Raw genomic sequence first — 258,201 nt, forward strand, 5'->3', positions numbered from 1 at the left:
GAAGAACAAATGCAGGAACTGCATGGCGGCAGGACATGCCCTAGGTCGGTGTGAGGCACCTTGCTTGAAATGTGGAAATACAACCCACAAGGTAGACGTTTGTCCCAACAGGACACAAGCAGAACGAATAGGAGGTGCTATATCGCCAACCCCAGCAACCACTCCAGTAAATAAACCTGAACCCGAAAAAAAGGACGACATTCTAGTTATAGGCAAAACAGCAGAGGAGCCTAAAACAACGGAGCAGGAAGACTCTCCAGTCATTCAACCCACAGCTATCGTGACAGTAACAACAGGAAATCAAGCCGCCACCACGAAAAACTCAGAATGGAAAATAAAGAAAAAAAAGAAACGTAACGCAAGGAAAACTCGCATCGAGACGGAAGAGACCACAGAAGTAGAAGAAATGGAAGCCAGCAACAACACAGAAAAAAGACCAATCAGCCCTGAAGAAGGAGAAACGAAGAGAACAAAACCAGATAACACATGCCCAGAAGAAGTATCTGACTCTGAGGAAGAGGAAGAAAGGGAGATCAGAATAGAAAACCAAGAAGAGACTGAGGAATCAAGAAAAGGCAATATTACCTCAGCCGAGGAATCGGAGGAAGAATCCATCCCCGCCGTGGACGCCCAAAGGGTTCTAATGCGTTTAATCCCAGAAGACTCCGAGGTAATCCTCCAAAGGGCAATAGACAAAATAGGAGCACCTATACTCCTTCTCACAGGTCCTGAGCCCATAAGCTTAGAATGGGGAGACCTCTATATAGAAAGATTAAGTGAACTAAACCCAGCCCAGCTAAAAGGAATCCCTGAATTAAACGAAGAAACGGAAAGGAGTCTGTATAAAGCTCTTCACCAAATAATAAATGACCCGGAAAAAACAGTAGCTTCTCAAATCTTACAGAAAAATACAACAAAAAAAGAGTTAAGGGCAAACTAAAAACTTGTCCTCCTTTCAGGACCAACTAAATACTTAATTCTATTGTACAACTTATTGGTTTCTCTAGCTCACTAAGGAGGGGGTAGACCTGAGAACCCGGGCTGCGAAGGCTTACGTCGAGGCGGTGCAGCTCCTTGTGGGCTGCATCACTCGGGCCGGGTTCTTCCCCCAACTCTCGGTTCTCTGGTTGATAAAGTCCACCTCAATACGAATCCCGCTATCGCAGTTTTTTTTCTCTCTTTTTTTTTCTTTTTCAGTTGTAAGGCATAGTTTAAGAAGAATCTAAGTTCTAAATTTTAACAAACGTTTTTCTTTTTTTAGGGGTTACGAGATGACGTCTCCAGATACCTGGATTAATGTAACCTAAAGTTATCTTTTTCGTATAAAGTGAAGTGTAAATTTTAAGTTTTTTTTTTAGAACAGGTGTAAGGAGATTATGTTTAACAGACCTTTTAGCCACAACCTCTGGGTTACACAGCTAAACAGGTTGACTGAGGCCTCTTTTTATCTCCTACTATCCTACTCTACCTTTCTTTAACTTTCCCTATTACTACCTGCTGACCCTCAGCAATCTTTATACTCCAAAGGCCGATGATGAAAGACATGAACTCCCATTCTACTCACTGATGAAGCCTCAAAAAAGGCTGAAACCGGTCTGGGTAGTGACCTCCCTCCATAATGTAATAACAGCATACATTTCCTAGGAAATGTGTTTTTACATTATGGAAAATGCCTAAGAATAGCGATCTGAACTTCCCCCACCTTTGCAACGAGTCGTCCGGTATTGTACTACGTACTAGGATCACTTGCATTGGCTAACGCTAGTGTCGCCGATACTTTATAGTTTACTATATTCGGCAAGAAACTCTCTGATTCCAATCTTTGAGTTTCTTATTCGGTTTTAAAACTATGTGGGATTTAATATCCCCTTAATTTAAGTAATGTTTTCATTGCCGAAATGAAGCTTATTAGCTCTTTATACTTAAACTTCTTTTAACTTTGTCAAATGCTTTTTCAAAGTCAATAAATGCAATATGTGTTTCTAAATTGTATTCTCTTCTTTTCTCTATTATTAATTTTAGGCAAAAGGCCGGGTCTATACATGATCGTCCTTTTCTAAAGCCCATTCTGTACTTCTAAAATAAAGTTTTCGGAATATTTCATTAGTTTGCTATTTAAGATTCTGCTATATATTTTGTAACAGGAATTTAGTATACTGATACCTCTATTGCTTTTTTCCATTCTATTGGGGGGGGGGGGGTGATACCAGTTGAATAAACTTTATTTAAAAATAATAAGAGTCTTTCTTTAAATCTTGTTCCTGCGTATGTATAGTTCTGAACCTAGCTTATCTTCTACAGGTGATTTTCCGTTTCTTGTTTCTTTCAGGTTGATTTCTAATTCTTTTTTAGTTATTCCCTTTTCATTTTCATTAATTGTTTGCCAGTTGTCTTTTTTAAAATATTTGTCTGTCCACAATTCTGTGTAGTAATTTAGAAATTCTTCTAATTTCAATTCGGTGAAATTGAAATTAGAAGAATATGTTTTTAACTGTTAGAATTCGATCGTTCACAAAATTGTACTTTTGTACAATTTTGTGAACGATCGAATTCTAACAGTTAAAAACAATTTTTTGATGTTGCTCCCACCCACAAAAAGTTATTAGCAAACCTATAGTACATTTTTTACCGTGGATGAGCTTAGGATTTTCCCCCCTATTTTTTTTATCAATTTTAATTTTATGTTTTCCTTGGTATCTTCATTTAAGTGTTTCAAAAAATAATAAGATTGTTGATTTTTCAAATAAACTAACTTTTAATAATTGCCACTTTGTTATAATTTAATTAAAATGTACAGCAGGTGCATTTATTCTACGTTTGACGAGTATACTGGTCCTCGCTTGATTTTAATTACTCATGCAGATGCACATTTTCAGAACAAAATTCCACGTTAAAGGGTTAATTGTCTCTCTCTTTCTCTTTCTACTGTGTATAAAAATATTGTTTATTATCATTTTTCATTAACTTATGAATTTTCATTAGCTAATGCTGCTATTTAGAATTTATGATCAGACATGTTGAAGCCTAGCTTAACGTCATGGCTTTTAAGATCATTAAAAGAGTTTTTATATCTGAACTTCGAGTGGAATGATCACTTTAATTGATAATAAATAAAAACCAGAATACTTTTGTACAATTTTGTAAACGATCGAATTCTAACAGTTAAAAACAATTTTTTGATGTTGCTCCCACCCACAAAAAGTTGTTAGCAAACCTATAGTACATTTTGTACCGTGGATGGGTTTAGGATTTTTCCCTCTATTTTTTTATCAATATATATATATATATATTTGTATATTTAATTTATTTTTACATAATCTGGAAACCCTGCTGTAGAGCCATTGAAAAAGAGAGAGCCAAAAATTGAACTTTTTCAAGTCACTTTATACCTCCAATAAGCGGGTGGATGAAATTCATCCCCCACACAAATACAATGACAAACAACCATGCCCACTGGTGGATTCGAAACCAGGAAGTTGGTTGGAGAGCGAGTTCCCTACCCACTCGACCAACCATGCTAGCAACTTAAAAATACATATAGAAGAAGATAAAAATAAAAATAGAAATAGAAGCTACTGAAATAGGAATTTAAGCCCCTGAAGAAGGTAGAAAAGACGATTCTGAACTGATGAGAAATTACAAAAACAATTAAATAAATGTAATAAAATGACTATACGAGGATGGTCTTAAACGTTCTCGGCCTCAACCATAGATGCAACACTATCGGCAAGATTTTTTTTATTCTAAGTTGGTACATCTATCATAAGCATTGATGTGAAATTGCAAGTCATTCTATCAAGTAGTTTGTTTTTTGCAGCTGTCTGAAGCAAAAGTGTTGTCTGTATCCCTTGAAATGGATAAAACTGAGTATCGCGCGGTTAAAAAATTCTTTGTAAAAAAAGGTTTAACGCCAAACGAAATTCATTCGAAGTTCATAAAAGTTTATGGCCACTCTTCTCCTTAGTTTTCGACAATTAAGAAATGGGTTGCCGAATTTAAACGTGATCGTACCAGCCTTGAAGATCACCAGAAATCATTGATCAAGTGCACGATATAGTATTGGATGACCGACGAGTCAAAGAGCGTGAAATTGCTGAGACTATAGGCATTTCAAAAGAAAACGTGTAGGATATATTTTGCATGAAGAATTGCAAATGAAAAAGCTTTGTGCAAGTTGAGTGCCGCACTTGCTCACTTCAGATCAAAAACGCAATCGCATGAAAATCTCTGAACAGGGCTTGTAGCGCTTTAACAAGAATAAAATTGATTTTGTGGGTCGATTGATTACTATAGATGAGACTTGGATTCACCATTAAACACCAGAAACCAAACAGTAGTCAAAACAGTGGACAGAAGCCGGTTGTTCAGCGTCAAAGAAGACAAAGTCAGTTCCATCAGCAGGAAAGGTCATGTCATCGGTGTTTTGGGATGTCAAAGGAATTTTCTTTATTGATTATCTTGAAAAAGGTAAAACAATAACCGGGGAATATTATTCCAATCTTTTAACCAGACTAGACGAAAAAATTCGTGAGAAAAGACCCGGTTTACAGAAAAAAAATCATCTTTCATCAGGACAATGCACCTGCCCACAAAGATGTTTTGGCAATGGGAAAATTAAGGGATCTGCACTATGAATTGTTAGAACATCTACCCTATTCCCCAGATTTGGCTCCCTCTGACTTCTAACTCTTCCGAAAATTAAAACTCTTTTTCGCTGGTCAGCGTTTTTCTTCGAATCAAGAGGTGATTACAGCTGTAGAGTGGTATTTTGCAGATCTTACTGAGAACCACTAGGGACGGGATAATGATGCTGGAGGATTGCTGGAATAAATGTATTAGTCTTATGGGAGATTATGTTGAAAAATGAAAATAATTTTGAAATTATAAATTCGTTTTTTGATTATTATGCCGAGAACTGTTCAGACCACCCTCGTATATTAATAACCAGAGATCTTAATGCTGGAGTCGGATGTAATCCAATAGAAATGTTTTAGGTAAATATAAAGAAAATTTGCATCACTAATAATGGTCAACATCTAGTAGACATCTGTATTTTCATTAACTTTAAAATAACTAATACTTTTTTTTTCGAAAAAAAAAAAAAGAAAGAATATATATACTTGGAATGGTAGTGGAACAAGCTCTATAATCGATTATTACTAACCAGAAACTAGCTCCACATGTGAGAAATGTACATGTTTATGAAAATGAATTTTTTTTCGGATCATTATTTGGTAGTTTCTAAAATAGTAATACTTACAAAATGGAGAAATAAGTAATGGAGAAAAAAAAAACAAGAAATAGAACAAGTATACAAAGTATATCTATTACAAGAAGAAAGCATTAGAATGCTATATCAATCACAATTAGAAGATTATCTAAAAGAACCAAAGTTAATGAAGATAGAGAAGAACTGAAAACTTTGATAATGATGATTTATACATAAAGCAACCTCTGGACTACTTGTAAAGAAAAATAAAATATGGGAAACCGTGTAGCTCAGTTTAACGTTTTTTTTTCAGATTTTATCTGAAAAAACATGTTGCTCAGTGGAATTGACGCTTGCATCCTCTGCACTTGGCCGCCAGAAGATACACCTAAGTTCAAGTCTAGTCGCTGGCTAGAGGAGCTTTGTTGTTTCTTCGAAAAGCTCTCGAGTTAGTCGATCTCCAGAACGGGCAAACCTGAATTACCAGGTTCTGGAAATTCAGGTTTTCGTCCCGTAAACAAGATAATCGACCGTAGAGCCTCATTATTTCAGACAATTGCATATCCTGTTAGGGTTAGATATCACGAGATGGAAGCACTTGTTTGCCAGTCTCTTCATTGGTTGCCGCTTATGAACTAATTATAATTAATGATAGTCTTGGATCAGCTGTCTCTGATTGGCACCGATGGAGATTTAACTGCCCACTCAATCTCCAAAAGCTAGATAAGGCTAAAACGGTCACGCCTACTCTCTGCAAGGGAGCAAAAAGCGTTCATTTTTGCAGCTAATTTGAATTTGAAAAACAATTAGCATACAGATCATTCCTTCAAAAACAAAGGAAACCAAAAACAAAAGCAAAACTATAGTAAAGAAATCTCATATTATTTATGTAATAGACTTAAGTTACTTCATCCATGACACTTAATCTATTAAGTTTCTCGTATAATAATTATTTTTAAAGTCAATTGAAGTCAAAATGGAAATCATAAACAGTGGATGAAACTGAATATAAAGACATGGAAGCTTCTGTAGTCGCAGATTTAAGCACACAAAGGTAGAAAAGAGTGCCCCCTTAGTAAGAGCGTTGATTTTATGGTGGGTACTGGACCAATGTGTTCGGGGAATGCTTTGGATAATTTTTCCCAAGCCATCAAGGAATGACGGGGAGATTATGGTACCTGATTACCTAATTTGGGTAACATAGGGTTGTGATATGAAGACAGCTCATTTACTGTTTCTAACTGATATTGATATTTAATGTTCCATAGGTAGAAATATCTAAAATATCTGAACCGCCGAGAGACCCATGATGAGTAGGCTCTATGAGACCCGCCACTACAATGCAGTTTGACCCCATGTTGTTTAGAATATAACCATATTTATTGGTCATTTTACAGTTCCAAGCCGGCTGTTTGGAATTCAGATCCCTAGCGATGATGATGATGATGACGACGGAGTCTTTAATGCCTAGAATGGCGTCTAAATCAGTCATCAGTAAAGTTTTGCTAGGAGAGTTATAAGCGGTGTAGATTTTAAGTTTACCAGCTGTATTGGTGTAGACTTCGATGTCTGTAATCTCCAGGTTTGTGGTTTGGAGGTTGAATATGGCATTATGTTTAAGGTAGTTTTTAACATAAATGGCAGTATCACCCCCTATGAAAAAATCAAGTCTATCACTTCTATACATCAGGAATCCTCTTAATTTCGGATTGTTTGCTGGATGGAAATAGTATATGGATTGTATCTATTTGCGAATTCTTGAAGTTAAGTAATTTGGTTGGAGAGGCCATTGGCATATCAAGAGACTTAGGAGAGAGTTTGGAAAAATTTTTATTTCTGTTCATTGCTAAGTGCTCTTAGAACACAGTGTGTGTTTTGTAGGAATCTTTTTGTAGAGGTCAGTGATGAGCTTGATTTTCTGACATCTTGAAGCATGGTAGCTAGAGAAGCGTAAATGATCTCAGTCAGGTTGGGATTTGTTTGTTCAGGGCATGTTGTTTTCTTGGAAATGCTGCATCGGCGTACGTGTTGTTCAATTGAAGCGTACCTTCTTGGTTTTTAGATACTGTTTGAGTACGAGGGCGTTCAGCTTCCTTTTATTGTATGAAAAGTTGAAAGGGAATCTGGTTATTTCTCACTCTCATTCAGTTTTTGGGAAGAAGCTGCATCCTCTGTAATTTGCAGGATGAGGGCCGTTGCAATTAACACATCTAGCAGCTATGGTTTTCAGCTTGGCACGGGTGTTAGTTGGGTGGTTTCACCATATTTCAAACACCTGTAGTCAGCTCTGTATAGCTGCTGAGCATGACAAATTTTTTTTCATCTGTGGCATTGCCCTGCTGATGTTCTTTGCCTCAGAGGTTCAGGAGTAATCCTGAGACCGCTGATCGAAGTTAACTCATAAATGTTTTTATGAGCGTTGCGAAGTTCCACTAACACAAGTGGCATCGGTCTCTTGTCAGCTGTATACATCCTGCTCACTTTAATCGGAGGCAAACCGTAATTAATAAGATCTGTTTTAATCTCTTCTGATCTGATATCCTCAGTAACTCCTCTAAGTACTACTTTCAAATTTCTTTCGCTAATTAGGGAGAAGGCATGATATTGTATAGTAAGATTATCCATCAATTTAATTAGTTGACTGTAATCGCCCATAGTAGTGGGATGAATTTTTATGCCCTCATCTGCATTTTTTGCCCACAACTAGGCGATATTTTGGTCCTGTCTGTTGATATGACCCACGTCCATTTACTTTTGTCTCGTAGAATTAAATGACTGGAAGAATCTTCTCCCTAACGGTGCTTGAAGTATCTGTTGTAGGAGTGTTGTCATTCTTCATTTGATCATCTTTGAATTCCTCTTCAGTCCTTCACTTTTTACGAACATGTTCTTCCTGGAATTGTTTAGTTGGGGGAGGCCAGTAAGTTTATTTTTTCACCTTCTGTTCCCCTATCGTCACTTTCAAAGTCACTGCTTGTCACTGAATATAGATTTAAATAACCAAGCCACTCGATTTCAAATTTCTTCCATAGCTTTTAAATGAGATTGAGTGCTTGATTTTTGTTCAAATTTTGGACTGTCGTTCTGTATCAAGATTTTCCATAATTTAAATAAAATTCTTACCTGTTAAGCAGCTACTGACTTTCACAAAACACCGAAGTAAAGATCAAGTCACTTTTGTAACAAAAAATAAACTATTTCACATCGAAAAATCAATGTTCATTCCAAAGCAAAATTCTCAACGGACTGAAAAAACAAATGAAAAAAACGTAAATGTTTAAAGAAGTACACGATGATCTTTTATTTTGCCAACCAACGCTAAAACGCACAACACCACTGCGGAGTTTTGAAAATTATGGATGATTTTATTCAAGAAAATAAATGGATTGGAGTCGACGTGTTGGAATAAGAACGGGTGAAATGATCGGTTAAAAAAAGAGAAAAAGAAAAAAACTCGTTGCACTTGAAGCAAAATCAACACACTCTTGTATACACAGAGACAGCTCGATACACGTGATCTGCATGCAGACCTAAAAAAAGGTGCTAGATGAAGAGGTTAAAATTAAAATTTCGTGAAAGTTTGCTCTTTGACTGCGCAGCTATTTTTTTCAACTGCGTGATGAAATGGACACTGACTATACTCGACTTTTTTTTCACGCCAAAGTTCGTTGATTTTCTCGTGCGAGAGTCCTAAATCGACTGTTCGAACTTTTTGAGCTGAAACACCGATTGCATTTGATGTCTCCAATTGTTTTCCCGTGAACTCTTTTGGATGTTCATAGGTAGCCGATCTACATACAAAGCGCTAGATGGAGGGCAATATTCGTAATCCTATGAGCTCTCCTTTACTCTTAGTGGAGCGAAAGAATTTTCTTACATTCTACGTTTTACTTTTGGCATTTTGTTATCACTGACCTTATTGTATTTGCTAACTTTGTAAATTCTTGTTATATACACGAACTTCATTTATTTTAATGGTGGTAGCATTTTTAACGCCATTGGATTTATTTCGAATCCTAGTACTCTAACTTTCTTTTTTTTCCATCCTTCCAGGTACAGAGTTCAAGAAATGCACAAGATGTTTCTGCTCTCCCAGAGGGGACCATGACATAGGAATTAAGATACCAGGATATAAGGAACCCAGAGTGCTCACTAATGTCCTAAAGGAGCTAATAGGAATATATACTCCACTCCCTACTGTAGTCGGACATTTTTTGTACTAGTCAAAAATTTGTCAAAAACTAGTCAAAAATCATCATCATTCATAATGGACATGCGTTCATACGCAGATGGCAGGAAAACCGTGCCACCTCCGTATGAACCGAAAAGACGGTTTTTCACTTAAAAAGCAGGCAAGCCGGTCATTGGAACGCACACAATTAAAAGATAATACACTGGCCTCATAGCCTGAGCAGCTTCGGCCGTAAATCGAAACAAACCAAAGCAAATCTGCTGAAACACCCACGATTTTGTTACAAGCCAACCTTCCATCTGCTGAAGAACCAAAAATGAACACATTGGAACATCGTTAGCAGTCATACCTACCATTCTACCTGCTACTATAATATAATTTCAAAAACATCATCAGCGGAAAAACCTGCGAGGGTGGTCTGAAAAGTTCTCGACCTAACAGGGAAAAAACGAATTTATAATTTCAAAATTATTTTTATTTTTCAACATAATCTCCCTTAAGACTAATACATTTATTCCAACGATGCTCCAGCGCCATTATCTCGTCCCTGTAGTGATTCTCGGTAAGATCTGCAAAATACCCCTCTTCATCTGCAATCACCTCTTGATTCGAAGAAAAACGCTGACCAGCGAGAAAGAGTTTTAGTTTTGGGAAGAGATGGAATTCATCCATCCTATTCCCCAAATCTGAGGAATAGGATGGATTTTACAACAATTCATAGTGCAGATCCCTTAATTTTCCCATTACCAAAACACCTTTGTGGGCAGGTGCATTGTCCATGGAAGATGATTTTTCTTCTTCTGCAAACCGGGTCTTTTCTCACGAATTTTTTTTTCGATTAGTCTGGTTTAAAGATCGGAATAATGTTCCCCGGTTATTATTTTACCTTTTTCAAGATAATCAATAAAGAAAATTCCTTTAGCATCCCAAAACACCGATGCCATAACCTTTCCTGCTGATGGAACCGACTTTCTTCTTTGGTGCTGAACAACTGGCTTCTCTCCACTGTTTTGACTGCTGTCTGGATTCTGGTGTTTAATGGTGAATCCAAGTCTCATCCATAGTAATCAATTCGACCCACAAAATCAGTTTTATTCTTGTTAAAACGCTCCAAGCACTGCTCAGATTTTCATGCGAGTGCGTTTTTGATATGCTGTGAGCAAGCGCGGCACAGATCTTGCACAAAGCTTTTTCATTTGCAATTCATGCAAAATATATCCTACATGTTCTTTTTGAAATGCCTATAGTCTCAGCAATTTCACGTACCTTGACGCGGCTGGTTATCCAATACCATATCGTGCACTTGATCAATGATTTCTGGTGTTGCTTCACTTTTTCTTCACGTGGATTCATCTTAAAGGGTAGTACGCTCACGTTTAAACTCGGTAGCCCATTTCGTAATTGTCGAAAACGAAGGAGAAGAGTGCCCATAAACTTTTAAGAACTTAGAATGAATTTCTTTTGGCGCTAAATCTTATTTTACAAAGAATTTTATAACCGCACGATACTCAATTTTATCCATTTCAAGGGATACCGACAACATTTTGGCTTCAGTCAGCTGTATAAAAAAACTACTTGATAGAATAATTACTTGCAATTTGACATGGATGCATATGACAGATGTGCCAACTTAGAAAAAAAAAACCTTGCCGATAGTGTTGCAATCTATGGTCGAGGCCGATAACTTTCAGACCACCTTCGTATATAGCTCCATTACCAAGGGAATATCCCAAGATCCTCCGTCCATATAATAGTTACCCAAAGCATCTTAGAGGAAAAATCATCTGCATATAAAACAGACTAGAAATTTAAAAGAAATTCAGGTGAAACAACACTGGAATCAAAAATGAAATTTGAAACAAATCCTCTTCTCAGAGAAGACAGCATCATAGAAAAAAAATGAAGATATACACTAACTTTCAATTCTTTACTTATGAATACAAGATACCTGATGACAAAATTGTAAGATTCAAAATCAAGAACAGTCGTCACCAGTTCGAAATCTGCAATGTCAGTTTGCAAGCAGTTAGATATTTTGTCTTCCTATAAGTGGAGTCATAATTCCTGCTGATTAGGCAACCATGGATCAAATATTTGATCGGCTATAACAGCTTAAACATCGTAGTTGCCATTGGCATCCCCCATCCCCATCTGTGTCGCCTCTCTTAAAGTAAGAGAACTCCGTTCACCATTCAAGCAAGAGAAGGTGTGATAACTAATGCTAGTTTTTAATATAAGGCTCTTTTCATGCAAGAAGCACATTTCTATCACTTGAGGGACATTCAGGATGTTAGCCATTTTACCCCGTCTCATCGTACTGCAGTTTAGCATAACACATAGCACAAAGAGCTGGGTACTTATGCTATCTTCCTTCTGTTTGGACCCTTCCACGACATTCAGTGGTATGTAGAGGGAAGAATTCTATTGTAAAGACTTCAAGTTCATCATGTACATCAGAGATGGTGCAAAAAAAAAAAAAGTAATAATAAAATAATATAAACATTAGCATTCTTCCAGATTATCAATAATTACTTCTGTGGTACCCTATCATTTCCTGCTGATGAAGACCAACATCAGCAATATCCTGAGCATCAACACTTGGGACAATCCCCTTTTCAATATCCAAAGTACCAACATACTGGATTTAGGAACCAATAACAATATCCTTTTTGGTAACTAATTGAACTAAGTGGCAAACCCGGCTTAGTTAAAATACAGAAACCTAAGAACTGGAAAAGATGGCTCTGTGTATCTAGAAAGCTCACAACCACTGTTGTCTGGATTAACCCGGTTAGGCGCAAGTCAACAGATTTTATTAATCATCAACCCCTTGTCTCCAGAGCTCAGTTAATGAGTCACCTGAACATCAACGGAAGTGTATCGGACCATAAACTAATTGTGCTCGACTTCATTGCTTAGAAATTGGTCAGGGCCTTGGAAATTACAAGACTTCTGTCCTCAATAGTTATGCTTCACCATATACTCTATTTGGAGCAATGCTGATTGGTATTGGGACACGTGGGCACAAATGAAAGCAACCATCAAACAAAGCACGATAAAATGAGGTCAAGAACATGTCTTCGTTCGCAGATCTCGATTCAGAGATCTTTACAACAATGAAAGACTGATTCGTATTATCCAGTCAACGCCAAAGCACAGCATGCGATAACATCATAAGAGACATCACTCTCGACATAGAGGAAAGCAAAAACAAATGAAGGAAAGGAAATTCCGGTCGGGATGGGTTATAATAATAGTACTACCCCACCTCTTGATCGATGGATTGAATAGTAGATCAAGAAAGAAGGAAAAGGAGGTCAAATAAGGACCTTCCTCCGTGAGCTTCTTTCTTTTTATACTGGTTCTCGAGCCATTTCTATATGTAATGAACAACTGTCCTACTGCTGGTGGTATTCTGCTTCCCCCCTCCCAACATGAAGGAATCCAATATCATAGCATATGCAGATGACGTGGTATGCATCCTCAGGGACATTGACTCCATCAATAACTCCTTTAACATTTTAAAATTGAAAATATCTGGCTGCCATCCTACCCTGGTAAAACACTTAAAAAGTAAGAATTCTGGAACCCAAACATCATCTGTATAGGTCTTGTCCTCACTGAAGACACCTTACCATCTTAGAGGTTTCTTTATCAGCACAGACTGAAATCAGAAATCAACGTTGACTACTTAACAACCCAAACCGTCTCTTTCTTCCAGGGAAGAGTCATTAAAACCATTTTGCACCCAGTCTACTAATATGTCTTCGTCACACTCACAGAAAATCAAGAGGCCAGCTACAAAAGAAACCCCTTAAGTTGTTCTGAGTAACCTGCATAGAAGTTTGACATCAAGATCCATGAAGAACTTTTGGAGAAGGTTGAGGATTTCAGCCTCCTGTTTTAGTCATAAGGTATCTGCGTGTATCAGTGTTTTTCATCTGAACAGGATGCTGCAAATTAACCCTGTCAGCAGGCGTATTGCAAGATTCTTCTTCTTAGGCTTTAGGCTTCAAATTTCTGTATCAAGATGACCACTAAGGTTCTAGAGCAGAAATTTTCCCACAACAGTACAAACAGATCTGCCAGAATCATCAACAATATCGAGAGCATCATCACTTGGTATAATTCCCTCTTCAACATCCGAAGTACCAACGTCCTAAATTTAGGAACCAATAACAACATTCTTTTTGGTAACTCACAAAGCATGGTGACAACGCGAAGAGAAAGAATCTGGCATGGAGGATGGCATATGGCAACCTTCAAATGAACCTTAATATCCAGAAGGTGTGTTGTACCTCTGTGACTGCTGCCAGGATTGGAGACACTAGCTTTTCTTCTATGAGTGTCAGTACTCTCTGAGTATATGGAAAAGACTGCAACATGCTCTGCTCTGTTAGAAATTGAAAGGGGATGATTGTTCGAGTGGAAATCGCAGGAACAAATCAACCATCTGAGATTCCCACCAGATGCTAAAAACAGGCTGACGTTACTCATACCATTCGCAACTGACTAAAATACCGTATTGGAAGGTCACAAAAATATGCTAATAACATCAGTTTTCCTAGTTGTCCAGATCTCAAACGAATCGTACGATACAAATTTTACTGCTCAGTGAAACATTTCATGCGGACAGAAAGAGAAACATTGACTAAGTCAAAATTCACGATCAAGTGATGTACACCTCCCACTTCACCCTGTGCATCTTTGTATATGGATCTTTCAAGTATTGTCTGTTATTGTTATAACATCAACACTATCAATAAATGTCTCTCAGTTCTGATCCGCAGTCTTCCATGGGAAAATTCCGATAGGAAGCAAGTCAGTGAAAACCAACTCTAGGTAGCTGGAAGGGCGAATCATCTGAGTACCGCTTGCCTCCATAGCCCATTCCGTCCTGCAGAATCTATGTGATTAGGGTGAAAAGATCTCATAGCACTAACTTTGAAAAAAAGATGAAGCATATTTTCTTTGTCTCCGCCCTCCCGTTGTCATCCCATCTTTTCCCTTTCCTTACCTCTTCCAACCTCATTTTCCTTTCTTTCCCTCACTGTTTAGTATCTCTTGGTGTACTCTTTCCCCTTTTTATTTTAATAGGCAATGATGGGACTCCTTTACTCTTTCACCGCATCTCCTGCACCATTACGATGACGGATCATGATGGTTTATGCAACTCTGAGATAGTCGAAGCGAGGGTGGCACTCCAGGCCAAGAGGCTCTTGGAGAGACGCTTGGCTTAATGTATCACAAAGTGTCATCTTGGGACTATGAGTGTAATTTCAGGAGACAGGAACCATTACAAGAAGAGTTTCCCAAGGTCACCAGAGAGCTACATCAAGCAAAAGAATCCGCTATCTTGGTTGGAAAAGCAAGGTGAAACCCCATGATATCCTGTCTATGAATCGCATTAAACACAACCACTGCAGAGCTCTTAGAAACTGTAATATGAACATGTGACTTGGACCTGACAAATGGGGTACAGCTGTGTTCTCTGAGTCCGGTTTTATTCTTCAAATAGATTCTAGACGTTGTTTCATCTGTAGAGAACGAAGAATGCGTTCCCATCACTCCAAAATCAGAGAAAGGGACTCTGACGGTGAAGACTGTTCTCGTGTGAGACGAATAATGATCAACTACCGCACCTACTCTTCATGTTTTTGATCGGGATGCTCTAACTGCGAAGTACCGAGAACAAATCCTCTAAATGCATGTAATTATGAGTGGTGTGGTTGGCCCAGATTCTATTTTCATGCATCATAATGTCTATATTCCTGCCAGGCTGACCGAGTGGTCAGCGTATCCGCTCTCCAGCCAAAAGGCTGTGGGTTCGAATCCTGCCGTGGGCATGAATGTTTATGATTGTCTGTGGAAATACTAGTAGTGGTGGTCGGCGGTAGATGGCGTTGGTGTAGTTGCGGTTAATTCAAGTTGGTGGTTGAGTGGTGGAGACAAAAGTTGTGGAGTGGGTGCCCTCCTTCGATGAGTCTTTGGACTCCCTTGAGGTGTCATAATAATAATAATAATAATAATATCTACAGATCTCATGGTAGAAGAGTACCTTGAAACTGAAAATATTGAAGGACTTCTGTGGCCAGCAAGATCACCAGACTTAAATCATATCGAGCATATGTGAGACGTCATTGGGCGTCTAATTGCGTGGCAACCGCTGTCTTGATTGCATGGCGAACCAGTATTCTCTGGTGGAAGAATAGGATTTGTTGCCACATTTTGTTATGGACACCCTTATATCGAGCATGGTCCACAGCTGTAAGGTTGTGTAGCCGTTAGAGAGAATCATATGTCGCACTGATATTATGTGACCATATTTTCATTCATAACGTGCCAACTTCTGCAATACGATATTTTTTTTGGCTATTCTTATACACCCTTCTGTAATGTCATTATACTAATGTCCCTGCACCTCTGATATTTCCCACTGTCTTCTCATTTCCTTGTCATTCTATTGTACACCAATATACCAAATTTTATCGGCTTCATCGCAAACTGCACTTTTTTTCAAAAACGTTTCTTGACTGTAGTCAAATAAATTCATTGCCAGCATTCTAATAAATTATATTAAACAAAATTGGGTTATAAATTTCGGACAAATTACAGTGCAATACATTTTTGGCAAAAGTTACAAATTTCCTAAGGACGTAGTTAAGGAATTAATGTACAGTGCTTACAAAAACTATTCGGAGAGCAATTCAGTGTGGAACATATCCACCCCGAAATGCGACGTACCCTTCACCACGTCGTACCATGTTTACTACCAAGTGATTCACCATTTCTTGAGGTAAACTAAAATGTTTCTTGTCTGGAGGGGAATTTCGAGCAGCAATGTATCGCTCTATTGCGGACAAAACATGGTTGAGATCTGGGAAGCGTGCTGGCCACTCGATTCGATTAATCTATTCGCTCTCCAGAAGTATCCCTACTGCGCGTATAAGATGTCGTGTGACATTGTTATCCATAAAAATGAATTATTTGCGTACAGTACGAGAAGAATCGAATAAGACGTTGAAGGGTTTCGTTGCCATATCGGTCACCAGTCATACTTCCTTTTTTCCAGCACTTGTAGCTCGGTACGTACATTAAGCATAATGCTTTCCCACACCATGACCCCAACAACACTGTATCTATCCTTTTGAAGAACATTTTCCCGAATGTATGCGGCATCATTTACACGCAAGATCGAGTGTCGTCTACAATCAGAGGAAAGACTAAAACGACTCTCATCTGTGAAGAGTACATAACCCATTGGTGTATTGTCCAATTTTATCGATACAACACCTGAAATCGTGCTGGACGATGAGCTGTGGATAAAAAGACGCAGACTACACGCATTCGTGCTTGTAGACCTACTTGTGGCAGATGTCTTGCAACAGATTGTTAAGATATCCGCGTACCTGTGGTTGAATGGAACTGATTTGCAAGCTGCCGTGGTCCATCGAGTCATAACGTTTTGCTGTTATATTTAAATATCTGTCTTCATGCTCCATGGGAGAACGAGGCCGACCTCTTAGCAAGTGTCTGGAAAACATTCCATTGGTTTGAAACATTTCCCAGAGCCTTGAAACAACGCTATGTGAGATTCCAAACTCTCTGGCAATATCAGTAATTCTGTGGTCTTCTTAAAGCTTTCCATAATTCTTCCCTGCATGAAATCATCTGGATGATATCTTTGAATATTACAAGCCTTCCAAATTTGCAATTTTATTCCTTCATGAAAAGCGCTTCGTACACAATTCGCTTAGCAGCCGTTTTTCTTTTATCCTGTTGAATGCTACCACATTATCCCTCTGCGCACGATTCGAAAAGTGTAATGCGTACTCACTTTCTACTCGAAATCGTGAGTTATCCAAATTGCCACACGCTGATTCGTCTGAACTTGCGCTTGTAATATACAGAAATATGGTTTGCCCTGAGGCATAGCAACTATAACAGACTGGCAACCTATTCGACTCCTTCATCAGTCTCTAAGCAAAAAATGTAGTCCTCACAACCCTCCTAGCCGCACTTTTGTTCAGTTTCCAGGGATCGCTCCTGTTATCCCACCACCAGACCTATTCTGAGAAATTTTCTATCTATTAATGTTGTAAAAACACTTCAGTAATTTGTATGCTTCAATCCTACAAATCCTCAACATGTCCTCATAAAGTTGATTTCATAGATCTGATACCAACTTGGACATTTCCTGCAGGATACTCTCTACCATTTTCTCATTCCAGATGACCAGATCTGTGCACAATAGTCAAGAGGAGGTCTTATCAAAGCTTTCCAAAGAGGTATAATAATCTGCTTATCTCTGCTTGTCAGGTATTCTTCAGTAACTAAGTAATCCAATCAGTTACTTTAACCACTTTTGCAATATGCCCTTTAAACGTCAACTAACACCCGCTAATCCCTGGCTTCATCAATTTCCTGGAGTACAGTTCCATTAATGTGATATACAGCTGATAATCGTTTGACCCTAAAATGACCCCTTACACTTTACTACATTAAACTAACATCCATTCTCCTTTACCACGCTTCCAGTCTATCTAAATCATCCCCGAAATATCAACATCTTTATTAAGTATTCCTCTTCGCTATTCTGTATCATTAGCGAATGAATGAATCGTTCCTCCCAGATCCTTTCCTATACGTTAATGTACAAATTAAATAGTAGTGGTCCAAGAACAGAGTTATGTGGCATATCACCAATCACAAGCCTTCTACTGGACTCTACTCCTGAATAAACTATGGTCTATCTCTCCATCAATCACCTCTTATCCACATCACAAACTTTGTATCCATCCCCATGTGCTGCAAATTATTAATTAGAATTCCGTGTGGTAGCCTGTCAAGAGCCTTTGTATAATCCAGCAGTATCATTTTAAACGCATCACATGTATTCATTTCAGCTGTCACTGCATTACGAAACGTGAGCATGTAACTGAGGGACGACTTACCCTTCACGAAACCACGTTTTGCCTCGTATAGAATAAATTCTCTAGTACTTTGACTACAACTCCTGATGTGTTGATCAGTCGGTAGTTTGCTACATCAGTTTTGGAACTAACTCAGAGCTAAGATTTAGATTAAACAATGTGGTCAAAGGCGGTACCAATTCTCTAGAACCTTTTCATAAAACTCGAGCTGGTATACCATGTAATCCCATAGTTATATTTACATCATGGTTCTGCAACATGCTATGCACCTCCAGTTCATTTACGTCAGTTTCCATATAAGTCTTTACCTCTCTTGTTATCTCCACCTGGATGATATATTCTTGCAACGTGTTCACTTAGTAATTCTACTATTTCGCCCCATTCAGTTACCATCGGCATTCATTAAAATCATTCTTCCATGAACATTCTTCCTTTCCCTTGTAACATACCAATAGAATTCCTTGGGATTATCTTTAGGGTGTACTGCTAATCTGCCTTCACATGCTGCTTTTGCCTTTCTTACTACACCAGTTAACCTTGTAGTATATATTTTGTTCCACGCATGTATCTGCTGGATATCTTTCTCGTTGAATGCCCTCTACAATCTTTTTTTTTTTTTTTTGTAGCTCCCGCTTAATGATGGAATTTATTTATTTAATACCCAGGCGAATTTATTTTCATTTTCCTGACTCTAGGTGTGCAGTCTGCTTTACATTCCTTTACCACTTTCCATGCACTTCAACATCCAGCCCTTGCAGTCTCACATGCGTAAGTTTTTCTTACCAGCCCTGTAATTCCATATATTCCCTCCTCTTAACTGAAAATTCTACACGTTCAGCCGCCTCCCTGGTCAAGACCATATGAGCTCTCGCACCAATTGGTAGCAATGTAGTCATATTGGTTATAGACATATTCTGTGATGCATTTAGTAGTCCTAGCACTCAGAACATTTTTTTCGCATGCTGCTTCAGGTAATTATTTCCGAAAAAAACCCAATAAATCTGATAACAGATCATTGTGTCTTGACATCAAATTTTAATTCCCACTTCGATCATCCTTTGACCAACTGATTACTCTACCCAGTGGCGCACTCAGGATTTAATCTTGGAGGGGCCGAGCGCTCAGGTTTTAACCTTGTGTGTATGTGTGTGTGTGGGGGGGGGGGGGGGGGGAATTGAGTAGACGATTTGCGAATGCACACTACGCATCGCATACGACCTATGACTGAGCATCTGTAGTTATCGCTAATTCATAAGTAGGATAGAAATAGAAGACACGACACAACATAAATAAAAAAAATGAATTTTAATTAGGAAAAGATGTTTGGAAAATTCTAGTGTTTTTTCCTTTTCTTTGGGGGACGTGGGGGTGCTCGGGCAACTCCTATGGTGCGCCACTGACTCTACCTAACACACACACACACACACACACATACAGAGAGAGAGTTGTAACATCAAGCTCTTCAGTTCAATGTTCATACTAGCATCATTTAACTTTTAGCAAATTCAAATCTAATCCTTTTCGTTGTGTGCGTAAAACAACATTTTCATCAATTTCCTATCCATCTCCATATTTATGAACATTATGTTGTTTACGATGAGCCTGTGTAGCTCAGTGGATGTGGCGTTTGCATACCACGGCGCTTGGCCTCACGAAGGAAGACTCGGTTTCGAGTCTAGTCGGGGACTAGAGGAAATTTTTCTAAGCCTTTTTTCGACCGGTTCCCGAGTTAGTCGATCTCTGGCACGGGCAAGCGGGTTTTTCCTCCCGGTAACTCGGGTTTTTCTCCCCGTAAACTCAAGAAAATCGACCGTAGAACCCACATTATTTCAGACATTAAAATATATTGTGTTAGGGTTAGGGATCACGAGATGGCGGCACATTTGAGCCGTCTCTCTTCACTGTGTACCGCTTAATTAGTGATAGCCTTGGGCCATCTATCTCTGATTGGTACCAGTGGAGATCGAACTGCCCACTCAGTCTCCAAAAGTTAGATAGGGCTAAATGGCCACGCCTACTCCCGTATACGGGAATAAAAAGGCGTTAGCTGATTTTTTTTTCTGATGTTGTTTACGTTGTATAATATATAAAAAACCAATAGTGCAGCTATGAAAACTACTGAGGATATTTCTTTGTAGTTCCTCTAAATTCTGTTATAAGTTGCACGAATATTAACAAGATAAACTTTGCAAAGGACAAAATGACTTCCGAAAATGACGATCGTGAATTGTCCCAGTTTTTACATTAAAAATCTTAATGGAAAAACATTACAAATACAATATAGAAACACACATAGCATTTGTAGAAAGCCTTTGACAGAGTCTTAAGGAATAAACTGTGGACTGTACTCAAGAATCTAAACATTCCAAATCAGCTGCTTGCTGCAATAACTAACAATGTATCAGAACAACCAAATGGCTCTAAGAATCAATGAAAAAAGTTACAGAATAGAAATCAATAATCAGAAAGGTCCATCAAGGATGCCCAATGTCACCACTCTTATTTAATATCTATGTAGATGAAACAGGAACGAAATGGAAGAAAAATATACAACCGGTATTTAAACTAAATCGTGGAACTACACTTAATATCATTTTGTTTGCAGATTATCAGATAATCATAGCAAGAAGTGAAGATGAATTCCAAAGATCAATATACGCCTTAAACATAAGTGAAAATAAAAATTGGGATGCAAATATCAACAGACAAAACAAAAATCACGACTTTTAAAGGAACATCTCCAATCGGAAGTAAAATCATGATTGAAAAGAAAATTTTAGAACAAATTAACTGCTTTAAATATGTGTTGTATCATATAGAAAAGAAGCTGACATTGACATCAAATTTTCAAACTTTCTGAAGATAACGGGAATGATCTATATTAATATTTTCAAACCTAATCAATTTCAAAAGCATACAAGAATAAAATTTATAAAGTTTTGCCAAGACCTTCTCTACTATACGGAATTATGGACCATAAAAACTGCAGAAAAACGAACAGAAACAGGAGAAATGAAACTCCTGCGAAGGACAGCAGGCTATGCTCTCTGGGACAAAAGTAGCACAGAACGTAAAGAACTAAAATAGAATCAGTATTGGACTAAGTATGCGAATACCAAAAGAAGTGGATTGAAAATATTGGAAAAATGGATTGTTAAGGATTATTCGAAAAGATACTCCGATACCACCCAATTGGAGGATATAGAAGTCAGGGACGACCAAGAAAAAGATGGAATGAAACTGGAACAGGTCACTGGGCCTAAATCCCTTAGAGGATTATGATGGTGACGTATAATTAATCTCTATCAATGTTAGGATTTAGTCCCATGAGATGATGATAGTTGACAGTTCTCTCCCTGAAGGGATTTAATTTATTGTTAATCCCTTCTTACTTTCACTAAATGCTTGAAAGATGGAGACTAGCTGTCTATTAGTCTTCAAAAAGTTAGTTATAACTAAAGGAGCTCCGCTTATTCTCTTTGAGGATTGATAGGCCTTTACGGAAGCTTTATATTTATTTTTTCTGTCGCCCACTATAAAATACCCTAATTTCTCGAATTAATACATGAACGTCAATTGTGTTGCCAAACAGTTTTTTCACTGCTACTGTTGGACCTCTATACTGATTAAATGTATTTTTGGAATAAATTCCATACTTTCGGTTTTTGATTGCACTTCTTTAGGAATACGTCTCGGTATGAGTTTCTCGATTCCCAAATTATATTAAAATAGCATTATTAATATTACTAAACAAGTTATGTTTTTTTTTTATTTGTTTGCAAGATATTATATTCATTTAGGCTATATCTAGTTAAAAATATACATGAAACAAGTATGATGCAAAACTAGGCGAATATCATTGTGTTTAACTGAATCATATATACTAATGTATAAATTAAAGGCGGTCATATAAATAAAACCAAGGTTATTGTCCACATATAACAGCAAAATTTGTCAACACGTCTTAAATAAACTTGTTTTTGTATTTCATGTTATGAATGAGAAAATGGCCACGCCTTCTAAGTCACATGCTCTTCATTGTGTGCAGTGATTCGCTTATTTTATAATATTGTGCTTCAAATAATGCATTTACTCTTTTTGCTTTATTGTTTTTATGATCAGGTGTTATTAAATACCGTACTTTGCTTAGCGAAATTATTTTGTTTATGATATCGGAATATGTAATTGAGAATTAAAAAAAAAAAAAAGAAAAGAAACAGAGAATGTGTATGTGTGTGTGTGGGGGGGGGGGAACTGCTAACAGAGTTAAACAATGTCATTGGACGAGCTTAGAGCACTGGGTTTTTAAACTCCATGTGACACACCTAACTGATTGTGGACATCTGTCTAAACAGAGTAACATTAAAATCAGTAAAACTAATGATACATTTTTCGCATTTCTGGTAAATCTAGGAGAATTGTTCTGCATACTGAATGGTTTCACATACATAATTGTATTGAATAAAATATATTTTTCGCATCTTCTATAACTCGCGGAGTAGTAGATATACGTTATCCACGTTTCGGGCCGCTACTACAGAAATTTCGCGGGAAATATGATTCGCGCCAAAATAAGACTCCTTTGTGCTTCAAACCGATTGGGTCGCTTCTATACTTAGAGTACTGGACAGCATACCTCTGTATATCAGTAATCTTAAAACATCTGCATATTTTAATTTCTATATAAAGTTCAATAAGTGCTCCACGATGACTCGGACTTTCACAAATTTACGTGAAAGCTATATTTTTAGTGCATATTTTATATTTACAGTAGAGATCTTATGATGTACGGTAACTTGACATCTTAGCCTTGTCATAGCCTGAGAATATAAACGTGTTAACATGCCAAGGACGCCTCGGAATTCTGCACTTAGGCTAACTGCAGAAACGTGTTTTGGTTCACTTGTAAGCAATGGTGAGGGACAAATGTTAACTCCCATATCTAAGACAACTTCAGCATCCATAGAACGCAAAGCTACAGTTTCACAAAATGCGGCGCATTCTACAATCATCATGGACGAGTACGGTCAAACCCCTGATCATTACTACCTGGCTCGTAATCCACCGAAACCACCTACAAGTAGAAGCCAGGTAGCTAGACTTGTGTTTACGGTTTCCTTTGTGTGCTCTTGGCATTCAAGTTTAAATACGTTTTATGCGCAAGCTGTCACTCTGTTTTAATTATTTTTGTTTAGCATATACAAATATTTGGTATCGTTAATTATATGAATATTCCAGTTTCTCCCCCCCCCCCCTCTTTCGCTATTGTATATTTCAGCATCATTTTTTTTTTTTTCTTCACCAGATAAGTCATTTAAATAATTTTGAATTCTTATTTCAGACACTGTTCGTTGTTTCGTTCTTCATACTGCTTTCAAACAAGTCTGAAAAGCAGTAAACTTCATAAGATAGCGTAGCACTTGCCCTTTAATCATTTAAAAGTTCGACAACTTTCTGGCCATCACTTGCAGTAATTTCTATAATTAATGTTTATTTCTCGATGAACATAAAATTATGATTCACCCCACTTTCTAAATGTGTATATTAACGTTAATGTTTTTAAATAGCTCCATTATTCCTTGCATGTTCCTGTTCTTGCCATCTTTGCTTGAAAGCAAACTAAGTATGCATATTCACATGTTTGGTTATGCTGAAAATCAACAACTTTGGTGCTAATGAGTGGGCAGCTGTAAACAAACAAACAAAAAAAAAAAATACTTGAAAAAAAAAAAGCAGAAAAACATTGCAGATTGTAAATCAAAACAGTTTTGATAATAAGGAATAACCTGAATAAAGTATATCATGTTTGTATAGCAAGTAATTAGAATACAGAAAATGGTAAAAGGATTAAAACAAAAGTGCACAATTGAAGAGTGGCTTATTGAAACTTGGTTTATTTTAGTTCAAAAGCATATGTGCAATCTTCCTTCCATTTAAAGGTATCTACAAGATACTTTTAAGTGAAAGATGATCGTCTCTTGGATGGTGGTTAACCTAATGCTGTTTTACAGCTTAATATTTTTTAAAGTTAAGTTTGAATGCAATTTGTTTTTCTTAATATGAGTATTCCCACATGAGGAGCACCAAACGTGACGATCATCTTTCACTTAAAAGTATCTTGTAGATACCTTTTTAAGCGAAATTTTTCTTGTTTTTATAATACAAGGACTCCAGTGGTGACTTTTCCAAAAGCTTAAGCATGAGTGCTTAACGTGTACCTTTTTATGTCATCATGTGTAATGATAATATATTAAAATGCTTATTAGAAGACATACATCACTTATGAAAGAAATTGTTAGTAACAAAAATCAGGAAAAAAGAAAACTGTTGAGTAAAAAACTTCAGAAATACAATATACAATGTTGCCCAATGCCTACTTAGTTTCCAGTTCCACAAGTATTTATTTTTGTCTGTGAAATGAATGAGTAGGCAATAATTATGTCAGTTTTTCATAAATGGTTTGCGATAAAATGTCTGATAATAATAATCAGCTGCCATTATTGAGTGTCTCTGTAATGCAAAAGTAGGCATGATGACAATGCGGCATTTGTTAATGCATTGAGAAAACATGAATCTGTCTAGGAATGTAAGATAGAATGGTGTTGCACAAAGGTTGCTGGGTTTAGTATAACCAGTTTACAAGTTGGCTTTTAGTTTGGAAAAAGTGTGACCTCTTGTTAGGCTTTAAAATATCGGCCCTCTTTGTTTACTTGGCATTTCTCATACTTTTGCTTTCTTTCAGTGATTGAACAACTTGGTTTCCATTGTGATTAAAGGAAAAAAATGAAGAAAGAAAGACATTTTCTTTTTGTAAGTGGTCATCTGAATCAAAAAAAAAAAAAAAAAGATTGCAGAGATAGCCAAAGAACAAAATTTTAGTCATTGCCACTAACTTGAGAAAGATATTACAGCTTTACATCTTGGCGAAACATTAGTTTTACCACTTTGCTTGAAGTGGCTCTTGCTGGTCACTCAAGTAGTGTTTTGCCCCATCAGTGCATAAGAAAATAAACATTGTGTGTATTTGTGTGTTCTGCTTCTTTGGAGCCTCCATAATTTGGACAGTAATGATATCTTTTTGTTGAAAAGATGAAAGTGTGAAGAACTTTTATAAGGATTTTTCAACTGAATGCAAGTTCATTGATCTCATATAGATATGGCACAGCTCTTCTTCCTAGACATTAGATTTTCGTCTTGCATGACATACACTTATTGGTTCTGACCAGCCATTGAACTTTGCATATTAAGATCAGATAATTAGTCCATGCTTGTATTATTGCGGTATTTAATGATTGTTGAGCAGAATTATCCAGAATGATTGCAGTTTAAAATAAAGTTCCATCTTTGGTTTCTGGAGCAGAGTATCTAGATATCTAATCTTTAGCCTACTCTTGGTGCTAATGTATAGGTGTACTGTTTGCATATGAAATTCACAAAAATGACAAAAAACTATGGTATATTGATTAAAAAAAATGCTATTTGTGTTTTTAAGTTAACCGGTTTTCACAAATTTCTATATCCATTATTTGTTTACTTTTTTTCTTTCCAAATTGGATAAAACTCAAGACTTCTCTTTTTGTTCACTGGAGAGCTTTTTTTACTTTGTTTTGATATTACTTTTTCTGTTGGGATTAAGACTTCGAATAAAGAAAAACATTATCTGTTTATATACTGAAAACAGGTAATGTTTTTTCTCGATTCTGAGTCATTATCCTTGGTTGAGGAGAACTGGAGAATGAAACAGCATTCTAAGAATAGAGATAGAGCAGACAAAAGAGGAGGAAATGCTCTGAAAAAAAAAGATATTTATTAATGAACTGTTCTTCAAGAAAAGTGAGCCTCTCAACACAAATTCTTTTATATAAAGGTATCCACTTTCCAATCAACAGGCTGCAGATTTGAATCCTGCTCTAGGCAAGGATGTTTGTGAATGTCTTTAGGTGTGAGATGAATCTATTTATTGGATGCTTGAACTTGCTGTAAAAATTTTTGGGCTCTTCAACAGGGCTTCTGTCTTTATGTACAGAAGAAAAGAAAACAAATAACCTTACCCCACCCACAGTTTTAATGTACTATAGATTTAGTCATTCATGAGTGGGAGATGCATAAAAAATCTGCAGAATATTTCCTCATTTTGTTAGGTTTTCGAAACTATTCTGACATCCAAGATTAGCACTGTCAGAAACTATCTTTTATGCTAGAAGAACTGAGTTAACTTTATGGAACTTGGGATCTTTATCTGCAGTTTTGGTCCTAAGTTTTTTTTTTTTTTTTTTTTCCCCTCTAAACCTTTAAGCTGGAAATGTGTTGCCTGCTTTTCAGTTAACATGCTGTTGATTTTGATCCCACTAGGTATGGATGTTCGTGACTGTCTTTAGGTAGATAATTTCATTACCTGGTGTTGAACCACTGCCATGCTCATTGTCCTAGGTGACTTGACATAGTCTCATGTTTGGTCTTTAGAGCAAAGTTTTTCTGATTTAAATAACACTTTGTCCACTTGTAGCACCATTGTACAATAATAGATTTATAATCTTTCAATTTCATAAGTTGGTTACATATAAATAAGTGTTAAAATGTCACTAGGATTTCCTACTTTTCCTGATGAGAAGTCAGGGAGTCTTGAAATGGTTTGTTAGTGGGGGGGGGGGAAAGCTGATAGGGCATTCTCCATTTTGGACACTTCTGAAATGAGCTTCTATCTTGATATCCAGAACCAGCACCAACAAATGACTGGTGACCAATAACGTATCAGGAAGTTGGTATATTTTTATGGAATTTACATTTAAAAATTTATTTATTTATTTATTTTTTTATAATGGCACTCCTACCCAGAGAAGGTTGTACTTATATGCTGTAGATTTACATAGTCCTTCTCAAGCCACCACAAACTTCTGTCACTTAAGAGGCTTTTAAAAAAACATCCACATTATGGTGGAATTTGAATCCACAGCACAGCCTGTGTTTGGAAAGCACAGATGCTGTCTACCAGGCTTTGTTTCATTACTTCTAATAATTAATTTCTAATGCAAAAACTTTTTTTAAAATTTCTCTATTAGCTAATATGTTATTTATGTTGAAGTATTTATGCTTGATTTTGAAAAGGAGTATTTCAGGGGGGGAATGCCACACTACCCCCACACTACCACCACACATACAGGCACACTTTCCAAGATACTGAAATCCAGTTTTACAACCATACTCATGTGACTTCTAATTGTGCCAAGTTTTGCAGGAATGCAGTTTTTTTGGCAACTATTTCTGTATTCTAATTCTGTCTTGTATTAGATTATTCCGTAATCTTGGAAAGTAGGATGACTTCAAGTTCTTGGACATTAAGTGATTTTTAAGAACTTGAAGTACTTGAATATATCTTATCTGTTTTATATTATTGATAATGGTATAAGTTTCATTCTCTTCCTAGGTATTCCCTCTCATGAAGCCATATAATCTGTCATTAATTGACAATCGTTCGAATTTTGGAATATATACATTTTTGAATAGCGTTATGCAACTGCTTGGAGTTCATTGCCTCATCATAAATTCTTGTTTCTCTTTTAGTCAAGCAATTCATTGTTTGAGGTCTAGAAAAGAATTCCACCTTTTATCGAGAACTTGTGTTTCTACTAATTCTGTTGTTCTAGTGCTATCATGATAATAAGATAGTACTACACAAAAAGTTTACATTATTATTAACTACCTGTCAATAATTTTCATCTAAATTTTCCTTGGAATTCTTCCAAATTAGTCTAAACATGGGGCCCATTAATAGAAAAACTAATCCTTTATGCAGACATGATATTCCATTTCTTTTATTGCAACAAAGTGCAAATGATTTTTATTTGCTGGTGTGATGTTACCAACTTTTTTTATTTTTGTATATTTTGTATGAATTTTTTATGACAAGTCTGCCTATAAAATGATGATTGCTTATAGAATATTTTAAAAATTATTGTCACTTGGGTCTTTAGTAAAGTGTGTAATGACACTAACCCCAAAGACTTTTACAAGCATCATTCAGTGAAATTTGAATTAACAATGACAAAGCAGAGGAGACATTATCCACAAAGCTGGCTCATTAATTTATTATTATTATTATTATTATTAAACAAGACCTCATGGAGTCAAAGACTCATCTAGGAGGTCCTTTTATCTCCCACACATCTCATCATACCGGGTCTTAAACACATTCAAACTCCCTGCAGACACCACACTCTCAGGCAAGGCATTCCAATCATTCACAACTCTGCACGAAAAAAACCTGCCTCTCACTCCCCTACTCACACCCTCTTTATACAGTTTCCAGGGATGACCTCTGGTTCTCCCCTGATCTCCCACTATTCTCTGTAGAACTTCTCCACCATTGATCCTATAACAACCCCTTACCAACTTGTAGGTCTCTATCATATTTCCCCTCTTCCTTCTCTCCACTAGACTCTGCAAATTACATCTTTTCAATCTTTCCTCATACTCGACATTCCAGAGGTCAGAAACTACCTTAGTCAGTCGCCTTTGGACCCTTTCCAACATCTCTTCATCCTTCTGAAAACCAGGTGACCAAATCTGGGCACAATAGTCCATGTGTGGCCTAATCAAAGCCTTATACAATGGAACAAGAATCTCCCTACTTCTACACGTCAGGGTCCTCCTCATCATTCCCAGAAGTCTTTGTGTTGTCTTCACAATTTTGGCGATGTGTCCCCTAAATTTTAGATCCTTATCCACTATCACTCCCAGATCTCTTATTTCGTCTACTTCCAACAATATATTCTCACCAAGCATAAATTCTGCATCCCATCTTTGTTTTCCAAATTTTAAAACCTTACATTTTGCAACATTGAACTCACATCCCCATTTGAAGCAGCAAAAAATATAGTATTTGACAGCTGTAGAGCAGAGTTGAGCTAATCTACTTATTGCCTTTCCTCTTCTCCTGGATACTAAGTACACTATTATTTTTAATTTTTATAGGTGGAACCTCAGTTAAAAATTTGCAAAAACTACTGTGAACTTTTCCTGTTACTTCCAAGAACAAGAGGTGCATGTAGCTTTAAAGCAAAATTCATATTGCTATTTCATATCTGTTCTACCCATCCAAGAATTTGCTGTTGAACCATAGTGCGATGATAAAATCTAGCATGTGAATTAAGACTTTTAAATATTATTCTTTTTGCAAAAAAAAAAAAAAAAAACCCTTTCTAACAGCTAAGCATATTGTAATTTAATTATCATTGTTCCTTTCATCAGCCTGATGATATCTGTCTTACCGTATAATCTTCATCCAGACTTTTTAATAGTATGGCTGAATCCCCCCCCCAATCATTTTGTATATGGTTGATAATTTATCGTCTTCTTCCTAACATGGAATTTAGGCCAAGTGGCCTGTTCCGGTCTCATGCCATCTCTTTCTTGGTCTTCCAATTCTTCTTTTTCCACTTATTTTGTATCTGTATAATATTTTTGGTAGTCTGCTGTTGTCCATTTTATACTGTCTTATGTAGTAATTAATTGGTTTTATTTTCAGGGATTGTAAGATTTCTTCATTTGTTTTGTGGTCCTACTTGAGCTTGTTCTGAGCTGTTTTTCTGAGGAACTTCATTTCTGCTGTTTGAATTCGTTTTTCATCTTTCCTTTTTATGGTTCATGTTTCACTTCCATATAGTGGAGTTGGTTTTGACATGACATTATATAGTCTGATTCTAGTGTGTTTTTGTACTAGGAATGGCTTAAATATATTATTTATTATGCCATTTACTTTGACAAAGTTTGATATTTTAGTGTCTGTCTTTTTCTTCTTCGTGTGATAGATCACATCCCAAGTATCTGAAAGTGTTTACTTGTTCTAGTATTTTATTATCTATCACTATTTTACTTCTTATTGGGTTTTCTCCTTTGAATGCCATTATTTTTGTTTTTTCTTTAGATATTGTCATATTATATTGTCTTCAGATATCATTTCATGATCTTTATAAATCATCTTCTCATGTAGCTAATACTATTTGATCATCTGCAAATAGTAATCTATCTATCTTCATTTGCAGGATATTTTTATACCAAATGGGTTATACTGTTTCCAGATTGTTATATATGTACATGTATATTGAAAAGCAGAGGTGAGAGGGTACATCCTTGTTGTACTCCTCTTGATATATCTTTCCATTCTGAGATGTGTTCTAATTTAACTGCTATTTTATTTCCTGTATATATTTCTTGAATAGATTGTAAAAGTTGGTTTGGTATGTTTAAATCGGTTAATATTTTAAACAATTTTTGTCTACTAATTTTGTCAAAGGTTTTTTCATAATCAATAAAGGCCACGTGTGTTTCGTTTTGAAATTCTCTTCTCTTTTCTATTAATAATTTAAAGTAAAAATTGGATCTATGCAGGATCGGCCTTTTTGGAAAGTAATTTGTCTTCTACGATGCTGCTTCGTTTCTCTTTTTAATATTTCTGTATATATTTTATATCCTGTATTCAGCAGCAGGCTAATTCCCCTATAATTATTGCAATTGTCTTTATTTCCTTTATTTATAGATTGGGATAACCAGTGCTTTTTTCCAAGAGTTAGGGGTTTTTCTGGACATCCAAACCATATTAAAAAAATTCAGAAGTCTTTCATTAAATTTTTCACCTGCATTTTTGTATAGTTCTATATTTATATTGTCTTCTCCTGGTGTTTTCCTATTTTTCATCTTCTTTCTTATATTTTTCAGTTCTAACATTGTGATATTTTCTATTAGGTCATTCTTTGTCTTATAAAATTTTATTTCATTATTCTCATCTGTCCAGAGATTTTGGAAATAGGTCACCCATTTTTCTAAATCTATTGTTTGTATTTTTATCTTTTCTTTTATTTCTTTATTCATGTATTTTATTACTTTATAGGTTTTGGGTTGTGGCTTAAATAAATCCTTTTCTAGTTCTGTTACGAAATTGTTCCATCTTTCTCTATGTTGATAATTTATTAAAGGGGAAAAACATTCAAGAAATGAGGTGGAAAAAATAAAATTCTCATTTCTGTATTTATATTGCACTTTCCATAACTTTATACAAGTTTTATATATAAGAAAGCTGGAATTAGGCAGAATAATTATTCCATATTGTCTTTGTCTTAAAAAAAATTATAACATTAGGAGCTGTATATTATTATTATTATGTGACATCTCCAGTAGTCTAAGGACACTTTATTCTACTTTGCTAAATACACTCACCCTCTTCACTTCTACTTAATTCTCCTACTACGACACTACTACCATCAATGTCATCTAATGCCTGTCACTGCCAACAATGGTATTTTTTTTTGTTTGTAAATTGCATGTGTTCTGAAGGCTGATTTGTCTGTACGCGGGATGAAAATCCCAAGTTTCCAGAAGAAAAAACTCTGCTACCTCCATATCAGCTAACTCACCTTCAATTGAAAAAGTCCATATAAATTCAAGGTCAAGCAAGTAATAATTCATCTATTTCTTTTCACACATAGTTTAATAGTCTGTTATGGGAAGGTTTATGACAACCATTTAGGGAAATGGGAAGAAGGCTGAAAATTACCATGAGGGAAAAAATTCTTTGGTACTTTTTGCTAATTTACCCTTGAATGAAAGTGGTCTAGAAAATCCTTCATGCTATACAGATGGGATTTGAATCCAGGTCACTTTCCCAAACAAGCCACGTTCTTACATCACTTGGTTGAGAAAGTAATGTTATTATATTGTATTAATTAAGGAGAGGAGAAAGATCAATGAAGCTGAAATGATATAAAATATTTACAGAAATTATTCATCTGTAAATAATTATTTACAGATGAATAATTATCTATTTAATTGATTCACTATACAATCAGCAATGTATAGTGAATTTATGAATTCACTATACATTGCTGATTGAAATATGAGTATTCAGTAAATTTAATAAAAGATTTATTAATTAACCCAGGTCACATATAGTAATGTTTTTTTTTTAAGTAATTTTGCAATGATGATGACAACAACAACAACAAAAAAAAACTAGTGCAGTTGTGAGGATGATGTTACATTTGCCTTTTAAGTGGAAAACCTTGTCGTAAGGACTTATAAGCTGAAGATCAATTAGCCAATCTTATATGGAACTGGCAAGGAAACTGTTTCCATCCATAAAATAGGCAAACCAGCTAGAAAACACATGCAGTTAACACAGATGCTATTAACACTGGCCTTATAGCCTTTTGTTTGGCCATCTTCTGCAAAAACTGATAAATCAGGGAATTCATTTCACACATCTTGGTTTTCTCATCATTATTTCTGAAAAAACACTGAAGTATGAATCCAATCTTAATTTTGTAAATGGGTGGTTATAGCTACATTGGAGTGCTACTGAATGCAAGTCCTAAGACAGAAAGAATCTTTACATAACATGAGTAGTGTGTGTGGGAAGAGAGGTTAATGCTCCCCTTCCCCACACAGCTAGTATAAAAATTAGTTTATTTTATGTGTATTTGGACTGATATAATTTTTAAAAATTGAAATTGATTATTTTATTATTTGTTTGTTAGACATGTGGCCTTTTACCATCCTAGGAAATATTCCTTCTTGCAATGTAGCAAGAAACTTTTATTTATTTTATAGAAAACCTGTCAGAGACGGTTGAAATTAATAATTGGATTAAGACAGTATTATGAATCTGTAGCAGAAATGGGATGCTTCTCTGACAGTATTTTCACCAGCCATCACTCGGGAAAAACGGCCTGGGTTGAAATCCCTTCCAGGTCTTTTTCTTGCAATGCAAAGTTAGCTGATCCTAGACTGAGGTGAAAAGGTTTTCTCCCAGTCAGTTGAATTTTCTCCAACTTGCAAAAAAACAGAAATTGGCTTGAAATTGCATGCATTGTCAGACATAAAAGCAGACTGGACATGACTTATTTTGTCCAATATCAAATTGAGAGAAGCTGATTATTGGGTTGCAGCAAAGTTTTAGACCTAATATGTGAAAAGAGATGTGAATCCCAAGAAATCCACTTGCTAATGTTGCAGCTACAAACTTTCTTGTAAATTAATTTGATAAGCAGAAGTGAGGATTATTCAAGTTCTTATTTTCAGTTCATTCATTCTTGATATGGGAGTACGGGGGGGGCATTAATTAAAAGCACTAATTAGAGAAGTAAAGCAGATAACACAGCTTGCAGAAATAGGCAGTGCTAAAACTATATCGAAGTATTATTCAATAACATGATGAATAACTTCTGTTTGCTCTTAGAGCCACTTCATTAAATGGCTGGAGGGACACAGTAGATTACATAATTTCGAAATAGAAAAAATTAGTTAAATTTCATCAAAGCAGGACATTGATGAAATTAAGTTTAAGTATTTTAAATACAACAGATTTTTTCTCTTCAAACTGTTTATTGCAATATAGTTATTCTTAAACAAGAAAATGCAGAGAAACGTTGATTTACAGACGTTCTGCATCATCCATTAATGTAGTCTTTTGCTGCATTAGCAAAGGACTACATTCAGTTGTGTTGCAGGCCAGTGATTTCTACAATTTGGCAATCACTGACCTGTAGTATCTTCAACTAATTTATTTTAACCTTGTATTTTTTATTTTTTTTTACTATAAATATGAGGAGTGGAAGAAAAGACCATGATTAAAATATAATAAAATTAGTTTAATCCTTCAACAACTTTCAACATTTCACCATGATTAAAAGTTGGTTGATATCAGTTTTGAAGGACCTGATGATAGCAACAGAAAAATAAGACTACAGACAATCAAGGATTAATGCCTGATTTTGCAGCATCAGTTTACAAGCTATTAAATAACGTATTTTGCAATTGTTAATCAAAATAGTTTTAGTAATCTACTTACTTATTTATTGCAATAAGTTGACTACTTCCATGGACAGAGGAGAAGGATACACAGTAATATACTTAGATTTTGCAAAGGCTTTTTTGATAGATTACCACATGATAAGTTGATAGTCAAACTGGAGTGGATGGGGTTGGATATTAGATTGGTGCATTGGATTGGAAACAGGCTATCTGATAGGTATCAACAAGTTGTGTATGGGGGAGCGATATCCAGGAAAAGGAAAGTTACTAGTGGTGTGCCTCAGGGCCATTGCTGTTTAACTTGCATATTAATGATATTGGGGAAGATTTGGATGGAGATATTCAGTTGTTTGCAGATGATGCAAGTTGGGACAAATCATGAAGAGTAGAGATGATGTTGTGGCTTTACAAGAAGACTTGAATAAATTGAGTGATTGAGCACGGGAATGGGGATGTGAGTTCAAAGTTGCAAAATGTAAGGTTTTAAAATTTGGAAATAAACAAAAATGGGATGCAGAAAGGAAGATTCTTGTTTCATTGTATAAGGCTTTGATTAGGCTGCACATGGACTATTGCCCAGATTTGGTCACCTGGTTTCAGAAGGATGAAGAGATGTTGGAGAGGATCCAGAGATGACTGACTTAGGTAGTTTCTAACCTCTGGAATGTTGAGTATGAGGAAAGATTGAGAAGATGCAGCTTGCAGAGGCTGGTGGACAGGAGGAGGAGGAGGAAGGGGGAGATATGATAGAGAATTATAAGTTATTAAGGGGTTGTTATAGGATCAATGCTGGAGAGGTTCTGCAGAAAATAGTGGGAGATCAGGGGAGAACCAGAGGTCATCCCTGGAAGCTGTATAAAGAGAGTGCGAGTAGGGGAGTGAGAAGCAGAGTTATGAATGATTGGAATGCCTTGTCTGAGAGTGTGGTGTCTGCAGAGAATTTGAGTGTGGTTAAAGCACAGTATGATGAGCTGTGTGTTTGATAAAAGGACCTCCTAGATGAGTCTTTGACTCCATGGGGTCTTGGTAATAATAAAATAGAATGTTTTGATTCACAAAAGAAAACTAAGAACTTTGCTGTACTTTTTTTTTTTTTTATTTATATTTACTTCATTTTTTTTAAAATGTATGGCATTATAAAAGATGATGATGTGGTTTAGTAAATTCATACTGAAAGTTATTGTGGCCTACCAAATGAAATGAGATATGAAAGAATTACTGTTTATATCTATCACCTATAACTCAGAACCTTGTAAATGCAAATAGGAGTACTGAAGAGGATGTTACAAAACCTTTTTTTAAAGATATTATTGGATCTATATTAGGTCTCAAGAATTGTATAGCTATTCTGGATTTTGTTCTGCTTGTCATGTAACTTTTCATTCTTTTCAAGTAAGTTTCATTAGTGTGTAGTCCCAACAAAAAAGGAAATTTTATTGTAGCATTACATACTCTTTGTGTATGTGGATTAGGGAAGAAACATATATTACACCATCAGCACATGTTTTGTTCTTGACAATGTAATTTATTTGTACATTTTATTTACTTATATATTTCATGATAGAGAATTATAAGGAGAATTATAAGGAGTAGCCATAGTATTCAACACAAAATACGAGGCTAATCTTCTTGAATGGCAGTCAGTCTCAAGTAGAGTAATGTGGGCAAATATGAGAATGGGGAACTGGACAATGAGACTTATTTGTGCCTATGGTCCCACAGAAGGTTCTACTAAGGTAGAAGTGGAGGAATTTTTTGAGGTTTTAGAAAAAGCAACTGACACAATGAAAAAGGAAAAGTTGGTCCTTGTTGGGGATCTAAATAGTAGAGTAGGAAATGATTGTGAGACATACAAAAATATTTTGGGAAAATTTGGAGAAAAGAGCAAAGCTAATAATAATGGCAAATATCTGTTGGATTTCTGCTCAGGACATGGACTGGTTATTACTAACACCATGTTCCAACATAAAAATGTGCACAAATTCACATGGAGAGAAGAGGCTAGGAATAAGAAAAGTCTCATTGACTATGTTATTGTTGATAGTGATGTTTTCTCCCTGGTGCAGGACACCAGAGTGTACAGAGGATTTGAAATTGGAAGTGATCACTATTTAGTCTTGAGCAGGATAAAATTGAATTTCATATTGAAAAGAATAACATGTAAGAAAGTTTTAAAGCGAATAAAAGTTGAGCAGCTCTCAGATGTAAACTGTAGACTAAAATACAGAAATATTATTGAAAAGAAAATGAAAGAGTTTGAGAACAGGAATCAAACCTTGGAGATTCAGTGGCAAACTCTGAAGGAAACATTGATTGATTCTGCCAGAGAGGCATGTGGTGAGGTTGTGTGCAAAGATAAAAAAATCAGAACTCCCTGGTGGACACAGGAAGTTAAAGAGGCAGTGAAGGAAAAGAAGAAAGCATATCAAAAGTTCCTGGCAAATAAGTCAGCTTTTACTCTTACAGAATACAGAGACAAATGTAAGAAAGCTAAACAGTGTGTAAAACTAGCTAAACAAAAGTCATGGGAGGTCTTTGGCAAGAATATAGAAAATAAATATCAAGAAGGTGGCAAAATATTCTGGAGGTTGTTGAAGAAGCTTAGGAATGGAGGAAAGAGTGCTGTAAAAGGAATTAGAGATGATAAAGGTGAAATGAAAACAGGAGAAAAAGATATCCTTGAAGTATGGAGTAATTACCTTGAAAAACTGCTAAATGAAACAAGCAGTGATGACAGCACAGTGATAAAAAAACACTGACCAGGCATGCAGTCAGGAATACATATCCATACTTGAAGTAGAAAAAGCCATCAAAGGCTTGAAATGTGGAAAGGCAGCAGGAGTAGATGATATTCGACCAGAAATGCTGAAGTATGGTGGTATAAGAGTCTTATACCACCATACTTTCTGAACTATGCAGTGGCTGCACTGCATAGTTCAGAAAGCCTGGACAGAGGGACGAATTCCCGATGATTGGAGTAGAGCTCTCATAGTACCCATATATAAGAAGGGAAATAAAACTGAATGTGAGAATTACAGAGGTATTTCCCTACTGAGTGTTCCTGGCAAGATCTATGCAAGTATACTTGAGAAACGGTTGAGAAGAATTGTGGAAGAAAAGCTTGGTGAAGAACAAGCTGGATTCAGGCCAAATAGAGGCTGTCAGGATCAGATCTTCACTTTACTACAAATAGTCGAGAAAGCATGGGAATATAACAAAGATCTGTATTTAAGTTTTGTCGATTTGGAAAAGGCATATGACAAGGTGCCAAGAGAGAAGCTATTCAATACGCTGCAGTTATATGGTGTCAATGGGGCATTATATCAAGCAATACTTAGTCTTTATTTGAGTTGTGAGTCAGCAGTTAGAAATGAAGGAAGTACAGGAAGATGGTTTAATTTTAAATCTGGTGTGAGACAAGGATGTACATTATCCCCTGTGTTATTCATTATCTATATGGATCACATTATGAAGGAATGTGGTATTAAACCTGATATCAAAATTGGAGATGTTAATGTCAGCTCTTTGCTTTATGCAGATGATGTTATTCTTCTAAATAAATCCGCTACAAGTCTGCAAGATTCTCTGACTAAATTGAATAGCTGTTGTAATAGATATGGTATGAAGGTCAGCAATAAAAAGACAGAGACAATGAAAATAGGCAGAATCATTGAAAATGTCAACTGTGTTGTGAATGGAGAACCTGTGGAACAAGTAAAACATTTCAGCTACTTAGGCACAATTTTTACTGAAGATGGTAAACTAAATATAGAAATAGACAACAGAATCAGCAAAGCTGGTATGGTGGGAAGTCAATTGAATAAATTCATATGGAATAAGAAAGAAATTAGTCGGAACACTAAATTAGCTGTATACAAGACTGTGTTCAAACCAATTTTAACTTATGGATCTGAGAGCTGGGTCAGAAGTAAAACACTTGACCAAAGACTAGAAACCGCAGATATGAGAGTCCTGAGAAAGATTAGAGGCGTGAACAGATGGCATCAATGGCAATATCATATTAAAAATGAGGATATTAGGAAAGAACTTGACATTGTCAGCATCCAGGAATGCGTTAGCAGAGCTAATCTCAGATGGTATGGTCACTTAAATAGAATGGGAGAGGAAAGATTAGCAAAACAAGTGTTCTCTGCCAGGTTGGCAGGAAAACGACCCAGAGGAAGACCAAGATATAGGTGGATTGATACGGTACAAAGTGCCTTAGACGATAGAAATATAAGATCTGATAATGTTGGAGTCTTGACAAGTAACAGACTGATTTGGAGGAAAATTGTAGATAGGAAGTTAGTAATGATGTAATTTTTTCATGTAGTACTGTCATATCCTGTACACCCCTTGAGGGTACATGGCAGGAATTTGATGATGATGATGATGATATATTTCATGAAGGATGACTCCACTTGTGACAGCATATTTGAATGAAATAAGTTTTATATGCCAGGAAGTGTGTTGTTGAATGAAGTGAAAGTGGATGTGCAAAATTAGGAAAACTAAAGCTTTTGGGAGGGGAGGGGCTGTTGAGCGAGCACACAGATACTAGTGTGGAAGTTGAGTGTAAGACTTAAGAAATGCTTATGTTAGTACTGTAACAAACTAGAATGGCATAGTTAGTATAAAGCGTAACGACTTTCTGTGTGTGTTATTATTTGGTGAAGTTTGGAGGTGGCACTGTAATGTGGTGTTGCTTCTCTTGGTGTGAATCTACTGTTATCAGTTAAATCACAACTGCAAGGTGATTTAACTGATAACAGTAGTTGTAATAACACTAGACTGTTGCAGTGACCAGTATACTAATCCCAACCTGAGCCATGGAATACAGAATTAGGATTCAGTTTTTGTGGATCTTACTAATCTTTTAAAGGAAGATAAAGCATAGTACCACCAACTTCCCACTAGAAATCAGTGGAACATTTTCCATGGACCATGGAAGTAAATATTACATCCCAAGCAGGATAGCATGTTAATTTCTATCAATAAAGATTTTTGTTTGTTTGTGTAGCTCGGTGGATGTGGCATTTGCACACCATGGCGCTTGACCACACGAAGAAAGACTTGGGTTCAAATCTAGTCAGCAACCTATAGGAAATTTTTCTAAGCCTTTTTTTCAACTGGTTCCCGAGTTAGTCAGTTTCTGGCACGGGCAAGCAGGTTTTTTGTCCTGTAAACTCGAGAAAATTGACCATAGAACCCACACTATTTCAGACATTAAATATATTGGGTTAGGGACCACGAGATGGTAGTACTTGTTGAGCTGTCTCTTCACTGTGTGCCACTTAATTGGTGAATAGCCTTGGGCTAGCTATATCTGATTGGCTACCAGTGGGGAATGAACTGCCCAGTCAGTCTCCAAAAGTTAGAAAGGGCTAAAACAGCCTTGTCTACTCCCTATACGGGAATAAAAAGGCGTTAGCTGATATTATTTTTGTTTGTTTGTTTAAGGCATGTTCTACACGTAAACAAAAACATTCTTGGTGGATCTGATTGTTGATCCAGTGGTAAGTTGTTCAATTCTTACTGTTTTGACTGAAAAATATTTGAAAGAGTTTTTGTTAGTTTGCCTTAGAGTTGATGAGCATGTCCTTTAGTTGTGCTTATTCCCCTTATAACCACCATTGATTCTGTTTCTTCCTGCAAACAGAAAAACTAATCATTTGTACAAGGTATTCAGTTCCTCCATATTTCAACATTTATTTAAAGAATACTAAGGCCCTTAATCATGCAAATCTCAATTGGAGTAAGGTAACTGTAAAGGTAACTAAAATAACATCAGACTGTTGTTTTAGCCATTCCTAACACATCTAAAACTTGGAAGGATGGATCTATTTCCATGGGAACAAAATTGAGGATTTTGGATGTAGTTGTTTTTCCAACAGCGACTTATGGATGCGAGACTTGGAACCTAAAGAAGTCAGATAAGAAAAGGATAGCTACTTTTGAGATGTGTTACAGAAGTCTGTTGAGGATATCATATACTTGAAAGGCATACAAATGAATAGGTGTTAGAAAAGATCAGTAGAATTTTAAGGCTTCTTAAGGATATTGATAGAAGAAAGTTAAAATATTTTGGACATGTTGAAAGGATGGAAAGAGGACTTCTCAGAACAATGATAGAAGGTAAAGTTCCTGGAAAAAGAGGAAGGGGTAGACCGTCAATGAGATGGATGGATGGTGTGTGTGGTGGAGTAACTGATCTTCAGAGAGTTGAAGCCTCCAGAAAGGCATACAACAAGACTAATGGCAAAAACTTGTGTGGCACATCACTGAGCATCGGAGTGACCATATGATATCTATGGATGTCCAATGAATACATGATTCTTATTATTAAAGTGTACTTATGTTTATTTAGCATACTCTCTTGAATAAGGAGAAAGGCCATGAACACATTTTTTTATATTCTTTATTAAAGCATCAGATGTATATATTATTATAATAGCAACATAACACAACAATTCAGGTATTTTTGTGAAGGAAAAGACTGTTCCCTATTGCCCACTGATTGTGAAATGTGCCTACTGAGATTTATTTATTTTCAACCTATAGTTGGACATAATTAAAAGTAGTGCATAATCCTGCTCAGGAGTATATCAGATACACTCCTGAAGATATATATATTCCAGAAAATTATGTTGATAATATAAATATTTTGGTGTTGAAAATGGCTATTTCTGGATTTTTCAGACATTCTTGTATCAAGTTGAAGAGTTTGGCTTGTCATTATCAAGTAATGAAACTGTTTTTCACACAAAAATTCATTTTATCATCAAACTTCATTATCATGTTGAACTTAACCTTTCATAGAATGAAAAACTCTTCTATATTCTACAAGAGAATCTCCCTGGAAGCTATATAAGGAGGATGTGTGTAATTAGTATGTGGAGCAGGTGCTATAGAGTAGTTAACTCAGAGTGTAGTAAGTGCGGAAGCAGTGACTCAGTTTGATGAGCTTTTACGTAACATGACAGGTATCTCTTGTGATGAGTCTTTTGACTCCATGGAGGTCCTAATGTTAATAATAATTACCATAAAAAAAAAAAAAGCCAGTTATCTAAACCATTTGTGTAAGACCTAGGAGTCATAATTCCATGCATTATGATGCATACTTAATCCATACTCTAAGAAGCAACCTCACACCATTACACTACCATGCCTTCATCTAGCATTTTATGTCAGAGTATGGATGAAAAACACTTTGCAGGAAAAGTGCTTTTCATCCAGCCACTCTGTTTTGTCTTTTAGCATAATGGTACAAGGTGGGATCTTTGTAATTTCACCTCTTCTTTTCATGCTGTTGATTGCTTTTCAGACTTGCTCTGACCAATAGCCAATGAAATATCAGAAACTAAGTTAATAAATGTTATTTTCTTTTCTCTCTTAAAAATAAGATGTCCTGTGAACACACAAGCCTTTCACGCATTTGAAATAAACCTTTGCTGGAATGAAGGCTTTCATACCTCATTCCACCTAAAAATCCCTCTTTGCCACTGATCCTTGGAATCTCTAAACAAGTTCAAAGTCAGCTCAAAAAATTCATCGCATCACAAATGGCTTCATACAAAATTTCGGCTTCCATCTTAGCCTGTATTGCAGCTAGCAACGTTGCAAAAAAAACACCAAATAATCCAAATTCCACTTTGAAAAATGCAAATGTAGAAACTTGCCTTCTGCATAAACACTAGATTAGTCTCTAAGTCCCTTGCCTAGATTATTGGGCACAACTTCTGCTCCATGTTTTCATTCTCTTTCACTGCCAGAAAGTCATCGTTGTCTTTACATATTACAGTGGTGTCACCTAGAAGTGAAAGAGATGACATCTTCCTTTTTAACATCTTTTGTCTTCAAGGTTAGTTGTTTCAACAGTTTAATGCATGCCTCCTCAAGACTTATCAGAAAGATGTCAGAAGAATGTTGAATAGCTTAGATAAGAAGATATTCCTTTACTTCAGTTCCACAGCATAATAGTCAACCTGTATTTGGCCCATCTTGAAAGAGTGAAATTAGTCAACCTAAACTATTTACCAATTGCTTGCCCTCACCTTACTTCCTTTGCAAATAATGGAGAAGTTCATCAACAGCCAACTTTACCACCTGGGGAAGAAGTTCACTATTTATGACCTTCTTCACCTCACTCCGTCATTAAACTAGTGACCACTAATATAGATCAATCCTCTCACTCTTGATCCACAGTTGTATGAAGACACTTGTAGTCGCCCTTGATATTTTCAGAGTACTTGATTGAATATGATATAGAGGCCTACTCTACTCAACTGTCATCTTATGGTCTGTCTTCTACCATTTTGCAAATGAGTCACCAGTTTCTTTTCTGGGCAAGTTGGATTGTTTCCTCTTTCAGAATTTCCCCATCAGTGCAAGAGTATCCCAGGACTTTGTACTTTAACCCATGCTCTTCCTATTATGAATAAATGATCTTCTCTCACTAACTTCAAATCTCATTCATAGTTCTGTTGATGGCAGCACTTCCCTTCCTCTTCTCCATGTAACAAATCTTGTAGTGCACAAATGATTCCAAGCACTTTAAGATCTTTCACAACACTGATCTCCTTGCAAGGCACAAGGATTAACCTTGTTAAATTCATTGTTATCTAAACACAGTCCTGTCTTTTTCATAAGAAAGATTATATTTATCTCTCACATTTTGATGGTATCCAGATCTCCATTATATCACATTTCTTTTATTGAGCCAACTTGCAACTCTAGCCTTTCCTAGAATAAGCACACCACATCTGTAGTCTGCCTCCTCTGCTTCCAAAAACTGTCTCGTTTTCTTCTCTCATCATTTCTTAACTATACAATTTCTGCATAAATCCTAAATCCATTCTACTTTAGATATTTCATGTTCATGTATTTCTTCTGGTACACCAAAAATCTCCCCAAAATACTTTATTTTATTATGAAGAGAATAATATGGTTTTACAGATGATCTTTTCATATATGTTTTGTTTCTGCTATATATATACAGGGTGTTCGGGATAACTTTGACATATTTATAATTAATTATATTTTTCCGTAAGTTACATGTATTAACACACACTTCTCTTCATTTAAAAGTTTGGACCCTTCTTCATTCATATACAAGATGTCAGAAAGGATGGATAGCTGGAACCCACCTGAATCATGGAAGAGAATAACTTGTATCATGATGATTTGTGCCCGCCATCAAAATAAGGATATTACGACTGCTGCCCAATGCTCCCTGAATACAGTAAAAACAATCAGGCATGAACTAGAGACTTGCAATGGTGACTACGAGGATGTAGCAAGAAGAAAGATCCCTAGCAGACGATCTGATTGCGTTCGTACAGCAGAATTCCTCGCAAATCTGCAGGAACAAGTGTTGAAGAACCCTGGCATTGGAATTCGGGCTTTGTTCGTGGAGTTGCTAACTGTAGTCAAGCCCTGGATAACAAGGGTAGCCAATGGTAGGCCGTATGTATGGCAGCAGGATTCGGCCCCTTGCCACACCTCTGGGAAAAGTCAAAAATGGTTGTCTGAAAATTTCTACGACTTCACCAGTCCAAATGTTTGGCCTCCAAACTCCCCAGACCTTAACCCCATGGATTATTTTGTATGGGGCGCAGTTGAAAAAGACACCAATCGCACTTCCAGTAATACAAAAGCCCAGTTAATGGATAAAATTAAAACAGTTTTTGCGGCCCTTCCCAGGGAGACTGTAGCATCAGCTTGTTCGAGGTTCCGAAGCAGAATTGAAGCTGTGATCGATGCTAATGGTGGTTATTTTGAGTACATCTTGTTGATAGTATTGTAATTAACTCTGCCTGTAATGTTTTTTGTCAATTCATTAAATTTAATAGATACAAAGAAGATTTTCTTTTTCCTTACGAAACTGTCAAATTTATCCCGAACACCCTGTATATATATATATATATATCCTCTAAAAGTATTTTCATGGATACTGTGCTGAACTGGCTATCTCTATTCCTCCACTTTCCCTGAGCCTGTACACACATAACTATTGGTTTGAAGATAGTGAATGTTTATTCACTATATAAGAACTTCACTAATATATGTTGTATATAAGAAATGCTGCTTTTAAATTACATAGTTAATTATAAAAATCTAAACAGAAATAAATTTCTATAGGTTAAAAGAAGGTTGAATTTGGAAACTGCTGACATTAGTACTACCAGAGATGTATTTCGTACACCTAGACTTAAGCGTGGCAGAACAATATCTGTCTCATCTAATGCTAGTCCAAAAAGTAAGTAAATACATTAAAAAAAATAATAATAAATAAATAAAATATATAAAATGAATAATAATAGGAAAAAAAAAAAAAAAGCCCAGCCATGGTACTAATGTATTATAGGTTTATAATCTTTTGTGGGTTGGAGTCGCAAAATATATAGTTGGTCCTCAGTTTATGATGCTGTCCTATTAACATGTTCATTGAATGCCATTTCACTCCTGCAACCCATGGACTATGGTATTATTGTTGCCTTCAGGGCAGTTTATTTAAGAAAGACTATTGCTGTTACTGAGGGTGAGAAAACCCTTAAACTTTTAGAAGGAATATATCTTGCATTGTATAAAGATTGTAGATGCAGCATGGAGTGAAGTGTGTGAATAGAGTTTGGAAGAAGCTGCTGGAAATAGATGATCATACATTCACAGCAGGATTCAGCAAAGCCTTACAAGAGATTGGTGACAAGATAGTTCTGCTTGCTAAAGAGTTGGAGGCTGACAGTGAAGATGTAGAACAGCTGTGAAAGAATAGCTCTCAAATGAAGACCTTATGTACCAGAACATGGAAAGTTGCAGAAGAGAGAGAAAAAAGCAGAACAAAAAGCCAAGTCCATAAAACGTTTACAGTGAAAAAATTGGCAGAGGGGCATTTTCCTCTAATAATAAGTAATTTGGTTGGAAGAAATTTAGCAAAGTAGACAGAAAATGATGTTTGCTACAATTGCTTCTACAGAGAAATTTATGCAGAAAAGAAAAGTGGGCAATGGGCAATTTTTTAAAGAAGCCTGCTGCTTTTGTCACCTTGCTCTTTGAATGAAGACCTTGTACAAGTTATGCATCTGGCGAACCATCCTCAGAAAGCTTTGAACTGATTATTGTAATGGGCACACAGAAGTACTGTATATTCATGTTTCTTTACTGTACAGTATGTATAGTAACAGAGTAAAATTAGTTTTAAAAAAATAACAACAGACCTACACATCTTAGCATTCAGGCATGTTAATTGTCAACATATCGTTATGGTTTATATAGGGATTTTCCAGCTTACAACCTTTTCAACTTATTTCTTCTACTCTTATTACAGTAGTGGAGAGTAGATGGATATTAAATATGGTAGTGGTGATTCAGTGGAGATCATATTCATTTACAACTTTAGGTTTCTATTTACTTATTTGATTTTTCTATTAAAATTTCAAGTTTTGTTTGTATTAAAAATGCTTATCATTCATCTGAATTAATCTATAATTCTTCCAATATTTATTAATAAATAAAAAATAAAACATGAGTAGTAAGCATCTTTCTACTACTTATAGTTTATTTAGAACTTAACATCTCTATTGTTTATTTTTTTTCTCAGTTTTTTTTTTTATCCTATATGATGATGATTTAACCATTCAGTATGTCCAACTCTTGGTGAACTTGTAGGCAAGTGTTCTCTGTGCTGTCCTGTCAAGCATTGCTTCTTTCAGTTGTTGGATGTTCATGTTTGTATCCACTTGAATGGTATTGAGCCAGCATATTCTTTGTTGGCCCATTTTCTGGTTCCACTGACCATTCTCAACATTACAGACTTCTCTAGCGAGTTGGCATGCATGGCGTGGCCATGTAAACACTTATCCTACATATTTCCTAAAAATTACAACCTCATTATTTTCAGTGCATTGTCATAAGTTTTTATAATACCATTATATTATTAGTTCTGTGATCATTAGTTCTTTTTACCTCATTATTCATTCTTGCTTTCTCTGTGTGGAACAGACTTTTTCTTTTAATCTTCCAGAAACTGCAAGAGAAAATTCTTGGCATCTTACATCCACTTAAAATAAATGCCAAAAAATTTCTTTTGTTTGTCTAACCTCTGGGTCACTCATAGTACTAATACTAGTGCTATAGGTTTTTCCGTCTTCTTGGGTTTGAGTGTTGTGTGTAACAAACATTGAGACATAATGGAAGGTCTCATTTTGCAATTGTTTCTCTGTATGGTCAAGGTATTGCATAGAAATATTTTTAGTTGTGAAAGAGTACCGTTTCAGTTTCTTTTTAAGGAACACTTTTGTTCATGGTGGTTGTGCAAATAGTGCATCTGTCGGTGTGGCACAGTCATTTGTTGCGAATTGCAGTGTGTATTGTTGATTTGATAGTTAAAGTTGACATCCTTATCACATTTACATTTAATAAATTACAGCGTTTATTTTCATCATAGTTTTTACCTTGCAAACAAGAGGTTGTTGAGCCTATATCACATTAGAACTGTGTGGGTAAGTGGTTTGGAAAAGAGAGAGAGGGGAGGGGCCTATTAATGTTTTTGTTAAAGTTGGAGAACACTATGTCAGAAAGGCCATTCTGGAGGATAGAAGAGTAGAGCAAAATGAAACAGGATGAGAAGTTGTTGGCTCAGTAGGTTTAAAGATGGGAATAGATATTGAGAAGCAGTTATTGCTAGTGTTTTTACTGGCTTAAGAGCAACTAGTGGAATGATGGAAGCCAGGAAAGACTAGAATAGCGCCCATTTAATATACCTAGAATAGCAATTCACTACACTAAAATAATACCCATGTAAATTAGAAAAGTTATAAGGCAAAATGAGAACGAGAGAGTGGTTGGAGAAAGTTTGCAAGAGACAAAGAGGGGGTGAATCATTAATTAATTGGATTGCTCTCTTCAGATGGCATTAAAAATTTTTAGAAATGGCTTCCAATTTCTGGTGCCTCCAACAGAAAATGGAAGGTCACTAGAATAGCAGTTCATTAAAATAGCATCCACATAAATACGTGGATGCTATTCCTAACTATTCATAAGGAATCCCTAACGTGGATTCCTAACTATACACTATTTAACTTCTTTTGACCCAAAGGTGACGTTTGTGCATATATCTGCTCTGACATACCCTGCCATAGAGCACCTAACCTAGAATTGCCCAACTTCGACCTTCTTTGGCTGAAGATATCCCTCTCCTAATTCAGTCAAATTCATCTGCTGTTTCTATTGCTCTCCTAATACCACCAATCACTCTGAGCTCTTTCATTTCCTCTCCTTAAAAGTTGATTTTCTCCAGTCCCACTCTCCTAATAGCAAAATATCCTCCTGGATGATTTTAACTTCCATAACACTAATTGGCTTTCCTCTTCTAGTTATACAGTTATATCTAATTATACATCCTGCAAGCAGAGATGCTGAAACATTTGCCATCACTAATGACCTTAGACAAATTGTTCAAAAACCAACCAGAATACCAGATAACCCAAACCACTCCCCAAATACCCTATATTTCTTCCTTACTAATGACCCCTCCAAATATGCAGTGAATGTAGTGAGCCCCCCTGGGTAATTCTGACCACAATCTAGTACTCATCTCCCCCCTTCCCCATGCAACAATGCTTACATAGTCACTCCCACACAAGAGTAGTTTGGCATTATAACAGTGCCAAATGGGAGAGTCTCTGAGACTACTGTGCTTCATTCCCATGGTTGGACTATTGTTTCTGGTCTTCCAGTCCAAACATATGCACTGAATGTATCACCAAAGTAATCCTCACTGGCATGAAAACATACATTCCCCACACTACTCAGAACTGCCATCCCCCTAACTAAACCCTGGTTCTCCAAAAGATGTGCAAAGGCTGTACAAATGAAAAATCAGGCATACCACAGCTGCTCAAATCAAGAACCTCATCCTCCTTCAATGCTTATACTGAAACCCGAAACAGATGCAAGAAAATTATCAATGCTTCTAAAACAATTTGAACAGGCAGCACACTTGCAGCCTGTCCAAATGGCAGCCATGCCTTTTGGTCTCTTGCCAAGGCAATTGACTGTAACTTTTGCCCTACACTATTCCCACCTCTATCATACCCAGATGGCTCAATTGCAACATCACCCATAGAAAAATCTAATTTCCTGGCTTCACACTTTGCCTCCAATGCACACATAACTGACAATGACAAATGTCTTCCAGTCATTCCAGCTGCCCAAAAAAACCTTCTTGCCCATACCAGAAATCAACTAACTCAGTAACAGGTCAAGAAATGCTTATAATAAGTAGCACAGAGGATGCAAGCACCACTTCCACTGAGCTGCACTCAGATATACAATTTCTCTTTATCTTTCAACAAGATGAGGTTTAACTCTGCTATAGATACATATTCTCCATTGCTTTCTAGTCACTGCCACTTTGTAAAGGCAATAGATATTAATGCCTGAAATGTATCAAAAGTAAAGTAATGCCTGTAATGAGAGAACCTGGTCACCTGTATATTGAAGCCATATATACAATATGTTTATGGCAAGAGATATTAGAGGGTAAAGATTATTCCAGACGAGAACTGACATCATATAGATATAAGCAGGGATATATATCCTATTCATGTGAGGTTGACTACCATGATGTAACTCGCGGTTAACTATGTGCGTAATGACAAGTGGTGAGGACCCTATCTCTTCCATATATTGTCCTAAGTATTCATGGCTGTAGATCCATATGTGTTCATGGGGCCAGTTTGCCTGTTCTGAGGGATGAGAAACCAGAGTGTCTGGGTGAAAAAAAATACCCTCTACCTCTGTATGAGACTAGCTAACTCACCTTTAGTCAGAAGAGACCGGGTAAAGGTTTTTCACGTTGTAGATGGGAATCAAATCCAGATCTTTCCAACCAGAGGGCTCAGTCTATACAAATAGAGCTACGGAGGCTCTCTATCTATCTATCTATATATATATATATATATATATATATATATATATATTAGTGAAAAATAAAATAGGTTTTGTTAACATTAAAATTGAATAGATTATTTATTCTTAGTCTCTAGAAGAATTGACTGGAGATCGGCACCACTCCAGAAGTGTGGATCTCCTGTTTTAATAGCTTAAAATGGTATTAATAATTAAAATGTTGTGGTACTTATAATTGAAGATTTTTTGGTTAGTGTTATTTAGGATTTATTAAAAAAAGATAGGTGTCTGTAGTGTAGTGTAGCATGATGTAATGTACAGTTGACTTTCACTTAAAGCAAACTTGTTAGGAATAGTTTGTTATAGCAAATAATTTGCTGTAGTTAATTTTTTTAGCATAATATTATACCTATGGAGCTTTATCGGAATTTTCAGTAGTTTGTTATAGTTGTGCGTTTACTATCCTAAGAATCAGATGTATATCATATCATTTGAATATTACTGATCTAAAGAAGAAAAGCAAACTGAAGTACTCTAGCATTTTTTGTTTATTCAAATAGTTAGATTCATAGGCAAGTATTTTAATATATATATATATATATACAAGTGTGTGTGTAATTTAGTATTATCACTATTTTTTTTGCAAATAGTGCAAAATCAAGATAGGATAATGGGAACATTATCCTGTCCATCTGTTGAGTTAAGCTTTGTTATTTTGGTTATCCATATTTCTTCATTCAAGCATTTTTGTATATACTCATTCTCTAATTTCAGGATTTCATGACCAATGTAAACATAAATTTATGATTCTTCTTTCTAGTTAAATCTCCTTTGGAACGGACCCGCTATGATACCTCCTTAGGACTTTTAACAAAGAAATTTGTACACCTGTTGACCAGTGCTCCAGATGGGGTAAGTATTTTTGTATATGTAAACACACTAATTAAATGTTACATTTAAGAAGTATTCCAATTGATGCTATTATAAAATGAATTTTGGAGAACAAAAACAAGTCATACAAGTCTGGCAAATGTGGTAGCTACTGCTTTTGTTGCCATGTGCCATATAACTAAATCAGTTGAGATACATGAACAGATGTTCTTTGGAACATTGTTTTCCTGGGTTTTTACATCTGCCTCAAGTAGATCTCTGAAAACCTTAGTGCAAAATTTGATATTGACTATTTGTCCACAGAACTGACCATATCCATAATGCACAACATATTCAATAAATAAATAAATAATGGTTGTGTGATTTTGGTTTTGCTGCACTTTTTGTAGAGAAGAATTTCTCCATCCTGACGGTTTTAGGATTGTATTGCAGTGCTTTTTACAAAGTTCTTGTAATATGGAGCACACACACAAATCAGATGCTGTGAACAAATGATGCATCATAGTCGAAAACTGTTGTCCTTGCCTTAGTAGAATGACAGTGAATACAGACTATAAGAATCAATTTTTTTCAGACATGTAGAGTATGTCCTGCATTATGATAAACTTCTAACCTGCATACTTTTTTTGAACAGCTGTTGCATATAATAAAATCTTGTTATTCATCATTTTGAAGTAACTCAGCATGCAACGGATTTTGCAGTTTCTAGTATAGGTATCCCTGAGTTCCATAATTATGAGAACATTACTACACAGGCACCTCTGTGGAGTTGGAAGACTCATCATGAGCAGTTGATGCTAACCACAATTGACACAGTGAGTATCATACCTCTCCTTAAATTTGTGCATGCACTCATAAGTGCTCTAGCAAACCATTCCCCTCATTTTACCACTCTTCAAGCAAAAAATCTAGTTTTATGTTACATACTTGCTAACTACAATTTTACACAACTTTCAGATTATCTATGCTCTTCCATGCTGTCATTTATTGAAAGATATCCTTTATGTATATTTTACGAAATCCTGTTTAGTAACTTGTACACTTCTATCATATCCTCTCTTTTCCACTTATTGGCTAAATTTTGTTAACCTGCAAAAGTTAGAGAACTACAAACCATCACCATTTTTGCTGCTTACTCCTGAATACTTTCCACCACTTTCATATTCCTAAGTAACTCAGGTGATCAAATCTGTGCACAGTAATCTAGACTATTGTGCACAGATAAAGAGGGATAATAACTTATTCCTGGTCAGTGAAATCCTGTTTAGTAACTTGTACACTTCTATCATATCCTCTCTTTTCCACTTATTGGCTAAATTTTGTTAACCTGCAAAAGTTAGAGAACTACAAACCATCACCATTTTTGCTGCTTACTCCTGAATACTTTCCACCACTTTCATATTCCTAAGTAACTCAGGTGATCAAATCTGTGCACAGTAATCTAGACTATTGTGCACAGATAAAGAGGGATAATAACTTATTCCTGGTCAGTGTGCGTTGTAATATCTAAATGATGCTTTTATCTACTTTGCCCACTTTTGTGCTGTTTCTAACTTTGGTTCTCTGTCCATCTTACTTCTTCTAAATCCCTAGCTTCATCCATTTCTTACAGACTATTGTAATATGCAGCTTTCAGCTTTTTATCCCAAAGTCAATAACTCTGACACAATGAATTGGTAGTCATTATTCTTTGTTCCAAACTACCAGACTATTTAGATCATCTTGCAGGATGTATCACCTTTTATTAACTATTGCTCTACCTAGTTTAGCATAATCATCAGCAAAAACTGGCTGTCCCCCCCCCCTCAAATTATTTCCAATATCATTAATGTTCAAATCGAACACAACAACCTAAATAAAGAGTTCTGTTGTAATCTACCTAGTCATCTGCCTTTTCTATGATTCAATTCCACCATACTACTTTCTGATTCTTTTGACATGCAATCCTCTTATCCATGTCACCAGCTTTGTGTCCAATCCCATTTGTTCCAACTTGCATAATTGAGTTCTTCACATTGTCTTGTTAAATGCCTTTGCAAAGTTTAACAACATCATGGTGTGGCCATTTTCCTTAACCAGCTTAGTTCTTACTTTGCAGAACGTAAGTAAATTATTAAGACAATATCTCCTTTTATTAAATGATGCTTGTTCCCATAACATATCTTATTCTTATCCATCCATTGCTGAATTATGTCATTAAGCAACTTTTCCAGTATCTTTTTTAGCTATACTAATTGGTCTGCAATAGTTACATCTGTCTTGGAATCACCTACGTGACAGGTTCTTGCTCTTATTCCATTTCATTCCTTTGGGAATACTCCCAGTCATGAGACTTAAATTAAATGGCCTGGTTCGGGATTCTGCCATTTTTCTTGTGCTTTCTTTAAAACATGGACTACTATCTCAACCAATCCTATGGCTTTATTTGTTTAAAAAACTAAATATAAAATTTTATTTTGCATTCATCATGATTTAGATTGTCCTTTTTGCCTATGTTTGTACTACTTGTGAACCTGCTGATCACCTTTTCATCTGTTTCATGGTGCTGTTTATATATTTAACATGTGGATGATTTATTCTTCTGATTCTAGGTAGGCAATCTAATCTTTTCATTAAATACTCCCTTGACTATTTCCTGTACACTATAGGCATCCTTTCCTTTCCCTTGTCTTTCTCATGCTGTGGCACTGCACCAAATTGCTTCCTGAATTTCTTGTAATCACCAGTTTTTAGGTCCACAAAGCTAAATTAAGAAAAATAACTTCCTTTGAAAGCAAAGTGTGATTACCTTGGTTTTAGGCAAATATGCTTTCACCAAATCCAGGACTCTTAAATTCTGGTTACTTTCCATCACATGCCTTTTTAGGTTATTCTCTCTTCTAATTGCTACATAATTCCATTCTTTCCTCCTTTCAGTCTGTATTATTATAGTTTGAAGCCCTCTTTCTTAATGATTACTTGCCCTTAGCTCATTTACCAGTGCATGTTATTTTCAGTTTCTTTTGTTTCCCTGGTCTATCAGCAGCTAACATATTTGGTTTTTCTTCTTCCTCCTTTCACGAATCATGGCCAGGTGGCCTGTTTTGGTCTTGGCCCAGCATTTTATTGGTCTGCTTTTTTTTTCTTTTTCTTTTTTTTTTTGACACTTTGGTATCCTATCATATGCCATTTGTTCCAAATGCTCTTTTGATTTGGTTCTGTATTTTTTTCCATTATTCATGTAGTTCTTTCACTATATCTTAATTTCTCTTTTTATCAAGTCTCGTATAACCTGTTGTTCTTCATATTTCATTTCTGCTATGATAATTTTTCTCTTATTGTCTATGCTTTCCTTTCATATAATAATGTTAGTTTTGATAAAATATTATACATTCTTAGTCTGCATTTTTTGGTAACTATTACTGGCCTTAATGTTTTGTTTATTATCCTATTTACTTTGGAGAATTTGGATAATTAAAATTGTTGACTTGTTCAATCACTTTGTCTATTTTAGTTCAGATGGGCATTTTTCCTTTGAATACCATAGTTTTAGTTTTTTTTTCTTGAGAGAGCGACATATTGTTTTATTATTAAATTCAGTTTATGTATGACTTTTTGTAGATTGTCCTCGGTTGTTTCAAATATTACTTGGTCATCTGTTAAATTTGTTTAGTTTTTAAATCTGATGCTGATTCCAAAAAAAAAGTGTCATGTTTATTTGCTATGTTGAAGCATAGTAGTCTTTTCCATTATATGATACCATATTGTTTGAGGGGGATGAGTATAAGAAAGTTTGTGAATTAGCTACCGATGTCCTTTCTTTGTGCTTGAGCCCTATGGCCAACATGTTTCTCACTAACAACTATGAACAAGTAAATGTTTTGGCTATTTAGGCACAATTTTAGTGAAAATGGCAAACTAATATGAAAAGAGTCACTAGAATAAGGAAAGCTTATATGGTAGGGAACTAGTTGAATAAATTTGTATGGGAATAAGAGAGCAATTAGAAAATATGCTAAGCTCTTAGTATACAAGACTGCGATTAAACCAATTTTTGATCTGAGAGTTGGAAAATAGTTGCTCAAAGACTAGAGACCACAGATAGGAGAGGTGTGAGAGAAAAAAAAAGAGAAGTTTAATATGATTTAACCACTTTTTCCATCTGTTAAAAAATTATTAGAATGGAACTTGACATTGTTGGTATTCAAGAATGCATGAGCTGAGCTAATCTAAGGAGGCATGGTAACTCGAAGAGAAAAAGTTAGCAAAAATTAGCATATGAAATATTATAAATATTACAGGTTTGATGCCAGAATAGAAGGAAAACACTCCATAAGAAGATGAAGATTTAATGGATTGATGCAGTTAATAGTAATATTGGCTATTTGCCAGGTTTTCTGTATTGAAAACTTGACAGATAAACCAATTAATTTGAAGAAAATTGTCATTAGAATTTGGTAATAATGTAAGCTTAATTTTGTGGTACTATCATAGTATCCTTTACACTCCTTGAGTATGTATTGGGAATTAATGATATTGATTCATTGAAAAATTAATTTTTTTTTTGTGCCGGGGGGGGGGGATCCATACATGCTAATTTTTGCTAGCATTTGTATAAATTACATTAATCCAAAATTTGCATAAACATAAATATCAATTTTAAGATGGGTGGGGAATAGCTATATTATATATTTATTTTAGTAGTGATGTCAATCATGTTGATGGAGTAAAAACAGCACAAAGAAAGAATTTAGCACAGGTTTAAATGGTTTCAATATTTTGTTTCTGCCACAGACATGGGATACAATCTGAGAATTGTTATGACTCACACAAACAATCAGCAATGCAAAAAATAAGTAGAAGATATTATACTGTTTCTCAAATCATGAGCAATTTTTCACACAATCATATTTATTAAAATTTGTTTGGTTTTTAAATCTAATGCTGATTCCAAAAAAAAAAAGTGTCATGTTTATTTGCTATGTTGAAACATAGTAGTCTTTTCCATTATATGATACCATATTGTTTGAGGGGGATGAGTATAGGAAAGTTTGTGAATTAGCTACCGATGTCCTTTCTTTGTGCTTGAGCCCTATGGCCAAATGCAGAATGCATCATCAATGTATCTTAATAATATGAACGGTTCATGTTTTTCAAAATGTTCCACTTAGAAATTGGCTATCATAAATAACCATAAACAATAAATAAAAAATAATATCAGCACTACTAGCATCCACAAAGGGCATCCCTCTTCTATTTATTTTTGCATAAATAGAATTGTTTTCTGTGTATCATTACAATTCTCATATTGTATCTCTGCCGATGTCCCTTCTTTGTGCTGTTTTTCACTCCATTAAGCCTCAAGATGAGCTTCAACCAAGCTCATATTGAGGCTTAACTAAGCTTAAATACATTGTTAGTCATCTAGAAATACTAAAAAAATATGACATTTATCAGTTAATTGCATATAATTCTATATTTAATTTTTGTTAATTGTAGGTAGTGGATCTAAACAGAGCATCTGTGTTATTAAATGTACAGAAAAGGCGAATCTATGACATAACCAATGTCCTTGAAGGAATTGGATTAATAGAAAAAAAGTCAAAAAATAACATCCAGTGGAAGTAAGTGCATTACATTTTTTTTTTTCTGGAGTTTGTTTATTTATTTATTTTTAGTGTGAAGACAGATTCACCATGTTGACAAGGTTGCTTAAAAAATAGTATTTTTCTTCTCAAATTTTCATTGAAAGCTAAAAAATATTTTTCATTACATGAGTGAAAAAGAGTAAAAAAAAAAATGAGTTGATATGTAAAAATAAGTGCTGAAAAGATGAAGTGATCTCATTTTTACTGAGATATTGTAAGAGGTTGAGAATTACATTACACCTAAAATAATTTACATACTTTAAGCACATGATAATGAATTGCAATCACCATTTTAAGCATTTTGAAAATTGAAGCAATTTCAGTTAACATTTCATTATTTATAGAAGTAACAAAATATTAACTGAACTCATATGTTATATTTCACAACAAACTACTGCAGTAAGGACATAGAAATATATGTAAATCAATATATGCTCCCACCCACGAAAGGTTTTCGTAAATCTATAGTACATTTGTACTGTGGGTAAGATAAGAAATTTTTTCCCCTACTTTTATTGATATATTTTTTTTGGCATTTTTCAAAGTGTATTATATACATAATCTACACCAAATTTGGAATGGTTTTTGAACCATTTCAAGCCTCTAATAAGCAGAGCAGTGTGTGCCAAAATTCATCTCCCACCTAAAGAAAATCACAGACATCCATGTCCATGGTTGGAATTCAAACCCACAGCTTGTTGGTTGGAAAGTGAATATGCCAACCATTATATGGTTATAACGTATGACTACTCTTGGATTTGAGATATTTGTTGCAAGTTTTTGTGCTAAGTTGCATAGCATGTTATATGAAAAATTATCATTTTTTTCATCTCTATTTTACCCTAGCATAAACATAAAGTGATCACTATTTAGTCTTGAGCAAGATAAAATTGAATTTCATATTGAAAAGAATAACATGTAAGAAAGTTTTAAAGCGAATAAAAGTTGAGCAGCTCTCAGATTTGAACTGTAGACTAAAATACACAAAGAGTATTGAAGAAAAAATAAAAGAGTTTGAGAACAGGAATCAAACCTTGGAGATTCAGTGGCAAACTCTGAAGAAAACATTGATTCTGCCAGAGAGGCATGTGATGAGGTTGTCTGTAAGGATAAAAAAAAATCAGAACTCCCTGGTAGACACAGGAAGTTAAAGAGGCAGTGAAGGAAAAGAAGAAAGCATATCAAAAGTTCCTGTCAAATAAGTCAGCCTGCGCTCTTAGAGAATACAGAGACAAATGCAAGAATGCTAAACACTATGTAAAACTAGCTAAACAGAAGTTATGGGAAGACTTTGGCAAGAATATAGAAAATAAATATGAAGAAGGTGGCAAAATATTTTGGAGGTTGTTGAAGAAGCTTAGGAATGGAGGAAAGAGTGCTGTAAAAGGAGTTAGAGATGATAAAGGTGATATAAAAATGGGAGAAAAGGATATCCTTGACGTATGGAGTAATTACTTTGAAAAACTGCTAAATGAAACAAGCAGTGATGACAGCACAGTGGTAAAAAACACTGACCAGGCATGCAGTCAGGAATACATATCCATACTTGAAGTAGAAAAAGCCATTAAAGGCTTGAAATGTGGAAAGGTTGAATATCAGGAGTAGATGATATTCAACCAGAAATGCTGAAGTATGGTGGTATAAGAGTCTTACAGTGGCTGCACTGCATAGTTCGGAAAGCCTGGACAGAGGGACGAATTCCCGATGATTGGAGTAGAGCTCTCATAGTACCCATATATAAAAAGGGAAATAAAACTGCATGTGAGAATTACAGAGGTATTTCCCTACTGAGAGTTCCTGGCAAGATCTATACAAGTATACTTGAGAAACAGTTGAGAAGAATTGTGGAGGAAAAGCTTGGTGAAGAACAAGCTGGATTCAGGCCAAATAGAGGCTGTCAGGATCAGATCTTCACTTTATGACAAATAGTCGAGAAAGCATGGGAATATAACAAAGATCTGTATTTAAGGTTTTGTCGATTTGGAAAAGGCATATGACAAGGTGTCAAGAGAGAAGCTATTCAATGCGCTGCAGTTATATGGTGTCAATGGGGCATTATATCAAGCAATACTTAGTCTTTATTTGATTTGTAAGTCAGCAGTTAGAATTGAAGGAAGTACAGGAAGATGGTTTAATGTTAAATCTGGTGTGAGACAAGGATGTACATTATCTCCTCTGTTATTCATTATCTATATGGATCACATTATGAAGGAAAGTGGAATTAAACATGATATCAAAATTGGAGATGTTAATCAGCTCTTTGCTTTATGCGGATGATGTTATACTTCTAAATCCGCTACAAGTCTGCAAGATTCTCTGACTAAATTGAATAGCTGTTGTAATAGATATGGTATGAAGGTCAGCAATAAAAAGACAAAGACAATGAAAATAGGCAGAATCATTGTAAATGTCAACTGTGTTGTGAATGGGGAACCTGTGGAACAAGTAAAACATTTCAGCTATTTAGGCAAGATTTTTAGTGAAGATGGTAAGTTAAATATAGAAATAGACAACAGAATCAGCAAAGCTGGTATGGTGGGAAGTCAATTGAATAAATTCATATGGAATAACAGAGAAATTAGTCGGAACACTAAATTAGCTTTTTTTGAACACTGTATACAAGACAGTGTTCAAACCAGTTTTAACTTGTGGATCTGAGAGCTGGGTCAGAAGTAAAACACTTGACTAAAGACTAGAGACCGCAGATATGAGAGTCCTGAGAAAGATTAGAGGCGTGAACAGATGGCATCAATGGCAATATCATATTAAAAACGAGGATATTAGGAAAGAACTTGACATTGTCAGCATCCAGGATTGCGTTAGCAGAACTAATCTCAGGTGGTATGACTTAAACAGAATGGGCGAGGAAAGATTAGCAAAACAAGTGTTCTCTGCCAGGTTGGCAGCAAAACGACTCAGAGGAAGACCAAGATATAGGTGGATTGATGCGGTACAAAGTGCCTTAGACGATAGAAATATAAGATCTGATAATGTTGGAGTCTTGACAAGTAACAGACTGGTTTGGAGGAAAATTGTAGATAGGAAATTAATAATGATGTAATTTTTTTTCATGTAGTACTATCATATCCTGCATCATATTCCTAACATGTATCCTTTGAGGGTACATGGCAGGAATTTGATGATGATAAACATAAAGTTTGTAATGAGATATGTTCATGACTAGCTACTTTTATGATTAGAGCAGCTATTTTGCTATGAGTCCCTCTAAGTATCCCATAATGCTGAACACACCTCTTAAGGAGTGTGCATTGTTTTATGTTTTGCTTTAATTTGTGTAAAATATATATTGTTTCATTTAAGTTTATGGAGAAAACCTACTGTTCTGAGTAGGTTTGTAATGGCATCATATTTACTCATTCAGGTGGATGGTGATGTTATGATGAATGTTGAAACAGACAGCCACTCATCCCAACAGTGATATTATCTGTTGTGGAGGGGACAATGAAGAAGATCAGTGTTTTAAGCAATCACGTCATGATGTATTTATAATGGCATCCTTCAATACCATAGTCTTCTTGTTAATTATATTGATGAAATATGCATTTCACTACATCTATATTCTAATTTTAATATCATGCAGGCATTGCATCCTTGTTCTTCATCATAAATTCAAGAGAATTCTTTTACTTGCAAACTATGGTAATGTTCTCTAAAATTACTTTATTCTGGTTTAATATTGTTTCTGATGAACTTCCCACAATAATTTTACTTGTCATGTGCTACTGTTGCACACCAGGAAAGTTGGCCATTCTGTATGACAGCAATGACAAATAAATATGTATTATAGAAAATACTTTACTGATAACAGATGGAAACAGGTGGAAACTTCACTGATGGAAACAATTGGATATCTGGCCAGCATGAATTTAAATCTGCTCATTATTATTATCTTTCAGTAGTGTAATCCTACCTGAAAAACTCTGTAATGTAGGGTTGAGATTGAGAACTGATTAAATCCAGAAAAAGCACTTCCCCACCCCATGAAAATACTTTGTTTTCATACAACATTTTTAATATATTAGATTTATTTGTAATGCACCTTGGGTTGAGAGCTGGGGAGAAGGAAACTGAACAGTCATTGTTATGCCACTGATCTGTCAAGGAACATCATTAGCCCACACAACAGGTCGCAAGATGTATAGCTCATCAGTGCTATGTATGAGAAGTCTCAAGGACAGATTGCCACTCAAATAATGAATTGTTAAGGAAAGAATTGCAGCAGATACATGGTGCATCAAAATGATGACATTGTGAGCACATACAGAAACTGATTTTAGAATAGACCTAATGCCTTGTCAATAAATTAATAAATCCCTAAATAAATTCCTTATTTAAAAAAATATGGCAGTGTATTATAAAAATAAGCATATTATTTTATATTTATATTAGGTATATTTCCTATGTATCAGTTTATTATACTGTGTGTAACTTATAAGGTAAATGTTTAACATAAACACAACACAATGCATAGATACACTTCATTACTTCTTAAAAACTTGATTCATTTCAAATCACTGAGTAACTAAAAATACTCTTCTAGTGAACTTGGTTATCATGTCACTTCTTAAACATCCCACTAAAAAAACATTAACCTGATTAGAAACAAAATTCCCACTAGATATCATCACACTGTTTAAATTAGCAATGCATTCATTATTTTCCAATGGCATAAAACATATACGTTCAAATCAAAGATGGGCCAGTTTCACTCCTTTCACCAACTTTTTTTTTTTTTTTAAATGGAATCTCCCTTGATTTTAAAAGTGCTAAGCTTTACTCCCTTAAAAACATCCCATGTGGCTGCATTACATTGATGATGTGTTTGTGATTGGCCATGTGGTTAGGATATGTTGCATGCATTTTTAATGCACCTAAACATCTCATCTCATCTTCCTTTCCCTCTTTTACCTTGCAGTGTCGAGGGCTTATTAATCATCGGACCTCAAACCATTCACAGGATAAACTGATCAGCCCTATGCCCCGGTGTATCTTATGTCTGTAGTGTTGAGTTCTCAAGGCCGGTTTGCCTGCTTTGTGGGATGAAAAACCGCAGGATAACCTGGGAGAAAAACCTTACTGTTCACGGCCAAAACCGGCTAACTTCACTATGGCTGAGGAAGATCCTTCAGCTCCTTATGTCATCGAACCTAGGACACTCCTTCCCCAGGCATATGGTTGCGAAGCACACAGCCACTAAGCTAGCTGTGTGGACCTGAACATTTAAATCTTGAATTTAAATGTTCAGGTCCTTATAAGTTTACCTTATAAGTTTAAATGTTCAGTTTTAATGTCTTGAATTTCTACTGCAAATTTCATATACCTAGTGTAAAATGATGCATTATTTATTTTTGTATGTATAGTTTTTCCTATTAGTTACTAATTTGCTATCTTGTCTGGCTGTGCCATATGTAAGACTTATGCTGTTTACTAAGTTGTGCCTATTCTTGTTAATCTCCAACTCTCCTGTGTTGTTCTCCAAGCCCTTCAGTCTTAAAATCTTGTTCCCCCTCTCTTTTCTTGCTCTTGCCCTTTGCTCCTACTGCACGTAAAGCTCACTCTTATCTAACTATTGCCGGCTATACGATTGCAGTACACTTATTTTCTCACACTCTTCTGCCAGACAAATTATTTGATTTACGACTGCTCCAGTCTGGCAGAAATAATAGTCTAAGAGTTATAAGAATAGGAACAAGGGTAAGGTCTTAGCTAAAATCTTTCTAACCATATAGCAAGTTGTGGCTATACCTAATCATCACACACACACAGGTCCGCAATATTTTTGAGATAGTACGTTGGCAAATGATTAGATCAAATTGTTGATCAAACAAAAAACCTTTTTTTCTAACTAAACAATTGAGGTTACAAAATAGTGGGGAGTAACAATCTCCTAGCATGTCTAACTCCAGCAAATACATTATACCATTAAATTATACACATTCTGCATTCACTGAACCTCAACACACTATTACTTAGCATTAATACTTGGCAATTAGTATAGAATTACTGGTCCCCTTTTACATAACTCTCTTCAGGATCTTTCTTTACACCAGTATAACGTATACACTTGTGCTACTCTGATACTGTACACAACACTTTACAAACCTTTACCACTAACACTAATGCAACACTTATATACAATTCTTACATTTCTATATTCCAAGAAAAAACATAAATATCATGTGTTGACTCGCAGTTCTTTCTATACATGCACAATCCTCTCTCTTGAACAAAACCTCTATATCTTGAATCTTTGCCTTTACACAGGATATGTTCTTATTTTGGACGTTTCCGAACTCCATTGTTTCTTCCTCCGCTGGTGGCTACTCATAGACCAGGCATCTAGCTTTTTGCAGGGATCGTGGTCAGCTACACAGTGGGACAAATCTTGTTGGATGTGCCTTGACTTCTTCCCGGAACATTTGAAGAGGAAATGCTGTAGACTTAGTTCCGACGATGGGTGCCAAGCCTCTAGTCACATGCTCAGAGTCATCGATTCTTCTTCTCTCTTCTTGTACAGCCGATAAGGGAACCAAAACATCGGCAGTTGTGTTGGCAGTAGTAGTCCTTGTAACTCCTTCTAGTAACCTCTCTTCAGTGACCGCTTATAACCGCTCCCTTCTCTTCCCTTTTCAGCCTCTTAAATATGCTCCTTGCTCTTTGTTTCCAACTTTGGAATGTCTGTGATTACCTGTCAGTGTGGCGAGATCGTTCTGGTCTTCTCACCAAAAGTCTTTGTTTCAGGTGCTTAATTTGTTCGCAAATTGTTGTGAACTTTTCTGATGCACTATTCTTTTTACTGACTCATTGTGTTAATATCACTTAATCCATTTTCTCTAATTTTAAGTACAATATTCAAACAGGAAATATTTAAAACATTTCACAAGGCAGTTAATTTATATTATCATTATTATTATTATTATTATTCCTGACACCGAGGAATATTCAATTCTTGGGAGGACACCTACAACTGTCTCAACCACTACACCGAACCTCTACTATGAATCATCTCCATCTACCTCCACCACCACCACAACTAGTATTTTTTGTCTGTAAATTGCTTGTGTTCTGAAGGGCTGATTTGTCTGTATGTGGGATGAAAAAAACCTGAGTTTCTGGGTCAGATCGGCTAACTCACTCATATTCAGACAAAAAAAAATCTTGCATCATATTTTTTACATTATATAGGTTTGAAACTCCTGTAAAATCGAGCCCGATAAGTTAATATAATAAACTTGTTGTGCGAGATTTTACACTGGAATGAGTTTGCAGTAGAAATTAAATGCAACAACTACTTAGCAAGAGTGCTTATGGGTCAAAGCTGTATAACTGAGAGGAGACCAACACAAAGCCTTTAAAGGAATGTGGAGAACGTACCAGAGCTTCTGACCTAGTGTCCAATATTACAGTTCTATCTGGATACTGAACGAATGAGGATGGGCTGGCAATTTGGGATTTAGCTGACCAAATTGTATTCTTATTGGCTTAAACCACAATATTAAATGATGATACAACATGATAGAATTTCATGCCGGCTGGGGCATTGCTGTTTTCGAAGTTGTTTTTGCCAGGGAACCGAGGCGAACAGCGAAAAGTCAGCTACTGGAACAAATCCTAAAACACACCCCAACTCAATATCACCAGAATTGAAGATCGGTACTATCAACATAACAAGCCTGAAAGGCAAAGAAAAAGAGCTAGCTGAGGAATTAGATAAGTACCAGATAGACATAATAGGGGCGATTGAAACAAAAAAGACCAAAACTGGTGAGTTCTTTCTGAACAATAAATACAAAATATTATATTCAGGGCAATGACAATCAAGGAAAAGAAGGAGTAGCCATAGTATTCAACACTAAATACGAGGCTAATCTTCTTGAATGGCAGGCATTCTCAAGTAGAGTGATGTGGGCAAATATCAGAACGGGGAACTGGACAATAAGATTTATTTGTGTCTATGGTCCCACAGAAGATTCTCCTAACTTTAAAAGCAACTGACAAAATGAAAAGTGTTGAGGATCTAAATAGCAGAGTAGGAAATGATTCAGACATACAAAAATATTTTGGGAAATTTTGGAGAAAAGAGCAAAGCAAATAATAATGGCAAATACTTGTTGGATTTCTGCTCAGGACATGGACTGGTTATTACTAACACCATGTTCCAACATAAAAATGTGCACAAATTCACATGGAGAGAAAAGGCAAGGAATAAGAAAAGTCTTATTGACTATATTATTGTTGATAGTGATGTTTTCTCTCTGGTGCAGAACACTAGAGTGTACAGAGGATTTGAAATTGGAAGTGATCACGATTTAGTCTTAAGCAGGATAAAATTGAATTTCATATTGAAAAGAAGAACATGTAAGAAAGTTTTAAAACAAATAAAAGTTGAACAGCTCTCAGATGTGAACTGTAGACTAATATATACAAACATTATTCAAGAAAAAATTAAATGAAAGAAGAAAAAAAAAATGAATGAGTTTGGGAACAGGAATCAAACTTTGGAGATTCAGTAGCAAGCTCTGAAGAAAACATTGATTGATTCTGCCAGAGAGGCATGTGGTGAAGTTGTCTGCAAGGATAGAAAAATCAGAACTCCCTGGTGGACACAGGAAGTTAAAGAGGCAGTGAAGGAAAAGAAGAAAGCATATCAAAAGTTCCTGTCAAATAAAGTCAGCCTGTGCTCTTAGAGAATACAGAGACAAATGTAAGAAAGCTAAACACTGTGTAAAACTAGCTAAACAAAAGTCATGGGAAGACTTTGGTAAGAACATAGAAAATAAATATCAAGAAGGTGGTAAGATATTCTGGAGGTTGTTGAAGAAGCTTAGAAATGGAGGAAAGAGTGCTGTAAAAGGAATTAGAGATGATAAAGGTTACATGAAAACAGGAGAAAAAGATATCCTTGAAGTATGGAGTAATTACTTCGAAAAATTGCTAAATGAAACTAGCAGTAATGATGGCACGGTGATAAAAAAAAAAAAAAAAAACACTGACCAGGCATGCAATCAGGAATACATATCCATGCTTGAAAAAGCCATCAAAAGGCTGAAATGTGGAAAGGCAGCAGAAGTAGATGATATTCTACAAGAAATGCTCAAGTATGGAGGTATGAAAGTTTTACAGTGGTTACACTGCATAGTTCAGAGGGCCTGGAGAGAAGAACGAATTCCCAATGATTGGAGTAGAGCTCTCATAGTACTCATATATAAAAAGGGAAATAAAACTGATTGTGAGACAGAGGTATTTCTCTACTGAGTATTTCTGGTAAGATTTATGCCAGTATAATTGAGAAACGGTTGAGAAGGATTGTGGAAGAGAAGCTTGGTGAGGAACAAGCTGGGTTCAGGCCAAATAGAGACTGTCAGGATCAGATCTTCACTTTGTGACAAATAGTTGAAAAGTCATGGGAATATAACAAAGATCTGTTTTCATTTTTGAAATTATGACTTCTACAACCGTGTTAAAATAACTCTTTTTATTATCCTGACGTTTCGATCTCCATATCAAGATCATCATCTGGAGCATACATAAATATACAGGACAAGCTGCGTTACATTTCAAACCGTAAGCTAGAGAAACAATGATTTGATCACATGCTACTCACTGGCTCTAGTGAAGAAAAAAATTACATCAAGCTAGATTTAATTTATGATTACACGAATAAACATTCTTACTTGCAGATGGTTTTCCTTTCAGTAACAGTGATGTCCTATTTCTATTATTACAATTGTTATTTTTGATTTTAAAAAAAAAAAAAAATTATTTATAAATTACAACATGAATAAACATTCTTTCTTATAGATTTTTTTCTTTAACAGTGATCTCCTACTTTTTAGTATTAAAGTTATTTTAGATTTAGAATCCTGGATTTTCTACAGTCCTGTTTATAGTTGTTCTTAGAGAGGAAGGATTCGTCGTATCGAATATATGCCTTCCAAATGTATGGGATTTTTAGACCATCATTGTTTAGATTGGGATGGTTGATAATGATCTCACAAGCATCCTTAAATTTGCGTTCATACCATGTTTTGGTGTAACGTAGACAACTAGTGCTTTTCCAGTCATTCTATGTAAGGTGTTCAGGGTATGATCAGAAAGGCCAGCGTCGCCATAATTATTATATGTGATGTGTCGAAAACATCGTCAACGTATCTAAGCCAGACTTTGGGTTTTAAAGGGGAGGAACCTAAAGCAAGTTGTTCAAAATGTTCCAAATAAAAGTTAGCAATTGGGGGGGGGGGGGATAATGGCGAGCCCATGGTGTGCCTTCTTTTTATAGGTAGAAAGCGTTTTTGCCATACAAAATAACCAGAATGGTTATTTTGTATGGCAATTCATGGAATCAGCCTCAGCCCGATCTTAGGGCTGAGGCTGATTCCATGAATAGTCTTTCGAATTTATATTTGCTATGGTGTATTACTGTAGCTTTCTTCCACCGTATTCTCTGGCATGTATCCAGAGCATGGTCTGCAAGACCAGAGTGGCTGTACTTGTGAAAATGGATGTAGTCCTTGTGTTCAGAAATTCTGATATTCGCCGTCCTGCCTGTTTAGCCAAAGTAAGACAGTTTACAGCTGCAAGGGACCTGGTATACACCAGGTAGGTCTAGGGAAAGTGGTTGGTCTTTTCTGTATGGTCTGTAACAGGTGGTCAAGTCATGTTTTTTAAGATTTTGGTAATTTTTTCCGAGGTGCCTTGGATGTAAGGAATGGTGATAGATTTAGAGTAATCCTTTTTGTGGGGGGGGGGGGATTGTGGTTTGTTGGTTTCAATATTTTTTTGGGGGGGGGGGATAGCCATTGGCTGAGAAAGTGTTGAGGATGTGATTTAGTTCAGTGTTTAGAGCCTTGTCGTTAGAACAGATTAGTTTAGCCCTGTTGTATCACTCCATATTGTTGTGAGGAGGGTGGTGAGATTGTTGGTGAATGTACTTGCCTGTATGGGTGGGTTTTCTATAAACTGAGAAAACCAAGGTTCCATCAGGTTGGCAGGTGACTGGTGTGTCTAGGTAAGGGAGGGCTGTTGTTTTCCTCTTTTTCCAGGGTGAACTTGATTCTGGGGTGTTGGTTGTTTAAGTGTGTTAAGAAGGAGAGGAGTGTATCAGAGCCATGTGGCCAGATAGCGAACACATCCACAATAGCGAAGCCATGTGGTTGGTTTTTGTGGGGCAGAGGCTAAGGCTTTTTCTTCAAAGGTCTCCATAAAGAAATTGACCAAGGGTGGGGAGAGTGGTGAACCCATGGCTGTCCCGTCTATTTGTTTGTAGAATTTTCCCTGCCAAACGAAATAGCCTGAGTTCATTGTGAACTGAAATGGGGCTGAGATAGTGGGAGAAAATTTAGCTTGGATTAGCTCTAAACTTTCCTTGAGTGGAACATTTGTGAATAAGGAGGAGACATCAAAGCTGAACATCATGTCAATATGTTGGAGTGTAAGGTTTTCTATGCTGGCTTTGAAGTGGGCTGAGTTTTTTTATGTGTGATGGTGTGTTGCCAGTATAGTGTGTGAATGCTTTGGCCAAATGTTTAGCTAATTTGTATGTGGGGGAATCAATGCCATCCACTATGGGACATAATGGCACATTTTCTTTATGTATTTTTGGGAGTCCATAAATACGGGATGGGTGGGGGAGTATGGAGTTAAACGGCTTTGATCTATTGGTAACTTCTTATCAATAGATCAAAGCTTCCCCAACCACTTCCCCTAGACCTACCTGGTGTATACCAGGTCCCTCAGCTGTAACCTGTCTTACTTTGGCCAAACAGGCAGGAAAACGAATATCAGAATTTCGGAACACAAGGACTACATCCGTTTTCACAAGTACAGCCACTCTGATCTTGCAGACCATGCTCTAGATACACATCACAGAATATGGTGAAAGAAAGCTACAGTAATACACTGTAGCAAATACAAATTTGAAAGACGAATCAGCCTCAGCCCTAAGAAACTCTCCAAACCTCAACAAATTTGGTTGTATGAGACTGCCCCAAATTTGGGAGGCTTACATCAGCAGACCTTCAGCCCAACAGCCAAGAACACCTACTTAGCCTGCTTGGGGGTACCATCAGGACTTTTAGGAGAACAATAGCTTCATCACTTCATTCTCAGTTACTGTGTTGTAGTGCCTACGTGCACGTGCCTTTTTTGTAAGTTCCTTTTGAAGATGGCAGCGTGACATTGCTGAAATATCAGAAATATTTATTAAAGTGTAATTTAATTTGTATTCTTATTTACGGTCAATTCCTTAAGTGATTTAGTAAGGCAGTGTGGTAGATCTGCAGCAAGTAAATAGAACTACATATTTATGAATTAATACAGAAAAGCCTTCTATCAGACTATGTGTGTGATAGGCTTCATGTGATAAGATGAGGGAAAATCCACAAGCTTTGGCTACAAGAAGCTGTCAAAGATTTAAAACACTGTCATTCTCCACACACACACACACACACACACACACTGGCTGGCTTGTTATACCTAGAGAACAAAGTTAAGACATTAGGATACCAATATTTTATACCCTAACTCATTTATGAATTGCATATTCATGTTATTACATTGTGGCTGCTCTAACCTTGAGAATACCTTAGTAACTAGAGGCGATAAAATGCTTATTTCTTTTATCTGTTGGTTTGCAATATGTACAATCAGTGCATAAGTCTAAATATCCTTTTTATAAATGGATATTTAATGAAATGATTTTTTGGAATTCATCTAAAAATAATAAATTAGAAGTAATTTTACTTAACCCTAACATTCATGTAAAACCTTTTATGTGTGTGTGTGTGTGTGTAAAAGTTTGCTTTTTATTGATGTTATATGGAACAATGTCAAGAAATGCATAAAGTTATGTTTATTATTATTAAAATACTTATTTTATAAAGCTTTCATTTTCATATGTGTAGATTCTTATTTTTTAAATTATGGTTTTAGGTTTTTAAATTTAGAGTTATGATTAATTAAGTTTTAAATTTTTGATTTTGATATTAATGATGCACTCGCAAAGTGGTAGCAGTACACAGATTTCAAATGACAAAATATGCAAACAAATCAACCAGAAATGTGATTCAAGCTATATTCTCAGTGAGTATAATCCTTATTTAAAACTTATATAAAACTGAAACACGAGTCACAGCTAGTTTTCATAGCTTGCTTGTGCTAGTGGTTTCGGATATTATTGCTGGAGTTATGCTCTTGACATTCAGTATTTGATGGATGTCTGGATACCTCAAGCCAGCTACATCTGTAATAAATTTTGATGGTTCATTCTTTCATCACCATTTTAGTAATAGTAGTATTCCTTTGAAATGTTTTGCAGTTTGAATATAACTTGCATACAAGCCATTGAAGCTCATTTTTTGAAAGAGAGATATCTCAAGCCAGCTATATTTGTAATAAAAATTTGATCATTAACATTTTAGTGGTATATCTTAGAAATACTTTGCATGTTTTAAACTCCTTCATGTGAGGTACCTGTTCATGGCAGAGGGAGCCCTCCTAGTGATGTATGTGTCTTTTCATTCTTATTCTTTTTCTGTGCTTTTTTTCTTCTTATATTCTTTGTTCTACTTCTCCTGAGTCCTTATTACTCTCTTGTGTTCAGGACCACTATCACTGAAATCCAATGCCTTGCCACTGTGTTTGCCATGTGGTGTGATCCATAGACATCCATAAAGCGGGATCCTGGTAGTCATGCACTTCTTTAGCCTCTGCTTTGGCAAGACAGACAGTCCTGAATGGCCCAGCGAGCATCAGTTGGCTTGTCGGTTTGCTTACATGGTGAATGGTATTGCAGTGTGTGTGTGTGTGTGTGTGTGTGTGTGTGTGTGTGTGTGTGTGTGTGTGTGTGTGTGTGTGTGTGTGTCCTTTTCCTGTGTCTGAGAACAGGGCATAAGGATCACTGTGTTCTTGGTATAGCATCTAGGGAGTGAAAAAAAAAAGGCATAGTTTTTTTTTTCACTCCCAAGAACAGTTATTGCTTGCTAGAGAGTAGGCATCCATGTGTGGCCCCATGGTTGGTGGGAAGTTCTGTCACTAAACCAACTTCTTCCTAAGAATGAATTATTTTTCACCCTCTTGTTTATCAGAGATCCTTCACCTCAACCATGTTCAGAAACCTTTGAAACATCAGAGGCAAGAACAACAAGTACACCAGTGTTTCCAATATGGTATGGCAGAAAAAAAACAGTGCTGAACTTTGCCACTCCCTTACTCCGTAACATATATCAATCATTATAATTATTCACCAAACTTTTTTTTTTTTTGCACCACACTGTATATTAAATTCAACAGGCAAATGTTCACTTGGAAAATTGGCATCCTTCTTCATCCAGATGGGTTTGGAAGGGTTGGCAAGATCTCCAAAATCTGTGAAGAAACTCTATTGAAGCAGCAACAGTGACACAATTTGTGTAACTGTTATGGTACCCCCCCCCCCCACACACACACACAACTTTAAGATGTCTAGAGGCATAATATCAGAGTGGGACCTTCTTGCTGTTCCTGATGATGAGATCTACTCCGAACTCAAGGACCATGGATGACAGTTATAAGGAAAATCCTCATACATAGGGATGGGTATCTGGTTCCCACCAGAAATATCATCCTTACCTTTAACACACAAAAACCACCAACATTCAAAGCTAGTTTTCTCAGTTGTCCAGTAAGGCTCCGTATCCTGAATCCTTTTTGCTGCTTTAAATGTCAGAAGCATAGTTATTCTCAAACTGTGTGCCATGACTCTGCCATCTGTCTGATGTGGCAATACAGATCACAAGAATGACAGTAAGAGCAAAACACTGAAAAGCCCAAATTGTGAGGGAGACCATCCAGCATGCTCCCAAGCATGTCAGAGGTGAAAGGATGAAAAAGAGATCCAAAATATAAAAATTGAATGGTGCATCACTTTTCAGGAGGTGAAGAGACAGTGCACAACAAAAGTAGCAACAACATCTGGTGAACCCTCTTATGCTGAAAAGGTAACTGATTGGAGAGAAGTGTCAGCAGGGACTCAGACTGTGTGTTGATCTTACCTTCTTGTAACTATAACATCCCTGAATGGTAATGACTTGCTTGCTTTTAGAGTGAATCAAAGAAAAAAATCAGTATGGACTCGCTCCTGAGTCCATACTGAGTCCTCCTGCATTTTTTTATCAAGAACTTTTTATCCTTTCAAGTCCGAGTGGAAACCACTTTCTCAACTGTATACACATGAGAAAAGAGTCCTACAAGGATCAGTTCTAAGTGTCGCACTTCTTGTAATCAAAGTCAACTTGATAACCAAACAACTTCCTCCAACTGTAAAGTAATGAGGTAAATATTTCATCCTAAGTATCTTAGGACATCTTCATTACAGTTAATTCAAACAATACTAGGAATAACATACAGTTAGGGTTCATGATTACAATGGAATCCCAGTATGCATGCAGTAGCATGTTATAGAATTAAATTAAAATATATCTGGAGGGGGGGGGGGAAGATTACATTAAAATAAGATAACATATATAAAAATGATTTTACACATTTTTGTATGACAATTTCCCATACTTAAGGAATAGCAAGAACGTCATTACGGTTTAGATTTGGTCTGTGAAGTAGGGCTTCAGTACTTTTTTATATAAACGTTCATGTTTATATAAAGATCTATTTAGAAGTTTTGTTTTCCCAATGGATCCTATGGTTTGGGTTTTCAACTCTGTGTTGTGCGAGGCCAGATTTCTGTGGTTTGATAAGATGGATATGGTCTTGATGTTCCGAAATACGTTTATGAACAGATCTACCTGTCTGTCCAAAGTAAGACAATTTACAGGAGCATGGAACCTCGTACATGCCAGGTAGCATCAGAGGTGAGAGTTTGTCTTTAGGAGAAGGTAGCAAGCTATAGATCTAGTTGATTGGTTTGTAGGGAGTAGCAAATTTGTATTTCTTCATAATTTTTGAAAGATGTTCGGAGATGCCTTTTGACCATTTTTGAATCTCTAAACCAAGAATTTCCAATTCTTGGTTTAGAGATTCTTCAGAGGAGCAGAATCTGTGTGCTCTGGTTACTAATGATTTAATGATGCCAAATTTTTGAGATTGATGATGATGAGCAGAAGAATTGTGAATGTAGTGATCTGAAAATGTCTGCTTCCGATATACAGAAGTGGAGATGGAACCATCTTCTTTTCTTTGGATGTGTAAATCCAGAAAGGAGAGAGACCCTGTGGAGATTCTTTTTCTAGTGTAAATTTGATGCGAGGATGAGGAAGGTTTATTTTATCTAGAAACAGGTGTAGTTCTATGACATATCATAGCCAATTTGGCTATGATATGTCGAACAAGAACTACACATGTTTTGTTTAGTCATTACTTACAGTTGGAAGAAGTTGTTTGGTTATTGAATTGACCTTGATTACAAGAAGTGTGACACTTAGAACTGATCCTTGTAGGACTCTTTTCTCTTGTGTATACAGTTGAGAAAGCGATTTCCACTCAGACTTGAAAGGATAAAAAGTTCTTGATAAAAAAAACAGGACTCAGGAATGAGTCCATACTAATTTTTTTTTTTTTTTTTTTTTTTTTTTTTTTTTCCCACTCTAAAAGCAAGCAAGTCATTACCATTCAGGGATGTTATAGTTACAAGAAGGTAAGATCAACACACAGTCTGAGTCCCTGCTGACACTTTCTCTCCAATCAGTTATCTTTTCAGCATAAGAGGGTTTACCGGATGTTGCTACTTTTGTTGTGCACTGTCTCTTCACCTCTTGAAAAGTGATGCACCATTGAATTTTTATATTTTGGATCTCTTTTTCATCCTTTCACCTCTGACATGCTTAGGAGCATGCTCCCTCACAATTTGGACTTTTCAGTGTTTTGCTCTTACTGTCTTTGTTCTTGTGATCTGTATTGCCACATCAGACATAAATGTCTGATGTGGCAATACAGCACTTAGAGTTAAGTTTCATAGCTTAGTCATAATCATGTTGTAGACTGTTTCGTGGAGGTTTATCTAAGTTCATGCTCTTCATCTACATTTGGTTCTGACCATATGTTTTCTATAACTGACTCCTGCTTCTGATCTATTCACTAATTTATAAATTTATTTGTAGTCAAAGCTCTCTACTTAATAAAATTCTAAAAGTTGTTTTGATCTTGACTATTTTTCATTTATATTGTTTAATCTTTAATACCATGATTTATTCAAGAATGCGTTCGTCTTTGGATGAAGAATTCATCGATATGTTTCTTGATTTTTTGAACACAATGTGTAAGTTTTTTTCCTGTTCCCAGTTAGTTGTGTCCAGGTACTTGTGTTGGGAATTGTCTTGGATAGAGTATTGAATTGAAATTGATAAATTACAGAGAATAAAACAAAAGAGGAATTATATTTGTGTACTTACTATGAAACGAATATTTGAAGATGACGGTAGTAAGAATGTAGGGAGTAAAGTTATGTATGCATGAGAAATGAATAATTTGTACTGTGAAAACATTTTTTTATTTATTTTTACTTTATAGGTACTATATGTGTATCTAAAAATCCAAGAATCATTAATTGTTTAACTAGTTCGGTGATTGCATTACTAGCACTTGAGTCTATACATTTTGATTGGCTTAACGAGAGCTGTCCAGTATATTTTAGGAAGTCACTGCTAGGGTTAGAGAGGTTATGTTTGTAGTATATAGGAGAACATTTGTATCCTGAAGTGGCTAACAACAGGAAAAAACAATTGATTACATATGTAGCAGCTTTGTTCAAATTAATACATAATTAAGATGCCACTTGGTGCTAACCAATCGGCCAGTCTGGTTGGCCAAGTGATTAGCATATCCCCTCTCCAACGAAAAGGCTGCAGGTTTGAATCCCACCATGGGCATGGATGCTTGTGGTTGTCTGTGAAAATACTAGTGGTGGTGGTCGGCAGTAGATGGCATTGGTGTAGATGATGAAGGTAGTTGTGGTTGGTGGAGATGGAGAATTGTAGAGTAGGTGCCCTTCCTCGACGAGTCTTTGTACTCTCTGGAGGTGTTATATAATAATAAAGATTGTGTAGTCGAAATTTATCAGGCGAACATTTATAATGAACAGATGATGTGAGCTCTTGATAATATTGACCTGATTTTTCAATATTTTTGGGAAGAATTGTGTGCAGATGCATTCATTACTTTGGATTCTGGTTGTTGTCACCTTAGAGATAGGGGGAAGAAGTTCTGATTCTTTTTGTTATTAAAATGGAACTATTTCTGTTTCAGTAAGAAATAATATATGATATTGCTGAAAAATATGGCTCAGTTACTTAAAGCATTTTGAAAATTCATAGTTAGGTTGTTCTTTGGACTTCATGTGATTATTTTTATTTTCTGCTGCAGAGGAGGAGACCTGGATAGTCATCTTACCTCTTCCCAAGAAAGGCTACAGAGAGAAATTAGTTATATGGATAGAAAAGAAAATGAATTAGATGATCTTATTCGGAGTGCAAATCTACAGATAAAGTTGCTGACTGAAAATGAAGAAAAGAGAAAATATCCTTTTATTTATTTTTGATTCATTTTTTTTTTTTTTTTAAAAAACAGCTTATTTAAAATGATATTGCAGCTGTGTTAGAGGCAATTACTGAATAGTGAGGTAAAATGTGCCATCAGGCACATTTTATTTTTAATAATTTTAACATAATTATATGATACAAAAATTTCACCCATATTATGTTGAATTTTTTCTTGATAATTATTCATAAGACTATTACACTTTTTTATAAAATCTTTATCAAGTAGCTTTATTTTTATCCTCCTACATGTTTCGCCAATCTGTTTCTATTGGCATCCTCAGGGAATACAAATCAGTAAGCACAAAATGAAGGTTACAGACTAGGTTATAACCGATGGTTCTAAATCATACAAAAATTGGTATTGTGCGTGACAATGTGCGTGTCTCGTTAACGTGATTTATTCGTGATGACTCATGACGTAATTGTTATGAAAGTTCATTTCTTTGATATTTAATGATCTGATAAAAGTTTTCCAAATTTCTGGTAAAATTAGACCTTGATTCTTGTTTAGGTTTTCAGTTTTACGGACGACTGTAGCTGCTTCTTTAAAGGTTCTTGAATGGTAGTTATCTTCTATGTATGGCATAAGGCTCTTATCCCACTCAATGTGATGGTTAGTAGAGGCAAAGTGGCATGAAAGGCCTGAAATGTCTTGTCTGTTATTTCTGACATATCCTATGTGTTCTTTCTTTCTCGTTTCGAAGCTTCTAGATGTCTGACCTACGTAACTAATACCACATGAGCAAGGAATATTATATACTCCAGAGTATTTGTAGAATGGGTGAGGATCTTTCGGTGATCTTAAAAATTTCCGAATAGTATTGATTGGTTTGAATGCCACTCTGATCTTATGTGGTTTTAAAAGGTTAGCTAATTTTTTGGAAAGGTTGTTGACAAAAGGAATCTTAATTGTACTGATGTATTGGACGTCATCACGTTGTCGATGTGGTATATCAGTAAATAGAATCTTGTTGTAGAGTCTTTTAGGGTAACCATTTAAAGAAAGTTCTCTGGATATTGTGGTTAATTCCGTTAGTAGGTCATCCTTGTCTGTTGTATACTGTATAGCTCTTTTCTTGAGACTATGGATAATGCTAAGTTTCTGAGCTATGTGATGAGCTGAGTTGAAATGGAGGTAACGTCCAGTATTTGTAGGTTTTCTGTATACAGATAGGTTGATACTATTATTGGATTGTTTCTTTATTAAAATGTCAAGGAATGGCAGTTTTTTATCTTTTTCCATTTCTAATGTGAATTTGATGGTATTGTGGAAACTATTGATTTGGTTGAGGTAATTCATTAGTTCTTCTTTTGTATGATCCCAAATGATAAAGATGTCATCTACATATCTGTACCAAATTTTCGGTTTTGGAAAGATCTGGGTTAAGATTTTTTTCTCTAGATCTTCCATGAATAAGTCAGCACAAGGAGGTGAGAGGGGGGCTACCCATAGCTAATCCAGTGAGTTGTTTGTAGATCGTTTCTTGCCAAATGAAATAGTTAGAAGTTAAACAGTGATTGAACAAAGTAGTGATGTTTCTTGGGAACAATTTGTCTAAGATGTTGATGACTTCAACCACTGGAATGTTAGTAAACAGAGATGTGATGTCCAGGCTTGCTAGTATATCCACTTCAAAAATAGGGATGTTTTTTATTTTATCTATAAAATGTTTTGAGTTTTTAATATAAGTATCCGAGACGTGAATGTGTTGTTGTAAAATCTTCGCAAGATACTTGGATAGTTGGTAAGTTTGAGAATAGATTCCATCAACTATTGGACGTAATGGTATACCTTCTTTGTGAATTTTTGGAAGGCTATACAATCTAGGAGTAAGTGGGTGCATAGATTTTAATTTTTTTAAAGATATACCACATCGACAACGTGATGACGTCCAATACATCAGTACAATTAAGATTCCTTTTGTCAACAACCTTTCCAAAAAATTAGCTAACCTTTTAAAACCACATAAGATCAGAGTGGCATTCAAACCAATCAATACTATTCGGAAATTTTTAAGATCACCGAAAGATCCTCACCCATTCTACAAATACTCTGGAGTATATAATATTCCTTGCTCATGTGGTATTAGTTACGTAGGTCAGACATCTAGAAGCTTCGAAACGAGAAAGAAAGAACACATAGGATATGTCAGAAATAACAGACAAGACATTTCAGGCCTTTCATGCCACTTTGCCTCTACTAACCATCACATTGAGTGGGATAAGAGCCTTATGCCATACATAGAAGATAACTACCATTCAAGAACCTTTAAAGAAGCAGCTACAGTCATCCGTAAAACTGAAAACCTAAACAAGAATCAAGGTCTAATTTTACCAGAAATTTGGAAAACTTTTATCAGATCATTAAATATCAAAGAAATGAACTTTCATAACAATTACGTCATGAGTCATCACGAATAAATCACGTTAACGAGACACGCACATTGTCACGCACAATACCAATTTTTGTATGATTTAGAACCATCGGTTATAACCTAGTCTGTAACCTTCATTTTGTGCTTACTGATTTGTATTCCCTGAGGATGCCAATAGAAACAGATTGGCGAAACATGTAGGAGGATAAAAATAAAGCTACTTGATAAAGATTTTATAAAAAAGTGTAATAGTCTTATTCACCCATATTGTTATATCACCCACAGTTTGCCTATGAAAACTGTTGACTTTGCAGAAGTCAGCATTCCGTGAGTTCCGATGATCAGCTCAAGGTTGCCACTCTTCAGGCCATGCAGCAGATTATGTCATGTGATGTGTATGTGTCACTCTCCAGGAGATAACTTTGTTCATATGCTGTGATTCACTACCATGAAGAGCAGCCAGATATATAGCTACCACTCTGAACACTATATCTAGTTCTATGATTTAGCATTTGCTTTCTCTTAACAGGTGTTGCAGATTTAAAGTGGCTTTGCAGAGTGCATCGTAATGTATTTGCTCATTTGTACAAAGAGTAGGGCATAATTTTGATTGCTGCCTAAAGTTTGAAGGGCATGATGTTTCATAAATATATGAATAGTGCAGTCTTGTTTTGCTATATATATATATGTGGATTAGTGTGAAATCTATGATACTGGCATTTGCTTCTCTAATCAAGAGATTAAGACTAGACCTTGGTTTTTCACATTATGGTGTTGCAATGGTGATGATGGTGGTGGATGCACAATTTTTAAGAGGATGTTTGTACATATTTCAATGCCATTTGCTATCCCAAATTTTAGGAAACCCATGAAAGTAATTGCTACTTCTGTTTAACCAATATCTCTGGCATTTCTGCAAAGTAGAAACAGTTAATAAAATAACTAAACTTGCCATCAGCTACAAAAGACCAGTACACTTCATGATAGTACATTGCCATTTCCTAAATCATGCGAGATGTGGACTGTTGATGAAGACAATTATTGTATCAAGAACTGTATGTAATTCAGTTTCCCAATAGTCTGAACACCAGAGTTGATAACCCAGAGTTGAATGATCTTGTGAGGCCTTTAAAAGTTCAGAGATCTTATGGAAGACATGCTACAAGTATACAAAGCAGTGGAGTGTAGCATGTCATTAAAGATCTATTTTTGGCATTTACATTTTGATTTCTTTCCTTCCAACCTTGGTTCTATCATTGAATAGCATGGTGAATGATTGTTAGATGGAACAGTGGTACTCAGACAACTGGAACTTTGGTATGCTTACTGATTTTTTGCTAGTTCATAATCAAAGAAATCACTAATGCCAGCTATAAGCAGAAGACTTAAAGGAAACTTCTTAGGTCCATATGAAATACAGTTAATATAAATTATACTTGTTAATATAAATATTATATTATATAATTATATAATAATTATATAATTATATATATATATAATTATATAATATAAATAATATAAATATTATACTTGTTAATATACAGTTAATATAAATTATAATTATATCTGAAAGGAAGTGGGATTGATGTGAAGTCCAATGAATTTCCATGGAAATAATAGGAGGAGTGTTTGAATTAACGTAAGGGGAATGTCAATGGAAAAGTCAAAGGGGGTGCTTAAGGGTCAAAGCTGTATAACTGAGAGAAGACCTCCACATAGCCTTTAAAGGAATGCGGAGAACCGACCAGGGCTTCTGACCTAATGTCCAATCCTCACCTTCTCGTGGTGCACCCTGTTGGGTATCTACTTTGATACTGAACGAACGAGGATGGGCTGGCAATTTGGGATTTAGCCGACCAAATTGTATTCTTATTGGTTAAACCAAAATAAAAAATGATGGTACAACATGACAAAATTTCATGCCGGCTGGGGCGTCGCCCGGTTAAACAAGGCCCCCGTTGTTTTCGCCAGGGAACCAGGGCGAACAGCGAAAAGTCAGCTACTGGAACAAATCTGAAAACAAACCCCAACTCAACATCACCAGAGTTAAAGATCGGTACTATCAACGTAAGAAGCCTGAATGGCAAAGAAAGGGAGCTAGCTGAGGAATTAGATAAGTACCAGATCGACATAATAGGGGTGACTGAAACAAAAAAGACCAAAACTGGTGAGATCTTTCTGAGCAATAAATACAAAATGCTATATTCAGGCAATAACAATCAAGGAAAAGAAGGAGTAGCCATAGTATTCAACACAAAATACGAGGCTAATCTTCTTGAATGGCAGTCAGTCTCAAGTAGAGTAATGTGGGCAAATATGAGAATGGGGAACTGGACAATGAGACTTATTTGTGCCTATGGTCCCACAGAAGGTTCTACTAAGGTAGAAGTGGAGGAATTTTTTGATGCTTTAGAAAAAGCAACTGACACAATGAAAAATGAAAAGTTGGTCCTTGTTGGGGATCTAAACAGCAGAGTAGGAAATGATTGTGAGACATACAAAAATATTTTGGGAAAATTTGGAGAAAAGAGCAAAGCTAATAATAATGGCAAATATCTGTTGGATTTCTGCTCAGGACATGGTCTGGTTATTACTAACACCATGTTCCAACATAAAAATGTGCACAAATTCACATGGAGAGAAGAGGCTAGGAATAAGAAAAGTCTCATTGACTATGTTATTGTTGATAGTGATGTTTTCTCCCTGGTGCAGGACACCAGAGTGTACACAGGATTTGAAATTGGAAGTGATCACTATTTAGTCTTGAGCAGGATAAAATTGAATTTCATATTGAAAAGAATAACATGTAAGAAAGTTTTAAAGCGAATAAAAGTTGAGCAGCTCTCAGATGTAAACTGTAGACTAAAATACAGAAATATTATTGAAAAGAAAATGAAAGAGTTTGAGAACAGGAATCAAACCTTGGAGATTCAGTGGCAAACTCTGAAGGAAACATTGATTGATTCTGCCAGAGAGGCATGTGGTGAGGTTGTGTGCAAAGATAAAAAAATCAGAACTCCCTGGTGGACACAGGAAGTTAAAGAGGCAGTGAAGGAAAAGAAGAAAGCATATCAAAAGTTCCTGGCAAATAAGTCAGCTTTTACTCTTACAGAATACAGAGACAAATGTAAGAAAGCTAAACAGTGTGTAAAACTAGCTAAACAAAAGTCATGGGAGGACTTTGGCAAGAATATAGAAAATAAATATCAAGAAGGTGGCAAAATATTCTGGAGGGTGTTGAAGAAGCTTAGGAATAGAGGAAAGAGTGCTGTAAAAGGAATTAGAGATGATAAAGGTGAAATGAAAACAGGAGAAAAAGATATCCTTGAAGTATGGAGTAATTACTTTGAAAAACTGCTAAATGAAACAAGCAGTGATGACAGCACAGTGATAAAAAACACTGACCAGGCATGCAGTCAGGAATACATATCCATACTTGAAGTAGAAAAAGCCATCAAAGGCTTGAAATGTGGAAAGGCAGCAGGAGTAGATGATATTCGACCAGAAATGCTGAAGTATGGTGGTATAAGAGTCTTACAGTGGCTGCACTGCATAGTTCAGAAAGCCTGGACAGAGGGACGAATTCCCGATGATTGGAGTAGAGCTCTCATAGTACCCATATATAAAAAGGGAAATAAAACTGAATGTGAGAATTACAGAGGTATTTCCCTACTGAGTGTTCCTGGCAAGATCTATGCAAGTATACTTGAGAAACGGTTGAGAAGAATTGTGGAAGAAAAGCTTGGTGAAGAACAAGCTGGATTCAGGCCAAATAGAGGCTGTCAGGATCAGATCTTCACTTTACGACAAATAGTCGAGAAAGCATGGGAATATAACAAAGATCTGTATTTAAGTTTTGTAGATTTGGAAAAGGCATATGACAAGGTGCCAAGAGAGAAGCTATTCAATACGCTGCAGTTATATGGTGTCAATGGGGCATTATATCAAGCAATACTTAGTCTTTATTTGAGTTGTGAGTCAGCAGTTAGAATTGAAGGAAGTACAGGAAGATGGTTTAATGTTAAATCTGGTGTGAGACAAGGATGTACATTATCCCCTCTGTTATTCATTATCTATATGGATCACATTATGAAGGAATGTGGTATTAAACCTGATATCAAAATTGGAGATGTTAATGTCAGCTCTTTGCTTTATGCGGATGATGTTATACTTCTAAATAAATCCGCTACAAGTCTGCAAGATTCTCTGACTAAATTGAATAGCTGTTGTAATAGATATGGTATGAAGGTCAGCAATAAAAAGACAAAGACAATGAAAATAGGCAGAATCATTGAAAATGTCAACTGTGTTGTGAATGGAGAACCGGTGGAACAAGTAAAACATTTCAGCTACTTAGGCACAATTTTTACTGAAGATGGTAAACTAAATATAGAAATAGACAACAGAATCAGCAAAGCTGGTATCGTGGGAAGTCAATTGAATAAATTCATATGGAATAAGAAAGAAATTAGTCGGAACACTAAATTAGCTGTATACAAGACTGTGTTCAAACCAATTTTAACTTATGGATCTGAGAGCTGGGTCAGAAGTAAAACACTTGACCGAAGACTAGAGACCGCAGATATGAGAGTCCTGAGAAAGATTAGAGGCGTGAACAGATGGCATCAATGGCAATATCATATTAAAAATGAGGATATTAGGAAAGAACTTGACATTGTCAGCATCCAGGAATGCATTAGCAGAGCTAATCTCAGGTGGTATGGTCATTTAAACAGAATGAGTGAGGAAAGATTGGCAAAACAAGTGTTCTCTGCCAGGTTGGCAGCAAAACGACCCAGAGGAAGACCAAGATATAGGTGAATTAATATGGTACAAAGTGCCTTAGACGATAGAAATATAAGATCTGATAATGTTGGAGTCTTGACAAGTAACAGACTGATTTGGAGGAAAATTGTAGATAGGAAGTTAGTAATGATGTAATTTTTTCATGTAGTACTGTCATATCCTGTACACCCCTTGAGGGTACATGGCAGGAATTTGATGATGATGATGATGATGATAAATTATACTTGCCAAAAAATTATTCTTGTTTAATCCTTTAAGTGTAAGCAAACAAAGTTTCTCTGTAAAGTATCGTCACATGTAGGCTACATGTAGGCTACCCATAATGCAAGCTACACTTCCTTTCAGATGTGCAAAATACAATGTATTAGAAGAGGATCACTACCCAGACCAGTTTTGACCTTTATTAAGGTTTTTCAACATTTTGGGGTTTTATTAATTCAACCTTGGTGTTTTATTGGGTCTAGTTCACTAATGAGATCTCAATAAAGATCAAAACTAGTTTGGGTAGTGATCCTTCCCATAGCAATATATCTGAAAGGAAGTGGGATTGATGTGAAGTCCAATGAATTTCCATGGAAATAATAGGAGGAGTGTTTGAATTAACGTAAGGGGAATGTCAATGGAAAAGTCAACACTCGCTGTGTAGGGACCACAGAAACAGTTTCTTATAGTGAATTTACTTTAACATAACATTGTACCTATGTAATTTTATTTGGAACCTTTCAGTAGTTTGTTATAGTGAGTGAGTCTGTTTTAACGGTATTTGTTGCAATGAGAATCAATGTATCATGCTTTCAGTCAACTCTCATTATAGCAGATACTATAGTCCGACCACATAAGCAAGAGCTGTCGTTGGCAGACTGCCAAGAAGAGTCGATTCATTCACGCAAAATCATGTGCTTTATATGTAAAATTTTCCAACTGTTATACAAGCAAAATAGTTCATCATCATCAAATTCCTGCCATGTACCCTCAAGGGGTGTACAGGATATGATAGTACTACATGAAAAAAATTACATCATTACTAACTTCCTATCTACAATTTTCCTCCAAATCAGTCTGTTACTTGTCAAGACTCCAACATTTATCAGATCTTATATTTCTATCGTCTAAGGCACTTTGTACCGTATCAATCCACCTATATCTTGGTCTTCCTCTGGGTCATTTTCCTGCCAACCTGGCACTGAACACTTGTTTGCTAATCTTTCCTCCCCCATTCTATTTAAGTGACCATACCACCTGAGATTAGCTCTGCTAACGCATTCCTGGATGCTGACAATGTCAAGTTCTTTCCTAATATCCTCATTTTTAATATGATATTGCCATTGATGCCATCTGTTCACGCCTCTAATCTTTCTCAGGACTCTCATATCTGCGGTCTCTAGTCTTTGGTCAAGTGTTTTACTTCTGACCCAGCTCTCAGATCCATAAGTGAAAACTGGTTTGAACACTGTCTTGTATACAGCTAATTCAGTGTTCCGACTAATTTCTCTCTTATTCCATATGAATTTATTCAATTGACTTCCCACCATACCAGCTTTGCTGATTCTGTTGTCTATTTCTATATTTAATTTACCATCTTCAAACAAACAAAATAGTTGCCACTTTAAAAACTACAACAATCATAAAAGAGAAGTTAATTTTCCGACGTGTAATAATAAACACTCATCCCACAATACGGATTAATTTCCCTATTATCGGAATGGATTCTCCTAATTTTGACATGCGCAGAAGTGTTGAAGGGTCTCGTATCTTTGGGCGTACTATATTATAATAAGCTCATTGACTATAACAAATTACTGAAAATCCCCAAAGTGCACATGTAATCTGTACAGATTCCATTCTTATTCCACACTATTAGATATGGGATATGTATAGATAAGGATGGAGTGCATAAAGTAGACTCTTACTATAACCAACTTGTAAGAACTGGAGGAATATCATGTTATGCTGGTTAGTTTGAAAATATAATGTATTTCTTTTAGCAAAGCACCGTGTGTATGGGAACTTTTCAGTAGTTTGTTTCAGTGAATGAGTTTGCCATAGTGAAAGTGATTTGTAATATTAAGTAATAATACTTAGAGATAATGAAAAGCAAAGTATTATTAATGATTGATTTTTATTATTATAAAATAAAATTAATAAGTATCTTATTAAAGATACTTATTAATTTTATTTTCTTTAATATTCTTTAATAAGAAATTAAAGAATAAGGTAGAAGTTGAAAATGAATATATAGAACAAGAAAGAAGAGAATGAAGCTAGACATATTAAAAAATGAATTCTTAATCTGCACAAGAAGCTAGAACATGAAAATAAACAAGAAGAAGAGAGTGGTTTAATAATGTGCTCAAACCATAATAAAAAGAAATAAAGCATACAAAGAATTTACTGCAAGACCAACTAGGATTAAAGAAGGAAAATATAAAGAACTGATACAAGATATAGATAAAATGTAAGAAAGGAAAACTAGCCTTTAATGAAATGATATTCATAATAGACATGTCTTTATCTTATATTACTGCCACACAGGGCAGGCTGCAAAATGTATAGCACATTGATACCATTTGTGGGTTGAGTCAGGAGAAAAGCAAGCTGTTGATATTCTGTTTGAGGAGCCTGTGGTTGTAGTCTTTGAGGAATACTGCATGTGGAAAGACTGTACCACAGAACCTAGGTTGTTAGAATGAAAGATGTGTGGGAGTAGTAGGTTCAGTGAGTTAGCAATTCAACTGTAAACGAATGCTGGGCAGCTGTTTGCTCATGCTGTTGTAGGTGTAGTAGAAATAGATGTGAAAATTGGATATTTGCAGCAAAGTTGGAGAATTTGATTTCAGTTTTTGAAAGGAAAATCCTTAAAAAATATGAAAATAGATAAGATCATTAAAAACATCAGCTGCATCCTGAATGGAGAATCTATAGAGTAAAACACTTCAGCTATTCAGCTATTTAGTGAAGATGGCAAATTAAATATGGAAATAGACAACAGAATTAGCAAAGCTATTATGATAGAAAGTCGACTAAATAAATTTATATAGAATAAGAGAGAAACTAGTAAATGTACTCAAGTAAAAATACTCTGTATGAGACAGCTACTTGACAGGACTTGAGACAATTCATAAATTTAAATTCGCAAACCTGAAACAGAAATGTGTGGAATTTATTATAATTTTTAATTTTAGTAAAATGAGTATTATTCAATTTTTATTACAAATTAATGAAACCATTTGACAACTGAAATAAATATGTCATTCGTTATTTTACAAATCTATTTGTTTCTTTAAATATAATATAATAATATCATTAGATGACAGACTGTAGATGAAGAGCAGTGGAACAACCACACATAATAGACATTTTTTTTACACTTAGCAACTCTGAGTAGATCACTCACAGAATTACCCTGCCTATCAAGCAGTTCATTAGTTAAACAAAAGCAAAATATCACTACCAGTAGTCCATGGACATTCATGCTATTGCTGAAGTTATTATTTTTCATTTTTACTTTTAAATTTGAATTGCTGATAACTTGAGATAAAAATTATAATTTTAATTTTTATAAATTTTATCATTTTAATATTTTCACTTCCTTTACAAAATGAAAATAAATCAATCTGAAGTTTAGAAACACCTTTAGAAATATGAAAATGAAGCATTCAGTGCAGTTATTGTCCAAGCAGATATCACGTAAGGGATTGAATAGTGGATTGATGAAGCATTTAGAATGGATGCAAAAATCACATTTTAAAAAGAAATCATCACAAACCGTGGACTCACTACCTGTTTGTGTCCGATGCCTCCTTCACTATCGTTTTTCACCTTTTTATTTTTTTTGCACAGTGTCGCAGTTTCTGTAAACCCAGTCCTTCATGTCATCTATCCATTCTCTGTATGGTCTACCTCTTCTGTTTACACCATCCATAATAAAAACTTGAACATCTTTATCTTCTGGTCCTCACCTCATTCTGCAGATGTAGCCAAATAATTGCAGCTTCCGTTGTATAATCTTCTGCATTAGATTCTCCTTTGGTTATATCTTCCAATGGAGCTCTTTATTTGTGATTTTCTGTACCCATCCTATTCTTAGAATCTTCCTGACTAAATTTAACACACATGAACCACAGTAGTAGGTTTTTTATTACGTAAATATTTCATCCTAGGTATCTTAGGACATCATCAGTACAGTATGACAAAAGAAAGGGCACGTACGTACAAAGGAATTCAAATTGCGTGCAGTGGTGCATTGTGGCCTGAACTTAAATTAAATTAAATCGACTTAAATTAAAATTAATTACAATTAAGTTATTATTTTTTTTACACAATTTTGTATGACAATTTCCCATACTTTAGGAATGGCAAGAACATCATTGCGATTTAGATTTGGTCTGTGGAGTAGGGCTTCAGCACTTTCTTTATATAAATGTTCATATTTATATGAAGATCTGTGTAGAAGTTTTGTCTTTTTCCAATGGATCTTGTGGTTTGGGTTTTCAACTCTGTGTTGAGCGAGGCCTGATTTATGCGGGCTTGATGAGGTGGATATGGTCTTGATGTTCCGAAATGCGTTTAAAAACTGATCTGCCTATCTCCAAAATAAGAGAGTTTACAGGAGCATCGAACCTCGTATACACCAGGTAGTAGCATAGGTGAAAGTTTGTCTTTAGGCAAGGGTATTATTAGATTAGTTTTGGATCTGGTCGATGGGTTTGTAGGTGGCAGCAAGATTGTATTTCTTCATAGTATGGGAATCCTATGGGTTGTTCTTGTCTAGGTTGAAGTGCGGAGAAATTGCTGATCATTTTTTGAGTTGTTTTGAGATTGTAACCATTTAGAGTGACTGTGTTTTTGATTATTTCCAATTCTTGTTTTAGAGAATCCTCGGAAGAGCATAATCTGTGTGCTCTGGTTACCGATGATTTAATGATTCCAAATTTTTGAGAGGGATGATGAGCTGAAGTATTGTGAATGTAGCGGCCTGAAAATGTCGGTTTGCGATAGACAGAGATGGAGCCGTCTTCTTTTTTTTGGATGTGTAAATCCAGAAAGGGGATGCCTTGTGGGGATTCTCTTTCTAATGTAAATCTGATGCGAGGATGAAGAAGGTTGATTTTTTCTAAAAACTGAAGTAGCTCTTGTTTGGAATGACTCCAGACTGAGAAGATATCATCGACATATTGAAGCCAGAGTTTTGGTTTGGGTTTGAATGCAAAGATTTTTTCTTCTAGATGTTCTATAAACAGATCTGCTAAGTTGGGTGACAAGGGAGACCCCATTGCTGTTCCCTCCTCTTGCTTGTAGATTTTTCCTTTCCATATGAAGTAACCAGAAGTGATAACAAATTTGAAAAGTTCAACAATGTCCGATGGAAATTTTTGATTTAATAGGTCTACAGTTTCTATATGGGGAATATTGGTGAAGAGAGAGACGATGTCAAAGCTAATTAGCATGTCTGTTGTCAGCAGTTGAATGTCTTTTATTTTGGTGTGAAAATCTGTGGAGTTTTTTATTGAAGAGGTTGAATGGCCTATGTGGGGACGGAGAAGGTTTGATAAAAATTTTGATAGCTTGTAAGTCGGGCTGCTAATTGAATCAACGACAGGTCTGAGTGGATAGTTGTTTTTGTGAAGCTTGGGTAAACCGTATATTCTCGGAGGTCTAGCATGGTATGTTTTGCGTTTTTTTGAAGTTTCTTCATCTATCGACGTTGTTTCATCGAGTAGCTTGTTCAGTTTCTTCAGCTGTCTTTTTTGTGGGATCATAGTCCAGTTTTGCATAAGTATTTCGGTCTCAGAGTAGTAGATTAATTTTTCGGTCATACTGCTCTGGTGATGATTATGTTTTCATGAGGTAAGAACTTTCAATTTTGATAGTGGAAAGTTTAAAACTGAAGGTTTGGCATCAAAAATTATTTTTGCTATTTCAAAATGAAATTTGTTGGCGTCAATACTGATCAATAGAATAATAGAATCTTCCTGTAACAAGTTCTTTCAAATGCCAAAATTCTTTTTCTTGATTCCTTATTTATTACCCACATTTCAAATCCATACAGTATGCCGCTGAAGATGCATGTTTAAAAATAAATGCTGAAGGAAATATGGAACCTTCAAGTAGCTTAAAAAAGAATTAAGGTTGATCGATCAATTTTAAACTTTCATAAAACAAGAAAGTTGAGTGAGATTGTATCTAGATTGACTGTCAAAGATGGAATCTCAATTCAAACAACTGCCATTAGTGTTTATGTGCAAATCAATTTCGAAACAGAATTGTGTATTACTAAAGAACTAGTGAGATATCTTGGTTATTTTTGTACTTATATGAACATAAAAAAGAAGTGCAAATAACAAAAATTAAAGAATTAACAGAGTCAGATCGCTTTAATTTTACATTGGTTGAATGGACCAATATTGGGAACAAAGGATTGTTGTTATGTTCCATAGAGTCGTTTTCGACTCCTCGTGATTCTACGAACATACTCTCCATTTAGATCTGTCCCTGGCCATATCTTTCAGAATTTCCAAGCGCATTCCAGTTGCTTCTTTAACTCCATCCACCCATCTAATTCTTGGTCTTCCTCTTCTCCTGCTTCCATCAACTTTAGCAAGCATCATCATCTTCTCCAGACTGTCATTTGCTTGCATAATACGTCCAAAGTATGACAATTTTTTGCTTGATGATCGTAGCTTCAAGGGAGCAATTTGGCTTTATTCTGTCACTGATTTATTGGTTTTCTTTGCGGTCCATGGTATTCTTAGTAAGCATCTCCAAACCCATAATTCAAATACATCTATCTTCCTTCTTTCACTCTTTCTCACATTTTTTCTTTTCCAACTTTCACATCCATACAGTACCACAGGGAATACCATTGCTTTCACGATTCTGATTTTTTTTGCGAGGCTAATGTCTTTAAAGATCTTGCTGAAATTTGTCATTGCTTTCTTTCCGAGTAATAATCTTCTTCTAACTTCTTCAGTACAATAACCATCTTGATCAATTAGGGATCTTAGGAGCACAAAATTGGTAACTGCTTCCATTTTCTCCCCATCTACTTCAAAATCATTAAGTTCACATGTTGCCATAACTTTTGTATTTTTTGAGGTTAAGTTTAAGACCATATTTAGCACTTTCTTCTTTAACTTTCATAATAAGTTCCTCCAAATCTTCTTTGCATTCTGCTAGCAAGGTGGCATCATCTGCATACCTCAAATTATTATTATTTCTTCCACCAATTTTCATTCTATGAACAAAGGATATTGCAGTATTATCGTTTATTCAGATGATGCAAAAATTTTTAATTTAATATTTTCAAATGTTTTCTCATTTGCTATTTATTCAAAATATTATGGACTTATGAATGCAAGAAGGTGGTAAGATATTCTGGAGGTTGTTGAAGAAGCTTAGAAATGGAGGAAAGAGTGCTGTAAAAGGAGTTAGAGATGATAAAGGTGACATGAAAACAGGAGAAAAAAGATATCCTTGAAATATGGAGTAATTACTTCGAAAAATTGCTAAATGAAACAAGCAATGATAGCAAAGTGGTAAAAAACACTCAACAGGCATACAGTCAGGAATACATATCCATACTTGAATTAGAAAAAGCCATCAAAGGCTTGAAATGTGGAAAGGCAGCAGGAGTAGATGATGTTCGACCAGAAATGCTGAAGTATGGTGGTATAAAAGTCTTGCAGTGGCTGCACTGCATAGTTCAGAAAGCCTGGACAAAGGGACGAATTCCTGATGATTGGAGTAGAGCTCTAATAGTGCCCATATATAAAAAGGGAAATAAAACTGAATGTGAGAATTACAGAACTTTTTCCCTACTGAGTGTTCCTGGCAAGATCTATACAAGTATACTTGAGAAACGGTTGAGAAGAATGTGGAAAAAAAGCTTGGTGAAGAACAAGCTGAATTCAGGCCAAATAGAGGCTGTCAGGATCAGATCTTCACTTTACAACAAATAGTCGAGAAAGCATGGAAATATAACAAAGATCTGTATTTAAGTTTTGTCGATCTGAAAAAGGCATATGACAAGGTGCCAAGAGAGAAGCTATTCAATATGTTACAGTTATTTGGTGTCAATGGGGCATTATATCAAGCAATACTTAGTCTGTATTTGAGTTGTAAGTCAGCAGTTAGAATTGAAGGAAGTACAGGAAGATGGTTTAATGTTAAATCTGGTGTGAGACAAGGATGTACATTATCCCCTCTGTTATTCATTATCTATATGAATCGCATTATGAAGGAAAGTGGTATTAAACATGATATCAGAATTGGAGATGTTAATGTCAGCTCTTTGCTTTATGCGGACGATGTTATATTTCTAAATAAATCCACTACAAATTTTCAAGATTCCCTGACTAAATTGAATAACTGTTGTAATAGATATGGTATGAAGGTCAGCAATAAAAAGACAAAGACAATGAAAATAGGCAGAATCATTGAAAATGTTAACTGTGTTGTGAATGGGGAACCAGTGGAACAAGTAAAACATTTCAGCCACTTAGGCACGATTTTTACTGAAGATGGTAAATTAAATATAGAAATAGACAACAGAATCAGCAAAGCTGGTATGGTGGGAAATCAATTGAATAAATTCATATGGAATAACAGAGAAATTAGTCGGAACATTAAATTAGCTGTATACAAGACAGTGTTCAAACCAGTTTTAACTTATGGATCTGAGAGCTGGGACCAAAGACTAGAAACCGCAGATATAAGATGCATGAACAGGTGGCATCAATTGCAATATCATATTAAAAACGAGGATATTAGGAAAGAACTTGACATTGTCGGCATCCAGGAATGCATTAGCAGTGCTTATCTCAGGTGGTATGGTCACTTAAACAGAATGGGCGAGGAAAGATTAGCAAAACAAGTGTTCTCTGCCAGGTTGGCAGGAAAATGACACAGAGGAAGACCAAGATTTAGGTGGATTGATACGGTACAATGTGCCTTAGATGATAGAAATATAAGATCTGATAATGATAATATTGGAGTCTTGAGGAGGAAAATTGTAGATAGGAAGTTAGTAATGGTGTAAATTTTTCATGTAGTACTATCATATCCTGTACACCTCTTGAGGGTACATGTCAGGAATTTGATGATGATATAAACAACTGTATGTATGTACAATAAGATAGCAGTGGGATGGATTGAATTAGATTTTTGAAGTTGGGCAGGTGAAAAAAAAAGTTACTAAGTATGGAGATTTGGGTATTTTGACTCGTAGGGAATTTAACTTCATGAATTATATTGGTAAAGCAACTAGTGAAGCATGGCAGACTGTAAATTTAATTAAGCTTCACTGATAAATGAAAGGAGGTTATGATATTATTATACAGATCTGTCATTAGTAGATTATGGCTGATCTATTTTAATGGATGTCAAAAGTATTTAGAGAAACTTCACTAAATGCTTGTAGGGGTTGTATCATGATAGTTATGGGAAATGGTTAGGTAGTTTTAATTTGTTAAATTTATCTAACAGGATTTTTTTTTTTTTTTTCTCGGTTTACTGGAGCTTTACTTTGCTAAAGCTTTATTAATTTTACTAATAAACAGTGAAGATGAGATAAAGTTCATTTTTTTCTTTTATTGTAATGACTGGAAATATGTAGTTAGCTTCAGCAATGGGTTATAGACTTAATGAATTTATGTATCTTTAAGAAAGATATAATTTCATGGCTGTTGGATTGGTTAATTAAAAATTCATACATAATGTTTAAGAAAGAGTTATAAAGTTATGTTAAAAAATGTTTAATATTCTTGATCACAAGCTATTGAAATGACTTCATCGTCAAATTCCTGCCATGTACCCTCAAGGGGGGGGGTGTACAGAATATGATAGTACTACATGAAAAAATTTACATCATTACTAACTTCCTATCTACAATTTTCCTCCAAATCAGTCTGTTACTTGTCAAGACTCCAACATTATCAGATCTTATATTTCTATTGTCTAAGGCACTTTGTACCATATCAATCCACCTATATCTTGGTCTTCCTCTGGGTCATTTTGCTGCCAACCTGGCAGAGAACACTTGTTTTGCTAATCTTTCCTCGCCCATTCTGTTTAAGTGACCATACCACCTGAGAAGGGTCAAAGCTGTATAACTGAAAGGAGACCTCCACATAGCCTTTAAAGGAATGTGGAGAACCGACCAGGGCTTCTGACCTAATGTCCAATCCTCCCCTTCTCGTGGTGCACCCTGTTGGGTATCTACTTGGATACTGAAAGTATCCAAGAACGAGGATGGGCTGGCAATTTGGGATTTAGCCAACCAAATTGTATTCTTATTGGTTAAACCAAAATAAAAAATGATGGTACAACATGAAATGACTTCTAATGGGTTTATTGGTCAAGGACAATAAGAAATAATTTAGTTATTTCTTATTGTCCTTGATCAATAAACCCATTAGAAGTCATTTCAAGTTATAAAGTTAGTTTCCAGAAAGAAACTAAAGTTTCTTATCCTACAAAAAATCCTGATAGTTCCACATTGAGACCAGCAAACTCAACAAACCCCAGCCTTAAGATAAATTCCGCAATGTCCTTATGACTGCACTATGAAAGCACTACATTAGAGAGAGAATAGAAAATAATGATCTAGACACTTGCGCCTATCAAAGCAAGAAACAGAACATATAATATATCTGTCCAGAAACCATTCCTGGAAATTAATATTTCTAATATGTTTGTTGGTGAAGAGTACAAAGATTAAGTTTTTAGGTTAAATAAGTTCACTCAGTTCACTTGGGGTAAGCAGTGATTGAGAGAAGATTAAAAAGCGGACATCTTTAATGTGTAAAGGCAAAACTTCATAGGTTATGCTTTTTTTTTTTTTTTTAAGCTAAATAATAGAAAAATTCTAAGAATTGTATCTACATTAAGAATAATAAATAAATTTCTGGTCACTCTTTTAGTGACCAGACTTGTGACTATCAGAACCTCATTAGAGGTTCTGATAGTCACAAGACTATCAGACTGGAGATTTCTGATCCCTGTGATGTAAGTTAATTATGAATTTATTTTATACATAAAATTTGGTGCTGACATCATTTCTTGATATATACCCTCAATGGATATACATATAATTATGATAGCATCACATAATCATTTTAAAATTAATAGTCAGAAATTAGAATTTGGATATTTTTCTGATTTTATAGATTTCTTACACAAAAAATTACAGAATGGAGCCATCTTAGCCATGTCTCAATTCTTTTATGCTTGTGTGTGTTCGCACATGGATATTCTCATATAGGTTCAGTTTTCAAATTGTATCATTCTTTTGTATCAGTGATTGCAAACCACAGAAATAAGAATTCAAATTCTATATGCCGAATAATCTTGTTTTGAAGTCTATGTGCTTCAGAGTGTGTTTGTAAAAAAAAAAAAAAAAAAAAAAAAAAAAAAAAGTTTTGGTAATAAGGTCTCTGATACATTCAGATGGGTTGGCCTCATTGACTGAGTGGCTAGTGTATACCCACTCTCAACTGTCTGAAGTTTTCCCACTGTAGGGGTGGATGTTTATAAATGTCTTTAGGTAGAAGATGAATTTCATTGTGTGGTGTGAGACCAGCACCTTGCTTATTAGAGACCCAAAGCAGCTTTAAAAAAAAGTTTCCTGTTTGGTTTCTAGGGCAGGATTTCCAGATTATGTAACTTTAACTACTAATGTTAATGTGCTACAGGTTTACAACTTTTTCTGAGTAAGATTTACATACAAAAAAAAAGCTCCTGGCTCAATTTTTTTTTTTTTTTTTTTTTTTTTCCATGCTAAGTAAGAGAATCTCTCATTGGAATTATTTATTTCAGTGATGTAGCAAGAGGGTGGAATAGAAGAATACAGTCCTTGAATTTTTTGGCTATGCAAAGCCAAGCAGAGGTGCCTTGCTTATTGCTACTCTTGCTTACTGCTCTTTGTACATTTTTAATTCCATTTAAATTTGTAATTTCATTTCAATACTTTACAGTCGTGGTAATTAATATATTTAGTGTTTTTGTAGCTAATTTTTTCCAATTCATTTCATTCTTTCTCCTTAACTTTCATTCACATTTGCTTATGTAACATATCGTGATTTACGGCACATCAGCTCTTTTAGTGACCAGACTGTTATGGCTATCAGAGCCCCACTAGAGACTAGACTGGAGGTTTCTGATCCCTGTGATGTAAGTTATGAATTTATTTTATATATAAAATTTGGCTGACACCATTTCTTGATATGTGTTTTTTCATATATATATATATATATATTTCTTGATATATATCCTCAAAGGATATGTGGATATTATGATATCAGCACATAATCAAGCTTACATTATTAATAGTTTCATGTCAACAATCTTCATTGTTTTTAATCTGTTATTTGTTAAGTCTCCAATACTGTCATATATTACATTTCTGTCTTCTAACGCATAGTAACTGCATCAGTCAAATCCACCTAGATTTTGTTTTCCCCTGGGTCTTCCTTCTGGCATTGACGTCAGTTTTGCTAACCTTTTCTTTCCTATTTTGTTTAGGTAACTGTATACTGCTTTAGGCTAGCTCTGTTCATCTTATGGAATGCTGGTAGTTGGAAGTTCCATTCTTATATATTAATTTCTATTGTGATTGATACCTGTTTACCTCCCCTGATCAACCTTCTTTCTCTAATATTTCTCATAACTCATGTCTGGTCTCTGGTCTTTATTCAGGGTATTTTTATTTCTGATCAAAATGTTTGATCACTGTCTTATATATAGTTAGTATAATATTTTGATTAATTTCTTTCTTATTCTATATAGATTATTCAGTTAATTTCCCACCATACTAGTTTTGCTTATTTTGTTGTCTCTTTTCCATATTTAATGTGCCTCCTTTCTGAAATTTCTGTCTGAACAAGTAAAACTGAAATGTTTTACTTGTTCTGAGCTATTTGAAAATTTAGTTGTTTTTCTTTTTTCATTTTTTTGTCCATTCATTGTTGATTTTCATAACATTTGTTATAGCAATCTTTCGATTAAGGAGTTTTTGAAGCCTTATAGTAGATTATTTTCAAGAGTGTAACATCAATCTTTCTAAAGTATAAAATTGAGCTTTATATTTCTCATTTTGATATCAGGTTTAATGCCACTTCATATGTGGTCCATATAGATTATAAATAATAGTGGAAAGAGTGTACAATACTACCTTACACCTTGAACATCAAACTACTATTATTACGGGCTACTCCATGGAGTCCTTAGACTCATCAAGGGAAGCCCTAAACATCATGTCAGAACTATCCAACATTTGTGCAGTATCTATCATACTTTGCTTTGAACTCATTCACAGTCATAGCATCCACAACAGACACTCTAGCAACTTATTCACTGCTCTCCAAGCAAAAAACCTAATTCTAACACCCTTTCTAACTACAGTCTTACTCAGTTCCCAAGGATGGCCCCTAGTTCTCCCCCCACCACACCTATTCTGAAAAATTTCCTCTGAAATCTTCAACCTGTTCTTGTAAGGTTCATTCCATAGACTTGCTACCATCTTCGTTGCTCATCTCTGGATCCTCTCTACCTTTTCTTCATCACCAAGAAACTAGAGGTGAGTGACCAAGATGGTAAAGAGTAATAATAACCTGCTTGTCTCTGCTCGCCAAAGTAGTCTTCAGTAACCAAGTGATCTGATGAGCTGCTTTAGCTACTTTTGCTATGTGCCTCCTAAACTTTAACTCCCTATCCACTAACACTCCCAAATCTCTGACTTCGTCAATTTTGTAGAGTACAGTTCTATCAATGTGGTATTGAGCTGGTAATCTTTTCTCTTCAAAATGCATAACCTTACACTTTGCCACATTACATTAACATCCATTCTCCTTTGTCCAGTCTGCAAGTCTCTCCAAATCATCCTGTAAAATTTTGACATTATCTGTATTGAACTATTGCTATACCCAATTTTGCACATCAGCAAACAACTAAACAGTTACCCTCAGATTCTTTCCTATATCGTTAATGACAAAATTAAACAGTAGTGGCCCAAGATCAGAACCCTGTGGCGCACCATTAGTCACAGGCCTTCTTTTGGACTCTACTCCTGAATAAACTACTCTCTGATATCTCTCTCCATCAACTACCCTCCTATCCATCTCACGAACGCTATATCCATTTCCCATGTGCTGCAGTTTACTGATTAATTTCATGTGGTATCCTGTCCAAAGGCCTTTACAAAGTCCAGCACTATCACTGTAAACCCATTTCCTCTATCCAACTTAGCTATCACTGCACTGTATAACTTGAGCAAGTTGCTGAGGCATGACCAACCTTCACAAAACCCATACAGTATCCCACTGTCATCTATCTATTCCTGTATTTTGCTCTTGACAAACTTCTTCAGTACCTTGACAACAACTCCTGATATGTTTTTTTGCCTTGCCTTTTTTATCTTGGCAAGGTAATAAAGGGGATCTTTTGAATGAACTAAGTATGCTTTTTAATTTTGCAGTTTTATGTGACAATACACATAAGTATTATCACATAAAACTGCATGTGTCTTGTTCGTATATGTGTGTTCCTGATGATGACCTTGATAAAGAGGTCAAAACGTCAAGTGTTATTTTCTTAATTGTAAGTAAAGTAATTGGTCTAACATATATGATTTTGTCTTCATAAATTGTATTCATTAGACAATGAAGAAATAAAAGTCTGCATCAAGAATTCATTCAATATGCTTAAATTTCTCAAAAACTTCATCCTGCAAAAATAAGCAAACTGGTTAAAAGTACAAACATAAAATACTGGCTTCACAGCTTTACTTGTTTCTACCATAATCCAAAACTCAGTTCTTGTAACATCAACAGCCAACTTCTTCACTACCCAGAAGTTCACCAGTAATTTTGCAACTCTTACTCAATAGCATACATCTCTTAGCTAACCATGCTCCCCTTTTGCATGCATTCTTAACATTACTTATAGGCTGTGTGGAAGCTTCCTTCCAGTTATCTATGTTTGGCTGTTAAGTAATCTGTACTGTTATTCATATTTATTAATGTTAATTATATTTAAATGCAAGTTTCACTGTTGTTTAATAGCCAAATATAAATTGTACATATTTGGTCTGATGTATTAAAATAAAGAACTTTTATTATTAAAAGACCAGAAGATAAATGATAAAATATACAAAGAGCCAACAAGTTTCACTAGCCACTGTGTAGCATTTTCAAGGCTGAACTGGTGTGAAAACAAATGCATTAAGTTACATTTCAAACATACACTTTAGTAACTGTTAGGCCGTTACATTTGATCATTCTGTTTGAAGGTGTGCATGTGTTTGAAAGCTTCAGTCAGATTCCGGTACATGATCACGTGTTGTGTAGTTTTTTGCATATTGTAATTCTGTCGAGCTGAGAGAGATGATGAGATTTTTCCATATGTCTTTAAGAATAATACCCTGATTTCTATTGAAATTATTGCCTGTGCGTAGTACCACAGCTGCTTCTTTTAAAGTTCTGTATCTATAGTCATTCTCATTTAAAAGAAGCAGCTGTGGTACTACGCACAGGCAATAATTTCAATAGAAATCAGGGTATTATTCTTAAAGACATATGGAAAAATCTCATCATCTCTCTCAGCTCGACAGAATTACAATATGCAAAAAACTACACAACACGTGATCATGTACCGGAATCTGACTGAAGCTTTCGAACACATGCACGCCTTCAAACAGAATGATCAAATGTAATGGCCTAACAGTTACTAAAGTGTATGTTTGAAATGTAACTTAATGCATTTGTTTTCACACCAGTTCAGCCTTGAAAATGCTAGACAGTGGCTAGTGAAACTTGTTGGCTCTTTGTATATTTTATCATTTATCTTCTGGTCTTTTAATAATAAAAGTTCTTTATTTTAGCCAAATATAAAGTTGAAATTGTTTGGCGGTTTTGTCTTTTATATATAATAGTCGGTTTCTGTATTTCTATAGTGATGCTATGAATAAAAATATTACTGAGCAATTAAAATGTAAGTTTGACTAGACTCTTAGATTAGGACAGATCAAACTCTGATAACAATTTATTTTCATATATTAATTTGGATATGAGAAGTGCAGAAGCACATCTACAGATTAACATGTATACACTATAACTCTGTTTATTATTTGTGATTCATTTTCTATCTATTATTTACCATTTTTAGAAACTTCAAATCTGGTTGAAAAGTGAACAAGGTGAAATAGAAGCTTACCTTTGTCCTGATGATGATGATGACTGTTCCACAGCTGGATCCAGTGTCAAAGTGGATGATACGGACTCAGATGACAGCTTTCGAGGTATTTGGTCTCTTGAATATTTAAACTGTTTAATATCATTCCCAACTACTAAAGATTGTAAATCTATAGCTGAGGATATTTTTTTTTATTACTTTCTCATCATCAAATTCCTGACATGTACCCTCAAGAGTTGTATAGGATATGATAGTAGAACATGAAAAACTTATATCGTTAATAACTTCCTATCTACAATTTTCCTCCAAATCAATCTGTTACCTGTCAAGACTCCAACATTATCAGCTCTTATATTTCTATCTTCTAAGGCACTTTTTACTATATCAATCCACCTATATCTTGGTTTTCCTCTGGGTCTTTTTCCTGCCATCCTGGCAGAGAACACAATGGGAGAAGAAAGAATCCAATCTTTCTTCTCCCATTCTGTTTAAGTTACCATACCACCTGAGATTTGCTCTTCTAATTTTCCTGGATGCTAACAATGTTAAGTTCTTTCCTAATATCCTCATTTTTAATATGATATTGCCACTGATGCAATCTGTTCATGCCTCTAATCTTTCTCAGGACTGTCATATCCGTGGTCTCTTCTTTGGTCAAGTGTTTTATTTTGAACACTGCCTTGTATACAGCTAATTTAGTATTTTGAATAACTTCTCTCTTATTCCATATAAATTTATTCAGTTGACTTCCTACCATACCAGCTTTGTTGATTCTGTTTAAGGCCAGGGGTGCTAAGAATCTCGCAGATGAAAATAGACCACCTCTTGAATCAATGAAAATAGAATTGGTACCTGCAATACTCTAACTTTGGCAAGAGACTACAGAAAAGATTTATTAATCAAAGAACTAACCAGTATCAACTTAGATATCCTGCTAGTGAATGAAACAAAAAGATTGAAAGAACTGACAGCAAGATGGTATGATGGCTCACAGATACTCCTCAGAGCATCCTCAAACAATGGGAAACAAGGCAGAGTGGACTTCATTGTTAAATCTAAGCTTACCAAGTCGTCTTGTAACATCATATCTGAAAGAATAGGTGTACTCCTAATTTGAATATAGAACAATATAACAATAAAATTAATATCCTGCCACTCCAACATTTGTAGCTGATAATCAAGAAATTCATATAAAAATAGAAAATTTTTACATGAATCTTGAACAGGCATTAAATTACAAGTCAACATACACATTCATTCGTGGTGACTTTAATGCCAAAATAGGATGTGGAAAAGAAAACAAAGTTTATAGGTTCAAATGGCCTGGGAGAAAGAAATAGAAGAGGAGAGAGAGATTAGCTGAATTTGCTGCAGCTGAACAACTCTTTATCATGAACACTTTTTTCAACAAACGCCCAGGAAGAAGATAAACTTGGCAATCATTGAATGGAGACACAATAAATGAAATTGACTACATTTTAACAGACTGTAAAAGACTAGTACAAAATGTTGGTATGATAGGCAAAACATAGATTCTGACCACAGCCTCCTCAGAGCGATTATATGAATAGATCACAAAAAAAGAACAACATATCAGGGCAACATCAAACCACAAAAGACATCATCATCAAATTCCTGCCATGTACCCTAAAGGGGTGTACAGGATATGATTCTACTACATGAAAAATTTACATCATTACTAACTTCCTATCTACAATTTTCCTCCAAATCAGTCTGTTACTTGCCAAGACTCCAACATTATCAGATCTTATATTTCTATTATCTAAGGCACTTTGTACAGTATCAATCCACCTATATCTTGGTCTTCCTCTGGGTCATTTTTTTGCCAACATTGCAGAGAACACTTATTTTGCTAATCTTTCCTCGCCCATTCTATTTAAGTGACCATACCACCTGAGATTAGCTCTGCTAACGCATTCCTGGATAATGACAATGTCAAGTTCTTTCCTAATATCCTCGTTTTTAATATGATATTGCCATTGATGCAATCTGTTCATGCCTCTAATCTTTCTCAGGACTCTCATATCTGCGGTCTCTAGTCTTTGGTCAGGTATTTTACTTCTGACCCAGCTCTCAGATCCAAAAGTTAAAATCGGTTTGAACACTGTCTGTTATACAGCTAATTTAGTGTTCTGACTAATTTCTCTCTGTTTCCATACGAATTTATTCAATTGACTTCCTAGCATACCAGCTTTGTTGATTCTGTTGTCTATTTCCATATTTAATTTACCATCTTCACTAAAAATCGTGGCTAAGTAGCTGAAATGTTTTACTTGTTCCACAGATTCTCCGTTCAAAATGCATTTTCAACAATTCTGCATATTTTCACTGTTTTTGTCTTTTTATTGCTGACCTTCATACCATATCTATTACAACAGTTATTCAATTTAGCCAGGGAATCTTGCAGACTTGTAGTAGATTTATTTAGAAGTATAACATCGTCCACACAAAGCAAAGAGCTGACATTAACATCTCCAATTTTGAAATCATGTTTAATACCACTTTCCTTCATAATGTGATCCATATAGATAATGAATAACAGAGGGGATAATGTACATCCTTGTCTCACACTAGATTTAACATTAAACCATCTTCCTGTACTTCAATTCTAACTGCTGACTTACAACTCAAATAAAGACTAAGTATTGCTTGATATAATGCCCCATTGACACCATATAACTATAGTGTATTGGATAGTTTCTCTCTTGGCAGCTTGTCATGTGCCTTTTCCAGATTGACAAAACTTTAGTATAGATCTTTGTTATATTCCCATGCTTTCTCAATTTGTCGTAAAGTGAAGATCTGATCCTGACAGAAGTAATTACTGCATACTTCAAGGATATCTTTTTCTCCTGTTTTCATGTCACCTTTATCATCTCTAGCTCCTTTTGCAGCACTCGTTCCTCAATTTCTAAGCTTCTTCAACCTCCAGAATATCTTACCACCTTCTTGATATTTATTTTCTGTGTTCTTGCCAAAGTCCTCCCATGACTTTTGTTTAGCTAGTTTTACAGTGTTTCACTTTCTTACATTTGTCTCTGTATTCTCTAAGAGCACAAGCTGACTTATTTGCCAGGAACTCCTTGCCTCTTCTCTCCATGTGAATTTGCGCACATTTTTATGTTGGAACATGGTGTTAGTAATAACCAGTCCATGTCATGAACAGAAATCCAACAGATATTTGCCATTATTATTAGCTTTGCTCCTTTCTCCAAATTTTCCCAAAATATTTTTGTATGTCTGACAATCACTACCTACTCTACTATTTAGATCCCCAACAAGGACTAACACTTTTCTTTTTTTCATTGTGTCAGTTGCTTTCTCTAAAGCATGAAAAAATTCCTCCACTTCTACCTTAGTAGAATCTTCTGTGGGACGATAGGCACAAATAAGTCTCATTGTCCAGTTCCCCATTCTCATATTTGCCCACATCACTCTACTTGAGACTGCCTGCTATTCAAGAAGATTAGCCTCGTATTTAGTGTTGAATACTATGGCTACTCCTTCTTTTCCTTGATTGTCATTTCCTGAATATAACATTTTGTATTTATTGCTCAGAAAGATCTCACCAGTTTTTGTCTTTTTTATTTCAGTTATCCCAATTATGTCGATCTGGTACTTATCTAATTCCTCAGCTAGCTCCATTTCTTTGCATTCAGGCTTCTTATGTTGATAGTACCGATTTTTAACTCTGGTGATGTTGATTTGGGGTGTGTTTTAGGATTTGTTCCAGTAGCTGACTTTTTGCTGTTTGACCTGGATCCCTGGCGAAAACAATGGGGGGGGGGGGCTTGTTTAACTGGGCGACACCCCAGCCGGCATGATATTTTGTACCATCATTTTGTATTTTGGTTTAAGCCAATAAGAATACAATTTGGTCAGCTAAATCCCAAATTGGCAGCCCATGCTCGCTCATTCGGTATCCAGGTAGATACCCAAAAGGGTGCACCACGAGAAGGTGAGGATTGGATATTAGGTCAGAAGCCCTGGTCGGTTCTCCGCATTCCTTTAAAGGCTACCTGGAGGTCTCCTCTCAGTTATATAGCTTTGATCCTTAAGCACCACAAAAGCCAACCCGAACAAATAGATTACTACAAGTTCAGAAAGTACATAGAAGAGACCGAATGGACTATTAAGAATTGGTACACAAATGTTGACTATATTGAATTTATTAATAAATTCAATGAGTGCATAAAAAAATCGAAAATTCCTGTGAAAGAAAAGAGAACAACTCTCACCTCAAACTATAGAACTACTGAAAAAGAGAAAAGAACTGAAGAAATTTAAAAGAAAATTTTATAGAATACAAAATTATCTGTAAGTTAATAAGGAAAAGAATTCCAGAAGACTACAAAGCTTTCAGGATACAAAAACTAAGAGAATCAGTGCAGGCAAAAACTAGCCTGAAAAAAATAGAAAAAGCTTTAAATTTTAAACAGAGAATTCCATCTCTGCTTTACAGGATCTCATCTCATCTTCCTTTCTCTCTTTTACCTTGTGATGTCGAGGGTTTATTAATCATTGGACCTCAAGCTGTTCACAGGATAAGGTGGTCAGCTCTACGCCTTGGTGTATCCTACATCTGTAGTGTTGAGTTCTCGAGGCCAGTTTGCCTGCTTTGCGGGATGAAAAACCCCAGGATAAACTAGGGGGGGGGGACCTACTGTCCACGCCCAAGACCGACTAACTTGGCTATGGCTGAGGAAGATCCTTCAGCTCCTTGCGTCACTGACGGGAATCGAACATAGGACACGCCTTCCCCAGGCATATGGTTGCGAATCGCACACAGCCACTAAGCTAATCGCATGGATGCTTTACAGGATCAAAATGAAGAAAAACATACTAATAGAAAAAGGGTAGAAGAAATTGTGCAGAATTTTTATAATGATCTTTATGCAACTAAGTGCCAAGTCTCAGAACCAGTCATTCCAAAATCAGCAATATAACAGATGTACTTCCAGAAGAATAGAACATGCCTTTTAAGAAAATGAGTAAAGGTAAAGCCTCGGGACTTGTTTATGTTAAGGCTGAAGAAATTCAACAAAGTGGACCAACTATATTCAAAGCCTTGGCTGCCAGATTCATGTGGTACTTCAAAGAAAGAAAGATTCCAGAGGAATGGAAGACCTCAAAAACCATACTTCTATTCAAAAAAGGGAACAAGGAAGACAAAAAATTATCATCCAATCTGTTCTACTCTCGAAGACAACTCCAGTAAAGAGCAGGCAGGATTTAGAAGAGGCTTCTCCACAATAGATCATATCCAGGTCATTTCGCAACTAACAGAAAAATGCAGAGAATACCGAATCCCTCTATTTCCTCTTTAGAAAAGCATTTGACACCATAGAACACAATGCATGCATCAGTGCCATACTGGAAATAAATGTGGACCCTGCTTACATCCACATGATAAAAAAAATTAACAAAAACCAGACTACACAAATAACCCTATTTGATCAACCTATAAATATAGATATAAAGAGAGGGGGTCTGCCAAGGTAATGTGATCTCACCAAATCTATTTACTAGAACTTTAGAATACATTCTGAAAAAAATAGTCCTAAACAGAGGAATAAGCATAGATGGTGAAAAACTACAAATCCTTATGTTTGCCAATGATCTAGTAACTGATATCCCACAACCCTAAAGACCTAGAAGAAATGGGGGAAAAATATACACAAACAGCAGTAAGATAGGATTAGAAATGAATCTAGAAAAAACAAAATGAATTAAACACATCTACATAAGGGACAGTCACCTATGTATTAATAACATCCCTATAGAACAAGTCAACTCCTACAATTACTTAGGACAAACAATAAAAATGAATAATGATTTATCTGAAGAACTAGCAAAAAGAAAGCTGTATGGCTATCATTCAGTAGACTAAAAGAAACACTTACTGATCCAAATCTTGACATCTCTGTGTAGGCAAAACTATTTAATAGTGACATTCTTCCATCGCTCACATATGGATCAGAAACATGGAACATGACAAGAAAAGAAGAGACTCTCAGAATAACTCGGCGTGCAATAGAATGTAGGATTTGTAACATCAGCAAAATGGAACATGTTAGAAACACGGAACTAAGAAAGAGATCAGGCATAAAAGATGTGGTAACTGCAGTATACCAAAGCAAGATGAGATGGGCAGGTCACATATCCAGACTCAAGAATAACAGATGAACATATAGAATACCCAACTGGCAACCAAGAATAAAGAGAACCAGGAAGACCACCTACAAGATGGGAAGATCCATTAGTGAAATCTATGGATATAACATGGAAGAGAGAGGCTCAAGATCGAGATTGTTGGAGGCATCTTTGTGATCTGCACTCATGGAGAAATCCTGAGTGAAACACAGGTCAAGGTAATCTTCACTAAAAATCGTACCTAATTAGATGAAATGTTTTATTTGTTCTATAGGTTCTCCATTCACAGTCCAATTGATATTTTCAATGCTTCTGCCTATTTTCATTGTTTTGTGTTGTTATTGCTGATTTCATACCATATCTATTACAACAGTTATTCAATTTAGGCAGGGAATCTTACAAACCTGTAACAGATTTATTTAAAAAAAGTATAGCATCATCCGATAAAGAGCTGAGATTAACATCTCCAATTTTGATATCAGGTTTAATACCACTTTCCTTCATAATGTGATCAATATAGATAATAAATAACAGAGGGAATAATGTACATCCTTGTCTCACATCAGATTTAACATTAAATCATCTTCCTGTACTTCCTTCAATTCTAACTGCTGACTTACAACTCAAATAAAGACTAAGTATTGCTTGATATAATGCCCCATTCACACCATATAACTGTAGTTATTGAATAGCTTTTCTCTTGGCACCTTATCATAAGATTTTGCAGGTCTACAAAACTTGAATACAGATCTTTGTTATATTCCCATGATTTCTCAACTATTTGTCGTATTTCTCAACTATTTCACTATAAGGTGAAAATCTGATCCTGATGGTCTCTCTTTTTCTCCTGAATCTAGCTTGTTCTTCACCAAACTTGCCTTCCACAATCCTTCTCAACTGTTTCTCAAGTATACTTGCATAAATCTTACCAGGAACACTCAGTAGGGAAATACCTCCTGTAATTCTCACATTCAATTTTATTTCCTTTTTTATATATGGGTACTATAAGAACTCTACTCCAATCATCTGGAATTAATCCCTCTGTCCAGGCCGTCTGAACTATGCAGTGCAGCCACTGCAAGACTTTTATACCTCCATACTCGAGCATTTCTTGTTGAATATCATCTACTCCTTCTGCCTTTCAGCATTTCAAGCCTTTGATGGCTTTTTCTACTTCAAGTATGGATATGTATTCCTGACTGTATGCCTGTTGAGTGTTTTTTACTACTATGCTGTCACTGATAGTTTTGTTTAGCAATTTTTCGAAGTAATTACTCCATTCATCATGAATATCTTTTTCTCCAGTTTTCACGTCATCTTTATCATCTCTAATTCCTTTTACAGTACTCTTTCCTCCGTTTCTGAACTTTTTCAATATCCTTCAGAATATCTTGTCACCTCCTGATATTTATTTTGTATGTTCTTGCCAAAGTCTTCCCATGACTTTTGTTTTGCTAGTTTTACAGAGTATTTATCTTTCTTACATTTGTCTCTGTATTCTCTAAGAGCACATTTTTTTAAAATTTTTTTTTTCACATTTGATGTCTGTAGACGCCGTATGGTTCTGGCAATGATGTCTTCTGCTAGAATAAGTGGTAGGGTCGCAGATTCCCTTTCCACACAAAGTTTGTAGGACAATTACAAGCATCCATTCCCACGGCTGAATTCGAACCCACAGCCTCTTGGCTGGAGAGCGGACACGTTAACCACTCGGCCAACCAGGCCGGCATAAGAGCGCAAGCTGACTTATTTGCCAGGAACTTTTTATATGCTTTCTTCTTTTTCCTTCACTGCCTCTTTAAATTCCTGTTTCCACAATGGAGTTCTGATTTTTCTATCCTTGCAGACAACCTCACCACATGCCTCTCTGGCTCACTCAATCAATCAGTATTTTCTTTAGGATTTGCCAGTGAATTTCCAAGTTTGGTTCCTGTTCTCAAACTCTATCATTTTTTTTTGAATAATGTTTGTGTATTTTAGTCTAGTTCACATCTTAAAACTTTCTTGCATGTTCTTCTTTTCAATATGAAATTCAATTTTATCCTGCTCAAGACTAAATGGTGATCACTTCCAACTTCAAATCCTGTGTACACTCCAGTGAGAAAATATCACTATCAACAGTAACATAGTCTGTGAGCTTTTCTTATTCCTTGCATCTTCTTTCCATGTGTATTTGTGCACATTTTTATGTTGGAACATTGTGTTAGTAATAACCAGTCCATGTCCTGAGCAGAAATCCAATAGATATTTGCCATTATTATCAGCTTTGCTCTTTTCTCCAAATTTTCCCAAAATATTTTTGTATGTCTGACAATCATTTCCTACTTTGCTATTTAGATCCCCAACAAGGACCAACTTTTCCTTTTTCATTGTCAGTTGCTTTCTCTTAAGCCTTAAAAAAAAATGACTCCACTTCTACTTTAGTAGAACCTTCTGTGGACTTGAGGCACAAATTAGTTTCATTATGTACTGTCCAACCACAGATCCGAGACCCTTGGCTGGCAACATCCCAAGAAGAGTCAACTCATGTTGAAGAGGAGAAAGGAATAAGGTGATGTACAAATTCGTTACCGACACATGAAATTACGTGCTTTATACGTAAAAGTTTCCAACTGTTGTACAAGCAAATTAGTTGCCACTTTAAAAACCATCATAAAAGAAAAGCTAATTTTCCGACGTATAATTATAAACACTCATCCCATGAAACACATTGATTACCCTATTATCGGAATATATTTGCCTTCTTCTGACGTGCGCAGAAGTGTTGAGGGGGGTCTTGCATCTGTGGTCACCCAGTAGTTTCTCATTCTGATATTTGCCCACATCACTCTACTTGATAGAATTGCCAATTTCCAGAACTGCCTCTTTAACTTTAGTGGTGTCTGTAAGTGCAGAAAAATCAAAACACTGTGGAGTTTTCATTTTCCTGTCTTTGCAAATAGCCCCACAACATGTTTCTCCTGACTTGAACAGGCAATGTTTTCTCAGTATCTGTCACTGAATATTCAAAAGTTAGACACTTGTTTTCAAACTCATTTTTTCTCAAATAATATTTGATTCTACAGTTCATCTCTGAAAGCTGCTCAACATTGATTCTTTTGTACATATTTTTTCACATGGTATCTTTCTCTAAATGGCACCTACTTCCTCTTTCAAATAATCTGTATTCTTGTGTCCTGAATTAGTATAAAGATATTTCTGTCGACAATAACATGGTCATTGAGACTTGTGTTCTCTTTACTCCATGTGAATTTGCGCATATCTCTATGTTGGAACATGGTGTTAGTTCAGGATATGAGCTAGTCATTTTTAATACCATGTTCCAACATGAGGATGTGCACAAATTCACATAGAGTGAGAGAATAAGAAGTAAATAAAATGTCATGCACTCTTTTATTGTTAATAGTGATGTCTTCATGTTCAGTATACATGGGATATTTGAAAATAGCTTTTCTCTGGGAACTTTATTGTATGCCTTTTCCACATCTACAAACCTTAAATACAGATCGTTGTTATATTCATATGATTCTATGGTTTTAAAGTCAAAATCATCCTGGCAAATGTTATTTTGTCTATTAAATTATATTAGATAAGATATTATATTCTTATTGTTTGTTTGTTTTAAGATTCTTATATGCATAAACAAATACAGTTTGCATGTGAAGGATCTTCACGATTAGGTTACTTTTTATATAGAAGCTGATGACTTCATCATGAAATGAAAAAATAAAGGTGTGCTTTGCACATAATGCAAGCACACCTTTGTGGTGTATTATAGGAAAGGTCACTTTCCTATAATACACCACAAAGGTCACTACCCAAACTGGTTTTGACCTTTATTTGAAGTCTCCTCAGTGAGAGCTAGATCCAGGAAGATACTGAAGTTGCATCAGTGTAGAAGTCATGTCTCATATACACATAGTAAAATGGCGTTTGACCATATTTTTAAAATATTCTGGATTAGAGATAATTGTAGAAAATTTTTTTGCTTGGTTATAAGTACATCATAATAGACAAGAAATTGTTTCTCGTTTTAATATATAAGAATGTAATAAGAAATATATTATTGTTTTAGTCCTATATCCAAGCATAAACAAACAAAGGAAGCAGGTGCATTGCATTATGGAATATTAAGGCAGTTGATGAGAAGTCATTAGCTGCTGTATAAGTAGTCTACTTCCAAAGATACTTCATGTACAAACTTGGGTGCAAAGTTCTGACAAACACCTAGAACAAAAATGATATTAAAGCAACTGATATAACCACAAGAAAGAATATATCTTAAAATCCTTTAACACTCATGTTTCATCAGATTGTAATCATTTGTTCTTTTTCATTTAGGATATATAAGACAAGTCAGGCATGTTAATTCATTCATGGTGAATGATCACAGCTTTTCAGCACACCCTCGTGTGTGTGTGTGTGTGTGTGTGTGTGTGTGTGTGTGTAATTTTACATGGCATCTCAGTTATGAAATACTGAACATCTATAATACACTAACATTTTGGTCAAAAGATGAGTTGAGAATCCCACTTGAAGACCAGTGACATGGTCTTATGCTCAGAAAATGATTGGTGACCTGATAGGTGCCTCCACAGTGCCCTCGAAAGAACATGTTTCCATAGTAGGATTAAAATTTGATATTTTAAGGATACTTGTGACATAAAGACTGTATATTATAAGCACATAAACACAAGAAAGATATTTAATTAGCCAAATATTTAGGTCTGAAAATTGCAGACCATCTTTCTTGTGTTTATGTGCTTATATTATACAGTCTTTATGTCACAAGTATCCTTAAAATATCAAATTTTAATTCTTCATGGGGAAAATGCCACCAAAATAACTGGTAAATTAGGAAAACTTTCAGTTATACAAGATAGGTTACGAGCAAAGATCAATTTTAAAAAAAAAATGCCGCGACAACAAGATTATTCCCAATTTCGCTAAGATTAAAGAAACCATAAAATCTCCTGGAGCTCATAATATTTACCGGAACACCAGCTTATCTTTAATCCATAACCAACTGAAGATGATCTGCAATTTTCAGACCAAAATATTTGGCTAATTAAATATCTTTCTTGTGTTTACGTGCTTATGTTATACATGTTTCTGTAGGATTTATATCTGAAACTCCAAGGGTGATAAGATAGTCCATCGTATCTGTTAATTGCATGTTTTTCTGGTCATTTTGTGGGATGGAAAACCAAAGTTTCTGGTCTTTGATTGCAGCCTCAGTTCAAATGCTAGCTGGGATAATACAAGCAACACTTAAGACTTGTCAGTTGAAGGTGAATTAGCCAATTTCCCATTGTGGTCAAAGTAGTTCTCCTTCTGCAAAACTAGCCAACTCACTGAAATGCACATACAGCTATTAGACAGGATGTGATAGAATTATCCTTAACAGTAATCAAACATTAAAAATCAACTTCCACTTAAATTTAATGCTACATATCTGAATACTTCAAAATTAACTATGCACTTCATTTAAATTTTAAAAAGTGGTAATAAAATACATTATTAGATCCTGTTAAATAAATATTTCCATTATTTGCAGGAGATCCGACCTTGAAACATGCTCTAATATCTGAAGATGATGACCTTGCACCAATGGGCAAACACTTTCTTCTTCAAACTGAAGATCAACATAGTGATACTCTGCCTTTTGTTTCCCTAGAACCTCCTCTGTCTGAAGATGACTATAGTTTCTCTTTAGCTGATGGGGAAGGCCTTTCAGATTTATTTGATGATTACAGTGTATCCATATGACAGATATAATGTGTAGCTATATGAGTTTTGCATCCCCGAAAATATGAGTACACCAGAGAAGCTGCATACCTCAGGAGAGACGGTTACTGTGAAAGATCCATGTTTTTTGCAATTGCATTCTATTTGGAAGATACTTGAATGGGAGTTTGCTATGACCAAAAAGAAAGAAAGAAAAAATGGTTGAAATGTTTGGCATGTTAATTTCAACCCTGTAATGTTAAAGCAGAACCAAAGTTTATTTTTCATTATTGCTCATGGCAGTTTAATACTTTTCTGAGAGTTTATAAAGGTTAGATAATCAGGTTACACAGTATTTACTTTTTTAAAATGCACCATGTAATTTTGTCAGATTTTCACTTTTTGACTGCAATGAAGCTGTCTGATGGTTTCTCTAGTTGGCTTTTGTTTAAAACACCAGTTTGGATATTTTAATTGTTTACATATAATTTCATCTATGTTTCATTGAATTATATTTTTATTGAAATTTAACCTATTTATAAAGTTAATATATTTTAGCGTAATTTTGATACTGTTTCCAAAATGTATTAAGTTTCTAGTTTTTTTTAACTGGAATGTTTAACAACAGATAATCAAATATTTTCAACCACATAGTTTTTATATTTTCTTGCATATCAACAACCTTAAATAATGATTGCTAAAATCTGTGCTTCTGAGAAAGTTCAGTACAAATTTATTATAATTATTTACATTCCATACATTTTTTTTTTCATCTGTTATGTTTTAAGGCAGAAAAATAAGTTTATCATTTGCATTATATCCATTTTCTGAAATTCTCCATATTTCATTATCTTCAAGTAAGAATGAAGCCATTCTCTTGAGAAAGTTTGTGTTATTGTTTCTCTGCCCATTTTGTAATAGTCTAATAGTTTATGGAAGAAATCTTGAAAATGGCAAAAATAATTCTCCCATCCCATAGTTTTGAAAATCCTGATGATTATCAAAAACAGTGTATAATTTTTCAAGGGTCATTATTTGTAATGAAACAATTAAAAATATGAAGAAAAGTGCATCAATGTTTTATTTCCTTTTATGTAAACAGTTGACTCAATGTACGTTGTTTTATTCTCAAGAGAATCATTTGGAAAGATTGGTTCAATACGATTTTAAATTAATCACCATGCTATCTTATGTATCTTAGAAAGCATGTGAACAAAAAGTTCACATGTTTTCTGCAAATACATGGGATTGAAATGTTTGTTAAATGTGTTAATAGTAATAAGAATACCAAAGTTAAGTACTTTTGTTTAATCCAGAATGTGATAATTCATGTACTTTGTATTATAAACTTAAGCCACAAATTGTGGCATAAAAAACACAAATAATAGTAATGAGATGTGCATGCTATTTTCTAATTATCTTGTCTTACTGAAAACAATCAGAAAGTGTTTAGTTAATTATCATCAGAATATTTCATAGGAAGAGAATGTTCATGTGATTTGCATTCTGATTTTTTTTTGGTGGCAAAATTGCATACTTCATGTTTGCTTCACATACATAAAGTGCTTACATTTTATGTTTGAAACAAATTTATAAAAGGGATTCTGTTTATCAGGAATTAGATTCTATAAAACATTCTAGCTATGTTTTATACATAGTAGTTTAAGATTCTTATTGTTAAAAATAAAGTCAAAAGTGGAATAAAAGCTCATTAATTATAAGTAATAATATAATATATTGTGATGAAATCAATGTATTGATACTTTGGGGTAAAGGAGGTACTGTTATTCTCAAGAAGTCTTCAAATTTGCTTTATCCAAAATCATTTTACTGATTTCATGTTGATTAAACATAAATATAAACAAACCCTCCATCTTAATAAAATCATACTGTTTCATTATTTTTAAGATGTGCCATAAAAATTTATTTTACATTTCACTTCTGATATTATTACTGAAAAGTATATTTTTTCAATATAATTTTTCTGTGCTGTCACTTATATAAAAATTTGGAAATGTTTCGTTCCAACAAAATAAAAAAGAACTAAATCAAGAAACAGTATCTCAAAATTTCTAATTATGGATAGCCAGTAAATAAAAGTTATTTTCCTTTCAGAAACTGTTAACTGATTCATAATCCAGTTATCACTGGATTATGATAGGAAACAATAGTAATTCAATCTTTATTATACTGTTACAAAACTTAATTTCAAAATTAGTTAATGTTATTTTGTAAGTTAATCATAAATATAAAGTATGTTAGTCACATTATAAACTAGGTATTCACATATAAAATTTTTTAAGTGGATTAGCATTTAGATAAGCAGGGCAAAATTCTGTAGTCTGTTTACTTTGGAAAAATCTTGAATTAATAGGAATTTGAATTTTGTATAACTTGATAGTATGGATTGAAATATGAAGTAATATGTATGCTGTGAATTTCAGGTATATCATTTTAAAATATTAATAATTCTAGGAAAATTTAATAAAAATTAATTTACTTGTTTTTGATTGTTAAAATTTTTTTTGCTAAATAATTTATTAGTGCATGGAAAGTGTTGAACTTTAGTGACCATTGAGTTAGAAAATGATAGCTTTAATTCTAGCAGGCTGGGTGCCATCATCTGTGATAAAAACCACTTGAAAAAATAAAACATAGAAAATGAGTAGACCTACACTGAATTTTTATTTTAATTTACAATACAATAGAGTACTAAAGTCTGTTGCCTAAGTGCTTGACCAGAAAGAATTTTATGTAGCAAAAGAACAGGACGAGAAAAAAAATGAAAAATGTATATGAAATGACTTTTGTGGAGCTGGGGTTAAGATGTCTGTTAAAGAGGGGGGCTTAGAAAGGATGCTAAAATGTGTGCATGGTGCACTATTCAGTTATGTGGTTTACCATTAATTTCTATGGTGTATTTTTGAAGTGGTCCTATAATTAATAGTGCTACATTTAAAATATTTTAAGCTATTTTTTATAGATATTCCAAAGTTTGGTATTATATTATCTTGCTCTTTCACTTTTTTTTAAAATGAAAGTTGGCTTTTTTTTGTGATTCCACTCACAAAGGGTTGCAAGCCTATTGTACATTTAATACCTTAGGCAGAATAAGATTAGATAATTTGATTTCCCTATTCTAGGGAAATTTTTTTTCCTCACAACTCTCCAAATAAGTAAAGTAGTGGTCTCATACAGTGAATTTCATCTATCACCTAAGAATTAACAAAAACATTCTTGCCCATGGTAGGATTTGAACCCATGGCCTGTTAGAGAACAGATATGCCATTCACTTGGATAGCATAACACAGTACAGCCAAGCTAGCTTATGATGAATCATAGCAACATTATGGGATTGGTTGTTATAATTGCTCCTATTATCTTTCAAAAATTTTAGACATTCAAGGGCCCTCTATAATCATGCAAAAAAAATGGTAATGTTATTTAAAAAATTCTACGAAACATGATTAATTTTTTAGTATTATTTTCTAGGGTAAAAAATTGAGATTAGAGGTTTTAAACAGAATAAATAAATAAATTCTGTGTGATGATATAGCGTTAACCCTTTTTACAGGAGTTAACGGTACCATCTAGTCCCCCCCCCCCCCAAATTTTATCCGGGAACCGGCATAGGCCGACGAATTTCAGACCTATGGCTGACTCAGTATTCCTGACTGTAATCCGTGTGTGTCCTTGGATCGGTTTGCCTGCTTGCGGGATGAAAAACACCAGATAAACTGGCAGAAAAAACCCTGCTGTCCACACCCAAGACCGGCTAACTTGGCTATGAATGAGGAAGATCCTTGAGCTCCTCACGTCGTTGACGGGAATCGAACCTAGGACACTCCTTTCCCAGGCATATGGTTGCGAAGCGCAAAGCCACTAGGCTAACCACGCAGACTTAAACAGAATAATAACTGGCAATGGCGTATAGATAAACATACTCTGCATGGTCCACTTGCGAGTACACTCCTGGACATATATATTGTCAATAACCTTTTATGTGGCTCTCAGCCACAAAAGGTTATGATCAACCTACCATGGGTGGGTTAAGAATTTTTTTTCTCCCTATTTTTAATGACTTTTATTTATTTTTTGCCAAGTCTGAAAAACCCTGCTCTAGAGACCAAACGTAGAACTTTTTCAAGCCACTTCAGGCCTCCAATAAGTGTGGTGGTGTTTCATGCTGAGTGATGAAAGCCATCTCTCATGCTGTTAAACTATAGAAATTTTTGAATGTAGTTTGCTATGGTGAAGTAGGCAAATTGGTACAAAGGTCCATTATTTTTGTATTTCGATTACACATGGTCCCTATGGTTTAGCAGTACCTTTCACTGGCAGTAGATTGGCCACTGATTAAAAAGCAAATGAAACCAGCAGATTTAATACACTGATGCACATTGGTCTTAAGTTAGATTGCTTAAAACTGAAGGTTTTATGTTGCATTACTTAAAATCTACTACCACTAATGGGGTATGTGAATACCACTTAAGCTGATGTTTACACGTGTTCAGGTGTGAATGAGATGTTTATGCTTCCAACTTTATCTCTTTACTCTTTAAAAAAACAAAAAAATTTTATTTTGAATCTTGAAAACTGAGCAGATGTTCCTTACTAATCATTTTAGGGGAATTACCTAAAACTAAGCATTACAGCTGTCACAGTGTCATCTCTGACATTTCTATGAATGGAACAAGTTCTGCTAACTGCTTCATTCAATATAATATTAACATAAAAATTAAACTTTCAGTTTGGAATCCTTCTTTTGGTACAGATGAGTGTTTGTTTATTCTATGAAATGACATGGTAAATCTAGTATTTTTACTTACAGATTCACACAGAGAATAAAATGGAAAATAATCTCAGAGGCTTGCATGTGTCATAAATGTTTACTTTTCATGCTTGAGGAAATACAAATTACTTGCTTATCATTATGATCAGCACTGGATATTTGATAAGTAAAACAGTCTACACTCGTAATTAAGACACCAACACACCACCTGTTTCATAGTGATAATTATTAGTACTTGTTCATATTATAGTGAGAAGTAGCTGGATTTATGACCATTCTGTCTCTTTTATTAGACTACCTATAGGGTAGTCTAATAAAAGTTTTTTATTCTTTTTATTTTTTTATTCTATTTTTTTGGCAGTTTTTTTTTTATCAGTACTATATAGTATCAGTACATCTTATACTATATAGTATCAGTACATCTTATAATTGCAATAAGCAGTTATGAAGGAATTTGCACTTTGTATGGGAAAACAATTTACGAGATAATGTTAATCCAAACTTAGTGATTATGAGATTGATGCATTATGGTTTCATTAAGTATGAATGCATTGTTCATAAATGTTCAAGTTGAGAAAAATGGGATATGTCTTTGCTTTTATCAGTATTTGTTTTGTAATACATCTTAGAATAGGATATAATTAACACATACCAAATTGCATGCATGGAAAACCATATTATTCTTAGTAGGACCATACTTGCTTTATTCCTTTTTACAAAATAACAGTTGTGCTATACTGCAAATTCACATAGTAAAAAAAAATTATATTTTACACATTTTGATGTTTCATTTTCATTCACCTGATTATTAAGTCAATTGTCAAGTTGTGTATTGAGTAATCTTTTGATTGGTATACTTTTGTGTATTATGATTAGATATATTTGCTCTCAGGCCAGTTTGCCTGCCTGTTCTGTAAGAGGGGAAAATGTAGGGGGGGCCTGCTGTTTATACCCTAAGACTAACTAACTTAACTGGTTTTTGTGTTAATATTAAGTAAATAATTGTGTTTTGCATGCTAATAAACTATCTAGTCGAAGAAAGAATTTTTGAATCTATATCACATGATAAACTACATTTATTGAATTGCCTACTTCCTTGATGATGCAAGAATAGTTGCACTTTGAAACTACGTAAAAAAATATGCATATGTGGGCATTTCTCAATTAGTTATGCCAGTTTCAGGGTAATATTAAAAAAAAAATGGTCCATAAGTTTCAAATATTCTATTAGGTCAGTGAACTAGGTAAACATTGGATGAAATGTAATAGTTTCCATGTTGCATGAAAAAACACTTCTCTAAAAATATTTGATTATCATATGATGTTAAACTATTCATATGAACTTCAGTTTCTTTAACAACATTTTGTGAAAATGGATGAACCAGGCAATGTATATTGTATTGTTGAATGATATGGTTAGCATATCTTGGCATCAGCTGCTGCTGCTCATAACACAAAGTGCTTTCAATTTATGATAAGCTGCTTCATTCAAATATGTTTCCGTTGACAATATTTGGGGAAAAAATACATATAGAATAAAAGAAAAATTCTATGATGCAATTTGAATGGAGATATTTGCACTCTTTTTATGAAATGTGCTACACATCATTTTTTATGACAATCTCATCCACAAAAAGTCTGAAGATATTAGTATACTTAGTATCACTGATAAGACAAATAATCAGAAAATCCTGCTCTGCAGACCAAGAACTTTTTTTGAATGCTACTTTATGCCCTCAGTAAGCTGAATTGATATCCAAAAAATACATATAGAATAAAAGAAAAATTCTATGATGCAATTTGAATGGAGATATTTGCACTCTTTTTATGAAATGTGCTACACATCATTTTTTATGACAATCTCATCCACAAAAAGTCTGAAGATATTAGTATACTTAGTATCACTGATAAGACAAATAATCAGAAAATCCTGCTCTGCAGACCAAGAACTTTTTTTGAATGCTACTTTATGCCCTCAGTAAGCTGAATTGATATCTAGTTGCACTTCCAGATACTTAGATCAGTATTTCTCAAATTTAATGCCATTTCATCCTTACATGATTGGTTTTATGTTGTGCAGAATTTGTTTAATGCTACCTTTAATAAAAATAAAAAAAAATTTAAAAAATCGGCTAACGCCTTTTATCCCCATATAGGGAATAGGCGAGGCCATTTTAGTCCTATATCAAACATTTGGAGACTTGAGTGGGCAGGTTTAATCTCCACTGGTAGCCAATCAGAGATAGCTTTCAAAACTAATGAGAATATATTATCTTAAGAACTTTTATTGTTAAAAGACCATAAGATTTAATAATTAAAAATACAAAGAGCCAACAAGTTTCACTAGCCACTGTCTAGCATTTTCAAGGCTGTACTGGTGTGAAAACAAATGCATCAAGTTACATGAAAACATACACTTTAGTAACTGCTAGGCCATTACATTTGATAATTCGTGTTTGATGGCATGCATGCATTCGAATGCTTCAGTCAGAATCCAGTACATGACCACATGTTGTGTAGTTCTGTAAAGCTGAGAGAATTGATGAGATATTTTCATGTCTCCAAGAATAGCACCTTGATTTCTATTTAAATTATTGCCTGTGCATAGCACCACTGCTGCTTCTTTGAAAGTTCTGTGTCTGTAGTCATTCTCGATGTAAGGCATAGAACTGTTTTTCCAATCTATAACATGATTTGATGTTGAGAAATGATGAGCTAAACCAGATGTGATGATTCTATTGTGATTGACATCTCCCACATGTTCCTTCTGTCTTATTTCAAAACTTCTAGAGGTCTGTCCAATGTAAGAAAGGCCACACGTGCATGGAATTTCATATACTCCAGGAAATTTGAAGAATACCTCATCTTTGGGTGATCTTAAGACTTGTCTGATCGTGGTAGTTGGTTTAAAAACTACTCTGATGTTATGAGCTTTTAACATTCTCGCCAATTTTGTGGATACTAAATTAATATATGGAATGACAGCTGTGGACACATATTGGGACTCCGTTCCACGTTGTTGGAGGTTGTCTTTAAAAAGCAATTTGTTTAAAATGTTAGAAGGGTATCCATTCAGAGATAGTGTTAGATGTACAGAGAGAACTGTCACAAATAGCTAACACTATCTCTGAATGGATACCCTTCTAACATTTTAAACAAATTGCTTTTTAAAGACAACCTCCAACAACGTGGAACGGAGTCCCAATAAGTGGCCACAGCCGTCATTCCATATATCAGTATCCACAAAATTGGCGAGAATGTTAAAAGCTCATAACATCAGAGTAATTTTTAAACCAACTACCATGATCAGACAAGTCTTAAGATCACCCAAAGATGAGGTACCTTTCTTCAAATTTTCTGGAGTATATGAAATTCCATGCACGTGTGGCCTTTCTTAAATTGGACAGACCTCTAGAAGTTTTGAAATAAGACAGAAGGAACATTTGGAGGATGTCAATCACAATAGAATCATCACATCTGGTTTAGCTCATCATTTCTCAACATCAAATCACATTATAGATCGGAAAAACAGTTCTATGCCTTACATCGAGAATGACCACAGACACAGAACTTTCAAAGAAGCAGCAGTGGTGCTACGCACAGGCAATAATTTAAATAAAAATCAAGGTGCTATTCTTAAAGACATATGGAAATATCTCATCAATTCTCTCAGCTTTACGAAACTACAATATGCTAAAAACTACACATGTGGTCATGTACCAGATTCTGACTGAAGAAGCATTCGAATGCATGCATGCCATCAAACACAACAGCCTAGCACTTACTAAAGTGTATGTTTTCATGTAACTTGATGCATTTGTTTTCACACCAGTACAGCCTTAAAAATGCTAGACAGTGGCTAGTGAAACTTGTTGGCTCTTTGTATTTTTACTCATTAAATCTTATGGTATTTTAACAATAAAAGTTCTTAGTTTTAATACATTAGACCAAATATGAACAATTTAATATATTATCCTGTATATTTATTTATGCACAAACCATGTTTTTTTTTGGATTACCTAATCCTTAGTTCAACCATAGTATTAATATAGGTGGGAGTCATGTTTTAAAATTTTTTTTTACATAATTCATTTAAGTAAATATAAGAATTTCTCTAGTCACATTAAATCATATGTAATTTGAACAAGTATCACAAGTTCAACATAAATGAAATAAATACTTTCATTTATTTTTAGAATATTATGCAATGTTATGTTCTCAACTATGACAAAATTCAACACTTTATTTTGAAGTATATTGAAAAAGTAAAAAAAAGATCGAACAGTTTTGGAAATTTGAGATTCAGAACCATTTAGAATTTCTGATTATAAATTACTTGAACACACTGCCTGTTCATTAATTTGCTTGAATATTAAAAAAAAAGTTAGTCTTAGGTGATAAATTTTTTATAAACTTTCAGCTTTTCATCTTGCTAGCTCAAACAATTCTGTCAAAATCAACGAGGATACAGTTATTATTAATTGTGCATGCATTACATGTAATTTGTATTGCATATATTTGAAGATTTGATTTTTTAACGATACTTGTGACATAATGATTAGAAATATATACATGTTAGCACAAGAATAATGTTTAATTTTGCCAAATATTTCGGTTTGAATATTACAGACCATCTTCAGTGGCTACATAGGAATAGTTTTTTTTAAAAAAAAAAAAAAAAAACGTGGAATATGAACAATTGATCATTCATACATAGAACGAGCTGCGTGATGTCATAATGCTAAGTATTAGAAGAGTAAACATTTTTAAAACATAATTAAAGATATTAATTCAAAAATTCATATAATGATCTTAAATAACATTAGACTGATTAAAAAACTAATAATTTAATGTGTTATCCTGATTAAACTTTCCCAAATTTTTGATATAGATATACAGTCATTACGATTCAAGTTAGGATGTTGAAGTAAGGCCTCTACACTTTCTTTAAATAAATGTTCAAGTTTGTAGTGACATCTGTGGAATACGATCAATTGTTCGTATTCCACCTTGTTTTTTTAAAAACTATTCCTATCTAGCCACTGAAGATGGTCTGTAATATTCAGACCGAAATATTTGGCAAATTAAACATTCTTGTGCTAATGTGTATATATATTTCTAATATTTGAAGATGTTTTGGGTAAATTTTTAGAGGACTTAGAAAATTAAATTATTGGCCATTTTCTGTGTGTTCAGCATGAGGGGGGGGGGGGGGGGGCTTCTGGCCACTGTAAAATGCAACTGGATTTATTTACTTTGCGGTATATATATAAGTAGTAAATATAGCCCAAGACTCACCTGCTGGTTTTATTTGAATTTTTTAGTGTAGTATGGTATATTGATCATTTTTCTAAATCTGGGATGTAAGCAAGTACACAGCATTATCAAAGTTAAAATGAGGAGAAAAAAAAAAAAAAAAAACAGAATAACAGTCCCCTCCTGTCCCACATACATTCCTAAATTGTCTTAGATTAGGTGAATGAATGACACGTTTTATCTATATTTTTTTAAGCAATTATCATGAATTAGTAGATTACCAGTATATATATTTATTGTTATCTGTAAAAATGCATTTTTTTCCCTTTGTGTGTATACAAGTTTTATGTTTTTAAGGAAATTTTGCCTTAAAAATAATATTTTCTGGATCTGCATGAACTTTTTTTTTCTTGTACATTACCTAAAATATTGGATTTATATTACATGTATAGCCCTTATTTCTTTAAAATTGTGACTGATAATTGATAAGCATTGCAAAACAATTCTGTTTGTATATAATTGTTGTAGGAGACAAGTTTTTACCAGTCTTAAATACACTTGTTTAATTTAGAATTCATTATGTTCAGAGTATGAGGATTTGTATTAGACAGTTTATCTAAAACATGGTGTATTTCAGGATTTTTGTGTGTATGTGAACCATAAAGTAAAATTTACTGTTGGACATTATTTTAAAATTATAGCAGAAATCATTTCATGTGATTGTCTGTGAAAGTACTAGTGGTGGTAGATGGCATTGGTGTTAGATGATGAAGTTTGGTGGAGTAATGAGACGAAGAGTTTTAGAGTAGATGCCCTCCCTCGATGAGTCTTTGGACTTCCTGGAGGTGTGATGTAATAATAATATTTATAGATAAAACACAGGACATGACAGCCCTTTGGAAGGAAATGCAAAAAATCAGACATAAAATTATGCACATTCTATTACATATTAAAAATCTATTCATAAAACTGTTTCTTGCCATAAGATATGGAATGGCTCAACACATGTATGTGTGTACAATAAATGTAACAAATCAGAACTGTCACTTGTGCCTTGCCTTCAGATGAGTATTTGTATCTAATTGCTCTGGGGGAAAATTAAGTTTCAGAAGTTTAGCTGCATGTTTCAGAACTTCTAACATGTGAATGGGCAATAATACAACTTATTTTTATATAATGTATATTTGTGCAAGTGTTGTGCCATAAAGTGCACATTTTTGTAATTATTCACATGTTGATTTTATTCACTGAGTATTATGTGACTTCATATGCAGTGTAACACTGCTATAACTGTTATCTTTAATAGTGTTGTCATAACAGATATGAATAATTTATAACATACCTCACTTTTAAAGCATGTGATTTAAATGTTGATGTGGGGGGGGGTATATTCTGGTACAGAAATTATGTTATTTCTTTGGTTAGAATTGGGTTCATGTAACTAGCTAAAGAAATGCTGCAGTTCCCATACTATTTGTGTTCTCCATGATTAGTTTTGTGCATCTTTGAATATTTTTAAATAGTTTGCAGAGGTATAACTTTAGCATATCCATTCCTTTAATACCATAAAGCTTAAGTTCTTAATTGTTGGGGACACTAATAAATGTGAATTTAGATATTTGTTATGAGTTTACATTTTGGATTATAGCATTTATAAATAGTTGCAATTTCAGTAAAAATTTTTTCTGTGCAAGTATTAAGAATGCAAGACCTAAACAGATAATGGCAGATCATCTATTCAAGAATTTGATTTCACATTTCTTGTGGAAGAATGAAGTTTGGATATGATTCCATTATGTTTATACTCATTCAGGTGTGTTGAAATTATATAGGACTTGAATTAACAAAGATGTAAAATGGCATTTGTTGTGGCCTGAGAAATGGTTTTTAAATTCAAATTAAAAGAATATTTTTTTTTCACTTTATCACCTTATAAAAGCTTGCTGAAACTTTGTGATCATATTTTATTTTGAATGTACAGGTCCCAACTATTAAGAGTGGAAATTGCCTCACAGATTTTTGTGAAAAAGTTTTGTATATTAAATATTCTCTGATCAGTTTTTTCATTTCTCTAGAAGTGTTATTTTGATTACACCCCGGTATTTTATGCACTCATTTTAATGTAAAAAAAGTATGATCAGTTTATTTTTACATGTGTGTGTATATATATAACATGTTTTATTGCTTTTAAGTTTCTTTACTATGTGTGATCGCAAGAATTTTTGTACATTATTAAAAATTTGTATTTATTATATGTAATAATCATATGAATTTATTTCTATATTCCCACCCATTTTGTCAGTGTAGTTCCATACTGAACTGGCATGTTGTTATTTTTATGTGCATAACTGAAGCACAGGGTCACATCTGGTAGACAGTGTGTTAATCTTAGTCAATTTACAAGGTAAAGACCATATATTTACTCATCTTGTATATCTTAAATAAACTATCAGTTTACATCTGTCTGCACAGAACCTTTGCAATTTTTGCTTCACTTGTTCATTACATGTGCACTATATAATATAATACACTATAAAAAAGAAAGAGAAAAAATCTTTATAAAAAAGAAAGAGAAAAAAATCTTTATAGTAATACAGTGCATTCCTCTTCTGTTTGTCATTTCCTTACATTATCTGAAGAGCAATCCTTTGAAGATTTTTTTTTGATAAAATCAAAATAATGAGCTTTATATTCACTATTTGTTGGAATGTAATGTCCCCCAGGATGAGTCACAACATATGGGTGAACAAAACACCTCAGAAGAGCTTGACTATTTTCTAGAAAAAGAAAAAAAAAAGTGATTAAAAGAAAAATTTTAGTTCTTATATTTGCTATTATATTTAAATGCCAGTGAATGGAAATTAAATATATTAAAATATCCACCTAACTATGCTAATACAATACTTATTCATTTACTGATTTCATTTAATATAAGGAAGAGGTTGGTGTTATATTAATTTCTGCTCTCCAACAAACAGGTTGTGTTTATATCCATCTCATGATGGGTATGGATATTTGTGAATATGTCTTGACGTGGAAGACCAGCAAGATTACTCAGCAGATATGCTAACCACTTGGACAACCGAGTGGTTAGTGTATCTGCTCTCCAGCCAAAAGGCTGCGGGTTTGAATCCTGCTGTGGGCATAGATGTTTGTGATTGTCTGTGGAAATACTGGTGGTGGTGGTTGGCATTGGCGTAGTTAGTTGCAGTCAGTTGGATTGTGAGTGGTGGAGACAGATTTGTAGAGGGCATAGATGCCCTCCTTCGATGAGTCTGGACTCCCTGGAGGTGACTAATAATAATAATTATTACTACTGGAAGTGTGAAGTGACTCAAAAACTTCCATGTGGGGATCCTAGAGCAGAGTTTGCAGATCATGTAAAATAAAAATAACAAACTTAGCTCACCCAACATAGTATAGGTTTACAACCTTTCATGGGTGGGGATCACATAAAGGGAAAAATCTTGAAATCATCAATTTGAAGTTTGCTGCATAATTGTAAGCATTTAATAATGGCCGAAGCATAGTTTAATTTTGTTTTCTTTCCTTGGTTCTAGCTATGAATTATTTTAAATTCTAATTACTTTCTATAAATTTATCAAATTACAACATATATAAATCTAAGCATATTGCCACCAGGATTCAGATAATAGACCACAAATTCTCAGAAAATTTAGCAAAACTTAGGATCAATTAAAATTTATCATCTCATATTTCACATACATTTTCCAGCTTGCAAACTGAGAACAAATTGACAATAAGTTAGCAACTTTGCTGGTCTGGTTAGCCAAGCTAGTACCACCTCAGCTTCCTTAAGCAACAGACTGCAGGATTGAATCTCATTACACTGCTCAAAACAATTAGAGGATATTTTGGTTTTCTTGTAAATTATAAAGTTATATAAATAATTTACAAATGTAACACATTTATTTAAAAATATTCTTAATATACAACAGTGTAGAACACTCAACTGTGTACAAAAATCATGTTAAGATTTGTCGAAATGTGTCTTAGCCGTATTAGCATGTGGGGGGTGTAAAAGCGTGGCTTATGCACTGTGGAAGTGAGCGCAATAATTATCACTTCAATTGTAAACTTGTGTCACCTACCACCCATTATTTTGTTAAAAATGGCAGAGCAACATGATATCCCAGAATCCATGGCTTGGAGAGCCATTAGTCAATTAGAAGCTGGACAAACGTAGCAAGTTGTCGCTAAAGCGTTTCATGTACCTCAGAGCGTAATTTCACAACTTTGGAATTGCTTTCTGGAGATGGGGAATGTTTGCCGAAGACAAGGTCAAGGTTGCCCATCATCAACAAATCCAAGAGACGATCAGTATTTGTCATTACTTGCCAGAAGAAATCGAATATTTAACACAACCTATGGCATGAAGACGAAATCGTCTTCATGCCATAGGTTTATATGCTCGAAGACCAATGGTTTGCATTGCACTTACTGCAAATCACAAAAGAGTCTGAAGAATTTGGGCACAGGAACACCGTAATTGGATAAATGAGAATTGGGCTTGTGCACTTTTCAGCAACGAGTCCAAGTTGCTACAACCAGATAACGATGTATCTTGATATGGCATGAAAGTGGAACAAGAAATAATCCACAGTTTTTTCATGAAAGACCCCAACATTAAGGTGGGAGTTTGATGGTATGGGTTGGAATAAGTATAGGTGGCCATACTAATCTCTATTTTATCAGAAACGGTTCTTCAGCCCAAAGGTATTGTAATGAGATTTTGTAACCTATATTTCGTGCATATGCTGATTCAATTGGCCAAGAATTCATTTTTATAGATGACAATACTCGTCCATACCGTGCAAATTTGGTACAAGAGTGGTTTGAGGAAGAAAGTATTGAACAAATGGACTGGCCTGTCTGTTCACTGGATTGTAATCCAATCGAACATGCCTGGGAAACTAGGTAGGCACGTTTCTGCTCGACTGGTGCTACCATGATTGCTTCAAGAGCTCGAAATTGCTCTCACAGAAAAGTGGGGAAATATCCCCTGTTCAATCATCTTATCCAGTCCATGCAATCAAGATGTACTGCTCTTTTGGCTATTAATGAAGACCATATGCCCTATTAAAAATTAACAAAAGCATTTTTGGCTATTCTTGTTAAAATTATTTCATGCTAAAATGTATAATTTGTTAAATTTGTAATAAATATCGATTATCTCATCAATTGTACCTATCCATAAGTAAGAAATATTTATTCATGTATAAAGTATCCAATAGTTATAATTATTTGCAGAAATTTATAATTATCTGACAGAAACTAAAATATCTTCTAATTGTTTTGAGCAGTGTAGAATGGACTTGTGAGTTTTTAGGTGTTAGATGATTTTGGCTACCTGATATGAGACCTGAAGTGGTTAGAAAAACATGTTTTGTCTCGTCTCTGGAGGGGATTACCAATTATCTGATCATTTGTCCACTCTCACAGTGCTAAATGTGTATGCAACTTTTTTTTGTGGGTGGGATTTACATTAAAAAAAAGCTGTTAGGCCCCCCTCTAGATTATGTAGTGTTTTTATATCACTACATAATCTAGCACTTTTATATCCATATATTTGAGCATATCTGGCTGAATAGTATCTACTCTAGCTCCTTTCCACACTTCAGGTTTTTGATGGCTTTTTTTTTTTCAACCTCAAGTATTGATATATAATCATGATTGCATTTCTTTTGAGTGTTTTTAACCACCGTGCTGTCACTGTTTGTTTCATTTAGCAATTATTCAAAGTAGTTACTCCAGACATCTAAAATATCTTTAGTTTTCCATGAACACGGTTGTAAATTCCATAAAATTTTTAAATGAATGCTGATCACCGTGTAACACTAAAAGAAAGGATCTTCAGTTTTCATTATCTTTTAATTCTTTTTATGCTGCCCTTTCCTCCATTTCTAAGCTTTTTCAATAGCCTCCAGAATATTTTCCCACATTTCTGATATTTATTTTCTATGTTCTTACCCAAGTCTTCCTATGACTTCTGTTTAGCTAGTTTTACATATTGCATTGCTTTCTTACATTTTTCCCCATATTTTCTCAGAGTACTTGCCAGGAACTTTCTATCTGCTTTCTTCTTTCCTTTGGCCTCATCGTTTAACTTTCTGGGTCCACCACTGAGTTCTGATTTTGGTATCCTTACAGAGAACAACCTCACTTCAGGCATCTCTGACTGAATCAAGCAATGTATTTCTTCAGAGTTTACTACTGAATCTCCAAGCTTTGGTTCTTGTTTTCAAACTACCATTTTTTCTTGAATAACATCTGTGTATCTGATTCTACAGTTCACCTCTGATTATTTTTTAAAACTTGCACTTCTTTTCAGTATGATATTCAATTTTATCTTGCTCAAAACTAAACAGTGATCACTTTGTATCTCAAATTCTGTATATTCTGATGTCCTGAATCAGCATGAAAATATCAACAACAGAGCTAATGAGACTTATTTCCTGTGTATGATCTTCATTCTTCACATGAATGCGTGAAAATGTTGAAACATGGTGTTAGCAATGACTAGTCCATGTCCCAAACAGAATTCCAAGAGGTACTTACTGTTATTATTGGCATTGCTCTTTTCTCCAATTTTTCCAAAACATTCCTGTTTGTCTGATAATTATTTTCTACTCTACTGTTTAGATTGCCAACAAGGACCAACTTTTCCTTTTTTGTTAGTCAGCTTCTCTAATGTCTCAATAAATTCTTCCCATTTTTCCTTAGTGGAACCTTTTGTGGGGTCACAAGCACAAAAAAAAAAAGTTCTTGTTCAATTCCCCATTCTGATATTTGCTCACATTACATGATACCATCTGTCATTTCTACTCTTAAGATTATTCAATACTAAATATTTAGTATGCCCTTGTGATACTGCATGGAACTACATGATTTGGATATGAAGCTGGTAATATCGATAAGGCATCATAAAATTTCTGCTACATACCCTCAAGAAGTCAAGTAATATATCAGAAATATAACTTTTTATGGGTAACTTTTTAAAGTTACCCATAAAAAGTTATAGGTAACTTTTTGATATATGAGGCGTTCATATATTAAAAAGACATATGAACACCTTGTCTATAACCAAGGTGTTCGTGTTCATATTGCAAACAATTTGAGAGCATGATCATGTGGTCTTGACATGGAAGACAGAAAAATGTGTGGAATTGTTAGTTTTAAGGGTATACAGGGTGTTCGGGATAAATTTGACAGTTTCGTAAGGAAAAAGAAAATCTTCTTTGTATCTATTAAATTTAATGAATTGACAAAAAAACATTACAGGCAGAGTTAATTACAATACTATCAACAAGATTTACTCAAAATAACCACCATTAGCATCGATCACAGCTTCAATTCTGCTTCGGAACCTCGAACAAGCTGATGCTACAGTCTCCCTGGGAAGGGCCGCAAAAACTGTTTTAATTTTATCCATTAACTGAGCTTTTGTATTACTGGAAGTGCGATTGGTGTCTTTTTCAACTGCGCCCCATACAAAATAATCCATGGGGTTAAGGTCTGGGGAGTTTGGAGGCCAAACATTTGGACTGGTGAAGTCGTAGAAATTTTCAGACAACCATTTTTGACTTTTCCCAGAGGTGTGGCAAGGGGCCGAATCCTGCTGCCATACATACGGCCTACCATTGGCTACCCTTGTTATCCAGGGCTTGACTACAGTTAGCAACTCCACGAACAAAGCCCGAATTCCAATGCCAGGGTTCTTCAACACCTGTTCCTGCAGATTTGCGAGGAATTCTGCTGTACGAACGCAATCAGATCGTCTGCTAGGGATCTTTCTTCTTGCTACATCCTCGTAGTCACCATTGCAAGTCTCTAGTTCATGCCTGATTGTTTTTACTGTATTCAGGGAGCATTGGGCAGCAGTCGTAATATCCTTATTTTGATGGCGGGCACGAATCATCATGATACAAGTTATTCTCTTCCATGATTCAGGTGGGTTCCAGCTATCCATCCTTTCTGACATCTTGTATATGAATGAAGAAGGGTCCAAACTTTTAAATGAAGAGAAGTGTGTGTTAATACATGTAACTTACGAAAAAATATAATTAATTATAAATATGTCAAATTTATCCCGAACACCCTGTATGTTGATTTAGAGAACTGCTTTTGAGCAATGCCATGGTATAAGAAACTGAAAGAAAGAGATATTAGTGGTGTATGGGAAATGGTCAAGGGGTGTTTGAAGAAAGTAGTGTCAGACTGCAGGATAAATCAGGTGGGAATTAAATGGATAAGTTGCAAGTAAAGCAAATATTGTGAAGGGAATTTAAAGAGAAAATTATGAATAAGCTTATGAGCAGTACGAAGCACAGATATGAAGGGTGATCAACAAAAATTTTTTGTCCTTAACCAGTGTTTCCATGGGTAAACAGGAATACAATATATGGAAGGCAGCATGGTTTTGTGAACGGTAAATCATACTTGACTCACTTTTTATAATAAACAGACAGCTGAATTGGATAAATTGAATGGCTACACAATTTTCAAAGGCATTTGACAGAATACTGCATGGAACTACATGATTTGGATATGAAGCTGGTAATAATTGATAAGGCAGTGACTGATGGATAGACATCAGAGAGATTTATGGAGTAGAGTTGAGAAGATAACTAGTGGTGTGTGTGTGCAGGTGTCTCTACACAGACTGCCACTGTTTAATTTCTACATTTACTTTTTAACAAATTTGCCTGAATAGAATACATTTGGGTATGTCCATAAGAGAAAAATTATTTCTCCAAGTTTACTTGTGTCTTGTATGCCTGTCTAATTTTAAGAAATTAAACAAAACATACTCATATAGCTGTTTTCATTCATTTGTTTTTAGGGTTGACTTAAGATGAAATTTAGGTTACTGGTAGGATGGTGTATTGGTGGCAGAAAAAGGGTTTTTTTTGGTCAACTTTCTCTCAGAAAATTAGTTAAGATGATATAAGAAATTAACTAGGGATGTGCCGAATATTTGGTTTTACTTCAGATATTCACTGGTTTGACATGTTTTTCAGATATTTAGCCAAATCAGTAGAAAAATTCAGTATTTGGCCTGACTTGAAGCAGAAAAATTCCTGTTACATGCATCATAACAAAAGCTATCAATCAGGAAAAGTGTACCCTTATTTAATAGAGCACATAAAGTGTGATCCTCCCCATTAAGCTTACAACAAGAACTTTTCACTATAAAAAAGTTAATAGAATCTAATGGTTACAACCCTAATCAAATCCAGCAGATATTGACTCCTACGCTCCAACACCTTGGGATTCTTCAACAGATCGCAGAGTTCCAATCCCTTATATTTCAGGCATCTCAGAACCTATTGGCAGAATTTTGAAGAAGTATCATCTTATTCCGATATATTTTCCTATCAACAAAATTTCTTACTTGTTGCCATCTACAAAAGACAAACTGGTATCTCTATCATTAGCTGGTGCTTACTAGATACCATGTGAACGTAATTTATCATACTTTGGACAAACAGGCTGTTCTGTGGAAAAAAGAATGAAGGAACATCGGTATTATATTGAACACATGAAACCTCATGTCTGGTCTAGCACAACATAGCATTGACACTAAACATAATATCCAGTGGGATAAAGCTTGTCTTCTCCACATATGCAGGTTTAAATATGAACACCTTTTTAAAGAAAGTTGCGAAGCCCTTTTACATCGGCTGAATTTGAATCGAAATGACTGTCTCTCTCTCTCCCTCAAATTTATAAGGCAGTTTCTTCTGATCTAAACAGTAGCCATAAGAATCTGATTGGCTCATAGCTGTTTTTCTTTGAAAGCAAAAAAATAATTTGTGTGCAACTTTTCTTAAGAAAGAAAGTATTTCTTTCATATTCTTCTCTACAATATCAGTTCCTTTTCTGTTTTCTTGAAATAGAAAGATAATTTGAAAGTTCCCTTTGTGGAAACTTCTTCCTTATCCTTGAACACAAAAAGGTTATTACTTTCAGGTTCACAGTGTTTAACTAGAATACATTTTCAGCATAATGTATCAAAAGGAACTGTCCATTACTTCAGGAAAAACTATATATCACTTTTATCTATGCCGCAACTCAGCTTTATTTAAAAGAAATTCATCTCTTAAAATCTTGGGATAACTGTCTGTTTCCCTCATAATCAAACCTTTTTGGCTTAAGAATTCCTTTAAACTATATTTCTTCCCTAAACTTCAAACTTTTCAGAACGTTGTCTCTGTTCTAATCAATGCAGCAGCTGTTCTATTATTCTCTCACACTAATTAGACCTCCTCTTTGGCAGTACAAACTTCATGCAAGGGCACTAGTAGCTGGCACAGGAAGTAACATGGCAAGACAAAAGCAAAATGTTTGCTTGTTGTAAACATGACTACAGTTCTTTAATGATGTGAAAATGTCAGAAAGTTCAATATTTTCTTCTCTCAAGTTTACGTTACAGAACTGAAAGAGAGTCGAGTCATTCTTATAAATAAATATTGCAATCAAACAGTTTGTGATGGGCCATAACCATACAAAGATTTCTCTTATATATGTAACATTGGTAAAGAAATTTCTGATTACAAGAAATAATGCATTTTCATTATGCATTTATGAAATGTGTACATATATAAAATAAAACTGAGTTATCCATTCCTTTTTATTTATTCAAAATTAGCTACTGCTAAAAATAATAATGTAAGACAATCTGATATCGCTAAATAGCAGATATCCTACTCTCCTTTGCACCCTCTCTACTGCATCTGAATCACCTCAGAAACCAAGAAACCAGACCTGCACGCAGTAGTCTAGAGAGGTTGTATCAAAGGCAAAATGACATCTTTATTCTTGCATGTCAATGTTTGTTTCGGCATTGCAATTCTAAGTAGTAATCACAATCTTTGCTATATGTTCCCTGAACTTGAACTTCTTATCTACCAAAACTCCAAGACCCTTTTCTCGATCCGTTTTTTCTAGCATAATTCTGCTAATAATATAACATACCACTGGATATCTCATTACACCAAAGTGCACTTTTGTATAAAAAACTTTACATTTATTAACAATGAACTGACAGCCATTTTTGCATGACTACAACTCCAGCTTATTCAAATCATTCTCAAATAGCTGTACGTCTCCTGTTAAATCCTCATGGTCCTAATGTAAAGATTGAATAACAATGGACTGATCACCTTAACTCTCGAAGACTATTCTTTTGTTTAATAATTTCCAATGCCTAATTGAAGCCTTTTAGGCTCTTTCAATTTAATGTATAGTTACTTGGTAATAAAGATTATTGGCTAAATATATAACATACCAACAAACAAAATCACTCTTGATCAATAATTTAGTATGAAATCCCTCTTTTTGAGAAAACAGTTTTTTTTTTTTTTCTTCCATCAACTGTCTATGTACATATAATAACCCTATTTATTGAAATTTGGTATCTGACATCTTGATAAATATTTGTTGAGCCATTCCAAATACCAAGAATTATTGCACTCTGGTGAACAGAAATTAATCATGTTTTATATATAAAATCTGTACTAAATTTTTTCATACCATGTTCATTTTAGATTAAATCAGATCATTTGAAGGGATATAAAGCATTCAAAACAACATAAAATAATGCTGCTGTGGTTGGACAGAATTTAATGAAATTTGGTATTTAGAATTTCTACTGAATTTGATTAGTCATCTCCATTTCGGTTTACATTGAGATTATTTTTACTTGTAAAGGTTGGTAAAGCAATTTGAAATGATACAGAATTATATGTTATTGATCACTACAATAAACTATATACAAGAGCCAGAAATGGATTTATAAATTAACGCACCTTTCATAATTACCTGGAAATCATTTCCATACTTGTTTTCAAGTACAGTCAATTATCAAATGATTATTTTTTTCTTCCTTAAAAATGTATTCCACAGATACTAGTACATATGACATTTGGTAAAGAAATGCATAACTTCATTTTTTTAAATCATTTCATAGTGATTATAAATGAGATTTAAATTATTTAAAATATAATAAACTGAAACTTCGTTTACCTTTTGGTATTACTTTATCAGTCTCCCCCATTACATGAAGACTGCATACTGTTATAGGTTTAATATAAAATTGTTCATGGCAAGTAGATAGACTCTTGAATCCAGCAATTAGTATCACAAAATTAAAATTAAGGGAAAACTCTGTTAGAAAAAAGTATAATAATAATAAAATGCATGAATTATTCTGACAAAAGATAGAAGAAATATATGAATAAGAATGATACTAATTTATGTTAAGATACTTAATATATGGTATTAAGGTAATATAATTATTATAATAATTATGGTAATATGGTGGGAGGAATGGTAATCGACCGTGAGATGCGGTGATTAATACCTTTGGAGGGTAATGGATGGCAATACTGTAGCCAATGAAGTTCTAACTGAGGCTCGGCTATTGCTGTTACCCTCCTGCCATGATCAGAGCTTTTTTTGGTCAGTCAGGGCACTCTGAGTACAAATTTCATATGATGTAATCCTGTCACGAGCTGAATAATACACGATTTTCTTTCATTGAGGATAGATCAATTCCCTCGCCAGAAGTAAGACCACTGTCGATCTCTTTGTTTTTTGCCTCCGTAGCACAATTGGAAGAATGACGATACATTGCGATTGGAATAGGCCTAAGTTCGATTCTCATCGTGGCGGAAGGAATCTTTATCTGGACGATTTTCAATCAAAGGTGAGTTAGCCAATCTCAGACGGAGGTAGCAGGGTTTTTCATCCCGCATACAGGCAAATCGGCCCTTCAGAACGCATGCAATTTATATAGAGTACCAGTTGTGGTGGAGGTGGGTGGTAGATGGCGTTGATTCGTAGTAGAATTTCAGTGTAGTGGTTGAGACAGTTATAAGTGTCCTCCCGCAATGAGTCTTCGGACTCCTTGGAGGTGTCAGGAATAATAATAATAATAAAAATAATAATAATACTCAAGTTTAAAGATACAGATATACCACAGTGATCTGGAGCCAAACATATTATGTTTGGCTCCAGATCACTCCCCCCCACCACCACTTGTGGATACATGTAATGGTTTAATGTTTCTAAGCAGTTGTGCATAAATGATGTAAATAAAGTATTTATGAGGGTGGTCTGAAAAGTTCTCGGCCTAACAATGAAATAACGAATTTATAATTTCAAAATTTTTTTTATTTTTCAACATAATCTCTCTTAAGACTAATACATTTATTCTAGCAATGCTACAGTACCATTATCCAATCCCTGTAGTGGTTCTCAGTAAGATCTGCAAAATACCCCTTGTTACGTCGTTGTTTTCTTAAATATTTTACCTCTATTGTTCTCCTTGTGCCTACTGGGATCTGGCTTCTAAACTGACTTTCTGGGGCTGTTTCTCTCTTCGAGCTCTGACGAAATTTATTTGTTTATGCTGTGCAAGTCAGAACTCTAGGATAGAAATTCTTATCCGAAGAAACTTTCCCAGAATTCAAGTAATGCCTTATATAGATTAAGTAGTTAGGTAGGTTGAGTTCTCAGTATACGGTCATGGCCTTGACAATCTTAAATTTCCCTTTTTTTCCTCTAAACATAGGTTCGATATTTTCGTGAGTGGTAAAATTCAATCTCTTACTCAGACAAACTTGGGTATACATGGGAAAACATATTTATTGTTTATCTAAGAATATCACAATTTAAACAACATATAATCAAACAAATCAAGGTTAATACTAAAGTACAAGGAAAGCAGGGTAATAATAATCAAACAGACAGGCTATTCAAACACACTCATGAGAATCTTATGTACATCTATATCACAAACATAGATGTCGGTATTAAACTAGATTACTGCTACTAACAAACCATACATATTAAACTTGGTCTAGACAACTTATGAATGTAGACTACCAGTCCAATTCGATTAACATAACACGGAAAACTGTCTCAAAAATCTCTCTCTCTTCTTTTCTAAACTCTGTCCATTTTACACCTTCGTCACCAATAGATAACATATAAAAGGGAAGATTTGTACACTACCACCTTGTTAGATGATTTCTCGATCCTTCCGTCTGTTCTTTGTTATAGATTATCCCTCTGTACAATGGATTGCTGTCACGTGCTCGTCCCGAATTAGCCACTTGTTTCTTCTGGGCTTACGAACTTTTAGCGTTGCTGCTTCTAACACGATTTACCTTCAAAGGAATCCTTTGCTGTTTTCTCATCAGTTAGATCCACACTGATGGTCTAAAACTCGAACACTGCCGTCATCTCGTGCTATATTTTCTTCGATTCGTGTCGCTCAGCAACTGGAAACATGCTGCCGCTTTGCCATCTTCACATGTCTTGTCGGGTATCAGGCATGCTGATCCGCTCGGGAACTTCGAGCAGGAGACCCACAGGGAGGACACATGCGACCGGGGAACACCACAGGAACCAGGAGAAAAACATAAAAAGAAAACCTCTTCAACGATGTGAATCTGTTTTAAACCCCATTATAGCGCCCTCTTTCCACACTCCAAACTTGTCTATGACGCTCTCCCATTTGCTGTCACTGAGTGACACCACCTCCTTGCTGTATGGGCATCGCTCTTTTAGGGAACACGAATTTCTTGCACCTTCCACGAATGCCTACTCATCGCTCGTTACATCATCTTTGGTGGTCAAACTGCAACCTTTGAACTTTCGTTTGCACGATGATACACGACTTTATACATGGCATAGTTTAACATTGATGTTTTTTGACAAATTAAGATTCCATCTACTTTAGACAATAACCTTAAACATAGTACAATTTAATATTTATTTCCTCCTTTGATTTCATTTTAATTTAAGATTCAACCTCTTCTTTTATATTTTAATTCCTTTTTAAGCAAAGTCAATATCTGCATCTTCACATATTATGTCTGCTTTGCCAAGAGTACAAGTGTGCTTTTGCTTGATATTATTCTCTTGTTAAATCTCAAATGGAGCAGTTCTATTCTTGATAGCGCCATCATTCAAGATCTAACACCCTCTACAGCTGCAATCACCTCTTGATTCGAAGACAAACTCTGACCAGCGAGGAAGAGTTTTAGTTTTGGGAAGAGATAGACATTAGAAGGAGCCAAATCTGGGGAATAGGGTGGATGTTCCAACAATTCATAATGCAGATCCCTTAATTTTCCCATTCCTAAAACACTTTTGTGGGCAGGTGCATTGTCCTGATGAAAGATAATTTTTTTTTTCTTCTGCAAACTGGGTCTTTTCTCACAAATTTTTTCGTCTAGTCTAATTAAAAGATAGGAATAATATTCCCCAGTTATTGTTTTACCCTTTTCAAGATAACTAATAAACAAAATGCCTTTAGCATCCCAAAATACCAATGCCATGACTTTTCCTGCTGATGAAACCAACTTTGTCTTCTTTGGCACCAAACAACCAGCTTCTGTCCACTGTTTTGACTGCTGTCTGGATTCTGGTGTTTAATGGTGAATCCAAGTCTCATCCATAGTAATAAATTGATGCACAAAATCAGTTTTATTCTTGTTAAAATGCTACAAGCACTGTTCAGAGATTTTCATGCGAGTGCATTTTTGATCAGTGCGCCACCCATCTTATGCAAAGATTTTTCATTTGCAATTCTTCATGCAAAATATATCCTACACGTTCTTTTGAAATGCCTATAGTCTCAGCAATTTCATGCATGCAATTTGATTCACCAGTCATCCAATTCCATATCATGCATTGATCAATGATTTCTGGTGTTATTACACTTTTTAGATGTCCTTCACATGTATCATCTTCAAGGCTGGTACTGCTGCGTTTTAACTCGGCAGTCCGTTATTAATTGTCAAAAACGAAGGAGAAGAGTGCCCAAAAACTTTTATGAACTTCGAATGAATTTCTTTTGCCGTTGAACCTTCTTTTACAAAGAATTTTATAACCGCATGATACTCAATTTTATCCAGTTTAAGGGATACAGACAACACTTTTGATTCAGACAGCTGTATAAAACAAACTACTTGATAGAACGACTTGCAATTTCACATGGGTGCTTATGACAGATGTACCAACTTAGAAAAAAAAAATCTTGCCGATAGCGTTGCCATCTATGGTCGAGGCTGAGAACTTTTCAGACCACCCTTGTGTTTATGTCAGATATGCAAACGAAAAATTTAGACTAATTTTTTTCATTTGCTAAAATTATGATTATATATGAATTAAATTTATATGAAGAGTGAACAAGCAAAAAATAAAAAATTCATTAATTCTTTGCAGAAGTTCATTATATCACACAGTATATATTTCTCTGTTTTTGAAAAACTTTCCATATATTTTTATCTTTATTTTATTTCCCTCTGATAAAAAAAATTCCATGTTTTTTAAATCTATTTTAAGCTTTTAAATTCCTCTTATAAATTATTGTTCTCATGAGTTTGTTTACTCTTGTAATTTATTATACTTTTAAGAGTTTGGATTATGAGTTTATATCTACTAATGTTGTTCTAACCAAATTATGTCCTAAAATTTTTTAATCAAGAACACAAAGAACTTCCCTAAGGTATATGTAAAAACATGTTTCATGTTATCACATTTTTAATATATGGCTGAGGAATCATTCTTAAATTCAAAATTTGAAGTGCTCATAAATAAAAGAAACATCCATGAAGATGCTGAGAATGCTCTACAAGATATATTGTAATTGCTTCATAAATTTCAATAAAGCATTTTCAGGATTCATGGACTGTACAAACTTTGTTTATTCACTGATATATCACAAACAACTGTGCCACTTCAATTCACTGAACTGTACTTTTTGACTGCATTTTTGAAAATTATGGAGACAACTACCGTGTTTGAATAAAAACTTTAGTTTAATATAACTAAAATCTACATTCAACATTTCGACCTTTATGTCAAGGTCATCTTCTGGAGCGTACAAATATACACAGGAAACAAGCTGTATTACAATCAAACTAGTTCGTTCGTTGTGGCTCTGTTTTTAAGGGTGTTAACGACTCCATATTTTTGTGATGGGTGGCGGTATGAATTTGCATGTATGTATTGGCCAGTGTGTGTCAGTTTTCGGTAGACCCGTCAAGGATAGACTGCCTGAAGGAAGACGTGTAACTAGTGTGTCTAGGAACAGGAGCGAATTTGTTTTCGATTATAACCCAACAAAAAGGATAAAGGATAAAACAGAAAAACTACTATAGTCCGTCACTTCTTGGCCACCAGACATGGTTAAAAAACTCAAACTCCACTACGCCCCCCCCCCCCCCTAGATTATATGGGGTTCCGAAAATACACAAACAAAGTGCCCTTTCGACCAATCGTGGAAGGAATAGACAGTCCCAATTACCACCTAGCCAAAAAATTAGTGGTAACACTCAAGGAGTTGGTAGGGCATTCCCCCTCCTACATAAAAAACACACAACACTTTATAAACAAAATCAAAAACATAACACTTGACAAAGACGACTTATTAGTCAGTTTTGACGTTTCTGCCCTTTTCACTAATGTCCCCATCAATGACAATTCTCCTACTACAGAACAAATTTCCGCCCGACATTACGGCCCTCTTTTTCCACGTACTAAAGTCCGGTTACTTCATGTGGGAAAACAAATTCTACCTACAAAAAAAGAAGGTACAGCCATGGGGTCACCACTATCCCCCCCCCCCCCCCAATCGCTAACTTCTACATGGAAACCTTTGAGCAAAGCGCTCTTGATTCCGCCACGCTATGACCGACAGTCTGGCTCAGATACGTTGACAACGTGTTCGCGATCTGGCCGCACGGGCGACAAACACTAAACACATTCCTCAGCCACCTGAACAAACAACACGAACGCATACAATTTACCATCGAAATCGAAAACCAAAATTCGCTACTCTATAAAACTACAACAAAAACGAATCTAGATTACAGTAAAACCATAGCCATCCCATACATTAAAGGGTTATCAGAAAAAATCAACAGAATCCTACAACATTATAACCTCAATGCCACCTTTAAACCACCCACTAAACTTAAAACCATATTCAGCTCCTCTAAGGATCCTCTCCTCCCATTAGCACATCCTGGAGTCTATTGCATCTGCTGCACCTGTAATAACTTACCGTACATTGGTGAAACAGGACGGACAATCCCTATACGCAAGAAAGAACACATTAGACACATTAAATATAACCATTATGGTGAAGCAGGCCTCTCAGACCACGCACTCAACACCTTACACCAAATCAACTGGAAAAGCACCTGCTCCTTACACCATACAAAAACCTGGTACGAAAGGAAATTTAAGGAATCCTGCAAAATCCTGATAAACCACCCAAATATCAATAACAAAGATGGCATGAAATTTCCAAGGATCTGGATGGCACACATTCAGCCCACCTAATATGAAAGATCCAGCATAAGTCAGGACTAGCCAATCCGTAACTAGTATTAGAAACCATTCCATACCAACTGGCTGGAATGATGTTAATATATATATATATATATATATCTATTAGACAACACTAATAATAGGACTCTAGCGTTGATGTATAATTTTTTATTTTTATTTTATTTTTTTATTTTTTTTTTTCACCAGAGGTCAGGCCAACAATTGTGGTAACGGTTGGTCAGTGTCTTTAACGAACCAGTTTGATTGTAGTATAACTTGTTTCCTGTGTATATTTGTATGTCCAGAAGATGACCTTGACATAAAGGTCGAAACATCGAATGTAGATTTTAGTTATATTAAACTAAAGTTTTTATTTAAACACGGTAGTTGTCTCCATAATTTTCAAAAATGCATTCGGATCACCGTGTAAGCCTAAAAGAAAAAGTACTTTTTGACTTATGCATAGCATTAAATAATATTTTCGTAATTTGTAATTTATAATTTATTATACAGTAAAACCCTGAAGTTACAGTAGGTGGGACCAACAAAAAGCGCGCAATTCGAATTCGCGTAACTCGGGGTATAATTTTGCATGTAATTTATATATACAAACATACAATTGGGACCAAAGGTTTACAAAAACACCTATATTTTTTTTAAAATATAATCATAATTGTAATTTTTCGTACATAAAAAAAAAGAAAGTTATTTCGATGTCAACGGTTTCATAAAATCTAATAGATTCGTCTGATGGCATAATGTCTTTTTCTTGTCATGCAAAATTTCTTCATAGCAAGTTAATGATTTTTTTATTCCTTGCCTTGTGGCTACAATTCATTCCTCATTAGAATCTATGTCCTCCAAAATCTGTAAACCTTTCTTTTTGATTGTTCTTACTGTGGATTCCTGTAGATCGAACTTCTTTGCTAGCTCACAAATTTTCATTCTGCCTTCAAAATCCTTAATAATGTTGAGTTTTGTTTCCAAAGTCAATGTTTTTCTTTTCTTGCTAGCTGTAGAAGAATTGGACTTGCTTCTTTTGGATGACATTATTATTTTTTATGTGATAAAATTTTTATCAAGAACATAACATTAAACAATCGCAAGGTTTGTAGACTATAAAAATCACGTATGAATGGAGACCGCGCGAAACACGTCAGTGCTTGTTCACAGCATGTGCAACACTGGCGAATGCGGCCGGCGCCTGAAAGACGACTAGTGGTGAGGCATGAAGCAGGACGGGAATACGTACATATAACTCCGGATTCGCATAAGTTGGGGTATGATTGTATTGTTAATGTTACTTTTTTTCTCTGTGTTTCCCCTCTTACTTTGTTATTTTTGTGGTTGCTTGAGCTTGTACAAAATGCCAATATGTTCCAATCGCTAACTCATATATAATACTATTATTTGACTTTCTTCCTTTCGTAATCTACTTAGCTTCCCCCCCCCCCCCCTTAATGCCATAAAGTAAGCTCTCAGACGTGCTAGTATCGTAGACTGAGGAAAAGCCTCTGGCTGGGGCTAAATCTACATTGCTATAATTCAAATGTATTAATCCTTAAAAATTTATTTTTATTAACAACTGTGCCATTAAGGATTGTGAAAAAGGATTTTCTATCTTTCTTTTACATACAAGAGAATATTTTAGCTAAGCATGTATAATAACCCTAAAATCAATTTTATCTCAAGCAACTCTGAATTACTCAGTTGTGGTTGTTACTTTACTTAGGTCACACAGGTTCGATTTGTTTTTATGAGACAGTGCATTGGCTAACAGAGATCAGGCAAGCTATTAACAAAACCAAACATGTTTATTTTAACTTAGACAGTTTATATACAAAAGTAAATAGGGCATATCACGTGTCTGATTCTCCACACATTCATTAAAACAATTCTTCAACACTTAAAGCATTAGACAAAGAAATTATTTACACTCAACTTATTAGACACATGGATGGATTTTAGCACACATAACCTTACTCTCATTACAAATCATATAAGGCAAAATTATACTATACACATTCTAAGCATTATGTAACACAAGCATCATCATTCAAATCTACAGTATTCTTTTAAGCACATTCAAACTCAAGTTTGGCTTTCTGACTTCTTCGACACATTATGCCATTAGTTAAACAGAATCAACATCTACCTCTGTACACACAATCTGGGCTACTAACATAAAGCAATCTACTTACAAGCTCACTATATTGTACAGTCCTGGATCCTAAAGGGTTAAGGGTGAATTCCGCTGGTTCCTTTCTTAAACTTACAATCGGGCACTATCTGACAGTAGTCGTCTAGCGATTTCCTCCCTTGTAACAGTACTGCATTTCTTCGGTGATGTCAGGAACTGGTTAGGCTGCGACAAATTAGCATGCACGTGGATCAGTACATTCATTGAAGAATTTTACGAAAGGATATCTTGAAATACACCCTCTTCTGGCAGCAAACTCCCCCATGATCTCCAGAACTACTGCTCATGGGACCCTGACTCTTTCTCTCCTCAAAAAGCTTGCCACAGGAACAAAAAAATAGAGAGCCCTCTCGCCCCTCAATCTCCGCCTTTTATATCATTTGTCGTCCCTTGGCCTTCCTTCCAAAACTTCCCGGATTTACTGGAAGTGCCTTTATCGCCCATGCTTCCGTTAGATTTTGGTGGCAAAACTCATAATCCGGTGACCTCTGTTGTTGACCTTCAGTTTACTAGCCTAATCCTGTCTGATCTTTTACGTTACAATTGCTTGTGGTTCTACATTCAGTTATATTACAAATTTTATTACAATACAGTGGGTTACATACATTTCTAATTATGTTTATGGCGCCCATGTAAAATCGATATAGGTGAAAAATATTTCTATTTTTCACCACAAGAGATTTTACAATTAATAATAAACTAAATGTTTAATTTTGTCCTATCCTATATAGCAATCTTGGGCATATGGCATACCAACCTGATTAGCTAAATGGATAGTATCTCTACCTTCCAACTCAAAGGCATTGAGTTTTAATCCTACTGTGATGTGAATAGATGATTTCCTGGTGTGAGCCTTTTCCCCCCTACTTTATTAGCAACCAAGTTTGAAAAGTATTCTTGTCTAGTCCCTAGAGCAGAGTTCCTGAATTATGTAACCTTTAACCCACTCACAGTATTTAAAGTACTGTAGGTTTTACAACCTTTCATGGATGAATGAGAATGTCATAAAAAAATTAGTATATAAGGACATCTTTTTGAAGTAAGAACATGTATGTCCTTAAAAATTTCTGGTCCATAATTATTTTTATTTCTCATTCATAAAATATATTTTCTAGAGTTGTATTTGATATACTGGATTATATACATATTCAGTATTTTTCTTCTCTTTTTGTCACATAATTAACCAACATTCAGGTATCTGACCAGTTCACATTCCAGACCTGTTTAGGTCAGTGAATAGTAATTCTACTGTATTTCTTAAGCTGGACAAAACACCACATTGCACTCAAGGCACCAAGTACTACTTTTCAAAATCTCTTTAAGTACCCAGATGACCAGCTCCACTTATATACTACTTTGAATCCTTCAACAATTTCATATGAAGGTGAAGCTAGATCTGGAAGGATTTATAATTAGTTCTGTAGATTCTACCAAAAAAAAGAACTGAAATTAATGAAGTAAGAGTTTTTGTTGATCAAAACTACTCTATAGGCCTGGTTGGCTGAGCGGTTAGCATATCTGCTCTCCAGCAAAAAAGGCTGTGGGCATGGATGTTTGTGATTGTCTGTGGAAATACTAGTGGTGGCGGCAGGCGGTAAATGACGTTGGTATAGGTGCGGTTAGTTGTAGTTGGTGGAGACAGAGAGATGTAGAGTAGGTGTCCTCTCTCAATGAGTCTTTGGACTCCCTGGAAGTGTCACATAATAATAATAATAGTCATTAAGCGACTACAGAGTAGTTTCAATCAACAAAACCGAAGTCTCCATTAGTAACTAAAAAATAAGTGAATGATGAAATTAGGCCTTACTTATTTTTTTCTTGGCTATTTTGAATAATGTAGGATGTAACCTATTTTTCTTATTGAGTTTGTGAGTTGCTGATTGAAATAAAGTATGTAGTATGATACTACATACTAGATAAAGCAAAAAACTATGCTATAAGCAATAAATTGAATCTTCATTAATTCTGCTGAATTAAACAAACAAACAAACAAATAACAGATTACCATTAGATTCTTTCATACCACACAAAAGAGCTGCCATTGCTGCTCCCTGACTAAATCCAAGCACACCATCAAATGGATCCTAGTGATAAAAATATAAATTGGAAACTATTATAATACAGTTTCACGTGCATATTAATATTTATATTGCATATCCAATAAAAGTTCTTAAACCTAAAACATCTTTTTACATATTTCATTCTAAAGAAAAGTTTTTTTTTTATTTATTTCAATTATTGTTTTTTTTCAATGTGACAGTTTTTTTAATTATTATTTTTTAAAATTTATTTTTCACATTATCCCAAAACCCTGCTCTAGAAACCAAAGATGGAACATTTTCAAACCCACTTCAGGCCTCATACCAGTTGATGAAATTCAACTTTCACCTAAACCCATCCATGGTACTAACATATTATGACTAACTAACCTTTTGTATACAGGATCAACATAAAAAAAAAAAAAAAAAAACAGTTGATCATAAATTAGTATTTTTTTAATCCTCACAGTACATAGACATAAACAAGTTACTAATTTATAAAGCAAAAATAATTCAGCCATCTGATTTCTAATGTGGATGGTTGAGTGGATATGTGGCTCAGCTTTGAAGCAACCTGAAATGGATGCTTTCATAGCATGGTGGTTTCAAAAACACAACTTGCCCTAATAAAAGCATGAAGTTGGAAACAAGCACTATGTCTGATTGCTAAAGGTTCAGATAAAATGTTCACCTTTGGCAGATCTTGGAACCAGATAAGCAGGTTATTCTAATACTAATATTTAACTGCACTAAGTGGAAATAGATATTGGGACAAGCCTAGCTTTCAAAGCAACTGAAATTGTATGCATGTGCACGTGCAGACACACACACACATAATTCATGTGTGTGGGGGGCCCTCCTATGATCACACTTTCCAACTCACTGCTAAGAGAATACTCCCCACCAGTTTGTGATAACACAAGTCAGGCATTTTGGACCATTTCTTTTTGTAGCATGACCACCATTTTGCATTCTACTTCATTCCAAATCTATATTTTCACATCATTTTCTTCATACCATGTACAAATATTGCTTATAGTATACAGTGCACTGTCTGTTGAAAGAGACATGATTCTGTTCTGTAAAACTGCCACCACATTCAGGAAATGCTGCATATGTGTGTGTGTATCTGTGTATCACTTATCCTTCCAGGAACTATAACTACAGTGACCATATTTTTTTTGGAGAAAATAAAAGACAAATCAGAAATTGTTTCATAATAAGAAAAAGCAGGTTGTGTTTATTTGTTTCACTAAAACTAAAAAGCTTCATAACATTTATTATAAAATATAAGCATATACATAGCATTTTAAACAATCATATTATTACTTTAAAAAATTTTATTTTGATACTTTTCACAAGAATGAACTACTTTTTTTTAATAAATCAGATTTGTGTTTTAAATATTCCTAAGACTATACAATTCATATCAAAGTTGCATTTGGTATAAATGCATGCTTTCAATATTTCGATTTTTAATTGGGTTTTTTCATTGGTCCACATATTGTTCATTAATGAAAATACTCTTTCAGTGGGAGCATTAGAACCAGGGAGACATAAGCAAAACTTCAAGACGTCCACTCACTCACTCCTACCATAGCTTCTACACTACACACACACAGTCAAGTACAATATGTACACACGCATATCAACGACACAGCCATATATGCCGCGCTGCTAGCGAGTGCTGGTGAAATGACAGTTTCACGTCTCTATGGGCCTTGTGCTGCACACCAATATTCAATTTACTATTTCAATTCACAAAATAAAGGGAAAAATTGCCAGTTTAGAAAAAAAAAAAAAAATCTAAAGGACACAGCAGTGAAATAAAGGACGTATGGTCACCATAACTATAACTCAAGGCCATACTAGGAGAAAGATCACCAGTCATTAAACATCATCTTCTACTAAACTTCACAGCTAGAATGATGTATTTGGGCAGAAGGAATTTCCCAGGAATCTGCCACAATAAACAGTCCAGAAGGATGTAACACGATCAGTCAGTTCATATCACAGACTTCCACTACTCTATGGAAACTAGTCACAAGGGTTTTTTTTTATGACAGCATGGTCTGTACTGGATGCCTACACTGATACAGATATTTAGCATATGTGCAGTTGCCCTTCTGCAGAAACTGAGACTTCAGTTTTTTATGTAGTGTCTTTTATTACTAACCTGAACCCCTGGTTGATCATGTCTACATTAGACTGCCAGGATTTTCATACTATTCTTCTAGAGCACCCACTGGTCCACTGGTGTTAGCTTCTTTGGGCTTTCCTATTATTCTTGGTTGAGACAGCACTCTCCCATTTTCATCAGCTGATAATATTGCCTATAGTTCATTTTGGGTGATGCAGTCTTTTCCTAATGTCACAAATCACTGACATAGCAACCTATACAGAAACCCTGCTTTAAAGACCAAACATAGAACTTTTTTTAGCCATTTCAGGCTCCAATCAGCAGGAGTGATAATCTTACATGAAGCGATGAAATTCATCTCCCACCTAAACACGCTCATGCCCACAGTGGAAATTGCATCCAAAACCTACTGGCTGGAAGAGTGCATATCTTAACAACTCAACTAGCCAAGCAAGGTGGAACTGAATGCAACTGCACCATGTTTACTGGCAAAAACAATTCAAAGAATTCTATCTTGATCAAGTTGAATGAAGTTTAGTACTTAGGATCACTATTAAAATTTGCAGGTAATTTTAATTGGTTCATTTTAATGTCAAAATTATATCTTATAACATATATGCCACAAATGGCTCAAATGTCATTGCTGTGATAAAAATGATGCCATTAAACAAGAATTACTATATGATTATCTTCAATTATTTCATTACTTCTTTTGAAGGTCTTGAGAGTTTATAAAGCTTGTTTATATGATAATTAATAACATACGTATACTTAATGTTTCCTCCAGCTTCTTATAATTTAAAAGCAACTAACATTTGTACATAAGACTATTACACTTTTTTATAAAATCTTTATCAAGTAGCTTTATTTTTATCCTCCTACATGTTTCACCAATCTGTTTCTATTGGCATCCTCAGGGAATACAAATCAGTAAGCACAAAATGAAGGTTACAGACTAGGTTATAACCGATGGTTCTAAATCATACAAAAAATTGGTATTGTGCGTGACAATGTGCATGTCTCGTTAACGTGATTTATTCGTGATGACTCATGACGTAATTGTTATGAAAGTTCATTTCTTTGATATTTAATGATCTGATAAAAGTTTTCCAAATTTCTGGTAAAATTAGACCTTGATTCTTGTTTAGGTTTTCAGTTTTACGGACGACTGTAGCTGCTTCTTTAAAGGTTCTTGAATGGTAGTTATCTTCTATGTATGGCATAAGGCTCTTATCCCACTCAATGTGATGGTTAGTAGAGGCAAAGTGGCATGAAAGGCCTGAAATGTCTTGTCTGTTATTTCTGACATATCCTATGTGTTCTTTCTTTCTCGTTTCGAAGCTTCTAGATGTCTGACCTACGTAACTAATACCACATGAGCAAGGAATATTATATACTCCAGAGTATTTGTAGAATGGGTGAGGATCTTTCGGTGATCTTAAAAATTTCCGAATAGTATTGATTGGTTTGAATGCCACTCTGATCTTGTATGGTTTTAAAAGGTTAGCTAATTTTTTGGAAAGGTTGTTGACAAAAGGAATTGTAATTGTACTGATGTATTGGACGTCATCAATGTGGTATATCAGTAAATAGAATCTTGTTATAGAGTCTTTTAGGGTAACCATTTAAAGAAAGTTCTCTGGATATTGTGGTTAATTCCGTTAGTAGGTCATCCTTGTCTGTCGTATACTGTATAGCTCTTTTCTTGAGACTATGGATAATGCTAAGTTTCTGAGCTATGTGATGAGCTGAGTTGAAATGGAGGTAACGTCCAGTATTTGTAGGTTTTCTGTATACAGATAGGTTGATACTATTATTGGATTGTTTCTTTATTAAAATGTCAAGGAATGGCAGTCATCAACATCTTAGACAAATTGTTCCCAAGAAATATCACTACTTTGTTCAATCACTGTTTAACTTCTAACTATTTCATTTGGCAAGAAACGATCTACAAACAACTCACTGGATTAGCTATGGGTAGCCCCATCACACCTCCTTGTGCTGACTTATTCATGGAAGATCTAGAGAACAAAATCTTAACCCAGATCTTTCCAAAACCGAAAATTTGGTACAGATATGTAGATGACATCTTTATCATTTGGGATCATACAAAAGAAGAACTAATGAATTACCTCAACCAAATCAATAGTTTCCACAATACCATCAAATTCACATTAGAAATGGAAAAAGATAAAAAACTGCCATTCCTTGACATTTTAATAAAGAAACAATCCAATAATAGTATCAACCTATCTGTATACAGAAAACCTACAAATACTGGACGTTACCTCCATTTCAACTCAGCTCATCACATAGCTCAGAAACTTAGCATTATCCATAGTCTCAAGAAAAGAGCTATACAGTATACGACAGACAAGGATGACCTACTAACGGAATTAACCACAATATCCAGAGAACTTTCTTTAAATGGTTACCCTAAAAGACTCTATAACAAGATTCTATTTACTGATATACCACATTGATGACGTCCAATACATCAGTACAATTACAATTCCTTTTGTCAACAACCTTTCCAAAAAATTAGCTAACCTTTTAAAACCATACAAGATCAGAGTGGCATTCAAACCAATCAATACTATTCAGAAATTTTTAAGATCACCGAAAGATCCTCACCCATTCTACAAATACTCTGGAGTATATAATATTCCTTGCTCATGTGGTATTAGTTACGTAGGTCAGACATCTAGAAGCTTCGAAACGAGAAAGAAAGAACACATAGGATATGTCAGAAAATAACAGACAAGACATTTCAGGCCTTTCATGCCACTTTGCCTCTACTAACCATCACATTGAGTGGGATAAGAGCCTTATGCCATACATAGAAGATAACTACCATTCAAGAACCTTTAAAGAAGCAGCTACAGTCATCCGTAAAACTGAAAACCTAAACAAGAATCAAGGTCTAATTTTACCAGAAATTTGGAAAACTTTTATCAGATCATTAAATATCAAAGAAATGAACTTTCATAACAATTACGTCATGAGTCATCACGAATAAATCACGTTAACGAGACACGCACAATAACAATTTTTTGTATGATTTAGAACCATCGATTATAACCTAGTCTGTAACCTTCATTTTGTGCTTACTGATTTGTATTCCAATAGAAACAGATTGGCGAAACATGTAGGAGGATAAAAATAAAGCTACTTGATAAAGATTTTATAAAAAAGTGTAATAGTCTTATGAATAATTGTCAAGAAAAAATTCAACATAACATTTGTACATTTGAAATGAAAGTTTCATTTGGCTTCTTCTCCCACCCACCCCCCACCCCATGAACTTTATTCTCACACCTAGTTATCCTACAACAACCACATCCTATAACTGCACCACAAGGATCAGAAATTCCTAAGACTGATTTTTATTTTATTTTATTTTTTTAAAATATATAAAATTTCCTCTTTTATATACATATATATATATATATGAAAATGAATTTTTAACTTGGGGATATTGTATATTAGGATAACCAAGTAATTTTATAAGCTTGGTTATTTTGACTCCTAATCCCAAGTATGCAAACAATTAAATTTGCACCTGAAACATAGTTCAAGTCTAAAGATGGTACAACACCAGGGCAACTCATTGTAAAGGTGGGTAAAGCTCTGATCACTATTCTTAGTATTTAGTTGACCTCAAAAAAGGTTGAAACCGGTCTGGGTAGTAACCCCACCCATAATGTATTGCAGTATACCTCTTTTAGTGAGATGTGCTTTACATTATGGGAAAATACTAAGAATAGTGATCAGAGTTTTACCCACCTTTACAATGAGTTGCCCTGGTGTTGTACCATCTTTAGACTTGAACTATGTTTCAGGCACAAACTTAATCTTTAAAACATCTTTAGACTTGAACTATGTTTCAGGTGCACCATCTTGGGATTAGGAGTAAAAATAACCAAGCTTATAAAATTACTTGGTTATCCTAATATACAATATCCCCAAGTTAAAAATTCATTTTCATCTATATCTCCTCCAGAGATTTTTATTAAAAATAAAAACACCTTGTAGCAACTTGTATAGGTAAAGTTGATAAGGCTCTGTATTACTAAAACCTTGGTATTTAGGGTCTAGCTACTCACTGAGGAGACCTCAAAAAAGATTGAAACCGGTCTGGGTAGTGACCCCACCCATAATGTATTGCAGTATACATCTTTTAGTGAGATGTGCTTTACATTATGGGAAAATACTAAGTGATCAGAGCTTTACCCACCTTTACAATGAGTTGCCCTGGTATTGTACCATCTTTAGACTTGAACCATGTTTCAGGAGCAAACTTAATTGTCTGCATACTTGGGATTAGGAGTAAAAATAATCAAGCTTATAAAATTACTCGGTTATCCTAATATATATATATATTTTTTTTTTTCTTTGCCTTACATATGTCTATTTTCCCAGCAGCAAAGAAAGAAAATTTTCTCCATTACAGGCTTTATCTCTGAACAAGCACTGAGGAGATAGACATATGTAAGTGTTTTGCTAATCATCCAACCACAAAATATTGTTCTTACATTTAAGATATTGTTCCAAAGAAATCCCTAAGAATTTCTGAATCAGCAGTAAGCTAATTAATGATCCTATCTCAATGATTCACTGTCTGCGCGGTTAGCCTAGTGGCTTTGTGCTTCGCAACCATATGCCTGGGGAAGGAGTGTCCTAGGTTCGATTCCCGTCAACGACGTGAGGAGCTTAAGGATCTTCCTCAGCCATAGCCAAGTTAGCCGGTCTTGGGCGTGGACAGCAGGGTTTTTCTGCCAGTTTATCTGGTGTTTTTCATCTCGCAAGCAGGCAAACCGGTCTGAGGACACACAGATTACAGTCAGGAATACTGACCCAGCCATAGGTCTGATTCGTCAGCCTATGCCGGTTCCGGAGCCCAGATAAAATTTGGGGGGGACTAGATGGTACTGTGAACTCCCGTAAAAAGGGGAAACGCAGTATCATCACACGAAATTTATTTATTTAATGATTCACTCCACTCTCTTTATATTCAATTTCATACATTTTCAGATAATTCCATGGGTCCCTTTCATCAAACTTATATCAATACTATTTAAATCTGTTAAGACATAATGTGTCAATTAGTCACTCCATTCACAGTTCAGTTCTAAATTCAGAATTTTTTTTTTCTTCTTTGTTCATTTTCTCTCTCTCTCTCTAATCTGCCTTTTGGAGTAACCTATTTCATATATAGAGTCTGTCAAAAAAATGTATATGCTTCAGCAAAAGAAAAACCTGTATAAAAATTGTAATACTAAATTTACACAGACATCAAGGGATGAATACAAGTTACCTTTGACTTCTACAATTACATGAGCTGCTCGAAGTGGTTACCATCAGAGTCCAGACACTTATTATTATGGTGAACTACTGCTTGAGCAATGTTGGCCAAAGTGTCCAGTGGGATTGCTGTGCATGCCGTTTCAATTCTTTCTCAAGGGTTACCAGTGTAGCTAGTTTTCTACAATAGTTTCTAGTTTTCTACACTACATTCTATAGAGTCCCCCATAAGTAGAAGTCCAAGGGTGGTAAATCAGGAGAACGTGTGGTGGTGGTGGGGGGGGAACTCAATTGCACCTCTTTGTCCTATCCATTGTACCTGCAAACTTTCATTGAGCTCTCGTGTCTCGGTGGTAATGTGGTGGTGCACCATCTTGCTGGAAGAGAAATTAATCATTCCCATAAAGTGCATGAATGGCAGGTAAAACACTGACCAGTAACAGTACCGTCAAAAAAGAATGGTCCTATTAAACCCCTAGATGACAATCCACACCAGACATTCAGCCCTGGTAAATTGACTGCCTTGTCCACATGAATGCCTGAATTTTCTGGAACCCAGTAAACACAATTATGTCGATTCACTGTTCCATTAAACTTAAATTGTGCTTCATCAGACCCAACCATCTTCCTCACAAACTCCTCATCCTCATCTACCATGTGTTGAAACTGCTCACAATACTGCATTCTTCAATCAGGATTGTCTTCAGTCATTGCATGTAATAATCTTGGGATGTAAACTTTCCATTTAGCTGCTTTAAGAATGTGCTATATGCTTGCACTGCTAACGCCGGTCTCATGTGCACATTGTGAGGTAGGCTTCTTTGGCAAGCGTGTAAACTGTTTCAACATAGCGAGGAAGCAGGACTTGTTGCTGTGCGAGGCCCCCAGGATCTTCCCTTCTGCACATCACACATGGTACCATGGGTCTCAAACTTATCATGAATACATGTAATTTTCAGGCATGTTGGAGGTTGTGTTGCAAACTCACGCCTTCATTACTGTTGAACTTCAACAACATTCTCAAATTTAAAATGGTCTTGCATTTCTCAAATGAGAATCGTGCCTCAGCCATTTTGTTTGACTGTCCTGCCAGTCACGTGTTCATGCTAGTATTCATGTGAGTAATGACATATTTTGAGAGAACATCATACTACACATTGCTACCGTAATTTGATCCAACTTCAAAAAAAGTCAATAGATGACATCTGTTAAAGTGTGTATTCATTTTTTTGGTGGACTCTGTATTATTTCTTCAAAAGTGCAACCTGTAACTTTGTAAATATGATATAACAGTTTTCCTTCTTTCACTTGGACCTTCCTTTCTACCAAGATAATATGTGAGGGGGTGGGGGGAGCAGACTGCAATGTTACTGAATTCTTTTTAATAAACTTACATTACTCTTAAAAGTTTCTTCTATACTCTTTATTGAATCTTCTAAGCCAACTGATATGATAGATCTTTCAAGTGGATCAAAGCTATTGTCTTCTTTAGAAAACCACCATCCTCGTCCTTCAATATGAAGAAAAAATACAACAATTTTAATATTAATGAATCTACATAGAAAGAACACTAAACAAAATCCTTTAATTTTATAAAATGTATAGTGTGCTAAAATGACTAACACTTAGTAAAATATGTATGAAATTAGTAATAATCAATTTAATTCTTAATTCCTATTGAACAAGTAAATTATTCCAGCTATTTAGGCACAATTTTAGTGAATATGGCATATGCAAAGCTAAGAGAGAAATTAGCCCAAACATTAGCAGTGTATAAGGGAGCATTCAAAACAATTTTTATGTATGTATGGATGGAACTATACTTCAGGAATGAGATAAGCTAGAGATTTGGGGATATTAGTGGATAAGGAGTTGAAGGTCAGGGGACATACTGAAAAGTTGTCAAAGCTCACAGGATTACTTAGTTATCGAAGAACACACTAAGAAGCAGATATAACAAAGTTATAATTCCTCTTTATAAGACTTTCATACTAACACATCTGGATTACTGTACACAGATCTGATCAGCTAGATTTTTTGGGGATGAGAAAGTTGTAGACAGGATCCAGAGGCTAGTGACTAAGATAGTGGAGTGTTTGTGGATGCTCCCTACAAGATTTGTGGGTTGCAGAAGTTGATTAACAAGCAGAAAAGGGAAGATATGATGACAAAAATGTTTAAGTTATTAAAAGGATTCTATAGGATCGATGTAGAGGCAATTTTTCAGTACTTAGTTAGGGGGAGAGTCACCCTTGCAAATTAATAAGAATGCAGGTAGCAAGTGCATTAGGACTAGATATTTTTTATAGAGTGGTGAATGGGAATGGATTGCTAGAGGTATTGTCTTGAGTACTTTGTTGATGAATATGTTCAAGAAGAGATATGACAGGTGTGAGAGAGTCAGTATGGCCTGCAATAACTCTTCAGACTCCATAGAGATGCCTGTGCAATAACAATAAATCAGGACAAAGACCTGGTGGAGATTTAGGCAGACTGAAGATTACTGTAGAAGAGTGAAATATAAAATCTAACAATACTGACAGGAAGCTAATAATAATATCCTGGACACTCCCCATAAGGGAACAATATCTTTATTTTATTTTATTTTTTTATGTGACTCCATCCACGAAAGGTTTGTGTAAGCCTTAGTAGTTTTACACTGAGTGGGCTACTTTTATTAATTTGATATATTTTTAATATATTTTTGCATTTTTATTTATTTTTATAAAGTCTGAAAACTCTACTTTAGAGACCAAACATGAAACATTTTTTCAAGTCACTTCAGGCCTCCAATAGCAAAGCAGTGGACTCACAACAGGAGATGAAATTCACTTCCCATATAGCACGATTTAAATTTCCAGTCTGTGTTGGTGAAGAACAGATATGCTAAAATAGTTAAAAAACCCTGCTGTCAAATCCAAATATGAAAATTTTTCAAGAGACTTCAGGCCTCCAATAAGTAGAGCAGTGTCTCACACTGGGTGATGAGTTTCATTACACACACAGCAGGATTCGAACTCCAGCATGTATACATGCTGGGGTTCGAATTGGTTGAAGAACAGAAATGATAACCAAATGATAACAATGATGAAATCCATTGTTCTTTGCAATTTTATATATAATCTTGTACTCTACAGTTTTCAAATAGAAGACTATAAAAATGCTACTTAATTTGTAGATTTAAGAATGAAGTTAGCAAGTACTAGCAGATGTCTAGAAAGGAATTTGCTAAATGAAAAAGTTTTAAAACCAATGCACTAAAACAAAACCCCAATTAAAAAAAAAATTTCACTTGACACACCTAATTTAAATTAGCAATGTAGTAATTTAAATTAGAAACAAATCTGAAAACAAACCCCAACTCAACATCACCAGAGTTAAAGATCGGTACTATCAACGTAAGAAGCCTGAATGGCAAAGAAATGGAGCTAGCTGAGGAATTAGATAAGTACCAGATCGACATAATAGGGGTTACTGAAACAAAAAAGACAAAAACTGGTGAGATCTTTCTGAGCAATAAATACAAAATGTTATATTCGGGCAATGACAATCAAGGAAAAGAAGGAGTAGCCATAGTATTCAACACAAAATATGAGGCTAATCTTCTGGAATGGCAGTCAGTCTCAAGTAGAGTAGTGTGGACAAATATGAGAATGGGGAACTAGACAATGAGACTTATTTGTGCCTATGGTCCCACAGAAGGTTCTACTAAGGTAGAAGTTGAGGAATTTTTTGAGGCTTTAGAAAAAGCAACTGACACAATGAAAAAGGAAAAGTTGGTCCTTGTTGGGGATCTAAACAGCAGAGTAGGAAATGATTGTGAGACATACAAAAATATTTTGGGAAAATTTGGAGAAAAGAGCAAAGCTAATAATAATGGCAAATATCTGTTGGATTTCTGCTCAGAACATGGACTGGTTATTACTAACACCATGTTCCAACATAAAAATGTGCACAAATTCACATGGAGAGAAGAGGCAAGGAATAAGAAAAGTCTCATTGACTATGTTATTGTTGATAGTGATGTTTTCTCCCTGGTGCAGGACACCAGAGTGTACAGAGGATTTGAAATTGGAAGCGATCACTATTTAGTCTTGAGCAGGATAAAATTGAATTTCATATTGAAAAGAATGACATGTAAGAAAGTTTTAAAACGAATAAAAGTTGAACAGCTCTCAGATGTGAATTGTAGACTAAAATACAGAAAGATTATTGAAGAAAAAATGAAAGAGTTTGAGAACAGGAATCAAATGTTGGAGATTCAGTGGCAAACTCTGAAGAAAACATTGATTGATTCTGCCAGAGAGGCATGTGGTGATGTTGTCTGCAAGGATAAAAAAATCAGAACTCCCTGGTGGACACAGGAAGTTAAAGAGGCAGTGAAGGAAAAGAAGAAAGCATATCAAAAGTTCCTGTCAAATAAGTCAGCTTGTGCTCTTAGAGAATACAGAGACAAATGCAAGAATGCTAAACACTGTGTAAAACTAGCTAAAAAAAGTCATGGGAGGACTTTGGCAAGAATATAGAAATGAATATCAAGAAGGTGGCAAAATATTCTGGAGGTTATTGAAGAAGCTTAGGAATTGAGGAAAGAGTGCTGTAAAAGGAGTTAGAAATGATAAAGGTGACGTGAAAACGGAAGAAAAAGATATCCTTGAAGTATGGAGTAATTACTTTGAAAAACTGCTAAATGAAACAAGCAGTGATGACAGCACAGTGGTAAAAAACACTGACCAGGCATGCAGTCAGGAATCCATATCCATACTTGAAGTAGAAAAAGCCATCAAAGGCTTGAAATGTGGAAAGGCAGCAGGAGTAGATGATATTCAACCAGAAATGCTGAAATATGGTGGTATAAGAGTCTTACAATGGCTGCACTGCATAGTTCAGAAAGCCTGGACAGAGGGACGAATTCCCGATGATTAGAGTAGAGCTCTCATAGTACCCATATATAAAAAGGGAAATAAAATTGAATGTGAGAATTACACAGGTATTTCCCTACTGAGTGTTCCTGGCAAGATCTATACAAGTATACTTGAGAAACGGTTGAGAAGAATTGTGGAAGAAAAGCTTGGTGAAGAACAAGCTGGATTCAGGCCAAATAGAGGCTGTCAGGATCAGATCTTCACTTTACGACAAATAGTCGAGAAAGCATGGGAATATAACAGAGATCTGTATTTAAGTTTTGTCAATTTGGAAAAGGCATATGACAAGGTGCCAAGAGAGAAGCTATTCAATATGCTACAGTTATATGGTGTCAATGGGGCATTATATCAAGCAATATTTAGTCTTTATTTGAGTTGTAAGTCGGCAGTTAGAATTGAAGGAAGTATAGGAAGATGGTTTAATGTTAAATCTGGTGTGAGACAAGGGTGTACATTATCCCCTCTGTTATTCATTATCTATATGGATCACATTATGAAGGAAAGTGGCATTAAACATGATATCAAAATCGGAGATGTTAATATCAGCTCTTTTCTTTATGCGGATGATATTATTCTTCTAAATAAATCCGCTACAAGTCTGCAGGATTCTCTGACTAAATTGAGTAGATGTTGTAATAGATATGGTATGAAAGTCAGCAATAAAAAGACAAAGACAATGAAAATAGGCAGAATCATTGAAAATGTCAACTGTATTGTGAATGGAGAACCTGTAGAACAAGTGAAACATTTCAGCTACTTAGGCACGATTTTTAGTGAAGATGGTAAATTAAATATAGAAATAGACAACAGAATCAGCAAAGCTGGTACGGTAGGAAGTCAATTGAATAAATTCATATGGAGTAAGAGAGAAATTAGTCAGAACACTAAATTAGGTGTATACAAGACAGTGTTCAAACCAGTTTTAACTTATGGATCTGAGCGCTGGGTCAGAAGTAAAACTTGACCAAAGACTAGAGACCGCAGATATGAGAGTCCTGAGAAAGATTATAGGCGTGAACAGATGGCATCGATGGCAGTATCATATTAAAAATGAGGATATTAGTAAAGAACTTGACATTGTCAACATCCAGGAATGCGTTAGCAGAGCTAATCTCAGGTGGTATGGTCACTTAAACAGAATGGGCGAAGAAAGATTAGCAAAACAAGTGTTCTCTGCCAGGTTGGCAGCAAAATGACCCAGAGGAAGACCAAGATATAGGTGGATTGATACGGTACAAAGTGCCTTAGATGATAGAAATATAAGATCTGATAATGTTGGAGTCTTGACAAGTAATAGACTGATTTGGAGGAAAATTGTAGATAGGAAGTTAGTAATGATGTAATTTTTTTCATGTGGTACTATCATATCCTGTACACCCCTTGAGGGTACATGGCAGGAATTTGATGATGATGATGTATTTAGTTTATTTCAGATGGCATAAAAAGATTTATTAATAGGAAATTGAAGGCACAATTATGGGCTCAATGTTTTAGTCCCTCTCACTAACTTTTTTATGGGTTATTTGAGGAGGATATGCAAAATTTGATCCCCTAAAAAAACCCATGCTATGGCTGCATTATAATAATGGTGTTTTCTATTTACATACAGCTAGGACTTAATCAGATATGTTTTAAATACACTGAAAGCCTAAACAGCTGAATAAAATTTATATTAAGTTGGTGTATAACCTGAAGAGGATGGGGATAGATAGTATATTAGTTAGATGGATCAGAGATTGGATCTCTAAACGATACCAGCAAGTTGTGTATGATGGAGCAGAGTCTCAAAAAAGGAGGGTAACCAATGGCATGCTCCAGGGTTCTGTTATTGGGCCCTTGCTGTTTAACTTGTTTGTAAATGATATACCATGTGGAATGACTGGATATCTTTAGTTGTTTGCTGATGCAAAGATGGGGAGAATTATAAGTAGCACTGCTGATGTTAATTCCCTTCAGGAAGATCTGAATAGACTTTTGACTTGGACAAAGAATGGGGTTGTAGCTTTAATATTAATAAGCGCAAGGAGTTGCATTTTGGTATGCAGGAATATAAGGCTTTGTACTATATTGATGGTGCTGTAATGCAGGAAGTGGATGAGATTCAAGATTTAGGAGCGAGCGATGATTGACAGTAAACTGAAGTTTAGAGGGCATATTGCAAGTGATAAGAAGTACTTTAACATATAGTGATAAGGAAGTGGTTGTGCCTCTGTATAAAGCACTGGGCAGATCACACTTGGACTACTGTGCTCAGATTTAGTCATCTGGTTTTCAATATGATGTGGAAACATTGGAGAGGGTCCAGTCAGGACTTTGGAATGCTGGCTATGGAGAGAGGTTAAAGAAATGTCAATTGCAGAGTATGGTGGACAGAAGGAAAAGAGGAGATATGATGGAGATGTTTAAGTTAGTGAGAGGAGTAGATTTTTTATATTAAGAATTACGTGAATGGAATAAATGCGTTACCGGAATATGTTGTTAATGCAAGGAGTGTTAAGGATTTTAAGATTCAGTATGATAAATATGTTGTCCGTTGAACAAACCTTCCACGAGGAGTCTGCCAAATCCACAGAGGGTGTAATAATAATAATAATTAAAAACTGATTACATTTCTAAATACTTTAGTCACTGAGTGCTTCCACTCCTCTTTTGCTCTACCCCTTGAAAATAACTCTGTGGCTGCATTACATCACTAATGCATTTACTGTTTGGTAAAATAGCAACGACATATTAGATATGGTTTTTAATGCATTTAAATTGCTTAAACTTCAGAATAAAATTTTACACTGAAATAAGCACAATGCATGCTAAAAAGGAAATTTACTATAGCAAACTAATCACTATAACAAAGAACTGATGAGGTCCCTACAAATTTCGTACAGTGAGAGTCAACTATATACTTTAGTCATCAGATTTTCAGTCTCTTTTCTTCAGAAAAGCTACACATGCATGTGCACACACATTAGATCAAAAGTTCATTAACACAAGGCACTAAAGCTTCTTATGTTAATGAACATTCACCCAATGTCATAATACTCCAAAACAAATTAGAATATAACTTTTTAAATTCCTATCCTTAATAAGGTGTATACTACCAAAGAACACATACAAATTACTTCAAAACAGGCTATTCCTTGAATTAGAGAACGATAACTGAAAAAAAAAAACTGTAACAAATACCAAGTTTGAATCTGCTTTCTTACAAATCTAACCAACTGCCTATAATTAGCAAGTTTACATTGGCAATGGATACCATATACTCCTGACACCATAATAAAATATATTAACATTGATAACAATATAATAAATGAATATAATGATAAGAAGTTAATAATTAAAAGAAGAGAAGAATGTCAAAAGATGGAGAAAAACCACAGCTCTAAAAAAGAAGTTGCTTCAAGAGTGAGTCTATTCTGGGAATCAGTTTATGCTTAAAAATCTTCAATAATTTAAATAAACTGGCCAAGAAACTGCAAAATTCAAGAGATAATCATCCTCTACCAAACACAACAAAAATCAGTCACACATGACCAACTCTTAGTGCATTAGAACAGGGGCTGGAAACTGGTGGCCCGCATGTGCATTTTTGGCAGCCCATAAAAGGTTGACCATACTTACATGGCATGTGGCCTGTAAAATTTTATCATCAAGAAAAGACGTTATGGACATTTCAAGAGGACGTTATCTACTAGTCAAGTGCCAGATGGTTAAGTAGAGGTGTTGTGCTAAATTATATGCTAAATTATGTTGTGCTAAATATTTCTTCAAGTAAATTAAAAAATATTTTTTAATTTACTTGAAGAAATAGATATTTTCATAACGGAACACGAAAATACCGTCCCACAACTATTGGATAAAAAATGGATTATGTCTCTTGCATTTATGGTAGACATTACAACTACCTAATAATAAATTTAGTTTAATCCTTTATCCAAGTGTGAGCAAACAAAGTTTGCACCTGAAAGTATCTTCAGGACTGGGGTAAGGTAGTACAACACCGGGCAACTCGTGGCAAAGGTGGAGCAAGCTAACATCACTCCTATCTCAGTATCTCCCATAATGCAAAATATATCTCCTTGTATCAGAATGTATAATGTTATGCATTAAGGGACGGGCCACTACCCAGACTAGTTTTGACCTTTATTGAGGTCTCTTCAGTGGGAGCCAGGCCCAAGTGGAGATACCAGGCAGAGGCATTAGCAAGGTCATCTCTACCTATAGGAGTAGCTAAACGGTGTGCCACCTTTTTATTAAACTACTCTGGATTTAGAGAAAGATGTTGAAAAGTTATTTTTCACTTGTTGAAAAAGTGATGGGAGGAATGTTAGCTTGCTCCACCTTTGCAATGAGTTTCCCAGTGTTGTACTACCTTATCCCAGTCCTGAAGATACTTTCAGGTGCAAACTTTGTTTGCTCACACTTCGATAAAGGATTAAACTAAATTTATTATAGTCTAACCAAGTGAAAAATAAACTTTCAACATCTTTCTCTAAATCCAGAGTAATTTAATAAAAAGGTGGCACACTGTTTGGCAACGCCTATAGGTAGAGATGACCTTGCTAATGCTTCTGCCTGGTATCTCCACTTGGGGCTGGGTCCCACTGAAGAGACCTCAATAAAGGTCGAAACTAGTCTGGGTAGTGGCCCTTCCCTTAATGCATAACATTATACATTCCGCAAGGAGATGTGTTTTACATTAAGGAAGATACTGAGATAGGATAGATGTTAGCTTGCTCCACCTTTGCAATGAGTTGCCCGTTGTTGTACTACCTTACCCCAGTCCTGAAGATACTTTCAGGCGCAAACTTTGTTTGCTCACACTTGGATAAAGGATTAAACTAAATTTATTATAGTCTAACCAAGTGAAAAATAAACTTTCTACAACTACCTTAATGAACTTAATTTGAACCTGTAGGGCCAAGGTAAATTACTATCAGAACTGTTTTCTGACATAAAAGCTTTTGAAGGCAACTATGTCTGTTGAAGAAATATATGATGGAAGAAAATCTACATGATTATATATGCTGCACATCGGCATCTACAGTTGGATGGCAAACACAAAAGGAAACTTTTGTTGGTATTATTGAAGATTTACAAAAAACGGAATTTTCAATAAGATTTGTAAATATTGAACCCTTTTAATGTTGACATCGATGACGACCTACCAAGCCGACTGACTACCTGATGGAAGTTTTGGAATTGCAACACAATGAAATATTAAAGAATGCATTTTTGTTAGAAAATATCCAAAAAATTTATCAATGCTTACCAAAAAATTTTAAGGATTAATCAGTTTCGCAAAGAAGATGATAGTCGCATTTGGAAGCACATAGATTTGCGAACAAGCATTTTCTGCCATGAGTTTTAGAAAAAATAAATTTTCTAATTATATGAAGAGCCAAAGGCTTCAATTCGGCGACATGAACTTATTTAAGTTAAGGGATATTACATCCCATATTGTTTCTTAGCCGAATAAGAAACTCAAAGAGTTTCTTGCCGAATATAGAAACTATATAAAGTTTGGCGATTCCAAGCGTAAGCAAATACCTGGATAGTGCACCACCTGACCCATTTGGTAGTGCAAACTGAGGGAACTCATAGTAAGGGTGGAGCAAGCTCCGATCACTATTCTTGGTATTTACCCATAATGTGAACTTAGCTCCTAGGAGCTGTATTACTGTTCTACATTATGAGAGAAGGTCACTACCCAGACCGGTTTCAACCTTTATTGAGGTCTCATCAGTGAGTAGGTAGAGCTAGTTAATACCAAGTTTGCAGCAAACAGAACTTACATCCCTTCTATGAGAATTGCGAAGAAGGCAATATAGTTTCTATGTTCGGCATGAAACTCTTTGAGTTTCTTATTCGACTAAGAAACAATATGGGATGTAATATCCCTTAACTTAAATAAGTTCATGTGGCCGAATTGAAGCCTTTGTCTCTTCATATAATTAGTAATTTATTAGGACACCTTCTTCGCAATTCTCATAGAAGGGATGTAAGTTCTGTTCGCTACAAACTTGGTATTAACTAGCTCTACCTACTCACTGATGAGACCTCAATAAAGGTTGAAACCGGTCTGGGTAGTAACCTTCTCTCATAATGTAGAACAGTAATACAGTTCCTAGGAGCTAAGTTCACATTATGGGTAAATACCAAGAATAGTGATCGGAGCTTGCTCCACCCTTACTATGAGTTGCCTCAGTTTGCACTACCAAATGGGTCAGGTGGTGCACTATCCAGGTATTTGCTTATGCTTGGAATCGCCAAACTTTATTTAAGTTAAGGGTTTAATAATCCCTTAACTTAAATAAATTTTCTTCTCGACTAACTGATGAACATTTGCATGCTTCAATTCGAATTTACATCTCAGGTTATAAAGTGGATCTAGGTAATTTGGCTAAGGGAAAACAATCACAAAAATCACATTAAGCAAGGAGACACACATATTGTGATGCATAAAACTATATTACTTTGGTTTTATGTGATAATAATTTTTCATTGAGTTTCATTTTCATGCTTGTTTCATATCTTGTACTTTAAATATTTCTGTTTTTCTGTTTTTTTTTTAAGATTGATATAATAAAAATTGATACCTTGAGTATTTTTTTCACTCACTATTTTCTATTAATTAAACGCTTGCGGCCCAATTATTAAAAATAAAAGTTGAATGTGGCCCACGAGAAAAGGTTGCCGATCCCTGCATTAGAACACTAGCTTGAATGTTTCACATCCTTGCTGATTTCCTCATTGCCTCATTTGTAATCACATTACAACTGTCTAAACATGAGAATATCCATATTCTCATGATTAATGATTTCTGATATTACCAATATTTTGTTTCTAACCAGAGGCAAAATACCTCTTTTTGCCTCTGGTTATTTGATTATTACCAAAAGGTTTATATATATATACACCATATTTGCCGGCGTATAAGACGCACTTTTTTCCTTTGGAAATAAGTCTGAAAAACAGGGTGCGTTTTATATACAGCTACTCACAGATTAGATGTTAAAAAGATCAACTCAAGGAATTGAAAACTCAGTTAGCTGTAATTCCAGGAGGTCTAACTAGTCAGCTTCAACCTTTGTTTTTTGTCTGTATTAATATATTTAATGGATTTACGAAGGATAAGTGGAACAGCTGGATGCAGTCTTCAGATTTTGAGGTTATGCCACCACGAAGAAGAAACAGGCCTAGCATTTTGCAAGTTTGTGAATGGGTCAAAACTTCATGGGATGCTGTGAAAACTGAGACAGTGGTTAAATAATTTAAGAAGTGTGGCATTAGTAATGCACTGGATGGTACAGAGGACAATTTGTTGTATGAGGACTCAGATTCTGATTTAGAAGAGGTTTCAAGTGTCTCTTCATTTAGCTCTGGAGATGAATTTCTGGGTTTTGACAAAGAAGATTAAAAGGTGGGTACTCTTTCCTAGTTAGACTAGGTATTTGTTGAAAGTAGACCTACTTATTACTTTATATTTGAAATACTGTAAATTCATTATAATATTCAGTGATAAAGTTTTTTTTTTTCCTAAAAAATGTGTACAAAAAAGGGGATGCATCTTATATGCTGGCAAATATGGTATATCCCCATATATCCTGGGTCAAACTACCCAGGATATATGGGGTACCTAAAATTCCCAAACTTAATATCCCACTTCATCCAATAGTTCACAGCATAGATAGCCCCACCTAAAAACATTTATCCAAATCTCTTCCTTCCTTCCCTCCCTCCCACTCAACAGGCAAATCTCCCTCTTTTATTAAAAATTTTCTGCACTTTAATAAAACATTAAAAACAATGTTTTTAATGCTCCATGTTTTTAAACTTTAGAAAAATGGAATCTTTCCTATGCTGAGACTCAAATTATACAATAGATCAATGGAACAGCCAGTTCAGCTGAACACTTTTAGCATTCATTATGATATCCTATCAGTGCCTACTGCTGAATTCATATTCAGTTTATGCTACAGATCTATTACATAAGTTTCTTCCTTCAATGCAGAGTTAGCATTGAAGGTTGATGAACCAGGTTGATAGCTTTTAGAAAATAGGTACTCATTAGCTGAACTTTTTTACTTAGCTGAACAATCTTTTTTACATCTGCTACCCACATACCATCCACACTGACTAGAGTTATTCTTTTACATTCATTCTTTCTTTTACTTGCATAATGATAGACGTTTTGAGTTTTCTTTAGCTTGCAGAGCCAATTTCTTAGCTTTCCATACAGTAATTGTAACTCTTCTGGCCTGTGGCTTATAATTTTCATAACTGACATCATCCCTAAGCACATGATATTTCTTGCACATCATCTTTTTCTTAAGAATCTCTTGCTTAGTAAGATTGAACATCCATTTCACTCCCACTCTGTTCATTCTTCGAACTCTAGGGACACATTCTGATACTGCATCACTGATGTAAGTTTTAAATACTTCTCATGCACTGCCATGAGAAGTATTTAAATTCTCATCCAGCAACTGATACCATTGGATTGAACCTAGTATTCTTCTCAGCTGGTCATAATTGCCTGCTTTGAAGTTCAGCATTAACCAGGACTGTACTTATGGACAGGTGCACAAGGCTCTAGCTGGGGGGGGCCCTGAAAAGTTAGGGCCAATTTAAGGGCCCTAAACAATGAGAGAGGGGCCTGGAGCACTCTGGCACCTTGGACCCTGCCAGTCTTGGGAAAAGTTCAAGTACGGCAATGCATGTAACCTTTTCTAAATGGAATATCCCACCACAGCCATTTTCCAGGTCAGCATAGCATGATTACTGTCAAGTGGAGGCAGAACAGTCAAGTCTTTTAATGAAATCCCCTCTGACACTTAATCCATTCTGATACTCTTTGACTTTCAATTTCTTCTGTCCAATGCTGTTTAAGGAAGTTGTATTGCAACAGCTCAATAAATTCAGCTTCATTCTTTTCCTGAGATTTTACTGCTACCTAGTCAATATAAATTATCACTTCTTTCAGGTTTTGATACTGTTTTAACTTCATTTTTTAATTTCCAGTGTGTTTATCCATAACCGTTTTTATTAATTCATGTTTCCTTTTCAATGATTTTGTCTGGATGGTATGTTCTCTCCAGTATCTTTATTTGCTTTTTGGCTACCTCTTTTCTGATTTCTCCTTCTAGAAGAGTTTATTTTGTTAGCATTTGGTCTTCTGTCTATTCAACTGTTACTTCCTGATTTCATTACTATTAGTTGTAACTATTTATAGTCCTTCCATAGTTGACAGGAAAGGTGGCTTCTACTGTTCTGTAACTTTTTAGGATTATTTCTGGTTGATATTGTTGTGCACTTTTTGGGATTTTCTGCTGAGTATTGTTTGTTTAAAGTGCCCTCTTTGGGCAAAAGTTCAGGTGCCATATAGCAAATACAACTCAGAGGATAAATGCTGACATGAACATTGACATGTAAGAATGGGAAGTCATTTTGCCTCTTTACAAGGCTCTGATACAACTCATCTCAACTACTAATGTGCAGATCTGGTCTCCAATGTGATGTAGATACAGTGGGGAGGATACAAATTAGAGTGTAAAAAGGTGTTACTGAGAATTTGTACTCTGCAGATGCTAGCAAACAGAAGAAAGAGAGATGATAGGATACAGCTCTACAAACTTCTGAAGGGTCATACAGGATACCAGTAGATGGAATTTTTCATTTTATGGAAGGTTTGAAGAGGACATCAATGAAAGTTGAGAATGAATGCAATCAAGAAAGAGATGAGAGCCTAGATTTTTCTCTCATAGAGGTGTGTCACTGGAATGGCTTGTCTTTGGGGGTTGTAAGTGCAGATAGTGTGAATGAATTCAAGAGAAGGTAAGATATTGTGTGAGTGATATGGGGCCTCCCTTGATGAGTTCCTGACTCCCTGAAGGTAATTACAATACAATAATAAAAATGGAAAAAAATATTAAGATAAAAATATAAAGATGGAGAAGGTTGTGGATTGTCAAATGAAGATACACAATTAAAGATTATGGAGACACACACATGATTAAAGAAAAAATAATGGCATACACTGATGCAAAGTTCACTCAGTATGAATACCATCTACACGAGAGAGAGAGAAAAACTGCAGCCATGAGATGGCAAACAATTGCAAAAAGCTGGAAAACATTTTTACAAGAAGCAGGAAATATAACCGCTTCTTCATAAATTGAAGAAATATTTAGATTCATCCAAAATCTACAGGTTAAAGACTTACAAGTTACTCCTCAATAATCATATCATCTTCCTTCTGCTTTCTCTTATTAAATGCATGAGAGACATACCATCATCTAACTTATTGGAGATAAGGGTTGATATAACCCTTAACAGGGTTGAAACAGTGTTATTCTTGTCATCCCACCTTTCCTTAGATATTTCCATAATATCCAAAGGGACACAGATGGCTAAATCTTGACAATAAACTGGAAATATCGTGAATGTAAATGTCCCAAAATAGGAAGGTGACAAGTGGGGGTGCCACAGGGCTCTGTTCTACAACCACTGCTATTTAACTTATATATCACTGATATAGTTCATGGTGTGGAAAGAGATATTCAGTTGTTTGCTGATGATGCTAAGTCACAAAGAGTAATGCAAGGAAATTCTGATGTGCTGCTGTTAAAAGAGGATTTGAATAGGTTAGTGCTTTGGGCTGAAGAATAGGGATGTCATTTCAATGTTGTTAAGTGTAAACTTATGCACTTTGGCCACAGAAGATGGAATGGGGTTTATCATGTTGAAGGAAGTTTTATGAGGTGGAGGAGAAGATGAGGGATCTGAGGATCTTTGTGGATAGTGAACTGAAGTTCTGAGGACACATCGGAAAAGTTTTAAAGGTCATCTAGAAAACTGCTGCTATAATGCAGAACCCCCTGACAAGTCAAATAAGGAGGCAATAGTTAAACTGTATAAGGCATTAATCAGGCCTTTTTTAGAATTCTATGTACAGATCTGGTCATCTGGCTATATTGGTGATAGGGAAAAGCTAGAACAAAGGATATTAATCCTATTTACAGAGCTGAGCCATGTGCCAGAATGACACCTAGTAGATGGTTACAATAAAATAAGGTTACAATTAAGGCCCAAATTTAAAATTAAGTGATTTGAAATAAAATTAACTTTAATTAGATAATGAAATGAATGACACCATATTAAATTAAAAAATTTAATTAATTAAAATGGGGAAATTCACTCTTGCTTGCAATTTATGAGGATAAGACTCTCCCAAATCTTGGCAATAGAGATGCAGTCATTCCAATTTAAATTTGGGTGATGTAGAAGTGCTTCAGCACTCTCTTTAAATAAACCTAAACCTGCACTGATGTAAAAGGTGATTACTGGACCATAGGATATTGTGGTCAGTGTTCACTCCATGCAGAGCAAGGCCAGAGTTTTCAGGTTTACTGTTGTTGATATAACATTGGTGTTCTTGTAGTAGTTTTTCAAAAGAACATCCTGTTTGTCCAAAGTATGAACAGAGGCACTCACACCAAACTTGGTAAACACGAGGGACACAGAGAGAGAGGGGGGGGAGCTATTTATCTTTCACAGATGGTAACCAAGAGGAGATTTTGTTGATAAGGAAAAATGTAAGAACTAAATTGTATATCTTTTCAGGATCCTAGCAATCATATCATAGATGCTTGCGATGTATGGAATAGGGACTCGCCATAGAGGTTCAGGGTTCTCAGTGATGGGCTTGTAAGAATCTAAAATGCAATTTAAGATTAAAATGCAAATGAAATGAGGGGAAGCCATTCTGTAGTAAGATGCATTGGATGGTGCACAATTCTTGTTGGAGAGCTTGAGAATTGGAACAGATAACATGTGCTCTGTTGAGCAAAGATTTGAAGATGCCTATTTTTTGAGATGGATGATGTGCTGAATCGTGTTATATGTGGCAGCCTGTGAAGGTAGGTTTACAGTGAACAGAAGTAGCAAGTATTCCAGAAGGGATACAGAAAAGGAGGACATCCGGAAATTGTCACGTGCAGGTAACAAAGGGTTTCCCAAAGCAGTTCCTTCAATCTGATTGTAGAATTGATTTTATAGATGAAATAGCCTGAGTACATGACAAAGTCAAACAGTTCACTGCCCAGATTTAAACTCAGAATGACTGCCTCTCTATTGCCAAGATTTGAGAAGAGACTCATCCTCATAAATGGCAAATAATGGACTATTCAGACTGATGTGCTGATTTGAACTCATTATGAGGTTTAATGGAATAAATACAGCCCATATAAATAATTAAACAACTTGTTTAATCACTCCTATATTTCATCTCAGTGATGATGTCTCAATGACTAAGATGAAATACAGGAATGATTAAATGTGTTGTTTAATTATTTATACATGCTGTATTTATTCCATTAAACCTCATAATTGAATAAATGTCCTAAAAATACTCCCCAGAAATTCCCTCCATTGCCTATCACGAGACTACATCAAACTGTTACATTCTATACATTCAAGGAACATCTGAAAAGATATCTAGAGTGCTTAATACATTTCGGCTATGCATTATATTTAAACCATACATAACTGGCAACTCTCATCCCTTCATCTAAGGACAAACTCTCTCCTTTATCACATCCAGGAGTTTAGAAGTGCTCTGTTCTTGTGACCTGACTTACTATGAACAGACAGGAAGAACTGTTGACATCTGCCTTGGCGAACATAAAAACTGCATCCAGCACTATTCGTTATGGAAGTTGAGTCTAGCAGACCACGCTTTGGATACCCCTTCATACAGAAAGCAAAGGAAGAAAACAAAAGTGCTACACAGAAGTCATTATAAATCAGAGAGATTGTATTTGGAATCAACAGCAGCTTTAAAACATACTTCAAACCTCAACAAGTATGGATGTATAAATTTGCCAAAAATCTGGGAAACAGTCATTTCAAGATCTAATTAATACTGGTTTTTTCTCTTTTCTATAGATGGTACCAAATTAGGACTTTAGTTCCTTGTGTTGTCCATTACTATTTTTTTTAAACTAGTCCCACTGTTATACCAAATTGTTGTTGTTTTGTGTACTGTAACAAACTGTTCTTGTGCGAAGGTGCTGGATATAATACCAGTGAAGTATCAGCTAAGTTAATAAATATTAATTATTTTCTTATCATTTTGTGTTGTAATCAATACAATAGAAATACCATAAAAATAAGCTATGTATAGCTTATTTTTATGGTATTTCTATTGGTCATGAAAAGGCTTGTGTATTGGCAGTGTACTACCAACACATAAGCCTTTTCATGCATCCCATAATGGAATGGCAAGCAATAGGGAATTCCCCTTATTTTAATTAATTTATTTTTTAAAATTTAATTTAATATAATGCTGTATCATTCACTTTGTTATGTAATTAAATTTTATTTTATTTCAACACTTAATTTTAAATTTGGGCCTTAATTGTAAAATATTTTACTGTAACTATCTGCTAGGTGGCATTCTAGCATGTGGCTCAGCTCTGTAAATAGGATTAATATTCCTTGTTCTAGCTTCACCCTGTGATTATGCTGATGCACAAGTTTCTAGTCAAAATATTTGCAGTAATAAAATTATTATATTCTTATGAACAGATGACATTCTTTGTATTCTATGCATATAAATTAAAGGGGGACACTAGTAAATGTTAATGTTGTATTATAATTAAAAGGGTAGCTGAGATATTTATTTTGCAAATAAAAGATGTCTTATTATTATTATGTGACACTTCCAGGGAGTCCAAAGACTCATCGAGGGAGGGCATCAACTCTAAAACTTCTCATCTCACTACTCCACCAACCTTCATCATCAAACACCAACGGCATCTACCACCGACTACCACCACTAGTGCTTTCACAGACAATCACAAACATCCATACCCATGGCAGGATTCAAACCCACGGCCTTTTGACTGGAGAGCAGATTCGCTAACCACCCGGCCGACCAGGCCTTATTGAGCTTCAAAATCAGCACTTCTTTTATAAATTTAGAAAAAATGTCAACAGCTTGGAAATGATGATATAGAAATTGAACCTAGTTAAATTTCCACCAAAAGTTGAAACTGATGCAATGAACTTTAAAATTTACTTAAGTTATATGTATAAAAATCAAGATTCAAATTTTGTTTTTTGTAAAAGATAATCTCCTCTAACATCAAATGCAAACTGAATCTATTTTAAACTGATTGGATCTTTCCACACTAGTAGTAGAGATCTATATTTATGTTTCATCAGCTTTTAGGACTTCATGAAGATCATAAATTTAAATTAGTAATAATACAAACTATCATTAACTCATGAAATAACTCAAAATTTATATCAAGTAAGCAGGTCAAAGCAGAAACATATAATAGTTGATGCAGACCCAGTTGCAATAGATCAGTATAGTTCTGCAAGCATGTCTTTAATATCTATATGTGATTTTTTTTATCTTTCATTAAATTAAAATCACTTTTGTATAAAACACATGAATATTAGTATCTTTGTTGAATTTTAATAGGAGGAAGTGAAATTTTGTACAAAGAAGCATAAACAACTCACAGTACTATATTGGATCTATAACTGTCTTAGTTATGCTTTTATGTTTAGTTTTAACCTGATGAACTTTAATAATTAATTTTTGTGTTATTTCATGCTAATGTAGCTCATGTTATTATTATATTCCCATGTAACTTTCAAAAACATATATAATGAAAAGTAGAAAATAATGATGCCATTATAAAAAGACTAAAAAAAATCTTAATGTCAATATATACCTGGTCTTGGACAAGTGATATGAAGATTTTCTGAATCAGGAATTATGTGAGGAGCATCAATAAACACTTTAAAAAGACAATACATACCTCCATTAGAACAGCTTAACTTAGAGCAATTAATGTATCATTTTTTCTTTTTAAAATTTAACTACTAATTAATTTATTCTTCATTATTTAAACAGTGAAACATTTCTGAAATAAGAAAGAAAAAGATTTGATAATGATAATTTTTGTGTAAATTTTATAAATATGTATTATGATAAGAGTGATTTATATTATCGATTTATTGATTTGCTACTTACTTCAATTTTTGCAAAACAATAGAGAAATTAATTAATTTCTACAAAAAATCAACAACCTACATCCTTATATCAAGTTCACACTAGAAAAAGAATCATCAAAAGGTATTTCCTTTCTTGATGTACACATCCAGCATAAGCAAGATGGATTCATTTCCACTTCGTCTACCAAAAACCAACTTTTCATGTTGTTAAATCCACAACACATCAGGTCACCATCCATCTCAAAAAGGATGGTGAGCTGATTTTATGGCATCATAAAATCCCTAGTATCCAGAGCACACAAGATTTGTTCTTCTGAAACATCTCGAAAACAAGAATTGGAAATTGTCAAAGAAACAGCCTTACTAAATGGATATAATCCAAATATAAGCCTTACTAAATGGATAGTATCCATTTAGTAAGGCTGTTTCTTTGTTTCAACCACTGTCGTCTAAAGCAACACAGACAAGAAGAAGCCCCGGGACTCCTATACCATATATTAAAGGCATCTCTGAACGTGTGGCAAAAATTATGAAAAAATATCAACTCATTGCTACCAATAAACCCATCAACCAAATTCATAACCCGCTACATACTCCAAAAGGCAAACTCTCACCAATGATGCTACCTGGCATATACCAAGTACAGTGGTATCTCGCTAATCTGAACTAATAAAAACTGTGATCGTTCGGAGTAGCGAAAAGTTCGGATTAGCAAATTTTCTCCCAAGAGACAACAATAACTAGCATTTAAGACAAAAGTAATCAGATTCTAATGGTGCATCAATTTAATTCTGTAAATAAATGAAGTAACTGATAGAAAAAATGCTAATCTACTATAATATAAAAATTAAAAAATAATACAGTACACAAGTTTATTTAAGAAAAAAAATTAGTTTGTGTGTACCTGTAATGTTGAGGATTCTGATTTAATAAAATTGCATAGTTCAGTATGTAACTTAATTTACGTAAAAAAATATCACTTTCTTGTACACAATACAAAAAAAAAAAAAAATCACAAAATAACACCAAAAAAAAAGTTTTTGATTTCTTTGTAAAAAAAGTCACTGGTTTTCTTTTGCTTCTTGGAAGCTAAACTTTTTTCAAATGCTTCTTCTCGGAGCTGCATTAGTAATAAAATTTTGTGGAATGGCATATCATTCAGCTTAGCCCATTCTATACACACATTAAAACCGTAAACTGCCTCTCCATGTTTTACTTTTTTTTTTTTCCTTCGAGTTCTTTATTGTCATCATCGTCTTCTAATTCATTCTGTAGCATCATATTTATAATTTCAGCATCTGATTTGATTTCGAATTCACTTTTGGTTCTACCTGTAATCCATTCCGTTTGTGAAATTTCAACATCTGATTTATATTTTTAACCAAATTATGCACGTTTTTAATTTCCGCTTTTTGTGTATCACCGTAGTTATCTTCATAAATTCTAGAAGGCCACAGTTTTATCCATGACTCTCGACAGCGGTGATTCATGCCGACAATATAGTATATACTGTACAGTATAAAAAAGCAAACATGAACACACAATAAATCAAAATAGGCCTACAGTGTAACCATACAATCAACAGTATGAAAACAAAATACTGTACTGTAATAATAATAAAATAAAAATAATGGTTAAAATAATAATTATGAAATAAAAATAATAGTACACAAAATATAATAATACGTAATAAAACCTTTTTTTTTTCTTTCAAACCACAGTTCGGATTACTGGAGGGTTCGGACTAAAGAGGTTCAGATTAGCGAGATACTACTGTATACCAGGTTCGTGTAACTTATCTTACTATAGCCAAACAGGAAGATCTGTATATAAACATATCTCTGAACATTCATCTTACCAAATTCATCTTATCAAACCTCAAAATCTGGCCTTGCATAACATGGAATTGAAAATGCTAACCACAGGATCCAATGGCAAAACGCTAAGCTGCTACATAGATCCATATATAAACATGAATGTTTATATAAAGAAAATGCCAAAAGCCCTACTTCATAGATCTAATCTCAATCATAATGACTTCATAGATCTAATCTCAATCATAATGACTGCCTCACTATTACAAAAGTTTGGGAAATTGTTATCCTCAATTATATTAAATTAAATTTATCTCAATTTTAACTTAATTTATCTCTCATCTCATCGTCTTCCTTTTACCCTCTTTTACCTTGAGGTGTCGTGGGTTTATTAATCATCAGACCTCAAACTGTTCACAGGATAAGGTGGTCAAGCCCTATGCTCTGGTGTATCCTATTTTCCGTAGTGTTGAGTTCTCAAGGCTGGTTTGCCTGCTTTGCGAGATAAAAATCCCCAGGATAAACTGGGGAAAAACCCTACTGTCCACACCCAAGACTGGCTAACTTGGCTATGGCTGAGGAAGATCTTTCAGCTCCTCATGTTACTGATGGGAATTGAAACTAGGACACTCCTTCCCCCAGGCATATGGTTGCAAAGCGCATAGCTACTAGGCTAACCGCACGGACTAACTTAATTTATTTCATTTTAATTTCATCCCAATAGTTTTCATCCATTAATGTGCGACTGTATACCTAGAGGAATTCTAATTTAAGCATGCGCTCTACTGTTTTCTAATTCAATTCCTATTGTTGTTCGATAATTGTACTTATTCATTCATTTCGTATGGTGATTCAACGGCCGTGAGCCCCTTTTACAGGGAGGTACGGCACAACCTCAATCCCCCCCCCCCCCCCATTTTTATCCGGACTCGGGGCTGGCATAGCTGACAATTCAGACCTATGGCTGGAGGGATTGTCTAAAGTATTCCTGACTGTATCCATGTGTGTTCACGGGATGGTTTGCCTACTTGCAGGATGAAAAACCCCAGATAAACTGAGGGAAAACCCTGCTGTCCACACCCAAGATCGGCTAGCTTGGCTATGGTCGAGGAAGCTCCTTAAGCTCCTCAAGTTGTCAATGGGAATCGAACCTAGGACACTCCTTTCCCAGGCATATGGTTGTGAAGCACATAGCCACTAGGCTAACCGTGTGGAAGATAATTGTACTGATGATGTCTTATGATATAAGATGAAATATTTACATAATAAGACATCATCAGTACAATTATTTTTTGAAATTTATTTTACTGTGGTATATGTGTTATTCTCTAGTTAATTAATAGCTTGTTCCTGTGCTACTTGAAAGCTTTCTATCTAATTCTGTGATTGCCAATATGGAGTCTGCCACAGACTCACAGAGAATGTTCCCACGAAATGTTCAGAGAACGTAACTGTTTGGTTTAATGTTCATGGTGCATTTTAATAAAAACACTGAAAGAAAGTAAAGACTTACAATGAGAAGAAAGTGCTACTAGCCATATAGAGGGCATCCAATCTCTGCCATATCATAGTCTCAACAGTGTTATGGCAGAGATTGGATATCTACATATGACTATTCAGACTCTCTTCTGACAAAGTGTATGGTTACAGAATTATATACCAGCTGATCTGGATTCTTCCTAATCTTCTGGTTTGTCCAGCATAACTGCTTTATTGCTTTTCCTTTGAATGGAGGCAGTTTCAGGACATCATATATTTATATTTGGCATGTCCTTTAAAGGTATCATTCATTCACACTACATGTTAAAAGAGAGAAAGAGAGAGAGAACAGAAACCAAAACTCCTACTTTGGATACCAGATGATATGAGTAATCTATGAGGTAGTAATAGGGGAGATATGATAGAGACCTACAAGGTAAGGGGTTGTTATAGGATCAATGCTGGAGAAGTTTACAGAGAATAGTGGGAGATCAGGGGAGAACCAGAGGTCATCCCTGGAAACTGTATAAAGAGGATGTGAGTAGGGGAATGAGAGGCAGGTTTTTTCGTGCAGAGTTGTGAATGATTGGAATGCCTTGTCTGAGAATGTGGTGTCTGCAAAGAGTTTGAATGTGTTTAAAACACAGTATGATGAGCTATGTGTGTGATAAAAGGACCTCCCAGATGAGTCTTTGACTCCATGAGGTCTTGGGGTGGTAATAATAATAATGATGATAATAATAAATGTTCCATTCAGAAAAGGTTATATGCTGACCTACAAAGCAGGAAATTATGACCACTTGAGGAGTATACTGAGTTCAGCAGAATGGTGGTATCAGTTGCTGGATGGGAAGAATATTGACAGTACATGGGAAGCATTTAAAAAAAAACTTAAATGATGCAATATCAGAATGAATTCCAAGATTTCAAAGAATAAATAGGGTAGGAATCAAATGGATGTGTAATCTTATTAAGCAAGAGATTCATAAGAAACGTATGATGTTGAAGAAATAAAATGTACGTAAGGATGATGCCTGTTATGAAAATTATAAGCAGCAGGCTAGAATAGTCACAACTGTTGTACAGAAAGCTAAGTGGGAGTATGAAAAGAAGCTGTCTCTGCAAGCTAAAGACAATTCACAAGAATTCTATCGATATGCTGCAAGTAAAAGAAAGAATGAATATGAAAGAATAACTCTTCTGAATGGAGATGATGTGAGGGTAACAAATGCAGAAGAGATTGTCCAACTAATGAGTGCCAATTTTGTTAAAAGCTATCAACCTGGTGTACACAACATTGAGCACACTGCTACCTCTTCACTGGATGAAGAAACTCAGGTGTATGAGGACGATGTATTAGAGCTGTTGCACAAACTGAATAAGAATTCAGCAACAGAGACTGATGGGATGTCAGCACGTGTGCTAAAAGTGTGTTCAGCTGAACTGGCTATTCCTTTGCATAAGCTGTTTAATATGAGTCTCGTAACAGGGAAGACTCCACAAGAATAGAAAGAATGTTTGGTAATTCCATTGCACAAGGGTGGTGCAATGACCGATGTATCCAACTATCAACCAATTAGTATCTCAGGAGTGGTGGCGAAGATCTTGAAAAAATTGGTTAGGGCTTGCATTCAGAAATGGGTTGACAGTGAATCTCTACTTTGCAATGAGCAACATGGGTTTACTAAGGGAAGGCATGTTTTAGCAACTTGCTCACATTCTATAACAATGTTACCATTGAGTTAGACAAGGCGAATGGATATACCATGATACTTTTGGATTTTGCTAAGGCTTTTGATAGAATACAGCATGGTAGACATTGCAAAAATTGGAGAATATGGATTTGGATTATAGAATACTAGCATAGATAAGAGGATGGCTGACTGACAGATATCAAAAAGTGGTATATGGGGGAATGCGAATCTGCAAGATTTAAGTTAACCAGTGGTGTACCACAAGGATCAGTGCTTGGTCCACTGTTATTCAACCTGTACATATTTGGGAGGATTTGACAAGTGACATACAGCTTTTTTTTTTAGCTGTATGTCGCAAAGATAGGTAAGGTAATAGGCCGGAATTGTGGGAATGGGAAAATGGATGTCATTTCAATGTCAGTAAATGCAAAGTCATGCACTTTGGCATGATTAGATATCTGATGTCATACTGCAATCGTGGCATTATGCTAGAAAAAACTGATCAGGCTAGGGATCGTAAAATGTAGCAAAGATTGCAAATACAATTCAGAAGATAATTGCAATGCTGAAATGAACTTTAACATGAAAAGATAAGGATGTCATTTTGCCTTTTTACAAGGGGATAAGACCTCACTTGGACTATTGTGCACAGTAGGATTGTGAAATACTGATTATGAAGACAGACTGAGAATTTGTAGAGTGCAGACGGTAGCAAACAGGAGAAAGAGGGGGTGATATGATTGAGACTTACAAACTTCTGAAAGGTCATACAGGATTTCACCTGATGAAATTTTTCAATTTATGGAGGGTGGGGAAAGGACAAGAGGACATCCTTGGAAGCTAAGAATAAATGCCACTAAGAAGGGGGTGAGGGCTAGATTTTTCTCTCATTGCATAATCCATGATCGGAATGGATTGCCATTGAATGCTTTGTGTACAAGCAGTGTGAATGAATTCAAGAATAAATGCTAGCTGGCACGTGTAGTATGTGGCCTTCCTTCCTCATACTACACGTATGAGGAAGGAAGGCCACATACTACAGGTGCCTTAATAATAAAAAAAATAATAATAATAAACAGAATTTTATTCAAAAACTTCAATATATTTCATCCAATGTTATGTGGATATCATTCAGGGAGACAGACCAGTAATTACATTCAAAACATGAATCACAAGAATAAGTCATAAAGCATGCACATACTAGCTTGTGTCTTGGTCACAGCTGAAGTATTAATTATACCATTCGAGTTTAAAGAAACAATTGTAAATGTTGTATAGATAAACTATTATTTAAAATAATTATAAAAAATTATAAACAATTTAGTTATAAACAATTATAAACAAGATAATTCAGTTGTGAAGTTACTTCACATGCAAACTTTATTTGCTTACATTTGGATAAAGGATGAAACCAAGAATATAATTTCTTGGCATCTTTAATTTATAGTAAAACCAAATGGATACTTTCAACATCCATCTCTAATCCAGAATACTTCAGTAATAAGGTGTGACGCCTTTTGATTACTAGTATATGGAAATATGGCTGCAGCATTACTTCAACGTTGGTATCACTTCTGGGTCTGGGTCCTAGTGGTGAGACCTCAATAAAGGTCGAAACCAGTCTGGGTAGTGATCCTTCCCATAATGCATAGTATTATGCATGTCTGTAAGGATATATGCATTGCATTATGGGATACTATGGCTATTGAGGCAAAGCCATTAGCCTCTATAAACAAGATAAAGGATGAAACGAAGAATGTAATTTCTTGGCATCTTTAATTTATAGTATAACCAAGTGGAAAAATTTCTATATATATGTGGTAAATGGAATATTATATAGAGCAATTATTTATGTTGTAATTCAGCAATTAGAACTGAAGGAAATACAGGAAGATAGTTTGATTTAAAATCGGGTGTAAGGGGGTGCATGCTATCTCCACTCTTATTCATCATCCATATGGATTGCATTATGAAAGAAAGTGGTATTAAATGTCTATACAGCTAACAGGGATGCTCTCCCTTCTCCCTGCATTCTATGAAAAATCTGATCCACATTAAATAGCAATAACTCCTCAGTCATGTCCTGTCCATTCTCCTTCTATCCACTAAATTTACTCTGCATTCCCTCAATCTTTCTTCATACTCAATATTTCAGAGACAAATCACCATAGTCAATCATCTCTTCATTCTTTTGAAAAATCAGGTGACCAAATCTGTACATAGCAATCTATATGCAGTCTAATCAAAGTCTTATACAAAGGAATCATAACATTCTTACTTCTATATGTCAATGTCCTCTGCATCATTGCCATAATCCATTGTACTGCCCTCACAATTTTAGCAAAATATCCTTGAAATTTCAGGTTCCTATCCACCATTATCTCCCCCAGATCCCTCATCTCCTTCACCTCCTGTATGATAGATCTTTACTTCCTGAATTTTAAAACCTTACATTTTGCAACAATGAGTTGGTAACTACGCTTACCCACCAAGTCTGTTCAAGTCCGTTCTCTTGCAAGGCTATATTCTTCCCAACTTTGTATCATATGAAACATATCACCGTTCAAGTCCTTCCCACCATCATTAAAAAAAAAAAAAAATTAAACAGCAATGACTCCAAAATATATCCAAAGGGCACACCATTAGTGAATTTCCTTTTTTCTGATATCGTTCCTCTATATACAACTTACTAATACTATCAGACAATCTCCAATCCAGTGCAGCAATCTACTCCCCAACCCTCTCTGTTCCAATTTTATTACCAGCCTGTTCATGTGGTAACCTATCAAAGGCTTTTGCAAAATCTAAATGTACTACTGTGTATATATCCCCCCCCCCTTAACCAATGCATTTGTCACCTTGTTATAATAAGTAGATTACTAAAACATGACAGCCCTTTAGCAAAAACCATGCTGTCCATCAAAGAGAATACTGCTGTTATCAATTGAATTCTGAATTTTGGTCTTCACTTACCTCTTTAACACTTTAAACAAACAAACAGATTGGCTCCTAGAATTTGAAGCACTGGTCTTATCAAGCTCCCTTAAGAGTAGGAACAATTTTGCTCCCTTTCCACTCCTTTGGAATTAGGCCTAATCTAAGACTCATGTTAAAAAAGTATGTCAAAGCTGCTGTTAACTCCCTGTAACATTTCTTCAACACATAGTGATGTATATATACCATCCATTCCTAGAGTCTGGTTGACATCAAGTTTACTCAATTCCTCATATACCTCCTGCTCACTCACTATCAGTAGCTCCTCCCTTCCCATCGTTCTCCAGTTCTGCACAATGTTACATTCACAAGGAAGAAATGCCTTTATGAAGTTGATTGTTAATACTCAACTTGCTTGTTTGACACTCAACTATATCCTTCTCAGTAGTTATCATTCTACTATTTTTGCCCTTCCAAAATTAGTCTTTCTCCTATGGGCCATATATCATTGGAAGAACTCCCTAGGATTTTCTGGCCTGATTAGTTAACCACTGCTCACACTGTACTTTTGTTACCTTTGCTAAGTGAGTCACCTTTCTTATCTGCTTTTTGTACTTCTCATGTAACTAGCTATTACTACTCATCTTGTGCTGTCTCTGTAACGATACAAATTACATGCATCATCTCACTGATCCATTTCACACCTACTTTATTTGACCTCCTGAACTTTGGAATGATTCAGACATTGCCTCTGTCAGAACAGTTCCTAAGCAGCACTGATCTCCTTTCCATCTAATTCCTCATTCCATGATATAGCCGCAAGCCATCTCCTGAGTTTATCATAATTGCTAGCCTCATAGTTCTACACATATCCCTTTATCACAGAAGTCCCCATATGATTGAGCACCATGCAGGGGTGAAGCAGTAGTGTCCAGCGCGCCTGTGTGCAAAACTTTAGTTGGCGCCCCTATCCCCCCCCCCCCCTCCAATAAAAAAATCACTTTAAAAAACTTTTTTTTTTTAAAGTATTTCCTCCTCTTTGGCACCTTTACTATCCTGGCGCCTATGTGCGTCGCACACATTGCACATATCATGTTGGAGGCTTAATGGATTTTTTACAACACTCAAAGAGAATTAAAATAGAATTTAATACTTCCTATATTTCATCCTAGTCACTAGGACATCTACGGGGATTACAAAAACAATTAATGTAACATATACACAAATAACAAACAATACTAAGCCCAACCACGTGGGTGACACTAAAGTCCTATCTAGGTAGAGCGCCCTCTAAGGGCAGTAGTAGCTGGCCTGGAATGTAAGGTGGGAACTCTGGTGATGAGTGTTTCCCAAATCTTCGGAAGCTTAATGCAACCGTATTTATTGAGATTTGGTTGGTTTTTGAGAGCTGCTGCTGCTTCTAAGAAAAGTCTCTCTTTCTTGAATTTGCTGTGGTGGAGCATGGTGGTTTTCTTCCATGATACCCTGTGGGTGGTGTCCAAAACATGGTCAGCTAAGCCTGAATGGCCATAGTTGTGTTTGAAGATGTAAGACTTGTGTCCCTCTAGACGGATGGATGCTGATCTGCCTGTCTGTCCAAAGTACACCAGCTTACAGGAACAGGGTACTTTGTAAACTCCAGGCAGAGAGAGAGGAGGGAGCTGATCTTTCGTAGAACGGATAACGGTAGCAAGTTTGCGGTGGGGCTTATATGCTGTGTGTAAGTTGTACTGTTTTAGTATCTTGGCTATTTTTTTGGACACCACCCACAGGGTATCATGGAAGAAGGTATCATGCTAGCTGTCTCTCAAAAACTCAAAAAAAAAATTCATTCTCTTTGTCCCCACATGCTATCCCTTCATTTCAGTCTATATCACCATAATTAAAATCACCCATAATGATCACTCTTTTCTTATTAGCCAGACCAACTTGCCTATACATTTCCTTTTCACTACCTTCCACATTACCAAGGTCTATAGTAATAATCAACTAAATATTTCATTCTGTTCACCTCTAACTCACACCATACTGTTTCAAAAACACTGCCACTATTTGCTCCTTGCATCTTCACCTTTGATGTGTATAACTCCCCTGCTACCATCAAAAGCATGTCTCTTCCTTTTCTGCCTTCACAAAACATATATCTTCTTCCATCTCTGTTCCTGTCAGGATGTGATCCACAGTGAACCATATCTCACTTATTCCAACAATTTTTGGGTAAATGAACTATATCAATGCAACAATTTCAATACCCTTATTTCAAATGCTTCTGACATTCGTAAACATAACTACTACCTCATTTCTGGTTCTATAACAAGTCCCACTGACACAACTTCAGGCTACCCCATATCCTCTGCCCTGGCCATTCCTCTGTCATCACTGATCTTACAACTCTCTCCAGACCTAGATGTTGCCTCCACATCCCTGGCCACCTCAATTCATTCTTGTACATTCACACGTCCACTTCTGTATCCATTACCCATGCTTCTCACACAGTGTCACCCTATCTCCCCTCCCCCCAACTCCCCATTTCTGTGTCTTGTGTTGCGTCTTTCTCATCTTCTCTAATGCCACTCATCTCTCAATTCACAAACTCTTGTGCCCTACGTTCTTGCTCTTCTTGCCTCTCTTATACCACTCCACCCATCCATTTCTCAAATTCTCCCACACATTCATGACATGAACTCCTACTCCTCACACAGCTTTGCTAGTATACCATTCATAATCTTTGCTTGCCTACTCAAATCATCACCATCATACCTGAACAACATGCTGACCACGTTTCCTACCACACTGTTATCTTTTATTCTTCTCAACAACAACATGCTGATATCCAATTGTTCCTTCTCCCTGTTACTGATCAAATCACCCATGCCTACTACCACTATCAACTCTTTCGCCTGTTTCCTCTGGCAAAAGAGTTGATAGTGGTAGATGGTTGATAGTGATTGCCTGCTCAATCACTCTGTTCATTCTATCTTCAGGAAAGCAAACCTTATTCATCTTCTCATTAACCATGCCGCTAATAATTGAATCCTCCATACTTAGCCATTCTTGCTCATTCATCAACTCTTTCACATTGCCATCTTTTATTCATCTTCCTCACTCTTCCATACTTATTAATTCCCTTTATTTTACTTTGCAATCACTTCATCTCTTGCCTCATCTTCACCAACTGTGCTTTCATGTCCTGAATTACTTTCTCACTGCCATTCACCTTCTTTCTTATTGCCTTTGATGTCCTACATTATGTACTGGCTCAATGTTGTTGGCAAATCTTGCCAACAATCTTGCAAATTGTTGGAAAGATTTGCCAACAATTGTGCATAATGATATAAACATTGTTCAGAATGCTATTATACATGATAATGTTTAATTTGTATTATATTTGATGCATACATGGAATGGGAAGGTATTGTGGACAATATAAAAAAATGAATAAAAACATATTTATAAAAAAATATATTTTTACATACCAAAATCAATTGTATTTTTAAAGATTTTTCTAAAGGCACCCAGCTTTTCTTTAAAAAATTCTCCATCTTGTCTGAAAAAAAAATCATTTTTTACACTTCAGTATAGATGAAAATTAACATATGATTACTGATCAATTAAATTTTTGAACTATAATTCTTAACCATTTATCACATTTTTTAGGACAACCTAAAAAATATTGTATGTAAAGAAAAGGAATCAATTCCAATACTTTGCAAAAACACACTAATAGTTTGATATTAGTTAATTTTGAAGTAAATACCAATTGCTAATATAAAGTTGGATAGTTAAGTAAAAAAACTCATTTTATGTTGGCAAATAACACAACATTGGATTAATGTAGCAAATGGATCTAATTCAACAATCAGCATGTTAGTGTTTAGTTAGCTGCTTTGATAGCATTAGCAAATATCAAGAAAAACAAGGCAATGCTTCAAGGTAATGGATGACTGGTTCAATATCAAATTTCTAAAGCAATTCTAAAACACTGAAACATTTTCCCAAAGGCAATACTATATATCAGTATATCAAATATTCCACATAAATTTCTTTATATAACAACCCCTGTATCATTCTAAACTCTATTGTGATCTACTATGTAACTAATTTAAGTAATTTAGTTTAAATATATAGTGAATATTAAGAATATTATCAACTTTTGAAAATATATTCTTCTGCCCACTGCCTTTCTTCTCACATGCAGTGCAGTTAGTGGTGAACGTGCCCTCCATTAAGTACTGTAACTGAACTAAGGAGCTAGCATTTCCTCTACTCAAGTGCAGTAGGGATTGGTTCTACAGACAGGCCATCAGGTAGTACATAGAAATGAATCTGTTGGTAGCACTTCAGGAGGATTCCCAATCAGCTGGTGAAAAATCCTGTTAGTGTTTATTTTGCCATGTCGAGCCTGAGGAGCCCATAGCAGCTTGCAGAAGACGTTGAGGCCATGCTTGGAGGGGGTCTGGGCACTCCCTGTGTGGGATCATGTCCACAAGTCATTCCTCCCATTGTATGCTCCTACTGTATAATTTTTCCAAATATTCAAACATGAAAGACAGCATTAAAAATTATAGTGTTTTTGCATCAATTAAAAAATCTTCCAAAAAAAAATTTTTTTTTTTGAAAAGTATCAATAAAAAAATAATAATACACACACACACACACACCTTAAATATATGAAATTATTAAATATAATTTAATATTATATTAAAGTTATTCTTTAATTTTATTATAGCCAGCCTGGTTGGCCGAGTGGTAAGCGTATCTGCTCTCCAGACAAAAGGCTGTGAGTTCGAATCCTGCTGTGGACATGGATGTTTGTGATTGTCTGTGAAAATTTAGTGGTGGTGGTGAGGTGGTATATGGCGCTGTAGATGATGATAGTTGTAGTTGGTAAAGACAGAGAGTTGAAGAGTAGGTGCTCTCCCTCGATGAGTCTTTGGACTCCCTTGAGGTGTCATGCAATAATAATAATTATTATATTTCACATACTTATATTAAATAAAAGCATTGATGCTTAAATATATATTAAGCACCTCTGTAGTGCAAATTGGAAGAACAACTAAACATTGCACCTTTCGACTGGAAAAGACCCGAGTTAGATTCTCATCATGATAAGAGGAATCTATATCGGTTTTTCAATTGAAGGTGAGTTAGCTGATCTCATACAGGAGTACAGGACTGGAAATTCAGGTTTTTCATCCTGCATACTGACAAATCTGCCATGAGAATACATGCAATTTACACACAAAAAATTCTGTTGGTGTTGGTAGTATGTTCTATGTCGATGGTAGTGGTGTCATTGTGGTATTAGTAGTTGGAGGATTAAGTAGGGAGATGGTCAGCTGTGTATGGTGGAACACAGTGCCCTCCTGCAATGAGTCCTTGGACTCTTTAGAATGTCACATAGTAATAATAATAATAATATATCCAAAGAATCCAAAAAAATAAAGAAAATTACATGTAAAAAAACCTAAGAAACAATTCTGAAATAGTTATCCTGCCAGTAGATAAAGGAAATGCTACAGTTATTCTTGACGCAAATGAATATGCTACAAAATTAAACAACTTCTTATTACTGACACTTAATCCATTGTTGATCATGACCCTACTAGAGGGCTTCAAAATTGCACCAATAACCTTTTAAAACCAACCTCTGAGTTTAATAGAGATACCAGATTAGCTCTCAGATCTCTTCAATCTCTTCCTCCATGCCTATACAGGACTCCCAAAATTCATAAAGTATACCTTTACATCCAATAGTAGAAGGAATATATTCTCTGACATATCTTCTTGCCAATCATCTAGCTAAACTCTGAGCATTTTGTTTTCAGCATCATTCAGCAACATTGTCCTTAATGGACATGACATTTTAACAAGCTCTGATATAGTACATTTATTTACTAACATTCCTACCAAGGATCTCCTTGTCTTGCTACAAGATAAAAGTCTCAGAGAAGGTTATGGCACTCCTTAAACATTGTATCTTCTTTGGATATTTCAAGTACCATAACACAAAATACAAACAGAACTCTGGTCTAGTTGTGGGCAGTCCTTTATCAACAATTTTATCAAATCTTTATATGGAAGCATTCAACAACAACAACAACAACAAAAAAAAAAGTCCTAGAAGAATACTATCATAAGCCAAAATAGAGCCTCTGTAGCTCAGTCAGTATAGACAAAGCCCTTTGGTTGGAAAAACCTGGGTTTGATTCCCGTCCATGATGTGATCTGGTGTCTTTCAATTAAAGGTGAGTTAGCCAGTCTGTTGATGTTGGTAGTATGTTCTATGTCAATGGTAGTGGTGTCATTGTGGTATTAGTAGTTGGAGGATTAACATATTCACGAACACGTTCGAGATATTGAATACTGAAGAGGTGAGGCCTAAACTTCGTCATCACACATATCAGATGACTCACAGGACACCTCGACAATGAGACATCAAGTGTTATGGGATAAATATGAACTATTACATCACTACTATGATATAACCGAGAGAAGAATTCGGGAGTCCTTAGAAATAGCAATGGATCCAAAACATCTAAATATAAACCCAAGTATCAACTTGTCGGAAAATATCCTAGCCTAGTTAGCCAAACGTGTATATGCAAATACGTAAGCACACACAACATGCTCAATGATGCAGTGCACAATTAGAAATATTTTAAAAACATCAGACTCTTCTATAACTACGTATTGGTTTATCTACCAGTTTTCATGCTTTACACCTGAAAAAATCCTTTGTTATTAAGATGAAATGTCATATTTTTAATTAAAATGATCATTATTGCCTTATTCTGGTTTTCTGCCTTATAAACTCGTATGTGTGTATGTATGTATGTATGTGTACACGCACGCACGCACATACGGACAGACGGACGGACGGACAGACAGACATATTATGTTAAATGCATATATTAAGAGATATGTATGCTTAGTGACACACCTGCAGATTGTATGTTTATCAATATCAATCATAATAAACTTTTAATGTTTATTAAGAAAAATTATTTATATAATTATAGTATTTATCTTTAGAACTATTTAAATATATATATATATACAGCATAGCATTGAAATGAATAATCTGTTAAAAACAATTTTCAGCTGAATGTAAAAGAATAAACTGTCACTTCACTCAAAAACAAAACTGCTATTCTTATACTGATAATTATTTATTAACCAATAGTGCCTGTATGAACAATATAACACAACATAATACTGGAGACTGTTTTTGGAATCAACTAAGTTACAACAACATTGTTAGGGTAACAGAAAATGAAGAGAAAAATGATGTATAGAAGAGTGTGACCAGATTAGTCAAAGCTGGAGACAGATAGATGCAAAAAAACTAAGTCTGTTTCTTAATATAAAAAATAGTTGGGTTATTAATGCAGAAAATATTGTTTTGTTTGATAACGCAAAAATGAAGAGATAAAGTGGCAATGGAAAACAATAAAAGCAATTGTCACTAATTATTTACACAAAAGTATTATTCTGAAGTACTGCAATAATCATGGGCCCATTTTAAGGCAAATTACAGGTCAACTGAGTAATCATAAACTTTTAAGATAAGGGATTTCTTACATGTTTACTGTATTTCTTTTGTAACTTTTTTTTTCAACAGAAAGAAACTTCTAAATGTTTTGCCAGATTATTACTAATAGTCTCTTCACGAAGTTAACATTCTAGAGTACATTGAAAGCAAATGGGAAAAGCTATTTTTGAAAACTATAACTTATAATGCATATTACCACGCATGAATCATTTGACATATTAGTCATAAGCTGTTCGTTGTTGCAAAAATCTTTTAGATGATTATTAGCATAATAGAGGTCTAATACATTACACAGGCATATAAAAGACTTCTAAATGTAGGATAAAGCCCTAGTTCCTGTTCAAGGTGCCTTGGGAGTATATAATTTCTATTAATTCCTCAGCTTGTCCGGACAGTTCATCGCAGAGAAAATTCATTGCAGAGACTATTCATCGGGGAAAAATTAATCACACAAAAATTCATCGTGGATATATGTGAAAAAATTTCCCATATAAGAAATATTTTACATATTATTTAATACTTCAATTATATTCAGCTTTCTGAAAATTTTTATTCGGTATAAAGTTATTCATCGCAGATATATGTGAAAAAAAAAATTCCCATATAAGAAATATTTTAAAAATTTTAACAAATAGCTGGCCTGGTTGTCCAAGTGGATAGCATATCTGCTCTCCAGCCAAAAGGTTGCTGGTTTGAATCCCACCGTGGACATGTATATTTGTGATTGTCATTGGAAATACGAGTGGTGGTTGGTGTAGTTGCAGTCAGTTGGTGATTGAATGTTGAAGACAAAGTTGTAGAGCAAGTACCTTCCCTTGATGAGTATATGGACTCCCTGGAGGTGTCAAATAATAACAATAATAATATTTCGATTATACAAGGGTGTTCTGAAACCTTCTCAGGCTCGACCATAGATAGCAACACCATCGGCAAGATTATTTTTTCCTAAGTTGGTACATCTGTCATAAGCATCCATGTGAAACTGCAAGTCATTCTATCAAGTAGTTTGTTTTATACAACTGTCTGAAGCAAAAGTATTGTCTGTATCCCTTGAAATGGATAAAATTGAGTATCATGCGGTTATAAAATTCTTTGTAAAAGAGGGTTTAACGCCAAAAGAAATTCATTCGAGGTTCATAAAAGTTTAGCGCTCTTCTCCTTCATTTTCAACAATTAAGAAATGGGCTGCCGGGTTTAAATATGGCTGTACCAGCCTTTAAGATGATCCACATGAAGAACATCCAAAATATGTAACAACACCAGAAATCATTGATCAAGTGCACGATATGGCATTAAATGACCGGCAAGTCAAAGTGTGTGAAATTGCTGAGACTATAGGCATTTTAAAAGAACGTGTAGGATATATTTTGCACGAAGAATTGCAAATGAAAAAGCTTTGCATAAAATGGACGCTGCGTTTGCTCACAGCAGATCAAAAACGCACTCACATGAAAATCTCTGAACAGTGCTTGGAGCATTTTAACAAGAATAAAACTTATTTTGTGAGGTGATTCATTATCTATGGATGAGACTTGGATTCACCATTATATGCCAGAATTCAAATAACAGTCAAAACAATGGACAGAAACCGGTTGTATGGCGCCAAAGAAGACAAAGTTCGTTTCATCAGCAGGAAAAGTTCATGGCATTGGTATTTTGGGATGCTAAAGGCATTTTGTTTATTAGTTATCTTGAAAAGGATAAAACAATAACAGGGGAATATTATTCTGATCTTTTAACCAGACTAGATGAAAAAATTTGTGAGAAAAAACCTGGTTTGCAAAAGAAAAAATCATCTTTCATCAGGACAATGCACCTGTCTACAAAGGTGTTTTGGCAATGGGAAAAATTAAGGGATCTGCACTATGAATTGTTGGAACATCCACTCTATTCTCCAGATTTGGTTCCCTCTGACTTCTATCTCTCACCAAAACTAAATCTCTTCCTCACTGGTCAACGTTTTTCTTCGAATCAAGAGGTGATTGCAGCTGTAGAGGAGTATTTTGCAGATCTTACTGAGAACCACTACAGGGACAGGATAATAGCGCCGGAGCATTGCTGGAATAAATGTATTAGTCTTAATGGAGATTATGTTGAAAAAGAAAATTAATTTTTAAATTATAAATTCGTTTTTTCATTGTTAGGCCGAGAACTTTTCAGACTATCCTCGTACATATATGACATCTGGATGGGTGTCTAAGTGCGCAGAAATATAACGAACAGTTCGCAGAATAAATATTCTTCAATACTTCCCACGGTGAGTCTCTCACTCCATGGAGGTCAAATGTTGATAATAATGATAATAATAATAATAATAAAATATGATGCCCTTTCTCCTTAAACCTATTCCAGTTTTGTAAATATTAATATTCCATCAGCAGAACCTGCGGCATTTAAGTAATAAAAAGTATTTACAACTTTTTAAGACGAAACAGAAATTAGGAAAATCACCAATCAATAATATATTACTTTCATTGTTGTCATCATCATAAAAGAATAAAAATATTATGAAAATCTAATTTAAATCTAAACAAATGATACATAAATACATAAAAAACTATATTTTGCAAAAATTATCTGGCACTGCATTTATTTTTCACATATTGGTATCAATGCAATATCATTTCAATTATCTAGCGAATAATGCTTTCAGCAAATTTTTTCCGCAATGAATTTTCCCTGTGATAAATTTTCTGCTCAACCAAATTTCCCCTGCGACGAATTTTCCTGTCAATGGATTTTCCTTGCGATAAATTGTCCTCTTGATGAATTTTCCCACAATGAATTGTCTGTGAACCATTCCTCAGAGGTGCTTGAAAGTAGTTATTTTCTAAATGGAGTATGGAGAAGGATGATCATTTCATTTCAGTGTTTGTATTCTACGAAAATGTAGGAAGTGCGACTGCTGTTTGATATTGAATATTGAAGGATGTATAACACCCTTTATTACTCGATATCACCGTGTTCTTACAGATTTCAAAACAATTATATATTTGGTTTAATCCTTTATCCAAGTGTAAGCAAACAAAGTTGGTGCCTGAAATATTTTCAGGACCGGGGAAACTCGTGGCAAAGGTGGTATAACTTCTCATCACTTGCCTTAGTATCCCATAATGCAAAGCACATCTCCTTGTGGACATGTAAAATGCTATGCATTAAGGGAAGGGTCACTACCCAGACCGGTTTCAACCTTTATTGAGGTCTCATCAGTGGGAGCCAGACCCAGATGTGGAAGTAATGGAGAAGACATATTTCCATATACCAGTTGCCAAAAGGTGTCCTTTCGGATGCTTCAGTCTTCTGGATGGTTTAAAAGTTTAAAAGGATGGTTTAATTGGAGATATACAGCTGTGTACAAATGATGCAAAGGTGGGGAGAACAATGAGGAGTCAAGCAGATGTTATGACCCTACAGGAGGATGTGAATAGACCATATAAGTAGAGCTACCAGTTCAATGTAGCAAAGTGTAAGATTTTGAATTTTGATAGGTATGGACAGGATAAAAAAAAAAGTATAAAATTGGTAGGGAAACTTAGAAAGAGGTGGAAGAGATGAGATCTGAGAATAGTGTACCTGAAGTCTGGAGGTCACACTGCTCACGTTGTGAAATCATTATATTGGATTATGATAATGATGAAGAGACCCTTGATGCACATTATGATTACACTGGATTAGAGAGCCTGTGTAGCTCAGTGGATGTGGCGTTTGCACACCACAGTGCTTGACCGCATGAAGGAAGTCTTCTTGGTTTCGAATCTAGTCGGCGACTAGAGGAAATTTTTCTTAAGCCTTTTTTCGACCAGTTCCCAAGTTACTCGACCTCTGGCATGGGCAAGCGGGTTTTTCATCCTGTAAACTCAAGAAAATCAACTGTAGGACCCACACTATTTTCAGACACTAAATATATTGTGTTAGGCATAGGGACCACGAGATGGCGGTACTTGTTGAGCCTTTTCTCTTCACTGCAAGCTGCTTAATTAGTGACAGCCTTGGGCCAGCTATCTCTGAGTGGGTACCAGTGGAGATTGAACTGTCCACTCAGCCTTCAAACGTTAGATAGGGCTGAAAAACAGCCTCGCTTACTCCCTGTATGGGGGAAAAAAAAAGTCGTTAGCTGATTTTTTTTTTTTTATGATATGGATTATAGTATATAAATATAATCACCTGGTTTTCTTGGGGGAGGGGAATGATGGTATACTGAAAAAGGTTCAAAGAAGATTGACTAAGATTGTTTCTGGTCTGTGGAATGAGGATTATAAGGATACATTGAAAGAGTGCAATTTACTGAGCCTCACGAATAGCAGAAGAAGGAGGGATATGACTGAGACATATAAGTTGGCAGGTTAATGTGGAAGAAATTTTTCATAGAAGAGAAAGATAGGTAAAACAGAGGCCATCCCTAGAAACTGTATAAGGAGAGTGTCAGCAAGAGAGTGAGGAGAAATTATTATTATTATAATCATTAACATTTGACCTCTATGGCATCAGAGATTCATCATGGGAAGTACACACTATTGCACACAATGCTCATCCAACCATGCTTTAAACTGATTCAATGTGTCTACACTCAGGCAATGCACTCCACTCACCAATCACTCTCCATGTAAAGAACCTGCTCCTCACTCCTCTGTTCACACTCTCCTTATACAGTTTCCAGTGATGGCCTCTCGTTCTACCCCCTCTCCCGTTCTATGAAAAATCTCTTCCATGTCAACCAGATAACAATCCCTGACAAACTTATATGTCTCAATTATATCCTCCCCCCCCCTCCTCCTATTCACAAGGCTCTGCAACTTACATTCTCTCAATCTGTCCTCGTACTTTACATTCCAAAGACTACTGACCACTTTTGTTAATCTCCTCTGGACCCTTTCCAACATATCCTGGTCGCCATGAAAACCTGGCAACCATATCTATGCACAATAATCCATATGAGACCTCATATGGATTATAACCTCTCATATTTCTCTATTTCTACATGGAGAGTGGCTGATAAGTGGAATGCATTGCCTGAGAGAGCATGCTGTGCATAAAAACAGTGACTGAGTTTAAGGCATAGTTTGACCAACTTTTCTGTGTGATAATTGGGACCAGCGACAATGAGTCTTAACACCAGACCTTCATGGTGTCAAGACTTCCTAGGAGCACAGAAACTGGAAGATATGAATTTGTGGCAAAGATTGAGTGGGTTTGCCCAAGGATTATTGGCACACGCAAAACTGGGGTTAACTGAGGATCAGGTACAGATGAAAATAGAAATGGATATATATAAAACACTCATGGAGATGGTGGATGGGAGGTAGTATTAGTGATATTTAAAGCTTGCTTAAATGAGAGGGAGAGATTGCACATGCAATGGGTTTGAGGCTGTTCAACACAAAGTTGACATAAACAGAACAAGATATCTAACAGGCACTTGTTACAAGAATATAGGCCTATAGAGAATGACTGAGAAATATTTAAGGAAATTGGTTAAGCAAGTAAAACGAGAATGATCAATTTAGAAAATTTTAATTATGGGAACATCTAAAATAAAGAGAGTAAATTTTTCATATTTTTTCAGGAGGCAAGGGATCTTAAAATGATGGGTGATATAAATTGGAAGATTAGGGGAACTGAGTGAAAAGAAAGTTTGACTTCTCAGATTGCAATACTGAGAAAGATATTTGGCAAGCAGAGATAAAAGAGTGGTGATTCCTTTGTATTAAGCCTTGTTCAGATCATGTCTGAATTATTGTGCTCAGATCCCTTTCATTGGGATTTGAAGAAAGATGAAGTAACTTTGGAGAGGGTGCAGAAGCAGATAATGAGAGTTGGTTATGAGGACAGACTGCAGGCATGCAAACTACAGAGTTTAGTGGGTAGAAGATGAAGGGGGAAATATAACTGATACATTTAAGAGATATTCTAGTATTATTTTTCATATATGTAGAAAGAGGGACCATCCTTGGAAGTTGCAAAAGGAAGGAAGGAAGAGGTTAAGAAATAAGGTTATTTTTTTTTTTTTTTGTACAGAGGGGTAGAAGCATGGGATGCACTGTCTGAAAGGGTGCCAAGAGTGCAAACAGTTTAAGAAATGGTACGAGATTTTTATTTTCTAAGATAGATCAATGAGTTTTATGACTCAGTGGATGTCCAGAATAATAACTCGTGAAGGGAGTGTATAATGTGTATAACCAAGGGCCAGAGCCAGAAAAATATAGATGAAGGCAATTTAGTCACTATAAATCAAACGATTGCATCTAGGATCACTTTTACATAATGGCACACATACATAACATATGTACATCATATATATAACAGTTCTAATGTGCTCTGATGATGATGATGATGATGCACTCCTGAACTAAAGTGTTCTTTATCATCTATACACTATATTATACTCAGTTGGCATCCATCCAACTATCAACCTGTAGTTCTTACCTATGCTGTCCAAAAGTAATTGAGAAAGTCATCAAGATCAAGAAAATTGTTAATGGCTGCTAATCAGTGACCACCAATTTCACCAATCAAAATTCACAGCAGATTTTTTGGCCTACATTGCTTACTTCTGGACACATGCACCATGGAAGAGCTTGGAGAAACCTGTACTGTCATGTGACATTTCCAAGAAATTTGATAGGGTTTGGCACTCAGAGCTTCTCAGAAAACTGCCATCTTATGGTCTGCCTGCCTTCCTCCCTTTGTAACTGGACTGCCGTTTTTTCCTCAGGTCGTACACTAAGTAGAAGGTGTTCTCTATTCAGGTTTTCCTGTTAATTCAGGTGTTCCTCAGACTATTATTTTACTCATCCTGCACATATGACAAACTATGAAGTGCTCAAACATCTCAAGCTTCAAGATCACCTACAATAAGTGCAATAAACACTGTTCTCCATACCATTCTACAATGAAGCAACAACAACTTAGTCACCTTCAATGATTCCAAAAAATAGTTTTGCTGTTTTTTCCACAAAAAGACCTTAGTTATTCTCCACTTACTTTGGATGTTCAACATAACAAAAAAGACTACTTTTATTTTCTCAGGACTGACTTACTCCTCATCTTTCTTGGCATAATGACATCACTTCTATAGTATCTTCAGCTTCCAAAAAACTTGGCATACCTTTTTGCTCAAAATACTTCTCTCCTGTCCAGCTGCTTACTCTGTACAAATCACAAATCTGCCCAACCTTTATGCAGTTCAGAAGAGAGCAGTTTGGCTGAATGATGACCTCTCTTACAATCTCTTCAGCCACTGTCTCACAGATGGCCAGTTTCTGCATTGTGTCTCTTCTACAGATATTTTCATGGACACCGTTCATTAGAAGTAGCATCCATTATGCTCATCATTTCTTCTAAATCTACCATAATATAAGTAGCAGCAGCTGCCCAACATCCTTTAACAGTTGAACTGCACACTCACTAAATTTTTATTCCATCTATCACCCAGTTCTGTGGAACAAAGCCTTCCTCATGAAGTATTTTCTAAGGATTACAAGCTCAAGCTCTTTAAAAAGAATATCAGCATATTACTTTGCTCTTGATCCAAGCCAACCTAACCTAACACATTTATTTGCTACAGGTCCTGTACCTCTTGTGAGTGGAAGTGATATATATATATATATATATATACAGGGTGTTCGGGATAAATTTGACATATTTATAATTAATTATATTTTCAGTAAGTTACATGTATTAACACACACTTCTCTTCATTTAAAAGTTTGGACCCTTCTTCATTCATATAAAAGATGTCAGAAAGGATGGATAGCTGGAACCCACCTGAATCATGGAAGAGAATAACTTGTATCATGATGATTCGTGCCCGCCATCAAAATAAGGATATTACGACTGTTGCCCAATGCTCCCTGAATACAGTAAAAACAATCAGGCATGAACTAGAGACTTGCAATGGTGACTACGAGGATGTAGCAAGAAGAAAGATCCCTAGCAGACGATCTGATTGCGTTCGTACAGCAGAATTCCTCGCAAATCTGCAGGAACAGGTGTTGAAGAACCCTGGCATTGGAATTCGGGCTTTGTTCGTGGAGTTGCTAACTGTAGTCAAGCCCTGGATAACAAGGGTAGCCAATGGTAGGCCGTATGTATGGCAGCAGGATTCGGCCCCTTGCCACACCTCTGGGAAAAGTCAAAAATGGTTGTCTGAAAATTTCTACGACTTCACCAGTCCAAATGTTTGGCCTCCAAACTCCCCAGACCTTAACCCCATGGATTATTTTGTATGGGGCGCAGTTGAAAAAGACACCAATCGCACTTCCAGTAATACAAAAGCCCAGTTAATGGATAAAATTAAAACAGTTTTTGCGGCCCTTCCCAGGGAGACTGTAGCATCAGCTTGTTCGAGGTTCCGAAGCAGAATTGAAGCTGTGATCGATGCTAATGGTGGTTATTTTGAGTAAATCTTGTTGATAGTATTGTAATTAACTCTGCCTGTAATGTTTTTTTGTCAATTCATTAAATTTAATAGATACAAAGAAGATTTTCTTTTTCCTTACGAAACTGTCAAATTTATCCCGAACACCCTGTATATATAATAAACTTTTATAATATGCATTTAAAATACAAATCAACATTAGTCTTATCGAGGTAAAAATAAAACCTATAGTTACTTCAGATGATGTTTATTTCATTAGATTTCTTAATTTGCTTTAAGAACTAATGGCAGAAACTTGTTATTAGCACAGATCATAATTTATTATTATCATTACCCCAAGACCTCATGGAGTCAAAGACTCATCTGGGAGGTCCTTTTATCACACACACATCTTCATACCACATCTTAAACGCACTCAAACTCACTCTAATTTAACTTATATGCAGAAAAATTTATGATGTAATTTCTTACAAACAGCATCTACCAATATAGTTTCTGTTTTGGCAAAATATCAAGAATGACATACATATCACTAGTGGAATACATATAAAAAAAAAATCAGAAATGGCTATAGGTCTAATTATTAATTTTTAGGTTCTCATCAAGAGTAGCAGACTGGCATAATAATCTCAACAAGGAACGTCATACTGCAGTGAAAAATTTACCCATGAATAGTAATATAAGCATTTTAAAAAAATACCACATTAAAACATTTTTAATATAATATATTTTATTAATTTTATTTTGTTTTACTTGCTAAAAATGAGACATAGGTGACTTTAGATTACTGCCAATATGGAAGCCCAAATATTTTATTATTATTATTATTATTTTATAATTAATGGACATCTACACTGAATACCTTGATGAGTATCATGCTATTTTATACATTGCAATCTAGTTTATCTGTTAGGGCTGAAGTACATATATTTAATTTTACCCGTAATAATTTTAAGACCATTGTTTCTAAACCACTTATTTAGTTGCATCATATCATGGTTAATCTAATTTTTTAAAACCTACATGGTTTGTCTCAATATATAAATTAAGGTGGTGTCATCAGCAAATAATATCAATTTATCAAATTAAGTTGTAAGTAGACCATCAACACATATAAAAAATAGTATAAGGTCCCTAGCATTGAACCTTGTGGAACTCCACATTTTATTTATTTTTGGGCATTATTCAAGTTACCATAGCTGATATACTGTTTTCTGTTATTTACATTGGATTTAAACCAATTATAATAACATCTCTAATATTGTATTAGAAATTTTGAGAATTAATAAATTATTAATAATATCTCTAAGACTTTAGAGATAAAGAAAATTTCTCTATTTATCCCACTTTAAATATCTAAAAGCAACAGTGCTTTTAAATATTTAAACTGGATCTGAAATCTAATTACTATTAATTACTTATCTAATCACTTGATTATTGATTATAAAAGGATATGTAGTTCAGGTAGTCATTTAACTGATTTTTTAAGATACCAATTATATATTTCGTTTAATCCTTTATCCAAGTGTAAGTATCTTAGTATCTAAGATACTAAGATACTAACAATGCTTGCAGACATTATACATGTCCGCAAGCATTATACATCTCCTTGCGGACATGTATAATAAAATGCATTAAGGGAAGGGCCACTACTCAGACTGGTTTCAACCTTTATTGAGGTCTCATCAGTGGGAGCCAGATTAAGAGGTGGTGATACTAAGGTGGAACAGCTATATATATATATATATATATATATATATATATATATATATATATATATATATATATATACATACACATACATACAGATATCCCTCGAGTTACATCCGTTCGAGTTATGTCCTTTCGAAGATACGTTGGTGATTCCATGAGGGAATAAATAACATTTTCGGCTATACTTTCGAACAAGATGCAAGCGAGATTAAGATAAAACATGCACAGGGGCAACAGTGCTTTCAGCAGCAACCTCCTTCAGCAGTCGGCACATGTCTTCAACAGTTACTGTGTTGATTTTGTGTTTGAGAAATGGGTTATTTGTGTATTTATCATTAAATATATTTTGCAATGTTTTGTGCAACATGGTCCCTACATGCACAATCAAAAAACCTAGTGAAGAATCACAGAAAAAGAGGTGAGCAATTGATCTTCAAACAAAATTGCAAATTATAAAGCAACATGAAGCTGGTAAGCCGGTCAATATGATTGCACATGACTTTGGATGGTCTCATTCTACAGTGACAACCATTTTGAAAAATAAGGATAAAATCGTAAAGGTTGTGAGAGGATCGGCTTCCATTAAATCGACAAGGTCCTATCAGATATGGAAAAGCTACTTGCATCATGGATAGAGGATCTGAACCAAAAGCACATACCCTTTAGCACTGTGACCATAACCGCTAAGGCACTAAGTCTCTTCAACATGTTGAAGGAGAAAGCAGGGCCCAATTACGACTACGAATTCATTGCTTAAGATTGGTTCATGAGATTCAAGCAGCGTTTTGCCACTGCATAACGTGAAAATGTATGGTGAATCTGCAAGTTCCAATGAGAAGGCTGCCAAGGAGTTTGTGGAGAAATTGGATAAAATTATTCCGAAGGAAAATTTTATCCAATTTCTCATTCAAATATTTAATATGAATGAGACCTCCTTGTTTCGGAAAAATGCCTGAGCAGACAATTTAATGTTTCAAAGTTCTTAATGCCCATATTACGATTCAGTTACGGGTAATATGGCTGAATATAAACTGAAACTATTTGTGATATGGCACAGTGAGAATCCACGAATCTTCAAAAACATTAGGAAGCATACTCCCAGTTCATTATCGGCACAATAAGAAGTCGTGAATGACTCAAAAATTGTTTGATAATGCCTTAATAAATTGTTATGCGCGTGAAATAAAAAGCTATTGTGTGAAAGAAAATGTAGAATTTAAAATTTTATTAATTCTAGATAATGCTCCAGGTCATCCATCTTATACGTCTTATAACGGTGATCTTAACCAAGCTCAAGGTCATGTTTTCTAATCGACAGATCAGGGAGTTCTTGCAGTGTTTAAGGTTCATTATCTACGGAGAAGTTTTTCACAAGCCATTTGTGCTACTGAAGGAAATGACCAAACTCTCATGCAATTCTGGAAAACATTCAATATTTATCATGGTATTAAAAATATTGCTGTGGCTTGGGACGAAGTGACCTCTCAAGGTACGAGTGGCATATGGAAAAAGACATTCAAAAGGTTTGTGCATGATTTTGGAAGTTTGTAATAGTGGGCCTAGCAAACAATCTGAATCTCAAAGTGACAGATGACCACATAATTCAACTCATAGAAAGTTCCCCTGAAGAGTTGACCAACGAAGAATTGGTTGAACTGGAGGAACAACTGTTGCAGAAGATGAAAAACAAGAAAAGGAAGAGGGAAAAGAGAAATGGGAAGAGGTAGTGGAACAATTTACACTGAAGAGTCTTGCAGAAATGTTCTTTGCAGTTAGCGATGTTCTCAAAATGGCTGAAGACATGGACGCCAATGTTGAATGCTACTTAATAATAGAAAGAAAAGTACATGATGTGTTTGCTTGCCATGAACAAATTTATGATGAAGAAGAGGAATAAGCAAAGCGCATTGGACATTTTCATCAAAAAAACAAAGCTTACACCAGAAGAGCCACAGCTTGATCATTCCCACTGGAAAGTAATGAAGATGTTGATTCTCGTAGACAGGCTTATACGTTGGTTATGCATTATTAAATCACTTAAGGAATTGACAACATAGATAAGAATATAAATTAAATTACACTTTAATAAATATTTCCGATATTTCAGCAACGTCACATTGCCATCTTCAAAAGGAACTTACAAAAAAGGCACGTGCACTTAGCACTACAACACAGTAACTGAGAATGAAGTGATGAAGTTATTGTTCTCCTAAAAGTCCTGATGGTGCCCCCTAGTGGACTAAGTAGGTGTTCTTGGTCGTTGGGCTGAAGGTCTGCTGATGTAAGCCTCCCAAATTTGGGGCAGTCTCATACAACCAAATTTGTTGAGGTTAGGAGATATTCTTAGGGCTCAGGCTGATTCCATGAATAGTCTTTCGAATTTGTATTTGCTACGGTGTATTCTGTGGCGTGTATCCAGAGCACGGTCTGCAAGACCAGAGTGGCTGTACTTGTGAAAACAGATGTAGTCCTTGTGTTCCAAAATTCTGATATTCACTGTCCTGCCAATTTGGCCAAAGTAAGACAGTTTACAGCTGCAAGGGACCTGGTATACATCAGGTAGGTCTAGGGGAAGTGGTTGGTCTTTAGTGGAGCGGATAAAGGATGCCAATTTTCTGTATGGTCTGTCTCCATCTGGCAGGACATCGACTTATGTCCTGCCGGATGGAGACAGGCCTGAACACATGGTCAAGGCATGTTTTTTTTAAGATTTTGGTAATTTTTTCCGAGGTGCCTCGGATGTAGGGAATGGTGATGGATTTAGAGGTAATCCTTGTTGTGGAGGTGGGAGGGGGGGAGGTTGTGGTTTGTTAGTTTCAATATTTCTTGGATTTTTTGGGGGGGGAGGGGATAGCCACTGGCTGAGAAAGTGATGAGGATGTGATTTAGTTCAGTGTTTAGGGCCTTGTCATTAGAACAGATTAGTTTAGCCCTGTTGTATAGTGTTTTCACCACTCCATATTGTTGTGATGGGGGAGGGGGGGGAATTGTTGGTGAATGTACCTGCCTGTATGGGTGGGTTTTCTATAAACTGAGAAAACCAAGGTTCAATCAGGCTGGTGGGTGACTAGTATGTCTAGAAACTTAATTCTGGAGTGTTGGTTGTTTAACTGTGTTAAGAAGGAGAGGAGTGTCAGAGCCATGTGGCCAAATAGCGAACACATCATCAATGTAACAAAGCCATATGGTTGGTTTTTGTGGGGCAAAGGCTAAGGCTTTTTCTTCAAAGGTATCCATAAAGAAATTGGCCAAGGGTGGGGAGAGTGGTGAACCCATGGCCATCCCCTCTATTTGTTTGTAGAATTTTCCTGCCAAATGAAATAGTCTGAGTTCATTGTGAACTGAAATAGGGCTGAGATATCAGGAGAAAATTTAGCTTGGATTAGCTCTAAAGTTTCCTTGAGTGAGACATTTGTGAATAAGGAGGAGACGTCAAAGCTGACCATTATGTCAGTATGTTGGAGTGTAAGGTTTTCTATGCTGGCTTTGAAGTGGGCTGCGTTTTTTATGTGTGATGGTGTGTTGCCAGTATAGTGTGTGAGCGCTTTGGCCAAATGTTTAGCTAATTTGTATATGGGGGAATCAATGCCATTCATTGTGGAACGTAATGGCACATTTTCTATATGTATTTTTGGGAGTCTATAAATACGGGGGGGGGGGATAGAGTTAAACGGCTTTAATCTGTTGGGAACTTCTACAGGCCAAGAAGTGACTTTCTTAAGGAGCCTGTGAAGTTTTCTGATTTGTGAGTTGGTGGGATTGTATTCGATAGGGAGAGGTAAGTAGCCCGATCTAATAGAAGAGCATTAAGCTTACCTGTGTAGACCTTTTGGTTAAGTACTACTGTTGCATTTCCCCTATCTGCTTTGGTGATAACTACTTCTTTATTATTCCTCATTTCCTGCAGAGCTTTATATTCCTTGTTGGATATGTTGGTTTTTGGTGGTCTTGCTTTGGAGAGGACACAAGCTACATCCAGTCTTACACTATTGGCGATATGTCTTACACTGTTCGCCAACAGTGTAAGACTGGATGTAGCTTGTGTCCTCTCCAAAGCAAGACCACCAAAAACCAACATATCCAACAAGGAATATAAAGCTCTGCAGGAAATCAGGAATAATGAAGTAGTTATCACCAAAGCAGATAAAGAAAATGCAACTGTAGTACTTAACCAAAAGGACTACACAGATAAGCTTAATGCTCTTCTATTAGATAGGGCTACTTACCTCCCTATTGAATACAATCTCACCAACTCACAAATCAGAAAATTTCACAGGCTCCTTAAGAAAGTCAAAGCTGATCATTATGTCAGTATGTTGAAGTGTAAGGTTTTCTATGCTGGCTTTAAAGTGGGATGAGCTTTTTATGTGTGATGGTGTGTTGCCAGTATAGTGTGTGAGCGCTTTGGCCAAATGTTTAGCTAATTTGTATGTGGGGGAATCAATGATTACTCCTCCAGAATAATTTAATAATAAGGTGGTACACCTTTTGGCAACTCGTATAAGTAAATATGACCCCTCCATTGCTTCTGCCTTAGTATCACCACTTCTGGATCTGGCTCCCACTGACGAGACCTCAATAAAGGCCAAAACCAGTCTGGATAGTGGCCCTTCCCTTAATGCATAGCATTATACATGTCTGCAAGGAGATGTGCTTTGCATTATGGGAGATACTGAGACAAGAAGTGATGAAAGCTTGGTCCACCTTTACTACGAGTTGCCTCAGTCCTGAAGATATTTCAGGCGCAAACTTTGTTTGCATACACTTGGATGAAGGATTAAACTAAATTTATTATTAAGAAAGTCACTTCTTGGCCTGTAGGAATTACAGATTAAAGCCGTTTAACTCTATACCCCCTCCCACGTATTTATGGACTCCCAAAAATGCATAAAGAAAATGTGCCATTCCGTCTCATAGTGGATGTCATGGATTTCCCCACATATAAATTGGCTAACATTTGGCCAAAGCACTCGCACACTATACTGGCAACACACCACCATACATAAAAAACTCAGCCCACTTCAAAGCCAGCATAGAAAACCTTACACTCCAACATAATGACATAATGGTCAGTTTTGACATCTCCTCCTTATTCACAAATGTCTCACTCAAGGAAACTTTAGAGCTAATCCAAGCTAAATTTTCTCCTGATATCTCAGCCCTATTTCAGTTCACAATGAACTCAGGCTATTTCATTTGGCAGGAAAATTCTACAAACAAATAGAGGGGATGGCCATGGGTTCACCACTCTTCCCACCCTTGGCCAATTTCTTTATGGAGACCTTTGAAGAAAAAGCCTTAGCCTCTGCCCCACAAAAACCAACCATATGGCTTCGCTACATTGATGATGTGTTTGCTATTTGGCCACATGGCTCTGACACACTCCTCTCCTTCTTCACACATTAAAACAACCAACACCCAAGAATCAAGTTGAGGAAAATAACAGCCTCCCTTTCCTAGACACACTAGTCACCCGCCAGCCTGATGGAACCTTGGTTTTTTCAGTTTATAGAACCCCCCCCCTTCACAACAATATGGAGTGGTAAAAACACTATACAACAGGGCTAAACTAATCTGTTCTAACGACAAGGCCCTAAACACTGAACTAAATTACATGCTCAACACTTTCTCAGCCAATGGCTAACCCCCCCCCCCAAAAAAATCCAAGAAATATTGAAACCAACAAACTACAACCCCCCCCACCACCTCCGCAACAAGGATCCTCTAAATCCATCACCATTCCCTACATCCGAGGCACCTCGGAAAAAATTACCAAAATCTTAAAAAAAAAACATGCCTTGACCATGTGTTCAGGTCTGTCTCCATCCGGCAGGACATAAGTCGATGTCCTGCCGGATGGAAACAGACCATACAGAAAATTGACATCCCTTATCCACTCCACTAAAGACCAACCACTTCCCCTAGACCTACTTGATGTATACCAGGTCCCTTGCAGCTGTAAACTGTCTTACTTTGGCCAAACAGGCAGGACAGCGAATATCAGAATTTTTGAACAAAAGGACTACATCTGTTTTCACAAGTACAGCCACTCTGGTCTTGCAGACCATGCTCTGGATACACGCCACAGAATACAGTGGAAAAAAGCTACAGTAATACACCATAGCAAATACAAATTGGAAAGACTGTTCATGGAATCAGCCTGAGCCCTAAGAATCTCTCCAAACCTCAACAAATTTGGTTGTATGAGACTGCCCCAAATTTGGGAGGCTTACATCAGCAGACCTTCAGCCCAACGGCCAAGAACACCTACTTAGTCCACTAGGGAGCACCATCAGGACTTTTAGGAGAACAATAACTTCATCACTTCATTCTCAGTTACTGTGTTGTAGTGCTACGTGCATGTGCCTTTTTTGTAAGGTCACGTTGCCGAGATATCGGAAATATTTATTAAAGTGTAATTTAATTTATATTCTCATCTATGTTGTCAATTCCTTAAGTGATTTAATAATGAAAATGTGATTGTGGAGGAAGATTTGGGGGATTATTCTCCTGTTTTATAGTGGCAGTAACACACAGTACAGTTTTTTAATAAGGTTTAAAAATTAAAATAACAGTATACTTATTACAGTTAAGTCCTTAACCCCTATAACTCTGTTGATTTAATGTATCGCCTTATGTCCTGCCGGATGGAACAGAACCCGGACGTAAGTCAAGAGATGACTGTATATATGTTGTGCTGCGAGTTTGCTCTCTAAAATTTACAGTCACAGAATACGACAGAGTTGGGCTGTTCAGAATTATAATGAAGCAAGTAAAACTATGAAGTCAGTGTATTATGTCTCTTCATTGTGTAGTCTTTTGACCATTTTTCTGTTTCATAGGATAAAAATTCCAAGTTTCTGAAAGGGAGAACCCTGATAGTACCATATGGAACTGGTTAACTCACTTTTTCTGGCTCCCACTAATGAGACCTCCATAAAGGTCGAAACTAGTCTGGGTAGTGGCCCTTCCCTTAATGCATAGCATTTTGCATGTCCACAAGGAGATGTGCTTTGCATTATTGGAGATACTAAGGCAAGTGATGAGAACTTATACCACCTTTATCATGAGTTGCCCCAGTCCTGAAAATACTTCAGCCACAAACTTTGTTTGCTTACACTTGGATAAAGGATTAAACCAAACATATAATTGGTAACATAGCCAAATGAAAAAACTTCCATCATTGATTTTTTAAGATCTTTAACCTTTGAGACTATCAGTGGTATTGATATTGGTCTATAATTTCTAATTTCATTTCTGTTACCACTTTTAAATAATGGAAGAGCTGAAATTACCTTTAAATGTTCTATAAATATTCTGTGTTCAAAAGATGTATTAATAATACATCTTTTGGACATTCATGTTATCATATCCTATTTTTTCTACTTTTTTTAAAACTAATTACTATACTATACAACTGTTTCTGTAATGCAATTGGAAAAATAATGGTACATTGCACCTTCTGGATGGAAAAGGCCTAAATTCGATTCTTGTCTTTGATGAGAGGAATTTTTATATGGCTTTTTTCAACTGAGGGTAAGTTAGCCAATCTCATACAGAAGTAGCTGGGGTTTTTTTTTTTCTGGAAACTCAGGTTTTTAATCCTACATACATTCTAATTGGCCTTGAGAGCACATGCAATTTACAGACAAAAAAAAAAAAAAAATTAGTGGTGGCGATAGATAGTAGATGGAGTTGAGTGTAGAAGATGATGGTAGTAGAAGTTCTGGGTAGTTGGATTAAATTGTAGAGACAGAGAGTTGTAAAATAGAGTGCTCTCCTTCAATGACTTCTTGAAGATGTAATTATAATAATACCTTTTACTTCATCCTCATTAAGGGAGCTTCTATTTCTACATCTTCTATTTTAGTCACTTAATAGTAAAGCTAGATAAATGGAAGAAGCCTTCTGTGTAGCCTGTAAGAAATATAGAGAACTGAGTAGGGATTCAGACCCAACGTTCAATCCTCACATTATCATGGTGCACTTGGTGGTGGTGGGCAGTAGATGTAGACTCATCGAGGGATTATTATTATTATTACGTGACTCCTTGGAGGTGTCACGTAATAATAATAATAATACATTATCAGTTATCTGTCTATAATAAATGAATGATGGTGGAATGGAAATTTGGGATCAAGTCTACCAAACTGTCTTAAATTACAAACAAAAATAATGGTATTACATTATAAAATTTTCTATTTCAAGATTTGTGCAAAAATTAATATTAATGATTTGCAATAAACTTACCTATAGCCATGTAGACACAGGACCTATTTATTGAATAAAAATAAAATGCACATCATTTCTCTCTCTCAAAAAAAAATTTAATTAATTGGATATATAGCATGTTTATTATTAAGTTAATATTTGTAATTTATTTATTTTTATATTTATTTTTGGATGTCTAATTTATTTTAATTCAAAGAAAAAGTTTCTTCTCCTTTAAAGTCTAAAGTAGAAATGTATAAACACCTATTAGATTCATTTTGTTTATCCATGCACCCACATACAAGCTATTCTGGATGAATTTTACTGAAATTGATATTTAGAATTTACATAAAATTTCTGCCAGACTGGTTGGCTGAGTGAATAATGTGCCTATTCTCCAACCAACAGGCTGTAGGTTTGAATCCCACTATGAGTATGGATGCTTATAATTGTCTTACTAATTCTGTGTGGAAAGGGCATCAGCAACCTTACCACATCTAGCAGAGACTTCACTCCCAAAATCCTATGACGTATGGAAGTACCCATATGGTAGCCAGTATATGTCAAATGTGAAAAAATAAATAAATAATATAAATAAAAATTTGTTGTTATACCAAATTTTCTTTCCATCAAATGATTTGCATAGGAAAAATATTTCAAAATTATATATAGCACCAGAATATACTCAGGCAGTTCAATTTTGGTTTCAAAAGGGATTGTTTTTATGGGAAAAATGATCTGCACTGATAATTAATTGTGCTGCATGGATGGAATTTAATGAAATTTAAAATTTCAAATATCTCTATTAAAATAATCTGCCAAGTTATTTCAATATTGGTTTTCATCAGGCCATCCGTAGTAGAAAAATTAGACAAAAACAACAGTCATTTTTTTTGTTATTTTTTTTTATGTTGACCCCACGTGTTGAAAGGTCACAAGACCTATTAACACTACAGTGCCATATAATAAATTTAGTTTAATCCTTCATCCAAGTGTATGCAAACAACGTTTGTGCCTGAAGTATCTTCAGGACTGAGGCAACTCGTGGCAATGGTGGACCAAGCTGTCATCACTTCTTGTCTTAGTATCTCCCTAATGTAAACCACATCTCTTTGCGGACATGTATAATACTATGCATTAAGGGAAGAGTCACTACCCAGACTGGTTTTGACCTTTATTGAATGTTCAAGTACAGGTCAAACTCCAAAAACTCAGTGTTGTTCCCCTCAGTAACAGGCTCACCTGCCACTAAGAAGAACTCTCAGAACTGGTTGGTTCTACACCGTGGCAGGCTCATATCTCATCTGAGATATGAGCAAATAAAAGGTGAAGGAAAATGCTATATTTGGTTGGTATATTTCAATTACTCAAAGTTGTAAACCTAGTTTAACTATAGCTTCCTTACCTGACTTGTCATAGTTATTTGCATTATAGCAGCAATTTTCTAGATAACTTCACAATTTTTGCAATGCATCCTGTGAACTACAGTTCACTATCCACAAAGCCCCTCAGATCCCTCATCTCCTCCACCTGCTGGAACAAAGTTCCTCCAATATGATAAATCTCATTTCATCTTCTCTGGCTAGAGTGCATGACTTTACACTTAGGGACATTGAAGTGACACCTCTTCTTCAGTCCAAAGCACTAACCTATTCAAATTACAATAATATTACATCAAAACTCTTGACAGTACTCTTCTTAATTTAATGTCAACAGCAAACAGTTGAATATTACTCGTATTTCTCAAATCTCGAACTTCATCACTGATATATGGTCTAGTCGATGATTCGACCGGAATATCTGGACACTCCTTGTATGTGAGTTATGTACACATATCCATCACCCCAACTGTATTCCCTTGCTCTTTATGTTTCCTGAATCAACAACTCTCATATGAAAGACAATCACGCAAATATAACATTTTAACTGCGGATATAAAAAAATCTTCCAAAATATTTTTTTTTAATCTAAAAATATTAAAAACAGAACAAAAAACTAAGTCATTGTGGGCTGGTTACTGCACAATATAAAGCCTCTCCCAGCCAAGTCATTCCTACCTTCCTATGGTATGGCCTATTTCCACAAATAGGGCTCTAGAGGGATAAGTATTGCTGCTTTAAATACATATCTTTCCCATGACGAAATGGTGACTAGACATCTAGTGGTCAATATCTTTCAATGCCTGGTGAAACACCACCCTGATTTCTGGAGGTGTAAAGCGGCTACTGCCAGTGGTGAGATATGGAAATTTTAACAAAGGGCTCGCATCATCGAGCAAAAAAAAAGCCATATTTCACACAAAAACTTTTATTAATACAGCTTGTGTACAAATGCCAATCAAAAAGTATGAGGGGACAATGAACCTGTAAAGGCTATCATTTTTAAACAAATATTTCATGATCTAAATGAAATATTTGCACATAATCATCTGTGTTAATTTATCTTACATAAGAAAAACATTTTTTTAACTATCAAAATATAATAAGAATAAAATCTTTTATAATCGCACATATGCAATAGTCTGCATTTTTTATAAACAACATAATTTTGTTTTGTTTGCGATAGAAGTTTTTATGACAAACAATCTATAAATAATAAATAAATATTATCTAAATACAATAATATTGAAGTACGCTATATTTCTCTTTTGTTTTTATACTTCAAGTGATAATCAACGGTACCAATCAAGGGGCATTATTTTATAGGCATATTGATTTATATGTGATCACCAAAAGTGAATTCTTATTTGTAAAATGGTAGTAACAGAACTATAATATTTTATTTAATAAAATCACTTTGTTAGGTTATTGTATGAGTTTGTTGCTTAATATATTTCAAAAATTTTTTTTTTTTGTTTTAAAAAAATAAAAAAGTAAACAAGAACAAGGGGGTTTACAAATTTCAGAAAAATTTAACAAAGGGCTCGCACGAGCTCCCGCGAGCCCCTTATAGCTCACCACTGGCTACTCCCATGTTTCATCTCAAGAGTGGGAACCCCCAGCTTTGGTTCCCCTCTTTCTTTTCATATACAGCGCAGGTAATGCTGGGCATGCTCACCACAGTTATTATCCAACTGGGCAGTCAGTTTTTGTGCCATTTGAGGGTACAGCAATAAAACAACTTTCTGCAGGTTGGCTGCCAAATAGTGCAGGGTACTGAACCTGATGGTTACATATCTGTCAGGCTTCCCAGTCAGCTGGCAAAGAATCCTGCTGCAGTTTACTCTGGTAGGCCATGCCTGGAGGGAGATCAAGTTAGTAAAATGTACAGGGCACTGTCCAAGGCCACACTTGGAGTGGAGTCTGGACTCTCCCTGTGTATGAGTTATGCACACAATTCCCTCATCATCTGCATAACCCTGCTCTTTATGTTTCTGTAATCAACAACACTAACATGAAAAGCAATCATACAAATACTAGCATTTTTACAATGGATATAAAAAAATCTATAAAAATAACAAAACAAAATAAAAAAATATGAAAAATACAAGAAAAAAAATGGGAAAAATAATAAAAATATGCCAACCCCCTCAAAAAAAAAAAAAAAATCCTTCCAATAAAAAATTTCAATTTTACAATCATTTTCCCACAATTCAAGGCATCAATGATATATGCCACCACTTATAGACATCAAAACCTGATCTACTTTTCAACAGAACCACAACTGGCATCCCCCATGATCACAGCCTACCTCAATTGTCCCAACTGTGTCTTTCATGATGCATTCTGCACAAAGGACAGAACAAGTGCTTTTGTAAAATTTGATATCCCTCACCAAAGGCCATCCAACCTGGAATCCCTGCTTTTCGATTTGCTATGACTCAAGATTTCCTTACTTCACTTTACAACCTTCATTTGATGCTTTTACTGCTCTCTTAACTCTGACCATCATGCTGCCCTTTTAGACTAGTTATCACTAAAAACTGATTTAATACAAACTAATTACCCAAACTGTGAGATTGTCTTCCTAGAGGACTTTAACATCCATAACACAAATTGACTCCCCTACTTCAACTTCATCGATCAAGCTGGTAGGGAAGCTAAATCATTTCATGATCTATCACAAATAGTTAAACTTCCAACACTCGGGACCTTTCTTAACTAACTCTCCCTTCCAAATACACTGTGGATGTCTGCTCTCTCCTTGACAATGCTGACCACAATCTTATTCACGTCTCCTTCTCTACAGCTCATTCTCCTCCCAGCTAATCTTAGTATTATACCCTATGGCAACTACAATTGTGCCAACTGGGAAGACCTATGGAATTTTATGCCTCTTTTCCATGGTCAGATTATTGTTTTCAATCTCCTGATTCAAACATCTGCACTGAACTAATAACTGAAATAATCCTCAATGGAATGAGAACCTTCATTTCCTACTCCACTGCGAACCTATATCCAAGCCCTAGTTCTCAAAAAAATGTGCCTCTGCAGTCTATGATAAAAATGCGGCATATGCTCAATGGTTTTAATTAAAAACTCCAGCTTCTCATTTAGCTTAAACAACAGCCCAATACAAGTATAAAAAAGTTTGGCAGACTTCATAAGTGTGAAGTCTCTCTCCAAAACTTTTTCTCATCCAGGAGGAATTCTCATCCGTCATAACTTATTTAAATGGTTATTTATTTATTTGTATGGTATGAATATCAAAACATGCAGTACAATACACTTTAATAACATATAAAATTAAAAGTCATTTTAAAAACCAATAAAATTAAAAGGTTACATCCATATTGGTCAGATAGTTCATGGCTTCGGGTGTAGCACTTAAAAAGTCCAATTTGTCTCCTGAATATGCTCTGAGATAACACTGAGTCACAATATGGTTCACAGTTTGTCTCTGAGCTCCACAATCACAATGTGGGGATGGTCGTTTACCCCATTTAAAAAGCATGTCAGCACATACACCATGACCAGTTCGTATTCTATTAAGCTGAGTCCAGGATTTTCGTGGGAGGTGTGAGCAAGCATCAAAACTTTCTTGTAATTCATTGAGAGAAAATTGTGTGATGTCATCTGTATGGCTCTCCCACTGTTCTTGCCACTTTTGCTTCAAGTCAAAGTTAGAATGTAGTAGTAGTTGGGCTAATTGTAGTGGTGGATATCTTGATCTCAATCGTCGTACACTTAAGTCTGAGAGATCTAAATGTATTGGTAAGGCTGTATTCTCCAAGATTTTCTTATACTCATGTAAGAGAGCCTTAGTCCTGCGCAGATTCGGTGGAACAATGTTACTAAGAGCTGGAAGCCAGTGTGTGGGCGTTGATTTAATTGTGCTAGAAATCAGTCTCATTGTATTATTTAGTTGGCTATCAACAAGTTTAACATGTGTGCTATTTAGCCCCACTGGTGAGCAATATTCGGCAACAGAGAAAACTAGACCAAGAGCAATAATCTGCAGATTATCGGCTATTGCTCCCCATGTCATGCCTATTAGTTTTTGTATTATGTTGTTACGGGTTCTTAACTTAGCAGAAACGTTTGTTAGGTGTTGCTTGTAAGAGAGCGTGCGGTGCAGGGTAACGCCCAAGTACTTTGGAAACTTATTGTGTCGTAGTAAACATCCTTCAAAGAAGATATGTAAAGTGACATCTGCGATGTGATTATTAAGGTGAAAGCTTGATACTTCTGTTTTGTCTGGATTGAACTGGAGCCTCCATTTTTTATAATATTCACCTATAGTTTTCAGATCTTTTGTAAGTACATCTTCGGCCTGACTCATGTTTTTGTGTCGAATGGCAATTACAGTGTCATCAGCATAACAGAATTTGCGTGAGATGGTAGCAGGCAAGTCATATGTGTATAGGTTATAAAGTAAGGGTGCCAATACTGATCCTTGTGGAAGACCATTATTAAGTTTTCGTTGTCGGGACATTTTATTTCCTAATATAACTTGAAAGAAACGTTCAGTGAGCATGGAGGAAATTAAGTGTGCAGTCCGTTTACATGGGACAATGCTAAGCAATTTGTATATAAGACCTTCACGCCATACTGTATCATAGGCTGCTGTTAGGTCCAAGAAGACAGCTGATGTTTTTTCTTGCTTCTGAAATCCAGCTTCTATGTATGATGTTAAAGTGAGCACTTGATCACAGCAACCATGTTTTTCTCTAAAACCAGCTTGTTCAATCGGGACACGCTGCATAATTGGTGTGGACAATCTGTTGTACAGAAGGCGCTCTAACATTTTATAGGTGCAACTCAATAAAGCAATAGGTCTGTAACTTTTTGCCTGCTGGGGTAGTTTTCCAGGTTTAAGAATAGCAACTATTTTTGACTTCTTAAACTGGCTAGGTAGTCGGCCAGTCAATAATATATCAGAAAAAAATTCACAGAGCCATTTTATAGTATTTGGCCCGCTATTAATCAGAAATTCAGGATGGACACCGTCATTGGGCCTTGCCTGCTTTGATATCTTTTATGACGGCTTTTACTTCATCTATAGTGAAGATTGAGGCATATTGTGAGAAAGCAGGGGCATTTATTTTTAAAGCTCTAAGTTCTTTCTTAACTATCTTGGTATGTTCACGGTCCCTAGGTGCTCTTGACATATTAACGATTTGATTACCTATTTTCTCAGGGGAGATAATTGTGCTTTTTTTTTTTTTAGGTAGATTAGTTGTGGATAGCTGTTAGAGAAGATTCCAAGCTTTTCTACTTGATCGTTTGAAGTCAAGGTTTTCAACCGTATCAATCCATTTTGTTTTTCGAGATGAGTTCAGGCTATGTAGTAATTCATCTGCTATTTCAGGATCTTCACTTTTCAGGAACTCTCTGTAGAGATGTTCACTCTCTTCATTCCATCCAGGGACATAATCTTTTCTGTAACCTCTAGGGATATATTTTTTTGCAGTTGATATGATTGCTCCCAAATCTCTTGTACTCTGCAACTCTAGCAGGTATCCACCAAACACATTTATCCAATTCATTCGCAAAATTTCTCCAATTTGCTTTTTTAAAATTCCAACGCGGTCATGGAAAGGATCTTGCTATAGGTAGTGTCATACCAATTTTCAGTAACACCGGTCGATGTTGACTGTGTGGGAAGTTAGAAAGTACATATTGTTTTGCTGGTAATGTTTGCCCTTCTGTGTTTATTGAAACAAAACATAAGTCTGGATTAGACTCTGTTTGCCATGCTGATGATCTAAAGGTGTTTCTATCTTTGGCATCAAATACAAGGTGTATATTATTTATTTCTGCCCATTGAACGAGGGTAGTTCCGCAGTCGTTGTTATCACGGTACTTCCATTCTTCATGATGGATATTAAAATCACCAATCCATACTGTTGGATGTTGATAAGTAGGTATCACATCTATAGACCATGATGTTAAAGGAGGTTTATAGACATAGACTATTGTTATGTTGTGAATTTTCACACTCACAAGATGGGTATCATTATCACATCTCGTTGTCAGGACAGAAACATTTTCTACATCATCCTTGATATATGTTGCAATGCCATAATTCTGGTGGTATGTAGCACCAATCAGAGTGTAACCAGTTATTTTTCCTCTTCTATTAAGGTCGTCTTCGTTTTCAGCATGTGTTTCTTGAAGAAGCACAACGTCAATGTTATTTTCTTGTAGTATTTTGCAGAGATAGTCACATTTTGCTCTGTTAATTCCCTCGATATTCAGTTGACACATCTTAAGGCTAAATCCCAGTTTTTTGTCAGCATCATCAATAAAATTAGAAAAATCAGTACTGTTTGACTGCATGCCTTAGCCAGGAGAACTAATTGTTAGACTGGCTGCCAAATCGCTCTAGCTCAATTAGCGTTACCCAGGATGCACCACGAGGAGGCGAGCTAGATTACACCCCATTTAAATGGTATTACAACACCAAACAAAAGTAAATTATAAAAGGATGTTTATTAACTGGATTATATTTCACTGGCTAAATCTTAGCTAAGTAATCATGATCTTAACTCTTCATCCTAGAAAAATAATCATAATGATAATTAAATATTGATTCCAGATAAACAACTATAATCAACTTTAGTTAAATATTCACAAATCTTAGATAACTAGTATATTATATATTAATATATATAAATTAAGATTAAATCAAACCTTTAATTTTCTGCTGTTATCCATTTTTTCTCCAAGTTTAGGCAAATATAAATAATGCTGCTGCAAGTTTCTAAATAAAAAAAGGGGGGGGGTTAATTTCATGCATATTTCCTATATTAGCACTAAAACTCAAAATATCATAGTAATAATGATTCATCTAAACAAATATACTGCAGTTTGAATTATTATTTTACTAATATAAGGAAGATTTTTATTTTTCTTATATTCTTATTCTTATATTTTTATTAATAAAAGATATATAAGGAGGCAGTGAGCAGGGGAATGAGAAGGAGGTTTTCTGCATGGAGAGTTGTGAATAATTGGAATGCATTGCCTGAGAGTGTGGTGTCTGCAGAGAATTTGAATGTGTTTAAGACATGGCATGATAAGCTATGTGTATATAACAAAAGGGATTTCCTAGATGAGTCTGTGACTCCATGGGGGTCTTGGGATAATAATAATAATGTGGACTCCTCCTCCAGGGGATACAAGGATACATCAAGGAATGAGACCCCTTATAGGTCACACAATATATAAATTCACCAAAGATGAATACCCTCCAATGTTAATGCATTCTAGACATTCAACCCACACCATGAAAAGAACCTAGACTTTGCATACTTTCTAACCACTCAATTCTCAGTTCAAGGGTTCTCTCTACACCTGCCATGAACTGCAAAATTTCACTTGTATCTATATTGTAAGATTCCCATACCGACTTTTTTTTTATATCATCCCACATGCAAGAGGCATAAAGATTACAGAAAATCAATGCATCAAGAGAAAAGTAATCTGTTGATATCCTTTTGAAGAGCTGGGATAAATGGGATAATAGGTTCAGTGAGTTAGCAATTCAACCATATTACTAATATAAGGAAGATTTTTATTTTTCTTATATTCTTATTCTTATATTTTTATTAATAAATATAAGAAGACATATAAGAAGGCTGTGAGCAGGGGAGCGAGAAGAAGGGTTTACTGCGTGGAGAGTTGCTGCTACTTGTGAAGATAGAAAACGCAAGAAGAAAAGGGGGGGTGCTACTGATGATAACAGGGAAATTATGTCCACATAAGGTAGACATGAAAGAGGGAAATAGTGGCAATGGTTTTGTGGCAGTGTGGTGCGAGATGGAGGTTGATAGGAAGAGATATTTAGTTGGATGTTGCTATAGACCAGGGAATGTGGAGGATGGTGATGAAGAAATGTATAAGCAACTTTGGTTAGTGATTATTATGGGTGATATTAATTATGGTGGTATAGACTGGAATGAAAAGATACCATTTGGGAATAAGGAAAATGAATTTCTCAAGTTCTTGAGAGGACAAGGATACTGCCATCTCAGTTTGTATGTAAAGGAGGGCATATGGGGATCAAAAATTTTAGATCTGATCCTTTCGTCAGAGGATGTAATTGTGAATGGGGTTTTGTACTTCCTGCCAGTTAGTGAGAGTGATCGTATGGGTTATGGCTAGCCACATGAAGACTTCAGTGAGGAAAGGATATATGTCAAAGTAAAAGGCTGGTGATTATGTTAAGCTTAGGAGATAGCTTCGAGCTATAGCATGGAATGAAGAATTGAGCAGTAAGGAAATAAATGCTGCTTGGGAACTGACAAAGAAATACATAACAGTATCAATGTGTAAATGTATTCTGAAGGTCAAAAGGCCGAATAAGGTAGGTGTAAAATGAATGAATGAATGAGGGGATTAAGCATGGAAGAAGAAGAAGAAGGCACTTTGGAGGCAGCAGAAGAATGAATAATAGTAATAATCAGTTGCATTAAGAGTATAAAGAGCAGGCCAGGAGAGTGACCCAGTTGTGCAATACAAACAGAAATTAGCAAATTAGGCCAAAAAAAAACGCGAGTTTTTTCCAATATGTGGTAAGTAGAAGAAAGAATGATTATGGTAAGATACTGTTAATGGATGAAAATGGGAGATTGGTGACTGCTGCAGAGGACAAAGTCGAGGTGTTCAGTGAGCAGTTCATCAGTGTGTTTCATCCTCAGTGTGAAATCGGAAGTTCAAGTTGCTCAGTGTGAAATCAGAAGCTGAAATGAAAGACTTAATAGTGAGTGAGCAAGAGATATATGAGGAGTTAAATAAGCTAGATGTCAGTAAGGCAATAGCACTTGATGACATATCACCACATGTCTTAAGGGAATGTTCCAAGCAGTTAGCATCAGCCTAGGCCTATTTGTTTAACAAGAATCTTGAAACAGCACAAGTCTCAAAGGAGTGGAAGGAAGGCAAAATTGTTCCTCTTCATAAAGGTGGGATAAAGCTATGGCAACAAATTATAGGCTGATCTGAATATCTGGAGTTGTAGTTAAGGTATTGAAAGAGATGTTCGTGAAAGAGATGGATTGATAACAGTGATATTCTTTGTGCTTGTCAGCAGTTTAAACTTGCTTATGTACTATAATAATGTGAGGAATGTATTAGACAAGGGACATGCATATATAATGGTATACTTAGATTTTACAAAGGCTTCTGATATATTTCTACACCACAAGTTGGTCACTAAACTGTTGCAGTTGGGATTGGATGTAGACTGATGAGTTGGATAGGTGAATGGTTATCAGATAGATATCAGAGAGATGTGTATGGGTGGGAAGGGGACACTATCTCGAAAGAGGAAAGTCACTAGTGGTGTGCCGCAGGGATCAGTTTTGGAACAACTGTTATTTAATTTGTATATTAATGATATTGGGATAGGTTTAACTAGTGATATACAACTATTCAGATCCGTGTTTAGGTACTGATAGTAGATGATCTTGAAACTTGAGACGTTTGAACAGCAAAGTTTGTCATATAATCTGAATGAATGAGGAGTGCTGTCATAAGCAAAACTGTGAATAGGGTTTGGGATCAGAGAGAGAGAGAGAGAGAGAGAGAGAGAGAGAGAAAGAAATGCCTATTTATGAGTGTGAAGGAAGAGGATAGATGACAAACAAATAACAAAACCCCAAGGCACCTATATTAACACAAAAATCTGAAAAGAGAACACCCTCCACCACTGCATGCAGTGAGCAATCCTGGTGAAAACTGGCAATCCCATTACAAAGAGTGGAGACCATAATCTTTTTCACTGAGAAGCTTCAATGCCAAACCCTCAATGTCTTGGAAATGTCAAGTGTAACAGCACGAGTTTCTCTAAACCTATCAGTTGGCACACTGTGGATCTTGGCTGGTGAAATCCACAGTGGTGATAACCGACAGTTCTCCAGGTGTTTAAGAAACTGACCGTTGATGACACTTTCCATTACTTTAGATGGCAATGATATGAATGCAGATGACTGATAGTTTAAGGGTGGACACATGTTTTTTTGGAAATGGCTTTATATGGGGTTGTTTCCATGTAGTGGGGTGGATGTCAGCTGAGTATAATATAATGTACAAATGATAAAGGATAGGTGTTGGTTCAAGAGCACAATTGGTGGGATACCATTAGAACCAGAAACTCTTTTGGTATCCACATTGTTCACAATTCCTCTGATGACTCTGCCAGAGGACCACAAGAGGCATGCAATGCAATGCAATATTCCAGGAGGTGATTTACCTTTCTATTCAGGAGTGGGATGAAAAGAATAATGCAGGAGATCAGCTTTATCTTTAGGTGATGTTGAAATACTGCCATCTGGGTGATAGAGGGGTGGGATAATAGATGGACAGAAACTATAGCTACTCAGCTTTTGCAAGGAATCAGAAGTAACAAATGCCACTAGCACAGGCAGCAAGTTTTTTACCTTCAGCCCTTTAAGTCAGACTTAGTGCTATTAATAATTGTTCTGCAAGCATTGAAGGCTTCAGCTGTAAGTTGTAAATGAAGTGAAGTTAGGTTTATTATTATTATTATTATTATTGGACTGCCCTGGCACAACTCTTAGAAAACCATCTTGCATATTAGGTAGGAATTTCAGATTAGGGTGTGAAGACTCTCATTCCAATGCAGATAATTTCTGTCATGTGATCACAAGTATCAGAATATAAAGAAATGAAGCGGTAGTGTGACCACAGAAAGGAAGAGTTACAGTCTCAAAGACAGTGTCAAAGGATATGAAGTTGTGAACAGCTGAAGGGAGGACATTCAACTAGAGATGAACTTGTATAAGATTATATCTGAACTCAAGAGGAGAGGTCACCTCAACACTGGAAGGAGAAATGGTAAAGAAAAGATTCAGTGCTGGGTGAGTGGAAAGGATAGTTAGATATTCTGGTTACTACATGAACAATTTGCTTTAAATCAATGCTTATAGGAAACAGTTCAGTATCTCCATCAGCTTTTTCAGTGGAAACTGAAAGATTTCAAAAGAGGAGATTGAAAATTAGACATCCTCTGGCAAGGAATATTAGACCTTGTAGAAGGAATCAACAGAGTACAGTTTGGATAGTTGATATGGAATGTAATTATTGTGGGGTTCAATCAAGAACAGAAGATTGTGTTTGGATATCTGCAGGACAGATGAGGTGATATGGCTCACCTCATTTGTGGACAGATTCTGAGGCTATTATTGGATCAAATACTGTATTCTTGTACTGCAAGTCACTTTCTTCACGTGCTCTTTTTTCTTTTTTACATGGCTCCTGCCCAATGACTTTTATTATTATTATTAAGAAAGATCTCCAAAGAGTCAAGAACTCATTGAGGGAGCCACACTATTCTGCACCTACTGTCACATCTGTTTCTTGAATTCATTCATGCTATGTGCACACACAACATCCAATGGCAATCCATTCCAGTAACGAAACACTCTACAAGAGAAAAATCTAGCCTTCAACCCCTTCTTGACAGCATTCATTCTCAACTTCCAAAGATGCCCTTATGTCCCTTCCCTACCTTCATAAAATGAAAAATTCCATCTGCTCAAATTCTGTATAACCTTTTCAGAAGTTTGATCCAATCCCATATTCTCCAATTTATGCAACAGTCTCTCATGCTGTATTCTGTCAAAAGCCTTCGCTGTCAACCTATTTCTGAATGCAAGCTCTAACCAATTTTTTCAAAATCTTCATCAGCACTCCTGAAATACTGATTAGTCGATTGTTGGATACATCGGTCTTTGCACCACTCTTGTGCAATGGAATTATCATACATTCTTTCCATTACTGCGGAATCTTTCCTGTTCTGAGATTCAAATTACATAGCCGTCAAAGGGATAGCCAGTTCAGCTGAACACTCTTTTAGCATTCATGTTGATATCCCATCAGTTCTTATTGCTGAACTGTTATTCAGTTTGTGCAACAACTCTAATACCTACTCTTCATTAAGCTTTTAGCAAAATGGGCACTCATTAGTTGAACAACCTCCTCTGCATCTGTCATCCTCACACCATCTGCATTCAGAACGTTATTCTTTCATATTCATTCTTTCTTTCTTTTGTTTGCAGCATAACGACAAAATTATTTTGGCTTTTTTTTTACTCGCAAAGTCTCTTTTCCTTATGAATCCCTTGCTTAATTAGATTACACATCCATTTCACTCATGCTCTATTAATTCTTTGAAATCTTGAGGCACATTCTGATATCGCATCATTTAAATATTTTTAAAACACTTCCAGTGCACTGTTGATATCCTTTCCATCCAACAGCTGATACCAATGCGTAGAACTCAGCATACTCCTCAGGTGGTCATAATTTCCTGCTTTGTAGTTAAAGCATGTAACCTTTTCTGAATGGAACGTTCATAAACTTAGCCATTTCCTAAGCGAGTACCACATGATCACCATCACCAACCCTATACTATAATCAGATCTTAACATTCTTTGACAATGAGTCTCTTCTGTCACATGCTGCTCAAGGAAGTTGTCCTGCAACAGCTCAGTAAATCATGTTTCATTCTTCTCGTGTGATTTCACAACTACCAAATCAATGTTTGGATAATTAAAGTCTCCCATTATGATTACTCTTTTTGCACTAATCATCTTTATTTGGTGATGAATTTCTTCAGTACTAACAACTGACTCACCAAGTCTGTAACAACACCCCACTATGTATTTGATCTTGTTACACTCAACCTCACACCAGATGGCTTCAGACTCACTGCCACATGAAAAACTTTTACTAGTATTGCAGTCATAGTTCTCAACTCCTTGCAGACACCACACTCTCAGGCAAAGCATGCCAATCATTCACAACTCTGCATGAAAAAACCTGCCTCTCACTCCCCTACTCACACCCTCTTTATACAGTTTCCAGGGATGACCTCTGGTTCTCCCCTGATCTCCCACTATTCTCTGTAGAATTTCTCCACTATTGATCCTATAAAAACCCCTTACCAACTTATAGGTAAGTTGGTAAGGGCTCTTCCTCCTGTCCACCAGACTCTGCAAATTACATCTTCTCAATCTTTCCCCATACTTGACATTCCAGAGGTCAGAAACTACCTTAAGTTGCCTTTGGACCCTTTCCAACATCTCTTCATCCTTTTGAAAACCCGGTTACCAAATCTGGGCACAATAGTCCATGCATGGCCTAATCAAAGCCTTATACAATGGAACAAGAATCTCCCTACTTCTACACGTCAGTGTCCTCCACATCATTCCCAGAAGCCTTTGTGTTGTCTTCACAATTTTGGCGATGTGTCCCCTAAATTTTAGATCCTTATCCACTATCACTCCCAGATCTCTTATTTCCTCTACCTCCAACAATATATTCTCACCAAGCATAAATTCTGCATCCCATCTTTGTTTTCCAAATTTTAAAACCTTACATTTTGCAACATTGAACTCACATCCCCATTTCCGTGCCCAATCACTCAATTTATTCAAGTCTTCTTGTAAGGCCATAACATCTTCACTACTCGTTATGGTTCGTCCCAACTTTGCATCATCTGCAAACAACTGAATATCTCCATCCAAATCTTCCAATATCATTAATATCATGGGTAGAGTAAGGATTCTCCCCCTATTTTATTGATTTTATATCTTTTTTTATTTTTCACATTGTCCAGAAATCCTGCTCTACAGACCAAACAATAGAACTTTTTCAAGCCACCTTAGGCCTCCAATGACAATTTAGAGTTGTTGGAAGTTTTTTCACTTGGTTATACTATAAATTAAAGATACTAAAAAATTATATACTTGGTTTTATCCTTTATTCAAGTTTGTAAGCAAACCAAGTTTGCGGCTGAAGTATTTTCAGGACTGGGGCAACTTGTGGTAAAGGTGGTATGACTTCACATCACTTGCCTTACCTTGATGGACCTGTGATTTCAGTCAGGATTTCTCCATGATTGCAGGTCGTAAAGAGTCCAGCCATTCCTGTCTTGGGCCTTTTTCTCCATTTTCTTCCAATTTTCTTAATCATTGGGTCTTCCCATCTTAAGGCTGGTCTTTCGGGTTTCCTTTTGGTATTAGTTGCCTTAGTATTCCATGATGCAAAGCACATCTCCTTGTGGACATGTATAATGCTATGCATTATGGGAAGAGTCACTACCCAGATTGGTTTCGACCATTATTGAGGTCTCTTCAGTGGGAGCCAGACCCAGAGGTGATACTAAGGTTGACGTAATGCATAAGTCATATTTTCATATACAAGTTGCCAAAAGATGTCACATCTTATTATTAAATTACTCTGGATTAGAGAAAAGTTGTTGGAAGTTTTTCCACTTGATTATACTATAAATTAAAGATACCAAGAAAGGCAGTGGTGTGTTGGGACCGGCTCGCACGTGCTGGTGCGAGCCAGTTGTTAATGTTTTTAAGTCGGGCAAGCTGGTTATTAAAATTCTTTATGAAAGGATAGATGATGAATGGTGGTATACACTTTTTCTTGTAAATATTTTGAAATTGTATAATAAACACTTACATATATTATTATTATTGTTATCAAAAATAAATGCATAAAGGAGAATTCACAAAACACAAACTCAATTTACAAACAGGAATTTGGAAATGATTTTATTTACTAAACAATGTCTGTATTCATTAAAACACAAACACATTATCAAAACTCCCGAACTGTGTATTTCAATAAACAATAATGCCTTATTTTTCGGCGAATTTCCAAGAACTTGAAACATTAAGTTCTTGGAAGTGCAACGATGTTGCACTCGATAAATACAAAAATTCGTCGCGATGACTACAGTCTCTGGTCATTTGATCGACTACGAGTAGTAATATTAGTGTTACATTTTTTTGTTCAGGATTTCATTTGATAATAGGTAAGTTGTAGGTAATATAGGAAAATTTTCTATAATATATGTTTTTATTTTGTTTTTTTTCTTTTTTTTTTAATAATTAAATAATTTTAATCAGGGTTAGAGTTTTGCGGTCGAAAAAGCGGATAGCCGTTAGTTGAAAAAATGAAATAGAACGAAACTTCTTAAACATTAAAAGGACAAAATTTGAAGAAGCAGAAACAAAGACATCTGAAGATACAATAGAACTCTGTGAAGAATCAAATTTTTCATAAAGCAAGCTGGTTGTTAAACATAAACCGAGCGGGTTGTTAAAAATTTACCAACATACCACTGAAGAAAGGTCGAAACAGGTCTGGGTAGTGATCCTTTCCATAATGCATAGCATTATATATGTCTGCAAGGAGATGTGCTTTGCATTATGGGATACTAAGGCAAGTGATGTGAAGTCATACCACCTTTACCACGAGTTGCCCCAGTCCTGAAATACTTCGGACGCAACTTTGTTTGCTTACGCTTGGATTAAACCAAGGACATTTAGAGCAGTTACTCTATAAATTCTCTTTCCTTCTTTTTGCATGCCATCTCCTTTCTCCAATCTATATTCCTATAACTGAAATAATCCATCTGACTATATGGTTCACAGTCTTCTTTCAGATGATCCTGGTCTGCAGTAACACCCAACTGTAGCTATTGTCCTATTAACCTGTCTCACACACCAAACAGACCTGAACTCACTGCCTGTACTACATTATTTATTTTCTCTGATGGCACAGGAGTAGTGCAATCATTAGCAATACTTTATTGGCCATCCTATTCTGTCTGTCCATTATTTTCTATTTCTGTAAGGATACCTCCTCTTAACAAGGTCTCACAAATAACAATAATTTTTGGTCCCTTTGCATTCACCAATGCTAAAAACTCCTTATTCCTGAAGCTTCTGGTGTTAGTGAACATACATGACAATAATCCACCAGACTGATGAGTATTCAAGTATTCTTCAACCAAATTTTCATTTCTGTTAACAATCCAGATTATTTAATTTTTTACCAATTCTTAGTAGTTTTAAATAAGAGGATACTCCTGGAAGTAACATAATGAGAGTATGAGCAAATGAGTGAAGAGCAGATTTTCTTTTTGGGTTGGAGTGTCATGGATGAATGGCCTCACTTCACACTACATAAGTGTGGCGAGTGTGGAAACAGCAAAAAAATTTAAGGCATGGTTTGATGGTAATGCCCTCAAACCATGATAAGTCTTGACTTATGGAGGTGTTTATGCGAAGGCAGACCACTAAGAAACATACACAAATCTAGAATAGCAATCTGCCAGAAAAGATCAGTGATCAAAATATAAATGTATGAAATTATACATATTATTTTCATCATCAGAGACCTCCAGGAATCAAGGCCTCATTGAGGGAGGCCAATAGTGAGCCAAGCGCTGCGGACGCAATTTGAAGAGCTCCTGATTCAGATAAGTTTGACTAGGAATAATTAAGTATATATGCGTAATTGTTTGAGTAAGAGCGGCTGTAAACGTTGTACGCTACCGGTATTATTAGTGTGGGGAATTTTTCTTGCCTAAACTAAATTACGAAATCGTTATTATTAGACCTAGTAACCTGCAGAGAGGAAAAAAAATGGTGGCGGCATTGTCATTTCATGATTTTAATTTAGATTTCAGTCGTTTCGTTAAGTGTGAGGTCTGTTATATGTATTCCTTCGATTACATAAATGATTTGTGGATGTTTAGTGCGGATGAAAGAAGGGTGTGTGCGAAGTGTGACCTGAACGAGGAACTGATGAATGCAAATATGAAATTGATGACAGAAAGTGTTAGTACCGATTGTGTCACGAGTGCATGTTTGAAAGAGAAGGATGGTGAGTAAAGAGAGGCGAAAAATTGTTAAAAAATCAGGAAAAAAGAAAAAGAGCAATTTGAAAACCTAACGGATGTTAACAGGGATGAAAGTGAGGAGGAAAGAAACGAAATTGAGAGAATGAATGAAAGTAGAAATGGCGTGATGCAGAAATCGCAAGTGAAAAAAATCGAAAGAATAAATGATAGCGAAAAAAGAATGAATGATGGCGAAAGTTGGACCGAGAAACAAAGAAAGATGAATGACAGTAAAAGTGAGAAGAATGATAGCGAAAGTTGGATGCATGTTACTCCGAAAGTACGGAAACAAAGAAAGATAAATGAGAGTGAAAGTGAGAAGAATAATAGTGAAAGTTGGATGTATGTTGGACCGAAAGTACGGAAACAAAGAAGGATGAATGAGAGGGAAAGTGAGAAGAGGGGGTCGAGAGTTAGAAAGTTAGAAAGATTTAATGATAGAGAGAATGTGTCGCGAGATTCGGAAGGTGAATTGAATTGGATGAGACAAGAAATGAAATGGATGCGGAATGAAATTAAGAGAATTTCAGGTCAAAACTATTAAAATAAATAATTTTCACTATATTATTTCAGGATATTACAACGTACTAGGATATACATTAGTAGCTTGTACATAAGTTCTTGAAAATGGCAGCGTGACACTGCCGAAATATAGAAATATATTAAAATTTATTTAATGTATATCCTAGTACGTTGTAATTTCCTGAAATAATATAGTGAAAATGCATAACCAACGTATAAGCCTTTCCACGAGAATTAAAATAAATCATGATGGCATGAAAGAGTTAACGAAAGATGAGCAAGTGGTGTTGTATGGCGACTCCATTATTAAAGGTGTGCTAGAGGATAAAATGCACAAGGTATGTTTTCCAGGCGGTAAAATGAGTAGAGTGCTTGAGGCATTGGATATGAGGCGGGAGCGAGCAAAAGAGTTAATTGTATTAATTGGTACAAATGATTTGAGAGAGAACAAAGAGCATGTCAAAATGAATGTCAGGAGACTGCTTGGAAAGATAAAAGAGAATAATGTGACAGGAAGGGTAGTCAGTGTGTTGCCTGGGTATGATTGTGGTGAAATGAGGCTGAGAGCAAGGATTATGAATGATATTCTGGCTGAAATGTGTGAGGAGATGGGAGTACAGTTTGTTAATGTGTGGAATGAGTTTGAGGGACAAAGTGAGCTGTATGGGAGTGATGGACTGCATTTGAGTGGTTATGGTGCGAGTCGCTTGGAGAAACTGCTGCTGGAAGGTAGAGAAGTGAATAGAGAGAGTGAATCAGATCGAGAGGGGAGTGATGTGGAAGAGCAGGAGAGTAAGACAGGAGAGATTGAAGAAGTGGAAATGAATGGGGAAGTGAGTGGTATGAGTATAGAAAATGAGAGAATGGGTGTGCAAGAGGAGCAGGGAGGACAGGGGTACACAGCGTGAGAAAGGTGGATGCTCCAAGAGGAGGTGAGAGCATGTGTAGGCAGGAAAGAAATGGGATGACCAGGGAACAAGAGGAAACAGATGGAATTGCAAAGGGTTCTAAAATGAAGAAGCAGAAAGGGAAATGGCCCCAGTCCAGCATGGAGAGATCACATCGAGTGAGTGGTATCAGTGGAACTAGCTGTAGATCCAGAAATGAGCTGTTGTGTTTGTATACCAATGCTAGAAGTATAAGAAACAAGGCAGATGAAATGGTTGCACTAATTGCGTCTGTGCACCCAAAGATTGTCGAAATAAGTGAGACATGGTTAGATGAGGACGACATCCTGACAGGAATAGAGATGGAAAGGTATGATGTGTTTCGTGAGGATAGAAGGGGTAAAAAGGGAGGGGGAGTGCTATTGATGATAGAGAAAGAGTTATGTCCATACAAGGTAGAGATGCAAGAGGGAAATAGGGCCAGTGGTTTTGAGGCAGTATGGTGTGAGATAGAAGTGAATAGAATCAAATACTTGGTGGGATGTTGTTATAGACCTGGTAATGTGGATGGTGGTGATAGTGAAATGTATAGTCAAATAAGCCAAGCAAATAAGAAAACGGTAATCATTATGGGTGATTTTAATTATGGCAATATAGACTGGAATGAAGAGATAGCAACTGGAAGTAAAGAAAATGAGTTTCTTGAGTATTTGAGGGATAACTACCTCAGAGAGTATGTAACAGAGGGCACATGAGGATTAAGGGTCTTGGATTTGGTCATCTCATCAGAGAATGTAATTATAAATGAGGTGTCAAATCATTCACCAATTGGTGGATGATTTACATGAATGGTTGCCAGCAGTGCAAGACCCCTATGAAAAAAGGGTATATGTGGAACTACAAGGGGGAGTGATTATGAAGAGCTCAGGAGACAGGTTGCAGGTGTAGCATGGAATGAGGAGTTAGATGAAAAAGAGATCGATGCAGCTTGGAGGATTTTCAAAAACTATTTAGTAGATGCAATGTCTAAATGTATACCACAGGTGAGAAGGTTAAACAAGGCAGGTGTGAGATGGATGAATAAAGAGATTAAGCATGCGATACAGAGAAAAAGGGCATTGTGGAGGCAGCATAAGAGAAGTGGAAGTAACCAATTTCGCAAGGTCTACAAAGACCAGGCAAGGAGGGTGACTTGGTTGGTGAGAGTAGCTAAAGAGAGGTATGAACGGCATTTAGCTAATGAAGCCAAAAAGAATCCTAGGGAGTTCTTTCGATATGTAGCCAGCAAAAGAATGAATGATTATGGAAGGATGACATTGATTGGAGGAAATGGTATAAAGACAGCTGTTGCAGAATGTGTGGTGAAGATACTTAATGAGCAGTTCATAGAGATCTTTCAATCTTGTGAATGTGACTTCATGGAGAGATTGAGAGCAGTTGATAATGGGGAGGAGAGACTGACTGTAAGTGAGCAAGAGGTGTTTGGGGAGTTGAGTAAACTAGATATAAATAAGGCTGTGGGACTTGATAATATATCACCGCGTATTCTGAAGGAATGTGCCAGAGAGTTGACACCTGCCTTGACATATTTTTTTAATACGAGTCTTGCACTTGGTCAAGTTCCTAAAGAGTGGAAGGAGGGCAAGATTGTGCCACTTCATAAAGGAGGTGATCGAACTCAAGCATCAAACTACAGGCCTATCTGTGTGTCAGGTATTGTGGTTAAGTTGTTAAAGAAGCTTGCGAGAACTGGGATCCAGAGTTGGGTTGACAACAATGGTATAATCTTTGATGGACAGCATGGATTTGCTAAAGGGAGGTCATGTTTTAGTAATCTACTTACTTATTACAATAAAGTGACTGCTTCCTTGGACAGAGGAGAAGGATACACAGTAATATACTTGGAGTAGTATGAAATATAATGCATATTTCACAAAAGATTTTGATAGAGTACCTCATGATAAGTTGACAGTCAAACTAGAGCAGATGGGGTTGGATATTAGATTAGTGCATTGGATTGGAGACTGGCTATCTGATAGGTATCAACAAGTCGTGTGTATGGGGGTGCGATATCCAGGAAAGGAAAGTCACTAGTGGAGTGCCTCAGGGGTCTGTTTCAGGGCCATTACTATTTAACTTGTATATTAATGATACTGGCGAAGATTTGGATGGAGATATTCAGTTGTTTGCAGATGATGCAAAGTTGGGACGACCAATAAAGAATAGTGAAGATGTTGTGGCCTTGCAAGAAGACTTGAATAAATTGAGTTATTGGGCAAGCAAATGGGGATGTGAGTTCAATGTTGCAAAATGTAAGGTTTTAAAATTTGGAAAACAAAGATGGGATGCAGAATTTATGCTTGGTGAGAATATACTGTTGGAAGTAGAGGAAATAAGAGATCTGGGGGTGATAGTGGATAAGGATCTAAAATTTAGGGGACACATCGCCAAAATTGTGAAGACAACACAAAGACTTCTGGGAATGATGCGGAGGGCACTGACGTGTACACGTAGGGAGATTCTTGTTCCGTTGTATAAGGCTTTGATTAGGCCACACATGAACTATTGTGCCCAGATTTGGTCACCGGGTTTTCAGAAGGATGAAGAGATGTTGGAAAGGGTCCAAAGGCGACTGACTAAGGTAGTTTCTGACCTCTGGAATGTTGAGTATGAGGAAAGATTGAGAAGATGTAATTTGCAGAGTCTAGTGGAGAGAAGGAAGAGGGGAGATATGATAGAGACCTACAAGTTGGTAAGGGGTTGTTATAAGATCAATGGTGGAGAAGTTGTACAGAGAATAGTGAGAGATCAGGGGAGAACCAGAGGTCATCCCTGGAAACTGTATAAAGAGGGTGTGAGTAGGGGAGTGAGAGGCAGGTTTTTTTCATGCAGAGTTGTGAATGATTGGAATGCCTTGCCTGAGAGTGTGGTGTCTACAAGGAGTTTGAGTCTTTGACTCCATGAGGTCTTGTTTAATAATAATAATAATAATAAATCAACCACACAAGCTATCAATAGCTCAAACTCACATTATATGAGCTCACCACTTCAACGGGCAAATTATTGCACTTACTCAGAGCCATTTTATTTGTAAAGGGATAACTCCACTGTTTTGCTTAGTTCATTAGAGGTTTTCTCACAAAAGAGCCACTAAAAGCAGTTTCCAAAGCAATGCCACCTTGCCTTGCCTTGGTAGCTTAGTTCTTAAAAGCTACTGCTTGTTTACTGCAGTGGCTAAGCCTGTGTAGCTCAGTCAGTATAGACCAAGCTCTTTGGTTGGAAAGAGCTGAGTTTGATTCCTGTCTGTGATGTGAGGAACCTGGTCTCTTTTGATGAAAGGTGAGTTAGCTGGTCTCATACGGAGGTGGGGGGGTCACCTGGAAACTCAGGTTTTTCATCCCCCAGAACAGGCAAACTGGTCCCATGAACACACACGGATTACAGTCAGGAATACTTAAGACTAAGCCATAGGCCTGATTCATCAGCTATGCTGGTCCCGAGCCCAGATAAAATAAGGGGGGGAATTGAGATGGTGCCATACCTCCCCATAAAAAAGGGCTCACGGCAGTTGTATCATCATATGAAATAGTGAAAGATAAGGCTTGGATGCACATAAAAACCTATTCTGGATGAGTTTTATGGCTTGTCATTTAAACTTCTTAAATAAATATGATGTATTTCTCCCAGAAATTTGAGTTTATCATCTGGCATACAGGGAAATTGGCCAGAGAACACAAGCAACTTACAGACAAAAATACTATTAGTGGACAGTTGCTTTATGGCTAGATGGAGAATTAAATGGTGTGGACAGCGAGTTCTATGGAGTGGAGTGCCCTCCCATGATGAGCCCTGGGCCTCCTTAGTTTAAATTCTTATTGCAGCATTACTAGCATTAATTAGCATACAACACAATGGTTCAAAAACTTATTTTTTGCTGGTGACATCCTTGTTTGTGAAATCGTAACTTCCATAAAATCTAAAACTTAAAATGATGTTCCTGAGGGGTGAGTTGACAGCATCTTCAGTTTGCAACCAACAAGTTTTTAGCTCAAATCGCACTATTGGATGCCTGCAAAAAGTAATAGATACCTTTGATTGCTTGGTATAAGACAAACCAAACTGCTTATTAGAGGCTAAAAGTACAGTTTGTTGCTAACAATTATTCAGCTGTTATCCCCCTATTACAACAATATCAATGTACTACATGCTTACTAAATTTCATAATAATCATCATCATCAAATTACTAATATGTACCCTCAGTGGATGTACAAGATAATGATGATAGTACTACATGAAACGTTACACCATTACTAACTTCTGATCAACAATTTTATCCAAATTAATCTGTTATCTATCAAGATTCCTATATTATCAGATCTTTGGCCCTTTGTCATATGTCTTTTCTTGATCAACAAAACTTAAATACAAATCCTTGTTATATTCCTAAGATTTATGAACTATTTGTCTTAAAGTGAAAATGTGATCCTGACAACCACTACTTGACTTGAAACCAGCTTTCTCTTCACCACGCTTCCTTTCCACAATTTTTCTTACCAATCATTACTCAAGTATACTTGCATAAATCTTACCAAGAACACTCAGTAGGGCCTCTGTAATTCTAGCATTGTTTTCTTTCCCTTTTTATAGATGGGCACTATGAGAGCTCTGCTCCAATTATCTGGAATTCAATCCTCTGACCAGGCCATCTGAATTATGCAATGCATAAATGTCATAATGAGACTTATTTGTACCTATGGTCCCACAGAAGGTTCTACTAAGGTAGAAGTGGAGGAATTTTTTGACGCTCTAGAAAAAGCAACTGACACAATGAAAAAGGAAAAGTTGGTCATTGTTGGGGATCTAAATAGCAGAGTAGAAAATTATTGTCAGACATACAAAAATATTCTGGGAAAATTTGGAGAAAAGAGCAAAGCTAATAATAATGGCAAATACCTGTTGGATTTCTGCTCAGGACATGGACTGGTTATTACTAACACCATGTTCCAACATAAAAATGTGCACAAATTCACATTGAGAGAAGAGGCAAGGAATAAGAAAAGTCTCATTGACTATGTTATTGTTGATAGTGATGTTTTCTCCCTGGTGCAGAATACCAGAGGATTTGAAATTAGAAGCAATCACTATTTAGTATTGAGCAGGACAAAATTGAATTTCATATTGAAAAGAATAATATGTAAGAAAGTTCTAAAGCGAATAAAAGTTGATCAGCTCTCAGATGTAAACTGTAGACTAAAATACACAAACATTATTAAAAGAAAAAAAAAAATGAAAGAGTTTGAGAACAGGAACCAAACCATGGAGATTCAGTGGCAAGCCTAGAAGAAAACCCTGATTGATTCAGCCAGAGAGGCATGTGCTGAGGTTGTCTGCAAGGATAGAAAAATCAGAACTCATTGGTGGACACAGGAAGTTAAAGAGGCTGTGAAGGAAAAGAAGAAAGCATATCAAAATTTCCTGGCAAATAAGTCAGTTTTTGCTCTTAGAGAAAATACAGACAAAGAGAATAAGAAAGCGAAACACTGTGTAAAACTAGCAAAACAAAAGTCATGGGAGGACTTTGGCAAGAACATAGAAAATAAACATCAAGAAGGTGCCAAGATATTCTGGAGGTTGTTGAAGAAGCTTAGAAATGAAGGAAAGAGTGCTGTAAAAGGAGTTAGAGATGATAAAGGTGACATGAAAACAGGAGAAAAAAAGATATCCTTGAAGTATGGAGTAATTACTTCGAAAAATTGCTAAATGAAACAAGCAGTGAGAGCAAAAATGCCTGTTGAGTGGTAAAAAACACTCAACAGGCATACAGTCGGGAATACATATTCATAATTGAAGTAGAAAAAGCCATCAAACGCTTGAAATGTGGAAAGGCAGCAGGAGTAGATGATATTCGACCAGAAATGCTGAAGTATGGTGGTATAAAAGTCTTACAGTGGTTGCACTGCATAGTTCAGAAAGCCTGGACAGAGAGACAAATTCCTGATGATTGGAGTAGAGCTCTAATAGTACCCATATATAAAAAGGGAAAGAAAACTGAATGTTAGAATTACAGAGGTATTTCCCTACTGAGTGTTCCTGGCAAGATCTATGCAAGTATACTTGAGAAACGGTTGAGAAGAATTGTGGAAGAAAAGCTTGGTGAAGAACGAGCTGGATTCAGGCCAAATAGAGGCTATCAGGATCAGATCTTCATTTTATGACAAATAGTTGAGAAAGCATGGGAATATAACAAAGATCTGTATTTAAGTTTTGTAGATCTGGAAAAGGCATATGACAAGGTGCCAAGAGAGAGAAGCTATTCAATATGCTACAGTTACATGGTGTCAATGGGGCATTATATCAAGCAATACTTAGTCTTTATTTGAGTTGTAAGTCAGCAGTTAGAATTTAATGATGTACAGGAAGATGGTTTATTGTTAAATCTGGTGTGAGACAAAGATGTACATTATCCCCTCTGTTATTCATTATCTATATGATCACATTAAAGGAAAGTAGTATTAAACATGATATCGGAATTGGAGATGTTAATGTCAGCTCTTTGCTTTATGTGGACAATGTTATACTTCTAAATAAATCTGCTACAAGTTTGCAAGATTCCCTGACTAAATTGAATAACTGTTGTAATCGATATGGCATGAAGGTCAGCAATAAAAAGACAAAGGCAATGAAAATCAGTAGAATCACTGAAAATGTCAACTGTGTTGTGAACGGGGAACCTGTGGAACAAGTAAAACATTTCAGCTACTTAGACATGATTTTTACTGAAGATGGTAAATTAAATATGGAAATAGACAACAGAATCAATAAAGCTGGTATAGTCGGGAGTCAATTGAATAAATTCATATGGAATAAGAGAGAAATTAGTCGGAACACTAAATTAGCTGTATACAAGACAGTGTTGAAACCAGTTTTAACTTATGGATCTGAGAGCTGGCTCAGAAGTAAAACACTTGACCAAAGACTAGAGACTGCAGATATGAGAGTCCTGAGAAAGATTTTAGGCATGAACAGATAGCATCAATGGTAATATCATATTAAAAACGAGGATATTAGGAAAGAACTTGACATTGTCAGCATTCAGGAATGCATTAGCAGAGCTAATCTCAGGTGGTATGGTCACTTAAACAGAATGGGCGAGGAAAGATTAGCAAAACAAGTGTTCTCTGCCAGGTTGGCAGGAAAACGAACCAGAAGAAGACCAAGATATAGGTGGATGGATATGGTATAAAGTGCCTTAGATGATAGAAATATAAGATCTGATAATGTTGGATTCTTGTCAAGTAACAGACTGATTTGGAGGAAAATTGTAGATAGGAAGTTAATAATGATGTAAATTTTTCATGTAGTACTATCATATCCTGTACACCCCTTGAGGGTACATGGCAGGAATTTGATGATGATAAATGTCATAAGTGGGATCATATTTATAAATAATAAAACCCTTAATTAATTCACACACACATAGTCTGAGTGGCTAAGTGGACAATCACAATATTTTGCAAACAATAGATTCAAATAGTGAAGACTTCAAACAATGGTGGTGGGGGTTTTCAGTACTGAAAACTGAATTGAACCATAGCCAATAATATGCTATTATTGGCTATGGTTCAATGAAATGATTTCATCTGGTAAGAGAAGATCCACAGTTTTAGTTCTATAAAATGAAGACGTAAATTGAGCTATTAGAAGCAGATTGATGACATTTTTATAGTTATTTAAAAAAATTATTTGTATTATAATTTAAGCTTTCTTTTTTCTTTCTGTTATTTAACTGAAAATGCACAGCTGCACTGGATCCACATGGTAGCAATGCAACAAAGAACATAGAAGGTGTTAGTTAACTACCAGCACAGTATGAGAAATCAGTGGCATAAGTGGGACTTTCCTAAGATGAATATTTGTGAGGTTCAATTTTCCCACCATGGTGGATACAATTTTTTTTAAAATTAATTTTAAAATTCTTATTATTATTACTTCATGGATTTAAACTCCTCAGAGAGATTCACTGTACGTATACCATCAGCTTATTGACATTATAATCAACAATTAGAACATGCTATACTATCAGTATATAACAAAAAACTGAATCTAGTGACAAAAATAACCAAATAACAGTGGTAAATCATAATGTTGGTATAGCGATCTTTCGGCAGAGGTTCGTATCCTACTTAGAAGAAGGTGAGGTATAGATTGGTAAAATGCATATTTTTGTAACAGATTTTAGACAGGATCTCTTGAATGCTTTTGTTGTGCCAGTCAAGTTCTCAAACCACCGGAGTTGTAGAATTTCACAGTCTGATAGTTAATGTTTCGCAACAATGGGTGAACCCTACTGTTGTTAGGGTTTTCATTTAAGCTTTTCTTAATGGCTTAATAATACTGAATTATAGTCACTTTTTTTTATTATTATGTGACACCTCCAAGGAATCCAAAGACTCGTCGAGGGAGGGCACCTACCACTCTTCGTCTCCACCAACTACAGCGAACTGCATCATCTACACCAATACCATCTATTGCCCTCCACAACCACTAGTATTTTCACAGACAACGATGAACATCCATGCCCACGATGGGATTTGAACCCACAGCCTTCTGGCTGGAGAGCAGATACACTAACCACTCGGCCAACATTATATATATCATCAAAATTATTATTAGTAGTAGTACTATGTTGCACAGTTTCCTGTAATTGAAGCCTCATGAAGAGAGGAAGAAGTTTCTTTATTTATAAAGTATCAATTGTACAAGAAGTGAAGTTTCTGTGTTTGGTCCTTTTGGAATTGATGGCTGTTTTGCACTTATTGTTATTCCCTGGTGGTGTAAGTTAAGGAAACTTGGAAAAACCACAGCACTTGTTATTCCCTGGAGGTGTAAGCTGAGAATGGAGTTGGAGCTTTTGTTGCAAGTGTGATGTGTCGAATTTTCTACTTAAGCAAGTGGAAAATTTGGCATATTAAGACTGAGTTCATCCATGCTGTGGAAAACCACAGCAATGATGGACCGAGTCTTAAATGGATTGGGGAGTGAAGACAATACGGCTAGAATAATTCCATGACTCAATGAGGACTATAGGTTCTCCTCTCCTTTATTCCTGCCCATCCCTTTTGGATGGCAAGAAATAAAGGACATAAAGTAACAGAGATCATCCTTTTAGACAACGTTAATGTTGAAGTCGGCTTCCACACTATGCATTATTTTTATACGTTTACGAAAACGTATAAAAAAAAATGTATGCTTAAAACTAATCAAACGCCAAATAATGGACATGCAATCAACATACGTTTCATTAACATCCTTCTAGTAATTCTCGAGTAACTAGAAACGCTATTCGCATTAACAATTTAAAAAGCTTACTTTCCTTGAAAATGTCAATTCTATTTAGGATTCCCATGTTTACATATTATGAAAAACTTAGAAATCCCAAATACCGGGGTATTCCCCATACTTAAAATGGAAAATAAACAGAACGTTACGAACTACAACCGGTTACTATATAGTGGGCAAGGGGCTAAGATTTCATAACTGCTATTTTTTTTCAAACGTAGCAAACTCACTATAACCTCCCCAGGAAGTACAACAAACGATTAAAGCACTAAACCTGTGAATCTTTAAAAGATATTAAACTATAAAATGTGTTATTCTAATCAGAATAATTATCTTGTTAACGGTGTTTCATCGTCGGGACACACGTTTTCCGTAGTTTTAACTACAATTAAAATTATGACTACTACAATCAAGAATTTTTTTTTTTTTTTTTTTCAACGGTACAATAAATAGACAGACGCTTGGTAAAGTGATTATTCAAGAACTCACTCCTATAAATGAACATAACTGTCAAATTCGACAGAATTTTTAAATAAATGAAACAAAACCTCTCAGGGCATTTTATTCCCGAAGGAAGTATGTGAATTAACATTTGGAAATAAGTGTGTCCAACTCAAGTGTGACTGCAAGCAAGAAAAAAAACTGTACACGGCAAAATGATTTTAAGGAATGACGATGGTAAGGTGGTCACTGAATCAGTCGATATAGTGGAGAATAGTGAGCGAGCACTTTGCAAAAGTATATCATCCAGGTGGTGACATTGAAAAAATGAAGGAACCATTAGTTTATACGGGAATTGTGATGAATGAAGTGGAGGTGAATAGTCTATTACAGAACCTTAATGTGAATACATCTGTGGGATTGGATGGTATACGGCACGGGTCTTGAGTGAAGCGGCTAAGGAATTATCAGTGCCCTTGACCATGTTGTTTAATCTGAGCCTCGGGTCTGATTTAGTCCCGAAGGTGTGGAAAGAGGGGAAAAATAGTTTCATTGCATAAAGGAGGACCCAAGACTACGGTTGCAAATTACCGACCGATCAGCACATCAGGAGTCGTTGTCAAGGTCTTGGAGAAAGTAGTCAAGGGGAAGATACAGGAATGGCTTGATGAAAATGAGATACTGTACGGGGGACAGCATGGCTTTGTGAAGGGTAGATCATGCCTCAGTAATTTGCTCAAGTTTTATAACAAGGTGATGGCTGAACTGGATAAGGGTGATGGGTTTACAGTGATACTGCTGCACCTGGCAAAGGCATTTGACAAGATACCACATGGAATTCTAATCCGTAAACTACAACATGTGGGAATGGATATAGGATTAGTGAGATAGATAGGTGAGTGGTTGATGGAGAGATACCAAAGAGTAGTTTATTCAGGAGTAGAGTCCAAAAGACGGCCTGTGACTAGTGGTGTGCCGCAGGGTTCTGTTCTTGGACCCCTGCTGTTTAATCTATTCATTAACGATATAGGGAAGGATCTAAGAGGAATAGTTCATTTGTTCGCTGATGATGCAAAGTTAGGTAGGGCAATAGTGAATGCAGAAGATGTCAAAATCTTGCAGGATGACTTGGATAGATTGGCGTTCTGGGCTAAGGAGAATGGATGTCAATTTAATTTGACAAATATAAGGTTATGCATTTTGGGGTGAAAAGATTAGCAGCAGTATACCACATTGGTGGAACTGTACTCCAGGAGATTGATGAGGCCAGGGACTTGGGAGTGTTGGTGGATAGGGAGATGAAGTTTAGGGGCACATTGCAAAAGTAGCTAAATCAGCTCATCAACTCACTTGGTTATTGAAAAATACCTTGGCGAGCAGAGACAAGCAAGTTATTGTACCTCTGTACCGAGCCTTGATAAGACCTCATCTCAACTACTGTGCCCAGATTTGGTCACCTAGGTTCCTTCTTGATGGGGAGGAGGAGGTAGAGAGGATCCAGAGGCAAGTAACTAAGATGATAGCGGGTGTATGGAATGAACCATATGAGAACAGGTTGAAGATTTGTGGGTCGCAGAAATTAGTTGATAGGCGGAAAAGGGGAGATATGATTGTGACATTCAAATTGCTAAAGGAGTCTATAGGATTAATTCAGAGGATATTTTTAAGATCAGGACTGGTGGTGGGAGAACTAGGGTACACCTATGGAAGCTGGGCAAGAGTGTGGTTAGCAGGGGTGTTAGAGCCTGGTTCTTTACTTTTAGAGTGGTAAATGAGTGGAATAAGCTACCAGAGTCTGTTGTGGGTGCTATGACGGTGAGTGAGTTCAAAGCAAGGTATGATAGATACTGTGAGAATGTCGTATAGTTGTGTGGACATGATGATTAGGGCTTCCCTCGATGAGTCTAAGGACTCGCTGGAGTCGCCCGTAATAATAATAATAATAATATAATAACTCAAGTTTCGAGTCAATAGCTAAATTCACGATTATTTATTTTTTTATTTTATTTCATTTTGTTGTTAGTTGAAGGCATATTAAATTATTTTCAAAGTACAACAGCTAGAGTATGAATCCTAAATCTTAACTCAAGGCTTTCACAGTATACAAAAGTGGAATTGACTTCTAATAAATAGTCTATATTAAACACAATTGTTATAATAAAAATTTTTAAAAAAATCACCTAACGACTTTTTGTTTCCACATCGGGAGTAAGCGAGGCCGTTTTAGCCCCATCTAACTTTTGGAGACTGAGTGGAGAGATGAATCTAATAATAATAATAATAATAATAATAATAATAATAATAATAATAAACTGTTGATATTTAAGTTGCAAGTCAGCAATTCAAAGTACAAGAAAATGGTTCAATGTAAAATCAGGCGTGAGATATGGAGAGCACATTATCTCCATTAACACACATTACGAAGGAAGGTTGAATTAGTCTTGACAGTAAAATAAGAGATATTCAACTCAGCGATTTACTTATTATTATTTCACCTACAGTTAACTTAAACACTCTCCTCTTTGCCGACGACCAAATAATTATTACAAATTCTGAAGATAACTTACAGAAAACTATTTTAAATCTAAATGAGATATCCAAAGATTATGGTATGATAATATCAACGGAAAAATAAAAAACTATGGCCTTTAAAGGACAAGATCCAGCAAGAACTAAAATAGTAATAGATAACAAGATCTTAGAACAGGTGAATTCATTTAACTACCTAGGATGTTTGATGAAAATGAAAAAGATATAAACGTAAAAATTGCAAAATATTTAAAAATAACAGGTGTAATTAACTCTATATTTAAACCAAACCAAGTTCAAAAACAAACCAGGCTAAAAGTATACAATACATTAGCCCTACCGGTCTTAATGTATGGAAGCGAAATCTGGACAATAAAACAAAAAGACAAACAAACATTAACAACAGCAGAAATGAAGTTTATGAGAAAAACTGCAAAATATACTCTATTTGATCAAAAGAAACAAAGATATTATGAAAGAATTAAACCAAGGACCAGTAATAGAAAAAATTACAAAATACTGTATAAACATCAATGGACGGAACACGTTCAAAGAATGAAAACAGAAAGATTACCAAAACAAGCCTTAAAGTACAAGCCATTAGGAAAAAGAAAACCAGGACGTCCTCTTAAACGATTCAACGATGCCTTCTAAGGCCGGAACAGGCCATGCTAAGCCTAAATCCTTGATACGTATTATTATTATTATTATTATTATTATTATTATTATTATTATTATTATTATTATTATTACGTGACACATCCGGGGAGTCCAAAGACTCATCGAAAGGCACGTACTCTACAACTCTGCCTCCACCACTCAATCCACCAACTACAACCAACCGTAACTACACCAACACCATCAGTATTTTCACAGACAATTACAAACATCCATGCCGAAGGCTGGATTCGAACCGCAGCCTTTTCCCTGGAGAGCAGATACACTAATCACTCGACCGGCATCTCCATGAAGTCAGAAGACCCATCGCTGGAGACCCAAAGTGTCCGCACAATATCTATCATACCTCTTCTTGAACTCATTTACAGACGAAGTACTCACAGTTGAGATGGGCAACGCATCCCATTCATTCACCACTCCCCAAACGAAAAACTAGACTTCACACCCTTATTAACCACACTCTTACTTAATTTTTAGGGATGACCTCTTGTTCTTCCACAACTATCCCACTGCTGATATATTTCCCTTTCATCAATCATAAAAAAACCTTTTAGTCATTCAGATGTTTCTATTATATCCCTTCATCTCTGCTTATCAATTAACCTCTGTAATCCACAAACTCTCAATCTATCAATGTAGGAAGCATTCCTTACTCCACTCACTAACCTGGCAATCTCCTCAGAATCTTTTCTACCACTTCCTCATCTCCAAGGAATCTAGGTTACCAGACCTGAGCACAGTAATCCTGATGTGGACGAATCAACGCTTTATAAAGAGGAGTAATAATTTCTTTATCTCTGCATGTTAGTGTGTTCTTCAGTAACCAGGTAATCGTATGCGCTATCTCGGACACCTTAGCAATGTGCCCTCTGAACTTCAACTCCCTATCCACTAACATCGTGAAATCCCTACCCTCATCAATCTCTTGGAGTACTGTTCCATCAATGTGGTACACAGCTTGTAACCTTTTAATCCCAAAATGCATAACTTTACACTTTTCCACATTGAACTGACTTCCATTACCTTTTGTCCATTTTCCATCTTATTTAAATCATCCTGTAAGTTCTCCACATCATCTTGGTTAATTATTGCACTACCCATCTTCGTATCATCAGCAAACAACTGAATATCTCCCTTCAAGTTATTTCCTTATATCATTTATGTACAAATTAAACAATAATACTCCAAGCACAGAGCCTTGAGGCACACCATTGTCCGTAAGCCATTCTATTATCCATATCACCAATTTAATATCCATCCCCATTTGTTTTAATTTGCGTAACAGTATTCCATGGGATATCCTGTCATAAGCCTTAACAAAATCCAGAAGTATCAGTGTGTAGGCATTCCTCTATCCAACTCAGCTGTAACTCTTTTATAAAAAGTTAATAAATTACTAAGGCAGGAACAACATTTAACAAAACCATGCTGGCCACCATATAGTACCATTTTCTTATCCACCCATTCTTGAATAGGTGAGTTCCCAGGGACCATACTATAGCTCAAACATAAGTTAAATAGCCAAGTTAGAGGTGTTGACAATTCCTTGTAAATTTGAGTAATACCTGAGCTGATATTGCTTCCTTCAGATACCCTTTGATTCTATACCATACACTGCTAACATCTTTCCCATGCAATTTTTTATGCCATGAGATGGTTATAAGCTACCGCTAAAGCTTGTTATAATTACTTAACCTGTTAGTTCCTCATATACTCCTTTTTAAGGAGAAATCCACAAATTTTACAACCTCCAAAGCCAAAACTGCATGATAACTCTCACCAACTGGAGCTAACGTGGACACCTTATTTATGCATAGGTCTTCTGAACCTATGACCAGATCCAATACTCTTACACCAAGAGTCCCTTCAGTTATATGCTGCTTCAAGAAATTATCTCTTAGAGGGTGTAAAAACTAGACTGCATTCATTGTGCTAATTTCCTAAGGCATGTCTTCTACAATACTTCTTGTACCCCCTGGCCTATATCATATGTAAACAAATATACATTTATTTACATATGATACATTACTTACATTTTTTTACATGTGATATTTACATTACGTACATTGGTTTACATATAATACATACATTACATACATTGGTTTTCAATGTATGTAAGTATTATATAATACATATAATACTTACATTACATGCATTTGGTTACATATGATACATCTTGGATGAGAACTAATTTCTTTACTTTCATCCTCGAAGCTTATATGTAAGCTTATCTGAGGATGACACCAGTTGGTTATTATGTATTGTTTTTTTTTTGCTGTGTTGGGAAGCTACGAATTCTATGATTGAGAAATTCGCGCGCACGCACGCACACACACACACACACACACACACACACACACACACACACACACACACACACACACACACACACACACACACACACACACACACACACACACACACACACACACACACACACACACACACACACACACACACACACACACACACACACACACACACACACACACACACACACACACACACACACACACACACACAATAACTTGGAATGTATTGATGCGTCGCTGAACTGGAAGCTTGAACGAATATATTGTGTTTCATTGTTTGTATGGTATTTTGGGTGCATGTTTCTTGTTCGTAGTATGTCCTTAGAGCTCTTTTCAGGCTATTGTAGTTTGTAAGGTTTGTAAGGACCGCAAATAAAATAATAATAATAATAATAATAATAATAATAATAAAATCAGCTAACGCATTTTTGTTCGCGCATAGGGAGTAAGCGAGACCGTTATAGCCCTATCTAACTTTTTGGAGACTGAATGGGCAGTTCACTCTCCACTGGTAGCCAATCAGAGCTCAAAGCTTTGGCTAATTAAGCAACATGCAGCGAAGAGGCAGCTCAACAAGTGCTGGCATCTTGTGGTCCCAAACCTAACACAATATATTTTTAATGTCTGAACTATTGTGGGTTCTACGGTCCGTTTTCTTGAACCTGCTTGCCCGTGCCAGGGATCAACTAACTCGGGAACCAGTCGAAAAAAGGCTTAATTTCCTCTAGTCGCAGGCTAGATTTAAAAGCAAGTCTTCCTTCGTGCGGTCAAGTGCTCTGGTATGCAAACGCCACATCCACTGAGCTGCAAATAATAATAATAATAATAATAATAATAATAATAATAATAATAATAATAATAATAATAATAATAATAATAATAATAATAATAATAATTTTTTAAACAATTTCTTATATCTTGCATACATATGATAATTATATTATAAAATTATAGAAATTACAAAATTTAAAAATTATAAAAATTACATACATATAATAATAATAATAGTAATTTTTTTTAATTCAATGATTTTTTTTATTATTAAAATTATGATTATATATTATGCATTGGTAGTAAATGTAGTCTTTCTTCTGGTGTATGGGAGAGGGACAGGACATCAATTATTAGGAATGCTAAGTGAACTTTAAGGACTCAAAATATGTAATCAAATAATCGTGAGGTAAAATAGCTGACAATTAAAATTTTTAATAACAGTAATACAAAGGTATTGAGATTTAAAAACGGAATGTAACTAATAATGTAATGTCATGTAACTGTTTGCTGTTAAAGGCTATGAGAATTAATTTCACAAAATGAATTACTTGTAAACAAATGGTAATACCCTTAAGTAGGTTAAAGCATATGCAAACATATGATGAATATATCTATCAATGATGTATCTATTTTACTGCTGTGTATTTATTTTTATTTGTATAATAACAGTAACACAAAGGTATTAAGAGTTAAACATGAATGTAATTAATTAAAATATCATGCAACTGATCCCTGTTAAACACTATGAGAAGTAAATTCACAAAATCGATTACTTGTAACAAATAGTAATACAGTACCCCTAAGGAGCTTAAATCAAACGTAAATATATGATGTATATATATACATATGATGTGTTTATTTGTAGTACTATGTATTTATTTGTTATTTATCTGATAACAGTAATACAAAGGTATTAAGAGTTAAACCTGAATGTAATCTCATGTATATATCTATTTATGATGTAAATATTTTACTACTATGTATTTACTTGTCATCGTAAATTTACTACTATGCTTGCTTCTTCTGCCCTTGGTCGCACGAAGATAGAGACTTAAGTTCAAGTCTAGTCGCCTACTGGAGGAACGTTTCTAAGCTTTTCTACGACCGTTCCCGAGACAGTCGATCTCTGATATGGCCAAGACAGTTTTCCTCCCAGGAAATTAGACTTTTTCATCCTGTAATCTCAAGAAAATTGACCGTACTACCAACATTATTTCAGACATATCTTGTTAGGGTTAGGTCCCAAGAGATGACAGCACTTGTTTGCCAGCCTCTTCATCGGTGGCTGCAATAATTAGTGATAGACATGGGTCAGCTATCTTTGATTGGCTACCGGTGGAGATTGAACTCCCCCCACTCAGTCTCCAAAAGCTAGATAGGGTATAAAAACCTTGCCTCCTCCCTATAAAGGATAAAAGGCATTATCTGATTTTTATTTTTTTTTATATTATGCATTTACAAAACATGTTTTTCTAGTTTTTTTAAACAATGAATTTCGTATAAATTTGCCTTTTTTGTATAATGTACTAACAATAGTTACTGTAGATGGTAACTGATAGTTGCAGTTGAATAAGATTTCATTTTTTAACAGTATTTATAGTATAAGTTATATATATTTTACAATTTTTGCTTTTAATGTATTTAAGACCTGCGACTACAACACTTCAATGTAATAAATGGATTTTTTTTTCGTTCTGTTGACTTCAATTGAAATGTAATATCTCAGCTTGCATCCTCGAAGATTTTTAGCAAGCTTCGCTGAGGATAACACTGGTTAGATATCTTTTATTAATTGAATTGCTGTATTGGAAGTAAGCTGATTTTTTAGAGGTCAAATGAATGATCTGAAAGGTCTGATCAAAGTGAAATTGCCGATAAATTCTGATGTTATTATATCTGTTTTGATGGTTCACTTTCAATTTTGTTGGGGTTTTCTTTTTGAACTAATTAGGAGACTTTTTTTCACTGTGGCCGCCTTTCTATGTCTTCTGAGCTTTTAATTTGTATCGGTTTTGAAGTTTATGACTTCCTCAAGATTATCTTAGCATCTTTGATCTAAAAAATTTATACTTTTTTTCTGTTTTTGCTTTTCTTGCTTGGCACAACAGATTCTGGTTGAATAGTGTTAAATATTCTGATAGGAATATTGGTGTATTGTCTTGCAATGCGTCCAAGTCCTTGGCAACTGTTTTTTTTTCTGTCTGCTGGCTTTTATGAAATTTTCTCTTGTGGACTTGCTTGTAACACAAACTATGACTGGTGCGGGTCATGGCAAGCCTTGGTTTCTGCTCTTCCTGGGAATTCGATTTCCAGTCTGAATGTCGTTCTGATGTAGATGGATGTTGATTGCATGGTTTAATTTTAAAACTACGTCTCTGACGTTTCTGTAGGTGCAGTTTCAAGAAGACCATTTGTAACAAGATCTTCTTTATATTGTTGCTGATTTAAACATTCATATTGTATTTTAGGGAATTAAGTTCTTGACGGGGTTCGGATGTCTCTTTCATCGAATTTTGTTGCCTTTCAGTTAATGAGTTAAAGCTGATTTTAATGTCTTTCAGGGTTTGCAAGACTTCTTTCACTGATAAATTACTATGAACCAAACCCTCATATTCACTAGATGTTTTTGTTATTTGTTCGTTCTGTTTATCAAACAGTTCTTGCACAAGATCTACTAAGCTGGCTTTTATAGTCTAGACCATTATCTATTAGTATATTTAAGGAGTTCAAATTATAGGACTCAATTGTATTTTTTTTTGTCTGTTAAGTTACTCATCTGATTTTGCCTCTGGTATAATTGGCTGTGCCTTAGGTGCATTTCTTTGTTCTTCCTGCAGAGTAGGCACTCCCATTCCTTGTGTGTTGCATCGGATTTACATTGCCAGGTTGTTTTTGAAAGACCAGCATATGTAAACTGTAGATTCCTATGGCATTTCCGTCGTACGTTAAATCCTCCAGGCATTTGATGCACATCATGACTCACCTTTCTTCCCTCGAGCAACAGTAGTGTGATTGTAAAGATGGCAACGTCCTTTGTTCTTCGCTCATTGTTGACCAGGGTACTCTCTGTTCGCATTTCAGTATTTCCAAGTTTGGATTCTTCTTAGCCGATTTTGGTGAATTTTATATCACTGTCTTCAGCATGACAAGTAGAGTTACTTGGGAACACTTTAAAATTAAACACAGGAGTTGGAATCACTTTAAAACTATAAAAAACGGGAGCAGCGATAACACCGTGCGCCCGTTCGTATGCATACACAGCGCTCTAGTAATCATTAGATGTATGCAAGACATAATAGTGTGTAAAAATTTATTATTATTATTATTATTATTATTATTATTATTATTATTATTATTATTATTATTATTATTATTATTATTATTATTAGCCTGTGTAGCTCAGTGGATGTGGCATTTGCAAACCACAGTGCTTGACCGCACGAAGAAAAATTTGTTTTCAAATCTAGTCAGTAAGTAGAGGAAATTTTTCTAAGCCTTTTTTTCAACCGGTTCCCGAGTTACTCGATCTCTAGCATGGGCAAGAGGATTTTTTCTCCTGGAAACTCGGGTTTTCGTCCCGTAAACTCAAGAAAATGGACCGTGGAACACACAATATTTTACACATTAAAAATATATCGTGTTAGGATTAGGGACCACGAGATGGCTGCACTTGTTGAGCCGCCTCTTCACTGTGTAATGCTTAATTAGTGATAGCCTTGGGCCAGCTATCTCTGATTAGCTACCAGTGGAGATTGAACTACCAACTCAGTCTCCAAAAAGGTAGATAGGGCTAAAACAGCCTCGTACTCCCTATGTGGGAACAAAAAGGCGTTAGCTAATTTTATTATTATTAATAGTATTATTATAAAAGTTATAAAAGATAACCCAAGCTTGGAAGTAGGTGGGATTAAAGACCTCACTCATCTACATGTAATCCTTATAATCAAAGAATGCAGATTATGTAACAAAACAGTCAGTAAAGTGTATGACAATAACGAAGAAGCAGATATATATAAAAACAAATTGTGTATATGTAAATAGACAATAATAATAAGCTATAATATTGATATTGAAAAAAAAATTATGTACATTTATATTTAAAAAAAAACATTGTACTCTGCATTTGTACTGAACAGAAAATGTAATAGTATACTTTATTGTATATATGTAAATACTCTGCATGATGATAAATAAAATGTTATTACACTTAAAAAAATTATGATTACTATTATTATTATTATTACGTGATGCCTCCAAGGAGTCCAAAGACTCATCAATGGAGGTCACCCACTCTACACCTCTCCATCTCCTTCTTTACCACTCAGTAAATATTAATTATACTTAAGGAGTCTATCTAATAATAATAATAATGATGATGATGATAATGATAATGATTATAATACTTTTGTCTAAGGCGGTATTAATTACGTCTGTAAAGTCTTCCAAGAGAGATGTTGTTCCCTTATTTTTCTGAAAACCATATTCTGTTTTTGGGATAATATGAAAGATCTCAGTGTATGGTGTGAGTTTTTTCAGTATGATCTGCTCCATAATTTGATTGATAATTGGTAATGTTGCTATGGGTCTGTAATTGCTGATTAAGTTTCTTTTTCCATATTTTTATATGGGTGTGATTATGGCGGTCTTTAGCATACTTGGTATCTGTCCTGTTTTAAATATTTTATTTATTAATTTTAGTAGGATAGGACTTAAACTAGTTGCATGTTGCTTTATATCGTTAGGCCTGATACCATAAATTCCTGGGCCTTTGTTTGGTTTGATTTGATGTATTGCTGAGAGAAGTTCTGCTTCTTTTATGGTTGGGAACCATAATGTCTGTTTTGATTGTGGTCCAAGTGGAGGGTCTCGTTTTGTGATTGGGGGGGGATATTTCTGTGCAGTTCTTGAATGGAGTCTGCAAAGTATTGGTTAAAGTCGTTTGCTAGTTGTTGGATAGGTTTTGCGTCTTTCATGAAGCTGTGTTTTATGGTTTCGGAGGCAGTGGTGTTGGGAAAAAAATCTAGCATCTCATTGATCAGATGCCAGGTTTGTTTCATGTTGTTTTGTGCAGAGGTTATTTTGTCTCTGTAGTAGCTTCTTTTTGCATTTCTGATTTGTGTTGTAAGGCGATTCCTTGTTATCTTATATTCAGTTTTTAAAGCTGTGTTAATTGGATATCGCTTTAATTCTTTCCATAAAGCGTCCTTTCTGTGTATTTCTAGGATTAAGTGTTATCCAAGGATTTTGTGTTGGTTTTGAGCGAATTCTGACTTTCTTTGTAGCTTTCTTATATATTTCCTCCAGTGTGAGTTTAATGTTGTTGTATAAGATATCTGCTGAATCTGATGCCAGGTGTTCCCAGTCTGTTTTTCTTATTTCGTGGTTAACTATTTCTTCGTCTATTATTGTTTTCTGTCGCTTTTCTTCTGTGGGACATTGCATGGATATTGTCTTGGTGTGCAGGTTTAGAGCAATGAATAATGGTCTGCTACTTTGCACTTTATGACTGATGCAGTTTAACTGTTTGGTGGTGCTCGGACGTTTATATGATCTAGACAGGAGGCAGTGATAGTATTTCCGAATATTTCTTCTCTAGTATATGATGCTATTGTTGGTATTAGATTATACATGGATAGCGTGTCTAGGTATTGTACTATGTTGTTCTGGTTTTCGTTTGCAATATTTATGTTTATGTCGCCAATTACCATTAGGTATTCGGTTGAGCATATTTCTTGGCTTGAAAACCAGCAATTGAGTTCGTGCAAGAATTTTATCATGTTTAGGTTTGGTGGCCTGTAAATAGCATTTAGTATTATGGGATGCTGTCTATTGGTGGTATTAGTCATTTCGAGGCAAAGGGTTTCAGCATGTTCAAACTGATAGGCCATTTCTTTTGCTATTAATTTTTGTTTGATAAATATTAATATTCCACCCCCTCTTTTTGTTTGACGGCATGATCTGTGTTGTTGGAAGCCTGGAATTTGGAAAGCAGTAGCTTCGTCATTAGTTATGGATACTTCTGTAAGAATCAATATATTAATAATATCAGCGTAATTCCTCAGATAAGCCTGTAACAATAACCAATGTTTTCGGATGCTTCTGATGTTAATATGCAAGATTGAGAGACCTCTCGCTTGTACTGTGTGTTGTTTCCATCCATCAAGCGATTCGAAAGTAAAATTACTGATGTATTCTAGTGTAATTACATCTATCTGATGGTTTCACATTCATTTTTGTTGTCTTGAGATCTTCTTATTGAACTAAGTTGGAGTCTTTTGTTTCGCTCTGGCAACCTATATATATCTTCCAAGCTATTTATTTGTATAGACTTTGAAGTCTGTGACTTTCTCAGGAATATTTTGCCGTCTTTGATCCATAAAAATTGATACTTTTTTCTGTTTTTTTCTTTTTTTGCTTGGTACAAAAGATTCTGATTGAAAGGTGTTAAATACTCAGATAGAAAGATTGGCGTATTGTCTTGCGACGCATTTAAATCCTTGACTACTGGTTTTTTTCAGTCTGCTGGCTTTTATGAGATTGTCTCTTGTAGGCTTGCTTGTCAGACGAACTATGACTGTTGCGGGTCGTGGTGAGCCTTGTTTTTTGTTCTTCCTGGGAATCCGACTTATGGTCTGAATATCATTATGCTCTAGGGGGATGTCAATTGCATGACCTAACTTTAAAACTACGTCTCTGAGATTTTCTGTGGATTCAGATTCTGGAAGACCGTTTATGACAAGGTCTTCTTTATGTTGTTGTTGGTTTAAAACTTCATATTGTAGTTTCAGGGAATTAAATTCTTGAGGGAGTTCCGATGCATCTTTTATCAATTTGTGCTGCCTGTCAGTTAATGCGTTAATGCTGGTTTTAATGTCTTTTGCCGTTTGTAAGACTTCTTCAACTTTTGAATTATTAAAGTTAACAAACTCTTCATATTCGCTAATTTTTTTTGTTATTTCTTTATTCTGTTTATCAAATACAGAGCCTGTGTAGCTCAGTGGATGTGGCGTTTGCCAACCACGGCGCTTGGCCGCACGAAGGAAGACTTGGTTTCGAGTCTAGTCGGCGACTAGAGGAAATTTTTCTAAGCCTTTTTTCGACCGGTTCCCGAGTTAGTCGATCTCTGGCACGGGCAAGCAGGTTTTTCCTCCCGGAAACTCGGGTTTTTCGTCCTGTAAACTCAAGAAAATCGACCGTAGAACCCACATTATTTTTCAGACATTAAATATATTGTTAGGATTAGGGACCCGCCATCAACGAGATGGCGGCACATTTGAGCCGTCTCTCTTCACTGAGTACACTTAATTAGTGATAGCCTTGGGCCATCTATCTCTGATTGGTACCAGTGGATATTGAACTGCCCACTAGTCTCCAAAAGTTAGATAGGGCTAAATGGCCTCGCCTACTCCCCGTATACGGGAATAAAAAGGTGTTATCTGATGATGTTTATCAAATAGTTCTTGGACAAGATCTACCAAGTTGGCTTTTATATTTTCTAAACCTTTTTCTAGTAATAAATTTACGGCACTCAAATTATAAGACTCACCGGTATTTTGTTGTCTGTTCAGTTCATCGTCCGATTCTGCCTCCGTCGTAATCAGTTGCGTCGTGGGTGGTGGTGTTTCTTTGTTCTCTCTACAGTTTTGGCACTTCCATTCTTATCGTTTGGCATTGGATTTGCTTTGCCAGGTTGTTTGTTGTTTGTCTGAAAGTCTGGAACATGTAAAGTGAAGATTCCTATGGCATTTCCTGCAGGTTATATAACATCCGTCGGAAGGTAATTCCTTCAAGCACTTGTTGCACTTCATGGCTCACCTTTCTTCCTTTGGACAGCTGTAAAGATGGCGACGTCCGTTGTTCTATGCTCGTTAGCAACCGTGGTGTACGCTTTAATTTTTAGCACACTCAGATTTTGGATTCCACTTGGCCGATTTCGATGAATTATATGTCACTGTCTTCAGCGTGACAAGTATAGTTACTTTATGACACTTTTAAATTAAAAACAGGAGTTAGAACCACATTAAAACTATAAAAAACGGGACAAGCGGTACAACCATGCAATCGTTCGTATGTCTATAATAATAATAATAATAATAATAATAATAATAATAATAATAATAATAATAATAATAGCTATAACAAATTTGGTTTGAAACTCTGTAAAAAAATCAAAGAATGTGAAAATAGATGAAGGTTGAGTCTTAGCAGCATCATGAATGGTAAGCATTTAGAACAAATAAAATATTTCACCTGTTTAAGAGAAATTAAATATGGAAATAAAAACAGAATAAGCAAAGTTGGAATGGTTTCGAGCCAGCTGAATAAATGTAGAATGGAATAAAAGCGAAATCTCGTAAAACAGAAGTTAAACAGACTGCGTGCACGTGTAGCTTTGTGGAAAATGACGTTTGCTTCCATAGTCTCCAAAAATTAGATAAGGCTAAAATGGCGTCGCCTACTCCCATATGAATAACGGGCCTTAGCTTAATCTTCAACTACTTTCCAAGTTCGGTTTTAGTCGTCAATTACTGAAAATTTATCTCTGTGTTCTTAATCGAACACTATATATTTTTGAGTGAAATTGTAGATGCTTCAATTTTCTTGATTTATAAGATTAAAACTAGAGTTAACGAGAGAAAAACTACTAAATCTTGTCAGACCTTGACTGACTTGGAAAGTAGTTGAAGATTAAGCTAACGCCCGTTATTCATATGGGAGTAGGCGACGCCATTTTAGCCCTATCTAACTTTTGGAGACTGAATGGGCAGTTCAATCCCCCCCCCCATTGTCAATCAGAGTTAGCTAGCCCAAGACTATTATAATTATAAGCGACAACCAATGAAGAGACTAGCAAACAATTATTATTACGTGACACCTCGTGGTTTCTAATACTAACAGAATGTGCTATTCTCTGAAGTAGTGTCAGTTATACGACTGGTTTTCTCGAGTTTACGGATCGAAAAACCCGAGTTTCCAACTGAAAAACTCGCGTGCCCGTGCGAGAGATCAACTAAATCGGAAACTGGTAAAATTAAGGCTGACAAAAAGTTCCTCTGATCGACAACTAAACTTAAACTTAAGTCTATCTTCGGACGGCTTAGCATGGCGATGCAAACACCACTTCCACTGAGATACACACGTCAGGTTTAGAAAACCTTATTCCACCAGTTGGTGACTAGAACTTCACCTATAAAGGTCTTCCTCCGGGGGTCCTAATGCAATGAATGCAAAAGACATTTCCACAGCGCTAAATATTCCTTGATGATGATGACAGAATGTTTTCATATTAACGTTTTTCACATTTTGTCTCCATGTTTAGTTAAGCATCAAAAATGTCTTGGAGAAGAGTTCAAAGAACCAAGAATTTGTAATAGAAAAATCACACAAATAAGCATTTGTCTGTATGCATGAGCTAAATGAAAATAATTGCAATATTATTATTATGACACCTCCAAGTAATCCAAGGACTTATCGAGGGAGGGTGCCCGCTTCACAAATCTCCGCCACCAACTACAACGAACCGCAACTACACCAACGCGATCAGCCACCCACCACAACTTTCACAGGCAATCACAAATACCCATGCCTACGGCGGGATTCGAACCCACAGCCTTTTGGCTGGAGAGCGAATACGATAACCATTCGGCCATCCAGGCCAGCAGGGATTAAACTAAGTATTTCACTGTGGTTTAATTATAAAGGAAGAAAACTAAGTCAGTTCAAATGATCAATTCCTTATTGATATATTAAACATTAACACTCTCCATGTTTAGTTATAATAATAAGAGGGATCAAACATTTCTTGGAGAAGAGTTCAAAGAAGCAAGAATTTGTAATAGAAAAATCACAGAAATAAGCATTTCCTTTTATGCATGAACTAAATGAAAATAACTGCAATATTATTATTACATGACACCTCCAAGTGGTTCAAGGACTCGTCGAGGGAGGGTGCCTACTCCACAAATCTCCGCCACCAATTACAACGAACCGCAACTACTCCAACGTGATCAACCATTCACAAAAACTTTCACAGGCAATCACAAATATCCGTGCCTACGGCGGGATTCGAACCCACAGCCTTTTGGCTGGAGAGCGGATACGATAACCATTCGGCCATCGAGGCCAGCAGTGGTTAAAGTAAGTATTTCACTGTCGTTTAATGATAAAGGAAGAAAACTAAGTCAGTTGAAATGATCAATTCCTTACTGATATATTAAACATTAACACTGTATTGTTTCCAAGGTGACTTCACAGAAAGTCATTAACCACGAAAATGAAAATCTTATGTTAAGAGATTACACAATTGGTTTTTGGCGATCTTTTTCGGTATTAATCCAAATCTTGTTAAGAAACTTCGACTTAAGCGATGTTACATAGCGATGTAGTGAACAAGCAGTGTGACCTGGTGGTCTAAAAGGTCAGGCATATGAAACATATTATCGCAGCCCAGATTTGATTTATAGAACTCAACTCAGGCAAATGGGACTTAGCTGTTTTATTACCGGGTTAAACAAGTTAGCTAGCTAAACTCTGGGGAAAATCAGAAGAAAAGACCCAAACTAATATTTCTAGGTTTGTGTGAAAAATTCTTGAAATGACACATAAAAATAATAATAATTATTATTATTATCAACATTTGACTTCAATGGAATCAGAGACTCATCGTGGGAGATACTAACTATTGCATACAATGCTAATCCAACCGCGTTTTAAACTGATTCAATGTGTCAACTTTCACAACACACACTCAGGCAATGCGTTCAACTGACCAACCACCCACCATGCAAAGAACTTGCTTCTCACTCCTTTGCTCACACCCTCCTGATACAGTTTCCAGCAATGGCCTCTTGTTCCACTCCCCTCTCCCATTCTATGAAAAATCTCATCCATGTCTACCTGGTAACAACCCCTGACCAGCTTATATGTCTCAATCATATTGCCCCCCTCTTCTTTCTGTTCACGAGGCTCTGCAACTTATAATCTCTCAATCTATCTTCGTATTCCACATTTTAAAGACCACTGACCGCCTTTGTGAATCTTCTCTGTACCATTTCAAACTTTTCCTCGTCACCATGAAAACCTGAAGTGAAGAAAACCGATATGATGTCTTGACAACTTGTGCAATGTGACCTCTGAATTTCATGTCCTTGTCCACCATTATTCCTAGATCTCTCATCTTTTCTCATCTCTGTTAAAGTTTCCCCACCAAATGTATACTTTGCATCCCAAATCTCAAAACCTGACACTTGGCAACACTTGCCAGTTCCACTTACCTGTCCATTTATGCATATTATTCAAGTCCTCTTTTAAGGCATTAACATGAGCCTGACTGTGCATTACTCTCCCCAGTTTTACATCATCTGCAAACAGCTGGATATCACTAGTTAAACCCAACCCAATATCATTAACATACAAATTGAACAACAATGGCTCCTAAACTTACCCCTGTGGCACAACATTGGTGACCTTTCCCTTTCGAGATACTGCACCTCCATATACAACTTTCTGATAGCCAGTCACTGACCCAACACAGATGTCTGTTATCCTATAAGTTTTATCAGATAACACTCCCATCTGTTTCAATTTATCTAATAGCTTGTCATGTGGCAGTCTATCAAAAGCCTTTGCAACATCCAAGTACATCACTGTATATGCATCTCCTCTTTCCAAGATATTTGTCACTTTGTTCTAGTATATAAGTAAGTTAGTGAATCATGATCTCACCTTAACAAACCCATGCTGATAACCACAGAGAATACTGGTGATATCAACCCATTTCTGTATCCTACTTCTGACCAATCTCTCCAGGACCTTCACCATAACTCGAGATATACAAACCGGCCTATAATTTGAAGCTACAGCTTTATCACTGCCTTTATGCAATGCAACAATTTTACCCTCCTTCCACTCCCTTCGAAACTGTACTGTTGCAAACTCTTATTAAACAGGCATGCGAATGCTACTGCCAGTTCCCTGGAACATTGCCTTAAGATGCATGGTGATATGTCATCAAATCCTATCGTCTTATTAACATCACGGTTATTTATTTCCTCAAATACCTCCTGCTCACTCACAATTAAGCTATTCTCTCCTATGACCCCAACACTTAAGTTCCTCATGATTCTACCTTGATCAGGATGAAATACCTATAAATTGATCACTGAATATCTGAACAATATCTTCTACAGCAGTCACCATTCTGTCACTTACATCCCTTAACTTCATCGTTCCATGATCATTCTTCCTTCTATTTGTCACATATCTAAAAAACTCTCTAGGGTTTTTCCTAGCCTGATTTGCAAATTTCTGCATCATACTCTACTTTTGTTTTCGTTACTAACTAAGTGACTCTCCTCGCTTGTTTTTATATTCTCCATGAGACTGATTACCATTATTCATCTTGTACTTCCTCCAAAGAACTTTCTTTTTCCAGATTTCATGCTTAAGCACCACGTTTATCCATTTTATACCTACGTTATTTAGACTTTTGGTCTTTGGGATAAATTCGTATACTGATGCTGTTATGTATTTCTTTGTGAGTTATCATGCAGCATTTATTTATTTCCTTACGACTCAAATCCTCGTTCCATGTTATAGCTCGAAGTTGTCTCCGAAGCTTGTCATAATCATCAGTTATATTTCCACATATATCCTCTCCTCGCAAAAGCCTGCATATGACTAGCCACAACACAGGTGATTACTTCATGATCACTTTCACCAACTGGAGGAATATGTGAAACCATCCTCTAACAATTACATCCTCTGATGAAATGATTAGCTCTTGAACTCTCGATCCTCGCGTGTCTTCCTTTACGTCTTTATGTACTGCCTGAGAATGTTATCTCTCATGAACTCGAGAAATTCACTTTCATTATTCCTAAATTCTGTCTCTTCATTCAAGACTACACCGCCATAATTAAAATCACCGATAATATTTACTCTTCCTTTGTTTACTAAACTAAGTTTTTTATACATTTCTTTATCACCACCTTCCACATTCCCAGGCCTATAGCGACATCCGACTAAATATGTCTTCCTCTCAACCTTCACATTATACTACACTGCCTCATAAACATTACCACTATTTTCTTTTTCATCTCTACCTTATATGGACTTAATTCCCCTGCTATCATCAGAAGCCCTCCCTCTCCTTTCTTGCCCATTCTATGCTCACGAAAAATACTGCACCCTTCAATTTCTATTCCGGATACGATATAATCTTTCAAATATGTTTCACTTATTCCAATGATTTGGGGCGAATAAACTCAATTACTGAAACCATTTCATTCTCTTTATTTCTGATACTTCTGGCATTTGTAATCAAACACAATAGTTCATTTTTACGTCTATAGCCAGTCCTATCCAAGCGATATGTTAGTTGTGATTTCCCCACTACACATGTTAAATCACTTTTATCACCGCTTGCCACTTATACCTGCTCAGTCTCCACTTCTCCACCCACATTGCAATATACTCCATCTTCATACACACACTCACTGCCACTTTCAACATTCGCTCTCTCTGTCATGTCTCCTTGTTCACCCGCGCTCACCCCGTTTCCCTGTTCCTCTTGTATTCATGATCTCTCTTCCTCTCTCACACTACTACTGTTTCCACTGCCAAGCACTGCGGTCTCTTCAGTGTCACTCTCTTGCTTTCTGATCTCCACTTCTCCCTAGTGCGTAATGGCACGCATTACACACTGTGCTTCCACACGCTATACTTTCCTCCAGCAACACTTTCTCCAAAACACTCACTCCAAAGCCATTTAAATCAATCCATCACGCTTGTATAATTTCGTTCTTCCCTCAAACACATGCTATACATCCACTAACCCCACTCCCTTCTTTTCACAGAGCTCCGTCAACAAACCATTTATGATAAGTTGCGACGGAGAGCCAAACATCATCATCATCATCATACCTAGGTAACACTGACAACCTTTCCTATACGCTATTATCTTTCACTCTTCTCAATAGCCTCTTGATATTTGTCATCACATCCTTCTTTTGTCCAATTAGATCATTCGTCCCTACAATCACTAACTCTCTCGCTCGTTTCTTCCTCATGTTCAATGCCTTAATTATCGTACTCATTCTCCCACCCGGATAGCAGACCTTATGGAGTCTGTCAGTAACTGGTCCTCTAATTATGGCGTCTCCAAATACTGCTATCCTGGAATCGCTTGTCACTTCTTTTACACTTTGTTCTTTCATTCTGATTTCTTGCATACATCATTAATTTTCACTAGACGCCTAACATCACTCAAGATATTCTTAATTTTATTTTTCATTTCCAATATCTGTTTCATTAAATCTTGCATTCCGATAACTTTACGCTCTAACTCTCTGCCTCTCGTTCGGCCGCACTTTATTTCCTTTTCATCATTCATGCTTTCTTTCACCCCTTATCGCTAACTTTCGCTTGTACATCTTTGCATTCTTTCACTCCTTCAGTTTCTCCAACTTTCGTTTCACTTCCGTTTTTCGCAAATTCTTCCGTAACTTTCGTTTGTACATCTTTGCATTCTTTTACTCGGTTTCTCTTGCTTTCGTTTCATTTCCGTTTCTTTCATGTACACTATCTATCTTTTCAGTCAGTTTCGCATTCTGTGTATCGTGGTCCAACAGTATATCGCACTTACGACAAATCCATACTTTCTCTCGTCTTTCGTTCATTCTCTCCCTCTCCACAGGGACATCTCTTACATTTCACCATGCATACATATCGCACTCAGGACATCGAATTAGTTTTGAAAAGTCTATTTTGCCAATGTTACTTGACTTTTGCGGCATTCACCTAGTAGCACCAGTCAACGCCCGCGTGGTTGACCTCCTGAACGGCATTATGTAATATTTAAAATGGCAATTTAGACTAATAATTCTGATAGAATTCACACCAAAAATCACTCAGACACATTTCGTTCTCAAAAATAAATAATGAAACCTTAAAATTTATGAAACACTGCCAATTGTTATTCAAAATAGCACTTATTTTTCCGGAGCCCATTCTGCCACTACACAACTTAATTTAAAACAACATTCTGATGGGACAGAATACAAGGAATACCGAGAAAGTGCAGGAAACACAGGGAAAGTTATAGCTGTAATAATAGATAGACTATCCTTTCCTCAGATCGAAATAACCATGTCCATTGATTAAAAAACTCTTGATTCGAATCCAGTCTAAGAAGAAACGAATCTCACAAGGACTTTAAAGCTGAAGTTTATGTAAACATCAACTTCAGCCTTAAAGTTGACGTGCGAAGCATGAGAATTTACTCCCATAAACATGGGTTTTTCATCCACTAATGATGAAAACTCGAGAGTACAACAATGCTAAATACAAAATATGTTTAGTGGCATAAGAATAACTATTCTACTTTAGTAAAATTATGAATATCAAAGCTTTCAATTCCAGAATATTTAAATTAAAAACGAAAAATATTAGGTATATATAGATATTATTTCTGGAAATTTGGCATGCTACGCCTCTAAATTAATTTTAAGATTAATATTATTTTTTGTAAGGAGTACTTTTTCATTAGCTTTTTATTCAATTTTTAATCATTATTGATATTTTAAAGACATAGATACACGAAGAAGAGCCTGAGTAGCTCAGTGGAAATGAGCTACTCAGCACGTCACGAGTTCGATTCTAGTCGCTGACTAGAGGTTAATTTTTTCAACCGGTATCCGAGTTAGTAGACTCTGGCGGGCAGGAGCAAAGGCTAAACTCAAGAAACCATAGAACTCGACTATTTTCAGACATTAAATATATTGTGTTATGGTTAGGTACCGCGAGATGGCGGCACTTGTTAACAATCTCTTCACTGCGTGCCCCTTAATTAATGATAGCGTGGGACCAGCTATCTCTGATTGGCTACCGGTGGAGATTGAACTGCCTGATCAGTCGCCAAAAGTTAGATAGGGTTAAAACGGCCTCGCCTACTCCTTATACGGAAGAAAAAGGCATTAGCTGATTTTTTATATGTATATATTAGATACATGAAGAATATACGGAAGGAACAATTTTGGACATAATTTTTAGGATGTTCTTGGATGCTGCTCCAAAAGAAGACCTTTTGGAGCAGCATCAGGCGTATCGCGATAAACATTTATATATAGTTCGCCCACCGTTTGCAGGTATATTCTTGGAATTTTGCCAAGAATAGTCGATTCATGCTGAATGGGAAAAAGAAATGAAGGGTGTACGAATTGGAACACCCAACATGCGAAATCACATGTTTTCTTGTCTGTCACTGTACTAGTACTAGCTCGATTTTTGTTGTCGCTTTTTTGCATTTTTTATTACTAATTTGCATGATGGATTCAGAACAGTCAACAAGTTCTGTTGTTAAACGTTTTAGTAGCTCTTGCAAAAGAATATTGAATAATGTGCTTACATTCTGCAAAAGAGAATCATCAGAAGGCCGTCTCCTTGTTCCCCTTTCTCAAGTCATAAAACGTGCAAGTGCAATTGCTGGTGTATCGGGGTCAACTGTTAAAAGTATTCGTAGGGAATCAAAAGGTGAAGGTAAGCCAAAATTTAATTCTCCTAAAAATAGCGCCAGAGAAATAAAACCATTGAAACCGTCTCTTGGGATGATTCGCAGAGAATAATATCATCGGTAAACATCATGCTCCATGACGCCTCCTTCTTGACGTCCTTCACTAGTACATCCATGACTAGATCAAAGAGGTAGAGACTCAGAGCTGATCACTGATGGAGCCCTACGACAATGGGTAACCCCTATGTCATGCCGACACTAGACCTGATGTGAGTTTTCGCTCCCTCATACATCTCCTTCACCAACCTCACGTACTTTTCCGACACCCCCTTCTTCCTCATACACCTCCATACCTCCTGTCTGGCCACTCTGTCATATGCCTTTTCCAGGTCTTCTTTCTTCTTTTTTCACTATGCCTTATCCTATGTTAAACGGGGTCAGCGCACCGATCTTTAACTTTCCTCTTCCAAGTTCTCCAGTCCAGGGCATCCTTTGGACTCTATCCTTTCTCCCTAAGATCCTCTGTCACCTAATCCCTCCACCCGAGCTTGGGCCTGCCTCTTTTCCTCCTTCCTTCCAACTCCATATACTCCACTCATTTACCAACATACTCCTCACCTTTCCTCTCTACATGTCCAAACCACCTCAGCCTACTTTCTTGTATCTTCTTGCCAATTGGTCCCACCTTAATCGTCCCTCTGATGTAGTCATTCCTTATCCTGTCCTTCTTTGTCACACCACTCATCCATCTCAACATCCGCATCGCCGATACCTCCATCTTCCTCTCCTGTGCCTTGGTTATAGGCCACGTCTCCACACCATGGAGCATCGCCAGCCTCACCGCCATCTTATACAGCTTTCTTTTCCTCTTACAACTCACTCTCTTGTAGCTCATCTTCCTCCAATTCATCCAACCGCATGTTATTCGGTGCTGTATTTCCTCATCCAAGTCACCGTTCCTCTCGACAACCGACCCAAGGTACTTGAGTTGAAGTATCTTGGGTAATAATTGAAGTAATAATTGAAGGTCTATAAACACCATATGTAGCTCCTCCTGCATCTCCCTATATTTCTCCATCAATCGCCTTAGCGCAAATATTGCATCTGTTGTCCCTCTTCCTGGCATAAATCCAAACTGCTCCTGACCAATTTTTGTTTCCCACTGTATCCTTCCTTCAATTACTCTTTCCCATATCTTCAAAGTGTGTGACAACATCTTGATCCCTCTATAGTTGCCACAATCTTGAATATCTCCTTTCCATTCTTTGTTTTTCTCAGTGCCCAATACACTTCCTCTTTGCTTATGTCCTGCACCGATCCTTCGTTTTCCTCTCCATCCTCTCACCTCTCTCTCTCTTGGATTCTCCTCATTTAGTAGATTACGAAAATATTCTTCCCATCTTCCTCTGATTTTGTCTACCTCTTGTAGTCCTGTGGCATCCTTTACTTAACTGATGTTATGTCATTCGAGGCCTTATCTTTAGCTTTCGCTATTCTCAACAACTTAGCTTCACCACTGTTTCTCTCCAGTACTTCATAAACCTCTTCAACCCTCGTTACAGCTCCCTTTGCACTTTTCTTTGCTAATCTATATGCCTCCTTGTCGGCTCTGGTTCCAGTCATGTGCCATTTTTTCTTTGCCTCTTTCTTTTCCCTGATCTCCAACTGCACCTCCTCATTCCACCACCATGCCTCCTTATCCTCGGGCGGCCCCTTTCCTGATGTTATACCGAGCACCACTTCTCCAATTTTTCTAATATTCTGACTATTGACGTCCCACCATTCTTCCACATCCTCTGGTAACTTCATTCCTTCCAATACCTTTTCTTTAAACTCATTCCTGGGACCTTCCTCTTCCAATTTTCACCACTTTATTTTCCTATCTTTCCGCCACTTCAGTCTATTCTTCTTTTCCCCTTTTACATCACAGTCTACCACAAACAACCTGCGCTGTGCTGCTACACTTTCTCCGTTAATCACTTTACAGTTTTTCACCTCCTTCAGATGTTTCCTTCTGCACATAATATAGTCAATCTGACTTATCCAATCCCTGCTCTTATAAGTTACCAGGTGTCCAACTCTCTTCTTAAACCCCGTGTTGGCTATAGCCAGGTGAAAGGCCACAGCATGCTCTAAAATTCTTTTACCTTCTTCATTTCTTTCACCACTACTCCAACCCCAGTGCATCCTTTCTTCACCACTTCATTGTCTTCTTACATGCCCATTCAGGTCTGCTCCAATGATCACTCTCTCACCATCAGGGATTCCCATTACTATCTGGTCTAGTTCTCTCCAGAATGCCTCTTTCTCTTCCTGATCACAACCTACTTGTGGAACGTATCCACACATTATCACAGCCATGCTTCCTCCAATCTCAAGCTTAACACTCATAATCCGATCGTTCTTCTGGCACACCTCACAGACTCCACCCTTCAGCTCCTTGTTGATGATGATTCCAACTCCGTTTCTTCCATTCTCATTCATCCCGCTGTAAAACAGTTTATGTCCTTCAGCCAGCTCCTTTGCTTTATTGCCCTTCCACCTTGTCTCCTGCATGCACAAGATTGGTTCGGTAGCCCAAGCCCACTTATCATAGTCCTCGGGAGACAGAACTGCGCGTCGCTTATTGGGGACGCCCTAGCCGTTGTCCTTTTTCCATCATTCGACATTTCATCCCTAGTCTTGGCATGTTTTTTTTACGGCCTGATGCCCTTCCTGACGCCAACCCTCCCCATTTATCCGGGATTGGGACCTGCACCGAGATGGGCTAACTTGCCCTCCCCAGTGGCTGAGCTCAGATGTCTCATGAATAACTGTGCACTAATAGAATTACTGCCATTTAATCTCTGCTGATTAATGTAATTCTCAACAGTGCATAACT

The 258,201-nt window shown here is 35.7% G+C and overlaps 2 protein-coding genes across 2 annotated transcripts; one reads left to right on the top strand and one right to left on the bottom strand.

The window, feature by feature from the left end:
• The first annotated feature begins 23,107 nt into the window (after nt 1-23,107).
• On the top strand, nt 23,108-109,540 carry LOC150106905 (transcription factor E2F3-like). Its single transcript, XM_090393367.1, has 8 exons — nt 23,108-23,425; nt 44,279-44,396; nt 49,869-49,960; nt 55,418-55,542; nt 73,936-74,088; nt 93,346-93,460; nt 97,451-97,583; nt 109,209-109,540. Exons 1-8 carry the CDS (start codon nt 23,177-23,179, stop codon nt 109,418-109,420), a joined length of 1,197 nt encoding a protein of 398 aa, XP_090249493.1. The 5' UTR covers nt 23,108-23,176; the 3' UTR covers nt 109,421-109,540.
• On the bottom strand, nt 109,427-232,369 carry LOC150106906 (esterase OVCA2). Its single transcript, XM_090393368.1, has 10 exons — nt 232,351-232,369; nt 211,289-211,358; nt 203,253-203,275; nt 180,834-180,904; nt 169,154-169,219; nt 150,876-150,991; nt 142,004-142,082; nt 131,475-131,615; nt 122,055-122,203; nt 109,427-109,569 (listed from the first exon to the last, which is right to left on the bottom strand). Exons 2-10 carry the CDS (start codon nt 211,310-211,312, stop codon nt 109,540-109,542), a joined length of 699 nt encoding a protein of 232 aa, XP_090249494.1. The 5' UTR covers nt 211,313-211,358; nt 232,351-232,369; the 3' UTR covers nt 109,427-109,539.
• Nucleotides 232,370-258,201: the final 25,832 nt, after the last annotated feature.

Source organism: Typopeltis vanoorti, chromosome 5, assembly GCF_054136105.1.
Source record: "Typopeltis vanoorti isolate ZY-2024b chromosome 5, IOZ_Tvanoo_1.0, whole genome shotgun sequence".
Lineage (NCBI taxonomy): Eukaryota > Metazoa > Arthropoda > Arachnida > Uropygi > Thelyphonidae > Typopeltis > Typopeltis vanoorti.

What these genes read in the sequence shown, in the direction of transcription:
- LOC150106905 (XM_090393367.1), top strand. Translation starts at nt 23,177, where the DNA reads ATGCCAAGGACGCCTCGGAATTCTGCACTTAGGCTAACTGCAGAAACG. An exon ending in ATCTAATGCTAGTCCAAAAA is followed by an intron (nt 44,397 to 49,868) that starts GTAAGTAAATAC and finishes TCTTCTTTCTAG; the next exon opens with TTAAATCTCCTTTGGAACGG. An exon ending in TGACCAGTGCTCCAGATGGG is followed by an intron (nt 49,961 to 55,417) that starts GTAAGTATTTTT and finishes TGTTAATTGTAG; the next exon opens with GTAGTGGATCTAAACAGAGC.
- LOC150106906 (XM_090393368.1), bottom strand. Translation starts at nt 211,312, where the DNA reads ATGGATAACAGCAGAAAATTAAAG. An exon ending in AAGAAACTTTTAAGAGTAAT is followed by an intron (nt 142,083 to 150,875) that starts GTAAGTTTATTA and finishes TTTTATCACTAG; the next exon opens with GATCCATTTGATGGTGTGCT. An exon ending in TGGTATGAAAGAATCTAATG is followed by an intron (nt 131,616 to 142,003) that starts GTAATCTGTTAT and finishes TTTTTCTAACAG; the next exon opens with AGTTTTCCCTTAATTTTAAT.